The 253,906-nt window shown below is 47.7% G+C and overlaps 9 protein-coding genes and 1 long non-coding RNA gene across 13 annotated transcripts; 5 read left to right on the top strand and 5 right to left on the bottom strand.

The window, feature by feature from the left end:
- Positions 1-26,441: 26,441 nt before the first annotated feature.
- LOC105283705 (ankyrin repeat domain-containing protein SOWAHB) lies at positions 26,442-124,744 on the top strand. Its single transcript, XM_011346688.3, has 15 exons — positions 26,442-26,568; positions 26,699-26,760; positions 27,198-27,572; positions 28,081-28,233; positions 41,501-41,536; positions 41,838-41,942; positions 90,486-90,497; positions 96,272-96,277; positions 112,282-112,380; positions 112,773-112,778; positions 120,178-120,250; positions 120,372-120,464; positions 122,831-122,857; positions 123,198-123,361; positions 123,801-124,744. The coding sequence occupies exons 1-15, from the start codon at positions 26,442-26,444 to the stop codon at positions 124,092-124,094; spliced, it is 1,632 nt and encodes a 543-aa protein (XP_011344990.1). The 3' UTR covers positions 124,095-124,744.
- A 747-nt stretch (positions 124,745-125,491) lies between these two features.
- On the top strand, positions 125,492-127,401 carry LOC105283712 (tRNA-splicing endonuclease subunit Sen15). 3 transcript variants are annotated; one of them, XM_011346701.2, is made up of 5 exons: positions 125,492-125,582; positions 126,025-126,153; positions 126,286-126,367; positions 126,449-126,620; positions 126,744-127,401. In XM_011346701.2, the coding sequence occupies exons 2-5, from the start codon at positions 126,130-126,132 to the stop codon at positions 127,024-127,026; spliced, it is 561 nt and encodes a 186-aa protein (XP_011345003.1). In that variant the 5' UTR covers positions 125,492-125,582; positions 126,025-126,129; the 3' UTR covers positions 127,027-127,401. The 3 variants fall into 3 exon arrangements, with proteins under 3 accessions (XP_011345003.1, XP_011345002.1, XP_011345001.1); XM_011346700.3 differs by lacking the exon at positions 125,492-125,582 and adding an exon at positions 125,772-125,938; XM_011346699.3 differs by lacking the exon at positions 125,492-125,582 and having other exon boundaries at positions 125,772-126,153.
- Positions 127,251-162,786, bottom strand: LOC105283711 (serine/threonine-protein kinase N). The gene is given in 20 exon segments (XM_026973376.1): positions 127,251-130,711; positions 130,874-131,014; positions 131,098-131,205; positions 131,264-131,483; positions 131,565-131,716; positions 131,799-132,119; positions 132,643-132,801; positions 133,705-133,943; positions 134,036-134,391; positions 134,482-134,569; positions 134,641-134,791; positions 134,873-135,124; positions 135,777-136,901; positions 136,982-138,147; positions 140,012-140,173; positions 140,899-141,106; positions 141,751-141,854; positions 150,885-151,086; positions 158,148-158,276; positions 162,162-162,786. Coding segments are annotated over 20 exon segments (5,451 nt in total). The 5' UTR covers positions 162,186-162,786; the 3' UTR covers positions 127,251-130,567.
- A 102-nt stretch (positions 162,787-162,888) lies between these two features.
- LOC105283708 (conserved oligomeric Golgi complex subunit 6) lies at positions 162,889-166,026 on the bottom strand. Of its 2 annotated transcripts, XM_011346690.3 has the most exons (9): positions 165,840-166,020; positions 165,399-165,673; positions 165,129-165,273; positions 164,837-165,048; positions 164,472-164,692; positions 163,980-164,371; positions 163,573-163,734; positions 163,301-163,462; positions 162,889-163,235 (listed from the first exon to the last, which is right to left on the bottom strand). In XM_011346690.3, exons 1-9 carry the CDS (start codon positions 165,915-165,917, stop codon positions 163,002-163,004), a joined length of 1,881 nt encoding a protein of 626 aa, XP_011344992.1. In that variant the 5' UTR covers positions 165,918-166,020; the 3' UTR covers positions 162,889-163,001. The 2 variants fall into 2 exon arrangements, with proteins under 2 accessions (XP_011344992.1, XP_011344994.1); XM_011346692.3 differs by lacking the exon at positions 162,889-163,235 and having other exon boundaries at positions 163,566-163,734; positions 165,840-166,026.
- Positions 166,027-166,683: 657 nt separating this feature from the next.
- Positions 166,684-168,056, top strand: LOC105283717 (thioredoxin reductase-like selenoprotein T homolog CG3887). The gene is made up of 4 exons (XM_026973375.1): positions 166,684-166,924; positions 167,224-167,353; positions 167,442-167,625; positions 167,719-168,056. Exons 1-4 carry the CDS (start codon positions 166,797-166,799, stop codon positions 167,847-167,849), a joined length of 573 nt encoding a protein of 190 aa, XP_026829176.1. The 5' UTR covers positions 166,684-166,796; the 3' UTR covers positions 167,850-168,056.
- On the bottom strand, positions 168,056-169,870 carry LOC105283716 (PITH domain-containing protein CG6153). Its single transcript, XM_011346704.3, has 6 exons — positions 169,661-169,870; positions 169,189-169,362; positions 169,027-169,070; positions 168,871-168,945; positions 168,680-168,784; positions 168,056-168,453 (listed from the first exon to the last, which is right to left on the bottom strand). Exons 2-6 carry the CDS (start codon positions 169,357-169,359, stop codon positions 168,246-168,248), a joined length of 603 nt encoding a protein of 200 aa, XP_011345006.1. The 5' UTR covers positions 169,360-169,362; positions 169,661-169,870; the 3' UTR covers positions 168,056-168,245.
- On the top strand, positions 169,747-170,333 carry LOC105283715. The gene is made up of 2 exons (XR_894723.3): positions 169,747-169,889; positions 170,052-170,333. It is a non-coding gene; the product is annotated as an uncharacterized LOC105283715 (long non-coding RNA).
- Positions 170,219-171,678, bottom strand: LOC105283714 (ER membrane protein complex subunit 8/9 homolog). The gene is made up of 5 exons (XM_011346702.3): positions 171,398-171,678; positions 171,132-171,208; positions 170,776-170,845; positions 170,598-170,692; positions 170,219-170,519 (listed from the first exon to the last, which is right to left on the bottom strand). Exons 1-5 carry the CDS (start codon positions 171,599-171,601, stop codon positions 170,348-170,350), a joined length of 618 nt encoding a protein of 205 aa, XP_011345004.1. The 5' UTR covers positions 171,602-171,678; the 3' UTR covers positions 170,219-170,347.
- A 40,574-nt stretch (positions 171,679-212,252) lies between these two features.
- Positions 212,253-218,243, bottom strand: LOC105283721. Its single transcript, XM_011346712.2, has 4 exons — positions 215,714-218,243; positions 214,544-215,021; positions 214,092-214,280; positions 212,253-213,972 (listed from the first exon to the last, which is right to left on the bottom strand). The coding sequence occupies exons 2-4, from the start codon at positions 214,796-214,798 to the stop codon at positions 213,925-213,927; spliced, it is 492 nt and encodes a 163-aa protein (XP_011345014.1). The 5' UTR covers positions 214,799-215,021; positions 215,714-218,243; the 3' UTR covers positions 212,253-213,924.
- Positions 218,244-232,802: 14,559 nt separating this feature from the next.
- Positions 232,803-233,321, top strand: LOC105283775. Its single transcript, XM_011346813.2, has one exon. The coding sequence runs from the start codon at positions 232,803-232,805 to the stop codon at positions 233,319-233,321; it is 519 nt and encodes a 172-aa protein (XP_011345115.1).
- The last annotated feature ends 20,585 nt before the right edge of the window (positions 233,322-253,906 follow it).

Below are 253,906 nucleotides of genomic sequence, written 5' to 3'. Positions count from 1 at the left end.
GCCCTGCTTCGCCGCGGGACGCCGTACGGTCGCGATTGAACAAGGAGAAACGAGTGTGTTTACGCGGATCTACTCTTGTCAACCTGACGGTGAGGGACTTAAATAAATCTGTGACCCTCCTTCCTCCTTCGGTTCCGCTTTCCGCGCTCGTGCGCCGTCCTCCTAAGGAGGAGCACATTTCATTCGGTCAATATGTTGCACCCATTATCCGATTCGCAAGATCACGAAGGTGATCGAAGTGCGATCTTGGAATATTAGCACGATTGGATTCATTTCAATTTGGATACAACGAGCTCTATCTTCAACAAAGTTATTTTATGAAAATTGCGATAACCAAATATTACGTTACTTTAGCTATATTTGTTTTAAATATATTTTATTATCTGGGAAAATTCCATTTATGTGTAAAATAAATTAGGAATTTTTTCTCTCTTTTTTACTCTGTTTTTTTCACAACTAAAATTTTCATTGTTTATCGTGTATGAAAAACTATATAATAGGATAGCTATAGGCAAAGCACGGTTAACAAGATACATTCTGTATAGTATAGGTATGTTTCTGGCGCCAGTGCATAAGCCAAACATTCTGTTCCGCCCTATTGTTCACCCATTGAAAATTTCACGATGAACGCGCCGAGAAGATTAGCCACGGGATTTACCCCGTACCATGCAACTTGGAATAATTTTACGAGTTATTAGGCGGTTCCAATGGGCTGAAACCGTACACGAAATACTTATCCACCAAATTAGCGTAAGGGATTGCTGTTTGCTCATACGCAACAATTTTCACCGCGGAGAAACAAGACCCGATTACCATTTACATTTCGGCCAACGAGGCTCGTATATATAATTTGCCGAATCATTAAATCCCACTGAGATATGTTGTCGTTTTGAGTTGAGAATATTCAACTGACAATTATTCTCGCAAATTAATTTAATCTCTCATCTTATCAGTTTAGTAATGATAAATAAAAAAGAATTACTATTTACTTCGAATATATTGTTTACATAGTATTATAGAAATATATTTATATAATTCATAGAATGCAAAACAATTTTGAATTATCGATACTAATCACACAGGGGCAAAAATCTTGTGACGAATAATGCGGAAGTAAGGTTCATTTCGTTGAAGGCAAGAATATTCATGGAACAAGAAGATAAGTATGGTTGGCAGGAGGTCATCGTCATTGTCGTCAAGGGATGACGAAAAAATAGCAGTTGCAACACAACAAGATCCACGCTGCTAATAAGATTAGCCAGCAGGTTGACGAAGTCCTTAGGAGATAAACATCCCTTTGGAGACCCTGTACCTGTACCCCAGGACTTTTCAAGAAAAGTCTTGGGTTCTTCTATCGAAGATTTATTGTTCTACGTAAATCTGGTGACCACGTCTATGTAACGAATGTAGTCGACATCATGATGTATATTTGAGGAAACCAGAACCCAAAAACCACGATTGTCTCGTCAAGGTAACTCACGCCGTGACGTATCTTTCAAGAAGTCACGTGCAACCTCGAAGCTGTATAGCAACCTGGTTAATCCCACTAGAGGTCCACAGATCCTCATTCGTGCACGGAACAAGAGACTTAAAATACTGCATTTTCATTGTGCGATGTGACCGTTTGATACTTTGAATGTTGCCCACTCAATGTTGACATTGAAGCTTCATGTAAAGGGTAAACATTACGTTCGCGTTGATCTGCGTGAGGCAACTAACCATCAATGCAATGATGTTGTAATTTACGTGGCAGTACAGAAAAAGATTTGTTACGCAAACATGGTGTACTTAGATGGGTCGGATGTCTAAGAAACAATCTATGGTTCAGGTTAATTGATGTCAGTGAAAGCAAACTTTCCACTGTGTGTTGAAATTGGAAATTTACAAGTCTAAAGGAGTCTTACGAGAGAGAAATAGAGAGAGAAAGAGAGAGGGAATTAATCACTAGAGATAAAATGAAAAAGAAGAAACTTTAATCTACCTTGAGCACCAAGTCATTTTATCAGTGAGTAAGACGTTCAGATTGCGCAACAATGTTGCCTCGTGATATCGCGGCTCGATGTGACGAACGTCGAACAATTAAACGAGAAGAGTCACGCGACGAACGTGCGGGTGACAAAGTGAAATGTGACGACCAGACCTGGTGTGCGATGTGAAAATATCACTCGGATGTTGAAGGCTCGTTTGTTTCGGTGTTGTCGGACGTAACATTTATAATTATGGGGGATGCAATGATACTCGTGGTTCGTCAGTTTTTATTGTTACGCTTGTACCCACTCTCACGTGCGAGTCGCAGACTTGCAGGTATAAGTAGTATTGTCACGAACACACATGGAGAGCTATATTCCGCGAGGTTGCTACTACAAAGTCGGACGAGAACTGGTACTTTCAACGTGGTATGGACGTTGGCTTGCTACTACAAAGTCATCGTGGCGCAAACTCTCGAGTCCTGTTCCAACTGTGCGAGTTGGGGACTCGAAAACGGGTAGGAAGAACGTTATTTGACATCGATACGCGGCCAGAGAAATATCAGATCTCTACAACTACAACTCACTGTGTCTACAACTCACGGCCCCTAACTGGGCAGCGTCGCTGTAAATCTTGGCTGGAATATCTGCGGTCAAGCCAACGCAGGATCGTTTGGTGTTTACAGCCGTCAAGTTTTTCGAGTCTGATAAGGCGAGGGTCCTCCTACCAGAAGAAGGAACTGTCGAGTCCTATCTCACCGGCCGGTGTGTCCATTACTTGTTCGCGGGCCGAGTAAAAGTTAAACGGCCGTGTCGGCCCGGGCCGTCGCCGGCGATAAGGATGCTTAATAAGGCACCAAACCGTCCACCTTCCTTCCTGCTTCCTCACCCTCGTACCTCCTTTATGTTGGAGGAGTGTCCTCGCTTTATTTCATTCGGTCGACCCAGTTAGACAAGGCATTTCCATATCTCCACTCAGGTAATCTTGAAAAATAAATCCCGTCGTCTCACAAGAAAGAAGAGGAGCTGATTACCACGCGGAACGTCCCTTTTCAGAAATCCGGGCCCCTCGCCACGCGGATCGTTGTCGTTCGCCGAGCTTATTACATTATACTGTTGTAATACCTCGGTTAGCTTTTATGATCGCTTTACGAGATCCTCTCGCGCCAGTGGGTTCCGCCGCTCTCTGCGAAAGCAATCAACCGACCAGGACCAGGGCTCCTCCAGCGCGACGGAATCATAAAAGTGGGGCCCAATTCGAATGCCGGTGGAACGGCGCGATATTCACACCGCGGAATAAAACAAAAGGCTGTTACGCGGCTCTCTAAAGCGAACACGCTACGCCGGTGAAAGAGAGAAGCTAATAAGGGGAGGTCTAGACTGCCCTGGCGCCTTCGGGATACCTTCGAGGGGCACTGCAGTTTTATTGGTCGGAACGTCCTTGTCCCTCGTCCGTTTTCCTCTTCCACACTACTCTGCGCTGGCTTCGTCTTCCTCTTCGGCACACGGCATGGCCGACCAGTATGTTGCCGTAAAAAGCCAGTCCTTCTTCTCCTCCTCCTGCTCGTTCCTCCGGTCCTCTTGTCCTCTGTCCTCCGTCTCCTCACCTTCTCCGTTCCCGTTCTCCTCCTCGGTGGAACGACGAACGAACGACCAACGAAATGTCAACTGTAAACCTCGCGAGGCAACACTAATTAACCTGACCGAAATAAACTACAGCGCTCGGCGGTGCCCTGTCGCCTTCTCACTCGCTCGCCGATCCTCCTCTTCTCTCTCATTCGTGCGGAGGGATCGTCCAGCCCTCGGTGGCGTCTCGAGAAAAATCTCGGGGCGGTCTTTCAGGATTCCCAATTGCCGTGTTATAAAGTACTCCGATCACGAAAAGCCGAATCGGATGAAACGTCGTAAGCTTCGATGTTCCGATATATTATGCTTTATTGGATTAATTATTCAATGGCAAAACGTATAGTAAAATAAAAAAATTATCTGGCTCCTGCCTACGTACGAATCATGGGATTTTCAGAAGAAGGGGAGAGAGTAGCCATACGCAATAATCGACGTACTCGCATCTCGTGGCGCAGCTCGCTCCAGCTGATGGAAACTTCGTGTTGCCGAAGAAGGGCAGATTCAATCGGTCATCGGCGGATTTTATCGGCATCGATATATCGCGTGACCGCCCGGAGAAATAAATCGAGAGGCCCTTTTTTCGCATAAGAGTAGGAAACACTGCTCTCGGTGCGGGCGGCAGCACGAGGGAGGTAAATCCGGATGACTCTCCCCTGTTCGCTTTCGTTCTCGCACTCCCGAAACACGAAACAGTCGAATCCGCGGGGTTTCTCCCATATACCGCCTGCTGCCAGGCATTTCCATTTTACTCCTGCACGCGACGAGAGACAATCCATCCTCGTACGTTACGCGGAGACACCTACGAGCACACTTGTGTATCAGCCGTTTTATTTTTAACGAAAGATCAGCGACAGAACAGTGCCGACTCTTGAGATCAGCAGTCATTTTAAGAATTTGGGTGATTTTTAAAGAAAAGAATAATCGATAATCATAGGTACGAATTTATGAGTAAAGAATGTAGTTGATTAAATATGAAAAATTACTGACATAATAATAAATGATTGCATAATATTTTGCGATCGACGCATATGTGCAAAACTTTTTACGTGATGACCTGATAAACACACGAGCAATCTATCATCGAAAAAGGGAACAGCAAGCTGTTCACTCCAATATCACAGATGTACTGATGCGAAAATGCAGACGAGTAATCAATGCAAAAGTACGCGTTTGAATTCGTTTAAACACAGAATACACAGTGGAGACATTGTCGGGCTTAGTCGAGTCTAATTGTCGAGCGGTTTTCGCTAAAAGCGCGGATGTGCATCGCCCCTTGTTCTCTCCTCCCCCAATGTAACCACCGTTTATTGTCTTCGGCTGCACGGTCGAGCGCTGCAACGCACTGCAACTCGACGTGAACAGTCGGACAGTCGTAGAGAAGCGTCAATACCAGAGCCATGATTATGGCGTGTGCAGAAAGAGGAAAAGGGAAAGTCCCCGTTTCTCGCGCGGGAAAAGGGCCGACCGGGTGGGATGGTATCGCAAGCAACGTACAACCGACACGGCACGCGTTTAGACGCTATCGCGGTATCGCGATTGCGGTGCCATTATACGGCTATTATCCATTGTTCATGAAGATCGAAACGTATCACGGCCGATGATAGGCATCGCGATACACGTATGGACTTCTTGCGACATCGACATGACAGATTGCCCGATACGCTTCGCGGACGCAACGGAATTGCGAGCGATGACGACTTGTCACTGATTCGACGTTTGATCGCTGTACGATTAAAAACCTAACACCATGGGACTGCGATTATAAAATTCTCGCGCAATAAAAATGAGTAATTAGTGGAGCAAATCAAACAGGAAGCACTGGACTTCGCGAGATCCCAATGCCTGCTTGTGTACATCACGTCGATATTTGCGCGTGCTAGGGTTGATATGTTCCCTTTGCGAGCATCGCACGCTCACGGGTTCTGCGCGAGAGAGAAGTGCTGAGGGACACATTCGTCAGGGAAAGTGCATCTATGACTTATCAACAGTCCCGACAACAAGCGGTCGTCCTCGTGACATGACGTATGTTGCATGAAAGGCTTCGACTCCGATTTTCTTCTCCGCCCGACGCGCTCTCTTCCTCCGCAATCAGGTGCAAAGCACGAGGCATCGCATGAGCGGAACCCGCCGCGATGTTACGTGCCCATGGAAAATGAATAGGTAATTATAACGCATTCATAATGTAGAGGGGACAAGGCCACGTACCACGTCAACGATTGCAGTTTGTTTCTCCGAAGGGGGGCTGTGATGCACGGGCTTGGGAGAGAAATAGAGATAGAGAGAGAAAGAGAGAGAGTTCGCGGATCTCAGGGAGGAAAGAACTTGAATCACCGCGGCCATTGAAATTCATTCCCGGCCGCCTTTTTTCTCCGCTTCTCCTCCCTAGCTCCTCTCTCGAATCTCTCGCTGGTACCTCTGTACCTTACGTTCACCGACGTAGAAAGTATTCGAGGCACGACACGCTGGTGAGCTGGTACGCGCGTGTACGTGTGCACAAATATGCGTGTATGTATGGTGTGCGCACCCGGAGAACCCGGACACGTACACACGCGTGTACCGTAATTGCGCTTTATTGCCCGTTGCGCCGATTAAAATTAGAGAGCGATTAGGAATTTTCATACGAAAACGCCGGTCGTAACGATATCCCTCGGTGCGCGGCGGCTGCCGGGAAAGATTACGCCTCCGCCGAGCGTGCACACGGCGCGGTGAACAGATCTGAAAGCTAATATTCCTGAGGAGATATTGCGGATACCGGAGAAGAATATACAGGTAGAATCGCGGAATTACCGGGCGAATTGCGAGCGAGATTCCTCTCCGCGTTTCCGCGACGTGCGCTTAAGCGGTCGTTGCCGTCGAATAATGCGCAGCCTCAAACATTCACAGAGACAGAAATACGATGAAACATAATGAAAAACAGCCACGGAAACAATTACTAGATCAAACCACCGTGAAAAAATCATATCGATCGGCAAGAACTCGCTACGTTACAATCATTTGGCGCCGAGACACGTTCTTTCCGGCGGGGTCGATCGCTTTCCGCGCGGGTCGGCGGGTCACGGGGTGCAGCGATTTTCCGTGAAGCGGGTTGCACGATTCCTCGATAACCTGACACGATAGTGTGTGCACGTGCAACCGTTCCGCTCGGCCATTCCGCGATTGTATGCAGCAACAACAAAGTCGAAGCAGTCGCAAACGCGCGGCGGCGGCGGCGGCGGGTCGGCCGAGTCGCGGCGAGCGGGGATAATGATCGACGGAAGTGTTCGTGCTAAAATATGCAGATCCCGCTGAAATTACCGGAGAAGTACCACCTTGGCCGACTCGGCCGACTGGAGGAGTCGGGGAAGGCGAGACTGTGCCGAGCGCGCTCGGCACAGCACAGCTCCGCTCGGTCCGAGGAGCTCGGCCGATTCTCTAAGTATGCGGCTACGCAAACGTGTAGGCGATGGCCGACGGTGACGATGATTACTACCGACGTGCCTTCGTTTTATTCTCCGAGTCCCGGGAGGATACAGAGGCGCGGCTCGCGCGAGCGAAGAGGAAGTTCTCCGCGGCCCCGTGGCGCGGATCCACCGTGGGACGCACAATCTGATGGATTATTTTAATCAGTATTAACGCTGCCTCTTCCTCTCTCTCTCTCTCTTTCTTTTTCTCCTTCATTTCCCTCTCAGCTCCGAACGAACGATCGTATCGCGCGGAAATATATTTGCGAGAGGATAGCGAGAGCTTCGTTGCGGAATATATATAGGCGCAGTTTGAACACGTGCGTAAGCGGGCGCAGCAAAATGCGCTTGACGCTATCACGAGTTCCTCTCTGTACGTGCACCGATCTTCGAACGTACGTTACCTTGCTGCAGTCGGTATGAGCGTGAAAAACTAATTTCGAACTAAGCACCATAACGCTATTCATTATACGGTGACTTGACCGCGATGTATGCCCGGTGGATTACATTTACAGTTTATTTCTGCGTCCCGAAGTGCATCACGTAAATCGATTACGGTCTAATTAAGAGAGTAACTCTGTCTCGTTATATTCTAACCGGTGCGAGTAGGAAACGTTAATTCGAACGGTAGAATCGTCCGAGCGGGAACGTCGCCAACGGTCTTACGTATGCATACTGGCTTGTCGCAGGAACCAATTAACTTCTTTACAAGGAACGACCATTACCTCAGAATGCGTTAAAATGACCGGTGAGAGCAAGGAAATCGCAGTGTCAACGATAAAACCGACGATTGCTCAAGCAAGCATCGCCGATTTCCCGGCAGTCTCCAACGCCGGCGATCGTGCCGGAAGAAGAGGAACGAGAGAATTTAATGAATCGTCATAACCGCCAACACAGTCACCAACCGCTGTCGCTTACAAATTCCCTCTTCACTTAGTTTTATGTATACATCCTCAAGCGGACGGCGTAAAATATCATATTACGTCACACTTCCATTCAACAGTGTCTCCAAGCGAAAGAAAAACAAGGGTTAAAATGCTTTTGGAAAAGCGGAGAGTCCAAGAAAGCCCAAGAAATCGCAAAAAACATTCCCGTCCAACATACATAAAACATTATTAAAAATTGAATTTCAATTCTTCTGATTCAACATACAGTAATTTATCGACATCCAATTATATGCAAGACCCTAAAGGGCCACTGCGACTGTCATTGCGGAGTCGATCGATGGTCGGGCACTATGAGAAAACAAGAAAGAAAGAGAGAGAGACAGGCAAAGAGATTTATCTAAAAACGAATACGCGACGATATAAAGGAAACATGAGAATTTATCGGGTCGTCGTGATCGCGGGATCGCGCTCGTAAATAATATACCCTCGCACGGTCTACGCCTCGCAGCTTTATGCACGTTATAAAGCGTATGTGTAACGGCGGCGTGTACGAGAGAAACTTATATAAACGCCGGGCCGTCCGCTCTAACCTGTTAACAAATATCCAAGACGGGCGGTTAACACGCGTTCACGATAATTTATCGGGCCGATGTGCGGCCCGCGCGTGTACGTAGCGGGTGCGCGATATCGGGTCACCGCGAGTAATCGAAAATGAAGGCAGAGCGAGCGAACTCACCCGTAAGAGTTCTCGTAAGGGCCCCCTTTTAATCCCGAGACTTTCTCGATGTTGAACAGAAGCATAAAGATAAGCGCGCACTGTATGCCCGGAAGCTTATTAGTCCTCAGCTCGTTATCGTAATTGGACATGACGTTCGTAAGCTGACACGTGGAGCAATCCTATACTTTTTTGCGAGAAATGGAAACTGCGAATGTTTCCGACCGGCCGTTAAAACGTTAAAACGCGAAACGAGATTTGCAATAATGCTTATCTGATGAACCGTTTTAGACGCCAAATATATCTGAAAGAGCGCGACTACGAGCATGATGCTTGGAGCATCCATGAGCGGTCAAATCGCAAGCATGAATGGAGTGAAACCGCATCCCTCTCGCAACAGATAAATAAATAAATATATGGTTTATTCCGCGCTCTGGACTCGAGTATCCTCAATCGCATAAGGATAAAATTAATAAAACTCCAAATTAAATATTATAGGAATCGTTACGTCTATAGCATACAAAATATGATATATTTAATTATCAATATAATATAATATAAATAAATAGATAAGGGTTGAAAATCGTCTCTCATTCGGACGTTTCAATGGACGCGCTTTCCGCGTGATGGATCCGGCATGATGGATCATCTTAGACGCTTTTATCAGTCGTTTAAGCGCGATCGTGCTTCGATTGCCGACGAGAGCAATGCAGCCGGCGTTTCACGATTTCGCAACACGTGCGAATATTGTTTGCCAATGAGGTATCCCGAGGAGTGTTCCCAGAGAGTAAACTACGCGATGATCATCCGTCACTGCGCGTGATCGAAATCACGACGATTGCGACGTGTGAATCGTCTCAAGAAATCCGGTCGTGGATCGCGACGGTGTGCAAGGAGATAATCATGCGTCGCACAATAATTTAATGCGTTACAATTTTAAGCCTTAAATTTCAAGTATCGAAATCTGTGAGTCATGTATCTCGATTGAGATCGCTCGCTCGCTCGATCAATCAAGATACCCAACGATTTCCACGAATACCCGGTTCGGAAACGCGCATCCACGAGTGCACCTGTTTAACGCATGTGAGCGCAAGGTAACGGCAGCCACAAGTGCGTGCTATTAACGATGGTTCATTTTTCATCAGGATATCCGATGGACGACGCGTGTGCCTACCCAGCGTCGAGTCGATGTGTACGTTCCCGATGCAAGGGATCGGAGAACCGGGCCGTCGTATTCGAATATCGGGACACCCTGTACACACATTAACCGACCGATACACACACGGAGGCCTTTAGCCGACTCGAGCGGGAATAATAATTTCGAGTGTACTCCTCTCGGAGATAGATACGGACACGAAGCGGACGAGAAGGAGGTACGGGCCCGAGCGCGTCCGGACGAGGCAGGAGACGATAAGTCGAAAAGAGAGAGAAGATGAGAGAGAACGAGAGATGAAGAGGGCAAGAGGAAGAGAGAAGAGGGAGAGAGAGAGAGGGGTTGAGATATACGTTACAGGTGAGAGCGTGAGTATCGCGTGCTGCAAACGAGCCGGCAGCTGCCCGCTTCTGGCTACGCGGTCCCAGGTATTAATATGCGACTGACCGAGCGGGACCGATGCTTTCGCTGTTAGAGTAGAACCGTCGGGGCCGTATTACGTCACGTCAGCCGCGCGCACCGCGAGCGCCGATCGTAGGGCCCCGATCGATAGGTCCTTTCGGGTTTTTCTCTTCCTTCCTCTCTTTCTCTCTCTTTTTTTCTCTCGCGATGCACTCTTGGATCTCCGCGTGTGCGCGTACTTCGATCCGCCGTCTCGATCTCACTATATTATTAAATTACACTTTACCGCGCGTCCCTTCCGTAAAAAAAGGAAAAACGACAACCAAGAGATATCGGGCGTCGCTCCCCCTGAAATTGATATAATTTACCGCGTCCCTCCTCCCGTGCCCTCAAGAATAATTATTCCCGGGCGTTTGCGCGCGCGAAGAGTGCAGAGCGTGAAGTTTCTCTCCGTGCGGTGAAAGAACGAAGAATTGAACGATTTTATTTATTCCGTCCCGGGCAGAGTCGTTGCTTCATGAATGTCGGCCTCACACGCGATGATTCTGAAAAGCAGCCGCACGGCGACGGCGCAGGGGAGGGCGGGTCGGCAGGGTGACTGACATGTTACCGTGTACCGCACTAATATTAAACTATCATCGTGGGGAGAAGGTTTCCGAGGCCGCTTTTCTTTTCGGTTTCTTTAGCTCGTGCTCACGTGCACGTGAGGCGTGGGTCACGTGAGGGGCCCCGCCGGCGAGTATATGTTGATTTACGCCGATCGTGAGGCTCCCGATATACTTTGTCGAGGGAGAGGTGTATTAAGCGTGCGAGTGGGGCCCGGTGTTCCCTCCCTCCCGTCATTAGAGTTCCTTGGGGAAGAGTGCTTTTTCATTTCTGCGCACGGCCGCCGGCGAAGAGTGTCGGGGGCCCCGTCGGTCCCGCAGCGCGCTCGCGGTGCGTCGGACCCTCGTTCTAAGTGGAATACTCTGGTACTCGGTACTTTCATATCGTGATATTAATATCGAACGTCTATGGCGAGTTCTTATCATCTGAATCTTTGCGTTAATCAATTTAGCTGTATAATCGAAACACACGGAAAGAGGCATCTCACGCGAGACAATTAACGCCTCGAAAGTCTCCGACGAATTATTCTCGGAGACGGCCGTCACGCTGAGAATCACCGGCGGAAGTTACGTTTCTCTCGTATGTTGTCGGAAAATCCGCCGTTAACGAAGACAACGGGTCACAATTTCCTTATCGGGAGATCCGGCCAGGTGGCGGCCGTTCCGCGCACGAAAGCGGGCGGAAAAGAAGCGTGCGGGATCCGAATTAAAAGAATGGCTTGTCTCGGTTAGTTGACTTTGCTCTTGGTTTTTCTCACCAGAGAGGGAGAAAGGCATGGTGCGAGAAGGGTGGACAGGAATCGAGGCGAGAGGAGAGAGGAATCGGCAGGCGAATGGTGCTCGGCTGAATGCCGAGCAATCTGTTTTCAGCGCGGAATAACTTCGCAGCTCTTCTTCGCTTCTCTCTTTCACTGCCGTGCCAGTCTCCTCACCCCCTCGTGACCTATCTACCTTTCAACCTTCTTTTTCGTTCCCCTTTTGCCGGGGTTAGCTAGTCCGCGTGGTAACCACCCACACCGAGACGTCGTTCTATCGCCGTAGCGGGCGTAAAAAGCACATCCGAATTGAATCATTGCTGAATAAGCGGGAAAGTGGCTGCGCCGGGTGGAAGGAAATCGGGAAGCGGCTAACCCCCGAGTATAGTGGAGGGTCGTTTTCCATCCGACTCATTGGTACACCTCCTCCCTCGTGTCGTACGCTTCGCTCCCTCTTTCCTGCGCTCCCTTCGGGCGCGAGAGAGCACTTTCAACCGCACTTTCTCTGTTCTTTTCGGCGCGACATCGTCCAACTCGGACAACTTTCCGGAGATTCGTACGTCTGTAAATCGAGAAACTGGATATTCCGAGATTATCGGAATCTGTAAGTAGCGACGAAAGTCACTCGATCGAACAGATTCCTCTCCAATCATAGCGAGAGATTACACGCGCGAGGCACCGTATGCATCTCGATTTAGAGAGGTGCAGCTGCACGTATCGTCATCCACCTTGCAAAGATTGTACGCGAGGGACGCGTACAGGCTTGTGCGGTGTCTCGCGAAAACTCCTCCTGGAAAATTAGATACTGCCGAGGGATGCCACGGCCGACAATGGGGTGCAACCCCCGAGCGACGTAGCGGTCGGACCGCTAACTGTTGCGTCGAAACGCGGTACGGTGCCCCCGTCGGCTAATAAAGTAACGACCTCCACGACGACGAGCGAGAGGAGAAGCCACGATGACGACGACAACATCGACGACGAACGTATATTATACCCCGCCGTCGGAATAAAGGCGGCGGGGTTGCGCTCGCACGTTAACGTGCGTCGAGATAAACTCACCCTTGTAGCGAAGCGTGTCGGTCGACCGAGGGTCCTTCAATTAGGACGAGACCGTCCCCTCCTCCCCCCCCCCAATGATCCCTCCGGCGAAAGTCAGCTTGCCGTTTCGCCGTTGAGGGCAAAAACTTTCAGGGAGAACGCCGTTTCTAAGGGTCGCGTGCTTTGAAAACGCGCGGGCGGTCGCTCGGTTTTATCCCTTGCACTTTCCTCCCCCCGCGAACTTGGGGTCGAAGTATAACCCCGATTGAAAAAGCGCCTGAGCTACTCGGTACTCACGCTTGCTGAACTACGATACAAAGGGCGCAGCCCTTTTATGAGTCGACGTCCCCTAAAAAGATGGTGTTTTATAAAAAGGCTGGATTTCTTATAAAAAAGAAAAAGTTTATGGTAGTTTCGTAATATATTCAAGGTGTAACAAAAGGCGACATCTCTTTTATTGATGATCTTGATTGGATGTTGAGAAGAGACGATATCGTATTGAACATGCACTTGCTGGATGTGTTTCTAATAATTCTGGGGATTGTCTGACAACTGTGCCACGCGTGCTATGAGCAAACACATGCGAAAGCTCAAGAATAAAACAAGCACGTACATCCCTCCATGGGAACATTTTAACCGGGGGTGGGACATGCAATTTCTGAGTCGCCGATGAAGCTGAGTGGACGCGGGAGAAAATATTTTTATCGCGCGTGGCGTATCGCTGCCAAAGTGATTCGAAAGCGGTGGGCGGTAGCTCTTTACGGTCCACCGAATTTATTCTCGCGCGAAGGAGAAAGAAAAGAAGAGGAGGAGAAAGGAAGAAAGAGAGAAAAAGAGCCGCCTTGCACGCTTCACTGGTGACACACAAGAAACACATGGTCGTTACAGTTCCTCTCTCGTGCATCACGTCCATAATCCGGCGAACTCGCGTTCCTGTTCCTGGCTGCGCGATTACTTCCGGTACGAAACGAGCGAGCGCCTTTGAACCCGTATCGGATCGTTTTATCAAAGAGGCAGACGGAGATCCGCGCGCTGCCAATGCACGCGGCGCAGGTTGCACTCGCGGACGGTTGCACTCGAATCGCGAAGTGCGCGCGGGTCGTCACTTTTTAATCTCACCCATGCGAGACTCCCGAGCGAATATAGCTCGATACAATCTTTTCAGCAACAAGTGGTCGATTGTTTCCTTCGCCGTCTCGCGGCGCACCGGGCGAGCTTCGAACATCGGCTTGGACATTCTAAAATTCCTACAAGAAGGATTCTACTCTCGTCGGGCCACGAGGACGAGACGTTATCATAAGTAAGGATCTAAACAGAGAGTAATGAGCCTTCTGGAAGTCGTTGGAGGACCTCCAGATTATTTTCGTTCGCTAGCGTCTGTCCGTTTGCGCGAAACCGCTTCGCGCTTCGTCGAACGCTGTCCGATCATTTTTAATTCAACCGGCCCTCCCGGAAGCGTCAACTTTGGACCTCGAACAATTCGTTACTCGCACCCCTGCCTAATGCGTCGCTGTTGCGGTGATGTATTGGAGATGAGCGACAGCACGCAGAGAAAATACGGGCGCCGACGTGGTCTGCGACCGTAACTATAGGGTTCGTGTGGGTTAACGTCGCGGCGACATTGCGCCCCGCACGTGTCCGCTCGATGCGGGACGCACGTGTCACGTGTGTGCCCGAGGAAGCTCCATTCAGCGGGGTGAGTGACTCGGGTCAGACGACGACGATGACGACGAGGTCGTCGGAGGGGAACGTCGGAAGGACGCCGTTCTGGGTGGAAACGAGAAGGGTGCGACAAGTGCTTACGCGACAAGTGCATACCCTGTGCGCGACTAAAGTACGAAATGTTCAAAATGCCGTGTGAACTTCGCAACGGGTCACCCCGGAAAAGGCGACGTCGGGCTCCGGGGGCTGTCGGGGTTGGAATCCAGCGGCGACAGAGGAACGATACTCCCCATGTGCCCGAACAGCGTGCAATCTTCCCCTCGTCTCACCGCGTGGGATATCAGATCGTGGAAAGATAGCGTTGGGCAATGGGCAGTTTATGGGGATCGCCTTCTCAGTTCTGTGACTGAAATCGCAAAATATAGATTCTAATTTCAGGAAATACACGTCAAACATCCTCTTGCGTGGATACTTAATTGATTAACGTAATTGATTAACAAACGGGTGTTACATGTTGCGCATTTTCCTTTTCCCGACGTGAGATTTTAACATGTCGTATAGCTGAAAAAATTACCATGTTGTTGGGATAAGGCCGACGAACGTGATCGTACATACGTATACACGAGCGCGCGTTCGGCACACGATAGCATATAATTAACGAGCGCGAACGGTCTTCATTAATGCCGGATTAACGAGCGTCTCAAGAGAGCAAAAGAGACATAGAGAGAAAACAACGCAACAACGCGCGATAATTATTTTATTATTCGAGAATAGTTTCCAGTATCGCGTTCAACCGCGGCGGATATTATTTCTCACGATCGCGATTGGCAGTCGTCGCGCGATCGCGCGAGTAGTCAGGAACATAAAAAGGGTGTCGAAACGATCGTCGCCATGCGTCGGGCGCAGTCCAGGCGTTGGAATTTCAGTCGTAACACGCGACTTACATCAATTACAGCAACGAGCCGCGGGGGAAGAAGAAGGAAAGAGAGATGAGGGGAACGAAGTGGCGGACCTATGCCACGTTCGTTTACGTCTCGTCTCGAATTGAAATTCCTGCTGAGCCTTCGTCGGATACGATGCTCCGCGGATTGTTCACGGCCGCGTCTACCGCGTTTCGTATCGACGTCTCACTCGTTCGACACGGACGTGCCGAGCGAGTCGCGCACGCTTCGGCCCGCGTCTCCGCTCGCGTGTTTTCCTCTCGCGGGGCTGCGCTCTGGAGAACGCAGGAGGAAGGCAAGAACGCGGCAATTCGGAAGCGAGTCGCGCTACGCCGTTTCAGCCGGCGCGAGTGAATCGAATCAAATCGAGTCGAGTCGGCCGAGTTCTCTCACGGAGCGCAGACGTGCATCGCGAGCACGCGCGTCATCGGCAGGCCGCTCGTGTACGCTCATCTACTTCACCTCGGAATCCATGGTTTTCGGTGTGAACGGGGCCTTAAGTGGAAGCACCGAACACCATGGAATGTCGCGTGCACGGGAGCCGTCCGGGTGCTACCGGGGGCCCCGACTAACTCAGACTCCGCCAACCTATGACCGTCATGTGAGGCCCATAGGAAAGGATAGAAAAAAACGGAGGCATAGAGAAAGAGAAAGAAAGAAGCAGCAGCAAACGCGTACACGTTGGAGGAATACGAAAATCGACGTCGGCCGATCGATGCTCGAACGTGTTACCTATGCGCGCGTAATAAGCCCAGATATTCCCACAGCCGGGGTCCGGAGCTGCGAGGGGCCCGTTCGCCCGTGGGAAACTCATACGTGAGCCGAGCGATCCTCTCCGCGGTAGCCGCACCGCGAAACCGGCCCACGAAGACGAAGCGACGTCCCGACGCAGGTGCGATTCGATTAGCAGCCTATATTTCGGCACGCCGGATATCCCTCAGCGAACGCAGCTGGGGTACGCGGCGGGCATTTGTCACACGTCGGACGACGGGCACGGTACCTCCCGCCGTATTTTAATTGGACCGATCGCTTACTTTAATCCTCAACGGCGCGCGAAGACGCCATCGCGTCCTCGTATCTCGCTCTTAACGAGCGGGGCACAGCGCGAACGAGTTTCTTTCTCTCTCTCACTCTCCCTCGTTCTTTCTCTCTGGCGCAGTTGGACGGTAGCGTGGTCACCAAACGCTTCTGTCGATTACGAAATCAGGTTTTTATTCCAGTATTCCGTCCATGTCGTCCGTATCTTCAGCATCGCGCAGAAATGTCCATTTTTGTCCATTTGGCACAGCTTTCAAATTGATGCTCGACTCGACTCTTTGTTAAACGCCGTTTGCATTCGTTCGTCAGAATGATGATGGTTCATAGATGACATTTTCAAGTCTAGCTGACAAGATGAAATCGTTCACATATCTAAATTCGCGAGGAAGAGAAAGATATGGAGGCCGAAACTTCATTAAGCAAGTGTCCGAGCGAGATTAATTGAAGCAGACTGGTTACCAAATTCGAAGATTACATTCTTGCAGGGCATTTTTTTCGTTCAATCCGAAGCTGCAAGTAGACGGTTGTCAGGATCCTGATATTACCGTGGCAGTGGTACAAGGTGCACGATATATACACATACACGTCACGACAGTTATTATTATCATCGTGCATGACGGATTACGGTGCGATCTCGCCGTGTTTCGGGATTTACACGCGTGTACGCGCGTGCATACGCGCGAAGAGGAAGAGGAAGAGGAAGGTGCTGGGACGGGAAAAAGGGGCGACTGTATCGCCGGTGAATCTGGGCACTGATCGGGGCGGCGCAGGTGCAGGTGCCCCTGTAGAAACCGGTGACGCATCGGGGGCTGGAGGACGCGAGGGACGCGGTAAAGGAAGCGGAGGCAAGGGGCCCGGACCCTGCACGCGCCTCTGACGCGCCGATGCCACCGATATCTTCTTCTTAAACTTTCCTATCCGCTCATTCATGCCCAACTAAATGCCTATAATTTCGGATATGATTACAGGGCACCGTAACCAACGCCCCGTGGACTCATGCTGGCTCCACTGACAGAAAGAGACGGGGAGAAACAGCGAGAGCGAGAGATAAAGAGAGGGAGTAGAAAAGAGCTCGTTAATGCGAGGGGTCCGACGAAATTGAAACGGAACGGACCCGGGTACCTTTCGCTCGCCGATACGTTCGGGGACCGTTTTCTCTCTCTTTCTCTCCATTCTCTCTCGTCCCTCCGCGCAGGTAACGCGTATATAATGACATATAAATCCGCCTGTTTCCGAGCGGATCGACCCGATGACAGGTGGTGGATCCCCGCGTGATTATCGCTAATTTGCCGCGACTTGAGCAAACAGAGAAATCGCTACGACTATCCAGGTGCCTCCTTCGTGGCCGAAGCTCTTGCAATGTTGCCGAGCATGGTGGTTCATCCTCGACCTCGGCTGAGCCTCATGAGACTCAATTCGATCTCTTAATTGCAGCACGAGGCGTCCGGGACGAAACAGTCCGCGCATCTAGGATCGTGCAAAGTTACTTTGCCCATTAGAACAACGAGGATTTTTCAAGCTTTACAAGAACTTACAAGCTGTCGAGTTCCGAATCCCAAATATTACGCGGTATTTAATTTTAATAGAAAAACGAGAACGCTCACGGATTCCTAACGTGCTTCACGTCGACGCCATCGAAGCCATTAAAGCCGAAGCGATCCGCAGCGGGGATGACGTAGCGATCGTCGGAAAATTGAAGGATAAGGATCCTTCGATCGAGCCGCATCAAAATGGCGTCGGATAATAACGATGCATTATCATCGGCGCGCTAAGGAAGTTACGGCCACCACGGGACCACGGGATCGCCATGAGCGGTGTAATTAAATGTACGCTTCCCGGTCGTGTGACGTACGTGCCGCGCGATCGTTTTCACGGAATGAAATCAGCGCGCCTCGCCGGTATCATTATGATAATGATTTCCACGGTTCGAAGTTCTTCCCCCCTGTCCTTCCTCTACCCGCCCCTTTCCACCCCGTCCTGGGAATGTGGCGCGCGGTTTATTAAAAAGGCGGCTCTCGCGCGCAAAGTGCGCGTTACCCCGCGGCCGTGTCGGATAAATGGCTTCTTCAGCAGAAGCTTCACGCTCGCCGGCGAAACGAGTCCGCGCGTAAAATGACAGAGCGCGTCCGTGCAAATACCGAAATTGTCGGGGGGATCGTGTGTTGAAGCGGGACATGATTACACGTATTCCGCGCGGATTTGGCGCGGCCTCCTCGCTTTAAGCTCGTCGTGCACCCGTCATATTAAGTCTCACTGATAGGTCCCACAAGTCGTAATAAATCGCTGGAGAGGATCATGACACGCGTATCCGTTCGCGATGAAAAATCGCGCCATCCGGGACGAATTCACGATTATATAACTATCAGTATTCCTCCGGTTTCGCTCGCGACTGTTGGACGATTATCTGATGATTTAGCGCGAAATGTGATTTTGTGGTTTAAGGGTTGAGTGAATTCACCTCAAACTTGCGTTTTACGCCTTATTTTGATTTGTATTCCGTTGTCAAAGGACAACAATGCTGTTGTGCTTATATCTAAATCTCTAGCTTAATTTTCTTCTAAATGTACTTCTTATCTGTCACGGATATACACAAGTTTGACCTAGAATTTGCTTCTTTTAAGATGTATATTAAAATAAGACACGTTTCTATATTCTCATCTGACAATGATACATGCATATATATATATATATATAAATGTATAAGTTACTCCTCGAGCCCGGATTTCGCGCGTAAAATGATTAGTATGCAGTCAAGACGGAAGAAAGTGGAGCACTCACCTCCTGTTGCTGGATCACGTAGTCGGGTGGCGGGGGTGGTTCTGCGGCGGCGACTTCCTGGAGCAGTCCCACGTGCTCCCAACAGTCCTCGGACATGTCCATGTTTGATCTATCTGTCTTCCCGTTGAACCTCCCGAATGAATCCTTTCTGCGAAGGGAATGCGCCAAACGGCACTTTTCCTGTCCTCTTTCTCCTTGGTCTCAAGACGCGTCTCTTAATTTTACCGGCACAACTGCAAACAATTGCGAGCTCCGCACGAGGAGAGCGTATCCGGTGTACGACCACTCGTAGAATCCGCTCACGTATAATACCGATCACAGTAATATCCACGTGACGCACCGAGACGCGCCGTCGCCGGGGGAGGTAAAGATAAAAGGAGAAGAAGAGGAGAGAAAAGGAAAAAGCAATATTTAAACGTACGCGGCACACTGCAGCGCGAGCCGATGACGCGGGTCGACGCGTCGCGTGACCGCGTTCTCCGACGTACGACGTACAGTAGCGACGAGGACGATGATGACGATGACGACGACGACGGCAACGGCGGCGACGACGTCGAGGACACGACGACGACGACGGCCGTCGGTGGTGGTCAGTCGGCGTGGAATGAAGTTCGCCCGTGGGTTAGGTTGGGTTAGCCAGAGCGCGAGCGGGAGTTGTGCAGCATCAGAGCGCGCGCGGCGAGAGAGACGAGAGAGGGCTGGTGCCGGTAGAGAAAGAGGGGAGGGAGAGGAGAATAGAGGCGCGAGAGGAAGAGCGAGAGACGGTGGGAGAGAGATGGAGGGAAAAAGAGCGAGAGGGCGAAAATGACGGCGGGTGGGATACGGAGGGAGAGACAAAGCGAGAGAGAACGAGAGAGAGAGAGAAAGATACGATGTGAGAGAGGGCGAGAGTGATGGAGAAAGAGAGAGAGAGAGAGGCGTAAGGCGTAAGTCTGCCCTAGTCGCTCGCTTAACGTGCAGGAGGTGGCGCCAATATAAACCGTACCCCACCTCCGGGGACCCCCGACAAAGAGCTTGCGTATAATACCTGTATGCGCCCGTCGTTGGTGTAGGCCATCCCGCCTACCGACTACCGTATTGCGGAATTTGTGATCCGTGCCGCCGGTAATTATTGCGATTTCACTTAGGTCCCCCCCCCCCTCCGACCCGCTTGACCTCGCTAGACTCCCCCCTGAGAGCCCCCGTCATTTCAGCACTCAATGGAAATTTGACGGGATCGGCAAAGTCAAAGAGATCGCGTGGGACGAAGCGTCGGAACTACGATCTTCTTCGACGCGATTTATTCAATTGATATAGAGGTGTTACTTCCCGATCTTACATTTCCTGATCTTACACACGGCGAGCAGCTTTGCGATCGTGAACACAGATGTTGCCGACGGTGGGGGAAAGGAGGAAAGGGAGCTCATCAATCTGTAACGCTCTAAATGTGGTAATACTCGAGGAGAGGCGCAAATCGAACAGCTCGAGCATCGAAACGCGTGTACGATAATGGGACCAAGTGTCGCAGCGTGTGTTTTAAGAGATCCTCCACCCCCTCTTCGTAAAATACATAATGAGAGTGCGTTGGCCTGCGCGTATCTGCTCCGATCGGTATTTTCGTACGAATTTACACGGCTGCTTTAAGCGCGCAAAACGAGGAAGAAGTGTATCGGGCCGCTTTTATCGCGGGGGATGGAGGAACGCGAATACACGGGTACACGGGCGTACCCGGGATGGGAAGCGGGATGTAATCGAACGAGAACGAAGGGCCGGAATGCGCGATATGAATGCGTTAATGCGCCGTTACTGACAGCGACAGGATTCGTCGGTGGTACCGCGGGTCCCTCCTCCCCGCCCGGCGAGCCCTTCTTCCATCGGTTCGGCGCGATTGTTCGAGCTACCGCTCTTTTTTCCCTCGCTTTTGCCTTTTTTTATTTTATTTTCTGCCGCTCACTTCTCGCTTGCGTTTCGATTCCCTGGATCTCCAGTGTTTGACTGACAGCACAAGCTTAAAACGTTGCCGATACTCTGCGTTCCCGTCGCTCGTTATCGCGCGCGTGACCCAAGCCTCGCTGGGTGTCACTGATTGATCAGGGTTGATACGCGTTGAACCTTTGTAACTTACCAATTTGATCCGAGCGATCCCACGTATCGATGCTTTACTCGAGCAATCACGACGACCGGATGTCAGTTTGGTTCTCGATAAACGTCAACATCAGTTTCCAAATGTCATCGTGCAAATTGTACCGAAAATGAATTTCAATGATGGAATCTCCGAGGAAGTTCCTCGAAGATCAATCGATGATCGCGAAGCAATGTCGAGGATGATCCGAATAGCCTTTGCAGATAATACGAGATCTGGCGATTTTTGCGACGTGCGCTTACGCAGCCGCCGAGCGTAAAACAAGATTGCCATTAGCCGCAAGCATCGGCAAGATGCGCTTTGTTCCGGCCGTCGGTCCTCGATGGCAAACTCGCTGCCGTTGGAGTGTTGGCCGAGCCCTCGACTTTGTGTGAGCGCGCGTTAGCCGCGCGCCGCACGGACTTCGCCGCGGCGGACATGTCGCGCGGTCCTCGTGAGCCCTCCTGCGGGCAAGGCACCGTGATAATATGCGATACGCCTATATACCGCTCGAGGGTCTCCTCGATCCGGGATCCCTGAATCTTTTGAAGTTCGCGACGGCTTCCGTCGACAAACGCCGGCACGAGGCCGAGATCGGCCGCAAAACTGTGGGAAAGCCAAACACACACACTCGAGACTACCTTTCCGCGCGCACGAGTCTTCCTCGTCCGTTTTCTTCGCGTGCGTACCTACGTGCGTGCGTGCGTGCGTGCGTGCGTGCGTGGTGTATATACGGGCGAGCACCTGTGACAACTTCTAATGCCCGACTGGTAAACGGTAGTTGGTAGGCCAAGATCGTGAGGCCCGATAGCTTCCTCGCGCCCGCTTCCTCTTGGTCGGCGCAAGAACGGAGACTCGCGTTTTCCGTCCCCTTCGATTCATTAGGAGGGCCCGTAACTCTGCCCGGAGTGAAATGCCTCGCGTTCCTGATATTATTTGTGTCCTCAGCTGTGCCCCATCTGCGGCACCCGTTCACGCTTCTCGGTTCGACGTAATTAGACGTTTCTGGGTATCCGCGCCCGGCGATGTCCTGCATTATCGAAATCTAGAGTCGCCGAATGCGTCCCGTCAGCGCACGAATAACTTCAGCAACCGACAGGTGCTGCAACGTGCTGATACCGGAAGCAAAACGCTAACATATATGTAATAGTAGGTATATATTTTACAAAAAAAAACATTATAGCAGAAATTTGAGAGGGGGGGAGGAAAAATATCCTGTATAACATCATACACGAATAATACTCTGTACTATAATACATACAAACAAATCCGCCAATATCCGACAATCGCGACGGTCTAATAAGACTCACAAATATTTAACGTGCTTGGCTCTCTTCAATACGTTTCCACCGTACGTACATTTCTCGATAGGGGCTCTAGGAACCTGTGCAAACGTCTTCTGGAGACGTACGTAGAGCAAACGCAGACGCACAATGCCGCCGCAACGGATGGCCGGTCTCTCTTCCGGACCTCCCATCGTCCGCCTAACGAGACCACCGAAGGTACGACAGCTAAAAACCGCGCGCAAAAACTGACCAAAGTACGGTCTTTATACGCTTCGTTTTATATCGCGGCCGATCCGCCGCGCTCCAATTACGGACGAATATATACGTCTCGCTTCTGCCGTGCGCGTATACTGCCCCCGCGATCCCCGATCGTCGCTTTATATGGCGAGGGGCGATAGAGCGTGCTATAAAAGTCCGCAATTGGGACCGCGGTACGAATTTACTGTTTGCGCGCCGACGTTATTCACCGTCCGTGAATGAAGAGAGCTGCGATCTGGGATTCCCTTCTCTCCCGTGGAGCGAGTTTGCGGAATCATCGCAGGCTGAGAGACGCGATATTATGTCTGTTTACGGACCTGTTTGTCTACTTGTTGTTCTAGATTGAACGATATATTTCCTTATTACATGAATTAAATTAATTTTGGATAATGATATTGTCATATTTAATTCGTAAATGTGTATGTAAATAACATATTTGCATAGTACTATGTAAAAATACTTTTTTTTCTTTTTCGCGTGCACAATTGTATAACACATCGCAGCGAGATGCACATCTTTGCATTCCTGAAATGCCATGAAATCTCTACTACGAGAAGTCACTACAAGAAGCAGACTGCTAGTGTTAATGTTCAGGATCATCATCTCGCATTTACCTATGGGGCGAGTCCGTTTCCGGAGCCAGTTTCCGAAGACAGGGAGCGCACGGACATTCCGCGAAAGAAGCCTTGTTTACGTCCATCGGGGAGTAAGGTGGCACGTAAGAAATACAATGACCACGCGCGACGACGTCCAGCTTTCGCGAGCTGTTGTCCTTCGCGTGCTGCGAGCCGCACGAACTTCCTCTGAGCGGCTCTGAGGAACTCGCAACGGGACTCTCCTTTCAGAACATCGCGCGCCACGAGCGAGCAATTGTACTCGCTCCGAGCGAGCTAATACAGTCGTAACCGGCAATCGGAACAAGATATAATTGCGTAATATCGTATCTCTCGTCAATCATCGCTCTCGCGCCGCACGAGCAAACGTAAATGTCATTCTCGCGTGTCTGAAATCGTCGCAACTCCAGCAGTCTTGACGAACACGCATGCAAATGGGAGAAAAAAGAAAAAAAGGACAAAGAAAGCCAATCTTTCCGTTACTTCTCTAAACGTAAACGGCGCAAATTTGCGTCGACGGACAGATGGACGGAATGGTCGAACAATTAAAAATTCCCATTTGATTCGCTGGAAGTGGATTGCAGATCTCCTTCCTGGATCTCCCCAGCTCCTGGATCCTCTCAAGTCTCCTCCTGAATTCTCCCTGGAGGATCTCGACTCGATGATCACGCGCGTGAAAAGCAAACCTCGGCTCGTGTGCGCGAGCCGACGAGCGGACAAAGCGCGCGCACGCTCGGATGCACGTCTAGAGCTCTCACGTATTCACGTGAGAGCATAAGCATAACGCGGACGAACACGAGTAGATGTTATCGTGGATGCACCTTCGGGGTCGACGCCGGGGTGTCGGCGCGATCCTTTGTCCTCATTCGCGGCCGCCGTCACCTCTCACCCTGTCCGTTCCGGGTGTCCTCGACCCCGGGAATACCTGGTGCTCCCTCGCAGCTTGATCTCGTGCATCAGGATCCCACCGGATCCGCGAAACTACGAGACTTCAGCGCGAGAGCGCTTACGTGCCGCCGGCGAGATTAAATTGTTCACGTGCAGCTCACGACAGAAGCTGACACATGTATGCGTGTTTGTTTTTTTAAAGTAATTGCGCGCGGCATTAGCGCTGGAATTCTCCTGAGCTCGTAAGAAATTTCTTACTTTATTATGTATTAAATTGTTTTACTATTAAATCCTTTTTTGCTATTAAATGATTATTTTATGATTATCTGTCGATCGTAATACTTGAGACTCTCGTGCAACGTGTACATATGAGCATGCTTGCGATATGTTTCTGAAGTTGTTATCCATATTTTTCTTTGAGTTTTTTGCAGAGTTATTAGGCGCGATTAGATTCTTTAAGAGAATTTGTAATTCTTTTTACTTTATTCGAAAGCAGAAGTCAAGTTATGGGGGACGCTTACGCCGGGCAACAAGAAGGATGTTCGTGCGACTGTTGCCGCGCCGATGCGGGCCGCGCTCGATCATTACTCGTCGTTTCATTAGAATATCGCCGATAAAGGGGGTTTAATTACAAAGGCACCGCCTCGCTTCCGGTCCACGGATACGCATACGCGCGCAGGGCCCTGCGTGCTGCACGCATACCCGCCCTTCTAGCACTCTCGCTTCACCTTCTGCTTCGGTTTACGTGTATTTCTACACATCGACGGTGATTAGTAAGGTCGTTTTCTTAATTACGAGGCACTGTTAATAAGAAACTGCCGCTGTTACAGGCGCGTGATTGTACAGCTAACGAGAGTTCGTGATATATTGTGTACACGACGACATGCGCTATAATAGTTTTTAATCCCTTGCACGGGGTGCGCAGGAAGCGAGTGCATCGCGATATTCCTTAATCTTGTGTTCGTCACGTCATAATGCAAGTGCATGCGAATTCAACGATGCGACGTCTTTGTAAACTCCGCATTGGACTTTGTGAAGCTATACGCTAAAAAGTGAAAATTGCAATTTGGAAAAACTGGAACTTGGCCGTTCATTCAGCCTAGCGGGCAACATTGTAATTAATCAAATACCGATCTGCAAATCGCAATTCCAATCATCAATACGTAGTCTGATACGGATCTTGCAGCATACACACACGTTCGTGAAGTCCAACGATATCGGCGCACTGCAACGTCCTGACAAATCGTTGCCCGAGATGGTTTCTTTTATTAACGTTCCTGATAGTCGTGCGTTTAAGCGGGGCACCGGGGGTTTCTTCAGTAGTCTCTTTCACGATTCTGTATGTCCCCTGTTTTCTCTTATAGGAGCACAGTTTTAAAAGCACCGGCGAAAATGATGGTCGACCGTAAATTACGGGAGAATTTATCGCGCCGGTTACTAATTGGTCGTTGAATAAATATAGAGGCGCGTGTTCCGGACGGTGGCCCGCGCCAACGCTGGCAAGGACAGATTACGATTTCGCCCGGACGTCTGGTAAAAAGGCCGCATGCTGGAAGAGAGCGTGTCGCGCGTTTTGATCCGATCGTAAAGATCGAGCTTACGGCGGGAAAATGTGCAACGCACTCCCGACGACCTCCATTAATATGTGCCGGCGCACGTTTAAAGTACAGCATTTAATCCGGTCGATCCCTTCACCCTCCACCCATCACCATTGTGAAGTTGGAAATTCGTAAAATAATCGTCCCGCTAAGAGATTTCGAGAATCGTCTATCGGCGCGACTGAATAAAATAGCTCGTCAAATATATACGCCAACATCGATAGTTACTCCGGTGGTTATTAAATATATATAACAATCTGTATATATCCGTCGACGATCTCAATAAATATTACAGCTCATTGTCGAATGTGATTAGCGGAACGCATCTAAAAATAATGAAACGGAAATATAATAGGAAGGCTCGAGAGTTAATTGCAAGTAAACGTTGAGTTATTCACGTTCGCTAAACTGTTTAATAATTATATAGAATTATCTGTGTGCAGGACGTATGCTTATCGTTCTGCAATATTTATCGACGTTCATTTTATCTTAATGATTACTTTATTATCATGCATTAGATTATTTATTATCATGCATTACATTACGCATTGCTATACAATGTTCGTATTTATTTCTCTTCCAGCGGCGATCGATGTCCCTCGTTCCCTGCGATAAAGCAGCGAGCGCTGTTACCGGCAGACTGGTTGAAGTTGGCCACAGCTGTGACGCGTCAGGTTAGTTCGGTCAAGATGGCGATGCCCAGTGAGCTGTCTCTTGAGGAGATTCGCAATTATTTGCTGGAAAACGGCGGCACGGCGCGCAATCATGACCTGGTGAAGCATTTCAAGCGGTTCCTGACGGACCCGGAGACGCGAGGTGGGTGGAATCGCCGGTGCGACACGCGCCGCCGTCGCCTAGGCGTGACCTCGCGTCGTGCGTCAGTCGCGACGTAAACATGATGCGACTCGGCAGATTACTTGCGACAATGTGCGATTTTCCGTTACAGTCGAGGCGAGGAATCGATTTAAGGAGTACGTAAACACCCTGGCCACCATCAAAAATGAGGAGGTAGGACACGACGTAGGGCTGAGATCCGTTCGCGATTCCCGTCTGACTCGATAGGAGCGACTTGTTGCGCGCGCCGCGACGTTGCCGGCTCCGCTCTCGCGATCAGCTGAACGCTCAACACGCGAGCGTGCGTTCGCTCAACTGAAAAATGTCCCGGAAGGACGAAAGGAGACGAAGCGTGTTGTTCGGCCGAGCCTTTTACCGTTAAGCGAACGTCGTTGTACGCGTGATATTAGCATCAATTTGAATTGCGTATTGAACGCGGTGAACTTATTTCTAGTCATTATCGTCATTAATTTTTTTATTACTTTGTGCCGTCTGTCCGTCAATTGGCGCGGTACAATGGAAATCGGCGATCGCGAGATCGAGATCGAAGCTTGTCGCTCCTGTCGAATTATTACTCGCACGGAGTGCTCTCAACGCGATCGTTCTCGCAGGGCGAAAAGTATCTGGTCCTCAAGAAGAAATACCGGCAACCTTCCTTAGACATGTCCTCTCCCCTGCAAGCCGGATCCCCACTCGCCACCCCCGATTTAAGTACACCAGAGTCGCCTCTTCGAGAGCCTCCACCTTACCGGGCACCACCACCCGCGTCCCTCAGCCCCATCTCGAATAATTCGCAAGCGATCATCGAGGAGGCCACTCCTTCGATTTTCGCGCGCGAAGAACAGATAGACGACAATTCGGAGCCCGGTGCATCGGTATCATCGCCGCCTGTACCACCACGACGCAAGAGTCAGGACAAGCTTAAAATGGAGAATAAGGAGAACATCGACAAGATTGCGACTGGCGTGTTAGATGTTGCCATAAAGGTAAAACTTTCCTTTGATCTAATTTTGTGTGCGAAACGCGTCTACAGGAAAAACGTTCGTAAATGTTATCGATACTGCGGTTATCGTGCGGAAGCGGTGAGTCATAGCATTCTAATGTCGCAAGGTACTTTTCCCGATAAGGTTGAATTCTCTCGACGCGGTCTCTACGCAGTATCGAGAAGCATTTCGATATAAAGCTAATTAAAATGGTGATTGCACGTTAAAAATAAATTTTCGGAGTTAAGAATGATAGAAGAAAATAATTTGTAATAATAATAAGTTAATTATTTTATCTTCTTTTTATTATTATATATATAATAATAATATATATTATTTCTGTAATATTAATATCAATGTTGCTGCATCGAGATTATACATGATTGAAATTTGCTTGATTGCCAGAGATAGTTTGCTTTTAGTCGATCATTGGATTATAAGACGCGCAGGTAGGAGAAATCGATGTTACAAACTATTCCGTTCAATTCAATTCGGAACTGTTGAAACGCAGGAGGATGCAACATCCACGACGACGAATCCCCCCTCGGCTGAGCAACTCAGCGTTCGTGAGCGCATGCAGCGATTCAACCGAATGGCCAGCGAAACCGATCCTGTCGCGAGGACTAACGACGCTGCCACCCCTATTAGGAGGCGTGCGGATAGGGCAAGTGACTTCTTTTCAATCTTTGTTCTTTTACGATCGGAGCGTTGCGAACGATACGCGACCTAAATTTCATAAAAGAAGGAGATGATCTTCGGGAGATTCCATACTTACAAACGAATAATTCGCAAAATAAAATAATTATATAGCACTGCGGGAGAAACACGATATAATCGCTGAAGAAAAAGAGGAATGCCAAAGTTTATCGTATCCCAGCGCGCGTTTCTGGAGTTTCGAGGTATCTTCCGTCGCGAGTGCAGGCGGTCGTTACACCTTTTCCCCCCGACTTCTTCGCGAGGAAGAGAGAGAGAGAGAGAGAGCCAGAAATCATGGCGGTCGTCGTGTTGTGACACCACCGGCCCGCGCGCGCTTATGTTTTCCAAACACACGCGGGGACACAAAGGGTTCAGGTCCCCGTATTGAATTATCCCGCCAGGCTTTAAATACTCCGGACGAACGATTCGGCACGGAACGATCCACGCGCACGGACGCCTATACATCCTTTGAGGGGCGGGAGGAAGGATGCGGTGTGTACAAGGCTGACTGCCCATCTTGCATACCGAGTAGGCTACTAGGAATCCTTTCTCCGTATCCTTTACACGCGCTCTCGCGATGCCTCTCGTCCTGTTCCCCCTCGCTCCTTCTCGCTCTTTCTCTCTCGCTCGCGACTTCTTTTTCCCCGTTTCTCTCGTCGTTCGTGCGCCGTTTATCGCGGCGAGCAATATTCATCGCATTTGAATATCCTGCGGGCGGTATCTCGCGTAGCGATCAGGATGTTGCGCCGATGTTGCCGTAAATCATAATTAGCCGCGCCTGAAAATTAAAAGTGGAGAAGCCGCAGGAACGGGGGAAGGAGTCGCGGTGATCTCGGGGTGCGGGGGATAAGGTTCCTTTCCGCCGCGATCAACAAAGTCGGACGAGGCATCGGCAGGATACGCCGGCTCGTCCTGTGTATGCGCGCCCTCGTTCTACACCATGATTTCGATATGTTTATCGATACTCGCGATTTTAAAGGCGCCGACCGGTTAAGACTTCCTCCGTGATGGAGGAAGGAAGCTTCCCGCTCTCCCCATGGAGTTCTGAATTGCCCTTTCGATTCACTACTGGCGCAATGAAATATCGATTAAACATTTGCATTATTAATAATGATTGTTGTCGTAATCGAATTTTATATATGCATATTGTAACACTTTATCTGTCTTTATCCATAAAGTCGACCCCCCCCCCTCTCGCGAAGGAAAATTTGGACAAGACGTTAACGCTCTCCGAGGGATTTTGACACATTTCTTTTATGTTTCGTTACAAAAGGGAACTTTATTGCGGCGTGTATACGTTGAATGGCCCGCGATAATTATGTATTACTCGCGCGCGCGCGCACCGGTCCCGGCGGGCCGCCTTTCATATACGATTTGACCAGTCGGGCCGTTAATTTTTATTGCTTGTAAGCGTGGAAAGGGTTTTCGGGCCATACGGGGAGAATCCTCTCGCCTCCGGACATCCTGTAATCTCCTGGGAAGAACCCAGTGGGCACAGAGAGCCGCCACTTCGGGCTTTCTTTACGGTAATTATCATGCAACGTGGCCGCGCCATTCCGCCCTTTGCATCCCTAATGGCCGCGTTTCGTCTAACGCGGTGTCGCGTGCCGCGCCGTTTGCTAGCCAATTGCCGCATCAGCCAACACGTTTCACGTAGTCCTCCATCATATTTTCTTCGAACGGATGATCATCAGCAGTCACTAAACGCACGACGAGCTTGACGAATGACCCGTGACAGGAAAGACACAATGATGAAGGGTTTACCGCGAGGATATTCGAATGACGAATTCCGAATCAGGTGGGGGGATGGGGGCACAATGATAACCCCGGATTGATTGCAGTTTCTTAATTATCCGCGAATGTATATTTATCGCATCGCTGTTCCATCTCAATCGAGGGTTCATCGTGCACGCATCGTGCGCGTTTCCGTTTGACGTTTGGTATTCTGCGGAAAGCTTCCGCGGACACATTTCTAATCGCCGGAACATAATGTATTACATCGGTGTAATGCGCGACTAATACGGCCATTTGTAGGCGTTATGTTTTCCGACGAGGCGCGCAGCTTCTTTTCTATGTAAATACGTTGGTGTACGGGTGGCGAGATGCTTCGGCTGTCGTGCTCCGGCCTCGTGAGAACACTTGCGGTTACCTCGGCTTCTTTGTGTGAAACGTCTCGCTATGAGAATAATAATGGATTGTTGTACCCCTCCGCGTTGTGGCCCTCGAGGCCTGCTATCGTGCTATGAGATCGCTCGTCTCGTAAACTATAACTAAAATCCGGAGTCGAAAGTCTCGAGCCACTTCAAGCTGTGAAAGTTCAAACCTCGAGTACCCCGGAAGTTTGAACTGAAAGATTCAACTACCGTTTAGTAGCGGAAAACTACGTATTAGCCATCGATTATTGCGAAAGATACGAAAGTTTTGCTTATTACGTTAATTTCGGGATATTTCTCAAAAATGGTATCGAACGCGAAGTTTCTTTTAGAACGAGCGTTTCTCTCCCAAGAGAGAGAGATAGATAGAGAGAGAAACAGCGCGTTGCTTGTACGCTCGCGTATAACTCGCGCGAGCGCCGGCGGTGCCTTCGTTGAGACGCCTAACAAGAAGCTCGCTTTTACTTCGGCACCTCGAGGACGCGTTCTAATTAGGATCACGCGTGTTCACCCCTCATACGTAGGGGCAAGTCTTGTCGGCGTGGAGGAACGCGGCGAGAATCCTCGTCCCTTCTGCTGCGCGCGCGCGCACGCTAGAAAGAGAAGCTGCGGGAGGGTGGAAACTCATCGTAAAGACGCCTAACATGGCCATGCCGAACTTGGTGTTTCTGCCGTACAGTTCCGCATACATTAGGGACCTCGGGCGAAACTTGGAGGGTAGTTTGCCTCTCGGCAACGAAAGGAACAGCCGAGGGCTGAAGCGCGGCGTGCTGAAGGACGGCCCAGGGCGCGGCAGGCGGGGGAGGAGCCCGGGTGTAAACCGCACAAAGTAATCTTACAGAATGTATATGCAAAGAGGTTGAACGCCGTGGCGAAGAGCGAGGAGAGCAAGGGCGGCACGGCTTGCATGATTCTATTCGCGACAATCTCGACAAGACACCTCCGCGGGCAAACTTATCCCGTCTGACTCACCCCCGCAGGCTCATCGACTCTTGGTCGATGTTATCGATCATTTCCCGCTTTGTCAGCTGTTGCTTGTTAGTCTCCATCTTTTCTTAAAGTAAGTTAAAATCATGATCCGAATATTAATGCCGTAGAATGCATCGGAAGAAAATTGAAAGGATCGTGTTTTTATGTGTATAGTGATCGTGTGATTAAAGGGCATGTTCGTGAAAATAATTATTCTCGTTAGGTTTGAAGTGAACTAGCTCTTTCTTTCTCTTTCTCTCTCTGAACGTTTTGCCATTTCTTCGGCGAGCCGGTCGCGGGTTATCTTTTACGTAAAATCTAAGTAGTTGCCGTTGCTAAGTATATCTGAATGTCAATCTGTTCCAACGAGCTTAAGCGCACTCCGTTGTTTATTCAAGAAATATTTCTGTCATTAATCAAACTAACGGCATAGAGCACTTGACAGGTGCAGCTGGTCGCGGTGTTCCGAGCGCGTTGTTTGGGTTCGGGAGACGTGAAGAGACGGTGAGTGCCGCGAGAGGGTAGGCAGATAGGTACGGAGGAACCCATTTATTCGTTCCGAGCGGTCGGCAGATACGCAGAGAGAACCGCGATGGAAATAAAATCGTTTACATCTTGTTCCTTTAATTAGGCAAATCCGCTCGGACGAAAGAGTGTGTGCCGGTCGATATAAGCCGGTCCACGCGAGATAAACTACTCATTACCATCGGAATTTATCGGCGCGGCCACGAGCACGGAGAAAACATGGCTCTCCGTCAAGAGTTGCTTCCTTTTTCCTTTTCCTCTCTATGATCCATTTGCGCGTAACGCGGGAAAATCGCGTGAGGGCTGGCCGGGCGAAGGGATGATGCGCTCGGGCATTCGTGTAGCCCATCTCCTCTAACGTCCAAGATCGCCAGCCATCTCCGCTCGACACGTAAGCGGAATGATGGCGCGGCGTTGTAATACGCGCGGGGCAACGCCGAGGCAACACCTCGTCCGGCGATAATTAAATATCGCCGTTTAGATTTAATAACAACCGGTTGGATGTAATTACGGGTTGCGCCGAGGCGCGATCCTCGTCCGACGATGATTCATCGCGATCGCGGCTAATAACGACGTCGGCGAGAGGATCGGATCCCGCGGACGACGATCCGATTTCCTCGACTTCCCTCCAGACAGCAGCGGACTGGACGACTCGCACGAATTTACGCGTAGATTTCCGGCCGCACTGGTATAAACAAGCTTGTCTACGCGGGCAGTTAGCACCCAACTGTTCCCATGTAGCAGCCGGCTAGATACACCTCTAACAGGTTCGCCGACATTTATACCGGCCTATTACGAGTTAATCTTGAAGGCACACACACCGCGCATTATCATTTAAATTGGTGTCGTTATGCACGCGCATTAAATTTGTTTGCTCAGCGACGGTGACGCCTCGCCTCGTCCCGTCTCGCTTCCGCGGCAATTCTTCGGGCCTGTATGTGGTAATACGCGTATAGGAGCAGGTAGGTAATATCTACACGCGGGGGAAACGCCGTGCAGTTTACAATGGGTTGTCCGTTGTCTTCTCGTAATTCCTATCGTCCATCACGTTTTAATACCGACTTGGACTTCTGGTCTTACGTTAATCTATCAAGCAGCGCATCTCTCTGCCGGAGAAAAAGACCACGCGCTGAATAACGAGATTCCGTCTCTTCTCTCCCTCGAGACGCGTATATACACCGAATCAGAGAAAGGGCGGGAGGGAGGGAAAGAGAGGAGCAAAAAACGACGAAGAAGGAAAAAAGGCTCGTTGATTACCTTCTCCGTTCCCTGGCGTTCCCGGTGAATGGCAGACTCCGGCGCTCGTCCGCGGGAGTCTCGTCTCCCGTAGTGACAGTCCGGGGACTGTACCGAAAACTGACTGATTGTGACTGTCATGACAGCACCGGGCGGAACGCCGCCCTTCCGGGTCGTAAAGCCCTTCTTGGTGGTCCGATCGTGGGACCGAAATTTTTCGGTTATCCTTCGCGCTTCCTTAACCGAGTGGCAAAAGTCGGGTAGTTCGAGCAGATCGCAATAAAGCAAACTAACGAAAAACACATAAATTTCCCGCGAATCCTGTTTATGCTCGCCGTGTCGTGCGCTGCGTCCCGGGAATATTTTATCATTCCCGTACATGAATGCATTCCGATTCACGCGGCTGTTTGTTTCCGCTGTGTCGTTCCGTCGAGATGAAAATTCCGCGCGGTTTCTCTTATCGTTTCTTATCAGGTCTAGAGTTTCTCCGCGTGCGGCTGGGGTGCGATGATCTTTTGGCCATTCCACGACCGATGTCGGCCGATTCGAATCTCCCTTCGTTGCGAGACGGATAATCCGCCGTTAAACGGTCGTACGTCGGATGCACAGCCTCGCGAGGCCCCGAGCTCGTGCTTTATGCCGCGCGATCGTACGGTAAGCCAGGAGCGTATACCTTATCAGGGATCTGAGTCGCGCAGTGAGCGGCTATTTGTATTCATAAGTCTGCGGGAGGCCGGCGCTCGCTCCCTGGGCACAGTCCTGGGACCGCAGTCCTAGGGCCGCACAAGGCCCACGGTGTTCTCCCCCGGGACGCCCCTCGGAACCGTGAGGCACCGTCCGCGTCGCGGGGACGAGGATGGAGAACGCGAGGGAGGTGGGACAATAGAGGGGCCACGTCATTCAGCCGAGGCGCCCTTCCTCGCGGACATCTTCTCGGGACCGTCGTCTCGACGTACATATATATATATATATATATATGTATGTATGTATGTATGTATGTATGTATGTATGTATGTATGTATGCATGCATGCATGCATGCGCGTCCGTTCAGTCGTCGGTGGGCTATACGGGCCGCGCGCGTTCGAGAATGTGACCAGTCATCGAGTTATTTAATTTTTCGAGGCACCCCCGCCGCGCGTGTTTGCTCAGCCCCGCTGTGAGCACAAATTACCTCGCGACCGAATCACCTCGGGCAAAATGCCCCGGGCCCACGGCCCGTCCTCTCCCTCCTCACTGGCATCAGCGTCGATGACGCTTCTTATCCCCCCGATGATCTCCGAGACGGAAGTCCCCGATCTGAAGAAGATGGCACGTCTCTTCGCGGCTGACGTCGACGTGGCGGACGCTCGATCGCTCGCTCGTGTACGCGCGAGTAAGAGTCTCGATGGCAACTCGGAGGACGCAAATAATTTCAGAACAGAATCGCCGGGGAAGCTCCCGTAATTCAAAACCGTTAATTTTACTCTCGCGTGAGATTAGATAAAACTTTTGTGACCACCGGAAGCATTTTCATCAGCATTCCTCGCCGTTCGCCAACGTTTGCGAACGCGTTAGTCTTAATTGGCTTGATCGGTACGGGATGCCCGAAGTTTATTCGCAGCAACCGCGCGAGGGAAACCTCACTGTAGCATCACCTGACCCCCTTACGTACGGAGGACACGGGACCAAAACGGACATGCCCGCGCCCTCTCCTCCCTCGCCTCCGCGTGGCGCGGCTACGTGCGCATATATACTGCCAGTCCACCTCGCTATCTATATGCTAATCCATTGAGATGGTACCCGTAGATTACACCTCGGAATTAGCCCGGAGACCCGGGTATCAGGGCCGCACAGACAGGCCGGGCTGTGTATCTATACGTACCTTTAACCCACCTTATACACGTAACTCGCACCGTCGAACGCTCTCTCTCTCTCCATTCCTCTCTCGTTCTCTCATTTGCTCTCTCTCTCTCTCTCCCCCTCATCCTGCACTTACAAGCCCGCGTACATACACGCGCCCGGCCGCACGCATACGTTCACGCCCGCGTAAAGATCGGACACGCGTGTACACACAGGTGTGTGTACCTGATGGAGGAGCATCGTGGCCTCCGCCGTGGTTCGGTATAGGACCTGGGTGACTCGGCACTTCCAGTTCGTTAGCCCGTGTTAATAACGTTAAAGAGGATGCGATAAACTCGTTAGGGGACGAAACCGCGCAGGCGGCTAAGCTCGACCTTCATCGAGGCACCAGCGAGAGCCACGCGCGGAGGGGGACCGCTTCCTTCTCGACTCGCCGGATTGAACGTCGCGGAACCGCTGTGAATGAACAGGGTACGTGGACAGGTAGGGGTTCTCTTCGTATTTCTGACCTCGCCTCGCATCCGCGATATCCCCGCAGCCGTTTACGTAACGCTCGCAGGAACAAAGACGCACGAGAAGGGAGATGGAGTCTCGGCTTGATGAACGGCAACGTATCTCGATTCGGATTTCGAATTCGATTTGTTTTAAGCTTCCTCTTTAGGGTCGCGCGATATCGGGCGCGTATATCTATGCCGCGTAACCGTACTCTCGGTATTATTACGTAACAGATCGACATGGATTAACACGCGTTCGTCACGCCCAGTCATTTCGTGAAACGGTACTCTTTTTCGAGAAGTTAATTTCACGACGGCGCTATCGCGCCGACGCATCGGCTATTAAGATTTCTTCCGCCCGGCAGCTTCCTATCGTGCTTTCATATTAAGCACTGTCGGCCTAACGTTCCTCAAAGACATTTTATCGGCGAGTTCGTTCGATATAGCTCGCGATATCGCACGTACAGTTCTACGCAATTTTTCTATCGGCGCAATCAGCGACTGGTATCACGAGCGGATGACACGGAGCCTAGTTTTTCTGCGAGATTGTATCTGATATGTACGGTCGGGGTTTTATCGCACTTAATCGTTCCGCTTCGTTCAGGAAGGAAGCGCCAATTTATGGCGCTTTATCATTTGGACTCCTCGAAACTGCGACATTCGGTACAGAGGACAATTGCGCCAGGAACGGTATGCTCGAGTACCGCGGTAAATTTATTAGCTGACGAGGATATGATCGCGCGACGCGTATTGCGGGACCGGGTGTACATCGAGGAACACGGTAGGTACGTACGAATATAATCCTGTCAACTGGCGGAGAGGACGAGCGAGACTAAGAGAGAGAGACAAAAAGGGTGGAGGAGAAGAGGAGACCGCGGCGGAGCGGAGAGCGATGTCGATGCCCCATGTTTCCCATCCGGACCAAATCCGACGTGCGCCGGCCACGGAAAATACGAGGCGTGGGTTATGAATCACGCCTGTACGCGCGCGTACAGATAATAATCGTCCGCTATCCGCTAATTTCACCATCGCCGTCGTGTAATCGTTCCATGCCGAAACCTCGTCGAATTCGCGCTCGTCGTACTCCCGCGCCGCTGCCCTCTCCCCCGCCGGCGAAAATTAATTACGCGCAGCCAATTTCGAGACCCACGAATCCACGTTGGTGGATTCTAACTTCGATAGAAAGCATGCTGACTCTACTGCGACGGATTTATCGGCGGCTTTTTTTGCGCTCAGCATCGATAAGCAACATCGAATGAAGTCGCATCGCCGAATTTCTTAACTCACGAAGCGTTCGCATCATTTGTTTCTTCTCTTTCAAAGTAAATTATTCAATTTAGATTATTGGTCAGTTTGAATTGAAAGACCAAAACGATCGACAAAGTGTTTCAGGCGAGAATCGGTACTCGAATTGTCGTCTCGGCTGGTCCCAGCGTCCATCGTCGCCGTCGTGTTTCGGCGTGATTTTATTCGGCTCGCGACTAAACCTCGGATTATGATCGCCGACGATGGAAATGGCGTTTAGGTAGACGGGAATGGGTTCCCGGGAGGACTACGTAGGCATTATGGTGGTCGTTGGGAGGCGTCGCCGAACCGAACGCTGAATCACCCGGCGAGAGTTTTCCTGTCAGTGGCAGAGGACCGGGCGCCACCATCCGACGAAGCCCCGTGGAATTGCCTCGCACGGCCTCGAAATGAATGCGCGAACGCCCATTAGGGGAATAAATCAGGCCAATGTTATCCGCAGGATCGCATAATCGATCTCGCGCGCTCGACTAATCCGGGCCTAATCGTTTCACGGCGCCGCCGCGGCCAGAAAAGTCATCCCCTCCGATTCTACGGGGGACTATTTGAGGGATGGGACAGGGATCGCACGACGCGGCCGCGATAAGGGCGCGTTCCGCACTGATTTACGCTGATTTACTCGCTGCTGGAACTGCTGTCGTTCAGCGAAATCGCGATTAATAAACCACGAGCCATAAGCGTCGTCAGGCCGAACGCGACGAAATAAAAGCATGGGCCTCCGCTTAGACGCGACAATGTACTGTGCTCAGAGTGCAAGTCGCGATGCATTAAGCATGACGAATCTTAGTTACGCTCGAGTCGCATTAAATACACATCTCACTTTAATCAGAATCGATCCTTCTTGCCTCGGACTGGCTCTCTCCGACACGGCGCGGCGCGGACGGCGGCAAGGGGGATGAATTGTAGGGCGCGGCGAGTCGCGAAAATGTTTGGTTAGCATTTGGCTTATTGGCTGGCGGATGTTCGTGTGCTGTTAGGCGTGTATGGATGGCCCCCAGGTTATAATAAAGCTAATTCCGCGGAGCTCTCGAGGCAGCTCGTGCCGCAACATGTTTTGCCTCTCGTTTCTACCACGCCCGCCTCGTGCCCCGCTCCATCCCGCCGTCCGTCCTTCGTCCCGCCGATATACCTACCCCCGGCGTACCCCGACTCTCTCTTTTCCATGCAGTCTCTCAGTTTCGCGTCTCCCTCGCTCTTTCACAACGCGTGAGCACGCCAAATGGTTCTCTGCCTGTCTTTGTCTCTCTCTTACTGTTAGAGCAACCGAATATATTTGTACGCCCCCTCGCAGAGCAGCGCGTCCGCTTATTAAAACGTTTCCACTACCCCGAAGAGAGCGAGCGCGCTTCGTTCGCTATCCACTTTACGCGTATACCTTTTATTGTTCGAGATATGAGAGAGGAGCGATTCAACTCGAGAGTGAAGAGAGAAAGGGAGAGAAACCAGGATAAGGGAGGCGAAGGGGGTGCGAGCGAGCACGTGCACGTCCGGCGAGTAGTTGAGAGTACCTGCCGCTGGCCACATACCGCGGAATTAGACGCGCGCGAATGTGCCCGGCTTAACTGCCGGGGGTGAGAGCGTGTTTTTGAGTCGGCGCTGATGCGCCACGAGGAGCGATAACAATGGGGGTAGGTAGGTACGACGGCGAGTCGGGGGTGGATGCGGGGCGAGGGGACCGGCTCGTTACCGCGGCTGCTGATGGCCCCTTTGTATCCATTTCTATGATGCTCCGGCGCTCTCGCTCGTGCTAGGATCGCGTCCTAAGTGATTATGCGGCTTGTACGCGCCGCGTCGTTAGCTTTTTATCCGATTACGAATGCAATGTACGAGCGAGCGTACATCTGCGCGCCGCGCATCCGGCTATTAGGGTGGAATAGCCGGCCCCGCCGCTGTCGAGATTATCTGCCGATGCGTGAAGATAGTTCGAACTACAATTTATTAATATTCACGTAGTCAGAATTCCTGTTTCTCTTTCCTTTTTCTCTACGAGCAACATTTGGCGCGCGCACGCACGCACGCGGTAGTAACTAATTTATTCGCGACTATTTTCGTCCCATGACTCATGCCCTTATCAAGCCATTCTCGTGCCCGATAGATAGAGATATTAGCCGATGGATAAGGGGGCGAATTGAATCTTGATTCCTTGACAAGAGCGCGTCAGGATCTCAGGATTGATCGGTTCGGGCGAACGACTTTAACAGGCCTGTTGCGTTAATTAATTCCCGCTGATCTCAATTAAAATATTAATTACGCCGGGACAATGACTCGTCCAAAGGGAGATCAAAGGGGGACCACTACCTCGTTTCTATCTCGTTTTCGTTCATCGAGTTCGCTCGGCCACATCCACCTACCTTCGTCGCTCGCGAGCCGAAGGAAGCATCGCCATTGCGATGCTATTACGATTACCGGGGTCTTATAAGCTTATCTGATAACCACGCCATTATGGCCCATGGCGCGCTGGTGACTGCGCGCGGTTCGCTGACTCGTCCGTTTGTCTGATCGCTCGCGGAGACCCCTCGCACGACGAGAGGATCGGGGGATGCATTTGCATATCTCCGGGCCCCGAGATACGGGCGAACAAGTGTCCCCTGCCCCCGACGAATCTCATCGAAGATCGGTCGCTCGTATCGCGCGATCGTTTAAAAATCAATCGACGACTCGTGCAATCGGAAATCGGAATTCCGTACGATCGCAGAAGATCGTAATTCTCAGTGTCGAAAAATGAGGGTTTCTCAATCACCTGGGTTCGGAGTTCCGAGATCTCCTTTAACGTGACAAAACGTTGGATCCTTTCGGAGCCCTGTCGCTTGCATAATTTTGCCAGAATTTGCATAATAATTTCAAAAAGTACGACGAAAAATTCTTGAAAATTGTATCCCTCTTATATATAATACTTCATCGATAATCGAGGATTTTTACGTATTCTCTCACCGGGTGCTCTCGCGTGTAATATCTCACGCGGTAGAAATTGAAATAAGACCCATCTCTTTCTCTCTCTTTCTCTTTTCCTCTTTCTCTTCTTCTCTCATTTAGATATGTAGCAATTATCAATGAGCAAGACAGTCGCGGCATGTCGTAAAAGAGTTGATCGAAAAAATCATTTGCCCGCGTCTGTTTACCGTCACGATGACGTCTTTTTATTGCGTGCACAATTGTTGCATCGCCGATGAAGCCACGGTCCCCGTGATGCATACGTATAACGAGACCCATCCTATCGGCATGCATCTGTGCATTCGCACGCGTACAGGCGTGTTTGCGAGGGCACACGTAGAGCGCACACGAAAGCTGGGAACGTATCTCGATGCACCACCTGACGCGACGGGGGGTCAGTGACTATCATTCCCCCCTGTGCCTGATCGATCTGACCGCGGAGACGGGATTTCCGGAAGGGACTCCGATCTGCAAAATTGAAAAAGTATTCTTGCGGCACGACACGGTCGCTCCTCGAGCTTTTCAACGAGATGACGGCTACGTCGGGGGATATGGGGGGACGGAGCGAATTGGATTGGCGTTGGAACGCCGGGCGTACTTGTCTCGCCCGCGTGGACGCGCGTCCTTCGAATCGTGATTTCACTTAAGGACACGCACGACGTTGTCGATGGATAAAGATATATCGCGGCCGGCTAATGATGACTCGGCCAAAGTGCAAACCAACGCCAACCCCGTCGTCCCTCCCCTCCGGACGCGCGGCCGGCCGGTGGAAGTAATTTATGAAGAGTCACGATTGATTCGGAGCCGAGTGTCGATATGAGCACCTCGAACAACCGACGTAGCCGTGACGAGTGAAAATACAAACAGTTTAACAGGGATGAGTAGTCGTTTAACGTTCCTGGGATCAGGAGAGAACCCACTCAGTTTCTTCCATCTCCTTCTCTCCTTACCTGCGCCTCCTTCGTCGCGTCATTCTATCGTACCACGTGTATACCGCCGTTAAGTATAACGTGGAGCATTTGCGATCGGCGTCGTGCGCGGCCAAACGTTATGTCTCACCCTCGTTAAATCGTTCCTCAGGATTCCGGGACGTTATCGGGAACGCTACATCGCAGCGCGGAGGTACGATCCGCAAGCAGAGCGGCGTTATAATTATCGCGCAGCCGTGTCGTTAAAAGCAAAATTTTGTAAGCGATACGGGACGTCGTGACGTGATAAGAGTTTTATCAGGGATGTTCCGAGCATGCCTTTATGCTCCGTCACTTTGATAATCGCGATTGACGACCGTTCAATTCGCCGAGCCGCGCGGATGACGAGAGACGTGGAGGCGGACGGGGACACGGCGGTTTCCGAAATGGGACATCCGTTCCTGGAACGGCGAAGGGATTGCGTAAGCGCCACGCGGTCCTCAGTGGGCCCGCCGGGGCCCTTGCGCGCCGGAGAATCAATTATTGGATCCGTATATCAATCTGATGGACGAAGAACGCGCGTCCCGCGCTCGCGGCGTCCTGCTGCGCCACGCATTTTCTTCCCTCTTGAGTCCCCCCCGGTCCTCCCGTGAGCTTCGTCCTCGTGAATGTGCAGGGAACGGCACGGTCGAGAGTGCGCGCACTCCGGAGAACGTACTCCCCGACACGCCAACGCCATATACAGCGGGGGACCGGTTTTCGCTGCGCTGCGCGCTCTCGCGAGGGCGAGAGAGAGCGTCTGCGTGACGTAGCGCGTAAATGTTGATTTTTCGAAGGGCCACGACTCTAACCCTCTCTTTTCTCTTCTCCACAGGGCGCTGACGAGGATGACAGCGCTTCCGTTACCCCGGTAAGTTCATCACCCACCGCAGATCGCGATTATTGCGCGCGCCAATCCGACGAGAGAGCGACGCTTATCCGGACGTAATTCCTCGTCCCGCTCGTGGACGGGGCCTCGGCCGGCTCCTGATAAATGCACGCCCGGATCGTGGCCGGGGATCTTAATTAAAATTCGCCCGCTCGCTTGCTCGCTCGCTCGCTCGATCGAACCGGATCGGCCCGCGTGATCTTCCGCGTGCCTGCCGATCGATCCCGGCGATTCCTTGCACCATTAGTCGCTAATAATCGCTGCGATTAATGTTTCCCTCAAGCAACTGGATGGGAAATCGCGGGAATGGCTGGTAAGAATGGCGCAAGGCGACTATCAGGCGTTGGCGAAGCTTGCGGCCGAGGAACCTCGTCTTGCCAGGCTGAAGGTAGGATCAGCACTCCTCTGTATTTATCTCTTCTCCCTTGTTCTACATGAAATTCACGAGATCTTGGAACACTCCGCGAATGTCTCGTGCTCGAGGGCACGTACGGCTCAACAACGAATACGGTATTACGCGACTAAGGTATCAGGAACTCGCGTCGTTCCGCTCAGTTGCGTTGACAGGTGCTTCCCGGGAGTTATCTCGTCCATCTTTCTCTCGGATATGGACAAATTTATGCAGACAAATTTATATTATCACGCTTTGTGCTCAGGACATTTCAGTATAGTCAGTACTCCGGTACTCCTGTGACCGAGAGAACGAAATGCAATCGTGTCACCGTACGAACCACCGTACAACGTAAGAAATATATGGTTCGTAGCGTCCGGCTGCTAAAATTTCTTCCTAGATCCGGCGTCGTTTATCGCGGGTCCCCTATTATCATCCGCGTATATATACACGCGCGGGACGCCGGACACCGTGCGCTATGGATCTCATTGAATTACGACCACGCCACTTTGGGTGATAATGACAAAGGTAGCGGGCGGGAGGTTCGGGAAATATAATTACGGTGTGGCTTACCGTATAGGCCCGGGGATCAGGCCGTTATTACACGCACGGCGGAACTTAACACCTGCGGCGTTGTAAATTCGCCGTTTTCGCGCGCCGCCATTGACAGGTCAATAAATCTAAGAGCCCCCGTGGCAATCAGGCGGCCGTTGTATATCCCGCGCTGGCGATATGTGGAGAGCGGATCAGGAGTGGCGGATGGTAGCGGATGGTTAAAGGGCCATTCACACCACTCGTATCGATCATAAATCGCCGGCCACTCCGAGTGCCACGGTTCGATCAGATACAACACTGCATCTTCGACTGTGCGCTGCCGAATTCAGGATCGCCCGAGGATGCGCCGTTCTTGATATATTAACCGCGATCTCATGATGATCCACGCGAGAACAAGATAATGAGACCATATTTTGAGAAATACGTAGATTCGACTACTTATTAATTTTGTAAATAACTCCGTATCTTTTGTAAATCGTTTTCTGTCTGAACGCTTTGAAGCAACCTTAATTCTCTCGCGCGTACGGCGCCAGGCGGACGAGAGGGTGAAGTGATCAAAAGGTGGGGACGTTGCACGGTGGTTGGAGACGGCCGGCGAAAGGGGTAGACCCGGGGCTCTCGACCGCACAGGGGCTGCGTGCTGAATTCATTCCGTTGGACAAGGTTGCCCCACACCCGCCACTGCCGGGCCACGTCGGCCTCATCCCTTGGGATAAATTGGCCGTACCCGCGTGTTTGCGGATAACATCGCCGCGATATACGTTCGCCTATGGCCGCTGCCGTGCGAACCTGACCGGCGCTCCCTTCCTCGCCCACCCCCTCGTGTCCCCGCCCACCCCTTTTTGCGACGTGTCTCGGACTCGCGGAAATTGGCGAGGAACCGTTCCGTTCCGCTTGTTCGTTTTTCCAGCCGGTTTTTTTTTTGTTACTTTTATTTATTTTTTTTTCATTTACGTTCGCGAATATATCCTCCACGAAACACGAACGATAAACTACGCGAATGGACCAATTTACGATACTCGAAAAGCGAACGGCAAAAACGCGGCGAGTCCGGGGGTTGGAAATTTTTCCAGTGGGGGACACTCGGCTCGATTAGCGCGAGGCGAGAATGTTCGGATCTTCGTGTCGCTCTCTGGCGCGAATTTCACTCCGTTATAAACACGTTGCACGGATATCGAGCAGACATTGCCCGAGACCGATTGTTCCCGACAGCGACTCTTCAACGGGTGGATATATAATAATCTATCATCGATGAATATGCAACAGTTTGAGCCGGGGGTGGATGCGAGGCAATATATAGGGAGCCGGAGAACGGGTGAAGTAAGCGATAGGGGGGTGTCGGTGCGGCGTCGAGAGAGAGAGAGGGAGAGAGAGAGAGGCAGGCACAGCGATGGGGACCGTCAGTAGGCATGCCAATTACTCTCCCGGTAATTAAATCAACACCGGAGCTAATCAACGTTACCCCCAGCGTATCTCCAGCCCCCGCGTGGAGTCCACGCTGGGATAAATAAGCCGGACAATTGCTCGATGTTCGACTAACGACTGACTGTCACTCGCGAGATTTCCATCGACGTGGCGAACGATCTGATGACCGCCAAATACTTGTAATCCTGAAGAGAAGCTCAAAACGGAAAACTTGAACTCTCAGGAGTTCAAGATGCTCGCCTTTTTGTTGCATTTAAGGAAGCAAAGGGGAACTTTGGACACTGTTACTCGAGCCTTTCATAATTCATCGTCCTCTGTGTAAATCTTCCGTGTGTAGTCTTCCCTTTCTCTTTAATTTTTATGACTCTTGCCGAGCCCATATTGTGGAGAACCGTTCGCTCGCGCGCACAGCCTACGTGATTCGTGCCCAAAGACGGCCATTGTATTCTGTGGGTCAGGTGTACGTCCTGTCTTCATCGGGTCGCCGCGCGCCCATTATACTTTATTAACGGACGCGTCTGGCATCGCGATGGATTCGCCTCCATGATCGTCGCGCGCGCGTTCCTCGGAAATGCAGGGTGAAGGGTGCATCGATTTGACGTGACGCGCGGCTGGCCTCCGTTCGACGCGGACCCTATTACGTTCATTACCATTACGGAGTCGCTGAGCTTCGACAGCTGCGACCGGCGTCGATTGTACGCGAGGATTCTATCTCTCTCGTTCGTCGTCGGCCACTTTGCTCTCCGTTTCCGTCAGAAACGATCGATCGTCTCCCCAGAATGCCGATTTTAAAGACCCCAGACATTGTATGAGATCGAAGATAGTCTCGGCTCGGGAGTTAAATAAATAAATATTTATAACGCACGTTACACACGTAGATTATTAATAGCGTGTTCACGGGCTACGACAACCCAGTAATAATTGAGTTCTGCGTCGCTCGCACATAAAAGCTGTTAGCGGCGATCGCACGGCAACATAATGTAGCGGCCGGTATTCGCGGGTTTGGCCTCCGTGTATTTATCTCGTGGTATCTCCCGGTTTAATAACGCCAGGCAATCAGGAGGTATAACTCCGTCCGTCCGTCCGTTCGTTCGTTCGTTCTTTCTGTACGGGCATTCGTACGGGGCTGCACCTTCACGGACTCGCCCGCTCATTCACTCGCGTTTCTCCCCGTGCCGATAAATAATAACCATTTGTATCGGATTCTAATTACTCGCTCTAAGCAAACAAATAAACGCCGGGAGATGAGACGCGCCGTGAGAGACGAGGCGGCCTTAATGTTATGGTGGCTGCGGGCTGATTTAAGGAGTGTGGGACCGCCCACCACGAAGATGTATCTTCCAGCAGAGTATCGGGTCCACCTGTTATGAGTGTTTCAACGCCACCGTGCGCCCTTCTCCCTTTTCCTTCGCCTTCGTTTTGCCTCGTCTCGCCACCGTTGCGTTACTCGCGTCGTCGTTCAGTGTCGATTGCGAGGTATCTCGACACCGACGCGGATTTGTCGACAATCTGTCGGAGCGATGCCGATATTCTCTCTCTCTCTCTTTCTTTCTCTCTCCCTTTCTCTCCTAAGGGAATCGAACTTCGTCAGGGAAAATAATAATTCGCGCATATACGTTCATACGTCCCGAGCGAGAATTGCCTGTGCGCGAGTCGTCGCAGCCGATAAATTACGCGAGTATCGCCCTAAGGACTGCTCCTTAAGTGGCACGGTATCCCTTCGCCGGGGGTACTGCTGCCCCGACGAAACGTGGGAAGGAATTCGCTTTCAGTGCGGCGAGGAGGCTGCGATCCTTTCTCGCGATGACGGCCGTGATCGATAAGAGGCAGCGCGAGAGGAGAAACGCGTTTTCGCTTAAAAGGTCCTCAAAAAAGCCCCGACGGTAGTTCGTTACCGGTGGGCTATTAGCGGGCGTAACGCACGTCGTAGGTGCGCTCAGGGACTAAGTAAACCCGGGCTAACAAGGAGGCGTATCCACCGACCACGAATGATCTACCGATCCGAAGTTGGCATCATTCCGTGTTCCCTCCGTGCTTATCTTCGTCCCTTCGTTCTCTCTGTCCCTTCCGTACGCCGGACCCTCTGCCCGTGCCCCGTGCCTCGTTCCCGCCGTATATATCCACGGGTCCTGCCTACCTATAGGCGAATATATTTACCTGCGCCTCCTACCTACGCCCCCGAATATTAACACTCTGATTTATGCGCGTAATTATCTCTAGTTATTTTCTTAGTATGGCTCCGTCGTGCTGTGCCCCACCGTACCTTGTCTTCGTAGCTGCCGGTGCTGCTGATGCGCAACAAATTAACCGTGCCTTCTTCCGCCTCTTCGCTAGTGCACCCTGCGTCCCACGAACCTTATTTTTCTCTCTCTCTCTCTTCCTTTCTTCCTTCTCTCTCTTGCTTTCGTTCAACGCTTTCGGTCTTCTCGACGCGGTATTTATAGGGATCTCGTTTAATTTTGTAATTGCATTCCCTTATTATTCGACGTATTATCCCATGCAAGCGGGTGCTACGAGCCAAGTCGCTACCAAGTCTGGGACAGAGCGAGAGAGCGATAGAGCGGTTGCACCTTCGTCCGCAACTCGGATTCGACTCGCGGGGATCATTTATTCTCGCGACGACTCACCAAACGACCTGTCCCGCCTCTCCACGGGTCGTGCGCGCTTTGAAGTACAGGGAGTATACGTGGCCGAGATATATTCTCGTTCGCCAGTTTAATGGTTACTATTAAATTTATCTCGCGTGTGTCAAAGATGCCACCGAGATGATTAAGGATCATTAGGCGATACCGGGAGATTACCTCCGGCGCGATCTCCCATCGTGAATGCATCTCGAGCTTATCAGATCGCGATATCGTGATACGTTCGCTCTTTGTGCGATCGCGTTGGCGTTTGCGCTTAACGCGCGACGAGTCAGAATTCATGATTCCGATCAAGTCGCAATCTTGCTTGAGAATCGCGCGTCCCGAAACGAGCTGCGCGGGGGGTGAAATCTCGTCTCGATCGGTGCAGGTAAAAACCGAAAAAAAATGGGATGGCAATTCGTCTGAGATGTTTCGAGACTGAGAATAGATTTTATGGGGCACAGTCGGGTCGGTCGAGGTGTCGGGGACCTGGGCGCCAGGACATCGTCATCTCGATGTGGAATCGTCTTGCACTGCATTAGTACTATTTTTATGAGCCCTCGTGCCCCGCCTGTTCTCTTTTTGACGCGCCGGAGTTCCACCGCAGATTCACTTCTCGCCCCATTGTGCGGAGCGATCCGTTCGCTCTTCAGAAACGACCGCCGGTCGGTTTTCGGTGGTTGCCCGTCGTTTGTTCCCCCTGTGGAAAAAGCGGAAGTCACAAAGCCAACCGGCCACAACATCATCGGTTGAGCGCCAGAACCAAGGGCTCTCACGTCGTTTTCACTAATTTACAACGGAATTGACCGTTGGCGGCGTTCGACCGTAATTCTTCTGTCTGCCGACGAAGAATCACGCTTCATCTACTTCTTTTACAATCTACGGAAATAACTGATCAAGCCGCGCGTCGCTGTAATTGTTTTTGCCTGTCGCCGATTACACGATCCCAGCGACCATCATCGCCGCTCGCCCCCCGATATTCGCCGATAAGAAGTGTCGCGAACCCGTTCCCGTCGACGAATTAGCCGGATTGATGCAGCCGATACGCCATATTAATATCGGCCGTTTCGCCGATAAGAGGATCGATCGTGCCTCCGATCCATCTCCGCGTCATCGTCGTCGTTATCGTCGTGGTCGTCGTTGTCGTTGTGTTGTCGTTGTCGTCGTCGTCGTCGTCGTCGTAGTCTCTAGCAATCCAGGGTACGCGGGATCAGGAATCAAGGCAGCGTATAAGCCGACACGCGATAAGCGAGCCTAATTTAAATATTCCTTGGATAATCCCGGCGCCGTTCACCGCTCCGTCGCTCTGCCGCTCGCGCGCGCGAACGCGAGCGCGAATAATGTCCGGTATACGTCGTGACAGGAGTGTCCTGCATACACTGCGTGATTAATGCCGCAGTACAGGTGTACCCGATACATTGTAACGCGTATATACGCTCTCCGCGTCCGAGGGCCCGGCACGCACACGGCACGCCGGGGCCGCCGCGGTCCGCATTCGCGCATAATTTTACCGCGCCTTGAGCGAGGTCCCGAGAAATTATGCGCGTAATAACGAGGAACGACGAAACGTCGGCCGCTCGGTATCTCCTCGCGAAATCGTTCGTGACGTGCGCTCGTCGATCGTGCGCCGGTGCCCGGTGGTGGTGCCCCGGCGCACCCGAGCGAGCGAGCGAGCGAGCGAACGACGAGCGGGTACGAAGAAGAGGAGCGGAAGACGGCCCCTGAGCCCCCCGGTTCCACCGGGAGGATGTACCCCGCGCTTCTCTCGCGTCATACACATCCGCGCGCTCCTCGACGAGTTCTCTCTTCTCTCCATGTCCTCCCCTTGTCCTGTCCCGCTGCTTGTTCGCGCTGCGCGCCGCTAATTAGCTTCAAGACCGATGGCTATCTGTCCAGCCACATGTCCTTAAAGTGGCGAGCCCAAACATCCGGTACGTCTTTTCCGTTCGGAATTCGAGTCCTTCCACCGATTCTTGACAACGACGACGATGATGATGACATGCGCTCGCCGCTGCGTTCTTCCCAGCCGGCTCCTTCACTTATAAACGACTTGATTAGCCTGACGAATATGCGTTCAGTATTATTGATCTTGATGAGATACGCGAAACTCTCGATGCAATTAAACGATTAATTATGTTTCATTTTCGTACATTCCTCATGCAAGCATTTCTCTGCGGCCTGGTTACACCCGACGTTCGTGTCTGCTTTTTCATGATCAACTCGGGGAGTAAAACTCCGCTTTGGTGTTTGCCGACGGTTTTCTACCTGAGGATCATGGATACTCACGAAGGAGGAAGGGGTAGGAGGTGTCATTCAACCGCTTCCGTTATTACACATGCGCTATCGCCTCGTGGTATCTATACGGACGGTGATAATCTAATAAACATAAACTCTTTAGTTGCATTGCGACACACAAAGAATGTCTATCTGATACACGGCGTAATGACACAGACTTAATGCAGCGTATATGATTAATGGCGTACCACATACGAGCGCGGTGTACATTTAAGAGGAGCGTATATACGTATAATTAAACAGCGTTTTATACGTGTAAGCGTTTTATCGCTACACACATCGCAGGTGCATTGCGAGAATATAAACGCGCCTCCGACTTTGATTTCGTTACGAGCTCATACATCATCGCCGTGGTGGTTGGCGCGCGGATCGAAACGCCGCGGAATCATTAGCCCACCGCTCTTCTCCTCCTCCTCCTCCTCCTCTCCGTCGTTCGGTCACCTCATTGAATTTGGAGCCTTGCCTAGAATTAATCTGCATGAAATCGCCGCAATGGCGGCGCCGCGCCGCTTTCGAATCGACCGCGCTGTTACACGCTCCGGGAGGAGAGATCATAGCAATATCGAAATACAAACCGCGATATGCACGCACGCACACGCTCACGCTCACGTACACGTACACGTTGTCGTGCAATTAGCGAGTGGAGAGCTCATTATGGAGATTCCTCGCGTAACTAAATACTTAATACAGGTCTCCCTATCTATCTCGCACTCTTTATCTTTATCTCTCTCTTGCTCTTTCTCTCCTTCTGAGGCCTGACGCGTTCTTTCTTCTCTCTCTTACTGCTCTCTTGAATTCGTAAAGAGCCACGATGTGTTTCCTAGAGGCGGACAACCCGCATATAATGACAGTTGCTAAGAGTGGTGCTCCCGGCGTTTCTGTAAACGCGCGCAACACATACGCACGCACGCACGTACCCACACACACATGCACGGACACGCACGCATGTCTCCTCCGCGCGCGTGTGTGAGAACCTGCCGCTCTAAACGCGTCGGACGATCGCGTGTCGATCTACGCCGAGATATTTGTTACTTTACTAGTTGTATCACGTTTTGCGCGTGGAAAACAAAGCCATTGTTTGTGGCCCGTACACGCCACGGCCGTCTGAGGCGACCGGCGCGTTTCACGGCGATCGAGGATGCGAAGCGCCCTGTCGAAAACCTCGTCGATCTCCCCCGCGTTCTTACGATCGCAGTTCACGTTTCACGTCAAATCCGCGTGGCGTTTCTCGGTGTTCCCCCGACTTCAACGACCTGATTCCGCGCGGCGGCAAGGCGCGGTATTTCTCCCCAGTGTCCTCTCCGGCAACGGAATCTCGAACAAGCGCGTTTTAGCCATTAGCGCTGGCAAATTTGGCTGCTTGCAGTTTCAAGTCTGGCTCCACCTTAGTGCCTTCCGGTGTACCGCGAATTTTCGAGGATCAAGCCCGTGTCGCGCGGACTCGCGGAACTTCTTTATATCCTCCCACGCACTCTTAGTTAGTGTCTTCTTTATTTCTTCTGCTTTTTTTGCAATCTTTTTTCTACCTTTTCCTGTGGCGGTGGGTCGTATTCTGCGCTTCGCTGGCGCGGGGGAGTGGCGACGATGGCGATGGCGGCAGGATCTGATGAATCCGCGGGACGCCGTTGATATTTCAGTGTCAGGGTCGGCGGTTTTTGTCATTTGTACGCGGCGAGCCTCAGAACGCGCGCACCGTGTACACCGCGTTGCTAAGCTAAATCGAGTTTAGACTCTAATTACACGACGACGACGACGATAGCAGACGTGCTAGTCGACCAGTACGGATGTCTATGCACGTTCGAGAAACACACCGAATATTGAAATATCAAATGTGAAGAGTTTAACATTATTCTTTCGGTTTACAAAACATGTAGCTGAAGAAGCGCAAACGGATAATGAAATCGCACGCCCTGCATCTTGAAAATTGACGACTCAATTGCTCCATAAGTCCAATCTGTAAAGATTCCAAGGAGAGTAGAAACTAACTCAAAGCCTCTCCGAGAATCTAGTCGAGGAAGGGTGCGTGGATGCACCGGGTGCATCTGCCTGTGTGTGCGCGCATACATACGCGAGGGGGAGAGCATGAGCTGCGCGTATCGTGTCACGCCGCACAGATAAGGATCCAGGTTTCGTTTTAATGCGACTACGAATGCTCGTTAACGACCGCGCTCGTGGTCCGTCGCCTCGGCTATTATATTCACATGTATGTACATGTGCACGCACGCATACGTGCGTCCACCGTAGTTTCGCGCCAAGTCGACAGCTACGCAGACCAGACCCCTCCCACGCAGACCGGACACTTCCTTCGGAATCACTGTTATGAAACCCTCGAAACCCTCGAATTAAACGGCACCCTCTTAATCTTCTTGCCTCTCGTTCTCGTTCCCTCTTCTACCTGCGCTATCTCGCAAGACGGCGTTAACGACGCCAACAACGCCGACTGTCCGATCCGCTTGATATTCAACTTGATGTTGCAAACAAATAGTTCCTCCTTAGCCGTTCGCTCGTGGATTCCGCTCCGATTTTCCTGGTCAGATGACTCCTATGTTTTGATACGGTCACCGGTGACCGTTGTGGTAAATCTTAATATTTATCTAATTAGCGCGGAAAGTCACCTTAATTACGCGTAGTAGTGAATGCATTAACGCAAAGTGATATAACTTGATCGGAAGTACGATTGGAACGTCGTCCTACTGGTGTAGGAATAACGATAACACGGTACGGATTGCTGCAAGGTGGAGTAAAATATCATCCCGCGCGTCGTTATTCCGCGGAATGGAAATATTAATTAGCTGCACAGCGGGTTTCCGCCGGGTTTCTAATTGCCCTGACGTATGCGCTACCATCACGAGATCGGAAACGAATGGTCCACGCGTGCCCATCTCTCTCTGTTTCCCCCTATCCCGTTCTCTCTCTCTTTCTCTCTCTCTCTGAAAGATACAGAAAAACGCGACCTAAGTGGGCTCGGCGAAGATTAGCCGATCGCTATCGGCTCGGTTGTCTTAGCTTAACGAGGCTGCTATAGTCCGGCCTATCCCGAACCGTTTCTCCCGTTTTGCTTCGACTTGACTCGCCCTCTTCCGCTTCTTGAGTTCTCTCTTTCTCCCTTTTTCGAGCGGTGATCGCGCAGGTACAAGAGTACGGTATTTCACGATATATACCGCTAGATATGAATAATGAATCCGCTCTCGTTTTTGCGTCGTTATACAGGGATTTACGTCTCGAGGGTCGAAAACGCGGCGACGCTGTCGTAAATCTCTTGCCGAGACTCGGCCGTCGTTAATTTGTAAGCGACGTCAACGTACGCGTCGGAGAAAGCTTCAGATTAGAGAGCAAGGAAATTACTATATCCAGCGCGCGGACGTCATACTCGAACTAATTGCAAATCGTCTCACAATCAGATAAAAGAAAAAAGAATTTGTGTTTGCTACATGGAACGTGTCCGACGTTCAATTTCCGACTGATATCTGTGGATAGTTTCAAGTGCATACATGATAAATAGATGTACGATGTACGATTTAATGAATAAATTCTAATGCAAGGTTTAAAAGCTGTTGGGCTTTTTCCCCCAAATTTCACGAAAAACATTGTGCATTTACAGCTGAAACAAAAGCGCAATGGGCTCTTTCCACTTGAGAGCCACGTACATTCATGTGGCGGACACGCGGAGCACTTCCGCTTCCGGTAAATCATGACGTATATAAAAATATATACGCCGCGGTTAATGAGAGAGAATTTTCAAAGCACCGAGTCCGCGAAAAAAAACCGAGAAGGGAAGCCAGAAAAATTCCGCAGCGCTCGCGCGCAACAGTTCCTCGGAAATTTACTGCTAATATTTTTTCGCTTCACGGACGCATTAGAGCTGAAACACACGGAATATATAGCTCCGTACCGACTTTCGGGAAATTTATTGGTTCTTTCCTGTCCTTCTCTCAGATTGCGCACACTGTGTCGCAGCGAGAACGCAGGCCTGGCGCCACTCGGGTACCGCAGGGCCGTCGTTAAGCGATCGTTAAGACGAGATCGTATCTCCTTTGAAACCTTTCAGACCGAGGGCGCCTACCCCCTCGCACAGGTTTCGATTTCACGAAATTTTCTCAGCGATTTACGCAAAACGTGGGGTGGGCGCTCTCACGCACAAGAAATTATATCTCATTTTCCAGGAAAAATGCGTCCTTCTCCGCTCGTCCGGAAAGATTTCCGATCTAGCCTGCAAATTCCTCCCTTCTTCTTTTCTGTTTCTCTGTATTTTATAATTATACGGATATTTTATAATTATAGCTCATAATTTGCGGGTATCCCGATACCGTTTAAGAAAAGTCGAAACACGTGCCCGAGGGACGGATAAATAATGATTAATTAATATCGTCGTGCGTTGCGAATTCCACACCGCTTGCGGTCACGAGGGAGAACGGGCCATCGCGATGCGCGGGGTCGTTACTCCCCGTAACGAATTGTTCATTTAATTTCGCTGAACATTTTCGGCGCCGCGATGGGGCTCTCGGTTGTAAGCCCAGACAGCGCGTTCCAATAAATCGAGAGCGAAGCGCGGAAGGGGAAAACAGAGGAAAAAAATTGCGCTCGAGTTTCCTTTCGCGCGGGAAATATTATTCGGCACTGGTGGCGGACGAAGAACGACGGAAGAGCCGGTCAACAGGCCGGGTTTACGCAGTTTTACGTTTTTTCGAGATGCTATCTGGTTTCCAAATTTTTATGACCAGGCCAAGTATAAATCAGGAAAGGAAAACAGTCGTGGGCAGAGACAGCGACGTTTATTACATTCAGCTCAGCGATCGCTTCCTCTTCTTTAGTGGTGGAGAATGGCGGTGGTCGCGCGACGCGATTTCCGCGCGCGCCTAGCGACAAGAATAAGGCGAATTTTTAATTGGCGACCGGAAGCGATCGGAGGATGCACTAAAATATTTGTAATGGAACTCTCGCGTCGGATTTAATCGGGGTACCGAGCTCTGCTCCTCGGGCGGACGGCCCGCTTTTATAATCCCGCGATCGATCGGTCACTAGCGATATTTTCCGTCGGAAATATTTTAACGAGAGCGATGTCGGGCCTGGAATTATATCTGTTTGCGCCGGGCCGCCACCCCCCGGTGGATTTCGGGGGAGTTACGAAAAATATCAATTAAACATAAAAGCGCCGGGCCGTGTCATCCGATAATGGTGGAGATCGGTTGCCCCGGGGGCGCGGAGTAATTGGGATGAAGGCGGGCGGGAGGACCGGGAGGGTAGACGAGGGAGAGAAGGACAGAGGGCGGGAAGGGAGGCAGAAAGGGATTTCGGAGAAAACAATACTGCAAATATTACAAAGCAAATTGCAGCCATGACTTATCGTATCTATCGTATAATTGGCGCGCGTGTCAACCCAACGACCCCTCTTCTCTCTTCGCATGCAATTTTGAATCTACTACAATGTTTGCCGTCGCGTATAATGACAGCTTGCAATTTGTTGAAGCTGCATCATCGGCCTTTGCAAATTGCGATTAAACGTATCAGAAGCGAAGAGGAAAAAAGAAACGAAGGTCATGCCTCACGTACGTACGACGTACGACCGTGTCTCGATTCTGTCCGTTTGGAGAAACGCTTGTGTTATTTTCCCGGTACATCTACGCGGTAAAGTGAACGATACGCATGTAAATAGCTGCCCAGACTCGTTCGCGCAATTTCTCATGAGAAAAAAAAAGATATAATTTTCCTTCCGTAAACTCTCCTCAATCACTTCGACACACAGCAACCCCCTGGTTCATTTGTTTGGCCGCTGATTCGTTCGCCCTCGGGGGGGTTTCACGGGCTCGCGGATGATGACGCGCGCGCGGTGCGGGGTTGCAGGAGGAAGAGAAGAGAAGAAGAGAGGAGGAGAGGCAGAGCAGCGCAGCTGGAACCGAACAGTTCTCCCGGCCCGTGATTCCAGCAGGTTCATTAGCGCTCCTGTCCTTTGATTAATGGCCGCCCGAGGATATCATTCGCCACCGGTTTTCTTACAGATCATTTCACCGTCACCTATCTAGATGGTCGTTAAGATGGATCCTCCTACGATTCGCTCGGCCGTGCCGAGATGGACTCGCGCGCGAAATCGCGTCCGTCTCTCACCACGACGTTTCCCATTACGGATTTACGCCGAGTTATCGGCCAGCGCGCGCCCTCGTCGATGCTATCATCGCTTGTCATCGCATTACTCTGACTTCACGATTTTAATATCGGGGCCCCCGGTCCCGGCCGTGCCCCGAGCGGCTGTTATTAATTTCGTGGGAGTGGCCGGCGTAATTGGGGTAATTTAACATACCGTGCTATCGATACACGACGGCCCCAAGTTATCCTGGCTGCTGCCGTTGCTGCTGTTGCTGCGAGTAACGCGATACATTCTTCTGCGCCGGAAAATCGACATTCATAAAGGCAGATTATTGAACGATCAGATACAGGATTTCAACATTTACGTCGGTACGAGATTCAGCGTTTAATTCAGCAACCGTCGAATTAAACGAGGATAAACGAAGAAGGAGAAAGAAAGACGGTTTTCTGAAACGAATATTCGACTCTCCGTACGTTTATCCATTCGATTAAGTATCTTGTCGCGGGGAGGGGGCGCAATCGCGAAATCTCCTTCACCGATGAGCGAGATACCTCGATAGCAAGAGATGTTCCATTCTCTCCGACACCAGCTGCGACGCGTATTCCCGGAGAGTTATCGATTATTCTTCGCGGCCTGCGGAATTATTCATGAGATCTTTCGAACTCCAGAAGACGTACCGCGTGTCCCCTTTCGGCGACGTCGATATGAAGAGCAGCAGTCGGAATTGTCGCGTCCCTCGAACGGTCATGGAGATATTATACTTTACGCGTCTCCGCTCGGCGCCCGGACGTGCCGGGTTAATTCATTCATCCGGTGAGACAATGCCGGATCGCTTACATCGTGACTCGGCCGTTTATTAATGATCCACCGGGAGACGTTATTGCACCACTAATGGCTCTTTCGGATTCCAGTTCCCGCAGGGTCGGCTTTCGACGTCTTCCACGCGCGACGCGAGAAATTCGACGGATACGCACGAGGAATTTCGGTTATGTTACTTGATTTTAAGACGATCTTCTCGATTTTTTCTTCTTCATTTTTGGTAATGATATTTTTTGCGGTCGTAACAGCTAAAGTGGAGGCTAATATGGAGTCCCATCCATTAGCCGTGCGATTGTCTCGAGAAGACCGGCCCTGGGTGACCCGCGTCGCGGGCACGGAGCCGCGGCGACGCTCACGACTTGTACCGACCCGGAATAAGGGCTGCAAGAGGAGGGTAAAGGCGGAGGATAAAAAGGAAAGAATGGCGCCCACGCGTTATGCTAACACTCGCGCCGCCGACACGGGCTGGGTGGTCCTGCTCCGCTCCACCTACTCACCCTGCGACCCCCCTCGCGGTACGTCGCCCTCGTTGCCTGGATGAGCATACGAATGCGACTAATTTCATCGATCGGAGACCCCCGAATGATCCTAACGACCAATAATCGGCCGACGTCTCAAAGGTACGACCCGCTCGTCCCGGAGCAGAATATCACGCAGACGCAACCGTGATTTCCTCTGTTGACTCCCCCCCTTTTTTTAGACGCTCTTTAAAAATTGTAATCCTCTCCTGGCACGAGCGATGCTCGTCGTTTCCTCTGGTCCCGGTTCGGGCCGGATGTGGCCCACGAAAGTAAGCGCATTACGCGGACAATCGTCCGTTTGTTTGGTAATCCATCGACTGCTGCTTTAATCCTGTTTGTTTTTTGTCGAGGACGCGAGAAAAGTGAGACGGACCAGAAAAGGGGAAGGGATCACGAGATGATTATCGAATTGGTATATAACGCAATTATCATTTTCATGGGGATCGCGATTTAATCTGCGTTTCACCCGGAACGACTGTAACAAATGGTGACTGAATACGGCCCACGGCATTGGGGCACCGTCGTCGTTTGGCAGGGGGGAACGACGCAGGGTCTTCGGCGATGTTAAAGGGATCACGATGAGAGAGAGGAAACGAGAGAGGCGGAGGTGTGAATGAGGCTTGCTTGTAGCGACGCCTCCACTCGCGGCGCTCCCGTTGTGTCAACACCTTGAACGTACATTCCCACCACCCTGAGCGTCGACCCATCCCGCGCGCCCCCGTTCGCCACACCCTTCCCCGCGGCTCCACGCTCCTGAATTCATTCGGATGATAAACATCTTGGCCGCTCCTCGCATAATTCGTCGCGGGTTGGCGTCCGTTCACGTTCTCAATGAGCCCCGACGGTGTAGATGATCGAGGAAAGGTATGGACGAGACGGGGAGGGGTTCGTCGTCGTCATGAAAGGATCGAGAAATTTTATGTTCTCCTAATTTTTATAACTTTTTGTCGATTTTTACTTGATCGGAGGAAATGCGTGAATGATCGATGTTACGTTAAACTCGACCTGAAACTTGGTCTGTCTTTTAATGTATTCGTGTCGTGAAATTGCTTTTTCGACTTCCCTTCACGCAGTCGATGACGAAGAGTCCATTATGAATTCCTGCCGCTCGTAGTGTCGCAAGAATCGGCCGCATTGTCCGAGGCGCGGTCGCTACAACACGCCCCGGCCATCACGCTTTCGAGAGCGGGAATCGCCGAGTCTCGAATGTCTCGCGGAGGCACTAAGTGGAAATTGTTGTCAAAAACAGCGGGGCCCGAAACGGGCGCGCGTACCGGTTCGACGGTTCCGCCGGCCGGTGGGCCATATATTTCGAAACCTGCTGCAGGGCGAGAGGAACGCGCACGTGGGCGAACGCGAGGAGCACGAAACGAAGGGACACGCTCTCGCACCACCAATTTATCTGTAGCCGCCGTTCGTCGTTTAGTCGCAGGATGGAATGCCCGTAATTTGCTCGAGTGCCACGATGAGCCATGTCGCTCCGTGAACGGTAACTCGAATTGATGCGGAAAAAAATGGGGAGTAATTAATATGGTGAATTATCGAAACATTAATAAATCGAGTTAAGTTAATAAGGCCTGACTATCTCGATCATCGATCATTTCATTGATACCACAATGAAACTTGTCTTTTTCTCTTTCGCCGCAAGAACAAAGCTCACGCATCCAGAAAACTGTCGCAAGCCTCCTTAACGAACACCAGGCGCGTTTTCGGCCCCCCCAAAATATCACGAGGGACGACACTAACACTTTGAGCATCCTCTCGTAGCTCGACGGCAATAAAGTCATATTGGTTTTGCGACGTTTGTGTCGCTTTAACGCCCGGCAATATAACTTTAACAACTCTTTCTCCCTAAGCGTGTGGAACGCGTGAGAGAAGAGCAAGCCGGCCGCAACGCGCTTGGGACGCAAGCGGCACTAAACGGCGGGGGGACCGGGATGTCGAGCGAGATCCCAGTGACTTTGTGTCCAAAACGCGGCGCCAGAACCTCCGGGCCTTCTCCGGGGTCTCCCTGGGCCGGACGCCGCAGGAACGTCGATGTACATCGTCGAACGAACAAACGGACGAGCGAACGAACGAACGAACGAATGAACGAACGGACGGACGGACGGACGGACGGACGGACGGACAGACGTACGGACGGACGAACGGTCCATGGGTCCGGATGCGGCGGGATATACCCTCCTCGTATACATCGTGGGGCGACCCAACCCACCCGTTAGACCCTCGTAAAGTTTCTTCTCGATCTTTTTGGCTCCCTTTCCTCCCTCCCTCCTCCTCTGTCCCTCCCGAGCCTCCCTGTGCGGGGCAAACGCTCCGCTACAGCTTCGACGTCCGAGGATTTAATTTGGGCGACCACAGCGTTCTCGTTTCACGTTCTCCTTTCCCCTGCCCTACCCTCCTCTCTTGGATTCGCCGTCTTCCCTCCCCCGAGCTCGTTCCTCCTCCCATGCTCTCTCTTTCTTTCCCGAGCCGCTCACCTCGATCCTTATCCGATGGTTTATCATATCCGCCGCTCGCCGTGAAGGATACTCACGGGCCGAGGCGCGGTGGGCTCGTTTTATCGGGACGTGTCCGTCCCGATAATCATTCGTCTCTCTTCTGCATCCTCCTGCCTCACTCTCGTGTTCCGTCTCTCGCTCTCTTCGTTATAGCGTTCGACGCGATTAATATGATGTAATTAATAAATACCGGACCGTGACACCTGATTATTCGAGCGCCGTGAGTTACGGCGTCGCGGGTATCCACACGAGGTGGAAGTTTAATGGAGGTAGATGATCGCGCGGTCGGGGATCGCGATACCGTCTCCCGTGTATCTCCTGAAGTGTACTTTACGATTGCGTTTTCGCATATTATTGACTCGAAATGGCGGTAAAGCACACCGGGCCCCGTAGCCGCGTCACGAGCCAGGAATGTAACCTTATCCGCTTCACCTGTGCCTTATCTCAACGCGCGGACGATGTTAATTAAAAAAACAGAAAGACGAAAGAAAGGGGACTACCTCCTCTTGCACTTATCGTGTCATTTAAGGCGTTTATCTCGTCAACGACTGTCCTCCGGATGTAAACATTATTGACGCGATAATGAGCCCAGGCCCCGATGCCGAGCTTTCCGACACTTTTCTACAAATAGGGAAGAACCCGGGAACCAGCCTCCCTCACCCCTCTCTCTCTCTTTCTCTGATCAGGGCCTTACCATATCGCACGTGGCGCCGAGGAAGCATAACGGCGTAAAATTTTTTGCTCATAAACACTGAGAAAAACGTCGACTTTTATTACGCTGTATCTGTTTTACGCTGTCAAATGTGTTCTGCGACACTTCTCCCCGAAGAACCGATCCGAGGGAGAGAAAAAAATTGGTGTCTGCTAGTCCCGTCGCTTAAACCATTCTGACGTGCGATGTTCCCAGCTCTTTTTATCATCTCTTTTATTATTCCACCACGCTGTCAAACTCCAGTAACTGATGAAAGAAACTGTGACGAGTGACGCGGCAAAACGGGACAAATTTTCCGAGATGGATCGAAGAGGCGACATCCGTCTCCCCGAAAGTTTATGAGTAATTGGCGCTGAACGATCACGAATGTGAAACCGCAGATATGTCGTCGAAGTGATTCTCGACGATGCGGCAACTTTTCTTTGCCAAGGGGAGGGGGACAAATAAGAGCCTGCTTGGAACTAAGAGAAGCTCTTGCCTTTTCTCTCCTTGTCTCCGTCGTCCTTGCTCTCTCTCTTTCGTCGTGTATATGCTAATGCGAGACGAATGTCTCCACCGTTACTCCCTTCGCGTCCCCCGCCGCCAAGAGAGAGACGGTATCTTGTGTCTTGAGCTACGTCGACGACTTAGGAGGATGCGTTACCCCGTGGGCGTGTTTGTTCGGCTAAAATCCCTCCGCGGCGGGGCTGGCAGGGCGGTTGCACCCGGTGCTTGCCCCCTGCCTCTCGTCGCAGCGTGCAATCGATTGCCCATCGACATCGCGATAGATTAGCTAAAATTATCGCCGCGTGAATCAGCCGAGCGCGCACGCCCGATCATTGAAATCGGAAAGAAAGAGGCGGCTTTCATATCCACGCTGATGCATTAAGTTTGATTATCCGGTGAGAAAGGCGCGTCGATGCAAATTCATCACACTCACGCCTCATGTCGATATGATCAAGAGACGAATATCGGAAGACAGATTTATTATTCTCCGATTATAGATTGGGAAGAATTCATAATTTGGAATATAAATTCGCGCACGTTGTTATCATCATCGATGTGTTTCTAATAACGTTTTTACTTCGAAAGACTGCCGTAACTGCATGACTTTGGTGAACGCTCGAGTCGCATCACAGGATATGTCGTTGTTAAGGGGGGTTGTACATCGTTTGCGAGAGGAATATTACGCAAACGGGCAGTGCCAAAAAGCCAAGGAAGAGAAAGAGAAAGAGAGAAAGCGATAGATGGAGACAGACAGAAACGCGGCGGTAAATGTCTGTCGGTTCCCCCGAGGGGACGACAAACGCCGGAGAAGGTACAGAGAGGCGCGGTGATTCCTCTGCGCCGAGAATTCGTAACACGTGTAGCCCGGTGGTTTATGGTGATTAGTAGTTTACTGGAGACATTTCCGTTGCCTGAATCGTCCCCGGCTTGCCTTCGACCCGTTCTTACATTAGTTACCCGATTCCCCAAGTCTACGGGGCGCGGTAACGCCCCCCTTCCTCGAAACGTCGCCCGAAATGAAGCCACGAACCCGCCTCGTAATTTACACCTAGCAGAACTGCGGAACCCAACAACCGAATCAAGCACGCCGGCCAAGTTTACCGCACTCGCTCGATTTTTCTCTTCCGAGAGGCTCCTCCTGCGCGATGAGCCTCGTATTCTTTGGATTACTTTTCAGTAGGACAATGTTCAGATTGTTTCGGACGTGACACGTTACACATTTTTCGTCACTGGAGGCCAGAATAAATTGACCGTTCTCGTTTATTTTGAAACGTGGAGCAGGTATCTTCTCACATCTTTCTTCTTTCCCGTGTGCATTCGAAACGCATTTCGTCAGTGATCCATCGGGCCGCATAGAATGACGATGACCGTAAAGGGAATCCGAATTTCAGGCAATCGCGCTGGTCCAAACGGAATAGTTTCAGGAAGGGAATGGCGTGTGGGCGTGCGCGTCCTAATTATTAGCATAATGTACAACGTCATCTCGGATGACAGTTATATCCGGACTAGAATCTGGAGACTGTCGAGCGCCTCGCTCTCCGCCCCGAATTCCGGCCGGTTAGCGCCAGAGTAGTCTCGAGTTCCCGAGCGCCTCATCAAGTGCTCGAGTTCGCGCAAGTTCGTTCCTGCGTGCTCGATGACACACTCCGGTCTCATTAAAACGTGAAAAATGTGCTGGTTCCTACAAGCACCCGAAACAACACTACACCCCGACCGACTCCTCTGGTTCCCCTTGATCTTCCGACGTTCAAGGATGCGCCTGAAGGAGTCCATCCGTAGGATTTCGCGTGGACGGCCAAGTACTCGAGAAATTCGATCAGCGTTCATTCCGGTGGATCTGCTGGATCTCAAGTCACGCAACGCATGTGAGAACACGTTGCAACACGTGTTGCACGCATGTTTCTCCGCACACGAGAGCACGGCGCCATCGTCATCATAATCCGTCGTGACCGTCGTCGTCGTCTTCATCATCGTCGTCGTCGTCGTCGTCATCGTCATCATCGTCATCGTCTTCGTCATTACAACGTCGAAATTGGCGCAGGTGTTATCGTTTTGCCAGGGCAGGATTGCTTCGTAGATAAAGGAAATCATGACACAAGACACTTGCTGTTAGGCCGAACACTGACCACACGTCGCCGATCGTCGAAACCTCCTCCAGCCGCGACGTTACGGTATTACGTTACTTCGACCGGTCGTTGTGCCTCTTGGTAGATACGTGAGAACACGAGCGAGCGGTCGTCTCTCAAGGACCACGCGCGACGCCGTCCGCTCCCTCGTCCCGTCATTTATCTGCCGAGAGGGGAAGCCGGATGGGGCCCATGGGCCCAGGATCGACGACTCCGCGTGATTGATCGGCAGCAACGCCTCGACGACTAGCTGGCGTCAGCTCACTCCACCCTCCGTGTCTCCCGCTGCAGGAAATCTGGTACTTCCGCGGAGCTCCTTGTGCGTGCATCACGGAGAGACATTTGCAGCACGCTTTGTACGATTAATTAGGCGATTGTGTCTTCCTGCGGTTCCATGGACGCTCATTGTAGCGATGAGATAAGAACGATGCGACAAGGGAATTACAGAATTGGAAAATTTAGAAATGCATCTACGATGCATGTCATGACGGATGAAATTGTCATTGATAGTATTTTGGAAACTCACCCTCGTCACTTTTGAAAAATTTCTATTTTTTTTTACTTTTGCGTGTAAGACCGAATTCTACAAGTAAAAATTATAAGTTTCTTCAGCTCCCTTTAGTTTTGACGTTTCAGCACGTATCGCAGCGCGGGCACATTTCTTCACGGCGCCTGGCGCCGTAGTTTTGTACAGGGTTCAGCCAATTAGGCCACGAACGACGAGTGATTCGTCGAGAAATATTTTCGGTTGCGCGCCAGCGAGGGCGGCGGCAGCGGCGGAGAAGCAGAGGGGCGGGACGCGCGGAAGGAAGCAAAAGGGACGCAGTCGAAATGGGCCTGGTGTCTCCTTACCAATTCGAGAACTCTGGCTCGGTGTTGCGTCCGTTGTGGATGCTTATAAATCGCTTCCAGGTTTTTGGCGGCCGCTCCGTGGGGACTGCTGTCACGCGCGATCCTAACGACGTTTAACTAATCACGCCCGGAGAAAATATATATCCGCGATGGGAACCCGGCGCGCCCCGTGAACGGGATCGCTAACAAGTAAACAGAAACGCCACCCCAGCCAGATCGCGTAGAAAAATCACTCGCTGAGCCATGCATCAAGCAAGCCGCGTACGTGATTCCACTTTCTCCGGCTCAGCTCCCCTACGTGTCAGCTGCCTGTCAGATTCTCGTCTCCCATCGCGGTCACGCACGCAATCACGGTATTTATAATAATATCCCCTTAGTTGTGCTTAATCACCGTTCCTCAATTCCTCATTAACGCTCGATTTTAACGACGCTCCGTCACGACGGCTCGTTGAGAGGCGTCGCACGCTTCGGACCTGGACGAGCTAATTGTGAATTCTTCCGATACGTGTGATTAAGACATTAAATATGCAACTGCATATCGTTATGATCCCATTCCGCCAAGCCGCGTCGCCATGGGCTGCATTCGGCGCAGTGATAACCGGCAGCTGCACCATTCAGATGGGGACCCTCCTCTCATGTCCTTTTCTCTCTTTTCCTTTCCTCTCCTCTCCTTCTTGCAGACGACGCTGTTGCGATCGCAGTGGCGATGCCATTTGCTTACGGCCTTTATTGCACCATGCTGTTGTGCACATCGCGAGAGCCGGCGTGTACACTCGTATACCGCAACTCCGCTACGCACATTGTGGATATCGTAATCAAACGCGGAATTATAATTACCTTTCGGTTCCCTCGCACGAGACGTAGAACCTGCGGAAAGCACCGCAGTACGCACCTTGTATATAAGTAGATCGTTAAAACGCCGGTATCAATTGGGAACATCGGATCGTGCCCCACTACCCCCTCTCGCCCGGTTACATTAACATTTCGCCGTGCTGTCGGCGTTTTTCGTGCGACCGAGTGGCGTGCGTTTCTGCTACTAAATTGCAAACGAAATTACGACGTCCTCGCCGAAGTCCCAAGAGAATTTTCCAGGGGGAGAAAAGGAAACGCAATGCTCTTCACGCGCGCGTACTTTAGATCTCTCTAAATCGTCCTCACGTTCACTATTGTCTCAAATCGACGTCTTGAACACTCTTATCTTCCACTATCGCAACGCTTATCCGGTTAATTCCGATTCACGTCCGATAAAGATGTATCTATCGCGCGCACCCATCGTTTCCACATTTTTCACACCCGATCGTAATCTCTCGGTTGATCGCGGTATTCCAATTTTCCGCTGTCTGTTGCCTCTCCCTCTTTCTCTCTTAGCTTCTCTCCCTTTCGCTGTGAAAGACCCGTTAACGCCGTCGAGCGATATCGAGGCTGCACACAATCTCGGTACATCGAGATTATAAGGGCCGATCCGATGCGATTTACGGGAGGGGCGGCATTATGTACGCGGCGGCGGCATGTATACCGTTAAAGCCGCGTAAAACGTTACGTCGTCCAAGTAAGCGAGCTTCCCTTCCATATACTGGCCACATATACGCATAGGCTCTTACCTACCTACCTGCCTGCCTCTTTGCCTGCTTACCTGCCACGCTGAACTTGTGGTTCGTAAATCAGGAACACGAGCCACGGCGGAAAAAGTCACTCGCCATCTCGCCGTGGCCGATAAGCTTACCTACGACGATGTGGCGATGGTAACTCGTGTGTCCTATCCCGATCCCGTGCATGACCAGAAAGAAAGATAGAGAAAGAGAGAGAACCGATCTTTATACGCTTTACTCGAAGCGCAGTAAAGCACTCGTCTGGCGTACGCTCCTTCCCCCTGCAATTTCTCTCCCTCGTTCTGTTTCGCGGCGTATCTGGGAAAAATCGCGACGATACGAAATACTCTCGTATTTACGGCCGGCGAACGATCGTAAAGAAAATACAATCTCGTGAAAAGCATGCGAGTGCGTACTAATAGCGCTACGTCGGTTCAGCGTGTTCCAGCGCGCCGAATTTCAGCCTGAAATAATTAACGCGCGCGATATCGTCGATGTGGGACATGAGATCGCGGATTCGAAGCTACCCCGTGAACTTTATTACATCCTCGTCTCCATAAATCAGCGGCCGACTTGATAATATCGCGCGAAAGTGGGCCACTCGCGCGGTATAAATCGTGCCATACGGCGCGGGCAATTTTCAGCGAGCGCGACCCTGTAAATCATCGCCGATAAGGATTTCGGACTCCAATCTCAAGTGGCTCTTGAACGAATCGAACGAGGCGGACGGTCGTTCGGTCGGTCGCTCTTCGCCACGCGGCGGGCATAAATATTCCACCGGTTGTCTAAGAAGTAGCCACGGAGCTGCCGCGGGGCCAATTTAGAGGCAGCTCGGTTAATGAGCCACCGCGGATGCCACACGCATCTTTTTGCGCCCTCGAGCCCGTCTCCGTGTGGCCGATCGAGCGCTTAACAAACGCACGAGCACCTGGTTCCACTCCTTTTCTCTCTCGTTCGCTTTCTCTCTGCTTGTCGCTCGTTTCTATTCTGTCCATGATCAATAAGAATCTCGCGACGTACTTGAATTGACTGATAATTCATGCAATTTTAATATGCAAGTTATTAATATGTAAGTAGAAGTTGTTTGATTTCAGATAATGTGAACAAACTTCTCTCACATTATTCGTCGCTCGAAACTAATTACAGCGTCAATAATAATTGAGGATCATAAATATCGCCGAGCCGATAATTTGGATCGCGATAAAGTGGGTTTTCCTCGTTGCTCCGGTTCGACATTAATTAGGCGAAATTAAGGATACTTTAATGAAACGTTAGCCGCCGTCTGGGTATTTCCACGATGTCTTTACAACACCGTCGTGTTATTAAAATGTATAAACGAACGCGATAAGGCAGACGCGCAGGGTGCGAAAGTCGCACGCCAGTGGCACCGTTGGATTCTTAACGTCCATCCAATTAATTTCGTGACGCATCTTACAACGATCGGTGGCAGCGAACGCACCCCTGCGGTGCACTTTCTCTCACAGATAGCGACGACGCCTACTTGTGGTCCACGAGCGGATGCTGAGACGTCTCTTTAAACTCCGTTTCGGATGATTTATCAATAATTTGATCGCGCTTTAATTTATTTCTACAGCTTCGAAATGAGTCAAAGAAAGATACCAGAGATACGTTATTGTGAATAACGTTATTTTATAGTGTTGTATTATTTTTCATTATACAACCGTTCTACCGACGCGTGATCTCGTTCTCGCGGCGCCTTGGCCTGGTCCGCATATTTTTAGATCTGCTCGGCGATCTCGAGCGGTAGCGTCTCGCGTTTTTTCCCCTCATACCATGCGCAACGTCTGGCTTTCCCTCTTTCTGATACTCGAATCCCTATTGTGTCGACTGGACCGGGAATATCGTAAATAGCGCGACGGCAAGACCGGAGATTCGCGGATCATGCCGCGTTCTCTCCTCTCCTCTTCTCCTCGACATCGTCGCGTCACTCACCAGGCCGGAGACATTATTTGTGGCCTCGGGCACAGCCCTAATAATAACCACCAGGGCAATGAGAAGGACAGAGACAGACGGACGGACATCGAGGCAAAGGAGAGAGAAAGAGGGAGAAGGAAAGAAAACGGCATGCCAGGGCGGTTGGTGCGTTTCACGTGCGGTGTCCACAGCGAGGGGACGTCAGGAAATTTATATCAAGTTAAATCGAGACGGGGTGAGAGGAAAGATGGGAGAGAGCGCGACAGAAAGAAGGAAAGAGTGGCCCCAACGTTCTCTCTAGCGAACGCTTTCCCCCGTGGCTTTACCCCGAGCCGAGCCGGGCCGGGCGAAACGTCAGGAGGCGCACCGACAGGAATCGGTAATTAATGCGGCGACTTAAGGCGACCCGTTTATCTTTCGGGCCGGCCCTGACAACATGACGGCAGGTGCAACCCCTTCTGGGCAGCGCCCGGTAGCTTCCCTGACGCGTGACAAACTAGCGATCGCGTAAGGGTGGACGTCGCGAGACGCAATACTCCTTCTCCTTCTGGCTCTCTGCTGTTCTTCTGCTCTCGTCAGTCGACTTCCTTGCGTTCTTCTGCTCGATTTCCTCCATCGCTCCGCGCGTATGACGCCGTACGATGGTTTCGCGAAAGGTCGGCGAATAAATCCGCCGAGCGTCGCCAGCCACGCGCGTAAATACGCGGAATCTATAAATTCACGCGTCTCTCGGAATACGCATAGTGTAATATACGTGGTCGATTATGTCGCGTGGGTGTGCGAGCGTGAGTCTGTTTGTAAACCCGCCTTCGCGAGGAAGATTTGCAAGCTTTTTGACATCGATGAGTCTAGGAAAATCGTTCTGAGCGGAATTACACGCTAATTCACGGAGATCTTTGGATGTTATTGAAATCGGACAAGTCGAGCAAGCTCGCACGTTCTGTTACGTGTACGAATAGTAAAATCGACGGCAATCGAGGACTCTCTTGAAGATCTAAGCGGATGTATAGATCGCGCGCGATTTCCTAGTTCTATGAACGGTCGAGCGTTTCTCGAGACACGCTACGTTTGTTTTGCGCAATGGATGCGATCATTGCCCGCGGAGCAGATTAACTGTCGCCGATAGCGGGTGGCTCCGGCGGCGATTGATAGATATGCAAGAATCGCAGGATGCAGTAGGTATAGCAGGAAATATCCGGCGAAAACTAATTTCCGGAGTTGGCCGCGGCCGAGACCTCGCCGTGCGTATCGACCAGCGCGATTGAAGGAGTGATCAAAGTGCCGCAACGCCCGCCGTCATAAAGTAACACGTAACGACTCCACAATTATCCTAATTTCTCCACTCTGCATTGATGGCACATCGGTGAACCAAATGACATACCTGCAAAAAATCTAACAAATCTGCTTGTGCCTTCCTCGAGTGATCTATCAGTGACAAGTTGCTTCACGAACGATCAAACACCTCTGTTACCCTCTTCGAACTTCAAATAATAAAAAAGAAAATAGTCTCCTGGTAAAGAACAGTAGTTTTTACTTTCCTCGATTTGAAAGAGTCGGCACTACCAAAGTTGAGACTTTACCGAGAATTTTATTATTAGAATAGACAATCTGGAAGCTGATTCTCATGAGCTTCCAGACGATGACAATCCGCCTTCTTCCTCTGGCGGTGAGCTCTTCCTGGCGTCGAGAGGGAGATCAGGGAGACCGACAGTATAGATATCAGCGGCTGCTTCTCATAGCGTGCCGTGGAAACAAATAAACGCGAGCCACCACGTCATAACTGTCGGCACCGGGGCCACGCTTAATAAATACTCGGTCGCCGTGCCTTATGAGGAGGGTGCGTATGGGGCCCTTACCGGGACCGGGTCGATATATATGTCTATCCAAACATATGAACAGAGCGCGTGGGTGCATCGCGCGGGATTCACACGGCCGGACGAGTGAGATAGTACTGTGGTGACAGCGGCAACGAGCCGTGCATCGGTTAGTCTCGCCACATCAAGACCCTAACGCACTGGTTCCTCTGACTCAATCGCCGGCGCGCGCCCTCGCGCGCGCTAAGCATCTTGTGTGTCTCACTGTACGATCATCATTAGATCCACGTGATGCGGATGTCTAAATCAACAGAAAGCGAAATTTGCAAATACAATTCCGTTGTTTGTACTTTTGTGTATCGGGCTTTGCTCGATATCTGCTTCAAGATAGCTGCATGGAGTAAGACAGAAAAATTCGAATTGGCGAAACGAGCAACTCGATTTCGAGCGAATCGATTCCCTCGATTTAACTTACATCGACTATTTGTTTTACAAATATAAGGGTGTAATAACAATGAAGATCGCAGGTTAAATCGTTACCGGCGTAAATACAGTTTCAGTATAAACGTCCAGCGTACGGGAATGAGTAAATGACTAAATACTCGACGCAAGACTATCTCGCAGGACTCAAGTCCTGATCAGGGATCGCGCGTGCACGTAGTTATAAATACTTAATCAAGCGGCGCTACGCGTAGACGTGCCTCTTCTCGATGATACTTGGCTCCGTGTGTCGGACCGCCACGAGAAGGGCTCGTATGGAAATCCTTGAAAGGCCATGGAGCGCACACGAGCTTGAGGACTCGGTGTTGCTCTTTTTTCCCCAAGGATCCTGAAGGGGACCGGCAAAACACATCAAGGCCTCTCCGGCGTAGAAGAACCACGAGCTCTTCAGGGACACGCGGATATTGCGATGGCCCTCGCCGTCGTCCGAGGAGAGCACCGGGCTTCCCGTCGAGAGCCACTCGAGGACGTGTTTGGGAAGAAGGGGTTCGCTTTTCTCCGCGGGCCTCAAGACAAACAGCTCGCGCTCGCGTGGCATCGGTAGCATAATATAATCGCCCGCGTATATATTGCCGACCTCCTACGTCCCCAGCCCTCCGCTCCACGGCCGCTCGCCCGCGACCGTTCTTTTTCTCATTTCCCTACCCCCGGCCTGCGCTCCATCCGGAGCTCCACTCTTCCTCGTACACGTTCCCCGCGTGTCTAATCGCGCGTCGATCTCTTGTAGATCCGCATCGTACTTCATACGGATTCTGGCTGATTTATCGTACGCTCGTCGGTGTGAGAGACGTCGCAGTTCTCTTTGTATGCGCGATATATGCAATCGCCGCTCTATCGCGCTCGTATCTCGGCTAACGGAGTCCACCTCGCTTTTTCCTCTTTTCGTCCTGCTTTTTTCTCTCTCCTTCTTTCTCTCTGTCTCCCTCGATTGCTCTCTCCGTCGCACCTCTTCGTCCTCCTGGTCCCTCCTCCACCGGAGCCTCTCGCGGACCCTGCGAGAGAGAGAGAGCTAGAGACCTTCGAGCCACTCGTTTATCTTGCTTGACGAGGAAAGGAGGAATTAACGAGGAATTAATAGCGGATCCTAATGATAAATGATTCCTTCAGTCGGCCGCCCTTGCCGCCTGTCCTAATTTGTCTAATTATTTCACTTAATTCCCTCCCGCGCGCAGCGACAAGATTTCGTGCCTCGCTTTAACGAAACGAAGCTAATTAATGGTGCCATTAACTTACGAACAGGTCGGCATATATTTCTGCGTCCAGGTCGTGCATCCCGCGGAAAGACTCTGTTTCCCGTATACATACACCTATTCCGTATTTTGGTGTGCGCACGATGCGGTATAATTACCGTCGTGAACCTCGCTTTACGTGACAACAGCTAAAAGCAGATTCGCAGCGTTCTTTCGCAGATGTGTGCATCCAAAGACATTAGCTTCCGCTCGGTTCCGCGTACCCGCTCGTAAATACCGCGCGCCTGCCTAATGACACCGCGAAGACCTGCCGAAAACACTTAGTCGACGAAGAAGGCATTGCGTGAAACTCGTCATTATACCGCCTATCCTGCGCGGGGTGTTACGTTTCTCGGGAGGATCTGGCGCGGAATCTGCTCCTGATACTCGCACAGCTGTCAATCTGCGGGTCGCGTGCCGCAGCCCATTCTCCGTCGCGCGAATTGTCCCGCGTAAGTATAGAGTTCCGAGGAGGAGAACCCATCGTACGCTTACATTGATTATCCTCGGGGTATCCCGGGCAGGGTGCACGACGAAAACCGCCCGGACTTGCCTGCCACGCCGTGGACTGCCACACCGCGGACTGCCGGAGTGGCGTGAACGCGCGAGCGCGCGGCTATTTACCACGATCTGCCTTTCCTCAGCTGGCGCGTTCCATCAGTCACACGCAAATAACTCACGTCCCCTCGCTCCTGCGCCGCCGAGTGTCCTGGTAATTTATGTGCTCGAGCCGGGATGCCATCGTTCTCTCGTCCTCGATAGTCCTTGCTGCGCTCGCTGTTTTGCCCCGCTCGACGGACAAATTGCCCGCGATCGAGCTACCTCTATGATAACTCCGTCGACGGTCATTAATCTACGTTCGGTGATACAGCGGGGGGACGTTTGAGGAATCGTCGAGCTTTTGCGATTCGGAGCAATCCTCGATTCGCGTCAGCCGTGCAAGCACGATTATCCGGCTGTCTCTTTGCTAGACAGTGTAAGATATCGTTCCTTTTATCGCGCTACGAATTATTTTGAGAAAAAAAGGATGTATGAACGGTATCGATTTCTCGCGGAAAATTACGTCTCTCTGAAGCCGTGGTTAATTCTGGAGCCGTTCGTCAGACGGACCCGAGCGGCAGTTAACTCTTGAGAAACGTCAGGATGGCAGCCTCCCGCTCGCGCGCGGTAACATCGCACGCACGGTATATTTATTGGTGACGTTATTTTGGTATTTCGTTACGCGCGCGGCCCATTCGATCCGTTGAGTAATCGTCGCCATTAAGCACCCGGTCCCCTCGCGTCTACGCGCGAGCCGGCTGCCTTCCTTTTGGGAAGACGACGGGCGCGAAAGGGAGTTTGGCCGCGCGCGTCCGCCTGAGAAATAAGAGAGAGCTCGACGACGACAACCACGACGTCGACGTCGACGAGGATGGCGCAGGGAAAAGGGGACGTCTTGGTCGGAGCGACGCGCGCTTAGACGAGGAACACCGGGGCCTCTTAGCAGTGATGGAACGACCGGGATTCACGCTATGACCGCTACACCGCCAATTCACTCGGTGATGAACTACTCGGACCAACCGCGACCATCCCCTTTCCCGCACCACCGCCGCCACCGCCGTCAAGTCGGCGCGGACAAAAACGTCGAGGACCATAGAGTGTTCTCTTGAATCCTTCTCTCTTCTCTACCCATCGACGGTACCACCCAATTAGTGATGCCGCGCCTCGACGCTTCTCTGACGTGCCCTTTGAGTTGGCCTCCTCGCCTCCTCGTGTCTGCCTTTCAGCTTGCGAACGTCGAAGAGTATATCTTTTGCAATTCGTCATTGAGCAGTCACGTTCGTCTAATCGTTTCTGCACCTTCTCAACCTCGGTTGAATCAAACTACTTCTCGTCTGGACGTGTCGCAGGATTTTTATGCATTCAGTTCTTTCGTAAAACATTTGGTCGAAAATACTTGGACAGGTATGTTATATCGACTTAGTTTTGTGATTAAATACTGAGTAGATCAAAATCCAAATTTTAATGACATATCGATGTTTCAAGTTCCGGCGTGACAATATCGTAATGTGTTTTCCAATTTTCCGTTCGCGCTGGCAATTTTTCAGACATTATCTACGCGCAGTCAGACATCCTCTGACATTTTATTGGTGTTGCAACTTTCGAGTCTCAACTTGTGATTCTTCGATGCATCGAAGCGTTGGGGGATGCTGCGATAGGATCGCGGGACGCATTTACGGGAACACGGACGAAGCGAACCAATTTCTCGCGAGTCGCGCGACATACGAGGACAAAGCGAGGAATTTCGTCCGTAGGCGGAAACGAGAGGTACCATCCGCGGCGGAAGAGGACTCTCGCCCGACCCGTCCTCCCGCGTCGTCGCTCAGCTCCGAAAAACGCTCCCCACGGAGAAGAACGGCCAACCGTGGGCCATTATGTGCGCGAGGGGGCGAGCTTTTTTGCGGGGAACGCCGACGGGCGCCGAGGGTGGGCCGCCGCCGTCACGTTGACGAAAGTCGCGCAGCTGGAAAACCGAGGCAGGCACTTCGCGGCCGACGACGAAGAAGAACGGCGACGAGAATTGTCTCCGTCGTGAGAGAGAGAGGGTAAAGACTGGGAGAAAAAGAGAGGAAGATCGGGCGGAGGACATTCGCGTGCTTTCGGGTATCTCTATATATTTCGCTTCCAACCTACACGTGTCGCCGCGTGTCTCATCGCTGTTCCGGGCTCAACATTCTTGCGGCAAGTCTCTCGTTCTCCTCGTCCTCTCTATGAACCGATCTTGCCTCTCCGTCTGCTCCCTCTTCGTTTTCGTTCTGCGTATCATCGCCACGATGGACCGCAAACAAACGCGTAATCCTCTCGTCACCAACACCCGTCATCCGCCTCGCGGCGAGAATTCAAAATATACCCCCGTGTGCGCGACGACGGCGATGCATATCTGCGCTCTCGAATTCCTCGCGCGAAAAATACGGCCAAGTCGTTTGGCTATAGTCTGCTTCTGCATCGGAAGCTGCACCTTCATCGCTCATCGAACCGAAATCGCGCTTTAATTCTGGTCAGTCTTAGACAGGGAAGATTAAATCGTGTCTCGCTACTATCGATACTATTAACATTATAATATTACAATAAATAAATCACAATATAGTCAACGTGGGTATCATTTACATATTTTTTTGAATTCCAAAACTCAGCCGAGACTTAATGGACAATCGTTTGGTGCGTTTCTACGTATATATATAGTATTTCTGCGGAGCGCACGCTATAATTGTCCCACGCATTGTTACCATGCTCTTTCCATCTTGACTCTCTATCGCCGGATCCGGATGATACGCGGTGTTTGCGCTCCCGAGGATCAGTGGGCACGCTCTTTACGGATAGACTTGGCTGGCGGAAAGATGGGCTGCGCCGTCGTTCTTCCCCCCTGGTAATTAGAAATCCCCGAGAAGCGTAGCAGCAGAGCCCGTACATCAGGCCAAAGTGGAGAGACCGATTAGCGCGACTCGCTGTCAAAACATCCACTTGCACCCGGTGACACTCCATGTTCTCCCCGGCATGCCCCCCTTTTTCTCCCGGCTGCCAACTCTCACCCCGCGCGCGAGGAGCGCGCACTCGGGGAATCAGTCACCCGTGTGCACTCCTGGCAGTCCATCACTTCCGAGTCCGTACGAGTGCAGCTAGCTAGCTGCGAGTGCAGCAACGGGTGCAACGACGAAGGACGGACGCGACGTGAAAAAGGGCGAGCGAGAGCGTGACGGCGACGGTGGCGGCGGCGGCGACGGCGCATAATATATCGGTTTAAAAGTACCATTTATTTAAACGGCGTTTACAGCCGGGGTGTGTGCCGTGTGCCGCGGGACGAAAAACACGGACCGCAGCCGCTGGAAATAATAACGGGGTTAGCAGGGCCCTCGACCGGCGGAATAACGTCCCGGAGTGCGCCCGGCACGCGGATGCAATTGAATCTATCATCCCCGAAAAAGTGCCACTGCACATTTCCCGCCCTCGTGGACTGCGCTGTAAATTAACGGCGCCACAAGTGGTGGTGCCGCGCTGTAACAGTCGTCATGATGCGGGAAAACGCATCGCACTCCATGTGACGCGATCTTTTTTCTTTTTTTTAGTTTTAATAAAGAGCCGCTGACGCCCGTCGACGATTATGATTGTCAGGGTTGAATGGGGGTGGCTCGAGAATGTAGCGCCGTTGCGTGACTATCCGGAACATTCCGACAACCGCAGACATCATGGGACGAACTAAAAAGAATGGTTGTTTCTAGATTCGAAGCACAACAGCAATTGAGGAGAATACCTTGAAGAATGAAATCGAGCAGAGTATAGATCTTTTGTTTCCTCAGTTTGATTTTACTCCGATTTCAGTCGCGATATCTGACTTTTAAGAATTCGCCACGCGGACAACTTGAGCGTGTGATAAATAAAGTCGCCGCAAGAATGCGGAGAGGACGCCTCGGTGAACCGATTCCGATAGCTCCGCTGCGTTTAAAACCGTCCATGTGGCGGCGTGTGCTGCATTCACGTAGGAACGGGTCGTGGATATCTTTTCGGGATTTAAATGAACTCCAGCCGCTGACACTTTAATGCCTCGCGTCTCGCGCGGCTCTCGCGCGCTCGGGCTTCCCGTCCATTCCTCTTCCTCCTCTCGGTCGCCCTCCCGGCCGCGTCATCGCTGACATAATTGTACGCGGCAGTGATGTACTAAGGACGCACCCTCGTGACGTTGATTATATTCAAGCAGGAACATGTATATCTCTGCCGTGACACAGCGCGCTTTCGTAACACGACATGAGACCGCCACGACGAGGAGGAAGAGGGCAGGAGGAATTCCGGAACCGTTAGTCGCCGTTAGTGAAGTCGAAGTCTCGCTTCGTCCTCTCTCGATCAGCCGAAAGCGTCTCTTCAAAGAGAGCACGTTATTTGTGTTTCCCCGCTGAGATCTGGGACACTACAGTAATTTATCGAAGCGCGGAGACATCGGGAAACCTCGAAGAATCGTGGATCTCGCAGCGGTGAGCGGGAATGTCGTCGTGGCGACGATTACGAAAGCACGCACCAGGATTATTTTAGAATTCCGCTTAATTCCGGACGGGGTGGCATCGAAGACTCTCTGAAGCTACGCGACGACACTTTGTGCTTTGATCCGCTCTGACGGTTGTGTATTGTAATTTTAACGTGAACATCAAATAAAGTAATATATGAAGAAATGCTAAAATTTACACCACGGTGTCTAGAACACCCCAAATGTAAACTAAAGAGAAACAGGTAGAAAGTGCTCCCGCATCGCAATTCGTTCTCTTGGCCGCGTAGCGTCACGGGAGGCGAATCTGGCGAAACGAATGCTGGCTCACATTTCGCTGGCGGCGAAATTGGCTCTTGACGATAGCGATGACGACGACGATGTCGAATCGCAGAGAGCGGCGCAAGACGGGCGCACCGCTGCGTCAAAGCGTGCGGTAAAAAGAAGACCCATCGACGTCGAGGGTTGGGGTAGCGGGGGGAGAAAGGGGTGAACACGGGAGCAAACGAAACTGTGTAGCGGACAGAGAGGAGCGCGGATTAACAATGGCGCAAATACTGGTACCGGCTGCAGAATGCCCGCGAGCGCACACGGCGCATAATTAATACCACGACCGGGGCACGGTGGAGGGCGAAAGAGAGAGACAGATAGAGAAAGAGAGACATTCATGGCACGGAGCGAGTTCAGCGAGAAGAGGGCGGCGAAGGGCAGGAGAGGCAGGAACGACGAACAACGCGGTCTCTTGGTCGGTGGATCGTGGAAAGAAAGCAGGCATCCTCGTTGGGGTCGATCGGGGTGGACCGGGGACTCGGGGTGTCCACGGGGAGGAGATTTATGTCGCTCCTGATTGAATCGTTCTCACTCGATCGCGCCGCTTTGCTTCTTGCCCTCTCGAGAAATCTCTTCGCTTGGTTCTTTCTCTCTCTTCCCCTTGTTTTCTTTTTCTTGTGTGCTTCCCTTAATGCTCCCTTTTTCTCTCTGCCTCTCCTTCTGTTGCGAATGTATACGGAATATTCACGGTTACGCTGCAACGTTTATTGGAAATCGCGTTCATATTTGTTTCTCACTTCCGAGTCACGAGTGGTCCAGGTTTTCTTTATTCAGGATTATTCTTGAATGCAAGACATTGATCTGTAAATACTGAGGAAATTATATTTGCAAAATATAATATTACGTTAAACATTTTTAAAGAATCTTCTCTTCTGCTACCATCATTATTCTTCGTCATTTTTTCCAGCTTGCTTACGGTAAATACGCAGGAGCGTAACATCTTGATGCCGGTGTTGTTCCCCTAGGTTTTTCCGTTTTTTCAAGCGCGTGTTTCGTATGCTGCGGTAATAATGCCGCGCGGGTCTTGTTTCTTCGTTAGAACATCTCTTCATCATCATTGTGCGACCCGACCAGTCGAAAATCTTCCTCCGCGAGGTAACGCGCCACCGCCTCGCCGTATATACCACGGTATAATAATTTAGCTCCCGAAGAATCACCGGTAGCGTAGGAGAGCACGTTCCCCGCTACTCGCGACCGTCGACGCAGGTAAAACCGTAATGGTAACGTTCCCGCATCGCCGTCCTCGTCCTCGTCGTCTTCGTCGTCGTCGTTGTCGTCGTCGTCGGTGCACGCTCGGTAAATTTCTGAAACACGGTGGTTGCCCTCCTCTCCCATTGTGATGCCACGCTCCTCCGCTCCGGGCAAGCTGGCTCCGTTAGCTGGCTAGGAGGCGGCGAACGGAAGCAAAACAAAAGACGCCGAAATGCGTTCATTATTTCGAGCTAATTGGCGGTGCCTTTACCCTCGAGCCGAGAGGGAGCTCCAGCAACCAGCCCTCCTCCTTCCCTCTGGAGCGGTTTTCGGTGCTCGCAGAAGCGCGTTCTTAAACGTGCTCGCCTCGGGCCTCTCGTTCACCCCTTCATCCTCTTCCTCCTCCTCTTCCTTTTTAACCTATGACATCGCTCCGTAGATGGTACCTCTGGTAACGAGATTATTCCCGTGCAATCACTCCCTTTACGTCTCGCATCTGTTGCGGCTTCCTCGCGGAAACGTTCGAGCGCACGGACGTCATTTGGCAAAGAAAAGTCGCCACCAACAGTGGAATCATCATTACGAGACGTCATTTGCATCGATGAGATTACGTACGCGCGCGATGCGAGACGTCACGGGCAGAGAAATTCAGAACACTGCCCGGAAGACCGAGGTAATCTTGAATCTCGAGTGTGTGTGTCTCGCGGAAAAATGAGGCCTACTTCGCGTACCGGGAACCCTCATTCAGGGAGGGCCCCCGATAGTCGGGCACGCATCAGCGGGCAACCGGACCATGGATGCGTGGTATGCGTATACATGGCGCACGATAAGTATCGCGACACATGTCGGTATAAGTGCCGTGATCAATAAAGCCGCGAGGAGGTGGTTCGTCTCGCGGCGCGGCTGGAAGTCAAGAAGTCGCTATTGAAGAAGGCGCGTCCTCTCCTCGTCCTCATCCTTCTCGGTCATCTCGTTCTCCATCTCTCTTTCGTTGCATTCTCTGTCTCTCGACCACCAGGCACCACCGCGAACAGCGGGTAGGTGCATCATATTCGTGTCCGTACACGGTAGCTTGGCCGTTTCGATATACGCGCGCGCACACACGCGCGCACACGTGTACGCCGACCTGTACATAATATTCGTGGCCGTAATACGGCGTGGGGCGCTACGTCGCGTCGTTGGTTCCACCGGACAACGCCACGTGATGGTAATGGCCGCGATAATTATTTAGATAGCGGAGGATATATGCTTCCTAGCGCAGCATGGGACCCCGGCCACGTCGTTTCCATGGTGCCCCCGTTGGTGTAAGCTGGGGACGTGCCCGCCCGAAGCGATGGAACGTATATATATACATACATATATATATATATATATATTACACATATATATATGCAAGCACACTACCCATTGGAAATGATATGATCCTCTTCCCTCTTTGCTCGCCCTCATTATTCGCCCGTCGCTGCGTGGAGCTCCGGCGAAACGTCGGATCACCCGTCCTCGAGATGAAGTCGTTCGTCTTGGACCCGCATGACGTCGCGACCTCGAACGCCGTGATAAGGCATTCACGTATTCGCTCAAGAAAATAAACCCGAACTCAATGTCCAGTCGCAGTCTGCATCTGATTGTGAAATCCACGAGTCGTAAATTGAATTTTGAGCGGCAGATTTCGCGTTGCAAACATCCGGTTTCGTGCCTGGTTACCTCGATCCCAGTGATCTCGAGTGGATTGGTCTCATTGCTTCTCTTGCGTAAGGAAATCCTCGGAATTGCTGGATCCCTATAGATCCGTTTCAAAGTAGGCGAGCTTTTGGCGCGATACCGAAGGAGTGACGATTTGAAAGAGGGGGTGGAAGGGGGCCGGTAAATCGCACGACTAATCGTTCTATTTATAGATCCCCACGGGAGTCTAGACAACTCGAGTGTCTCGTCCGGGATACTTCCTCCTGGTGCGGCTTCCCGACGAACTTTGGGGCGGATTAACTCGCTCCGCTGGGTGTAGCGGGGCATTACTTCCACGCAGTGCACCTCCGGTCCGTGGAGCGATCCTCTGGCCGAGGGTCCCCCGATTTTCGCATAAATCAGTCCCGTTCCCCGACAATGCCCCTGCCCCGTCGCCGCCCGGTAACCCTTCCCCCTTTCTGAGCGTTCCACCCACGGACCAGGCTCGAAAGATGGAGAAAGAAGGATAAAGGAAGAAAGAGAGGGAGAAACTAAAAGGGAGAAAGCGAGAGAGGGAAGAAAGGATGGAAGATCCGCGGAGAAGCGAAGAACGAAGGAGCGCTATTTTATTGCCGGTTTAATAAATGGAGGCTCCTTTATTTGCCCGAGCCAGCATCCGCTCGCAGTTTGCCAACCTGTTTGCTAACAACAAATTAATCGGGTGACGTATCCCGGCGAGTATCCACATATACGCGTATATCCCGCGTACATACATGTGCGCGCGTACACGCGAGTCCGTCCCACCCCCGTCTCCCCCGCGTCTTCACCGATCGTCTCTCCGGTGTGCCTCTTCCTCCCCCTCATGCGCGCCGTCTTCTTCGAGGACGAGGACGATGGACGGGAATAGGCAGCTCGACAGCGGTTCCTTCACCCCTTCGGACGACCTGCAACCTGCTGCTCGTTTGGTCGTTTCTCTTCCCTTCTTTCCCTGCAGTCCACCTTCTCCTCCTTTTCGTTCCCTCATGAACTCTCTCTCTTTCTTTTCCTCTTTCTGTCCTCGAACTCCTCGCGATGGACGCAGGTATGCGTTACCCGCCGTGCGTCCGATACGTACGTACGCATAAGCCGATCTGTAATTCATAACGCGAACGCTCCTCTTGGGTTTCTTACTGCCCACACGCTGAGAATGGAAGAAGGGCGGGCAGGGACGATAGACAGAGAACCGACGTGACGTATCATTCCGCGAGGATAAAACCTGACCTGGCCAACGTCGGCGCCTCGAAGCCGCGTACCTCTTACCCTGGTCGGGATGAAAGGTTCCCGGCTGCGATTGCTGGCGGATTGGAATGGCATCGAACAGTCGTGTGTCATGATCCACATTAGCCTTTTTTAACGTCGAGCTAAAAGCAAATTAATGTTTTTCAGGGCACTTTGTGAGAAGAAAGAGAAAAGCGAATCGAGCGAGTGGAATGAAATCAAAATCAGGCACATCGTACGTTTCTACGCGCGAGGGTGAGAGCACATCCCGACGCCGCAGGATTATATCAGCTGCGACAGACAGCTCGCCTAATAAACGATTCCCCTAATTCCCTTTTCGTCGGGTACTCGCGTGTAATGGTCGCGTTATCGTCCCCGAGCCATCCGGTAGCGTTGAGATACCAGGGGATTATATCTACAAGTCACTATGAGATTCTCACGGCGCGCGTTATCCGGTCCGCGTCGAGGAGGGTAAGAAGAATCGTTCTTTGCAGCTTCACAAAAATTCGATTTGCTGCGCGGAGAACGCGCAAAACGGTCGCAGCCCGACGCTGCAAATGACGACAAGTTACTGACGTTCCGATACATTTCTATCGGGAGCAATGAGGCTCTGTCCGTCTTTTTACGTCCGTCCGAACCCCATTACGCGCCATCGCGGTCCCCCGTTTTCTTGCCGGTCACATCGATGCATCACCCAGCGACCGCTCCGACGCGACTTCTCCTCCGGCGACACGCGAAAGTTTTTTTCTCTTTCCTCTTCTCCTCTCGCTCGCCCACTCGGATGCCGGTCGGGAATCCCGATGGAGAGACGAGAGGGTGAGAGGAATACGTTTCTTCTCTTGTCCCCGGAGCCGGGCGGATTTTCGACGCGATGATGCCCGAGGGATTTCGAATCCGACCCAAGAAACCGACGGCTCGTGCTTACGTAAGAGAATCTCGGCAAAAGCCGACGCAAGAAAAGGGTTCAACCGCGTTCAAGAGCTCCTTCTGTTTTCTCTCTTGGGTGCTCTTCGTTTCTCTTCGTCGTGTATGAGGCATATGCACCTGTCGGTGCAGTCCAAACTCGGCGCAAAGCGGCGTATCATGATCATCGTCATCGTCGTTGTCGTCGTCGTTGCGCACGGCATCGCCCTGGGTAGCTACTGGTGCGCCAGGCACAGGCTCCGTACCGGTCATGCGTCGCAACTATAATTTAAAATAATTTATAAATCCTATTCAATTCAAATTAAGGCTCCACTCTGTCGGATGAATAAAAGATGCGCCATACCGCATCGCTCGCCAGGTCGACGAGAAAGGGAGAGGGAGAGACAAAATAAGAGAGCCAGAGGGAGGAAGCAGGACGGCAGCAATAATGCGCGTGTATATACGGGCAAATGGTGTCTCATTATGCCCGCTCGCGGTGAATTACGCCACCGAGCTGGGTCGCCTCGAATTCCTTCAAAGATTATAATCAATTCGCGATATTTGCCAATCGATCAGCGCATAAATATCGACGCGAATATGTCTGCAAATTGCTCCACTCTGTAATTCTTGCACGTTACGCGGGCACAGCTTCCATATTCTTCCCTTTGAAAACGTGAAGATACCTAAAATTTCGAACTCGTGGACGAGGGAGGAATCATTTTTGCGATTTGAGCGTGACCGCTCCGAATGCTCGGAAAATTTGCAAAAAAATTAATTTACGAGCGTTGTCGTTTCGCTCGCGCACCTTGTTCCCCAGGACTTTTCGCCCATCATATCTTTTTGCGAAAAATCCCGACGACCGACGCCGGCGGTGCACGTATGTATGTATGTATGTGTCCTTTCCCGTTATCACCTCGATGGCCGCCAAGAGCCGCGGAGGGATGAGGGATAGACGCCGGGCATTATAAAGCATTACAACGAGTGCTGTTAACGCGCCGTGTCCAATCCGCGCGCGCAACTCTCGAAAATAAAATACAAAATGACGCGACAACGCTTGGCCGAGCTCTCTCTGTCAAATCCATCGGTGGCATTCCGAATCTATCTGGACTCGTTGTTCCTCTCTTGCTCCCCTCGTTTCCTGATTTTCTCTCCTTCTCTACGTGCCTCGATGTACACCCATGCATCAGTACCACGTTTTTCCCCTCTCGATCCTCGTTTCAAGCGCGAGACAATTGCTGCGTGTCGCTTTTTTGTCTCATCAGAAGAGATGCAGCAACTCTGCCTGCCAGATTTATACATGAACTATAATTAAATATTTTCATTTGCACGCGTAACACATATAATTAAGAGTTTTCGATAACAATATATGTCAGACATTTTTATTGTTTCAATATTTACATTCGATTGTTATCGTGTGAATTCTTATAATAGCATCTGTTACTTCGCATTAAGGGGGCCACGAAATTCAATGAGACTTAATTTTCTCTCGATGAGATCCCTTGCCGCGAAAAAGAAATCGCCGCACGACGTTATACACAATCGGCCATATACAAACGAGTGAAAGAAAGCTGGCCGGCCGAACCGGCAATTAGTTCGGAGGATAAACGACGGCGAGACGTTACCGTGCGATTTTTCTTCCGCGTTGCGGTGGTTCGTCCCGAGAGAAAGCCTCTCCCGGGGAAGGGGGACTGGAATCAATTTGTTCGTATCCGCGATGGGCCGCCGCTCGCGGAGATTGCGTTTTCACCCCGGGACACGGGGAACGGTGGCGACTTTCAATTCCCGTCTTCCCGCCCGCCCCTTCCCCGTTGATGCGACGCGCACGTAACGGATATACGTTCGCCAGCTTTCTGTTCTCTCCCTCGCCACACTCGCACTCGCGCGAGGACGATCCGCTCGAATTGCAAATCAAATGGAACGCATCCTCCCCCCGCTGCAGCGCGGTTACATCGCGCGTGCGACGTTCGCGCGGAATATATGCGCCCCTCGCTGATATATGCTCGCTCGCGCCCTTCTCTTGCCTCGCAGACGAGCACCCGAGTCTCTCTCCCTTGAAAGGAATGGCAGTGCGATCGCACGTTGGATATACGCGCTAATAAAAGCTCAAGAATGCCGCAAATCTGATATTTTCTCTTCAATCGATTAATCTCGCGTCAACATTAACTTCTTAACTTGATAAGGGTGTATCAAGTTAAGGGGATAATGTTTCCCGATGTCCCTTCTGTCGACAGTTGGAGTCGACACCCACTCCTCATGTTTTATGCGTCCTACAGCGGCACCCCCGGAGCTGCTCGTCGAGATTCAATCGCACCACGTGGCGTTGGATCTCGCCATTATTTCCCTCTTCTTTTTTCATTTCGAGGAAGAATACGCGCGAAACTATCCGTGAGCAGACGACCAACCGAAAAACGCTCCGCTTCCATGACGATGGATTCATGTGAGAATGCGGTGCCCCGTGGAAGCGGCTCGCGCGGGTCGTGTTACACGCTCGGCCAATCGAGAGTTTATCAAGCGCGCTCGAACGCGGAATATTCGCCGCTCAATTTCACCTTTCCGCTCGTCCTTCCCCCTGTTTAATCATGGTCCGGGCCCCGGACCGGCAAGCTGACGTCGCCGGGGGTGGTTCACCGACCGGCATCGAGAGGGGCACGCAGTGGCGGCGATACTACGGAGGGGTTGCTGGGGGGCGGCGGCAATAGCCCCGCTCGGGCCGTCATTTGTCAGCGGCTGTCGCGCCACGAGCGTGTTTCTGTTCCAGCGGCGCAGATAGCGGCCCGTCCATAGGCCGTTCATCTTTATTCCTTTATATATAGGGGCCCTCTATTCCCCAGCCCTCTCTTCTGCATCCTCTCCTTCCCCCTCTGGCCCGGGTCGTCCCCACGGCGCTCTCTCCCGCGCGCGTCTCCCCGTCCCACCCCACACGCCCTACACGATTCCCTCGAACTCATTTAATTACAACAAACAATTTATTAGGTCCATCCGGGATCCGCCCACGGGTATAAAATGGTGGGGAAGGATAGAAGGAGGGAATAGGTCAGAGGGGGTGGATCGGGCGCGCCACTCGTTCGTTCGCAAAATGCTGGAGGAAACGCGAGGGATTATTCGGTCCGCGAGGGCGCGGGGGTGGTTGACTCGCCGCGCTTCGTCGACCGTCATCCCGACGGCTTCTGGGTCAAACGACGCTGCAAATTAACACGTGGGGTGTAGTGACGTAATTTACTGATGCGGTGACCCGCGTGATGCAGCTCAACTCCTCCTCCACTGGTAATAAACTTCGAACCTGAGATAGGAAATGTGTCGAGAGGCCAAAAAAAAGCGGAATTGAAAACTCCGAAAAATGTGCGTGCAATATTTGCAGAAAAAAAATCTAAAAAAGGATTCTAGACTTCTTAAATGATTTGAGAATATACGATGTGCATCTACGATACGAGAACTTGATGACGCCACTCGAGACGAGAGCGTGAGATTCGGAAGGCGAAGCAGTCTCTCACCAATCAGCGAATCGGTTACAGCAGAAGCCTCTCGGTCCGCTTAGAAAGCGCGAAGGCGGCCGATAGCGATCGGCGCACCATTGTAATGTACCATCGGCGTAATTGAAGCCGCAATTACATCTGCTCCCGTGATGACTTCTCGCTCGTCTGCTTTTTTACCCACATAAATTCAAAATGGGATTCTAATAAGAATCACGCGCGTTCGCATACCGCTCCGCTCGGCGCAATCGCGTGGAAAGTCGCGCGGAGTTTTCCACGCGCGCGCGTTAATTACGTCTCCGCCGAGAAAGCGAGAGATTTGCGACATTGAAGTGTGAGGACCGCGATGCGACGCAGATCCAAGCGATTGCGCAAAGAGGCATATCTCTCTCGAGATTTTTCTTGCTTCATCCGCGCGTCTTTCGCGACATCGCTATTGATAATCATCGTGGTGCACGATCGCTCTCCCTCCCTGCCCCCTGCGTCCTCGTGACTTTTGTGCAATAATTTATCTGGGTGCGGCTCGCTGAGGGTACGTGGGTGTCAGACTTCGCCTCCGTGACCTTTGACCGTTCCTTCTTTCGCAACTCGGTTCCGCCGGTGCCGTTCCCTTCGCGAGGAATATTCCGCGCGCGTAAAGAGCCTCGTCTCGTTATCCGCAACGCGTGGCGCTGATAAGATTTGCCGGCCGAAACGCTCGTTCGTCATCCTGCGAGCGGCTCGCGACGCGGCGTGGCGCCGCCTCTTCGCTCGCGCGCCATTCCTCGACTCCAAATCACCATGTGATCTATTGTGTTGCCGGGACGCTCGATGTGGCCGCAAACCCGTTTTACCCGACTTCCGCGAGCGCGATTCGTCACGCGTGGTGTCTGATATTAATGGCCAGTCGCCGGTTATCTTAATAGCCACCCACGAATGCGTTCAGTCTCGCGACGCGCGACCGTCGATCCGTCCGGAAGAAAGTGAATATCGTGATCGTAGGTAAGATCGCAGGCAAGATCGCACGTTGGTGTCAGGGTGGTCCATTTCGCGCTAATGCTCGTTGTTTCGCAGTTTTCATAGTGAACTCCTATCGGGAACACGATTTTTAGACGCGGATGATTCACATACCCAGTTCTCCACGATTTCACTTGGTCTGTCTGTCTGTCTCTCTCTCTCTCTCTCTCTCTCTCTCTCTCTTTCTCTCGCTTGGTCATTACCTCAGGACAATTCTGCTTCCCGTTTCCAGTCGTCGACTTTTTCCGCTTGCGAGAGCAGTAACAGCCTCCAGAGTCTCTTGTAAATGGCAGGAATTTCAAGAAATGTGTCCCTTTACATCCCCCATGGTTACACCGTGGCTACGTCTCTGTCTCATCGCTATCGCGATCGCGAAGCGGTCACATGAAGTCATCGTCGCTTACGACGATATCTCACGCTGAGATACATCGGGGTGACGACACCTTCCCCGCCGAAATATTACGCATCTGCTTGCCTGCGTGCACGGCACGTGTTCTTCATTTCACACGTATATGAGGGTAGAATCTTTCGCTTCTCTCTTTTTCTCTTTTCGTAGCCTGAGCGGCGGGGCTTAGCCGAAATCTACCTGCGAGCGATACCGTGCCAGAGGACAGCGCGGAAGACGATTTTGCGCCGTCGTGGAGGTCGTAAAGAGACCTCTTCCTCCGAGCCAGCTGCGCTCGCTCACACGTCATAAACCGTCCTTCCGAGATCCTCGTCTACGCGCTACGGATACGATCTGATATTATTACCGTGATCCCATCGTATTGCATAAAATACGACCCTTTACACGCGCGGTAGGCTGTTTCGTACGCCCCAGGAAATTGATGGAAGAGAGCGAACCGTTGGGAAATGAAAAATGTCACCCGTCCAGGTCACCGTGTATCCGTGGAGGAAAACGAAAAGATAATCGGCGAATAAATTGTTTCTTTAATGAATATATTCTCTCGTAATTTCACCTGGCAACCCAAGTCAATTATCAGTCGTTATTCCACACCAATAAAATTGTTAAGAGAATATGCATTCTGCTGTTATGGCACGGAAAAAAGACATTCTCGAATGATTCAATGTGCAATTGAGGCGAAAATTTATCTGACAAAGTGATACTCTACACGATCGTACGTGAAGTCAATAATTGTCGAACGTATTAAGATGAGCGAAAGAAAGCAGCTCCGACGAAGAACGCGCTATCCAGCTCGCACTCGCGCGAGCGAGCGCGTTGTCAGGCACGATTTCGTCGCGCAATTTCATCCGATCAAGATAGCTGCCGCACCGACGCAAAACAAAGTGCTCTTCCAACGCGGAGTAATTAATTACAGTGATCTGATTGCACTCGATTAATCCCGCCGACTTTCGAGAGCGGATCATTAATTAAGGGTGAATAAATGTCCCCCGGGGGTACGTACGTATACACTCCCGAGGGAGGACACGCTCATTTATCTGGAATAATTTAGTATAAATGAGTAAACCGTCCGCTCGCGCGCGCACGCGGACGTTCGATTTGCATTCGAGATACGGATCGATCGCTCTATTCGCGGAGCGAATTATTACTTAGCGATATTTGTGCGCGATTTACATATTGTTTCTCTTTTCTCCCTTCCTTTCTTTCCTCGCGATTACGATACATGGTCCCTTATCCATCAGGAGCCGAGCTTTTAATTGCCTCGGCAAGCACCTGCCGCGGAGCGGTTCGAGGTGGAGCCTAGACGGAACACCAGGATGAAACGAATAGCGTATATCTCCTCTCTCGTTTTTTTTCTCCCTCGCTGAGCTTGTCGGCGAGTTCTCTGGAGAAATTCCTGTAGTTTGTACGTAAGCAGCGGCGGAATGTAATTATTATTCGCTACAGCGTTGTAGCGTGCGAGCAGGTTTTCCTTCGGTCTGGTAACTCTGTGCTTGCGCCAGTCTCGTCGAGCTTTTTACTTATACGGTTCATTGTGCATCTCTCTCTGTTTCTCTCTTTTTTTCTCTCTCCTTCTCCGAGACTCTCCTGGCTCGGTGCTACGCGACTTTTCTCGCTGCTTTTCTTCTCCGCCTTCGTGAATTCAATTATTCCGTGCTTCTCGCCGTGGAGAGGAAGAGAAAAAAAGCGCAAGGCATCGCAATACCTCGCTTACGCCTCTCCTTGTGGCGTCGCGTTACCGGCACTTCTCATTCATGAGCTTCGCGAACCGGGCGAAGCGTCGCCTTAATATGCGGCAACGTTAGGCGGATGTTTTAATTTGTTTGCGCCGCGTCGAGCTAAACCGCGTAACCGCTGCACTCTGTTGCGCATAAAAGAACAGAAAAGAAAACCGCTGCGCGATCCCGACCAACCCGGCCACTCGATCTTCCCCAGGAAAGAATTTCTACTTTGTTATTTAATTATACGATCACGACTTCCGGTGTATTCACATTTTGATTACGCAAAAAAACGGAGGAGGAGGAGGAGGAGAGAAAAAAGGAGAGGCGCTCTCTCTCCTGGAGAGCATTCTCGCTCGTGATTTCGCCATTCCCCCCCGCACCTGGCAACCTTTGTCCATAAGATCAAGCGGTTTAATAACATGATTCAAGGAGCGGCAGCGATCAGTACATTAAGGTCAGATGGGTCGAGGTGTATAAAGATAATAGCCCGCCACCGACCGAATGAACGACCGACCGATCGACCGATCGGCTGGTGATAGGTTTCGATAGATCGAAATACGTCGCAGGAGCTCTTTACGGTTGCCACAAACACGCAATCGATTTCATCAGAAAAGAATATAGGAATGCCTCCGGATCAAGTTAAATGTTGTAAGTTAAGATCCATGACTAAACACGTTAAATCTCTATCAAAAAAGGCTGAACTCTTCTAAAGCTAATAGGAAAAAAAAAACAGAAAAATAGAAAAGCTTTCGAGAGGAAGATTTTTGAAGAAAATGCTCTAAAGTGCCTCTGTAGTCATACAGAAACGTGATTTGTTAACGACTCCCATATTCTACTAATAAATAAGTACTTCCGGGGAAAATTTAACTTTGGCGAGATCCTGACACCGACTTGAGACTTTTTGGCATTATTAGGAGTTTTCAAAGTTTCCAAGAAATTCACCGTGCCGCACAGTCGTGCAGAAATGATCGCTCTGAGCACTCGCGAGTGTCTGCTCGCGGTGGATGTAAAGACTCGCTACCGAAACGGACTGAATTCCCTTAATTTGGGATAATGCCGTCGTCGGTGTCACGTTACGGACGGTGGATCAGCTCGATGATGGGCCAGCGCAAAGGGCTCGCCACCGTGCGCGACGCCGCTTTAATGATGAGATCGGAGGCGCGCGAAGCCGGAGCGATCGGCCGGCGATCGGCTCGGTCTTTCGCGCACATTGCGCGGCCTGGGTCAAGCGGGTCGCCGCGCGTAAAAATAATAATCAATCGAACGACCGGTAAGTGAGAGCTCGGCAATTACGCGGTGGCGGCGGTGCCTGTGCTGCGGTTTACCCCGGCTCACCCCGCTCCCCCGGTCGCGGCCGAGCTAGGGACGGGAACGGCGGAGAACTTCCTTCTACCGCCTTTAATTCGCCTCCATCTCCTCTCCGTGCCACCCCTGCGCCCCGTTCGCCGCACGCTATCATAACGTAACAACGCGGGACTCCCTCGCTTTATTATTAAAAGTTAAAATTCCAGTGGGAGCCGGAGGAGCGATCTTGCGGCGAGAGGCCTCTCCGCAGCCACTCTCATCCTCTCGACCCTCCTCGTCCTCTTCCTCCCTCCTTCGCTCCTCGAATCTTCTTCGTCTTTTTCTCGCTCGGGCCATTCACTCTCTCTTCTTCTCCGTTTCCCTCTCTCTATTCCCGTTTCCCTCCATCTTTTCCCGGCTCGCTCGATTCGCGTTCTTCTCTCCTTTTTTCTCCGTAAACTCGTACAAACGTTTATTGGCGCGATATTCTGTGTTCATAACGGCCGCTGGTAGCAATCGCGTATAACTCTCCCGCGTTCGCGGAGAGCATCCCCACGGATAATCGTATTACCATCTATCTTGCACGCCGCTTCGAGATGTCGAATCGGGATTCGAAACACGCGGCTCCGGTCTTCCGTCTCTTAGCCGCGCAAATGCCTCTCTCACCCTCTCTCTATCTCCTTCTCTCTCTCTTCCTCTGGAGAGTTTTCTTGCGGTCGGTGGAAACACCGGCACGCATTTCTTCTCGCACGTTTATCATAATACGACACGTGCAGGCATGTTGCTTGAAATTAAGGGATTAGAAAATTACGATCCGTCGGGTTCCAATTAAAGCGGAATTTAGCGTTCACCGTCGTCGTCACTTTTATATGTATCGCCGAGATTTCACCGCGGTGTATTACACGTCGGACATGTGCCGGTCTCGGTACATCGATCCGCGATTTCACCCGCACGATTTCGACAGCGAGTTTTTCTCGCCGGGACCACCCGGAAACCGGTATTGTCGGAAGGCGGTAAAACTGTCGGTCGAAGAGTAAAGAGAGACCGGAACGAGGAATCGTGGCGCATCGCATCGACTTGCCATTGACTTTCGCTGATTGAAACGTGCTGACGATGCCGGCGTCGCCATGCAACTTTCAAACAAGATAGAGTTTAACCGCAAAATTTCCCGTCGACGGAAGACGTTTCAAGATGTGTGCAGAGAAGCCTGAGAGAAATTCTGAAAAGTGTCAGATTGAAAACCGAGGACAGAGTTTTGGCAAAGGACCAATCGTTAATTTTGGATAATTTAATTTTATTTAAGAGGTACAAGATAAAATTGTAATATAATTATTTTCTTGCTAAGGGAGGTTTATACAAAAACGCATTACGTTCAGCACGACGAAAGTCAGGATTCCACGAGTATTTTGATGGAATCTCGTTCGCGCGAGACGTAAATGTGTTCGGGGAACGTCGATCGAGGCGGGATATTTTTGCCTGCGCGCGGTACCCTTCTTTTTCTCGTATGGTTAACGACGCGGTAAACCTCTTCACGATGGCGGGCGACGGACGCGGGAATGATCCGGCGGACGACGGTTCGCGCGATTACGTATTATGCTAAACACGCGAAAATGGCTTTTTAAACGGAACATCTACATTTATGTAGTCAACGGGGCGTCGTATCACCCTTTTCCCCCTGCTCACCGCACTGCGCTGTGCAGCCCCGCGGTGGCTTGTCCGGTCTTGAGCGGGCAGCAATGGCGAATTAAACGCAATTTTCGTCCATGCGAGGCATGCATAACAAATTGTCGAACGTCTTTATACTTAGAAAAACCGCGCGCGACATTATGCACGTAATGCGGGAGGGAAGGGGAGCGGCAGGGCGCCGTTTCGTCGCATGGACCGATTACAATCCAATTATTATGCCTGCATAATGTCCACTGTCCACCCTCTTCACCTCCTGTTTTCCCCTCTCTCCCACCTTCCTCCTTCTGCGTGCGTGTAAGCACGTAGTCACCTGCACGTAATACGGCCGACGAGGAGTGGCGCGAGCGGAATTTCTAAACGGACGGACGATTTAAAAAGGAGCAATAAAGCGGAAACTGGCTACCGGGAGTTGCGGCGGCGACGACAACGGCGATGGCGGCGGTGGTGGTGGTACCGCTGCCACGCTCGATCCTTTAAAATTGAAAATTAAACGTTTCGCAGCGCCGAGGGAATTTTGAGCGGCATGTCTAACCCGTACCTTCACGCTTCTTCTGTTTCAGGATCCGACTTCCGTGAGTATGGGTCATTAAGCGCTACCACCGAATGCTACAAAGTAATGGGTTCTGCGCCATGGTGGAAACCACACCGGCGGATCGGTCAATTAATTGCGGGGACCGCGTGGAGTCCCCATACGGGAACTTGCGAGGGGTCTCGCGCGTATAAACGTGCATGTAGTTTACATTGCTAATCGCGGAGATGTATAAAAAATTGAGCAAAAGTGGAACTTTTAGTTGTCGTAGTTGAATAGTGTTCCCTTTTTGTAACGCGAATGAACGCGCGACGCGAAACTTCCCCGGCCAATTATGATTACATAACGTGCGCATTTCTGTTACATGCACTTGCCTACATCAATGAATCGACGCCTCATCCCTCGCCGACATCGCTATGCTCACACGCAGGGCGTAAGTATCTCGTAATATCTTTTATATTTTCGCGCAAGCACGTTGCATGCAGTTAGATTCCGTAAGATCAGTGTCGCAACTTGTAATAAATATTATTCTACTTCTATCAACATAACATTCAATAAAAAATAGTGAACAGCGATGTCTCTAATTAATGGAAGTAATAACGGAAGTATTCGGAGCACGAAGTGCAAATCTATTAATCTATTCATCTATTAATTCTGCAAATTATCTCGTACTATACATTGGTTGTAACACCAACTTGTGATTATCTCGTTTTTCTCATGAATGTGGAAATTATAAATCCGTATTAATGAGCACTGGGAATCTTTGTGAATATCATTAATTATTAATTAATTCGAAAGACCGGTATCCTGATTCTGGGTTCATTAGCGATATGCTGCGACGTCGCTGGTTGATCGTCATGCGTCGACGGCGGTACCGATAAATCGAAGGAGGCCCGCGTGCCTCAGGGCCCAGGGCCCGGGACGTCGAGACGGATAACTGACGTCTCTATAGTAGTAAAACCGCGATCGTGGCGCTCGCGTCCCGACGGGGGTCCGCAGACGTCGTCGGAGACATCCGACGCTGCGGGCGGCCATTGTCTCAGAGAGGTCCCGAGGGCGAAGGGCCGCGACGAAGGGCCCAACCCCGGCGCTTGACACGCACGAGGGGGTCGTAGCACCCCGTCGCGGCGCTCACGAAATTAATAACCGAAATTCGGGTATCCCCACTCGAGGCTGAAGTTATCGCCCGGATTCTTCCGCTAACGGGGCCCCATGACCGGGCCCCACGACGTTACGGTGTTCCGAGTGTTGCACACCCACGCGATACGTGCGCCGAAAACGAATGCCGGTCAAGTGAGTTATAAATAACGACGGGCGAAATTTACGGTGTCATTTGTTATTGCGATGTGTTTCACGGGGGGTTGCAACGAGAGAAAAAGAGAGAGGAGAGGAAGAAAAAGAAAGAGGAAGATTTAACGCGAATAACGGCTTCGTCGTGCGTGTGTATTTCACATCGCAGTTGCATCTCATTGGCGAACCACCAAGTGTCCAGATTCAAAAGTAGAGTCATAAAAAGCAAAGTATCAGTTACAGAACGAATTAAGCCGATTAACAAAATTCAAATTGGTGAATTTAAGACACCCATAAATGAATTTAAGCGAATCCTCGACGAGAACTTGTTGAAGGAAGAAACATCTCAGAATTTATTGGAAATTAAAGAGGCTCATGAAGCTTGACGAAACCTGACCGACGACGACGACCAGGACGACGATCTCCAGGATCGTTCGGAAATAAAACAGGCAGAGGGAGGAGGATGTTCAGGATCTCGCTCGCATATCTCGCCTGAAATTTCCGCACACCGAGCGCCGGCCTTTTCGCCGTCACACCGCGGCGTATATATATACGATATATATCGCATGCGATGCTATATAAGCGGGCAATTAAAAGCGTGCGGCAGAGACATTTATGTTGGCACTAACTGCCCGTTAAGACGGGGAACCACCTAACCGTGGAAGGTGTAATTGGCCGACATGCTGAACCTGCTGCTCGTAAAGGCACAGCGGGCGTGCCGTGCCGTGCCGCAGTTTTTCCGGCGCGACTTTTACAAATCGCGTTTCGTTGGACTCGTAAGGCTTAAAAGGGCCGATTCCTCGATCTCGGTCGAGAGATCGATCGAGACGATCGTCATGCGGAAAGCCGAGTCGGAACGATAACTCTCGGCTCGCGCCAATTAAAAGATAACTGTTTCCCTTCCGTTAATTGCAAGGTCGGCCTGCAAGCCGGGAAATGGAAAACTGATCGTAAACAAATTCACAGAGCCGGAAACTGGTCGATCCCCGATCTTAACGATCCTCCCCGTCAAATGCATAATGGGCAGTGCGGTTAGATAAGCCTGGCGGGCTGTACGCTTGAGAAAGAAGAAGAAAAACGACTTGTTATTAGCGCGGTTATTAATACAGATCGAGCGGTCTGATAGTGTAATTGTGCTACAACGCAGTCAGCAAGTATAATTTTAATTGCGATAAACCGCGATTACGGCAGCCTTGTTCCGAGTGGTCTCCATCGGAAATCTGAGACTAGCTCGTCATCGCGCAACGATGACTTAAAGAAAGGACTCGGAAAATCTCGATTCGCGTCGCAAACGTCTTTATCGAAAGGACGAAGGAAGGGCGACGTTCGTCGTTTTGTTGCAAGAGGTCCTTTATTTCAAATTGCAAGAGTATTACTTTCTCTCTCCCTCTCTCTCTTTCTGCTTCTTGTTCGCTTTTATGATCGCGAGATACGCGCCGTCGAGGCGTATAAGAATGCGATTAACATAGATCCAACGTGCGGATAGTGTAATTGCGCTACAATGTAACTGGACGGCCGATCGTAATGCGGTACACGACGAGCGTGAACCAAGAAAGAAGTACCTGCGTGCGAAGGAGAGGCGTTGTCCCGGCAGAACAGTCGTGTGCGCACCACCTTACATTTTATTATTAGTACGCACGCCGCTCGTTACGCTACCGTTCGTCCATTCGCTCGTTCGTAAGAGGATGCACATTCCCGGCGATCCATTTTTTCCCCTCTTTCTTTCTTCTCTTCTTTGTGTCTCTCTCTGCGCCTCGCGGCTCCGATTAAAATGCCAGACGTCGGAGAACGAGGCGAGAAAGGCAGACAGAGGCAGAAAGAGAGACAGAGGAAAGGAGATTCACCATGATACGCGATATTGTTACGCGTGTACACGTTGTAACTGTCCGGATCCGTGACGGAGTCACGCGATATGCATTATGCACGCACGTAACGTGCCGCAGCAGCAGACGGTTTCCGCAATCAGTCCCACGATGCGCCGCGGAGGCCGAGAGATCTCGGCTGGTGAGAAACCGCACGGCCGACGCGAGCCGCTCGCGCGTTTTCGCGCCGAAGACGCGGAGAAAAAGGAAGAGCTGACCGCCTGTTCGCGTCTGTCGCATACATTATTAATAAGCGCGGGGGGAAAATCCTGGGTCAAGTGGCGCGAGCACAATGACGCGCGTTAATTGCACATCGCCGCGTCATTATTCCCGATGGCGGCGGCGGTGTAAATTAGCGCCCGCGTCTTACATAAACGCAATCTCTGCGTACCATCTCGCGCCAGCCGCATAGTTTCTCGTGCGATTCTCCCGCATCCAAGCGACGAGCGCGCGTTTAGTGTTAATGGAAAAGTATATGGGGTGTCCCCGGTGTTCGGCGTGAAGAGATTGCCGATCGAGTTTGATTTGGACGAGATATTCAAGGAGTCTCGAATTTCATGCCTGAGAAGATGGAGTATGTTACAGATAAATGTTTAGAGTACACTTGCATGGACAAGAAGAACAATAGAGACGTTTTTAGCAACCTCGAGAAAACGTATCTCGTTTCTCGAAGCCGGGTCTCCCTTCGCGTGGCCGATTCAATTCAACGACACCCGGTGTCGTTGTTGATTCGAATGCTGTGTACTAATCGTGAGACGAATCGAGATGCGTTTCCACCGCTTTCCCTCTCGGCCGCAAATGAGCTGAACATTTTCCCTTTTTCCTGCGTGTCGTATTGTCCGCTGCGCGTAATGAAAAATCGAGAAAAGAGAAGCTACGCCGGCGTCCGTGTATCCCCGGACAACTTTCACCGTGTCGAGAAGCAAGCCACCTGTCGAAGCAGCAGGCTGTCGAACCGACGACAATGTTAACGTGAAAAAATGTCGCGATTCGCGACGCGCGCCTTCCGGGATCGATGCCGATGCCGATGCTGACGCCGATCGCCGGTCGCGCTTCATTTGCGACAGCTGCATTACCCCTATGCGACGCGCTATTACTTTTATTAGCATAATGACAGGCGAACAACTCAATTTGCATGGAAAATCACACAGGCCCTGGTACGAAGTTCGCCCGCGGATCCCCGTGATGGTCGTTCTATATCGACGTATATATAATATGTGTGGGGGCACGCATATATTTATTAGATATATATGCGAGACGTACGAAAAACATTGTGAGGAAGGCTCTCGAGGCCGCAGCGAACGCTGAAGAAAGGTTTAAGTCCGAGTCTGGAGCGAATACCTCTTCGGGGTTCTACCGCTTGCTCTCTCTGTCTCTCTCTTCCGCTCCCTCGGCCTCTCTCCTTCGCTCTTTCTTTCTCTCCTCACGCTGGATAATTCCGTATCATCATCGAAATTGCCGTCGATCGTCCGTCGTCGTCCACGGCTTGATTGAGAGTAGTCGAGGATCGTTTGCCACCGCACCTGATCCAATCGTCCATTCGATAATTGGCGCCGGTAATGAGACGCGGGGATTACCTGGTCAGATCGTTCAGGCAAATTCTTGCCTGCGAAAAGAGACGCTGGCGGAATATATGGCGGTGGCGCCGACGTTCTCTGCGGAGAAACAAAAAGGACGCGGCCCGAAATCGCGGGATGCGCGTACATACTCTTGCGCCGGTTTCGTGCGAGGCCTCGCTTCGGACGGCTACAGCTGTCTAGAAATGAAGATAAATGCGAAACGGTGTTCGGGGCGTGTAACGACTATCACGCGATCATCGATCGACGTTCGGCAGCCGAACGTCGACGGATACAAATTTGACGAAGTTCCTGATGCCGGGATAAGGGAACGCCGAGTCCTCCTTATCGGCGTATTAAGCTTCACGCGTTTCTCGAGATATCATCTTAAACGGGCACGCTCGTGATCGTTTTACATCTTCGAATGTTATTACATCCTTTCGATGTCGCGACCGCGACATTATGAAGATCGAATCAATAATTTGTTGTGACTTACTTCGCCGGAATATTTTAATATAAATTCCTCGCGTTGTCGAAAGAACCCATCAAGCTTCAATTATGTGCCGTAAATTGAGGTGATCTCAAAGATCGAGAGGAAATAACGATTATATAAACCGGAGCGTGATATTTTCTTCTTCCACCTGCGGCGGAGAAAATTTCTGCCCGGTGCGTCGTTTATATTTCGGCGCTCGTACCTTGTGATTGACAAATGTAAAGCTCATTTTTAGGACTTAATCTCGCGCGTCGATCGTTTACTTGTAACGTCATGTTTGCAGCCTCGCAACATCATGTAAGATCAACTGATCGGCCCCGATTTCGGCGTCTGCAAGCGCCGTGACCGCGATCACGAAGACGCGATTGTGGATCGCGACGATACGGATCTGGCGGAATATTATGTAAATAAAGGTATGCGTTAAAACACGCGCGATCAGGAGGCCGCCTCTCAAGAGTGGATTTCTTGCCGGGTAAGAGAGATGCCGGCCGGATATAAAAGAAACATAAAGTAACCCTTTAGCGCGCGCGCGCGCGCTTAAACGAAATTGCTGTAATCCCCGACCGCGAGGCGGGTAAAAACGCACGAAGGGAAAAAGAATCGCGCGCGGACGAAGGGCTATGCAGGGCGAGGGGCGTCGATGAAGAGAGAGAAAGGAAGAGAGTGAAAGGAAGAATGGGGGAATGGGGGAAGGCGAGGGGGCATTAACATACCGATTTACATAATGCGTATAATTCGAGCAATTATGAAGGGAAATATACACAATTTAATATAATGGCGGATGTTTAGAGCCGACGCTATATCTACTGTAGGAAATCTCTCCCGTGTGCGCTTGGAAAGGAGAGAAAGAGAGAAAGAAAGAGAGAGAAAGAGAAAGAATTTCTCTCGCATTGCTACGCGCGAAGCGTGGAGGGAAGATCGATGCTAGATCAACGCTAGATCAACGCTACCAATAATTTAGCGCGGGTTACGCGGTGCGTATCGCGCGGATCAAATTATACGATCACGATCGAGCCTAATGGTAGAATTAAGCGCGATCTAAACACCGTGCATGTACCTAACAAACCATCATCATTCAGCTCAATTGTGAATAGATAGTACATTGAAGAAAAAGGCAGTAAACTTGTTTTTTTTGCTTTTGTATTAACAAATGAATACTAATATAGCTAGGAATTTTTTCAGTTTCATAAATTTGCTTGCCTTTTTTTCTCCGTGTGGCATTACAGAAATACATCTTCTGTTTTCTCTGCTGTGTTCATATCCTTGATGCGAAATGACGTCTCTTGATTATTGATTCTGTCTATAATTAAATTTTTATTATAATTGAGGAATCTTTCAAAATTCAAAGTCATACAGCGCGACAGATGTTTCCGATCGATAAAGATTCACTTGGTTCTGTAACTCTAATTGGTACAGTAATTCCGAGCAGGATTCGGACCGCCCACTGGGGGGTCCGCGGAATGAAGAATAGCGTGCGCACGTTAATCGTAAAAATATTCTAAAACGCTTGGCTTGACGCATGTGCATATGCGTGTGTGTGATGAATCGCCATTCCTCAGCTTTCGAAGACGCCCAAAAGGTCACTTCCTAATGACGAAGCATCCTCGCGCCTACCTTCCAGCGGACAGACATTGATTGATATAACCGGCATTTCTAACATATTTTAATTTATGTTTTCACACGGGGAACATGAGTTTTCCCGTGACCGACCGGCACGTTTCTCGCTTCGAGCTGTCAGCTGGTAATGCTGTAATTATGACGAAAATATCGCGCGAGATAGACGTATGGTTCCATACTTAATGAATAAAAATGCGAAAGATAAAGCGGCGCTCGCTCGGCGTTGGTTAGCACTTTTTAACGAACCGCATAATAACGCGCGCGCGGACTTCCGAGCGTGCTGCGCGTACTTTGTGCTCCTTAACGCGTTTAACTAAATGCACCTCTACAAAACACACACCCTCGTTATGCACGTTTTTTATAACTCCAAGTTGATTTAATAATCAACTTAATCACGTATCTCCTTTGCTCATCACGACACGGAAGAAATTGCAAATCTGGGAAAGGGAAAGAGGGAGAAAGAGAATCGAAGACGAGATGCCTCGATGCGATTTTATTACGCACGTTTAAATATTAAGTACACTGCACTTTGAACGCAGTAAACGCCATGTAAGAGCGACTCGTTGTTATTATCGGAACGAAGACGCTCGCAAATACGCACGCGATTTACATTTTTCTCATTAATTTGTCAGTGTTGCTCGTGAAAGAGTTGCTGGACACCGAAAGTCTCGAAAGTCAATGTGTCAAGCCGGACGTGACGGAAGCACAGTGTAATATTTAATTCGCTCACGATCAGCTGGAGAGTGCATGAAAGTAAGACTACAAGGGTGAGAGGGAAGGACGATGGTCGTCGGGGTGCGTTTGCTCGTCCACGAAGGGCGGGCGGGAGGAAGAAGGAGAACGAGGAAGAGAGGTCCGCTCGACTCGCGCCGCGTATCTCAAGATCTATCTGAATAATAACGTGTACGACAACATGTCAAATTATACAGAACCGCGGACGCACGCAGAGACCTGCGGAACTCGCACACACTCGCGCGGCGATCGCGTGCGTGCGTGCGTGCGTGCGTGCGTGCGTACGTACGTGGCGTGTCGCGCGTTCGCTCCCATGTCGGCATCGCCGCTGGACGGGAGGGAGCTTCGGGGGGTGGTACGAGGGCGAAACATGTGTTCGCGGTGGCGGTGACTCTCTACAGCAGTTTTATAATTGCCCGAACTGGATATCGTGCCGGCTCGTTGAACGAGATTCGCGAAACACCGTCGCGTTTTGCCGACGGGGGCCGGAGTCGATCTTTAAACCACCCGCGATCCACCCCTTGTCCTCCTCCTGCTGCTCCCTCTCGATTATTGCCCTTCCAGGGCCGCCGTTTCTTCGGAACGCTCTTTATTTTTCAGTCTTTGATCATCGCTTTTTCGACAATTTTAACTGGCGATGCCGCTTAAGAGAGAAGTGGATAAATATGTTAACAAATAAACGGATAAATACTTGAATCAATATTTAATGTATCACTGTTAAATTAACTGTCTCATAGTGGAAACTTTTTCATTTATGCCAAACTGTTTTAGAAAAATATTCTCTGAATATCGATGAATGAAATTATATATATTAATTATATAATAGAATCGAACAGTTATTCAACAGCTAGTGGATTCTCTTGATGAAGTTATCGACGCCGTATCCTGGGCGATAATCATTTCTCCCTGAGGAAGGATACGGCAGTTCTTACCTCGCGATTTAGCCGACCCTGCGCGCTTTCCGCGGAGTCTCTCTCGTCACGGAGTTACCGGTGACAATTAAATCACAGGTCCCGCTTGATCATGACGGATCGCCGGCGCTCGCGCGCGTCGTTGCACGCTTCCGACCGCTACTTTGCCTTGGAAATCTCGTCGAGTTTCCTCGTCGACGTCTCGGCGGATCGCGCGTATCGTGATCCTCGTTTCGTCGCTCGCTACTAGCGCAAAATCAACTTTAAGCCCCGTCCAAACAATGCACGATATCCCACAGTTATCCAACGCGCACGTAATAATAATTACAATTACCATCGAGACGAGCGATCAACGTCATGCTCGAGCACGTCGCATCATTAGAACGTCGATCATCATTCAAGAGCGACGTCGATCAGAGACAGATCGGATGATCCGTCAAAAATCGAAAACGGTTCGAATGGGCCTTTAAGCGACGCGATATTATGTAACCGTATCGCCGGCCATCTCGCGCTGGCCGGTGCACGATCGCTGGGTTCGCAAGAGCGACTTGATTGCCGGCTGTCAACAATCGTCGACGTGTATACGGGACGATAATTCGTCGCAGGCCGCAATCCGCCCCGACCTGGCCGCGGTAATGACAACGATGATGGATCTACGCGCGACGCTGAACTTTGTTCGCCGCGATATCCACGCGATATCGCATATGCAAATCGTGCTTGCGCGCTTACGCGCGTTTGCGCGCCATATAATAAATAAGGTCTTAATTAATACTAACGAGGCTGACGCGCGCAGATACGTGTAACCACCATCGTCTTTTCTGTTTCACGCCTCGTGCCCCGCCTGCTACGCATCCCGGATGGACGAACGGACGTATGTGCATGCGTATGTACATGTATGCGTGATCCTGGATCACCTTCATCGCAGTATGTAAGTACGATGTTTTATTAATGTTTTTAATTAAACGCCATCGTTTATCGCGCGAGAGTGTCAGGTGCGCCTGACGTATTTTATCATATAAGGCTTCGCCGGTCGATTTACGGGGTCGATCTTTAATTGGAAGGCATAAAGAAGGAAAAGATAACCACAGCTTTTTGACACTCGAGTACGAGAATCTGGAACTCGACGATTAACTCTGCAGAAAATAGCGTCACTCCAAGAAAGCACCTTTTTACCAAGTCCACGTAAATGCCGTCTCGCGGTCACGATGGGGAACACTCGTTCCCCTGATTATCGGTTGCCAATCGAAATTGCTTTATCGATCTTAAAGCGCTGCTGCATTAGCCCCGGCCAAGCACACAGCTGCGGCGGCGGCTTTCGATTACTCCATAGTGTCGGCCTGTCTGATGTCGGTGCTGCTCTCATTATGTGGAATATGAGCTAGCTCTTCCCTCGGCGGCCCTTCGTGATGCCGGCTACCTTTTCGCTTCTCTACCGATCGCATGGTGTGCCATTTGGTTGCATCTGGAATTCCAGGTTCGCAAGAAATCGCTTCTGCGAGGTTTTCTTGCATCATTGACGCTCTCGAGCATACACCCGGAAGATACACTTGGAAAAAAGATACGTTCCTCCGAAATGCCTAGGATACTCCCTTTAAAGCCACGAGAGAACCCGTTTGTTCGCTAAAACATCGCGTCACACGCAATTTCTTTGTTTATAGTCACCACTTTTCGCACGCGTTTCGCGCAGATCCGCGGAATTACGCGCGCTCGATTATACAGGCGATACGAAATTTGGTGGCCCTGCTCAGGAGGATGAGGGATCAGTCGGGGGTGATCAGGTATATAACGGCGAGAGGGTTCGCGCGCGCGTGCACGGGGGCCCGCTCGCACCCGCGGAATCTGCGGCCTGCGGTGCTGGCCGAGTACGTCGGGGCTTGGGGTTAATACAGTGGCCGGTGATGCACGACCGACGCAACGCTGCGGGCAGAGTGGCTGACCGCACGCAGCTGCCCCAATGCCGGTTTTCGTACCGCCCGCAAAAATCTGTAGCTGACCCTTTGCGCGAGAGAGTAAGCGAGCGAGCGAACGAACCCCGAAGAGCATAGCGCACCTCCAACCACCGCTGCTTCCCCTGACGCCTCCACCCTCGTGTGTGTTACCGTCCTCCCGTACGGGATATTACTCTTGTACGTGGCCATCGGCCGGGCCCCCGCACGGTCCATCACTTAATGCCGTACAGGCTGTTTCCAAATTGCTGGCGGGCGTAATGTCCGAGGACATTCCGCGCGCAGAACTAAATGGAAAGTCCTAGTAGACGCATGGGAGGGATGCTCCGTTCAAGGATAGTATCCGATTTGATCGATTGATTGGTGTTGAAAGCGCAAGATATTCAGAAAAATATATATCGATCGTATGCGATTAATTAATTAATCCGAAGAATCTTCTGTTTCTATATTGATTTTCTTTAACATAAGATTCTGGTTTTACGAAATTGGTTAAATATATATGTAAAACATCATTTGACTCTAAATTCAAATCACACAATCTTCTATTACCGATTTGGAACCGAAACACTTTTTTCTTCCCGTATAAGCTCGCAGAATTTTCCTTGGTCACTAAACGAAGAAGGCATTACCGAGTTAGACACGGAATTTTATTAAGTTCCTTTTTCGCGTACATAAAAGCAGGTTCGGTAACGGGTAATGTCCGCTGCAACCACTGCAGCAGGTCCGTATTGGAATTTCACGCACGCCTGCACAGCAGCGAGGTAATTGCGTTAAACGACGCGGATGCGTGCGCGACTCCCGATGCCTATTTCTGTGTCAGCGCGTATCCGCGCGCCGCGTGAAATAATGGAATTCTCATCGCGCCCCGCCGCTAACGACGACAAAAGGGAGAACGGCGACGCAGGCCGATTCCCTTCCATTGTGCGTCATCATTGTCGCATGACCCGTGCGTCGCCATCGATGCGTCGTCGCATTATCATCGTCGTCATCTCGATCGCCGACAGAAAACCAAACGCTCACTGACTAGCAACGCGTTCGCGTGACTCACGCGCATCATATTAATGCGACGAATTCTGGAGTTCCGCCGGGAACTCTCGGGAACTCTCTCTTTTTCTCCCTCTCTCTTTTTTTCATCTCGCCTGTTTTTCTCGTATCCCTCTCTGTATCCTTTATTCGATTCCTTTGCATTCACGCGTCGACCACGCGACTTTCTGCCCGCCCAGGTTGCATTTCCGAAAAGTGGCGCGCAGCCTGTGAATGCTAATGCTTCCTCGACTCACGCCTCGCGACAGCTAATGAGGACTATCGGTGTCCCGCGATTTCGAAATTGTCCAAATGCGTCTCTTGAGCCTCGTGAGTTGTTTCCTTCGATATTCATGAGACCCAGTCGACCTGCCTTCTTATTCTAGCACGGACATTAGCATCGCGGTCGTATTTTGGAACGCGTTCACGAAAATGGTGTCGGGAATTCCTCGCGCGGTTTCAACAGCGCGAATTGTGCGGGCGTTAAGCGTGCAATCTCGTATACGTATTCCCGTTGCCTAAAGATGCCTCGCGTGGGAAAGATTCTCATTCGAGTGCTTCCTATGTACTGCAGCCCGATCAAACCCGAGGGCCCGGACGCATCGCGGTAATTTAATTGACGCGCGCTGAAATTGCCGCAAAAAGAAGTTCATCCCTTCCTTTAATGCTCTCTTTCCTCTCTCGCCAGCCGGATGCCGAGGCGATCGTCCGCGTTTCCCACACTTCACGCGAACCCGTGCGCCCCGATTTGCCCGTAATTAATAACGCATCGCTCGCAACGTAGATTCGAACGCCTCGTGTACAATCGTCGTCACATCAAAGCTTCTTTCACTCATCAAATAATCATCAAAAGTATCATGAAGAAGTTCAGTAAGGAGACAGAGAGCGAAAGCGTCATTTATTAGACAAAGTGAAGAGAGAGATAGAGACGGAGAGGGAACTCGACATGATGACCCACCTGAATTTCCGGTGGATTCATTCGGAAACTATTCAGAAGCTCGACGCCGACAATCCGAAGATAGTCGTCGAAGAAACCGACCCTGCGTAACTTCCACAAAGGCGTAATGTCCAGGAAAGTTTGCCGCTCGTTTACGTCTCAAAGGAGACCCGGCACGAGCGAGTTGTGGCGCGCGAGCGGATTAGCATCGTCGCGCGGTCGGAGGCTGCTACTGTCCATCCCGTCTCGTTCATCATGGCGGGTCCGCCTATCTGGTCAGGTAGAGAACAGAACCTACGCACTTGCGGTATCCGAGCGGGTCGAGTGGCGTTTTAAAACGAGCCGATTATCAAGGGTCATCCTCATTGTCGTCGGTTTTCCTGGTTGACGGCGATACACCCTATTGTGACCGGCCGCGGACTGGCGCCACCGTTTTCGATCGTACCCGGGTGGTATCCGGGCACCTGCACACTCCACGAGCCACAGCAGCATCAATTTTACGCTCCTTTCCTTGCTACGCCCAACCGGCTGGAAAGCTCGCTCGCTTGCGCGCTCGCTCTTCCTCTTTCTTCTCGAGTGCGCTGGGCTTCTAATTAGCCGCTGGTAACGACGAGGAACTCGTCGACGGGGAAACGGCCCCGGCGTCTTCCAGCGCGTCTTCCGTAACCGAAATCCAATTTGCATGCGACGTAGGCAGAATGGACGAGGTAATTGGTACACAGTAGGGATTATAGATCCGCGCCGAGACAATGGATATGTACATCTGACTCGACAGCGGTATTGATATAATGCGCGCGTGCGCACGCGATGATGAGGATCGCGTTGAATGAATTGGATATTGAGCCTACAAAGTCTACGAGTAAATTCAAGATCAAGCGAGTGGATCACGATTCAAACTGTGCTTGTAGCAATTCTTCACATACGAGTAATTCAGCTATTCAGATATTTTATACCCGTGTGTGAAAAAATGATGAAAAAAGTTTCGACGTTAAGGTATGAGCGGATCCTCTTGGAAATGCGAGTTCCGGCGAAGTTTCCTTTTCCTGGCGGAGGCAAAAATAAACTTGGACATTTGAATGCGACTTGCCGTGTGCGCGGAAGAAATTCCCCGGGGACTCGCGTCGTGACAGTAACTTTCTAAAGATTGATTGGTCGGAGCGGATCATTTGGAGCGTTCTCCTAAGTAGGAACGTCCCCCGCGATTATGGCACGGGCAGACGAAGAAGAGCAGAGAGAGAAGACGAAGGGTAGAAGGCAGCAGAAGAAAAGAAAGAAGCGGAGGAGAAGCCGAAACGAGGAGGAAGAGCGCTCACATAAATACGCACGCAACGCAAACAAAAACCCACAAAGGACCGCACTCGTGGCAGATACGATCTTGCGGCATGCAGATACGAGCATACTAATCTCTCCGAGAGGTCTCTCCGAGGAAACGGCGTCCTTTTGTTGCATCATCTATGAAATATATCGGTGTCTGCCCGCGCATCCGGGACGCGACGAACGATGATTCAATACGATCCCGGCCGCGGGGATTTACGAGAGAATTTCTCGGCGTACCGGGGGAATCCAGATCGCGGACGATACCGTGAAACAAAGGAAACGAACGAGATTACACTGGTACCGCGAACGTGACACGAACGCAGCGAGCAGGACTTACCGTTCGGCGATTAATCGCGGCGATTGAGAAAGGCACAAGGAGAGAAAGGATTCTAAAGATCGATCGTGACAATTTTGGATTGGACATCTATTTGATCGGACATTCGTGCTGCAGCCCGAGGGAGGCAACCTACTGCGAGATTTCGATGTCCGCGACCTGATACAGAGCGCGTAAACGGGTTCTCCCTCCGTCGCGCGCTGGCATGCGGCAGTTTCAATTTCGAGACGCCAATCCAATCATGTAAATCAAGGGTGGCATTATTAGTGGCGGCAATCGAACTCGACTAGGCACCAATAGTAGATCGAGTGGCAGGATGGGGGAGAGGGAGGCGGAGGAGCCGGCGCCGAGTCTGAGTCGAAGGTGGAAGGGCTCTCTGCTCGCTGCCGAACGAAGGGAGCAGCGACGTCCAACTAATCCCGGGTTTACCTAATCGCCTGCTCCCTTCGTCCCAAACGCGGTTCGGCAATTCCGCTCGTTCGCAAAGCGGCTTACCCTTTCACCCCCTCGCCCTTGCTCACGCTCTTGCCGAGGGCTTCCGCATCCATCGGGCCCCCGCAAATCGGGCTCGCGATCGATCCCGAATCGATTCTCTGCGATCGCTGTGCAGCACGTAGAATCCCTTCGAGAGCTTCCGAGAGAGAAATAGAGAGAGAGGGAGAGAGAGTGAACAGCCGAGAAATCGGCGGGAATTTATTCCCCCGAAACGTGTAAAATATTTCACAAAGTTGTAATTTGTAATAACACTTCTCGCTTATCTCCAAGGGAAGAGTAGTGAGGGATATTTGCGTAGTTCGGGGAAGGAAATCGTGTATGAGATCTCACGTATACTTTTATCGGAGTTATCAATATTCGACGCTTAATTTACGGCGTTTAATTAATCCTCGGGAAGTGAAAGCGAGTGCTGGTGGCTGCTCGCGCTTAGAGCGGCCTAATGATTTAACGAATATTGGCTTGAACCTCCTCCTCGTAGCCTCGTGCAACAATTCCCGCCGGAAGCCCATACATCTCTCCCGTGGGCAAGACTGAAGGCAGACCGGGCCGCGCCTATGCGAAATATAATCGGCACACGACCGATAATTCCTGACGGCGGTGGACAAGGACTGCAGGTGGGGGCGGGGGGGATTGGCACGATCGAACGAAAGCGTAAGCCGCGTAATCCCCCGTGAAATACCGTGTTGGATCGAGACGACCGAGAACTTTGCCGTACGCCCGAGGACATCGGGGACGGGGGGGGACATCGATTATTCGCGGGAAACCGCCCCCGTTTAATCGTTTAAACTCCGCTGCGGCCGGATGTATGCATGCGGCGACCGTGCCCGCGGCAGGTAACCCGTGAACCTCGTGATTCACGAAACCACGAGGGATCTCCGGATGCGTCGCTGAATATCGATGTCCACGTCGTCAAGAGTTCAGCGTCGCCTTTAACGATGTCTGGAACATACGTTTTATCCACGGTGCACGTTCCAGTTCAGAAAACGTCACCGTCGTCATCAGAAACTCTTTATAGATGACGTGCTACATGTACATTTCGAGTTTTCAATATTACACTCTTCCCGACAACGAGTCTTACGACTTTTTTATAAGTTCTCAATTACATTCTTCCTAATTACTCCATGATGCGATAGTGGTTTCGTTGATAGGCTCTTTATCGAGTTGATCAGAGACCGGTTTACTTCTGCTTCTTTAAGAATCTTCCGGAGAGTGAGTTGGAAGGCGGCTTCTGTTCAGGACATCCTCTCGGCAGCATCGAACGGTATAAACTCACGACGTCCGGTCTCCCACGGTCACACGTGTAAGACGTGGCCGCGACATGGACGTTCGCTCGCTATTCGTGCGAGCGGCTAGCGAAATCGTTGACTACCGATGCTCATCGGACCGAATCAACGTTCACGAGGTAATGGACGCTGCTGATGGCAATGTCTTGTCGCGTCGCGGCTCGTCGACGCCACCTGCGATAGTGAGCAAGCTCTCCGCATACTTTGTGCGGATCTACTCGGCGATTCCGCTCCTCGGCGTCTTTGCATTTCCCTCATTTCTTCTCGGCTAAACCTAGCCATTGTCCCGACGCAAACGATTTATTGTTGAGGTTTTGTTCAGCGGGCGGACTCGATCAGGCCTCGGTCTAATTAAAAGCGAATTCGAAATTAGACGAACATTACGTTCTAATTGCCGGCGTGCTTATTGCGCTTTAATTGCGCGTGCACGACGTCGTAGGCGTGTAACGCACGCGAATCCACCGCGTTTCCACCGCGGAATTAATATTCAGCTCGGCTCTATCGCGGGGTAATAATCTGCGCGGGAATTAAAGACTCGCCGGCCGGGATAGAGATCTTCGTGCAGTCACAGCTCGTTTGAGCGAATGCCTCAAGTGATTTCAGTTACACCTCGTTTGCGCGATCCGCCGTCGGCTCTTGTTATTTCCCTCGTACGAGGAAGCGGCCCTTTTCAATTGTACCGCCGCAGTGATAGATCGCAATTGCGATGGCCCGATGGCGACGGGATAACATTGTGATCGTCAATCCGTACGATGTTACACGGGCTGTACGACGATAGTCGCGCGAGAGGAGTCCGATAATCACGAATGTTTCGCGATCGAGCGCTGAATTTGCGGTACGCAATATTCCCCATTCCTTGATTCAAACAAGATATCTGAGAGACTGATAAAATCGGTATAGATAATTCTTGTATCATTTATTTGCAATGTAATATCCGCTCTTGACACTTCGACGTGGAATTATTAATTAAATCGCGCGATGCTGGAAATATCCGTTGCTAATATACGTCGAGCGTTCTTCTTCAGCTTCGTGAATCTGCGTCATGAATCGCGAAAATAACGACGCCCGCCGGAGCCCTTTGGAGATATTCGCGTAAATTTATTTTCTAATAGATCTTCCGCTTGGACGCCTTCGTTGGCTCCCGGAGTCGTGTTTACCCGGCGTGGAGGTGGAATTACGAGCGAAAAGAACGGGAGATAGCGAATAAATCACGAACCGCACGGCTCTTCCACGTTATGCTAATGACACCTCCTGCATTCTGTGTATCCTTCGCGCAAGACGCGAAAGTTCAGGCCGGCACGCCATACCGTTCTTCTTTTTACGGGACTCTGGGTAACACACCTCCTTGACGCAATTGCAGGAAATAAAACACTCTCCCCCGACAGATTTCCGTACGCTCGACGTACGCGGTCGCGTAGCGGCGCGAATCTTTCTCGCTGCGTCCGCTGAATCGGATTCGCGATTCGAGACGCCGATCTGGATCCGCAGAACATTCGTGAGAGCGAACTCAGCTTGAAGTAATAAAGCGCGATCCTTGCGTTTGCTAGCATCCGCTCGCGCCTGTCGCAGGTTCCGTTCGTCGCGCAATCATGAATTCATGGACTAATGCCGACGATCAGGGCATTAGTCCCCGCGCACGTCAGGCGCGAGTAAAGGCAGCAAGGACTGATCAACAGGCGAGAACACGCGCCATCGAGCACGCGCCGATAGATCTGACATCTCGACGACGCTCGACGCCGCACACGTGACCGGAGGCTCGTTACCCGGCCGTCCTCTTCCTCCACCTTCACCATCACCACCCTCCTTCACCTTCTCCCCGTTCCCCGTCGTCCCCCGTCCTTTTCCCGTCGGAAGACACGCGCTCGACGTCTCCCTTTGATTTCCCAGAATCGACCTTTGGGAGATCGAATCGCGCCGCTGAATCCAGGCGATCTACCGCGAACACCCACGAGAGTTTCGTGGATCGGTCGGCGAACCGGCCTCTCCACCCCTTCCTCCCTCTTCCTCTTTCGCTCTTTCTCTTCCGGTGGATTCGGATAGTCCAAGAGATGGATGGTGGAGTTAAGGAGCGCGGACCGAGATGGTGAAATCTGTTAATGCTTGTAAAACCCCCGTGGCGGGCCGGCATCTCCGCGCGATTATCTGCTGGCGTGGAACGATCGATGCTCGATGAGCCAGGTCTTTCTCTCTCTCTGCTCTAAACGAACCTAATTGTCCCCTCGCTGACGCGTTTTGCCGCAAGGGTTAAACAAATAGGTGAAACGTAGATCTGGGAGGACGTAACGTACCTCTCGTGAATTCCATATCGCTACGACGTTCTCCAACATACCAACAACGTACGAGCCAATTAACACGAACTCGCGCTCTCCAGAAAGTGGGAAAGAGAGAGAGAAGCAGTCTTGTAACACTCGCCACGAATACGAGGGAACCGGGGAACGAGCCAGGCCCCGGGCAAGATGCCCCGCATCTCGGGGTCCCATCTTAATAACGAAATTGCGCCGCCGCTCTGAGCGGCCTCGCCGTCGGCTCGGCGCGGCGGGAAAGGAAAAATTTGGGCCAGGGAAGCGCGCTTGAAGTAGCCGGGCATCCTCTCGCATACCAGGCGGCGACGACGGCGGCGAGAGGGTCCCACGGGACGGGATGAGAAACCAAACGAACGGGATGAGGAGGAAAGATAGAGAGAGAGGGAGAGGAGGAAGAGACCCGGGCGACGCTGCCGCCGTGCCACGACGGCCACTAAATATTGTGTTCGCGCAGAGAATACAGCTCACGGGACACGTGTAAGCGGGGTCCGCGGGATTCCGTATGAGCAGATCGGGCCCGCCGATTATACGCTAATTCAACGCAAATTCCTTCCCGGAGATATCTGTATCGCTCGTATACATCAGCCGGAGGAGGCCCGCGGTAGCCATGCTGCCGTTGCTGCCGTTGCTGCTGCTGTCTTGCTGCCGTTGTTGCTGCTGGCTGCCGCTCTTGCCCGCTCTTCTGGCGGTCTCCCTCAGCCCAGCTTAATCAGTATCCGTAGCGAGACAACTATATAGCCGTGGCTTACGCGAAGTTTCGCGCACATGTGGCATATACACGTCTCCATGGGGACACTCGATCCCACGAAAGCAGGTCCGACAAAGCATCGGAATGGGAAGATCCGGCGGCGAGCAAAAGCGATCGGTCTGATTCCGCGAATCCATCCGATGGCAAAGCTTGATTATTTCCGGATCCCCCTTACAGTTGACGGAAACATGATATTTGACTAACCTGGGAAAGAGATGTGCATCAGAGACTCGTGACAATTGTTCACGAAGCTTGTTTGATGCTCGCGGTATGCATCACATTGTAGAACCATCGACGGTGACAGTGTCGAGCGTTAACGCGCGCACGCTTCTAGTCACTATATAACGTCAAGCTCGGTAATCGCCTCGCGTCTCGAGATCGGAATCGTGACGGCCGTGCAGCCGCGGGCATCAATTAAGACTCTAATTAGCGTGCAGAGATTAAACAGACGTGTACACACGTCCATCAACGGCAATTAATTCTGAAACTCGCGAACGAGAGCTAGAAATCGCGATAGGCGAAGCGTGCTTCTCGTAGAGGAGAAGCCACGCTCGAGAGACCGTTCGAAGGCGTTCGGTTTTCGAGAACACCGTCACGCTGCGGAGCACGCGTTTAATTGATCAATCGGCTGGACGCGCGGCGGCTCGATCGCGCGCTTTCTCACGCGCTCGTGCGCTCGGAGCCGGCCGGATTGTTCGGAAGAAAGTTACCGCAAGGGCTGGAAAAGAAGCGCAGAGGCTACCGTATGCTCACAGCACGTAGTGGCCGCACTCTCGGGCGAAGGTCCAGGCCAGAGGACCGGAGATATATCACGCTGTCGGCCGACATACCATTCTTTTGCGGCACGGCGTGGCGCGGCGCGCGGCCGACACCGCGGCGCGGCAGCGTTCACAAATTAAGGAGCGCCAAAGTCCACGGCGGCGTGGCCACCGTAGGTATGGCGCTATCGCGCTTCATAAAACTTCGTTAGCACGCCCGGGGAAGTAGACGTCCGCGAGCCCCCAGCACCCCGGGGTATACCCACATAAGCGCTGATGGCCTCGCGGGACCACCGTAAAAATTCATTTTGCACCTCGGCAACCTCGTGTGTATCTGTGCACGTGTGCGTCTGTGTATGTGTAATTCAGCCCCGGATTCTTGCATCTTTACCAGCCGGCAGACCGGCGGAGCGTATTAGACGGGCCATGTCCGCGCACTTCGCAGTTAATGACTTCGTCCGGCCTGCCGGCGCGCTATGCGCGCGCGGTACGTTTAATAATTGTACCGCGACAGCGCGTGCGTCCTTAATTATTCGCCCGTATTGCGTGAATTTCACGACCCCGCGGAAATCCGTAACGAGTAAGTAACGCCACCTAATTGGCGGAGAACGATTGCGAATATAATGTCTGATGATTATAGTGAAATTCTAGCTTCCTTGTTTTTTCGCGTACGTCTAATTGATTACTTAGATCCTGATAAATTGATCTTTCATGCACCACCATGCGTGATCGTTCATTTGACCGGTCGCTTCCAGAAGATCAAGTATCTCTTCGACGTTATTAACGCCACGTGGCGGTGCGATGTCACGCGAATATCTCGATGCGTCGTCGTTCATTAATTTGCCGCGGCGTCCGTGTATAGAAAATGAGAGTCGCGCAAGGTGCACCCACGCAGGGAGGCTGTCCACGTGTGTCCACGTATATACGTGTGTTCATGTATGTAGGTGTGCCTACATACGTATCCGCACGTACACATGCGCGCGCGTGATTCGCGTCATTAGGTATGTAGCCTCGTTAGAACGAGCTTTTTCCCCCGTGCGCTAATGAGATGGTCCACGACTTGCAGTCCGTCGCTGTGCAGAAGGGGTGACCGAGGGCGCAGCTTCCGTGACGTCCCTCGTTGAGCACGAATCTGGAAAGACACTATTTTTAATCTACTCGCGGGACGCAGGCTTGATGAGATTAAAACGCATGTCGCGCTACGAAAGCTTGCTTACCCCGTCCCCCCTCACGCCCGACTGCGCGTACCCCTTTTAGGACTCCCCTGGCGCACCCTTCATGAGAGTATCACGTTAATAGCCGACGTCGCGCGCGTACAGCGATTAATTCCGGGTGGCATACAGACAGTATGGACATTACATAAATAGTACTTATTTCAGGGAACACTTGCGCGACTGTCGTCGCGACTTCGCGCCATGAATTTCTCACTTTCAGGCGAAGAAGGTCTCCCTTTCGTAGTTTCTTCTCCGCTTCGCTTTTCGTCGGCACAAGTTGTCCTGTGTCTAAGCGGGAAGTAATTCAGCCGCGATCTATTTGCTCTTTTCTCGAGCCGCACATTCCGACACCCCTCTACCCCGGGCGTAATCGACTGCCAGCCCGGGATCTTCCTCTCTCGAGTACTCCGGCGACGCGGGCGACGGTTCCCATTCATCCAGCTCGTCCTGGTTGACAGCCGGACCGTTGCCGTCGCTTAATTCGCGAATATTTCACCGGCGCGTCACCCCGAAAATACGCTACAGCTGCTCGCGTCGTGTCTACAATCGGGACCTGACTTCGGCACACTCGGCCGAAAAATCCGCTCCCCGTATATCTGCGTTTTTGATGCACTTTTACTTATCTCGCGTTTCTGTCGCGCGCGATCTCTTCTGCGGCACGGCCGCACAACTAGATTTCCAATAGTCGCGCGCTCGCCGCAAACAGCCAGAAAACATTTTGTATTTCTGTTAAAAGTGCAATCATCCATGTGTATCCATGTATAAACGTTTTGTTTCCAAATATTGTAATTTTTCTACTAATTTTATTATCTACGTTAAATTATCTGTATGATATTGATGCCATTGTTTGACACATTCGCATTACGTTAAATTATCACAAGTTTTTGTGTGGACTATTAGAGACATGCGAAACATATTGAATATAACAAATAATAAAACCAAAATTGTTTACTGTGCATGATTTAAATGATCGAATTATCATCCGATCCTTCTTTATGTGTGTTGCAGATGGCTTTGCATTGGGCTGCTAAACACGGCAAAGAAGACATCATTAAATTAATAGCAGGCACTTACAAAGACCACATCATGAGCGTCAACGAGATCACGGTGAGTATCTGTTCTTCGAGACAGAATATTAAATCAATTATTAAAAAACTTTTTAAAGAAGAGCATTTCTTGTGCAAAACTCGCGCTAACTATTGCAAACATTTGCAATACGTTGCGAGATATCAAAGTACTTCGTCAATCTTAAGGCCAATCTACAATGTGCTCTTTGCTTCTTGTTTTCTGCTCTTTGCCTCTTGCTTCTTTGTCTTTCACACACTATTTTAGTGCGTGAAAGACAAAGAAGCAAGAGGCAAAGAGCAGAAAGCAGGACGCAAGAGCACATACAATGATTGGCCTTTATTTCACAGTTTACTGCTCTTTGCCTAATCTAAATCTTTCCTTTTTTTTTATTTACTATCATGGGATCCTGACCTCTTCGCTGGATGATGCAGAATGGGGTAAGCTTCGATTATATTATTTTCTTTTTAATGACAAAATCGCAAGTTATGCTACGCGTGTTAATTTATTCGGCACTTTGTTCGAGCGTGGTCCATCTGATGATTGCATCGATGACTTATTCATCACGATTGAGATGAAACGCACCGAATGTATTCGGATAACATCGAGACTGCTCACGGGCGGCCTTCGCCACGATCGTGTATAATTCGCCGGACGTACGGAGAGCGGGATGGGTTTCGAGAGGAAAGGAACACGAGTCGTTGTAAGAGGTAGAACAAACGGAGAGTCAGTCCGCGTAGCAGGAAGGAAGGCAGGAAGGAAGGAAGGAAGGAATGAATGGGAAAGGAGAAAGAGACGGTCGAAGCGCACAGAAAAGCCCGCAGATAGGATCGGGATGTGTGTGGTCCCGCCGCTTTGCTCTTTATAAGACTTACATAAGCCGAGAGTGCTCCGCGACCAGAGACGCCGGGCACTCAGAGGCAGGGGGACGGAAAATGGGGTTCTTGCTCGTTAGCAGCTCGCGACAAGCTCCATCACGGGTCTCCCCGTCCCCGCGTATGCAAGACGACAAAGTTATTCCGATTTTCCGTCACGTAGACTATCCGTTAGTCGTTGAAATGACTATTCTTCTGCATGCAATTTTTAAGAAAATTCTGATATACAATTTTTATATACTTTTATAAAACTGTGCGATTTTTTGTATCACGATGCAGCTGATTTATGATGGAGAACGTAGCGCCGAGCAGCGAAATTCGATGGTGACGTTAATTGTAGGGAACGCGAGCGCACTTTCACAGTAAATTAAAACATTCCTCGATACTTTCGGAAAAGGGGAGGAGACCTTTTAGGAACGGGATCGGAAGAAGCGGCTCGCTTAGCTTCCCTGTCGTTCACGTCGCGCAGATTGGAACTGAATTCGAAGCGCGTGTATTCCGAAAGCCCGGTTCATTTGTCTTCCTGTAAGGTCTCCCCCGTGGAGCTCCTTCCGCGCTCGACGGACTCATTTGTTTCCGCGGGGTAATCCTGACTGGGCCTGTCGACACCGCACAACATCCCTTCTTTCACCCTTCTCTCGCGTTCTCCGAGAACTCTATCTCGGGGATCCTTTGAACTGTACTTTATCAGAGATTTAGAAAAAAATAGTAACATTAGAGAAACTGGATCTCCACGCGAAGATACTCGCCAGGAGAGTAAGAAAGATCACTGTTCGAGAAGAGATCGATGTGTCATACAAAAAAAGAGAGCTCGTGACGCGGGGAGGACATTATGCACACGCGTCGTTATTTTTGTGCCCTCCCAATGACAGTCCGCGTCGGCTCCCGATGTCGCCGTAGGATTAGCGACGGGATATAATGAATACGGTCGCGCTCATGTACGTACCGATGTAGAGTAGGTAATCCACGCAACCCGGACCGAGGGGATCTGTCCTCTCGGTGGATCCTCGCCGGCGGTTTTTTTTCTACGAGAGACCGCGGCTTTAGGAGGAGCAGACTGCGGATCGCGCGGCGCGGCGTAATCTGTCACCGGCATCGCTCCCGCACGCCTCGCTCCTCCACGGCTTATCCCGGACACCAGCTTTCCCCCAATCCTGCGGCAAATGAAAGGACGTGGAGAAGAGCGTATAAAACGACGACGGCCACGCCGATTATACCCGGTAGCACCGTCGCAACGCGCGCGCGGAATCGCCCGTGGCGCGATCTTATCCGCCGCTAATATCCGCCACTCGCGGGCATCGATACCGGTTCTTCGTATATCTCTCTTTCTCCATGTCGCTCTCTCTTTCTCTCTCTTTGTCGACCTGAAAATCTAAAAGAAGTCGACAGGAGTCAACCTGTCACGACAGAAGAACATGATGATGAAAAAATTAACAAATTATTCTAATTTGTACATATATTGTCTCTGTTATATATATCTTCGTTAGTTCCTCTCAAAGCCGACTTTGGTCAATTTCTCTCGCGTTTGTTAGTGATCTCGCGTTATTTAGAGATTTGCGAATTTCGCGGCTTACTCGTTTCGAATTAACACCAGAGTACACGAGCGTCGCCGAGCGATCTGATTAATGGTGCTTTTAGCGTGAAAAATCATAGCGTGTGCGGCCGGCTTTTTCGAACGCGTGTCCGCAGCCGCGGCTATTTTATTTACCGACGACGCAGTGGACTTGCTTATCGCGCAAGAATTCGTCGCGCACGCGGCTTTTTTAATCCCTCCTCGTGCGACGTCGAAGAGGTCCGCACCAGGCTGAAGCGGATCGCAAGCTACGGGCATAATCTGTCACCGGTACCGCTTCCACTGTGGTTTTCTACGGCTTATCGCGGCATCAGCTTGCATTTAATCCCCGCAAAAAACAGTGGCTGCGTCCCCCTCGTCTCCCCGGCCGCGCACGGGGCCCCGTAAGCCGCCCGTGTGGCGCCTGCATCCTTGCCCGGCGCACGACAGTCGACGACAATGGCGATCCCGTACCCGGTTTGGCCTCCCTAGAATCTCTGCCTCATGCAAAGGGTGATCCACTCGAATATAATCTCTGATTAACAATCGAATTAGGTATTCGACACATTCGATGAGTCAATCCAACTTTCAGAAAATAACTATAATTAATAATGATAAGAGAAATTATCTGTTGTATTTCTAATAGCATGCTGACTCCAAAACTTAAATCGTCAAAATTTAAAGGAATCAAAAGTGAATTAAAAGTGCTTCAGTGATGCACGATTTATTATTCTTCTTCGAGCGTTCCGATTTCCAAGTAACCGTTACGTGCGGACATAAAAATTACGTACCTCTTATTTCAAGCCAATAGGATCGGGTCGTGGAAATTCCATCGCGCGGGAGTTATGCGAGACGAAATATAAAAAATGACTACACAATGGATAGTGAGAAACGATATTGCCTTCCTGCCGAGTTTCGGAACGGACTCGCGTCGAAGGACGAGATATCCGAACGGAACGCGCTGGTTTCCTCCCTGATTTCTCTCACCCTCTCTCACCCCGGGACGCGCCGAGGAGCGCCGTTATGATATAGCGGCTCGTAAAGGCGGCCCGATGTAGGAAAATATTAAAATTGAAAATCCTCAACGGTGATATACGCGTGCGTGATATTGGTGGCCGGCAGCTGTCCTGTTCCTGGTGGCTGCTGCGAAACGACGGAGAGGAACGGAGGAGCGTAGGGCGAGCGGAAGGACCGCGTTAACGCCGCGAGTAGGCGTAGTCGAGAGAACCAGAAGAGAAACGAACGAAGGTGAAGAAGATTGAACAAAGAGAAAGAGAGAGGGTGAGACGAAATGGCGCGATATTGTCTCTAGACTACGACTACGGGACATTGCTACTTTAAAATATCGTCGCGAGCGTAAAAAGGGGGTTCTTCGCGGACCGTACATGTGCCTACGTACGGGGTGCTCCAAAAGTGACACGCGCCTGTTCGATTGAAGGTCCAATGTTGCGAATGCAGAATTAAAACCCGTCAGATGGGCTCGTTATTCCTTAATCGTTAACGCGATGCGCCTCGTTCTGAATCGCAGAGCGACTCTGAATGAAATCCGTTTGAGAGTGCTCCTGACACGACACGATGAGGAGGATGTGACGTTGAAACCCGTTCGCCAGGAACGGGTTTTAAAGGCTTGCTCGCTTATCAGCGCGCGGGGAACCTCGATATTCTGGGCCGCCTCAAATAACGGCTGCTCATCTCACAGAATCTCGAGAACGCGCGCTACTTCTGCGACACCTCGTACATGCACATCCGCATCACGAAGGGACGCCGGGGGTGGCGCGGAGGGTGCCGCGCCACTTGTCGCGAGGGACACACGTGTCGCACGCTATTGGAGTCGGCGAAAGGGTGACGCGTCGCGTCCACCCCATACGTGCCCCGTTCTCCATTTTACGTGTGGCTGTATGCGTACGGATATATACGTGGCGGGTGCGTCGTGACTTTTTCGCGCCTACCTATATTCGGTGCGGGGACTTTAAAGTGAAATAAATTAGAGCGAAATTTTTGAAGGGGGATGCGAGAGCCCGCGCGCGCGGGCAACCCTTCTTTCGGCGTGGCGGCCGTACGATCGGAGGGTGCGAGAACTGCGAAGGGTGCGCCCCGCGTTTCGATAACTGCGCTCGCGGTTTTGACACATTTGTCACTATCGTTTATTGCACAGTTCGATATTAAACGCCGCGATATACAGTCGTTCATGAACCCCGGCCGTATTCGGGGACGATTTTTTAATCGCCTTCACAGGCGCGGCCAAATGTCGCGCCTGGCAGCCGCGTATCTCGGGGGTGATTTTAATTGGCGGTCAAAAGCACCGTACCGATTTACATCGACCCTCTCGTCACGCATTTTTCTGCCACGGCCCTCTTTGTGCCGACGACATTGCTATAATGGATTACTATTATGCACACCGCAAATAGAATCGGAACGAGGCGTAATGCATCCGCAGATTCAATCTGCAAAATGACTTTCTCCTTGATCCATTCTCTTTGTCACGCGATTTATGCTTGTAAAGTTTGTCGAGATTTTTTCAATAACAAAATAGGAATGTAGAATATTTCAATATAGAAAATTGGTAGAAAAAGATGTTCCTTACACTCTTCTTACAAATGCCGTTTATGAAAAATGTATGAACTGCAACGGTACATTGGTACACGTCGCATTCTCGCGCGTGTTCCGCTGTATGTGCACCTGTTTTTCCCTTCCTCTGTCGCGCGCGCATTTTGCGCGCATGAAATGCACTTTTAAGCGGATCGTCCGCATTTTCGCCTCCACCCCGGGATAATGACTCGCGCACAATTACGCGCAATTTGTCGTACTTATCGACGCGAGCATCGTGCGACCGCGACGTGCATACCATGGTGCACCGTGCTCTTTCACGTGCGCTCAGCCCACGGCAGGAGGTGTCCCTGACCGACCGCGACGCTCACTTTCCACCGTGGATACCGTGGTGAATTGTTGAAACGAAGCGAGTGCTTTGAAACAGTCGTCGGGCAATAAGAATGGTATCTCCCGATGGGAAACAGCTGGAGCCGATAATCAACGACACGCTATTTCGGTGTACTCGAGGAATTACGGAAACCTTAAGCATACTTCGTCAGTTTTTTTAATTCCGCACTTTCGTTAGTCACGAAGATATCTTACTTGCGTTTCCTTTTCAATACGGTTCTGACTCACGGCTAGCCAGTTATTACATTCAGAAAACTTAAAAGTATGCGAAATATAGAAAATATTTGGGTTATATATATATAGATTATAAAATAAAATATAAAAACTTTGGTTGTTTACAAGAGATAAGATCGCTTGCAGGCGCCTCGTATGTCGATGGCTTTGCATACGTTGATCCAAGGCCGTGCTACTTTGTCGCTCGACTGTTGCTCTTCTTGGCCGATTGGCTTTCAGCGACTTTTATCGAAATTAAACCAGTTTTCATCGCGATAAAGGCACGATAGCCGCACGGCAGCGCGTACATTAACCGTAACCTTGATCGAATGCTATCAAACTCGAGTTTAAGTTTGTTTTCAGGCTGGCAAAGGTATTTAATTTCGTTGCACGTAACGCAGGCGTAATTTACAACAAAGAAATGGTCATCGCGACACCTCGAGGTGTCGCTTACGATCATTTTCGCCAGCGTCGGGCGTACAGAGTGCAACGTGGATTATTTTGATAATTAAGACACTCCGCGGCGCCGGATTGACAATTAATTGGCCTTATCGAATCGTATCTCGATGCCATGGCACCTTAAAACGACTCTTCGGCTGCGATCGAAAATTCATATTGTGTTATTCCGGTAAAAGCGAGAGCGTCGTCGTGGCGGCAGCTGTTACTTGACATGCGAGCTGGAAAAGCAGCTCTTTTCACCTGCCCGGGCCGAGTCGAACGATACTAATTGCGAGATAACGCGGTCTTAATATTTCTCTACCCTCGCGACAAGTGGCCTATACGCGACGCACGATGCCCCAGGGACCTCGACGTATGTACCTATCGTAACGTCGTGTCGTACGGCACGATGAAAATGTGAGGGTCCACTTAACGTTTCACCTCAGTAGATCAGTCCCGATACCGTTCCTTACTGAAACGGTGCCGCTTAATAAAGATACCACGTACGAAATAATACCGTCTGTTCGAGGAACACGCCCGTGGACTGATACGCCCGCCGTTACTCTCTCCACGCGTTATATTGGCGTCGCGTGTCCGTTTAATTAAATACACGTCAGCGTCCGCGTCGGTCGTTCATTTACGCGATCGACTGGTACGTGATAAGTATTAAGTCACGCACCGCTTCCCGTTCTTAATCGCAGACTGATCGGCGATCTTCGAAACTCGCGGCAGAAGAAGAGGTCGATCATCTTCTGAATGAAGAAGTAATCGACTCGATCAAGCTGTCTCGAGCTGCACGCGTTAAGTGTCACGGTAATGAGAACGTTTAAGATGCCGTCCCGGAATTCACTTGGGACTGATCGGCGACGGAACAATCTGTTATCTATCCGTCATTGCGAGATGCATTGTGTTCGAACGCGGGGAATACGAGGAATCGCGTAAGTGCCGGATGAAAGTGCATGCGTGCGGGCGATGAGGGCGATGCACGCGAGGCTGGTTTTCGCGGCATCGAGCCTTACGCACGCACGCACGCAGGCGGTGAGGCACGCACGTGATTGTTCGGTCGCCTCGTTGTCGCGGAAATGCGAATTCGCACGCTCGAGATGATATTCATAATACGATCCCATTAATTACTCATTGTCTCTGCGACGGCACCGTACCGCCGCGCCGGACCGATCCCCTTTTTTTCTTTCCGCGTTTATCCTCTTCTCCCCCGGAAGCTCCCCTCGCGCACGGTATCGCCTTCGGCTGCCTCACTCGTAAACGCACGTCACGCATTCGAGCAAATCGCAGGAAGATATGCAACGGGGGAGAAGAGGTGTGATAGAGGCGAGAGAGAGGCCTCTCTATTATTTTTCATCCGTCTTATTACGATTTTCTTCCGAGCGAGAGATTGGCATATCCTTTTTACGTACGGGAACGCGCCGGAAACGGGGCGGTGGGGTACGCGTGTACAATCGGAGATACATTATTCATTAAACTGCGCGTACATCAAGAAAGAGCGAGAGAGAGGAAGAGGGAGAGGACTATGTCCGTAATATATTAATGCACATCTTGCGTCAACGTCGAACACGTTGAACATTGTTGCTCGCGTGATATTACACGGCCGTCAAACGACCGGCCAGTATAGCTTGCCTTTTAATTTCGCCCAATTATCGATATGCTCTCCTTGTTCTTGGTGGATGATGTAATTAACGTACGTAGCGCCGGAAAGATTGTCAGATATCATCCGGCTGATTATTCCGCGAGCGATCGAACCCTGCGTACGCGCAAATCGTTCTGCAAATCGTGCGTTAAACGCGAGTTCCTCGTCTGTTCTTGCAGGGATACACGCCGCTACACATAGCCATGCAATTTGGCCACGAGAACATATTCAATCTTTTGGTTCAGGTGTACGGTGAGTATACACGCGTGTTCTGCACGCGAGGCCGCGTCGCGCGTCGCTCCGGCGTCTCCGCATCTCGCTGGATCTCGTTCAGGATTTCTTCCAGGCTTTCTCAGCAAATCTGCTTTTTCAGGCGCGAATCAGGAGATACGTGACTACAGCGGCAAGAAACCCAGGCAGTATCTAGTCTCGCAGGAGGCGGCCGTCAGCCAGGACACGTTCCACAGTAAGTACACACTTCTTGGCGAAAGGAGACGCCGCCACTTAGCCGGAAGTAATTGCGAGCGCCCGGAAACTTCGCGCAAACGTTGTAAATAATTCACGAAGGGCTGCGCCCGTGGATGATCTCGGCGTGTTCCTGGTGACTCGTCGAAGTCATCTTGGAACTTTGATCAGAAGCTGTATAAGGATGTTCCTTCTACCCGATTTCCATCATTTTGTTCATTAACACCTTTTTCAAGATGTCCAATCTGTACCCTTTTATGAATATTCCTTTCCGACATTCCAACTTGCAACGAAACTGCAACAAGATCGATCCGGCAAGTTCTGAATTTCTTTTTCCTCGCACGAGTCGCCAAGTGAGACGTGTCTTTGTCTCGTGCTGCAGAACGAGCTGTGGAGAGACGGTGGTTTGCTGCACAACGTGGAAACAAAAGACGTAATCGCCATTCTACAGAGTTTCGGTCGAAACTCTCGGATTCCGTGCGAAATGCAGCTCGAACCCGTTCGCCGTGCAGCCAATCACGCTACGAGATAGATCGCAACTTTTGCCGCTTGTTTGTAGTCTCGTTGCCACCGTTGTCAAGAATCCCGATAGCCCATTCACGATATTCCATGGCATTCTCACCCACACCAGCAATCGCAACCCCGTCGATCCGCCGTTTCTCTGATCCACTTCCCGAAAAGCGCATGGCGCAACACTGAGCATATTGTTCGCACTACGAGTAGCGATTTGCTCAGATTAGATGTACATCGCTTACACTTTTAGCTTCACACTACTAACATCGCATCTCCGCACTCTTCTGCGTATACTAACTCTCATGCACGTCTAGCATCCTTACCTTAGCATCACCATGATTAACTCGTGCCATCAACAGTGCTGCAACTGGCAATCCTTCGGGATATCTCCCCAGGATATCCCTCTGTCGCTTTCCAGGGGGAAGTGGAAGGGAAAAAGTCACGGGGTGATATCCCGGATCGTCCGAGACGGGGTCTCTTTGGTTGCGGGTACTCTTTTCATTGTGGGTGAGTACTTCGGGGTTCTGGAAGTGTTCTTCTGTTGTAGGGAGTACTGCTGACGTTACGCTCAGGCAAGTTGAGAAGCGCACCGCTAAAGTAGTAAAACGCTTGTGTCGCAAGATTAAAGTACGTAGGCGCACCTTAGAGTAACGTATGACTGTCACTTTCCTACGCTTCTCTGACGTGAGTATCCCGAAGTTTCACGCGCCTCGCATCAGCCTCGCTCCGAGAAATATCCGAGCGTATCCGCCGAAAGGAGCGAGCCTTAACGCGCGCCCGTTCCGTTTCCGGCGGGTCCTTGGAGCAACAACGGAAGTCATCATCCATCGCCATTTCGCACCAAGTGTGCCTGAAATGTCGAAAGTGCTGATGCGTTGAAGCGTTGTTTCGCAGCTCGTTACGTCTATCCTCTTTCGGGGTGATAATAACTATCTCCGCCTGCATAAAACATTCTTACCTCATGAGGTAATACCTTGAAGTATTGTACAATTTTAAATCATGGCCGGAGTGACGGAAATGATTTTGTTACATTCTTTTTTGTGCGTAATGTCCTTCCGCACCGATGTGCTAATCACACGTTTCGCGAATGACTGCAAAACGCGAATGCTCAAAGTGACAGTAGAATATGAAATCCCTCTGGCACCTGGTAGAGAAATAGTGTTACATAACGTTAGGTAAGGCAATGTGCGAAGCGAAATGAATATTGTAAACTCACATCCGTTACATCGGCGAAACGCTGATGTATTTTCAATTAATGGGTAACAGAGAGCTCGATCTCGTCACAGCTTAATTTCGCTTCGCATTACCGCCGCTATTATTAATGTATTGTTTCCACGTACGTGTGTCTATGTGCGCGCGAGCGCGATATTTTGTTATACGTGAATGAGCATGCACATGTATTTACTTCGGTCGATTCTCAGCATCGCGTTTCACTCGTGCACCAGATAATTATTACATTTAGTAACAATGACAGAGCGTGTGATCCACGAAAGGGAAAGTGGGCTCCATTCTTATACACTAATCTCGTATAAAACTGCATTAATTTCATCGGGTCTCCTCCATCCTGTCTCACATGGCGCAGATCTGCTACTTTTATCGACTACACGAAGTAACATTTCCCTCGCAGTCATTAATTTCTCATTCACGGATTTATTAATAAACGCTAACTTCTACTCCTGTTAAAGAAATTTATTAAATAGGCAATGTCTGCTAATATCGTATACTAAAAAACTGGCATTCTTTCTCTCTGATCGGTTCTAACTCACACGTGTAATATGTTTTCTTGCGTCACTTTTCCCATTTCTCGCTGCCTGTACGAAACATAATTTCAAATAATTTTCTATTTTATTTCAGAAATAAAGGCCAGAAAAAAGCAAGCAGGTAAGAAATAATTTCTTTGCTGTCCGAACTTATTAGTAGACGCTAACTTAACGCATGAGACGAGCTATAGATAGACATCGTCGTGGCATATAGCAAGTAGTTTATTTTTCGTCACACTACATCAGTAATTTCGCTTATGTCTGATATAATTTTAGTTTGAATAATTCTTATAATTTTCAAATAACACTACAGCAGAATTATTAGAAATAGAAATACGCGAGCTAGTCAATCTGCTATATAATATTCTTCTGCTGTAAAAGTTACGTTATAATAAGTAAGCTGAAGAGAGTTTGTGGGAGAGCCGCAAGCGCTTTAACCGAGTGATTGATTGAATATACAGAGAAAGACCTTGGTTTCTTACGAATTGGTTCTTTGAACGTTCGCGTGAAACGGACGACGGAAGCCGTCAGCCAGTTCTTGGGCGTGGCAACTAGTAACACGGCAAGCAGCAGCAACAGCAACGAGAAAATTCATAAATCGTGGGGATCTGCGGATAATGTTCAGGTATTATTTCCTTGGACTCAGCACGCCCCGTAGAACGTGCGTGAACGTTACATTCAAATAATACGTAGTCTCCTAACAGGAAAATGCTCAGTTTCCTTGATTCCAACATTGAAACAGGGAAACTCTGCGAGATATAAAATTAACAATGAGATACAAAATTAGCAGCTATCACGCAAACGTAAGATAAAACTATTCCAACATCAGGCAGTGTAGAAATTAAATTAGAGATCAAAACCCCTGCATCGCCTGCATGTACCGTCGTTATCGATCTACTTATGATCAAACAGGTCTAACTAGCTCAAAGTGCTCAGTCCCTTATTTTTATCGCGACGCGAAAAGTAACGCTAAATCCAATATTCAGGCACTGTTTCGCACCATTCAGTCTAATGTCTCGCATATTACAATCACATATTACATATTACACTTCTCTCGTCCCAAGCTGGACAAGCTGATGCCGCCGCCGAAGTACGCGCCCATCAGGAAACGCAGGAGCAGGTGGCCACAGGATTACGGCTCGTCACAGGATCAGCAGCAGGTCGCGAGTCAGCCGACTACCCCGTTACTGCAAGGCAAGGTCAGCCGATCAAAGCGGTCCGTTCAGCGCCGTCAGACGTGCACGTCGTCCGTCAGCTCCAGCTCCATCGGGTCTGCCGGCATCCAGCAGAACGGCGACTCGGACTCGGACACGGCCTGCGGCTTCGACTCTGCGTGGCGAGGATCCGCCCAACTGTAACCAGCGTAACACATCACCCTGGGCACTCTCGTTCACGCTTATCCAGCACATCCAGCGTACAGATGCGAGGAGATGCGAGCTCTTCAACTTCTCTTCGGCTTTTCTTCTTCAGTGGCGAGTTTTGGAGCCTTCCTCTCATGAGGTGGTTGAAGAAGGATATGAATGATTTTCTTGCTGCTTTAGTTATTTCTGCCGACGAATTGAAACGATAATATTTTGGACCTTCGAATTTCTAGTTTTAAGACTTCTCTAGACTTTGAAATGTTCCGATTATTATCATATTTGTCATATTTAATTGTTTCATAATGCGGAGTAACATAGTCTGATGTATATAATAATAATGGGCCTTATAACTTTGGATTCGCGACTGTGTTGTATACTTTAAGTTATGTAAGTATTTGTACGTTGCGAACTTTCGCATATGTCTAAACGATACGGGTGCTCATATATATATTTTATGATAATTGATGGATAAGGATCATTTTAGTAAGTTTTAGTAAGTCTTTTCAAGGAACTTTTCGACGCGCATTTATCAATAAGAGATGTTAATAATTATTTTGTGAACTAATATAGGGAAACAATTATTAATTATTTGTGTATATTATATTTTGTGCTGTCATATAAGTAATAAACATCACATCTGAATGATACTAAAGTGTTTATCGACTGCGCTTATTTATTGACTAAATATATTTTTAAAATATTTTAATATTGCGCAATAACATTTTTTGTTGAATCCAACATAATAAAAAATAGTCTTAATATCGTCTTGTACTATAACGTCTTTCATCATTTCGCGGCAGTGCACAGACATCTACGGAACATACAAGAAGAACAAATGTTCTTCAAGATAAATATCTATCTCTGTTTCATATATTTTTATAAGCTTATTTTATTGCTGAGATTGCCTATCTTCTTTCAAACATCCTGCTCTATAGCCTCGGTACTGTAGTGACATCCATGCAGAATCAAGAGAAACTGATGACAATTCGATAGGTAAATAGTCGAAGTAGTCTAAAAATAAGCTATAAGGATAAGTCGTGCTCGTCGGATAATACATTTTAGCAAGTAGCGATTTTCCTTTATAATTTCTTCTCATTTTCTCTGTTTTCCTTTCTTTTCCTCACTCACTTGAAATCTATCACTGAATTGTATTATCCAAAAATGAAACTTTCCTCCTCTATCTAGTCTATCATTGAGTTATACTACCTCATTTTTCAGACAAAAACAGTGGAGGCTCGTAGCGGAATTTTCTAGAACTAATGTTTAGGTGCATTGGTAGCTCCGGAGCGCCTGCATCATTGCAATTTGTTGAACACAGTTGGTAGCAAATTTGCCATTCTGCAGGCGCCAATCGGTTGTTAAATTAGTTCCAAAAAGTCCGCTACGAGCCTCCACTGTCGTTGCTTGAAGCGTGAGCCGTGAAGTATAGTAGTATAACTCGATAATAGAGACAGGCGGCATTTTTATTTTCACGACTCGTAGGAGGTTAGAATTTCCTTTATTTTTAAATATTACTATAAAGAGTGAATTGGAAGAACTTGTTATTTATAGGTAATATTATCGAATAGCAAATTAAATAGCTTTTCATTTTCCGTAGAATTATCGCAAAAATTTTAAATAAAAGAAAAGAAGGAGATTCACTTAGCGTTACTGAGCAACATCCTCATCTCGCGCAATCGTACTTCACCGTGGTAGTGACGTGTTGCCGTAGTTTGACAACAAGCCGGTTCATGTGTTAAAATAAAGCTCTTTAAAATTTGCATAGAAAAAAGATTCTGTCTTTTCCCCAGCGCATGATATTTCTTACAAGATGTTTGTGACAATGTTCCTGTGAAAACACGGTTTCTTTTGCTAACATGTTATACATTCTACCAGTGAATACCGAGGATCATTTGTCATTGTGAATAAGCCGCACGTTGTTTTACAGTTTGCCTGTCCCATTCTTTAAAATCGCGATGAGGATGAAGATATAGCTTCTGTACACTGAAGGACGCATTGCAGAGGCATCCCAGCGTTTTGTACGCGTGGAAAGATGTATGACATATGTCACCCTAGCGTGAGTAATTTTCTTTCTTGTCTCGTCTAGTCTTGTATGGAAGAGAAACGCGCATGCAACGCTTCATGTGATGTATACATGAATGTTCAGAGTATAGGATTTTCGTTCTTTATGATTCCCTACTGTTCGCAGTACTATCACCTGTGCAAACTTGGCTGCAACGATCCTGTGAAGACCAGCACTGCCTTTTACGTTTACATTGAACTGTGCGAAGGTATGTATGCTTTGTATCTGCAATCTTTGAGCAATGAGATCATTGCAGACACGTGTAATTATTACTGTTGTTGATCCACAGCGAAGCGATTCTGGGATGTCAAGTACAAGTACAAGGAGGAGCTCGATCTGCTTTATTTGGAGGTGAGGAAGAAGGAGCATTCTCCACTAGAAATCTATATACCTTGGCCAGTCAAACATAACATTTCTCTCAACAAGATTCAGAAGATGCAACAGGCATTGCAAAATGAACGGTAATTAGAATTCTATTATTTTCAACAAATATAAATCTGTATTAACATTTATCTTGATCCAACTTGCAAATATTTTACTATAAATTTTATTATTTCGTAAATAATTAATTTTATCCGGCACAGATTAACATTCGTATTCAAGTCCGAAGACAGCAGCAGTGTGTTCTACACGGTGAGCGCGGGTCTCGTGAAGCCGGCAGCACCGGAAGTAACCAGGCAATTGAAAGAAAAGGAGGAGAGGAGATCGAACTTGGAAGCGGAAATCCGGCGGAATACGTCGAACGTATACGAATTGGCAAAGAGTTCCACTTTGCGCCGGAAGAGCGATGATCAAAGTCGCAATCCTGGCCCGAGCACTAGTCTAGAATCTATAATAAATATCGATTCCAGTTTGGACATATTATGATACTTTTCCTTTATTTGCTGTTAAATTTTGATGTAATATGCATCTGCTTCTTGCAGATCGTCTATCTTTCTTTGTTTCTGTGGTACTTAGCGGTTTATGCATAAATTTAGTTGACACGTACAAAGTTCCTATATAACGAATTGTATTTAACGCATTGTAATATTCGAAATTCGGTGTAGACAACAAAATGCAACGATAGAAGGTGTAGATGAAAAATTGAGATGTATATTTTTCAGATTTATTTCTTTGAAGTAATTCATACGCGCACATAATGCGAATTTTGAGGATACTTCTAAGGATTGCATAATATTGTTTAAAGTGATATGTGATAAGCTGCCACTGCGAATATATATATGCATTAAATAAATTAATTCTTAAAAATCTTCAGCCCCTTCTCTTTTCTTCTCTTAGCCGTACAGTACTCGTGTATTAATTAGTGGATACTACAAAATACGAGGCACATAATCTTTCTTATTACAAAACTAACGATAAATATATAGCGAACATTTTAATCAAAATTACATCTAGTAATGCTGTATAATTATGTATATATAAAAAAAGACGTATAACGAAGTACAATAATCTAATAACATCTACGAATCGAGAGTAAATCTATCTACAAAAAAAATCATGTAATATTTGTATATATGTACACATTTAAAAATTACCATGTTGTTTCTTTAGACCACATCATGTATTCAAAAATTGAATAATTTAGCGTCTTGCAGGTAATATCTGCGCGGGAGAGTAATTTGTTCATAACGCTTTCTTATGACGTACATCAAGTTACACATGTATGTGCTGTTAAACAAAAAATAGGTATACAAAATTACATTAGATTGACGTAGAAATATTTTCGTCGTACGAAATTGTTTATAAGGTCTCCAAAGCTGTAGACTTCGGCCGTTAAAATCTCCGCTCCGTACCGCTCTACAAATTAGGCCACTGGCACAGTAGCCTCTTACATGCGACGCGTATTTTTAATAAATGCTGCCTACGTGTTAATCTTCTGCCTGTTTTTTATCACTTAATAACTTTGCAAAAATTTTATATTCTTTGTTTCAAAATTACACAATGTGTGTAAAAAAAAAGAAGCTTCGAATATTGGGTATACATTAATCATATAAAACAGACACATTAAAAATCCTGCATTAGTTACCCTTCAAATGATTTGCCAGTGTGTTCGACCAAAAGTATTCTAGGGATACTTAAAGTATTTTTTTCTACACGTTTCAAACATCGTGTGTGTATATAAGAGTTATGTATAAAATAGATACCAAAGTGGTTATCAATTTATGATTGCAATAAGGCAACTAGGTACTCTCGAGTCTATCACTAGTGATACAGTTAATTTTTTCAAATGCTTGATATTAAAGTTTCACAAATAGTTCTGGTTAGTTACATATTTGTCCACTTTATTAGTATTGAGAGGAAATTACAAATAAATTTAATAATTTGATAGTACAATGAGGCAATTTAGGCAATTAATATTTAGTAAAATCCTAAGAAACATTTTGATGGTTTGATACCATGACTAATAAGTGCGGAATAAGCATGGAATAAAATTAAATAAGCTACATGCGAATTGCCTCGAAATTTATCAAATTTATTTGCAATATCCTTTTTCATATATTTTTTTTATAAAGTTCATAACTCAATCTTCAATTCTAATTTTACGATGTACAGTTAGAGATAAATGACAAGTCAGAAAGATAATTTACAATATCCGATTGGATCACATCATTTTAGAAACATCCAAAAAGAAATTTCTAGTTATATATATTGTACGTTATCAAAAATCGTCCGAATTATCGTGTAGGCACCTTTTATGAGATAAACGAGGTCTATACCATAGGTAACGTTCAAATCGCGTTCGTGTGTACGGAAATATCGGAAATGACAAGCAAATCCTGTAGAGGATTAATCGTTAATCAGTTACGATACGGTTACGGTTATACAAGGATAACAATAGCGTTTGTAACGGAACGAAAGATTTCGCGAAAATCAGAAGAAGGGAAATTTAATTTAAGCCGCATGTGATAAGATCCAACAGCTATTTCGAGTCTCGCACAGTTCTCAGATAATTCTCAGCAAGATTAGAAGCAAATCTTAAGAAAAACGTCCAAGCACGTTCGTAGCTGAATGTGTGAACTCGACTTAGCAGCATCATCTCGTGTCACGAAAAGTTCATGAAAATTTATCGCGAAGCATTACTGTCGCGATAACTGTCGACCATTAGAAGTATCATCCATCGTTAATTCCGTCGTCCGATTATTTGATTATATATTTATATATACATAATATGGAGCACATGAACTCGTAAAAGTACCTCGTTAGAAACTAAGATACGAATGGTAGATAACTAAACGATGCGAATATAATAGATATATTTTAGGATACATACGTTAGACGAATCTAAAGAATCCTGATGTACGGCATAAACATTGCTGCCTCGCGTGACGTCGCAGAGCTCACATGCCTCATGCCATTGTGATCTTGCAAAGTTAGCTAGATACATATCTCTATTTATATTTATATGCGTCAATGAAATTTTCAATCAATTATCATCATAGTAGACATGGTGTACGATTAATGAGAGCGCCGAACGTTCCACTCGCGGTACGATTGTGATTGTTGTAGCGCCATTTCAATCTCAATTCTTTATCACATGAGCATGAGCAAGTACACAGCTACATTTTGATTTATCTTACGCTTCGCTTAATGAATTTTTAATGCTGCTCGCGTTATGATTATTATCCTTTAAGCTCTACGAGGATATATACGAAATCTTTGAGTAATTGCGTATATGTATGCGTCGCTGTACACGATAATAATAATATAAGTGATAACGAAAGTATTGAAAATGATGTATTCTCACGAAAAATAAATCCCGTGCGCGTTTAATACTAGCAAAAGGACAGTGCTCGCGGAGATCACTTCTGTAAATATATAATCTAAAAGTATTCTTGTGTATATATATATATATATATATATATATATATTTATTTATTTATGCGAAGAAACTTCTTTGTCAGTAGGCTCTTATCGTCCTCTCTTTGCTCGATCGGAATCCTTTCGGAATTAGTTTTAATAATTGAACCAAGTGTGTCAATCGCGAACTCACGCTTATGCTCGTCTCGTTAATTCAACATTTTTGGACACGTTTATTTCGGCATGAAACCCGACTGAGATTGACAATACGATCGGAGACAAAATTCCCGTATATACCAACTACTACCCACTAAAATCGTGTAACTCATACGCGTTAGTGGAAAACCTGAGATTCGATAGAAGGATTTCTCTCTTGTAGATCTGCCTACTCTGATCGTTCACGTAGCATCAGAATGAAAAACAGAAATCTATACACGATATAACGATATATATGGTATATATTGCTCAAATAAACAAACGCACGAATACCGTATTGATACGGTTGCGCTGGCTCCAACGTAGTATAACCACTTTCTGCCTTAGTCACGACGTGTGCCGATTTTTCCGTCGAGAGATGCTGATCACGGCTGATCACGGCTGATCACTATGGCTAGCACCAATCAGCCATGTAGGTAAAGTCCTTGAACAGACTTTGCTCTAGGTCACTAAGAGGCCGAGGATCTTTCGGAGGCGTCAACTGAGGTTTCTCCGATGTAAATTCTTCGTCAAAGTTGCTCACGTCCTCCACCGAGTGCTAACAACGGGGAAAACATTTCTCGTAAATAAATATCACGTTTAAAATCTTTATAATTTAAATTATTAATATCGATATCTAAATTGGATTTATTATTTTTGTATATTTATATACAAAATTTACAGATTCTGTATAGAGCGATGAAAGTAAATCAATACTCACGATTACTGGAACGAAGGGTGGCTTCACGCGCCTCAGAAGCAAGTCGTCCCAAGCGATGTGTCTGAAGAATGCTTGCTTCTTCACGTCTTCTGCGTCCCTCTCGCTGCTGCCTAATCTCCTGTCCGGATTCTTCCTGAGTAACTGATGACAGAGATACACGCATGAAATGTACGCTACAAGGACTTGGAAGAATGACAGAATAACGATGACAGAGAAACGCTTACTCTTCTCATGATTGCTATTGCTTCCAGAGAAAGAAATCGTGGGTATCGCACTTCGTCGTTTACGATGGAGTCGAACACTTCCTCCTCATCGTCACCTGGGAAGGGAGACTGAAAAAGAATTTTATATAGTGTCAAAGTACATGTGATATATCTTAACAATAATTACCTCTCCGACAAGCATTTCGAATATCAGGACTCCAAGACCCCACCAATCCACGGCTCGCGTATAGGAAGTCTCCGTCAGCACTTCAGGCGCCAAGAACTCGGGTGTACCGCAGAAGGTACCCGTTCTATCTCCATACCCCATGCCCTCCTTACACAGACCGAAATCCGCGATCTTCACGTAACCCTCTGTATCCAACAGCAGATTATCCAATTTCAAGTCTCTGCGAAGAAAGTACATCATAAAGTGCACGCTGATTTATTTAACGCAAATGTGCCAATGTAACAGCGGAAGCTGTAAATACCTGTAAATGATGCGATTTTCGTGCAAGTACTGTAATCCCAGGACGACGCAAGCGGAATAGAACACGGCGCGCGGCTCCCCGAACACATCGGCGTGTATATGCATCATGAGATCGCCACCGGCTGCGTACTCCATTACGAAACATACGTGTGCCTACAAGCAATTCTTTTACTTCTAATTGTCTGCTCCTGACAAATTGTATCAAAAAGCATGAGGAAAGGATGACGATTAGTACCTCGGTTTGGAAGCACGCGAACAGGTTCACGAGGAAGGGATGGCGCGTCGTGTTCGCCACTTCGAATATTCTCTTTTCGGAAAGTAACGACTCCACTTCGTCCCTGGCTATGATGTCCCCCTTCTTCAAGGCCTTGATCGCGAAGTACTCGCCCGTGTTTCTGTACTGCGACAGTATCACCTTGCCGAAGTGTCCGCGGCCGAGCACGGAGAGCAGCCTAAAGTTCTCCAGAGTCATGCCGGTAAGCTGCGAGTGCCTCCTCGACTCGTAGGCGCTGTCCCTGTACTGCTGAAGGGGTCTGATTGGCAGTTCATATACGACCTGAAAAACCAGAGATCTCCGGTGAACGCGACGTATTTCGTTCGTAATCACAGTGGCGTGTGCACACAAATGTACGTTTTTTAATTCTGCGTCGTCATAAAGTTAGACTTGTTACGAATAATCCACTATATGTATACGTCACAGAGAGAAATACAAGAAAATTGTGTATTAGTATTTTGTAGAGATACTTTACACACACATATATATATATATATATCTCTCTCCGATATGGTGGCAAGAGTTATTATACATGGCAATATTTCAATCACTAAATCTTTCATGCGATTAATTGTTAATTGTACCTACAATGCATGCAATATAAAATGAAAGAATTAAAGCTGCGCAGTTGATTCAAGATCGAGTATGTAAGAAAAGTGTAAAAATAAAAAAAACAATAGTTTACACACATGCAGGAATAAGACGAAAGCATCGAAAGAAATAACGTAATTCGTTTCCGGCGTTTACGTACGACACGCTAGAAGCAAGCAAAGCAACGCTGTGTGTATGTGGAGGTGGTATGTACCTCATCCTCAGGAAACTCGACGACGGGTTGGGGCGAGGGTGTGCGTGGAGAGGGTGGTGCGATCAGCACAGGGCGAGGCTCTGTCACAAGGGGCCTCAAATTTGCGCCCTGAGGCCCCCCCTTTTCCTCGTTCAGAAAATCAAACTCCCTTAACGCACTCTGTAACTACATCACTATCTCCTTAGCTCGGATCTCTTAGCTCAATTGCAGTGAAATTTTCGGGTGCGCCATCGGAATTCCTCTGATTCGACGCGTGCATTCTCACGGTAGCTTTCGAATGTGTAATTTATAGAATTCTCGTAGCATGTATCGTAATGGTTATTGCGTTTTATCATCGTGATGGGGAGTTTGGAATTGTATAGTTTGCTGACTGCACGCAGTCAATCAAGGCGGCTGAATCGTTCGATTGACTGCGCAGGGAAATAAAATTGTATTCATTGCAAAATAAAATCGAGACCGTCTAAAAACAAGAAACGTACCTGTCTAAATAAAAGAATTGTGTGTAACGACTAAAAGATTGCTCTTTTGAAGCAAAAGTGCAAATTAAACTAATACTACTGTCTCTCGTGTAACTGCGGAAGGATACATGATATACCTGATAACATGCCGCATCAAGATATATATGTATGTACAGATTCACATTAAATATTACGAATTCTCAAAAATCAATCTATGTCTATATAGCACGTCATACGTCTGATATCTATAAACTATTTTGGCCCATAACCAGGAGATTCCAAGCCTTGAGATTCTAATAAATATTACTACGATATTCTTATATAAAAAAAAGTAGGTCAAAGAAAAATATCAGGCCTGAATTGAAAAATAATATTGATAGCGTAAAATATCAAGCTTAAACTCAATATAACGCAAATTCGTACGGCAATTTGCGACATCTCAGTAATCTTTTATGTCTTTTTACATCGAAAGCAGGAATTGACAAATACGTATAATGCGATAAACGTTTCACAAATAATATGTATCGCTTATCAATAGTGTCGGGCTCGTTTGAATCAACAATATAATAATAATGCTGATGTGCAAAAATACAAAAGAATCTACCTCTTGATCCAATTTAGGCGGTGGAGCGGGTGCAGGTATCGAGGGTTTCTTCGTGACAGTTGGTGGTGGTGGCGGGGGATGCTCCGGAGGACGTGGCAGTGTTGGACTGTTACTAGACGTTGACATTCCCAAGGGTCGCGTGCCACCCAAGCCAGCCTTCTCTGGATCAGGCACTTCGCCGGGAGTCTCGGGCTTATCTTCTATTGAGGTATCGAATACGAGTTGCAACGGTTGTGGTCCTGCGCCAAGATCACGGAATAAAGTAAGTATCTCCGCAGAAGTTTGCGTCAGGTCTTATGGCAGATCACGACGAGATCGAAACGAATCTCACCTGACGGCGGGCTTTCGGAGTTCCTGGAGTTGTGTAGCGAGGGCGCTGACCGCTTAAGCAATCTGCCCCAAGTCGCAACATTTATGTTCATCTGATTCGCTCTCGGGAAGTTCTTCACCTGTTGCTTGAAGATTTTGCGCTGGCGCTGCAATTTGGGCTTCCGCGATATCATCGGATTCAGGAATTTAATCTCCGCGAATAACAGGCCCTGTGGTTCCAACTGTAAAGCCATGCCGTGCCGAACATCGTCAATAAACTCTTCCAGGCGTAAGAATTTTACCGCGCAAAGAGATCGCCAATCCTTCCAATAAATGCCTATTTCAAGTTCCCTCGATTTATCTAGCTCGATAGAAAACCTAGAAATTTATCGAACGCATGATAACAATTGAATTTGTATGTATTATTATATTTAATGTAATTATCATTGCTAATGAATTAACAATTACCTTTGGTCCCAAGCTTGCTGGGAACATGGACGCCAACTAGTTTGGCCTACAGTTTGGTTATCCAGTTTTATAACTGCCATAATATCATCTAAAAGTGATAGGACAATTAGTGACGAATTTCGAAGTATCGCTGATACTCCCAGAATATTAAAGACTCACTGCTTGTTTCATCTTTCACACTATATGACTTGCTTGAGCTGCGTCCCGTGACACCCTTAACGAAACTACGTAAATCAGGACTAGCGGGATGCTCTCTCCTCGTACGCCCAGGCACTTCTTCCGCCAAGTCTTGACAACCCATCAGCCTTACCTGAAACATGCCGTAACATGTAAGAGAACCGAAGTTAAATGATTAAATTTTTTTCCCTATATTTAAAGGTCTTCAACATACCTCTAATTGTCCTGTGACTGCTGCGCATCTTGATACTGAAGCCGGTACGGTAGCTTTACCCTCCAAGGGACCGCGGAACGGTTGTAGTGATGTATACGTAACAGGAACTGGACTAGCCGACTGTACGCTGGCTAATTCTCTCTTCAACTGAGCAGCGGTAGCGCTGTCGGGTGGTAGCTCTTGTCTCCTGAGCTCAAGAGACAATCTGAGCAAGTCCAATTTTCTACTGGATTCCGCAAGGCTTGCCTGAGCCTAGTAATTTACGATTTATGTAACAACATCCTATTCGTGAGATATTTCATATTGATATTACGAACTTAGCGTGAACAGGGAATTACACGCATGTGCAGACGAGCGACGTGTCCAACATATAATAAATATTTATTAACGGTCAATCAGTATAATAAGTACATCTCTGTTAATTCTTATAAATGCTCAATTTTCAGCAGAATGTGCGTTTAGCAGCTGTCATAATAATTAATTCAAATAAAAAAGCTACAGTAAATGGAATAGCTGAAAAAATATAAATTAAGCACACACATGAATCACAATATGTTCAAGTTTCCATGTTCAACAACGTTGGCACGAAATATGTATATTCGAATTTATCTTATGCATAGTAGTCTTACAACGTAAATCGTGAATTGGAAAGCAGTTTGCCGTTTCGGCAAATTAAAAACAAATCATCGATATGCTCAATCAGAATCTTCGGAAACCGTTGAGCAGGCATTGTCAGACGTCACTCCTTCCGCGGTTTGAACGCTGGGTGACGTTCGAGCTCGCTCAATGAGGAGGACCGTCCTCTTGCTCTATCCTCGAAGTAACTCCGACAGTGCTCACACGAGCATGTCGGATTTTTCGACGGGCCAATGTGATGACCGGGCTTTCGAAACGCGCTGATTACCGCTCCAAATCTTGAGGCCTTCAAGCTGTGATCGGTTCTCTCCCCGTACGGCGTGGTGAAGGGGGACGTCACGCGGGAGGGTATGGTGGACGGAAGAGGAGACGGGCTCTTCGACCCGAACGGACCGATACGATCGCGCAGAACATTTGAGTATGGAACGTAATCGCCGCGCATCGCGAATCGAGAAAGTTCCTCTTGAGCGTTTCTGTCTGCCGATCCTAACTCAGTCGCGTTGGGTTCTGTTTGATCTTCGCGGCGTACGATCGATTCCTTTCTAGCGCGTCGTGATTTGTCATCACCGGACATAAAGCTCCAGCCGACTGCTCCGCTGCCGTCGGAATCCTCGGCGCTCTCGCCGGACGACCAGCCTATCTCGTGCTTCGCGAAGTATTCTCTCATCTTCTTGTTTTGCAGCAGATGTTTCCGTTCGATCTGCGGTGACCGCCAAGTCCTCCTTTTCTCTCTGTCGGTTGCCGCTAAGACATCCATCTTCCGTATTCTATCGCGATCCGCAGAATTTGCGTACTCGAAGCTGTCGCAGGGCGTCAAGCCAGACTTGTTGTTAATCAGGGACTCGAGGTCCGAGAATGTGTCCTTCGACGACGTCATTGTCACGGAATCATAGTCGCATGGGGAGAGAGCGGTGCTGGACGAAGCCGCAGACCACGGTGCAGACTCGATATCCCGTATGCCGCTGTACGAGCTGAATCGCGAGGGGTAAAGAGAGCTCAGCACTTCGTCGCTGTCATATCCCTTCGAGCTGGCCAAAGACGGCAGCCGCATGGGTGCGTTTCTGAAACTTGCACATCGTCGCTCAGCACTGCGCTTCAGAAATGCGTTCGCATCCTGAAATCCCCGCGGTAGATTGCCCGCCGCTTGAGTGTGAGTGACTCGGACGTCCTCGTTCTCGAAGACGGTCCTGGGCGTGCTACGCTCGTCATCATCATCGTCGCTACTCGTGTCCGTACTGGCGTCATCGTCGGATCCCGTGCAGTAAACGTCGATGTGTACCGTCCGCGATTTGCGTTTGCTGCTGTCGTCTTTCGTGGAGTCCGATTTTTCCGAATCGACCGGAGGACCGGTACTGGTAGTCTTAACCGATGCTGGGGGCGATCGAATCTCCTGCTGAAAAATGACGATTGTAATTGGGATAACACTCATAAGGTGTTTCGGCGTATTTCAGAATTCAAGACGATAGAACTTACCTCTTTCTTTTTCTGTTCGTTAGACTGTAAGACAACACCAGTACCGGATTTTTTCCTGACTCTGCTGCTCTTCGATATGGTCGAAGAAGAGCGCGTCGATTCGATATCGGTCGTTTGTGAAGCCGCGTCTTTGCTAATCGCAGTGGCCTTGCTGTTCACTGTTTTCTCTGCGACCCGAGTACAAAAATGAGTGGTGAAGATACTCGACGTGCCCTCCGCGCAGTCTTCGCAGACCTCCGGCACCGTGCTAAACTGATGACGCGAGAAGAATTGATGCTGATGCGAGGGTCGACGGTGCCAGAGATCAGCAGGCGATGCTTTCGACGTTTCAGACGTGATCTTTTCAGCATTCGTCTTATCAATACCCGCAGTAGATAACACGATGCTGCACGTGCTCTTGCATCGGCGATTATATTGCTGAGACGGGCGCCGCGCGGGCAAGCTCGAATACGTGTGTGTCGACAGGCGTTCGCTGTTGTATCCAGAGTCGGAGATGTTCGCCCGACACCTGGACGAGATGGAGTCGTCGTTGGCCGACGATCCTGAACGCGGCAGGGTGTACGATCCGGCCGACGGCTTGGGTGGCCTCTCGGGCGGCGTGGACGTGAAGAGTATATTCCCACGCTGAAAACCGAAGCCGCCAGGAGTGGTGCTTGACGATCTCGGCGCAGTAGATGTCATGGATGGCGCCGACGATGTCGCCGTCGCGGCCGGCTCGCTCGTGTTCCAGCGGCATATCATGCGAATGCCGCCCGCGTCGGTGGTGGTGACGGTGCCCGGTGGCACTTGTACGGTCTCGGAGGTCACCGCGTCGCCGTGGCGGATCGTGACCTCGGCCCGCACGTGCCACGGCGGCACCTGGCTCGCGCCACCGTCGCTCGTCGTTTTATTCTGACGTCCGTACATCCTGCAGCGCCGCGTCTCTTCCTCAGCCTCCGTCGCGCCTTCATCCACCGCAGGACATTATCCTGGTCCCGCGATCGGCACCGCCGTGAGAACAAGCCGCCCAAACGATCAGTCCTCTCTTCTTCGCCCGTCGTCCAGAGAAGACAGTGATGCGGTTCGCCCGTCCGTGTTCTTCTTGTGTTCATCGATCCAGGATCTCTTCGGCTCGCGTGGCTACACGAACTCCCGGCTATTACGTGCAACGATCGTTCATATGATATCTCTGTCTAATTTCCTGCGACACGTCGAAGCGAGATCTTATATAATAATATCTATTCAAATGACGTTCCCGACAATCTTCACGTCTGTGGCGCAGTTTTCCTCGGAAAGATGGTAATACTGCGATATTGCATCGCCACCCATCTATTTTCGGGTTTCCGTGTGGGTTCGGGAACTGTCCGGCTGCGTTTTCTTTTCGCTTCAATATCTTCAGAGAGAGACTCTGGCGTCAATGTGCAAAGAAGCTTCAATCTCGATTCGATAGCTGGCACGATTCGTCGTTTCTCGTTAAACTGCGTCTCTTTCGCATCAAATTAAATTTCTTTGTATGATCACTCGAGTCGAATTGCCTGTTGCGTATTACACAATGCTTCCACGATTGTTGCAATCATCGTTGTGATCATTTTCTCTCCCGTAAGGCAACAAACTGAGCAATATAGAGCAACGCAACTATAATTAGCACAATATAAATCTGGCGCGATGTACAGTCGCACTAAGAATACATTTGGAATAAGGTGGCGCTTTTCATCGCGACGACCGCCACCGACGCAGTAATAATAATCGTGCGCAATAATTCGCCGTGGATGCAGTCGGACCAGCTGTGCGTTACCGAGATCGCCAAGAACCAACCATGTACCCTAAAACTCTTGCTACTCTATTATTCAATCTCGATAAATGCCGACAGACTTATTCGAGTCTTTTACGAGCATCTCACGTGCGGAATCGTTTAGCGAACGCCACGCAAGCGTCAGAATCAGCTATCTTGGAACGTGCGCGCACCCAAGTGATTTCGATTAAACGCGAGAGCCGAACTTCTTGCTTGTGTAACGGGCTGTTTACGGCTCGTTCCTGAGACATTCGCGAGCGTCTCTCAGTTGGTGTGCGTACGTATATATCTCGACAGCTTAAATCGATTCTGAAACAGACGTCAGTCTTCCTGTTGATGAGCGGAGGAGGGGTACGACGGCGGTAGCGACGATTCCAACGACGTTGGGCCTCGGCTGTGGGCGGCTTCGTGTCAGTCTTTGGGTTTGGATCATAATTAATGGCTGCGATTATCCGAGTGCGCGGTCGATATCCTTCTGGATATCCAAGTGGACGGGCGTGCACATTCCACAAGCGCCTCCTTCGCGCGGTCGGCCGGTGCACATGTCGTCGGTTTATCGCGGTGCTTACGATACTGGTGGGTAACGCCAGTTCGCCTCGAGAGGTGGTAAGTAACCGCGACCCGAAAAGGCGTCACGAGAGACGGCGAGGTGGCGCGGCTGCTACAGGCGAGTTATTTTTGGAAGAGGCGCGTATATACACCACCGTCGTCTCTCCGGGGCCCAACCGACCAACATCGCCGCGCTTTGCACGCTCGGAACGAGAAATCGTCTCGATGTACCGACGAACGTACCCGAAAAACGATTCTCGTGGCCGAAATCGCGCTTTACGCGCCTACGCGTTAGCCTGTCAAAAAAGCAACTCGTCTCCAACTCGAAGATTACCGTAAATCGATTAATTGCAATACAGAAGCATTTTATAGGAAACGCAGTCTATGTCTGATGAAAGAGCGATTTATGGCTCAGTTTGACTGAAAATAAATATCCTCATCAGTTTTCGGAAGGCATTCTCGTCTAGTTGTGACAGAAACGGAAATTATCCGCATTGTGGGATACGTTCAACGAACGGGAGGTGAAGTCGGACGATTTCCACGTATTATTATCGTTTCGAAACGGCGCTGTCGGGAAGAAATGACATGAATGGCTTCCTTTGACATATACGCGCGCATTACAAAAGCCTCTCGTGGATCGCTCACATTATGCGTTTCCGTATATTGGCAGTGCCGCTGACGAGTTGAAAAAGGGAGAAAAATGAGAGGACCACCCACCTCAGTTAGGGCCTTCTTATCGGCAACTTTGGCACTTTGTAGAAGACGTATCACGTTCTTGGCACCTTCTACGACGGCCGCCTCTATCCGTAATCGATGCCGCAACTCCTCCACCCTCTCCTCCAACGCAAGTTCCAGGCTGGGCTCGTACCTGTCTGTAAGCACATCAGTAGGTTATCACCTACGCTCGTACATCGAAACAGAATCACCCTCTCGCGACGCTAATCATCAGTCTTACAGAGCTCTCATTCATTCGCGGTGCGCGATTATCCTCTTACATAACGTGTATCCACCCACGCGTGTTTCTTCCCTGTTTCAAACACCGGGGAAAAAGTAAGCCGTTATACGCATAACGAATATATCCTTCTATGAACAATACGTCGGCTTCCGAGAAATGCCATTTACCACACTAACGGACGTACTATGCAACATTGTGCTTTCATGCTGAGTATGCGGCGCGAATTCCTGAGCTGGAGATACGAGCACCCACCGCACTATTCTGGAAACAGTTTCATTACCGCGGTAAATGTCAGCTTGCTATCTCTTCGGTCTGCTGTAAACTTCGCGTTAACAATGACATGCATGCAGTTTAACTACAATTCAAACAATCGACACGCCAAGCGGACAATACGCGATACGCGTTCGAGAGAATTTATCGGAGCTTCTGCTGTGCATTCTTGCCTGCCATCGGCATGTAAGCGCAATATTTTTAGACACGAGTCCCGAGTATAACGAATTCATATATAACATATTGTTAAATTTACAATCAGTGCAGAAGATGTCGATATCATGATTTATAAGAGATAACGTAGAAAACGTGCTATTCCCCCTCAGCTCTATCAGACTATATGCTAATTGTTGTTTAACAACTGGCATGTACCTTTGTTACTAGTCGCTTCACCGTTGGGTGGTGGCGCATCACCTCGTTGCTGCTGCTGCCGCGCCTGGCGCACTTTCATGATCCGCATGCGTAGGAACTCGATTTTGGCGCGGGAGTCATCGAGCATCTGTTGAGCCTCCTGTAGCAGTTTCTTGTCACGATGACCGCTCGTCAAGCTCTGTATCATGTTCTCAGCACCTTGCTTGACCTGTCGTAAACACGAGACGAAGATGAGTGAATCTTACCGATTGAATCTTATTACATTTCTATCATTTTGCATCTCCCTATCTCTCTCCTAAACGCGTATAACGTGAACTCGTGTTAAAAGCGATATCAACTTGATGATAAGTTATTTAAAAATGGAAGGCGGGGCACAAAGAATAAATTACGGATAATTAATGCTGCCCCGTAACGACTGAGAAGAGTTCGCCACTCGCGTTACTCCAATTATTCCGAATCCCCGCGTGATGTAACGAGAGATTATTTTTAGTAGGGGAAAAACTACGAGTGCGGCTCACTGCGCTGACTCACGCGAGGCTGCTGCTACAAGAAAAGTGAAAGAGAGTCACCGAAGTTCTACGTAATCACTCAGCGAGCGCAGTAATCATCACGAGAATTACGATAAATGCGTTATCGAGCATTGATGATCGTTGTTCCTGACGGAACACGCATTATTCCATTATCATCGGTATTATTTCGCGATATCGCAAGAATCGGTCCAAAAAAATCTTGATAGCGTGACAACACGATATCGCGCGCGATTCGTGTACTACTGTAGAGTGTATCAAGACCATCTGCTTCCGTTTCTCAAGTGAACAAAACGCCGAATAATCTTTCTAGCACGGCATGTACCTTCAGCTCGATATTGAGCTGCTTCTCCAAGGACAGCAGACGGAGGTCCGTGAATAGACCTTCCTGACTCGGCGACGAAGGCCCCATCGGTGATAGAGGCGTGTCTGAAACAGAAATAGACGTTCGCGAAATGAAAAGAATTCGATGTAATCTGACGTATTGGCGATACACGCCCGGACTGAACGGCGAACGTTGTTCTCGACGAGACCCGTCTCGCGCGATGACGGCGGGCACAGGCACGAGACATGCCGTCGTTTTTAAAATTAATTCTGTAAAAACGTCGTTGTCGTCATCGTCGTCGTCAGCTCGCGTGCCGTTCCCGACTTTCTCAGTTCGCCTGACCGGATATCGCCTTCTTCTCGTACTACGCCTGGATTTTCCGCGTTCGCCTGAGCAAAGCGGAGCCGTGCACGCGTTACACGTGCTCCACACGTCTCATGGTATCTTCTCGACGATCTTCTCGACAATGATTTGATAGTGAGAATGCTCCTCTATCCCGCCTATTTTCCATAACGCGGTGCTGACACATTAAACACACGTTCCTCCTAAGTACACCCGGAGCACGGGCAGTGTGGCAAGAAGGAGAGAAAAAGGTGTTGCGTTCCGCTTTGTTTCAGGAACGCACCGTTATGAATTTCCCATCGCTTCCTTTTCGCCGCGCACTGCCTATCGCGAACTCCTCTGAGACGTCGGACAAGCAAGCAGGCAAACAAGCAAGACATGATCGCGACAGGATCCGCGCGGCAAAAGGAAGCAGCGCGTCGGCGAATCGTCAGATATGCAAATTAAACTGGAGGCCCGATCATTTCCACGATCAGTAATATTAATGTACGTAATGTAGCATAGCGTACTAACGTCATAACGCGGGATAGAAAAAGCTCGTCTACAAGTAGGGTACACTTAGCTCCCTGGTACTGGGGCACGCACGCTGGGAAACACGAGATGCAATTACCAGCGTTGTTTCCACGCCCGGCGGAACTCCGCGGATGATTACATTAATCAATGTGCCTTACATAATCGCGCCGTTATCTCTTGTCGCGCGATCGTCACACAAACATTTCCTGACGAATACAATATCTTAATGTTCGCAAGCATGCTCCAACACCATTCTAATGATTACTGATTAATCTGTGTGCGGGAATGCCGTTTGCGTTCTGCAAACGCGTGTAGAATGCGCTCTCGCATTCTCCAGCTCGTGCAGCTGAAAGTTTAATGGTCTTTTAATGAATTTAATGGAAAATCGTTCGCGCGCAATACTGCAGGCGCTCATAAATGTCATGCCCGTCTCGCTCGGCCTCGCGAGATAGCGTATCGCTACTTTGGAGCGGCTAATTGCGTGATTTTCGTGGGGACAGGGGCAATTTACGGCCGCTCATTACGCATCGTCTATGCATGTGACCGGTGCGTATACTCGAATTCAGCTCGTTAACGGGCACTCGATGTAGGGCACTTTTTCCTCCATTCAGACGTGCCCATTACGCGCGACTGTGTACCTGGAAAGCCACCGTGAACACGTGCGTGCCAACGGCACCGCGATTTCCCCGCGTGCACCCGCACGCACGCACGTAATATGTACGCAACGTCGCGATGAACGACGCGTGTTATCCGCGTGTTCGACGCCAATGGACAGACGGATGGACGGAGCGAATACAGGACGGCCAAGGCGGCGCACCGTCCATGCACACGAGACGTACTGACATGTCCGAATAAGGCGAGGCGAGGGAGCGAGGCGAGCGAGCGAGCGGATACTCGATTTTTCACGCGATATTTCAAACGGTGCGCACCGCCGAAAATGTATGCTAATCGTCGTCGGCACGGCGCCCGGGGGGCAACGAATTCCTAAAGCAGTCGATGCGAACCAGCCACGCGTCCGATATTCATGACGTTACGTATGTAGGTATGTGGTGCCCCTTTGGCCGAGAGCTATAATTGTACGTATTCCGGGAAGTCCTGCAAATGCGCTGCTAGATTGGATAGAGAACTGGAACTGTTAACGGAGGAAGAGAGAACATTATTACCGGAATGCCTGCTGTCTCAGTACAATTTAATATCTCCGTTAATAAACGGAATCGTTCTGCGATATATTCGAGAAAAAAGAATGTAATTATAGAGAGCGTCCGATGGCATTTAATCGCTATCAAGTTCCGTCAAGAAATTTCCTGTGCGAACGGAGGAATTTCATCCCCATATCGTCAATGGTGTTCTCCAACAATCGCGGGGACGGCCGCTATTGTTTCCGATCTGGATCGCGTGCGCAGCTCGACGCGAGAGGGGCCTGCGCAAACACGTATGACAGACTTGCATAATGCGGCGAGAACGACGGCGGAGACAGCGGGGGCGGTAATGCAAAAGAGCCCGCAGGCACAACAATGCGGCATCGAGTGCTCCGCGAAACCGTGTCATTAACGCAGCTCGGTCGAACACGTGCCCCATTATATCCCGCATTTTTGCCCTTGTCGCTGCGCGCGGGCGCCGACCGCGACAAAGGGTTTCCTTGTTTCCGATACTCTGCCATCGGTCTCGCGCCCTTCCGGTCGCTCCCGTTCCCCTCTTACTCGCAGCGGGTCTCTCGGTCCACCGCCCGTTCCCTTCCCTTCACGGCTGCATCCCTTGGCGAGTCAGAGATTATCGATGCACTGGTGTATGCATATACGCGTTCGAGAGGGGAAAAAAAGAGGAGAAGCGGAAGGGTGATTGCGCGAGAAGTGGCAGTCACCGTTTCCGCCGGTTCAACGACTCGTTTTGCGCACGCATGCACTCACTCACTCACGCACGCAACCCTTTCCCGCAGGGAGAATGCGTGCGTTCTCCGAGGAGCCGGGCTGCCGGGGTAATTGCTCCCTTGCCTCTCGCTTGCAGCGAGAGCGGAGAAAAGGACGAGCGCGATCGCGCCAAGTGCCGATAGTTATGCAAAATGCTAGGCACCGGCTATCGAAGGAGCAACCGACCAGGTGCGTCGTTAGTCGTTTAGATGCACACGTTTAGACGAAGAGTTCCACGATTTAATCTTAGAGGCATTTATATTTTTATTTCTCCCCTTTGTCTCCATTTCACTTGTCTCGAATCTGACGTTAATACGAAATACGCGCAAAAGAAGTGGAAACAATGCAAATTACGATGAAAATCTCGCAATGCAAATTACCGATGGTGATGGCCGAAAATTATACGGTAATGCCTCGCAGTACACGTAAATCGCGATGCGCGATGCGTTGCCAGAGTCTCCTCTCCTCTCCTCTCCTCTCACTTCTCGTGGTTCCATTCATAACTTTCCGCTCACGTGAAATGCAGTTCCGTCCACACGAGCGTGAGTTAGCGATACGCTCATAAAGCGCGAACGCACCGAGGGCTGATGCGCCTCGTGCAGTTCGTTAATGCATGTAAGAAGCGATTGTTCGTGCGCGATGGTCGTCCGCAACATCCTTATTACGGCATTGATTAAAATAATTACCGTAACTCCGCGAGAGAGGTGAGCGCGAATCTCAAGCGCTTTATATTTATACAGCTAAGTCAGCTCGACGATTATGCGCGCGCGCTCGTGTGTGTGTGTGTTGCGTTGCTGGCATCTCGTCATGTAACAAACGCTTGCGTCAAATGGATGCAACGTGACGGAACGTATTATTAACTGTTCAGAATTGTTTCTCAAGACACAAAAAGTTGCAGCTGATCGTGTTCTTAGCAATGTTCTTAGATGGCACAGGAAACCTTTCCCCTCTCTTGTTTTTTCATTTTCGTTTTAATGACGATCCGAATATTATGACATCTCCGACCGCATCTGTGTTTGAGAATGTCATACGATACACATTCATGTACGGTGCGATCCAACACTCCGTAATGTCCTCAAGGGGAGACCCATCTTCCGGCAACCCTTCGCGCAATGACGTAGTATTCTTATCACGTATCGCGGACAAATATCACCGTGAACACTCCCGAGGCGGCGATTACGAGAAATGCGCAAATCGAGGGATTTTAGCGTAGAGATTTAGCCTCGAGAATACCTCTACGGCAAGTAATCGCGTTTGACTTGCGAGGTAGCAATTAAGTCATTAGCGTGGAGCCATCACGTCGGTTGGCCTCGAGAAAATCGCGCGGGACCGAGCGGAAAGCACGAGTTTTCAGTTAAAAAGTATCGTGTCATGATGATGGATCGCTTGGGATAGTTTCGAATAATATCGCGATCACAATCGCACGCCATTTCCTTTCTGCACGTCACCGTGTTGGAAGACAAATTGGACAATCATCCGCGAGAACCTGCATCGCACGATTTCGCTCGTTGCGAGGTTGATGCGGACACGCCGGAACCTCCATCGGCTATTCGCAGTCATTGAATGATCGTGGGCGGCAATTGTCGTCATCGCGAGTGCGAGGGAAATGTGCGCTGGAGAACGCGGGAGAGACAAGACCGAGCAAATTGTACAAGTTGTACGAGAGCATAAGATGTAGCCTGTATCCCCTCACTCAATGAGGTTTTATCAATTCGGTTCTTCGTAATCTCGAGCATAAAATCTATTGACAGATTGCTAGTTATCACGACGATATCCATGTCTCTGAGAATAATTACGCAAACAGGAAAAAATAAAATCCTGCAACTGAAAAAAAATCTGATTACATTAATTAGAAATCTGGTAGGTTCAACCAGTCTGTCTGTTGGAAAATGGACGAATCAGAATTCCTTTAGGAATTACTAGATTATAGTACAGTCTATCAAATGTTCTAAGTTATAAAATATCCAGTCCTATCGTGAGAACTAGAAATTCTGCTTGGTTTAACCAAAATGCATTCTATCATATACGTCTTGTTGGTACAAATCAAACCATTTTTCTTAGTGTAGGATTTTCAGACTGCATATAATATCTATACGAATTCCCAGATAATTAACTGATACAATGATTCTAGACAAAAAAACTCGAGATATATTGTGGGAGAAACTTGAAAATTCTAATTAGAATTGCGTAAGATCTGTTAAGCTTGTTTCCATTTGCTTTGAGATAAAAATGGAATTCCGAACAGTATCAGTGCAATATACAAACTTTGGGAAAAATTTAGGAATTTTGATGAGAATCCAGGCAATATTTCGAGTGATTTTTAGAAATGTCTTATGCAGAACATTTAAGATCGTCGTATCCTCTGACGCGACGCTATCGTAATCGCGAGCGGATCATCGTTCGCGTAATTCAGACGTTTGTCGGCGAGGACGAGCGAAAAGAGGGATCGTAAACCGACGTCTGCATGTAATAAAGATCACGGAGATGCAGCCAGATTGCCTGGGTCGTCACGAAAAGGGAACACCCGGCGCGGACTCGATTAAGAAGTTTTATGGGCGCTGATGAGGCTTGATAACGAGCGCGTCGCTCCAGTTATACGGAAGCGCACGACATGCAGCAGCGACATTACATGCATCCGGAGGACGTAATGTAATGTAATCGAGTCTGCTGCATCAGGTCGCTGCATCCGACATCCGATTTTAATGGTATCACAACCATACAGCAAGTATTGCGTGCATGGCACGCTCTTGTACATGAAACGTGTGTTCATGATCGATCGATGGGCTCCTCGCGTTATTATTATGTCAATGACGAATGATACGGCAATGCCAACTTTCTCTCATGCGAAGCATGAACATTTCAATCGTGGAATGCAAAAATTGTAATGCCACTGCGATGGTATCCGATGCCCTGCAACGTCAAGCTTCAATCGGTAGTGACTTATTTAGTTACGTGCGGTCACTTAAAATTTATTAACTCATAAATGCCTGGGCTCCATACCGTTACCATGTTACGAACGACGTGCATTCGATAAACTGCACTTCATAAATTCATGCGGTATCGCGGCAGCCAATAAGCTCGTAATCGATTCGCCTCGTAAAATCTAGCGGAATTTTCGCGGTCGCTGCCGCGCACCGGCGCCAACCGGCGTATCGCTAAATCGTGATTCACCGGGATTTCCCCACAGGAAGAAAAACGATAATTAGAACGAGCTCCACAACGGCGCAGGAAACATAATTACAAATCCCGTTGTTGTAATGTGTAATTTTGTAATTCCAGCGAGACTCGCGGCGGAGCTCGGGCTACGCTTCTGACGCGGAAATGCGATGTATCCCCCCTGTATAATACAAGATACAAGGCTCTATTAAATATTCGCAGGAGCTATTTCTCCAGCATCTCGCAGCGTCTCCCGCTTTAATAAATTCCGTTCACGCGCGAGCTTCGGAGAGTTTTATGTCTGTAACGCGCGTGCGGACGTGATTTCGGCTGTCGCAGGATCTCAAATCGGGACCCCGAGAGGAAGGCTCGGACAGGTAGTCCATAAAGATCGGGGTTCGGGCGGCCGGTCAGACAGCCGGACCGAGGGGAGGGAAAGATCAGAGAGGATTCTGCCGAGAGAAGAAGAACGCCGATGATGGAATGCGAAAGCGTGGGTTCGGTTTGGCCGTAACGCGATCTCGATGTATAGCCAAGTGGCGCGGTCGGAGGCCGCGGCCAGGGCTTCAGGCCCCGTGTACGTACACACGTGTAACGGTACCCCGGATCTGCGCGATTCGATCGCCTCCTCTCTCGTAACGCGCTCTCGATCGTCTAGCGACGCGTCCACGCGAGAACGCGGCGTCTCGGCGAGCTGGAAAGTGAACGAGCGTCGTTCTCGTTGGCGTCTCTCCACCGCGTCGCACCTTCGAAGAGGAGACGGAGGAGAGTGAGAGGAGCGTCGACTTTCTCTCGATCCCGAAACTGATCCATACCGCCGTCGCGCGCGTTGAATCCGCCAATCGAACCAATCGCTTCGGATGTATACTCAAGAATCGGCGTTTCTACAGCATAATCAGCGATGGAGATTTATTTCCTCGACGAATTTGTTTCTGCAAATTGTTAAATTTGTATCATCAGATGATTGGGGAAAACGCCGCGAATCCAGCTGATGCAGTAGTTTCATAGTCGTGCGATGGCGCGTCCCATAGTGCCAAGGAAGCTGAATGAAGCACCCCCGAGGCAGGTTGCTGGTCCCGAGACAGAGCTACGATGATGACTGACTTAACTGGAGTGGATAGAACGCGCGCGTCGGGGTCTCCGCGCGATATAAATAGCCGCTACCACTTACCGTCAATTCAAAGAGAACGCAAGACTGTAGTTCCTCTGTACAACGCATCACACGGCGCATAACGAAGCAACCGCTCGCTTAGCGGAACAAGAAACACTTTTTCAAGAGTCGAGCTTTTTCAAGATATTTCATTCGAGAGTAACACGCCAGATTAGCCTATCAATTACGGTGAAAAACCACATACTGTCAAGTATTTAACGTGGCGTAGAAAGGAGACTTTTCCTTTGACCAGTTTTTCACGGTTATAAATATTCAACGAACGTTCGTTTGACGAAAACAAAATAGAATCCGAGTAACGCTTGAATGAGAAAAGCGTTTGTCGATTACCGTGACAATAAAAAAGATCATGCACGATTGAATTTGCATAGTCAATCCACACACACACGTCAATCGATACACACCATGCACAGCATGAGCGAAGAAACGCGCGACTCCACAGTGATCCAGTGGAGTCCACATGGGAGAGCCACGAACTCATGATTATAAAGAATTCCGTTAATTGTTCCTAATTTACGTCCCGCAGCGCGCACACAAGCGCAGTAAGAGATTTCAAGTTAGGGGAGAGTAGTCGGCACACGCGGGACGATAATTGTCGTCCCTTTGTCACTCGTCGAGAACCGGTAGCTTGGGACCGCACGGAATTGAATGCCGTTTTAAGCGTCGCGTGCGTGCGTAAGCTGCTAGATCAGATCGCACGCGGCACGAAGCGGCACGATCAGCAACACGGAGACTAATGTCATCATGAGAAAAGCGACAATAATACTTTAACTCTTTTACTAACGCCGACTATATAATCGTCATCCATAAAATGGCCAGTAGATTAAATATAAGTTTAAATTAATATTGTGTTCATGGAAATCCCATTTTGTTTTTAAACTTGGAAATATATTATATATTTAATCTAATGAGTTAAAACAGCTTATCAGGGACTGTTAAGTCAGGAATAAAGAATGTCAGGAATAAATTCCATTACTCAGATGCATAACGCTACACGATCTACATTGTCATACTCTATAATTACTATTCGGCTGACGTAGCGAAAAAGTTAATAGTATCACACGTATGACATATACTGGTTTATTTAAATACCACGGCGCGTTAATAAACGGCACGTCATTTCGGCGCCCACGTTGTCCTTCATGCTGACGCTCGAAATCGACAACGAGATTCGAAGCACGAATATGTAGTCCGCATTACATTTGACGCTCATTGACCGTTATGGATGACCGTTGTCCCTTCGACCGGGTGGTACTTGGATTCGTATCTAATTCACGCTGATATATCGATTGACTCATCGTCAGAAGAGTTCGAAGAGACACGCTCGATTTGTCAGCGTTAATGGCAATGCTGGGACTAGCTCGCGCGAGCACGCTCGGTACAAGCTTTATAAACCCGAAGACGTCGTCTCGACGCCTCGTTAGCGGGTGGAGTTATTAAGTGGCCCCTCGTTAACGACGCAGAGCGGTCGTTAGCACGGTAGGGAGCTACGCGCCGGAACATTAACTATTACCGCAATGTATCGATAAGGGATTCGGTGAGTGAACGATAATTGTCGTTCCGCAAGCGAACGTGGAATCCTCCGAATAATAAAAATACGTCCGTAAAACCGAAGGAACTCGTCCGATGCACACACATCTATCGTCTATTAATTTGTTGATAAAGTTTCTAAAGTACCTTTCAATCGCCTGTGACTTTCCGTCGTTTACAACTTGACTAATTTGGAAGACTGATTAAAGCGCATGCAAGAAATGCCGGTTTCTCGCGATTTTTGCTGTTTCTACTGCAATATCAGCTTTCCACGTGATTGTCACGTGATCCACGATATCACGAGGTCGCAGATGACAGTTGACCGACAGTTATTTTAACGCGTTTTAACTCTTATTCGTTATGCAAAACCTGTTTAAGCGACAACGCACGCGCAGCGCCGAGACCGCTTTATTCACGCTCTATCAATGCTATCGCGAGTTCAGGCGAGTCCAGACGGGTCCGGACGAGTACGAAGAAGAAGAAGACGGTAACATCTCACGCAACTTCGCTTTACCAACCTTGACCGTTGGAGTGATTCTGCTGCGGCGATTGGGGCTGGCCCTGCGTCAGTATAATTTGACTTTCGAGCTGTTGCAGCTCCGCTTGGAGCTCGTTCAGCTTGCTATTCGCCTTCTTCACGATCGTGGCGACGTCAGACAACGATTTGCGGTCGGTCGCGACCTCCCTCAGCTTCTCTGCGCCGGCCTTTATCTTCAGCTCCTGCAAACGAGAGAATCAGAATAAAGATTCGATTAAATATCGGCGGCAAATATCGAGGAAATGGTCGTTCAGCGTTCGTTTCAGGCGAAAGCAGAGATTTCATTCCGCGGGATTTAATCCGCGCACGTTCATTGTGGTCGACTTGCTCGAAGCGCATCTATCGTTCGATATCGTGCCGCTCCCTCGTACGGCAAATGAGACGTAAAATTACACACACGTGCCCCAATGATACTGTTCGGTTAATATCCTTCGGTATTCCATTACCGGGCATTGCACAGTCGCCGCGAATTCACGCGATGAGTCATCCGATCGAGATTTTTTTATTCTACTATCTAGAGCGTATCGCGAGGGCACGATCTTCGACGCTGCAGCGACACATTAAGAAAGAGGATAATTATTTAGAAGGAGATAAGTCGCGTGAGAGCGACGAATAAAAAGTAGTGACGCATTTGGTATAAGAAGTGGTCGATTTCCGCGATACTGCACGCGTGCATTCTGCGGTTGACTCGCGATTTGCTGCGAATGCTCTAGTAACAAGTGTTTATGAAAATACCCTGCGTTAAGAAACTTATCGTACTGGATATATATTATCGTACTTATCAAGCGACGCGGTTCTAGGTACTTGGTTATTTAACAATTGATTTTATATTTAATTTTGATTTTTATAATAAATATTTGTTAAACTTTTTGTTGCATACAAGTTGGGACTTTTTATGTATTTGGCGTATTTTTTCACCTTTGTGAGGTTTTTTTAGTGGGTAAAATATATCTGCAAGAAGTAATATTCTTGTTCATTAAAATTCGTATTAAATTTTAATTAAATGTTAATTTATTATAAATATTATAATTATTTCATCATGACTTGGTTAAATATCAAGTTCAATAACAAAGTCGGCATTAATGTACTTGACAGCATAAAATAATAACATATTTTGATATTTAAAACTAGTAATTCTAGATTCTTCTGAGTTAATTCAAATGCAGATAAAAATACCTGTAAACTGCTGGTATTTATCAGTTAATACCGTGGTGTCAGTTAAGTAATGTTATAAATATTGTTAAGATATGTTGCACGCTGCTGTTTTCAACGGAAAAGTAAACTTTACGAATGCACGCAATGGAATGAGACGCATGAAATTCTGCCGTTAAAGAAAAGGTGAACTACGCATGCGTGGGTTTCGACCAAGATAACTTTACGAATATTTTTCCGTGGGAAATAAACACATGGCGAATTTCCTTCATCATTATATTGTTAATTTTTTGTAAGTTAATTTTTTATTTTCTCCAAAAGTAAATAAGTTCCTACACTAAAGTATACTATGTAAAAATTTCTCTTCTTTTTTCTTTCATACTTTATAATACTATCCAGCATAAAATATTGTTAATACAATAGATAAGATATTTATTGGAGCAATTGCAATACATCTACAAGAGACTAAAGGATTCGAAAGAAATTGCTATCTATAACAAATATGGGAACATTGGAAAACGACTAACACTCTCCTTAACAAGTAAAAAGAAGACCTGTTAATTTCCATGATTATGATTATTCATTAATTTTAGAATTGAAGTAAAATAAGTTACAATATTGACTAAACAATTATGATTTACTGATTTGTTATATTGTATTATATTGTACATGCATATATATATCTTATTGTTTATCTAAAAGAGATAATGTTTAGTAGTTGGAATATGCAATCATGTTTATTTTATGGTAATACAATGTTCACCATACGTTTTTAATATGATTATGCCCAAAAATGTGACCTATGTGCGCCACCTCATAGTATCTGTGACTACATACTTCGGCGTACAAGAAAGATATTTCTATTTAGTTCTCCTATATCTAAACGCAACTGTTACTGTAGGAACAGCTGCAATTTTAGCGGTAGGAACAATGCTGATATCATGTTACAAACATATCTGTGGAATGTTGAGAATTGCTAGGTAAAGAAATAAAATTAGAAAAACAGAAAACGGATATTTATCCACATCGTAGGAAAAATAGGTTTTACTACTATTTACAGCTACCGCTTTGATCAAGCAATACTGGCTACGTTACAAAGTATTACTTTAAAAAATAAAACCACGACTTACAAGGAATTTATCTATGCCATGGACATTCATCATAAAGCTACGGAGTTAGTATTTATATGATAATATTTATACATTATTACCGATAACGTCGATAAAGCAAGGGAAAACGTATTTATTTGCAGGCTATTATTATAGACATAAAATAGTATGCATCAATACAGAAAACAAGAATTAATAGGAATTACAATTTTAATACTATTTGCTAATGAGGCAATTATTGTAGTTAATTAACTAAATATAGTCAAAGATGGTCAAACATGAAATTAAAATTTAATTACATTATTTCATGGTAACTTATTGTAATCTGATTATATCCATTTTTTCAAGGCTTGCCAAAATTATTGTGGACGACATGGAACGATTATTTTTCATTCTTATAATGATTACTGTGATTTGTATGAGTTTGAATCTTTATGGAGTAAGATTTTTACATTCGATTATTACTTATGATCACTAATCTACGTAGCATTTTACAATATTTCTTTCTAAAAAAAAGTTTTAATAAGAAGATAAATATCCTATTAAGAGAATCATATTAAGAAACTAAATTCTAAATATCATGCTAATTGCTTAAAGTTTTAAAAATTCACTAAAGATTGTATGGAAAATGATTAATTTTAAAGATATAAATATTATTAGAGATGTTAAGGTATTAATTGCACAATGACGGTGTTTCAGATATTGCACATTAAGTTACCTATGCAAGAAATGGAAAAGATAATAGCATATTTTGTTACTATCTTTTGTGTTTTCATGTATATGTTTATATCCAACCATACTGGACAGGAAATTACGGATTGTAATAACCATATATTTCTTACGGTGTAAGAAATATTTTTATCTGTGGGTTTTATATTTTTATTGATGTAATTTTCAGTGATGAAAGGGCTCATGCATCTTTTTAATAATTCTATAATTCCATAATTTTAAGAAATAATACTTTTTAAAAAATAATAGAATTGATAATTCTAAAATTGTCAATTCTATGCCACATTTTTTATAGATACAATGCTCCTTGGTACTTAGTACCGTTGAAGATACAGAAGTTGATCTTGTTCTTATTACAAAGGAATAACAAAGCTTTCACATTGAATATCGGTGGATTATTCACATTATCTATAGAGAGGTTTGCTTCGGTAAAGTTATATATTTAATGATATACAATACTTAAATAATACTTACGTGCATTATTCAAAAGTAAGGATAAAGATAAACTAAGGAAAATGTATTTGTTTGCAGCTAATGAGTACATCAGTATCTTATTTCACTGTTACGCTATCTTTACAATAATAAAGAAAACATAACACACCGTATAATATCGTATATTAGAATAGAGTAAATAGATACAAAGCTGGATGAAAATGCCGATATCCTCTTGTCCCATTGAGCTTCAAAAATTAGGAAATTCCCAATGAAAAGGAAAAGTGCAACGTACCGGCAAGATGTCTGCAAGAAAAGAGGGAGGTGACGATGATGAAAATGCAAGATATGATTGTATTCGATTGATGTGATTGCAATATTTTATTTTTATCACAAGACTTGTTACTTATTGATAAATGGTTGATATCGAAATAGTATAGTACAAAGCAAAGGCGAATATATTTTATTAATGGTTTTAGTTTATTTGCTTCTTATGTTAACTATGTTGTTAACTATATTAACTATATTAACTGTTTGCTGTTTTTGTTAACTATGAACTTATATAGACATCTCTGAAGTCTAAATAAATAACTGTATGTATAAATAAATAACTATAATTTCTTTCTTCATTTTAACCTCCTTTTCTATTAAATGTAATTTGTATATTCTTACGTTCAAATTAATCCTTATTCCACAATTAATTTCACTGGATTTATTCTGTAATGGGCAATTCTCATTTTAACTTATCAATACATTATTTTAATATCAATACATTTGAATAATGCGAGACTAATATGGCGAATGTCACATGACGGCCGACCAATCACAGGGAGGAAACACCATGACGATCTGCAGCAAGGCTTGGGACATTTTGCGCATTTTCGTCATCGTCACCTCCCTCTCTTCTTGCAGACATCTTGCCGGCATGTTGCACTTTTCCTTTTCACTGGGTTGGTAAGAAAATTGGTAGCATTTTTCTTTCAAAACTATAAAACGGCATGCATAAAGCAAAGAGAAACATTACTTGATTTGTAGTTACAATCAGATAAGCTGACAAAATCAGGTCTGAACACAACGTTTCGACCATTATTTTTGGTCCTCTTCAGGTGCAACATATGATAAAATCAAATTAGTCATCCTCTATAAATAAAACACCACAATTTAAAATGAAATACTAAAAACTGTACATTACATATTATATTAATACCTACTGGCAGAGATGACCAATAATACATCACAATTTCACAAAATCACACCCGAATAGTCTGACGGCAGCCACTCAATTGCCAGCAATGTAAACTCAGATGTTTTTCAGGATCGAATCGTAAATAACAGGCAAACATCTGTGTCTCTTTGTAGGTTGATTGCTTTGGATTGACTTTTAATATAAATCATTTCCGCAATCTATATTTTTTTGTGTGTTTTTCATTGTGCAAAATTTTTACATTAGGCCAATCAAACTCGTGATTTTCCAACAATCTGTGCTTATTAACAACAGACTACTTACATCTTTTTTAACATTAGACTTGTGCTCTTTTATTCGTGTCTCCAAATATCTTTTAGTTTGTCCTACATAACACGAATTACAATGAAGGCAATCAATTTTATATACAATTCCCGTTTTGCGTCAGGCGTTATAGCATCTTTACCTTTTTTACTTACACAGTCCAATTTTTTACCAACAGAATACGAAACATTAAAATCATGTTGCTTTAAAACCTTTTTTATATTTTCGTTTACGTTACCCACATATGGAACAATAATCGTGTTTCTCTTATTCTATGTATTATTTTGTGTAACCGAATTATCACTATTGTCTTTACCATACTTAATCTTTTTTAGTCTACTATTGATGTGTTTATTCACAAATTCACCGGAATAACAATTATTCTGTAGTATTGTCTGAACAATCTCTAAATTTTCACCGTGGAATCGAATATCCGATAGCAGAATTGCCCTGTCGACCAGGCTAGTGACTACACTGATTTTATGTCCCTTCGGATGATTTGAATAATAATTAATATATCGTCCCGGGAAAGTCTGTTTCCTATACCAATTAGTTAACAATACTTCATCATTTCTAATTATAGTGGTGTTCAAAAAACTAATGGAGTCATTCTTTTCTAATTCAAAGGTGAATTTCAGTCTGGGATGGTAGTTGTTAAAAATATTCAGAACGTAATCAATTTTGTCAAACGGTAAAATAGTAAAAATATCATCCACCTATACTTATACATACCTATAAAAAACAGATAACTCAAAATCCAGCGCCCCAATACAACACATCTCAAGATCTTCCATAACTAAATCTGCCAATATGGGCGACAATGGCGAACCCATCAGACTTCCGTAAATTTATTCAAAGTATTCTCCATCAAAACTAAATTTTGTTGATTGAAGTATAAAATCTATAGCGTATTTAAATTGTTCTAAATTAAAATTAGTATATTCTTTAATTATCAGCTATCTTTTCTCTATTCCTTTTGTAATTAATTCATGCGGTATATTTGTAAACAAAGCGGTAACGTCAAGGGACACCAACTTTTACTGAATCCTCATACCAGTGATTTTTTTGACAAATGTCCAACTGTCACGTATATGTGAACTAGGTTTTGGAATTGACTTATTCAAGATCTTATGTATAAAAGACGCAACATTATAAGTTGGACAACCAATGGATGAAACAATGATTCGTAGTGGATGATCTGGTTTGTGAATCTTGGGTTGCCCATAACATCTCGACAAGTCCGGGCCAGTGTTATGTAATGATTTAAATGTACTGTTATCTATCAGACCATTAGTATGTCAAGCCTTCACCAGATCATTCACTCGAGCCGTCAGTCGTTTAATCGGGTTGTTGTCTAATTTTTTGTATGTGAACTGATCACTTTGGCTAACAAATTTGGTTCTGTTCATAATTACCGTAACCTGACCCTTGTCTGCTTTTGTTACCATTAGATCACTATTATCTTTTAAAAACCTTCTACGTACTTTGAAACCTAAATTAATGTATCTGTCGATAAAATTAACATGTTGTCTGTATTTTAAAAAAACCGTGTAACAAATTCGAAACCGTGATTAAATACATGTAGTTCTATTTTGCAGTGGATCTATTAACATTGGACACACCGGTCGGACAGCATACGGATGTCTCGTAAAAGAGCTTTAGTATCAGGAGATGGAACAAGAGGAAGAAGCAAGAGGAAAAAAAAGAGAGAGTAAGTAAATGAGAGAGAGAGAGAGCTGTATACTGTCGTACAACGGACGCGAAACTCGTTTCTACGCAAGTCGCAGAAACGTTCGGACCACCCTCAAGTTTCCATTCGCGGCGTGATTTAGAACGCGCGTCGAGCACATCCGGAAACCATAGATCATCGATCGTTTATTACCGAGACACGTCCGTTAAAAAACTACATAAGTACATGCGAGAAATATCATCGTGCAGTCAGCACTTTCCCACGATCCTGCAATCAACCCAGAGTCGAAACGTTACTGCCTCAAATTTGTCTCTATTATATTAGAATTAGACTGAATTGATCTCACACATATGCACCTTTCTCCATATTTAAACTTTATCTATTACTTAAAAAAAGGAGGCAAAGAAACGTTAAAACAATAACAAAAATTAATTTGTATGCATTAAAATACAAAAATGGAAAAGATTACTTGAGAGAGAAGAAAAGAGGAGAAAAATAGAGACAAACCGAGAGAGATTAAGAGGAAGATGATCAAAATGCTGACCAGCTTGTGTACACTGGTGGAGAAAAAGAGAGTTTCGCAGAAGCAGGCGGTCGACTCAGGATAAGCGAAACTCGACATACCTTGCGTATTTCACGGCGTATGTGCTCTCGCAGCACGTCGAGACGAGCCGGCAAGGGCACCTGGTCACTGCCAGCCACTCCATACTTGCTCGACAGTTCGTAAAGAACCGGGTGCCTGATGTAATCGCCCTGAAACAGATTCAGTGCTGCGTTATTGACTCGGCTGACGGCTGGGTAAGCGATCGTTCGCTCCGGCAACGATCACTGGGGGAACGGGAGCATGAGATCAGTAGTCGTACCGATCGATCATTCTCTAATTGAACGCAAAAACGCTTTCTTTTTCTCTCTCCTACCGCAATTTTCGTTTCCAATACAAGATACATACAAGACGCCGAGAGTTAAGCGCGGATTTGATCGTCGCTTCATCTTCATGCATGAATATCACAGTATGATTGATGTCTCGATTGAGATTGATGTTGCATCATATTGCATCCGCGTTCGCGTATCCCGACGCGATCTTATAGAATGAAGTTCTAAATCTCGTGAATCTAGATTAGAATTTTAAACCTGTTTCGTGGTATTGTAAATACAGATCTTGCAAAAGTAATCTTTCGCGCTTAACTCCGCGCGTTCATCTCCAGCTCGTGATAATGACACGCGATGACTCCTCCGCGTCAGCGCGCCAGGGTTAAGATAACACAACATCGCCCAGTTGGAAATCGAACCGTAAATATCGATGATCCGAGATACTCGTCGGCGGGCCGAGCACCATGAAAACACATCGCGGGATCCACCTCCACACCGGAAATCGTCTGGCGCGCGCGGCGGATGTACGCCACTGTTGGCCTACTCGCGGCGGAGACACGGATATAGATTCTAGACAAACAACACGCGTGAGAGGGGAAAGTATCGATTCCTAACGCGCTCCCCGGCGCGAGAGAGCGGCCGTCATCATATCCCATTGTGCGAACAAACGTCAACGGGTGTCAATCCGCGTGGCGATTCAATTAGCTCGTCTATTCGAGAGGTATTCGATGCGACTCTCATAGTGCCGAGTAACCCACTTGGAAAGCGCAAGGGTGAACCGCGATTCTCGCGAGGTGACTCCTGGTGCGTGTCGCACCCTCCGGAAGCCACGGAAATTTCGCATCTGCTTCACCAAGGAGAGCGCGTTTCAAATGAATTCATGATTAGATTTGTGCAAAATTTGAGAACGTACCGCACACGGCGCGATGCACGTCCGGAAGTACTTGGAACTGGCCACTTTCACCGGGATGCACCTGAATGTGCCCGATGATGATTTCTTTCGCGCTCTGTCTGCGCCGATAAACGACATTGCCACTCCACAAAGCGATACCTTTATCTCTCAGCACATCGTCACGTCGCCAAATCATCACGTCACGTCACGGGGATTACATCACGGGGTGAGCGTCTACTCGATGCGATGACGCATTACTCGAAAACTCAGTTTCTACTTGAAAACTCGGCGAGTTGTAGCACCGGGCGAACGAACGGGCTCAGCTGAGAGAATTAATCGCCGCCTGGAATCGCTGTCACTTGGACGATAGTGATCTTAGGGTTGTAACCGCGTGGAATAGACAGGTCAAATCGCCGGCCACCTGTTGCAGCGAGTATCCGCGGTACCAGCGAGTATCACGAGTCCGCGCTCCTTCCGTAATTTCCGCGATTGTGCACGCTATCACGCCGTTCTGCCGGCCTGTAACTGTAAAAACCCGTTTAGCAGCGAGCACGACACGCTCCTCGAATTAGAGAATTTAGAACTGAAAGTAAGGAGAAGGCAGCGCCGACGCTGCGTTATCTCTTATCGCCGATACCGATAACAGCTACACTCCATTGCAAAAACACTGCGCTCTTATCGCCTTCTCATAGTAATACAGAGAAGGAGGAGATATCTAGAAAAAAAAGAAACAACCGATGAGTCCTGGCTATTGTAGGTAACTCGATGCAATCGACCATAATTGATAACAGGGTAAAAACAAATAAGGGAAGTGTTGAATCAGTTCTCGGCGCAGCTTTCTTATGGGGCCGGTCTGATTCCCATGCAGCTCTTGCACGGCTAATTTGCCTCCAAAAATAACTGCGAGTACCTACAAGCTTATATGTAAGCTGTTAAAATCTTGTGGGAAGTGAGCAATAGCGCCGATCGTTCAGAGTCACCGCACGAAATTGAAACTCCTGATTTGCAGCGCACGTAATTCACACGAGCGAATTTAATCCTGTTCGCGCTATCATCATCACCGGATGGAGATGGGAAATGATCTCAACGATGTTTCCACGGAGAAGGAGCGTACATCTGGATATCTCTTTAGTGTGTTAAGAAACGCGGCACTCTTGCACGCGGCGGACGCGCACTGACGCACGGTCTATTTTCATACACGTGTCCACAATATTTGCGCCCGTGCACAATAATCCCGGAGAGGTCAACAGTCACGGCGCGATCGTAAGGAACCTCCCTCGCCGCTGCGGAATGAGCGTACCGATCGCGGAATATAAACCGTCGGCGTAAATACGAACTCCGCCGGACGGAAAATTGTTTTCACTAAGCCGAGGCTTCCACGGCGAACCGTTACTCGCGAAACACGCGTCCGCGACAGCGAGTTGAATTATCGAGCCACGCTTGACTCATCAACGCGCGACCACGATGGCGTTTCGATCTGGAACGTAAATCACCGTGAGATACACGGATACAAGGATGTTTAGTAATACATGCCTCTTCTTCGGAATCAAAGCTACAAGGCAGAACGTGAGAGCAATCGCTCCTCTGAGGACTCCGGCGTCGAATACAACAGAAACGAGCAAGATCGACGAGCGATCTAAGCGATCTGCATGGAACGGGATGACACCTTGCGAAACGCATTGTCGGATTCGTGCAGGACTCTTTTATCGAAAACGGAACTCGTGTGGTTACACATGAAAATTCAGGACCGGCGTGTCCCCTGGTCGCGCCGATTCTCGGTCTCCATCCGCTCGATACGTCATCGTTACAGTCCGCGTAATAGCTCCGTTGTACAGCAACCGATCACAGTTGCGTCGCGATCGTTCCATCTCCGGATCCTGCCGGTCCACGCCACGGCGGAGCAGGTGTTACCGAGGACCGACCGGCACGAAAAGTCAGTCGGGACCGGTTACACCAACGCCGATTAGCGCCGACTGACTTCGCCTCCTTCCCGAGCGCGCCTCGGGTAAGATCGACGGAGCGAAACCGGTGTCGTTTCGATGGCTCGAAATTTCGGACTGTCGCAAGAGCGCTCACGCTGACGCGACGTCCATTCTCCGGAGAGGCCGCTTCACGGAATCGCGCCGGTACGTAGATGTCGTTATTCGGGATACCGGAGCGACTACTCGACTGCCGACCGGATGTGCCCGGATCTACCGCGATCCAGGTCTCGCATCCTTTGCGAATCATTAGGCACGGAATCGGTCGGTTCTCCGATTCCGGAGAGAGCCGGAAAAGTATCGAGAGATCGAAAGGATGCCTGAGATGGTCCCGTCTCAGGATTGGTCGGCTGATCCTTAACTGAATTCTCCCTCCGTCTCCACTTACTTAGTCGACGTCGACGTCGCGAGTCGTCGAGTCGAGCGGAGTCTCAATTAACGCAGACATTCGGATGCGCGGGGGAGGAATGGGAGGAGAGAACGAGAGGGCATGAGAAAATAAGAAATCGGATGCATATCAGGTGTGCGCGATCCGTCACGCCTGGTTTGCCGCGACCGAGAGTTCCTCGCGATCGGCGAAAACGGCGTCGATCTGCCCCTCCCCCGTAATCGCCGCCGATGGGAAAGCCTGTTGGAGTACCGATGCATGTGCGTCGCGGACGGATGAACGAACGAACGGACGTAGCGAGCGAGGACGGCGGAAAAAGGTGGGAACGCGTTCAGGGACGCGAGGTCCCGGATCGCGTTCGGGAACGGTGCTCGATTATGGCGTCCGAGGACGGGGAGTAAACGTGCGTCGGGCACGCGCGCCAGTCCTCGGAATCGTACGGAGAAAGAACAGGGATAAAGAGAGAGAAAGCGCGCGGACGAAGGTAGCCGCGGGCGCGCGAGACTCACCTGATAATAGCTCGATTCCGCCATCTTGCTCCCGCACTCTGTGTATCACGCTCCGCCACTCACTGCCGTCGCCGCTGCTGCTTTCTATCCGTCCTTTGTGCGCGTCGCGGTACCGACGGGACCTGGTCCATGGTGCATCTGATCACTGATCGCGCGACCCGGGATCGCGCTACACTCGTGCGCTGCGTCGCGTCGGCGCCGTGCTCGCCGCCGTACGGCGTCGCGTATCGCGTACGCGCGCGTCGTCGAATTCCGCCCCGCCGCGAGCACCGCGATTGCCGTGCGATAGCGTTCGCCGACGGATCGCCGACCGATGACGACGGCAACGACGAGGCCGTCACGTACGGCGAGTCACGGCGCACCACCACGCAGACAGAGGATGCACGGATGACGCGGGGCGATCGCAAACGTGACACGAAACAACTATCCTCCACCGCACCGGACTGACGACTGACTGGAGCGTCGGACCAATCGGTGTGCAAGGTGCACGCGCAGGCGCCTTGCCATTCTGATGACGCGGCCCGCGTGGCCAATTACCGCTCAGCAACCGCGGGCTCCGGATCCGTCCACCAATCGCAATCACCGGCGCTACGAGATGTTGAATATGAAACTTGTAAATGGGAAATTTATTTCATTTAATTGGATACGCAATTATACTATAATACATTTAATAAAGATAATTAAATAAAGAAATTCAGAATTCTCGTACTTGCGAATAATTAAAGTCTCGTTTCAGTATTTTTTATTATAGTTATGTACATTATGTGTGTGTGTGTGTGTGTATATATATAAAACCATAATATATGACGCCTATAATGCAGATCTTATACAAATACCTAATTATTGGGAAATTAACATCTGCAAAAGTTCTTCAGGTGTCCTGGAAAAGAGGCCGCTGGGATTTTGATACAAATTTTTTGGATCGTAGCAGGCGTCGTACAACTGCTTGTATATAGCGCTAATCACTTCGAACGATCGCTTCTGCGTGACAGTGCGATGGTTGTTGCTTTGCAGCAAACCTATTTGCGGCAATAGCAGCACATCTGGCATCACCAAAAACGCCTCCAATTTATTCTGTAGAGAATAAAAATTAATACCCACGAATAATCGTGTACCGCTTCGTGCAATCAATCGCTTACTGTAAACTCCTTCACGCTGAGGGCGTCCATGCCGGGAATGGATGAGAGCGGCCCTTGCTCGCGTCCTTGCAGAATGGTGTAAATCGGGCCTAGATTTAAATGCGCGACCAACGAGCTAGCTTGCTCCGACGTGAGCGTGTCGATTTGCGCGTCCGATTGTGCCTGGATCACAACAGCCCAGTTACGATACTGATGAAAATTTCTGAGCGACCGCGAGTGTAAAACAACTGAAATAGTTCTACGTCCGACCTAGATAAAAACTAACCAATCACCTGTAACCTTTCTAATCTCTGATCCATATACTCGTATAATGCTAATGTCGACTGTATCTGATGCATGCAATTGAGAAGGTAGACCGCCATGTCCACAGTCGGCAGTCGGGATGCCGTCTCGTTGACTTCTTGCAGTAATGGATCGATGATACACGACACTATCTGTAGATCACAGAATAATAATTAAACAATAATTTATTAAATAATAATTTATTAAATTTTATTACTAAAATTAATAAAATTTAATTGGTGTGTTCGACGGAAATAAGAAGCAGTTATTATTTAATAAATTATTGTTAAAATTATTATTAAAATTAATAAAAATAATCAATTAAATTTTATTATTTTTATTAATTTTAATAATAATTTATTAAATAATAACTGCTTCTTATTTCCGGCGAACACACCTGCAACATATCCTTCTCCCTGTCTTCGGCTATGCTGGCGACGGACAGTATCTCGTTCAAGAGTGACAATAGTCTAGAGACAGATGGAGCAGGCACCAGATCGCTTCCGGGTGGCTCCGCGCGTTCCCCAAGAGCGATCCTCGTCTCCCTCTGCAGTCGGCTGAGGAAACTCTTCTCGCTCAGGGCTAGTAAATCCAATAAGGTTTGATCCAGGACGCTGTCGGGTATGACTTGCTGGGTGATGGCACGGTAAAACCTGATTAGAGTCGTCACGGAATACAATACCGTTGCCGGCGCTTCCGTAGATATGACGTGCTCTATTCTTGATTTCAACGGATGACACAATCCTTCCGTGATGTTACTCAACGCCTGTTTCACCTGATCCGACACATCTGCAACGGATGGGCGAGTTTGAGCATCAAAAATTCAATCGCATGGAAAAAAATAGAGGAATTGTTATTCTTAGTATTCGATAATGCGGATCCACTCCACCTGTCTTATCACAGTCTTTCACCAAAGTGAGAATGTTCTCCTTCTCGACGGGCACCGCTTGATGCAGCCACGCGAGCATGTCGCCAACGTATCGCTTGGGATCGTTGGCGTGCATTTCGATAGAATTCGGCGTTCCGAAACCCTCTCCTAACGTTAGCGCATCTATGAAAGATCCTACCAGGGCGGTCTTCCTAGCCGCACAATACTCGTCTAGGATATATCTAGAAATATTCGGCATTTTATTAATATTAATCAATTTTTTAAATATTATTTAATATTTATCTATTTAATATTAATCGATTTGCGATGAATTTCGCGTGACAATTTCAAAATAATATTTGCATCCAGAAGTGGGAGTTTCTCACTTGAACAACACTGGCCTATCCTGCAATTTACTTGTGGCCTTGATGAGCAGTGGCGCGAGACGGTCATTCTCTATATTTTTACACTGAGTCTGCGTCCACCGATACAACCTCTCCAGCGCGGCTTCTTGCAGTAGTGTCATCCTTTGCATCACGTCCAAAGCCAATGTCTGATAACCAGATTGCATCAGCACCCGGCATTTGCCATGAATATCCTGGAGTTCCAAAGTTATAAAATAATTGTCATCAATCAAGGACAAATAGTTCATAAAAGTGACAAAAGCATAGTGTCTACCTGTACTTTGTTGATCACTGAGAAAAATTCTTCCGTTATGGGCGATTCCCTAGTTGATCCATGCAGGACAGTCAGTTCGGATGAAGACAGCTGGAAGTTTTTGATAAACGCTCTCGCTACTTCCTGTTGCATGGATAATGCTTGACTGAAAAAGAGCAGAACAATAAATTAATTAGAAAATTTGAACAATGTATAACAAGTGTGAACAACAATTCTTTTGACACTAGTAAGTTACATATTATTCGTACACATGCAAGAATAAAATCTCACCTCTCATTCTGAAGCTTCGTTGTCTGTTCCAAGAGCTGTGACGTCTGCGCTTTCGTAGCTTGCAAGCGGTTGGTCATGGACTGCACGGCCGTGTTCATCGCCAGGACGTCCTGATAGACGTCATCCAGCGAAGCCTTCACTTGCTTGAAAGCAGCGAGAAACTCTTCATTTATCGTCAGACTTCTCCTCTCTATTTTGCTGCGCAAGTTTCGACGGGAGTTCAAGGTGTTCTCGGTGAAGAAGGTCGACAACTCCTTCAAAGCTTCCAACGTGTCCTGAAATGCATCACGCGAAACTTATCACCAATTGCTATGTTCAAGTGTATTAAAAAATTAACAAGAAATACAGAAACGGTGTCAAAAGTGTGTATTCATTTTGGGAAGCGGCTCGCAAAATGGGATTTGTGTCGCAGATTTTTAACCGATCGGTTGCGGTCCGTACTTTGTCATGCTCCACCCTAGACTCCAGCAATTTATTGACTCTCCGCACTAAAGCGGAGTTGATGTTTTTCTCGCTCATCGCGGGCTCAGACTTTGAAGTCTGTCAGGATAGCACATAACCAACATCGTTCGCAAGTGTCAACGGGTGCCACGACAGCCAACCGAACAAACGGTTGGCTTGGCACGTCGCAGGAGCGACAGGTGCGGTCACGTGACCTTTAGTTTCCTTCAAAATCTCATGTCATCTTACGTTGATTCTTGAAACGCAAGCAACTAGATTTTTACACTTTTTTTAGACAAGATATGAATAATTGAATAAATAATTATCTTTTATGCAATATTATCGACGCGGACGCGAAAAAGCAAGCAATTTTCATCGTTCGTACGTGTCTATTTCCGTGAAACAGGCGACTATCGATAATTGCTCAAGTAAGGGAAAAACGAACAGTCATCCGAATCGTATCAAGACCAAGATAAGATAACGATTCGTCACGTCGAAAGAATCTTCAAATTGGGTCCCATGAACGTGACTCGAGAATTTCGCAGCGGAACCAGCCAATTACGATTGACCAGCTACCGCCATGAAGCAAGCATGCGTAGGTGTAATCTCGGAGTACAATTTTAAACGCGACAAAATATTCTTTTACCGTTTATGATAAATATCCGAGATTCGCGTCGACTCGACATCCAATTGAAATCTAACGACGTCAATTACTTACCGATCCTAACCAATCGCTTTATAAGGAGCAATTAAGGAAATCACGAACAGTCGATACGATACATTCGATTCGATATATCGTGAGGGAGAAAGAAAGAAAAAGAAAGAGCGGGAGCAAGAGAGAGAGAGAGAATGAGAGAGAGATGGTGGGAATACGTTGATAGGTACCATGCAGTACTGATGCGTTTGGTTGTCGCGCGAGTGGTACGGTTGCGTTTTCTTCAATGAATTAGGATAAATATGCGCTGGCTAATAAGTCTGTGTACCCTGGCGATTCTGTTGGTGCACGGAATAGAGGCGAACGGTGATGAGGCGCCGCTAACCAAACTCGGTGCGAAGACCGGGCCGACCCTGAGATTCGCTTATTGGTAAGCTCAACGATCCGTTTGTTGATCTGCACGCGCACGGAGCGTAAGCGGCTGCACATCCTCCGGCCTATAAGATAATAGATATGTACGTAACGTAATCGTGTGCGCGGTTAAATTGCAAGGGCGCAATAACGAGGCACTTGTCAAGCTTGCGCTCGGTGTAAAGAAAACCGCGACGCGGTTTTCCTGAGAACGTCGGACATAATTATCGGGCATATTTATTAGGAATATTAGACATTTGTAAGCGGACTCCGTCGTGACGTCAGGTAGCGATGGGCTTATCGTTTCCTGTGTTGCAGCTACTCGTGCGGCTATAGGAAAGTCTTCGAGCAGTATGCCAGCATCCTCAAGGAGAAGTATCCGGAGCTTCACGTGGAGGGACAGAACTTTAATCCACCCGGTTACAACATGTTCGTCGCGAAATCGCTGGTAATTGAGTCTTGTCCATTCCTCCTCGTGTATGATTCGTGTCGACTTGTACCTGTACGTCTCAGGCATTGTATGAATTTCTGTTTAGGGAATGCTGAAGATACTGATAATTATCCTTATTGTGAGCGGATTCGACTTCGGTAGGCCTTTACCGTCAGTATGGCAGTGGTGTATAGACAATCGTTTTTATGCGTGCATACTGATTTTCCTGATCTGCAACGCCATCGAAGGCCAGCTGATCTCATCGGGCGCGTTCGAGATACACTTCAATGGTAAACACGACTCTTATCTCGTTCTGTTAACAGAGATTCGTCTGGGCTCGTCTGACGGTGCTCAAACGGCGCGTTCGCGGCCATGTGTTTCAGATGTTCCCGTTTGGTCGAAGCTCGAGACCGGCAGGATACCGCAGCCGCCTGAATTGTTTCAGATAATCGATTTCCATTTAGACATGATGTTCTCGGAGGCAGATGTAGGGAAAATAAGTTTCAATAAGTAACCTCGTTGCGCGGGCGCGGGTAAGCGGAGATTAATAAATCCAACCGTGTGTCACACTGGAAGGGGAGGTTCAGTAATGATGCGATGTGATGAAAATATGTACAATGTATCTGTTAAATAAGGTCTTATCATAGAACATAATATCAATAAGGGTATTACGTACATACAATTGTGTGATTTAAATAAAACTGTTACAAACATTTTTTCATTATAAGATCTTTTTTTTTATTAGTTTTAGGACATGTTACAGGTATAAGTCTGATAATGTACACGATAAATCACAGTGTTATCACGTGCGAACGCACATCCTCGGCGTCTTCACGAGATTTTTTTCCACCTGCAAGACCGGGCTTAAGAGAACCGCGATGAAATTAAGACTTGGATCTCAATAGAAGTATCATTTAATCACTCTGGTGATTGCGTACTGATCTTTGCTATACTCGTAGATCAACGGTCGCGCCTCGTACACACAGAGGGTCACGCCGTGCTTGTGACTTGCGGTCCACTCGCCTCTGAGACCAATGTAGTAGATCTTGATAAAGTCCGTGTCCGAATGACTACTGAAGTATAGACTTAAATGTTCCACCGACGAGAACTTGACAGTCCTGAAATTCATGATTTCAATCCTCGCGTACATTTAACGCCCCTTAAACACTTAAGTACGAACAGTTTGTAAGAAAACCGTGTTACATTACGATAAGTTTTCTTCAGTTTTCTAATAAAAAGAAAAATTGTCAAAACAAGAATTCTCTTCGCTTAACTATGGTTAAACTTGATTAATGAAGTATAATAAATTGCCTACGGGTTTGATGATGGTTGCATTGTACATACCTCACGGGATACTCGTGGATTCCTTGCGAGTCTCTAATTAGCTGAAATTCCTGATCTGCCTCGAGCCGCACATCGTCGAATATCATGTTCGGTCGGTTTTTAAACCTGCGAACAATATGTTAGGCACTCTGTTCGAATACACACACACCTTGTATTTCCTAATATATTTTTTACTTTTTTACAATACTCACAGTTTTACTCTTGTGGGAAAATATTCGGGGTCTGCAATCACAATAAGGCCCTTCAGTTTCACGTTTGCTGTGAAGCTGCGAGGAATCAAAAAGGATAAACTTGTGTATAAATTGTATTTATTTCTTAATACATGTATCGCACATGAAAATGCTTACGGTATGTTGAAGAGAAGCTCAGGATCTGTATCACTCTCCACGCACTAAAATTTAATGAAATAAGAAAGCTTGTAAAAATTGTAAAGTTGTGTAAAAATCATATAACTATAATATATACTTTAGAATATATATATATGACAAAGATTTTTCCTAAATATGTACCTCCTCTGTGTTCAACCTATTTTCCCATGTCTTGAAGACTTTTACGCCAGTGCCTTCCACATTTTCGTTCAAGCATTCCACTTTGTCTTTGTCTATCTTTTCGTGCAAACTGTATTTGACGCCCAATTCCATAGCATCGTGTGCATCACCACAGCTACACTGCTGATTCATTATCTATCAATAAATAAAAAGAAAAATTGTTAATACAAGAATTCTCTTCGCTCAAATATGGTTAAGCTCGATTAATGAAATATAATAAATTGTCTGCACAGTTGCTACTGTTGTACAACGCAAATTAGTGTTTATTAGTACACGCTGCGCGAGATAAGCCGCAACGCGGTTACACTCTGTTCAGAAAATACGCGAGACAGAGATAATTAGCTTTTTGCCTCCCTCTGTCTCCCAACATCGCGTTTAAAAATGATGCCGGTTGCGGAGGATGACTGTTAATATTGCTCTACTTGACAGATACCTTGATTTATTAGGAATGCGAGACGTCACGAGCAAATCGTTAGGTTAGGTCCGTGCGGCGGAACCGTATCAACAGTTTCAAGTTAACAACAAAGCGGATATTCTTCGTCTGAATAATAAAATCCTCTTCGCCAGTTGAACCTGATAAAGATAGGGAAACGTGGAATTTGAACTGGCCCGACGATCAACTGAAACGCTCTGCACTTCTCGAGTATCTGTATATATAACCGGTCGGTAAACAACGTTTGTTTCTGTCCTAAAGGTCACGATATCTGCTTGTCGATTTCAAATTACGTACATAGTATTAACCGGAATTATTTTTCTGCTGAAGCAAATTACACAATTTTGTGAATTTTGTTTTCATGTCCTGTAGGTTATTTAAAATTTTTCAGATAATTTAATTGGAAAAATGATCCCGATTTAATAAATTAATGGCAGACAGAAGGATAAAATCGTCGTGCCAAAGCGAGATTTTACTGTCGACGGAGATAGCGCGAAACTCACCTAGGAGAATCGGAAATTGGCAGAAAATGGCGACTCACAGGAAAACTCGGTGACTTAAAAACAAGTGATATTCATTTATAAACTCTATCTCGTATATACATTTGTTACTTTGCATACGATGACATACAGGGTGCAACATAACACATAAATAAAACAATCTTCATATGGTTCGCGTGTAGCCTCTTTATTTGTGCGACTCGACAGCCGCGTCGATGATCTTGTTCAGTTTCTGATTCTGCCAGTCGAGGCTGATGTTATCGAGGTGATTGTCGAAATCGACTAGATCCCTGTATTCCTCCGCTTTCAGCAGCGCGTACATCGCGTCCGTGTGCACGATGCCTCCCTCATAAATTATACTGCAACAGAATGAAACGCGTTTAGCGGCCAAGCAAGCTTCCATCACAATCACGAGACAATTTTGAAACTATAATTACTTTGCAGCGTCCTTTGGCTTCCACTTGCCATCCACGGACTGCGAAATCCTCAACGGACTAGATTCCATACCTAGAGTCACTTCTCGGTTGTCCACCTAGCAACAGCAAAACAGAAACGGTTAATCCATTTAAAAACGGAAGTTGCGGAAGATTCCAACGTGACAATCGGCGAACATACCACTACCAGCAGAGCGTTGTTAAAGTTTTCCGCGATCTTGTCGGCTACTCTGTGGGCTGGTCTGTCTGTACTGCATGGAAAAACAGAGATGGGTCAGCACTAGAGACCCTCTAATAAGTCTGGCCATGAGCGATTTGGTAAAAATCGTGCGAGAGAGAAAGATATATATATATATATTCGCTGACGCATGTGCTCACACATGTGCTACAGATAGTCCACGCTACATTTCAATGAGTATAACTCATCTTTCTCTCTCGCACGATTTTGACCCAATCGCTCTTATGACCAGACTCTTATTAGAAGGTCACTAGTCAGCACTAATGTAACGCTTAAAGGCTCAAGAAGCAGCAAAGTACCTTAGGTCATTTATGTTCTCATTGGCAAGGTAATAACCGGCCAGTGTAAGGCCTTTGCTCGCAGCTAGCTGGTCCACCTGTAATATTAAACAGTATTGACGTAAAGTGACACTGCGACACTACGACCGTTCCGTAAGCGCTGAATAGGTTAGGACTCGGTTACGCCTACGTTACGCACTGATCTAGTACGCGGCTTATGACGTGCACTAGTTCGCGCGGTTTCGCGGATAATTTCAGGGCAACGAGGAAACTCGTGAAATATTTACCAAAGTGAGCGCTATCTCCGCCATTGGCGAGACGTGCAGGCATACATGGAATAAAGGTATCGCGTCCTCGATGTACAGATCCGCTCTGCCATCCTTGGTCTTCTGCTTGCCGAGCAGCAAGCCATTTATCGCGCAATGCGGGTACTTGGCTGCGTGCAGAATGATTTTACAGTACGCGCGGGGCGAAAAGAAAACACTGCTCATCGTCGAGCGTGCAACGTAACGCAAACAGACGCGATGAACAGTCGGACGCGAGTACGAGCCAGTACTGCCAACAGGCTCTTAGGACGAGGAACTTTAGAGTCTTTTGTCCCCACAAACGATTCTTGTAATGAGGATATCTAGGGTGCGGTCCACTTAACGCTACAAATGCTTCAAAATACTTTTTTTGTTTTCTTTTTATTTCAAGTGAAAATTGAAATCGTGAAAAAGTAGTCCTGTTATTTGAAAATTTGTAAAAGTAGAAGAACATTAAAATAAAAAATTAAAAAGTAAATAGGAAAATGCATAAAGTCATGTGAGGAGATTTTGTTTTACAAGTTAAAATTGCTTGCTTATTAAAATTTCATGGATTTAATATTTTTTCACAAATTTAAGTATTAGCATTCAGTTTGGTCTGTAAGTCTATCATCATTTATTTGATTTTTAGAACTTGATGTCGTAAGTCTATTTATATTGCTATTATTATTTCTAATTTCTAATGTTACATATAATTATTATTATTAGATATATAAATTGATATTGTGCGACACTCACGTTCGAAAATTATGGTTGAATGGTATTGATCAACTTGATTTGATTATATATTGTCGCTCTCTTGGTCGACAAACCTTCCATCCTGAGCCTCCTCCTCCTCCTCCTCTCTTAGAGCATCCCTAAAAAAACACAGCACTCCCGAGATATAATTATTTCTCGCGATATACGATACGACATTCCCGATGTAATAATTTTTGCGCGACACATTTACAGCAATTATTTCAAAAGAAATAATATAAAATTGGACAGAGTCGATGAGATTTATGTTACATGTTTAAACTATTCGTAGGACCGCGAAATTATTTCAAAATTGTTTCAGACTCTTCAGCTTTCTTCTCCTAAACTTCAACAAAAAAAATGGAGGCTCTTTTCCGAGCCAGGATATTTTATAATTTGCATCGCCTGTCCCATTCCCTCCGAAAAATGAGCTCGATTACGAGAACGATGGAGGTGGGATCAGACAAAAGGAAAAATTCACCAAGAAGCGTTAATGTCGCGGCAGAGCCGGCAATTAGCGTCACTCGTCGTAACGCGATTACGTATCCCTTCGGTGAAAAGCGGTTTTGAAAAAAACGTTTACGAGGGTGTCGTCGTCATCCTCGCGGTCGCGGTCTCATCGTCGGTCATCGCCGCGCGGCGCAGCGCGCCGACAGGCAGCGGCGACTCCTCGTTCATTGTGATTTTAATAAGCCTTATGCAAATTACAAATGAAATTGTCAGAGGCAGACCCGCGGTCCATTCTTTGTCGCTGATGGGGACAATTAGAGAAGCTTTGTCCGACGACCGCGCGCGTTGTCCGGTCGACCGGCCGGTCGGCCGGCAACTTGAGTTCCAACTAGAAAGAGAGAGAGGGAAAGAGGAGAGGACCACCCGCCAACCCCTGATGTTTGTATCCGCTCCCCGGAACGTTCACTTCCGACTCTCGGAATCGCGCGCCGTCCTGCTCCATTGTGCTCACTTCTGCTGCCATCCCCCCGCGATACCCCCTCGAATTGTCGATACAATTAACGCTTTACTGGTTGCGACTCGGCTGGCGACGAGCGCATGCAGCCGTTATCATCTTCAGCTTAGAAAACGCAGTAGTATAATATAGTAGCTGTAAAGATAACAAGATAATAGTAATAAAAGTGTAGATTGATGTTGTCGAGAGAGAAAAAAGATTTTTCGTTCCTTTAATTATGTTAATTTGCTAAATCAGTTGTGCATCGTTGAATAAACAGATGTATCAAACGGTTGTTTTTCACAAGGGATGCCGCGCAATTCGGACCGGAAGCGAATCTGCGACAGCAAAGCGTTCGACCTCAAGCGTTCGAGGGTACCTATCCGCGGTAGAGGAAACGAACGAGCGACGCTCGTTCTTAGCCGCGAGGGGCAAATTCACCGCGCGACGGTTGGCTTGATCCCGCGAGTAGGAAAAGACGTCAGAATCGCAGCGCGGAATCGTTCCGCCATAACCCGAAGAGCGAGAGACGGGATGATAGAGAGAGAGAGAAAGAGAGAGATATGCGTCTCTTCTAGAACGCGGGGGCCCGGAACCGAGAATACGCCAACGATGGGGGCGGAAGAAGGGAGGGGGCACGGGTGGCGGTTGGAAATCGAACGGAATCACGGAGGCTGGAGGTCGGTGGTGTTCGGGGGCGGAGATAAGTTTTTACGGTAGGGTTACTAACTTACGGACTCGGCATTGTCGAGTTCCCGCCGACGGGAGGACAATGCGCCTTCGGAACACAATGCTTCACTCTGGAAATCTGAAGGCAGTCTTGACTACCAACCTGCAACCACCCCATACCGCCTCCCTATGTGCGCTCCTCTCCCGTCCCGCGTCCCCCTGCCATCCGCGTCTACCAATACTCGCTCCTTCGACACATACCATCCCTTTCCAATGCCGACCGCGCCACGCTGCCGCCCCTGGTCCTCGTTGTTACTTTCGCATTCTTTCGTTCTTATCCGTGTCCTTTTCGTCAGTTTCCTCCGGGTCGTTCTTCTTGTGAGTGATGATTTTCAAGTTCATGTCGTAAAATTCTCTTTCTCTCTGTTCCCTGTTTTGAAAGGAAAATTTGGATGGGTGCACCTGTTTTGGAAGCGGAAAGAATACAGCGAAAAGAAGCAGAACAGAAAGAATTTCGGAGATTTTTCATTTTTTAGTACCACCCTGCGCTTTTCTTGTCGATCCATGGACCTGCCATGCGACACGCTTGACTTTTCACCGGAATTCGTAATAGTGCATGACGCATCCACATGCGCGCGCACATCATTTATCGTAATGCGAAACGTAAAAGCTGCGGGGAAGCGACGCACAGTGTCGGATTTTATCAAAAACTTGGCCATAATTCTAAATCATGTTTTAAATGCAAATTACATGTACAATTACTTTAAATGCATTAATAATACATAACACGTTGCGTTAGATGCTCACGTTGCATCTTGTCGCAAAAGACTTGGGTGGACTTCTCCAATAATATGTTATAAAGCCTTATTCTCTTCATACATACGTAACGATCACGTGACCCTAAAGCGAAAAATAATTCTCGAAAAAACCATAGAGAAAAAGCCCAAGATACTAAAAAAATTCGGTATAGTGAAGGAAAATGTTGATTCAGCAAAATATTGATTTTTTTCATAAAATCCGCAAATTTTCGCAAATTTAAAAAATTGCAGAATAAACTACATTAAAAAAGCTTTAAATACATACGTAAACATTATTTGGGGAATGCCAGGAAATGTAATAAAAATCTAATCAAAGATTGTAAATGTAACGATCCATGAATGAGGTTAATTTTTATGGCTTTTATGCAATAGAAATAAGAAACGTTTTTATAATATTCTTTACATACTTTCTGGTGGCACCTCCATGATGTTAAAAGGCGATGAAATGATAAAACAGTACAGTGTACAATATACAAGAAATAAATAGACAATACAAAATATATATCGTGTCTTTTTATCCGAGCGTCGCGTCGTAAGAAATATTAAAGTTTATATTTATGATTGTCATTCTAGCTAATACATATATTTATCTTTCAATTAAAATGTTCAAGATCATTCAATACTTCTATATAAAAATTTGATTTTTGGCCAGATTTTTTCAAATTTCCGACACTGTGCGACGGTGTGGTAAGCACGGTAGCAAGGTCCGAGAGAGGCGGCAGTAAAAACGCGGAGGGCGGGTGTATTTCAATCGCTCTTAGCTTTTCCCTTTAGGCGAGTTTCGCCGTTTCTTTGCTCCACAAAAGCTACATTGTTTCGCTCAGCGCTCTCACGCTACCGGCTAAAACGCTCCTCCTTTTGCCAACTTCCCGTACGACAGATAGAGCCGGCAATCAGACGGCGAAACTTAACGCACATCCTCTCGATGTGTGGGTAGCAGCATTCGTCAGCACACGCAATCCTTTCTGTCACTTGTCAAAGTAAAATACGTAAAAATAAAACAAAGAAGTACAATTCTCACGCTGGACCGATCTCTTAATGTACAATTTTTCGTTTCGTTTCGACGGAGACTTGTGAGAACGCGTGCTGCTAATTTATAAGACATTTAAATTTCTTTCGAAATGCTATCCCGGTGATTGTATTAGATCTTCCACAGAAATGCTCATCACTTTCTCTCAAAAGGTTTTTCTTCCCCGATAGAGAGCATTCTCCTTTCTCTCCCGTCGTCTTCCGTCTCCCGCTGCCCTTCTCTCGCTCTCTTTCTACTTTTCTTTTTATCTCTGTTCCTCCCTTTTTTTTTGCAATGTCGCCCGTTCCTTCTCCTTTCTTAACTCTTTCGCTTTCCCCGCATCCGCCGCCATCCTTCTCGCGACAACATTCTTTTCAGTATTCACTGTGCAGTTTCTTGTACCGATACTTCCTTCTTTCATCGTCGCGTTATTCAAGCTTTTGATGCCGCGGCGACAAAGCTCTTTACTTCTTTCCGCGAGCGAATGAAAGCAAGGAACGTTGGCAATATATATACACACACACACACACACACACACACACACACACACACACACATACATATATACATACATACATATGTACCTACGTAGAAAACTCTCTAGGATACGCGTGTTGGTACGCGCGCGCGCTCGTCCGCGTCGCGATAATGCAGTGCGCAGACGAGCACAATATCGGCCTTTAAGTTTCGTATATTTTAAATATTCGTCCGCTTCAAGGGGAAAGAATCGCCGGTACTGGCAACAGGATTCCCCTGGCCGATATTAATTGCGTATCTCGCGCGAAAAAGGAAAAGAATCTAAGCAGAACCGCGCGATGGGTATACATCCTATCGGTTTGCAGCTGCTTGCAAATTTCGCGAGTGTTTAAATATGTAAATATATTCTGTTATATTCGTGGAGGGAAACTACGATCACAAATTGACGATCCGACTATTAGCAACCTTCAAATTGAAATTTATTGATAACGCGCACGATTAGTTGAATTCGTCGCTATTTATAAGAGAGTTACGAAGACCCCGAATGATGAATTCCTTCCGTTCGTGCAAAGGTCACGAATTGCCCTTCGTTAAAAGGGTCAGGTCCTTTCTGAGGGAGCGATGGCATTAGAAGAAGTCATTCGATCGAGGACGATAAACCGTTTTATCACGGCAAGCGGATGATAGACTTAATATACGCAGAGATTCGAAATCATTTTGAAATCACAACGAGCAATCTCCGCGTTTTCCTCCTTCAAGTACGACATTTTAAAAAATCCGCAATTAAATTATACTAGATTATACTATCAAGGCAATGCGTGCGTTGTGCTCAGTATGATATTATTCGAACGAAATGTATCGCAAGAAGTTGACGGAGCGCAGACATTACGCTTCAGCGAGGGAGAAAATTCGTTGATTTGAGGGGTTAATGGACGATGGCGACTAATTCGCGAGTAAAGATGCCGCGACAGGGGCAACGGCACGGCGCCGCGGTACGATATCGGAATACCGGGGTTCGAGAGTGACGGATAATGCGGGGGGTCGTGGAACAGAGGAAGCGGGAAGTGGCGAGAAGGAGCACCGGGGCGAGGGGGAGGGTCGGCGGATCGGTGGCAAAGGGTGAAGCGGAGAATACAGTGGTGTTCCTGTCCACGAGCAACTCGCTCTATTCGCTCCCGCTCGCCAGCAGCATCATCATAAGACCTCTTTGTCCTCCGGCAATTTCAGCGGCATTGTCACCGTCAACAATGTCCACTTGACATTCTCCGTCTCGCTCGCGCGCATTGTTGACCCGCCTTCCGACCGCTCTCTCTCTTTCAATCATAAAGCTCATCGTAGACGGACCCGTTTCACGTGGGAGCTCCGCTCTGCCCGCCGTCGTGGATGCACCTTAACCGTCCCCCTTTTTGTCATCCAGATGCGCGATGATTAAAAGCGCCTGGGGGCTCGAGGTTCATCGAATCTCCCGACGCGACTTGCCTCCCGTAAAGTGTCGATCGCCGCGATTCCGCCGCTTCTGTAACCGATTCGTTTAATCGAGAAGAAGATGTCGTCCACCGCGACGATATCGTGATGTGATTTTAATTTAGATTCAACGTTGATGTTTTTGGTCATAAAAATTTCTTTTAATACGTATACCCTATTTTGAGCTGTTGCACAGGCCATATTCGAGGATCCTGTGGAACAACAATGTCTGAGAATTCGTCGCAGGCACGCACGCGGCCAGCCCCGAAAGCTGTAGCCGATAGCACAATGTGCTGCCTACACGCGCGCCCGCGTGTATTTCGTGAAAGTGGACGCGTTTTACTTATGGCACGCATTGTTCTATTGTGCCTGAGAGATGAGCGCATTACTGTCCGTTGTCCCCTTTCCGAGCAACCCTGGGACAATGTTGCGCCGCGCACGCCGTCGTTAATCAGGCATCGTTCCTGAACAGCCACATAGTAATTCGCGGGGGTTTATGGTCGCCTGGACGCGCGCGTTTATATGCGCGACTTTTGCCACAGTCGGGAAATGCGTCGGTCGCCTGTCTGCGAACACTGTTATTTCTCGGAATTTCACAAGAACGAAGGCGTCGCAATTAAAAGACCTAAGGAAGCAAATCTTTATGGAACATTACATGCTTAGAGGAAAAAGGGGGTAATTACATCTCACGAAGGAATAATTCGTCGCGGTAGGACGAACGCGAAAAGGCGTCAGGGACGAGTAAGAAATTATTACGCCGTGTTCGCGGCGAACAGGGAATATCGATATTGGTGATGTAAGAAATGCCTCTTTCCTATGCGGTAATGGGCAAAGCAGCGAAGCCACGAGATATGTCCTAGGAGAGGGTGGTAGCGAGAAAAATGTACAGGAAGGAGAAGAGAACGAGAAAGGGAAGAAGAAGCAGCAGAAGACGATGAAGAAACGGTAGAAAAGGAGATCTCGCGCGTGTAAAGCAAGCCGGTGCGTATGTATTTGTGAACGGTCCAGGAGTAGGAGGTAAAGTGTTCGCGACGAATCTACGGAATGGGGTGGAAGCACAATGCTCCAACAATGACGCTATTGTGGAAACGAATAACACATACTCTTGCGCTTTACCCTGTGCTTCGTCGAGTGTAAGCCGTATAGCTGAATCAAATGAATAAGAGAATACCATTGCTAAGACACAGTTCCGACTGCTGACGTCGAAAGAAGTAGTCCACGGCAAGACGAAAATCACTCGAACGATATGGTACGGATGGAACGCGCGTTTGTTTCCATTATAATGAACACTCGCGCGCCGAGGCGCGCTCTCTCACCCTCTCGTTATTATCGGCGAATCATATTTCATATCTGTCTCGCGATCGCCAGCATCTTCCTATTCCGATTTCGATTCCGTGGATGTAAAATCTCTTGAATTCCGGAATTTTATTTGCGTCTAATTGGGCACCATGCAAAATACGCGCACGATGAAAATAGAAAATCGGCTCCGAGGGGATTAATTTGCGAGCGTCGGGGGCGACGTACTCGATACGACAGGAACAGAAGTGAATCGAGGCGAAAGTGAGAGCACCCAGTTTATCGTGCGCGCATAAATAGCATGCTGCAGGATCGTCGAAACGACTGCGGCCGAGAATTCGTGCTGTGTAGGATGCAAGTAGTGAGGGAGGGCCGGCAGGGAGGGAATGTACGTAGGCAGATTTAATTAGCATGGACCGGCAGAAGCCCTCGGGGGTAACCGGGGACGGAGCTGGGCAGTTGGAGCGTTAAAGTTAAATGACGGTTGGCGGTTGCTTATTCTTCCCGGCAACTGATGCTTGATAATCTGCGAAATCTCCTTGCCGACTCTCAATTCTGCTCGATAGTTCGCTGCCTGCGCAGGCCAATTCCCTCAATGGAACGAGTCAGCCAGCCACGCGGGCTGACTGGCTTAATTGTAGTCGTCGCATCTCCTCTCGAGCATTTCCTTTTCTCTTACCTCTTTTCTTCCTTTTTTTTTATCGTTGCTGTACCGTGTTGGAGTCGTTTCCTCGATTCCTCGAAAATTTCGGAAATTGCGCTGGCAGGATCGATCCGGATGCCTCTGCTTACGCGAAAGTGCACGATGGACTCCATAAGCTTCGAAGTTCCCTTGTAAACGGTCTCGAGAAAAATATATGTAATTTCATACATATGTTTTTTATAAACATAACATGCGTCTCTATTGTGTCATGATTGAACCGTGAAGTCGCTGTAAAATTCTTGTTCCTATTTTCCGTTTCCTTGTTCTGCTGATATTTTTTGACACAGCCGTTCTTCCTGCGTGTGTTTGTAATGTGTTTAAATTTATGACGCTAGTTATTTATGCAACCTCTTTGCACGAGTGACTTGTGTACTCTCGCGCGTAGATTTCACGGGACATTCGGCGAAAATAATCGTCAAGTAATCGCGCGGGATCCTACATTAACCCATTCTCTATTCGGTGCCTCTCCCCTTCCTCTCTCTCTCTCTACCCCATCCTCCCGCGCTCTTTTCAGTCCTCCGACACTCGTCCCGAAACCCCGCACCTCGTCTTTTCCCCGCAATTTTTCCGCCACATTTGCTTTTGTCTCGCGACAACAATGCACCTCCACCGCTATGACATAAAAATATGTGCAGCGATGTATCTCCTTCTCTCTTTCTTTCTCCGTCTCCCTTCATTGTACCTCTGCACCGTTTTCTCCCGTCCTATTGCTCATCTCCCTATTTCCCGTTTGCCGACACGTCACAGAGAAGATTTTGCCTTTCGTCGTCCTCCCCGTACGAAAAATTATATTTCAGCCGAAAATAGTACTACCCTCTTTTCCAGAGGAGCCCTCCAGCTTTATTTCCATATTCCGAGAGGAACGTAAAGACCAGAGATAAGTTACAACAAGCAGATATTTTAATTGCCGATTAGAAGATTATAGTTCGTTTTGCATTTGCAACAGCGAGATTATCTTTCATTTCACTGTTGTAAATTCAAAACAAATTACCCTTTAATCGGCAATTAAAATATCTGCTTATGTTGTAACATAATCTGATCTTTACGTTTCTCTCGTATGGAAACGCAATTTCTCGATCTGATCGGAGCGATTATGCGATACGAGTTGAGTTTGACATTCACGATCGCGCACGCCGTTCCGTGACGTTCACGCGTCTCGTCTCCGCGCTAAGGGGGTTGAAGAAAATCGGTTTGGGCAGCCCGCGACTATACCGTGGGAATAGCGTCGTTGCCGGCGGAATTTTCGTCGGATGGTCGAACAATGAGCATGCAAATGATCGGCCGAAGATCGATATCGGTGCGATTAGAATTTTCCTGCGGCCCGCGGTACTGAGGGCGCGGGCTGTGTCCTCTCTACCTCCCCCTCGCTCGTCCACCCGCTACCCCCCCGGTAGACAAAAGGGGGCCGGCACCGGTTGACAATGGCCCGATAGCATTACGTATGCAGGCGCAGGGCTCCGCTCTTTTCGAATTCGTTGCATTCTGCCTTTGCCTTTCCTCCGTGACCCTCGCGTCCTCCTCCGCCAGTTACGTACCGTTCTGCCGATTCGCCTCTTCGGTCTGGAAACCGTCCTCGCGGATGCGCTCCGCAATTTGCAATCGCCAATTCGACAGTCCGTTCCTCGGCCGCTTTTTCATCCCTTTTTATCGTGACGTGAGTATTTTGGCGTCGCGCGCGAGCATTATTGCATCCTGATTTAAGCTGTAAATCAAAGAGTCGTGATTCGAGCGTTACGTAAACTTCGATTTCGCGATTTGTCTCTTCTTATATGTTAAGCAGTTGTTTTGCGTTTTGGGAGTAAAAAATTCAGTACTGAAACGGAATACATTTTTAATTAACCGAGAATTATGGAAATTAAACTGGTTTAATAGATAAACATATGATTAGCAAGCTGAGAAATGCATACGTATTCAGTTTGAAAGATCACTTGAATATGCGAGCATATCCATGCGGGATTTTCTTTCGCCGAAGCGTGGTTTTATGACGTCGCGAACGATAAAATGATATAAAGCGCATCGCTCCCTTGTCCACTTGATGCGCGATTCTTTGTCGGCAGCCGCGCGAAAACGCCTCCTTCGGAAAATGCAACGTCAATGGAGGATATCCGAGAGCGTTTCGCTCGTAAAGCAGTGTGTGACGTAAAGGCGGCTATATAATAAACTGCAAAGTGCTGGCTAGGCCGAGGAAAAAGAGATGCGCCGAGGTGGGCAAGACGACCGCACGGCGCAACCGAGAAAGTGGAGGAAAAGCAGAAAGAAGAGGTGGTTAGCGGTATAGGTAATGAGGAAGATCGGAAGACTGATAGAATTTTACATGTCATAATGAACAACTCAATCAAAAATACATAAGATAACAATGAAAATAAAGGAAAAGAGCAACAAACGTCTTGCATTTCATCTGCTTGATTTTCTTCGTGACGATCAGTAGATTATCGGCAAATGTTGCGTTAATTTACGAGAAAGTGTGCCAGTTAACTCCAGCACATATTCCTGGGTCACGTGTACTCCACGGATGTCCCTTTGTACCCGTTCTGCTCGGAATACACGACTTCTCGTTACACGTTCCTCGCGTACATACATCGAACGCGGATTTTCGACGGTTCCTTCGCCCCCGACATGGCATAGGTTTAGTATCGTGGAGTGTGGCCCTGGGGGCTGTTACGAACTTAATGAAGCTATTTTCCGTTTAATTAGAATCCCACCGTGATCCTTCCATTCTTAGGTGGGTCTCGTGGTTAATCCTTCCGGCCGCGATATTAAGACGCCGAGCGTTCCTTACAAAGCGCGCACCCGCTAGCACAATATCGTCAACTATATTGACTCGACCTTTATGCACTCGGCAAGCTCGGCGCGAAAAGCTCGCGGACAACGTGCGCATTATTTATAAGCCTGATTTTCGCCCGCTTCGCGAAACGTAAGCTTCCCCCTACGTGCGAATTACGACAAGATGTCTTAAGCGCCAAAATCTACTCGAATTTAGTAAAAATTTAGTCTTGTTTGAGAGATAAACATTAATGTTAATTTGTTTATGCTGTATTTATTAAATAAATTTTATTTCTTCGATTGAAATAATATGCAGGCTACCGATTGCCCTCTCTGCCGGACGATATGAGTTTATCGTTCAATTCGCCTCAATCAATTAAGCGCCCTCGACGAGGTATCGGGTTACTATTCTTGGTAGATCGTCTGCGTTAACAAACCCTCATTAGAGACGCGGTCCTTCCCGCGATTTATTAACAACGTTATTTCTTCTCTCGCGTCTGCCTCGGCACGCACACATGGAATGATTTCGATTTACTTGTATTTTACCGTTACTCGTATTTTATTGTTCGTATATAATAAATAAAGCTTAATTATAACTTTTGAATGCGCGTATTGTTTGCGCGGTAGTATTTGGAGCAAAGCGTTGCTGCATTGTTGCTCAAATAAAGGAGTATCAGTCTCACAGCGTAACTGTATGTAGATTCCGGCTTGTGAGCTGCGTAACAAAATTGAAAGGTGTCATAGAAAAATTATTTGTTTTTATTAATTTACGGAAATTGCGAATTTAGATAAAATACCAGAACGTATATATTCCCCGAACGAATTTACGACATAAGGAATTCTACAAATAACGGGATACATTGTGAAACTAGAAAGTTATAGTGCCCTTAGACGGATTTGTTAGGTCAAAAAGTCGACCTGCGGGTGGGGGATTCTTATTCAATTCTCTAAAACTATTAAGATACTGTGTCATTCAGCACCAACAATTTTTCTTCTTTTCTATCGTAACACAATATATCTGCCATTTCCTAGCATCTCATTCTGCTCCAACTGTACCTGCAACTTTACACTGCAGCGCCAGCAGCATAACGAATATTTCAGTCGTTCCATATTTTTTGCAAAACGTGCAAAAGGTAAGCACTACGTTTCTCCGCAATTTTTACTTGCGGTGTCTAAAGAGTTCCAATTTAAATGCTAAGAGTGCCAGTTTAAGTGTCACAAGTGCCGAATGATGAATATCAAATAATCTCAAAGTATCAAGTGATGATCATTACAGCATCGATAATTTGGTAGTGTTAGTGTTACCTCGTGATCGGATGCGATACGTAAATGATGCAATATATAAATTCAACTGTGCAACGAGTCTAGTTTCTAGTTGCGACTTTATTATTCTTACCTTCGCCGAGGGATGTGCATTTTACGTATACGCGTGAATTGCTTGAAATACGAACGGAAAATCGGGACGGCATTTTTTGCGGCTCGTATTCAGTGAACATAGCCGCGAGTTGATGCGCCGCTCGGTGCGGTACGGCCGAGTGGGGCGGTCACGTGGGACGGTGGTGGGGCGACGGCGACGCGCGAAGCGGTGATCAGTTCCATGCTGCGCGCAAGGCGAGCGGGTTCGTTTGTGTCGAGTCTGTCCCGGTCCGCTCATCGCTTGTCTACCGATTCGCACGAATGAATGAACGAGTGATCTTCGCGCGATGACGATGACACCGGAGTGTCGTGAGTGTCGTGACACGAAACGTCGTCGATCGTCGAATCGTGGCTCCGCGATTTCAAACGCGAGATGTCATTCGCGTGTGATCGAACTTTCCTTCGTCGCTCCTCGCGATCGCGGTTTTGCCCGGCAGAAATAGCGATACTACACGCGAGTGCACGCGGATTGCCTGTTCGATAGTCGATGAAACGTCGCCGTCACGGATCCCTTGATTGTAGGTAACTGTCTTAATTCAACCGCTGTTGCTCCGAAGTGTGCTCGAGTGCTCCGAAACTCGAATGGCTTCCGAATGGCTTGTGCGACACGTCAATGATACCGGTTACCTTGGTAGTTGAAGATGTTTTAACCGTGCATTGTTTGCCTTATGCGGCTCGTTGGGACCGATCGTTGACGTTAAAGCGCGGCGACTATGATTTTGAATGCACAATCGCCACTCGCGCGCGGTGGCGTCTCTGATTCGCCGCTCCGCGTGACCGTAGTCGCACGTCGCGTTCGTAGTTTTATCGCGATGAAAATATCGATATTGCCGCGGTTTTGCACCTGTGACAGTTGACAAAATATTGCATCGCGGGTTCCGTTAATCATAACCATAAATATCTGTCTTGGCTTATCCGTTTGTGGCGTCGATCTGAAATTCTCGTATCGCTACCGTTTGGTTAAGTGATTCATTAACCGACATGTTTGAAGCATCGCAGTGAAGTTAGCGCAAAGAAGGATGCATTCTTTCTAATGCGCATGTGACAAGTTTCGGCGGTGCATTCAAGAAATTGAACCAGTCGCGATTAATAATAATCGGTATTGATGCTCAACAACTATTAATTTAATATGAATCCTCGCGTTACGAGCGTTGCATTTAATTGTACATGACAAATTATTTCTCTTATCTTTTCCCAGTAGACGAACATTTAAATTACATAATTGCTAATTATTCTTCTTTCCTTTCTCCTCGAACACAAAAGTCATGATTACATATTATAACCATGCATCTCCTCATAGACATTTGTCAATTCCGTTATATACCTTTATGTATCCGTCACACATATACGTGTGCAACCTCCTTCCAATTTAAAGACTCGCATTATTTAACGCGTCGCGGATCGGACGCGTTTCTGCATTCAACGAGCGTGCAAGCAAGCACTCGCGTTTACGGAGTCGCGCGGGGCGGAGAAGAGGAGGGAGGGGACGTAAGGAGCCACGATTTGACGAAGCGGGCGGGCAAGCCGCTCTTTTCCCGCGCGCGTGCTCTCGCTCCTTCGCCTTGGCGGCACGCCGGATGCCGCCAAGCTGGCTCGTTCCCGAGCGAGCGGACGTCGAGACGCGGCCGATGATTTAGAGAATCTCGGCGTGTGAGTGACGCGGTGACGCGCGGACAATGCGCGGAATTTCGGTTTTGAATTTTGCGCGACGATCGTGACAGCGCGTCACGCGCCGCGGCCGTATTGCTGGATGTAGTGCCGCGGGTTGCAATGACGTTTGGCTTTGACCGAGTGGTCGTTAGAGTGGTCGCGGTATCTCTATCACACCACCAGCCAGGATTGGGATCTGATTTATGTTGCTGCATCCCCCGGATGCCGCCGCCGAATTTCTCCGCCGTCGCCGACTCGGGCTCGTCGTTCATGGTGAGTGCACTCTCTTTTGAGCATGTCTTTTCTCCCAACGCGTGCGATATGCGCGTGGTCGTCGAGCATCGTCGAACGCTGCACCCGAGTGATTTTTTTCAAAGTTTACCGGGAATGGATCATGACGATTCTTGACGGCCCTCCCTGCTGATTCGGTTGGCTCTTTTCGCTATAGCGTAAGAATTTCTTAAAGTAAAAGATAAAATTTTCACCAATTCCGGAGGAAGTCGCACAACAGAATAACGAAGGATGGAATTATAAGTAAATGTGACATGTTATTGTATTTTATGTTTTAGTTTTTTATTAATCAAGATTAAATTCAAGTATTATATAAAAGATTTCAACGTTGCAATTAATCAATATCAAAATTAACAACGCTTAATGGAATTTCGATATTATAGGCGCGCTCCACCGCAAAGAATATTCCTTCATCCGTGGCCGCTCTATTGATAATTCTAGAGTTAATATTATGCATATGACACACGTTATTGGGACCGTCGACGACCTATTGCGAGTCCCAGCCTAAGAGCAATCTATATAGGGGGGTTGGGGGGTGCAGAGGAGAAGGGCGCCACGAATGAAGCCTCAACGATGGAGAAGAGGGTGCGTTGAGGGTATAGGGACGGGGGTGGGGGACGACGAACGCCAGGGGTTGGTAACATAAAAGGCCAGCAACCCCTGCTCCGTGCAGGCTTCGATTGTTTCGGGCAAGCAGCGTTCATTTGTTTTTCTTCGCGTGCGCATTTGCGTTCCTCGCTTCGGCCACGATTCTTTCCACGAAATCTCTCGCACACGTGCGCCCTTACGCGACGAGAACTTGAAAAACTTTGTTGACGTCACCTTATCTTTTATTCGACGATCGCACTGCTCGCTATGAGCGACGATTCGAATTCTCTTACTCGGTGGTCTTTTTACAGATAGCATCTTAAATGTGTAGTTAATATTGTAACATAAAAATATTGCATGGATACTGTTATGCTATTTATAGAAAGAATATTGTAGTAATGCTGATTTAAACAATGATAGAATGATATATATTAATGTATATATAGACTATCGAGATATCAATGAATTGCAATTCAACATATTTTATTCAACAAGAATGCAAATATAAAATCTGAAAGTACAGTATCTTGGACAATTTATTAGAAGAAATTATGAAAAGGCTGAGTAAAAAAGTTTCAAAAATTAATCGTTCCGGAAATTGCTTGACTAATTAATTAATTGATAAATGATGACATTTAATTTTTTTAAAATACAATACAATACAATAATTTCGAAATTATTGTATTTTTGTATAAGCCTAAAATTAAGTAGTTTGAATAATTTAAACGTATGCGTGAGTAACGATACTTTGCGTGTCTTGAACTTAAAACAAACTTTGCGACCGGGGAAGAAAACAATCTCTCTTGCCGCGTCGAAATCGCGACAGCCACCTGTGCACGTGCATTTATATGCCGAGAGCCGGTTTGCACATGGCGAATCTCGTGGTCGTAGTCGGCGCTTTAGTCATTAGAGATACAGCAAATCCCGCGAAAGAATACACTGGAATATGCAGAAGAATGCTGATGATGGTATCGCCGTCACGTCGGTATCAGCACGGAATTTACGTGCAACGGAGGCATATGTTGCGGAACTGATGATTTATTCATCGGCTGTTGTAATAGGCTGAAACTCCGAATGAACGTTCCAATAACGAAATCGACAAGAACGGCGCACACCGGTTGGTCGATTAAACGGTCATCTGCAGCCGTGAAAATTCGAACGGTTTCATCGTAATGCCAACAGCTGACCGACGTGAAACGAGCGATACGCTCTAATTTCCTCGTCCGTGAGTGGGCAACGCGATGCAGATGACTGCCGATTAATAAGCTGTCACATTAACGTTTAAATTTAAACTTTTTATATACATGGAGTTGTGAGAACTGGTTGAAATTATCTTTTTAATGCTTTTTAATGCTTAATTATCTTTTTAATGCTGCGCCTTATGATCTCAGAAAATTAGCAGTCTATTTTCATGTTTAGACATAACGTTTTCTATAAACATTTACGGATTCTATACTTGCGATTTTTTCGATGGATTTGAGATTTTGGGTATTTTCAAGTAGTTATTTGTCCGCATCGCGGATCTTCTCGGGACACGCGCGCGATCAGCAAAGCTCGTTGCGGCGATTACTATCGGCAAATCTCCCGTGTGCCCGAGCGGCCCGAGATATTCGCGTACAATGGCCGCCGTAGTTACCGGGTATGCACATGCAGATGTAATTCAGCAAGTAGATCGAGCAGCGACTCATTAGCCGCGATTCAGATTCTTGCCGCGCGGCGTGAGCTCCTTTTCCCGAGCGCCTTCAAGTTCGGGCCCCACGTAGCGCACGGCGCCTCTCTCGCTCTCACTCACTCTCTCTCTCTCTCTTTCCCTCTCGATCGATTCCTCGACGTTCTGAATCGCACGGGAGATGATGTTCCTCTCTCTCCCTCTTTCTCTTTCGCTGGCTCCCTCTTTCCCGCTCTCCGGCGGGTGCCGGTGAGCGAGCGGGCATATACGGAATAAATCGTGGCTTCGTTACACGCGACTCGAAGGCGGCAAACAAATAGGGTTAATTCCACGTGCGCCCGGTAGCCTGAATACGTCGTTTCCGAATGGAGGTAATTCCGGTGACAATGTGGCCTTTGATTTCATAGAACCGCACGGTCGAACGACCACCTCCTTCCTCCGTGCGTTTCCAACTCCCTCTTTGCGATATACCCACTCCCCCGCCCGCCCGTCGTTCGCCCTCTTCGTCCTCCACCACTACCTCCTCCTCCTCCTTCTCGCCCTCGCCTCTTCGCCCTTCGACTGCTCTCCGCGAAAACCCTGTTTCATCCTGCGCGCACTGCAGCGAATATACATATAATAAAGTAAAGCCAGCCACCACCGCCGGCTCCGGCCAACCCGGGCGAAAAGACTTTATTCAGTAACTAGCGATTCATACGAAATCGCGAATCCATTTCTGCTTGGCTTCACTCGCCCGCGCCCACCCCTCGCTGCGCCCTCCGTCGATTCTACCTCGCTGCCCCTCGTGCCGCGTCTCCGCCGTCGACGTTCCCCGTTCGCCTTGATTCGCGACCGGAAGTCGCGACTGACGAACTTCAAACGGTCTACACTTTTGCCGACTATACGCGCGGCTGCAGGTAAGCTATAGATCGGGGACACTAGATCGAATGTTACCTCGATGCGAATTTCGCCGGAAAGGAAGTAGAAAAGGTAATGGCTCGTTCAATAACGCGAGCTAATCCTAAAATATTGCCAAGTGAAGATCAGTTGCATAGATCACGCGCTCGTGCAGATTCCAGCTCTGTCTTGGGGGACTCGTGCGGAGAGCTTGTTCACGAGTCGAGTGCGAGAAGTGCGAAATTCTGGTAAATGGATCGCGCACCCCCGGAGAGGGCTGCGAGCTCCGAACAAATCGCCTCGCAACGAGAACGGGCGAACGCTCTCTCCTTAATGCGGCCGAAATCGTGTCGCCACGGTGGCAAATCTGCGTATTATGCCGAGCAGCGCGGGAGTTTCCGATGCGTGCTTGTCGATGCGAGCCATCAACCAGTGGGATGAAAATATTTTTACGTAACACGAGAGTGCCTCGATATTTCACGTGTAGCGCACTTCGTTCGCATGCCGCGGCGCGACATCTTAAAAGGAACCCTCGTGAAGCACCCCTGATTTTTCTCGTATCTTGTTTTCGGTTCATCAGGAAGTATAATCTGGATTCACCGCGTGATAACTTCTCTCTCTCTCTTTCTTTTTTTTCTACTTTTAATCTGAATATTCATGCGATAATCACAGTCATGCTTGATGACGGCATCGGTTATTAACACCCCCGCGGTCGGTTTTTCCTCGCCGCGGGGCGTCTTGAGAACATTTCCGGAGGCTCTCCGAGGCGTTCGCGTTACCTCAGTATGTAGACGATAAAGAGGACGACGGACGCGAGGGGATGAGGGCGGACGTTGCGCTAAAGCGGGAAGAACGTGAAGTCAAGGGAAGAGTTTTCGCCGCATTCGGTACTCCTCCGGAGCTTGGAAATATTTCCGAGGATTCAGCGAGTTTATTAAGGCTATTCAGAGCGCCTCTGCCTCTGAGACAGCATTGTGGATACAATTTAGTCTTATTCATCCCTTCGCGGATGTCTAAATATTTTCAACCCTCGCCCGCCCTCTCGTTTCCCCTCGCCGTCCTTCTCTGTTTTCCCGTTCTCCGTCCTTCTCTCTCTTTCTCTCTCTCGTTCTTTCAGTCTTTGCAGTCCTAAGTTCTGCGGATCCCACCCCAGTTTGTAACGTTTTATCTCGCGCTAATGGCGACGTATTCGCGCCATTACAACCCGCAATTTTACGCATCCCAATCGGTCACGCGATCCAACGAAACAGTTGCGATTTCTCGTCGCGGCTCGCTTTCGCTCAAATTGATAATACACGTGATTATCTCACGCCGAGTCGTGTTTGTATATGTAAAGATGCATTTTGAAAATGAAAAATGTCGTCTTTTTTCCTTAAGTATCTTTTTCTTGAATCAATTTTTTTCTATTATTAGATATTAAAAAAGCCATAAAGATGTTGCGACTGACGACGCTTCTCCTAACTCGGGAAATTAATTGTGGCTTCTCTTCCTCTCGTCTCAGACAATTTCTTTGACATTAAACGATTCTTTCTCTGAAGGCAGTCATGGCTGTCGGTGGTCTATTGTTGCGATGGATAACGTGTTATGTAAAGCGGTTTCCGCTGCGTTATTCTGCTAGTAATCTTGCCCTCTACTTCGTTAGTCTTCTTTAGTCTTTACATTTTCGCGTAATGCAAAATGGCAATTGGAAGAAATCGAACTAGCTTTATTATCTAGCTCGATTCTTGCTTTGTATGATTTGCTTTTAAATGTTTCAAGTATAGCATCATATTTTTACTTGTCATGCAATTCCGATAAAAATTATAATATTTTATAATCAAATTGTAAATAACATCTTGAAAACATCATCGTAACCTAGCTAAAGTTATCTGCTAAGACTTTCGCAAAAGAATTTTTGTTTATCTGTATTATTCAAACAAGTTTCAAAAATATTTCAAATACTTCATGTCAAATATTTTTTTAATTCGGTTTCTTTATGATCGGTTACTTTAATCGCATATCAAAGTCTCTTTTGTCTGATATCGATTGATTAGAATCGACGGGAATAATTTTTCATTTATGTTACGTTCAAATTCAGTAGGATATACATACTGTACTTGGCATAAAACGCGGGACGTAGGAATATCTGAAGGACGACGGCTGCGGTGCCGCGTCGACTTCTCTCTGTCCTCTCTTGTCTCATTTGAGAAGGAGTTCTGACGATCTCGCCGCTCTTTGAGTCACTCTCGCTTTGCGCATTGTTTACAGAGTGATGAGTCTTCACACTGGCGCGAGCGCGCCTCTGCCTTCTTCCTTTCTATCAGTCTCCCTCGATCCCATTTCATTCCATTCTTCCGCGTTCCCGCCATTGTTCCGTCTTTCCTTTTATACGGAATAAAGTATCAAGCGGCCAGGCACAATGTACCCCTGTCTTTCTGGGTTCCCTTTATCTCTTTCTTTCTTCGTCACCCTTCGTCCACGCGCCTTTTGCGAAATCTTTGCAAACCATCGTCGGTACCACTCGCAAGGTCGATTCCTCGCGATGACGATCGCTTTACGTCCATCAAATCGTAGATTGAGAATGTTGCGATTGATTCCGATTTATGCGAAACGTTGTTGTCAAATTACATCAAGTTTACATGGTTTCCAACTAGCGTGACAAATGTTTTAGAAAACTACTCGCATTACCGGAGTATTTGTGATATTTTCTTAATTTTCATGCATTAGTTTTATCTTTGAAAATCACATTTGCACGTCAACAGATGTAGATCGAATCATACAGAAGGGTGGGACCATTCTGCGTCTTCCTTTTTAACTGGCACGCAAAGTTGCCAATATAATCGTGCCTATCATCTCGTTTAATAGCCCTCTGCTGAGTAAGGCTCCGCGGCAAAGCGTAGAAAGGTGGGACGGACTGCATTTTCGACTCATCCCAAGGGATGATTTGACCAAATCCGCAACCACGTAGGGGTGCCTCGGCGAAAAGGGTTCGCGCGGTCGGCCGAGTAATAAAAGTCAGAATTGATCGATGTAAATGAGCAGCGATACTTTGAAGTTGATTATTTATTAGAGAAGAGGGAGTTAACATTACTATTATTGATTATTTACTTTGACATTCTTGTTAATAAGCTAAATTGACGTAATTATAATGTTTGCAAAAATAGAAAAATGTTATAAATTTTTATAAAATATTTCAATGAGTAGCACCAAATATCTTTTAAGACGAGCATTTTAATTTCTAATTTACATTTTTTAATTTCTTAGTATTTTCATTTAATTGATTTGATACATGAACAGCGATAACGCTTTTAAATAAATGTTTATATTAAATCTCAAGAAAGAATTAGGAACGGATTAAAAGTTTACGTGATAAACACCTTTTCTTCCTGTTTGCGAACTACCTGATGGTAGGATCTGCTGCAGATTTCGCGGCGATTGCTTTGACCGTCGCGATAACTCGCCGCCACAAAGCTGGACGCCTTGTCGGCCTTTTTTCACGCTACCGTCAATGACTTCCCCCGGCATTATCGGCGCCGCCGTGGTGGTGGTGGTGGTCGTCGTTGTCGCCGTTGACCCGCGGGTGGACGAGGGTGGTCCTCGCCATGAATAACCAAGTAAAGAATCGCGGAAAAGAGAGAAGGCACACGGGGCAGCGGGAGAAAGGTGGCGGCTGGGCACCGCGAAGAAAGACAGGGAGAGAGAGAGAGAGGGAGCGAGAGAAGGGAAGAAAGACGGAGTCTAAAGAGACCTACGCACACGATGCCGACGCGCCCGTACCGGTACATTCACGTACACGACGCCGCGTGACGTCACCGCATTGTTAAACGAGCAAGCATTGTAGTCACTATTGTGAGTCTCCGCCATTATTCTAAGACAATCGTCCAACACAATGAGACCTACGGGAGGATGAGTAGAGAATCCTCTCCCCCTTCTCTTTCTCTCTTACGCTCTCGTACCCATCCTCTCTTTCTGTCTCTCTCTATTCTTGACTCTTTCTCCTTTTTCACGCGTTTTTCCTACTTGTAAATAAAGTTCCGCGATATCACGAAACAGGGTGAGCCGGGACCACGCGCTGTTCTTGCACCGCGTAGGCAAGCACCGAAGCGGGGCTTTCAAAGCTGCGCGAGCCAGCATCGCGCAGATATACTGCTACGCGTATCCGTACTACGGAGTCTCTATTAGAATGTAGTTGTGAGAACTCCGCTTGGGGTATCCGAGTGTTTCCCAAGAGAAGGAATGTGGGGAGGATCGAGATGCAGCAGTAAACAAATCTCGCGCGGACTTGGAGGGGTAGGCGACACGTAAGGGATGACGTTAACCATTACCTCGGCATGCCGTCGTCACCGGGATAAAGTCAATGTGACAAAAGTTCCGTCCGCCAACTTTGTCAACATTACCTTCCTCCACTTCCTAGTTCACCCGCGCGCGCGTGCACGCTTAGGAAAGGACGAAAGGCGATGGGAGGAAGGAGGGGAGGGGCGCCTTTCGAAGCCGGTTTTATCGTCGAGCGATCGTTCTTCCGAATAATCGCGAACGTGCCTAACGATCGTGGACGGGGTTCGCGCACACGAGGCACGCCACCTTGCGATCGGTCACAAAACAGCGACACAATAACCGGGCCGCAACAATGCCGGGCGACAATGCAGCACCACCAACACAGCCGCGAACCGAATCCATTGTCTGTACTTCTCTTGTTCTCCTTTCATCCCCTGCACTTCCAACGACGAGGCGCACAGGGCACCGCCAGTGAAGAACCCGGCTGGGGTGGCGGATAACGGGGGTGGACGGCGAATCCGCGATGTGGCGACCTCGTAGGACGACTTTGCTTAAACCGCATAGGAGTTGTTCTGGATGCGTGGTCCGCAGAAATCGGTGCGCTGCGAAGGAATCTCTTTTAGCACTCGATATCTGTCTCCTCTCGGTCGACTTTGGTGGCGCCAGGTACCTTGAAAAATTATCACTTGCGTCAATTTTTACGTGATTTTTCTCTTATCATTATCATCATCATTTATCAAATGAAATTATGAGAAGAAATATATAAATACATTTAACGAGTTGACAAAACATTGAACAGAGAAGTTCAAAGATGTGAAAGGGGAGATAGAAAGCGCTTGCTCAGACACTTTTAGCTACTTTTACCAATCGCTTCTACTAACTTGTTTATTTGACTAAATTATTTTTATTGAATATCGTCTTCCTTCAATTTTGGGCATAAAGATATCTCGACACTTAATTGAATCATTGACTGATGTTTTTAATTTCTTCAATTAAAATTCAATCAAACTTTTATGTTCTTAATTTACTTCACAAACGTTCGCATGTCCATCAAGTAGAATTCAGTATTCGTTTCGAACACAACCAAGATGCTTGTGTACTTCGACATTCTTGATTCCTATGAGACTAAAAACTAAGACGCCTTTAGGCCGAGTACGCGCTTCTCCGCGGAGCTGTGTGGTATCTGTCGCGGGCGCCGCGAAGGAGAAGGCCATTGTGAGGACCTTGCGCGGCATTCATCGAAATGAATGCACCCCGTGTCGGAACGACGGAGTCTCGGATGTAAGACACAAGAGGCATAAAAGAGTTGCCGGTACGCGAAGCTTAAATAACAGTCGCGTATACTGGACTTTCGTACGTGCGTGTACCAGAAGACGACGACGATGTCCGCTCGCTGTACTCGCGCACGCTGGGGAGATGGTCGCATTCTGCAGCCGCGAATTTCTATGGACCGTTTGCGACGCTCCCATCTCGCCACTTCTGTTTCTCGACGCTGCGTGATCTCTCCCTCTTCGCGAGTTCTTTCTTCACGTCCTTGCCTCGCGTTCTGGCCTTCCTCTTTCAACTTTTTGCGACATTACACGCGCCTCTCGCTTGCACTCGTCGGTTGCGCATACGGTTCTACGATGTTTTCTACAGAGAAGAATCGTTAACATATGAGAAGTTTGTGATTCTTTGTGAAGTTTTTCAGCCACGGCTTTTGTATATTGTACGTGTGACGCATTGATGCGTCTGGCGTCAATCGTCGAAAGACTTGAAGCGAAGATCGAAATATTTTCGGAAGAAAGGAACGGAGAGTTTAGAAGCTTGGAGACCTGCCTTGTCCACGCTTTTCTGAATAGTAAGAATCAACATTGTTTAGTATTTTTCTCCATTTAATCAATACAATATGAATCTTCTCCAGTTATATAAATGTTTTTGACTTGCGTGAAAAATTAATTTTTTGTTGTATCAGTGTTGATATTATATGCAATATTTTTTGTTATTACCTGAAAGTTTTTAAAATTAATTTTCAAAGAAAACACCAAAGTATCAGGTTATTATATACATCATACAGCTTGTATTAACTCGAAGCGACCTAACGTACAGGTGCACAGCACAGTAGATCGTGTCTCGATTTGGCTTCGAGTTCTCGCATTCAACCCCTTAACTTGGAACTCTGCAAGAACGTGAGGTTACATCAGGCATTAGCTTCCGGCACACGGATGTGCTCTATACGTTATTCCTGTTTCCCTTTGCTGTGCTTCCTCGCATGATCGCTTATACCCGCGAAACGTTTAACAGTTATTTATCTCTTTTCCACTTGCTCACTGTGTTTTCTTCGTGCTTCCACCTCTCATCTTCTTTTATCGATAAATTTTTATAAGACTGCAGCGCAGAAACGTGAATACAGAATATCAGAATTCTTTATATATTCTCCGCAGTATTTTATATAAAAAGATTCTATACAGAAAAAAGAATATTCTAAGATAATGCTTCACAAAATTTCATTAAAGGACATTTGCCTGGAAATTGATCTGCCTGGGAAGCTATAGCAGTTCTGTAAATTTCAAGATCTTATTAAAAGCGCAAACAGATAGGAGATTATTTATAAAACTATTCTTTATCCTTATACAAGATTACCATATTACATCTACAAGATTATTCACACGCGTATGCGTGAGCGCAATAAAACAAATCTTCCGGGTTGCAGTTGGGCTGTCGATGAATTATTCGCGGCGCTATCGCTCATACCGGGAGATTTATCTAAATTCTCGCGTGCGGCGAATCGGCTGAAAAATATGCGTGCGTCTTTTTTACGTCCTCGCTTTGTGCGTGCACAGTGCGTGCGGTGCGGACGAGGCGGCGCCTGTAACGTGGATGCTGGATCGGGTAGGCGAGCGCGCCCTTATTCGACTCTTTTGTCTAGGCGTCCATTCTCCGGCACATTATCAGGCCTATTGTCCCTCACATTGTTACCCCTACCCCGACGTCTCATTGTTTTGCAATTTCCCCCACTTAACCGATACGACTGCCTCACCATCAACCCCTATCCACCACCCCCATTTTCCTTCCTATTCTCAACCTTTGCGCCTCGCTTTTCCCTCGATATCTACTCGCATCCTCGTTTAACCACTATCGCGTTTCGACTTCATCCCGCGCATAAAAGAGACATCTCCTTATCATTATAATCTTAATGCATCACACAGGATTATCATATGGTTAATTAAGACTTTTCGCAAGTATGTTTTATCTCTGTGAACTTGATCTCAATGACCTCATTAGATAATTATCTGTGAGGCACTACTGAGGATGTAAGCTCGAAATATGATAATTGTTGTTAATATTATTTAATATCCTTCTCGCATATATCCTCGCATCAATCTTTTAATGTAAATTACAAATAATTTTATTTATTTAAATTGTGTTAACAAAATTGAAGAAGTAATTAATAATTACGTGCTGGCTATTTTTTATTTTATAGTTTTATTTCTTAAGAAAATCAACAAAAAGCGGTACAAGCAGGCAGGAAATTTTTATTTTCTTAAAGTCAAGTGTCAGATTCACATTCGGTGGCAGGTTCAGGTTCTGCTTCACGTGATTCGGTGAGATGTCCGTGTTTACCGCGAAGAATAGACGGGACGAATGCTCACGTGAAAAGAGCTTAAGGGAATTCGCAGTCTTTCGCGCAGCGTGATAACTCGCCGCGCACTCACTCACTCGTTCGCCCGCTCGCTCGTGTGTTCCGCGGAACGACGAGGGGGAAGGAAACTTTTACAACGGGAATTTCAGTCACCGCGGCAACCAGGCGGAGGACGGATGTCTGGAAAACAATAATTAGGAACGCCCGGTGCGCGAATCCGTACAACGTTCAGTTGAGAATATATTTCCGAGCTTTCGGCTCTTCCTCTCCGTCCCACCCTATTCGCCCGCCCTCCCGTCCCTCGATGTAGAAGCCCTTGGAACTCCGTAAAATAGACAAAAGCCTCGCTGCCGAACAATTCGTCTATTCTGCCGCGCGGTTACGAGCGAACGAGCTTGAGCGTATAACATATTCGCGTATGGTCTCGCATCGTCCTCGTTCCTCTCGGAATCCCGGTCGTCGATAATCCTTCTCTCTCGCCCCCTACACGCGCTTCCCATTCCCCACCCCCTCTCGTTCACGTGGACGAGGACGGTGCAGCTACCCTCCACGCGTGCGTACGTGTCTATTATATCCTTTCGCCGCGCGGCGCCCTATTCTGTCACAGGAGTTGGCAACTTTTAACAGGTTCCTCTGTCGAGAGACGATTATTTGTCTCGCGACGGCTCGGCGCCGGCTCCTGGCAAAAATCGCACGTACGCTCGCGATTCCTCACGCTGTCGCAGCCGCGACATAATTCAGCTAGAGAGGCGAACATTTTTGCCGTTCGACACGAATTTGCTAACATCCCCGTCTCGACTCTTAATTTATTTTGGATCCTCAACGCTCACGACACTCTGCACGGTGGATTCTTCCTCTCACGCGCGTAATTGATTCAAAGATTCCGTGGGACGGACGATCACTGTAATGTATCGCTGCAGCAAAAATGAAATACGAATTAAATTATTAGAACTCGTATAATAGAGCTGCCGATAATTCTCGTTTGCTCGAGGAATTCATCGGATGTCGATATATTGGACGTCGGTCCTATTATTAACGCTCGCACGTGTGACGCGGGCGAGTGAGCGCGCGCGAGTCGTGCGGCATTATAACATTACGGGTAATGCTTTCGCGAGCATCTCCTGAGGACTGATTCGCGTTATTGCATTATGTGCTACTCGCACGCACACGTCGCACACACGATATAATCGTCGCTTCTATTGCACGTGTAAGAAGAGAGAAGGAGAGAGAGGAAGTCGTTGTGTTTGCACGTGAGTTGTGCTTGAATTCGCCTATATATTCCGCGCGACAAGGGACGTTGCTGCGAACGCGAAAATGAACCTGGATATCGCTGGCGTTATGTGGCTGTGTGCGAATCAGAAATGCGTCGTAAGGATATCGCGATTTAATTCGGAAACTATGAAGCGATCATCTTTGAGAGACGCAAGTAGCATGAAAGTTTCAATTCCTCTCATTGTTGGTTTTAATCGTTTCTTTTTTTTCTGTAAAAAGATGAAGTTATAATAGAATGCAATTATCGGTTAGAAAGTTTTAATTTTTTTTTATCACTTGTATCTCGGAAGAGTACCATTAAATCGTTGCGATGCGATCATGTATATTGAAAAATTATATTATTATCGCTTTGCTCTATAATTTCATAATTGATTTAATTGGACTGTTATGTCTCTGATGTTTCTTAGCGCGAAAAATCATTATGTTGGTGATTTTCAAGCTGCGAAGGAACGTGCAAATCGACAAATTCTCTCTACGTGTTCTTTCTTTGGCACATGATATGCGCGATTATTGTACGCGATAACGAAGCGTTATTGCGCCAATCCGTGTGGTTGCGATAAAGGTAGAAGAGCACAAAAGGAATACGCGTGCAAGCCGGTTGTAATCCGTGCGATATACAGGAAGTTCGTTTCGCGGAGCCAATGATGAACACCCGCGACAAATGTCTGGGAACTTCACGGGGAGAACCGCACAGTCGCCACCGAGAGGGGTGGGTGCGCGCTCGAGCAGAGCTTCTCTCAGGATACAGTCAGTTAATGCCGAGAAGTTAATTTAAGCGTATCATCATGCATACGTCGCGTCGGTTATGCGTATCATTTAATTCGTGTGTGCATGAGGTGTTATAGTCGACCTAATTACACCTAATTGCAGTGAGATCATTAGACCACTACGGCGTACGCCAAATCATCATTGAATTAGCATCCATTAAACATATCGTTTCTTAAACGTTATTCAACATGCTCATACATCAATTTAGAGGATCGATTTTTTTTCTCCGGCGAGAATTAAGAGATTCTTGGTTAATTCCTTCTTTAGACGAACTTTAATTCGATGCAACTCATTGCAACGCATGATACTACCGTTCACCGCGTGAATTCGATCCCCACACACAGCGATCTGAATGACTATGATCTTCAAAGACGACGCGCGGGCGATCGACTCGTCATTATTCGCGATTTGACGAGGGTGGTGAAGGAGGTTTGACTTTTAGCCGGCGGTCCGAGGGGGAGTCTGGGGTGGGCGGTTTCGCGGTTTTGGTAGTGGCGCGGTAACAATGGGTCGAGGATGGCGTGGCGCGGTCGCCACAATGCCAACTTGCCAGACTTCTTTGCGTGTCAAATGACTGAACCGCCGCGGAGAGTGTGCGGGCGGAATCCACGGGTGGGAAACAGTGGCCGGGGGCCGGAGCGCGGGCACGGGGGTTGCAGAAAGGAGAAAGAGAAAGAGAGAGAGGAGAGGGTGGTATGAAAAGCGTGCTTTGTTTGGAAACAATGCCGATACTCGGCTACATCCTCATCTCCATTCTTCGCCTTGACGCAGCGCCGCACCGAAAAGGGTTGCCTTTATTCATCCCTGATTAAAGTTATAGGTTATTTTCGCTCCGTTTCGCACTGGCGAAATTCGTGCCGACGGATTTTCCAGCCGGCGTCAGTCCACGCCGCCGCGTTTGCTAATCGTTAATTTATTGGCATCTGATTGTCCGGAACTGTGATACCGCAAACGAGCCCAAATTATTGATAAGGATCTCATCACGATAAAGTCATGTTTCCAAAAAATTACTCCGAGTATCTAGCAAAATCATATTGCCAGTAGAATTATTAAACCTTGCTGTCGTGATATATCAATATTATACAATTATCTGAGAAATATTTTCTTTTGGAAAAAGACCTATTCAGAAGCGTGGCGCTAACGGTCCGACGACCTATCGACGCATCCCTTAATAAAGCGACGTCCCAGCGCCAGCCAGTCAGGGTTTTCTTGCGTCGAAGGAAAGTCGAAGGAGAAAACGAGGGAGGTTATTACGGGGATGGGGCGCGTCATCGTAGGAAAGCTCGTAACAAACTATTGAAAAGCCCAGGAATGAAAAATCAATGGTGGGTGACGTTGGGCACGGGTCGGGCCGGACTATGGACGAGCATATATATATATATATATATATATATATATTATATATAATATATAATATATATTGGCGGGTGGCGGGGGTGTATGGGGGCGACCGGGGCGACAAGGGGAAGGGGCTGATTCGGTGAATGGAATATTATTGGGGCATCCTTTCACGCGGACTCGACGGAAGCTAGAAGACCTCATCTGGCGGGCTGTATGGATAGCGTTCGCCCTGGCAATGCCGCCTATTGAACCGTCGGTTATATACGTACACATACACACGTATTACGCGCGCATCTCTATACACATGGCGAGGAGGAGAACATGAGCGAGAGGGTGCACGCGCGCGCGTATGGCGCGACGCTGCTGCGCCCGTACGTACGCGTATATACACGTACGTCGTGTACGCGCGATGTACACGAAGGAGCAGTTTACACGAGAACGCAGTTCATTCGTTCGTTCGTTCGTTCGTTCGCTTGCTCGCTAGTGCGCGTGTATATCTGCGCGCCACGGAGAGATGCACATCCACGATGCGAGATGGTATTAGACGTACGTGTGCGCGTGGATACGCGTGTGGCTGCCGGCACATGTACGTGTGGGTTCTTACATTTCATGATTTATCGCGCAGCTTTCAGCGGGCCTCAAAGCGTCCTGAAAGCGCGCAGATTGATAAAAGAAATAATAGAGGACGCGAAATAGAGGGACTCGATCTGATACGGGGAGAGCGCGAGATAGGGTGCGCAGGGCGAGGATGCCGCGCGGCGGGAAAACGTCGTCGACGAGAGAGCGGAAAGATGGTGGTGGGGTGAGGGGCGATTGTTGTGCGGGAAGGGGAACGGGGTGAACAGCGATGCGGCAGGGGTGCGACGACGGACGCATCGGACGCGGTCGTCCTTGTGAAACGGGGGTGCGCGGTGGATTCTTTCGATATGCTTTGGTCCTACCCTCCACCTCCACCTCCACCCATAGTCTGCCACGTCCCACTCGATCGCGTGTCTCCGCACTCGACCGGCACGCGAGCTTCCGAGCCACCCCTTGTCCCGTTCTCGCAGCACGTGTACGTGTTTCCTAGTCTGCCGCGGAGAGAGGGCAAAAACTGCCATTACGCGCTAAGTATCGTCGACAAACGAGCCTTTCGAATTGGAATATCGTCAAAGTAAGAGTCACTTGAAATTAAGTGATCGATGAGATTTGATTGTCTTTATTCGTGGTTGCCTGTGCTCTAATGATTTACCAAAGGGGATGTAAATTACGTTGCGTCCATAGTGTAAGAAATGGCTGGTTCATAATTTTGAAGAAGCGTAACGTAGGTAATTGGAGATCTTTGATCGTTGGAAAACACATGTCCCTGTGACTTTATTTTTGATCTTTTGTGGAAAGAGATGTAAGGCTGAAAAGTTTGGCAAGAGCTGCAGAAATAATTCAATATGAATACATACCAATGTCTACGTAATACCGCGGGGATCCTTTGTGACGAAGTATCGTTACGAGAGTTTCGCGCGTCGATCCGCGCGTTTGACGATGATAATCGCTTCGCGAGGATTCGCCTCAAGGTACGCACCCACTGGGAATGCAACGGCGGGCGCGTACACGAGATAAAGAGGCTCGCGGCGCGGATCTAAAGGTAGAAAGAGGGCCGCCGTCGCCCGGAAGGGGGCCAGAGATGGAGGGACGAGGGAGGCCGGAAAGTTGCAAATGGTATGAAAAGGGGCGAGAGCGCGTGCGAGAGACCAAGAGTAAAGAGGGGAAAGACAAAAGGGGTGGTAGAGAACTGTGAATCTCGTGGCAGCATTGTCACTCCATTCGCCGGGCTTGCAAAGCCGGGGCGGTTCCGACGCCACCACCACTGTCACTATAACCACCACCACCATCACGAGCACCATCGTCGCCAACGATCACCGGCACCGCCGCTACACAACCACCGCGCTACCACCGTCATCCACCGCCACCGTCGCTGCCGCCAATCCCGCGAGGTTACCTTGTTTTACTGCCGTCTTCCGGATTATCTATCGAATCAGCCGATGTGGTTAATTACTCGTTAATACGCGCGCACCGCCGGTGTTAATTCCGCGATTGTAGCTTTGAACCAGGCGCATCATACGTGCCGATAAGCCCGGAGAACCCGCCGCATCGGAAGCTTGTAACTTGTCGAGTTGAGAATGACGAAAGTAACATTAAAACGCGAAGGAATTTAGATCCACCTCCTCAACTAATTAACAGCCGATGTTTTATTTTTTGACACTTTATGATTAGTAAATATAGATAAATTATTTAATAACATCTATTTAAAATGATGCAAAATTAATAAAAGGTTTTATAAGAAACCTTTATAATATAAAACATTCTGATATTTTATACAAATTAAAAGAATATCTAAAATTAAATTGAATTGTGTTGTTGTCTTTTTTCCTCGATGCTGTTTCATTCTCTCGCGGTGCGTTTTTATTTCGTATTGTGTCAAGGATTATTGATACAGCATAATGTTATTTTAACAATAGTGATTATATGCTGGCATACCTTTTTGCAAGGATGCAATAATCAATTTGAAAGGAATTGAAAATCAAAGGAATTGAATATTGAGCATGGGTGCGTTTTATTGCACGTTAAATATATCGTAGCAGATATGATTTAACGTGTGTTGCTTCACGTTCGTTTTTTGTAACGCACGGGTCGCCACTATGTTATTTAAAACGGTCACTTTGTTATTCACGCAATGACACTTGAACGGGCAGGTAGCATTATGAGCCGCCTCGTCGCGCGTCGCATTAATTCTCGCAATCGTGACAAGTTACAGGGTAATGTTAAATACAATTACTCTTCACAATTAGGCATCAGTACGTGCGATTAATTAATTCTCGCGAATAATGGCTCATAAGCCTATCGAGACAATAACTATTTCTCGGAGTAGATATATCGGGGGAGACTAATTTATGTGAAATAACAGCGGAAATGATAACGGGGAGAAAATAATATTGTTTTATCATTATGTTTTAGTTGTCGGCGACGAATTGACTGGCAGTCTTCGCCTCAATGGAGCAAAGTGCGCTTCGGGAGTGCCGTTAATTACATCGTGCGTTCTTACGTATTTATAGTTTTTGTGAGGCGATACATTTAATATTATCTAACATTTTGGAAATCTTTAAAACTCTTGAAAATTTTTTGAATAATTATAATAATGATTAATTATTAATAATGCAGCGAACTTGTTGTTTTTGTTTGGATGCTAGTAAAGATTGACAATGATTTTCACTGACTGACAGTGATAGATTTAATAGATTTTTCATCTCACTTTCTGTCTTTTTTACGCATGGTTGTTTTTTGGTTTGAAGATAATTAAATCCTAATAATTCGGCAAATTCGTGAATAACGTCGGATCTTAGAATTTTCACAAAAAGTTTCGAAACGATGACCGTATACCGTACAATTAACGTGTTGGGAGTGCCGTATAAAGTGCCGCGCGATCGTCGTACTTTTCTGGTCAGTGCGCGCGAGATCAGCTGCTGTAAGTAACTGTATTTTCGCAAACGAGTGTCGTGTTGGGCTGCACTAATCAACTATAACTTCGTGAGTGCCATAAAGAAGTAGTCATCGATGGACCATTGAGAGGAGGAAGAGGCTCAGAAGGCATCGGATGATGGCAGAGCAACCATGAGGTGAATAAAAAATTGCACATAATATATAATTATATTACGGGTATCTAAGTAATAAAATTACAGTATTTTCAATTTTGTTTTCTTGATTTTTACCAAAAAATAATTTCTATCATTAAAGATGTATGATTAATTTGAATTGATTAATTTATAACTTATTAATTATTAATAATTTTGCAAGTATATTGAATTAATGTGATTAGACTGAATTGCGTAACTTACTTTATATTTATAAAGTTAATCTATTTAGATTAAATTAAAATGTATTGTTTCCAATAGGCTTACGAATAAAAAAATGATCAATCTGATTTCGCAACAATCGATCTCGCCCTTTTCGCCGGCATTTAAATCGATAAGAATTTTTAACCCTTTAAGCGATGTATTGTTTGCATTTACTTTGTGCCTCTTAGTAGGAGTGTGTAACGCACCCTTTCTATGAGTTATAATATGGCCTGGAAGGGGTTCGAACGAGCGATTTATCACAATCCCGATAACCCAGCGACGATACGACGCGCCGAACGATCTCTATTTGCGCGGGGTTGTATGATTTACTATTTCCTCTGCGCATCTGCTCGCTTAATTAACGTTTCTCCGATGCCATTTCAAAGATACGATCGACGTCGCGACGTTATGTCGAAATCTGTCTGTCGATATCAACCTCTGCGATTGTCTATAGACACCGTTCTAAGAGCACATTGGTATTACGCAAGTATTTACACTTATTTGACATACGCGTGCCATCCATTCTTTCGATAAAATATAAAAATATCATTAATAATAGAAAATATGTAAATTGCCAATTGCATCTTATGTAGTAATCATTTTTGACATTCTCTTTTCATTATTTGCATATAAAACTAGAAAAGGCAGTTTCTCGTTCTCAATTATTTTTGATTATTTTATTTGACATTTTAGTGTGAGAAGGGATAAATTCGAATTATTGCAAAAGCAATCGCGAGCTCAAAAAATCTTCGATTAGAACTCGTTCCGGGAACGATTATACACGCGTGGTATCGGATGCGTTTAAAGTGAAAAGTTCTCGAAATAATGGGCGCTCGACTGCGTTTTTCAATGGTCCGTGCATCAGCTCACGCGCTCTTTACCTCTGTTTCTTTCTCTGTTTCTCCTTCTCTCTTTCTCTTCCTCTGCCCCTCTGCCTCTCTGTGGCGGCACGTGGTTTAGAGTAATTACACGGTGGCGGAGAGGGCAAGCATATTGTTCGGCCGCAAAGGGTGGTTCGAGCAACCCGCGGTAGGTCGAGTGGAGTGGGAGAATATACACGAGGGCGTAGAGTCGATCCGATGATGCGTACGGCAATCCACCCTCCGGACTCAAATCTCGACGAGAGAATCGCTCGTGTCAAAAGTCCATCGCACGGTTTGAAACTGTGCCTTTCAGTTTCGTCCTAAATAAATCCTATCAGCTGTTCAAAATCGATCGTCCCTTCATTCTGAGTTGTAAAGCAAACGACAATCGTTTCTTATTAATTTCATCTTCATTTTAATCTTCCTTTCCCGTGACCTGAGTATTACATTCCAATGATCATACACATGTACGTATCAAGGAACATCATTTAATAAATTTCGTGCTCAGAGTCACGATTGTCCTCTCTCCCCATGCCTTTTATATTATCCGATATAACGACCAAAAGCAAGTCTTCGTCTCTCATCGAGCGCGGAATCTCGCTCTATTCTCTCTTTCTTGTGGTGGAGAGGTTTTTCGTGAATGGCAAATTCGCGACGGCACGTCTGTAGCACGACGTATAATCCGTTCGGCGGGGAAGCCGGAGGGAGGGAAAGAGCGAGAGGGAGAACGGGGATGCACAATGCCGGTACCTCGTATCTTCGGTATCTCTTTGCGCGGCGCTCTCATTGTGACCGCGGGGCGGCATAGTCAGCTATTATGTTTATTAAGTTGGCGGGGATGTGCTGATTCCAAGAGAGGAGAGAAGTCGGCGGTGGATAGGTGGATGGGTGTCCCGGGTGAAGGCCGGATAGTCTAGAAAGCAGGGGGTGTATTGTCCCGCGCATTGTCTGCCCCATTGTGTGACATCACGGCCCGATAACTGCCGATAAGGCCTCGGCAATGCTCAACCTGGGGGGTGTATGCGTGCACCGGGTATTCGTGTACTCTCTCTCTCTCTCTCTCTCTCTCTCTCTTTCTCTCTCTTTCCCTCTTTGCTTCTCCCTTTTCCTAGCTCTCTTTTTATTGTGTGCTCAGGAGAGGAAAATATAAAAAGGGAAATGTATAGTGCAACTGAGCAAGTGTGTGCACACGGTTTACGCAAAGAATACCGCGGTATCACGATTACGAGAAACTGCGGACGATTCGGTTTCTTTTGCGTCTCCGGAACTGATTTCGCGTAAACAGATACGCAAGCACCGTTACGCATCGCGCAAAAATTGAAAATTAAGATAATTCGCTAAACGTCATTGTTACATATAAATGTCGCTTATATTATCCGTATTATGTTGTTTTCTAGATTATGTTTACTGCGAATTATTATATTTATAAGATATTGTTCATGCGACAGTGTTAACGCAAAATATCTTGAGTTGAATATCTGTTATATTCATCGAATTGCCAAGGTACTTTATTTCTTTCGTACTTGATTTTCATTCTCATCAAAATCTGATTTTTGTTTCAGATTCTCAACTTCTGCTGCATCGACGCTACTGGGTGAGTAATACTTCTATTTTTTCATTTTTATTCGGACACGTGACTGAGGAAACGTTGAAGTTCCCCCATCCAGTATAATCTACATTCGAGCTAAAAACAGTTCATTCCAAAAGGATAGAATTATCGCTGCAGGATGCGGATCTTATAGAAAGGAACTAATGAACTCAATTGCGGTAGCGCCAAAATAAGAAATGGATACGTCCGAAGAATTTAGACCGCGTGAGTTGTCGCAAAGGTACAGTTGTCGAAAAACATATTCAGAAAAATGAGAATTACCGCGGCCAATATGTCGCTGCTATATCTCGTCTCTATATTTGCACTACGTCATTTTGACGTTATATTGACTCGGCGCACGCGTTGGCACGAGTACCGGACGTGGCTACCGGCCGTATATGAATAACAATCAGAAACTATAACCCTCCCACGATACATAGCGCTCATAATATATGTATGTATACGGTGGCCTTTTACGAGCCGCCGCATTTTTATGTTAATCGCGCAATCCTAGACCGGCAGGACGTGGTAGCCACCCCTCCCTTTGTTATCTTATAGCGCAAACAGTGATCGCCGACCGAATTTGTTCCGCGCGAACGCCGAAGATACAGAAAAAAAGGTCATCTCACGCGGAGGGGTGGGATTATGAGGGTGCATACGCGCGGCATTTCTCGGCGGAAACACGCCGAATATGAGAAGGACGGGAGTGGATCCGGGCGCGTTCTTTCCTTTTTTTCTCCTCGCTGGGATAAGTGCGGACAGATTTTTAGGGCTGCTTGGAGATTGACCGGCTGTTTGAGCGATGACGTGGACGTTTAGGGGATTTTATTGGCGCGTCCTCGTTTCATTCATTCGCCACCGAGTAGTCGCCTCACTTTGGTCGTTTTTCTTCCTTTCGGATCGGGAAACCGCATGACATTTATCGTTAAACGGCTACCACCGAGCGCGTACGCTCTACTCACGCGAATCTCGCGTATTGAATGCGCTATGAAAATCGGACAGACACATTTGTCGCTGAAACGCGCGATGGGAATACCGGCGGCCGGATACATTCGTCGTTCGACGACTTAGCATCCTTCTGTGGGCATCTGTCGGCGATGCGCCGCGTCGCGTCTCAGCGCTTCGGCGATTCATGGCTCTTCTTGAGAACGTTGTAGAAACGAAGGCGACGCGTACGAGGAGTTATAGAAGAAGAAAAGGGAAAGACGGAAGTAGATGAAGAGCGGCGGAGTGAGAGAAAGAGCTACGCGGAGTGGAGCCGCGGCGGCGGCTGGACGTTTTATGCGCGCCGCGCAAAAGATGCCTTTGAATCCTTAATTCCCTTTGAAACTCTCATTCTGGGAGCAAAATGGCGAGAACGAGGCGTATTCTTCGGCTGAATGACGTATTGAGCGAGTTTTGTATGCCATTGCGTCCGCGCGCGGCTCATCCAGGACCCCATGGCTGTTATACGTATTGCGTTCTCTCTTTTCTCTTGTCATCATCGCGCACGGTACGCCGCGCCGCGAAGAAACGTCCGTGCGAGTCCGCGCGTCTCTTTTCCTTTTCTTCAGAGTCCTCCCTCCGTTTATCGTTTTTCGGTGATGTACTCTCGCGCTGGAGAACACCGCACGTTCGTTTCGTCACGTGGGCTCCCACTTGAGCCGAATTTTTAGCTGAATTTGTATGTTCTTATTTCATGAAATTAGCATTTTCTCTTTATTTAACATTTTTCCATTGACAAGAAAGTAATAAAATTAGAAGAGTTACTGATTATTAATAAATGAATTGCTCTTTTATTGTCTCATATTTTATTGAGATATAAAAATAATTTAATTTAGATTAGAGAATAGGATGCATAAAAAAACTGTCTGATTAAAAATATTCAAGTACTTTTCTCGATAGAGAAGTGGATACTATCGACCTTTATCGGAGTCCTCGTTCGCGCAATCTTAATTTCGCTCTACCCTCACAAGTACGGGATATCGCGGTAATTCCCGGTTGGAATTACCCGCAAGTATCGCGTGCATCCCGGAATTCCGGATGGGATCCGCGTGGAGACATCGATCGTTGCTCGTGGAAACTCGCGTACTCGTCTAACGAGGGAGTCCCCAGCAGGATTCGAGGATCACCACCACCACGGTCGTCATCGTCGTCGTCGTCGTCGCCGCCGCCGCCGCCGAGGTGGAGAGGTCCCGCGACGTGCACGCTTCAAGGACTCCGCATTATCGGTCGGGTTTTCTCGCAGATACAATTTCCCGACGCAATTTTCTTTTCAGTCGGCCCTGGCGAAAGCAGCGCGCGCGGCGCGGGTCGGACCGTGGGTGGCAAATGACAAAGAGAGAGCGCGAGAAAGGGAGAGAGAGTGAGAGAGAGTGAGAGAGCTACGACAACGAGAGGGTGCGCGGGAGGGTATAGAAGGAGGGGAGGTGCGGCGCAGCCCATATTCGTGCATTGTGGCACGTTCCATCGCGTTCTCAACTGAACTGAACTCGACTCAACAGTGGAGGACACAATGGGCGGTATGAATAAGTATAACAGACAGACACCGGTACAGACAGACACAGGTAGCTCAGGCCGCAGTATGTGAATGAGGAACCCATTTGATAACACGCCTCCACAGCCACCCAGGTCCATTGTGTCGCTTCCTATTCAGCTGCTCTATGCCCTCTTCTCCTCCTATCCCCTCTTTACCGCTTCTCTTTCTCTCTCTCTCTCTCTCTGGCATTCGCTCACTTTCGCCCTCCCAGCCTTCCGCTCACCGCCTCCCCTTCTTCTCCTCTGCCGGATTCGCCTTGCTCTGCTGGTGGTGTTATACCCCTCTCGCTCGTTCACTCGCTCTCACTCCCAATATCATCGCGGAGATCTTGTCCTATCTGTCCTGCACCTGTATTATGCGCACTGAAAAAAGGCAGACACGGATTCGCCGTGCGCGGATCCCTTCTCTCCTTCATTTCCATCGTGCGTCGACTGCGTAGGACCGGATTGCGGGATGGGAATCGGAGACGCGAAACATCGGCGTGAAAATTGGGGAGGACTGACGAGTGACTTGCAAATAACTCGATCCTTAACGTATTGCACTCCGGATAGGGTGGTAAACTCGCGCATTCGTCGTGGAAGTAGAATTATTTAGTGATTAGCGGGACGGCGTGCAGCTGATTTCCTAATCTTTGGATGGATAAAGATTTTTATAGTAGAATCTGACATCCAACTTGATTATTTCCAATAATTTTATAGTGCTGTGCGGATATTATTATACATATTTTATGAGAGAAAAATAGAGAAACTTCTTACTTATAGTATGCGGTGACGCACTATCTAGATTATCGAATTCTTACTTTTATCCATCCTTTACCTTGGTTCTTTCGAGTAGTACGTGCGCGCGCCTTGACGACGAAGGGATTAAGCCGATCCTGTCCGCGAAACTGGCGTAAACAGCGAATGGTCCTGGTCGCGTGGATGGACCAACCATGGAAGCCAACCCGGGACAGCAGCCGCGGCTCGCGTACGTATATCGCCAAGAGAGAAAGAGAGCTAGAGAGCGAGAGGGAGAGAGAAGAGTACCGACCAACAACAATGAGGCAGAGACAAAGCCCAGGTACAATGCTGATGTTGAACTCGACTGATTTCGACGATTTTTGGCCTTTGCATGTGCATCGCGCGTTACTCGACAATGATTCCCGCATACGTAATCATCGCTATAGCCGCGGAACTCTGGTACCCTCGCCCGCGGCAGTGGCTCTCACCCGCGGCCTCTTTTTCTCCGGCAGGAGACCCTTTGATGAACGCGTCCGCGATTGGCGCGAGCCGATGGTTGCATCAGCGTGATACGGCGGTCCGTTTGTCGGCTCGTGGATCGCGGCTCATTGAATAGTAATGACGATTGAGCGATAGGCGACTCACCCTCGTGGCGTACACCTAGCTTATCAACCGTGTAATATATTTAAGCGACGATTATCGCGCGTGTCGGGGTAAGCGCAGGTATAATAGACAATCACGCGCGGTCCGATGCCCGGCTTTTAGCATGCTTGATCCCAGCGTGGTGCATCGTGCGTGATTTCACAAATACGGAAATTAAGGAACAAGGTGGAAATCTTGAGTTAAAGTTAGGATAAAGAATGTTTTTTTTTATTAAATGTTTTGGTGTGCTAATTGTGGAATTGTCTAGATGGAAAAAGAGAAGTGCAGCTGCAGTGATTGAATGTTGGGGATTTGATCTATTTCGTGCTTCAATACCAATTCGAAATAATTGAGAGAACCTAGTTTTTTTTATATTTCTCATATTGCATGCAACATATGATGTATATTTCGTACATGTATTAAACATATTGTCATTAATTTATCTGTGTCAAAGTATGGCATTTATTAAAGAAATGAAAATGTTACTCTGTCAAAAGTAATTATTACAAAAATAAAATACATATAGTATTTACTCAAAAACATGGATTAATGCATGAAGAAGTATGCACAATATTGCTGATGAATCAAAGAATTATATCGTGATGCAATTCAAATTAATCTGACAATCTCATACCGCTCCTTATAACATTACTCAGAATATATGAGAAGTTAACAGCATTTCACGCTATATTTCATAAAATAAAGATATGCAAGTCATCGAACCCTTTTGCCGATTTTGTGGTGCTCCGAAATATATACATGACGATTACAAGCACATTCTTTTTACGCATAGATTAAGTTGAGCTAAAAATATGATTTTGTGCGTAAATCTTTCTGTGTAAACGTTTACAATCGGCATTGCAAAATCAACGGCGGTCTTCGCCGGTGGTCCCGCGGAGCTTTTTCGAGACTCGCGAAGGGCGGATCCTGATCGATTGAGCACCGCTGACCGCACCTGAATAGATACATTGTGCCGAGGCGGCCTATTGACGGGCGATTGTTCCCTCAACAATAACAACAATATCTGAATAGTCGTCCTGCGCATCTCTCGCGCGTTGCACGCACCCACGCATCCGCGCGTGCACGCACGGACGGGGCGCTTGCACCGTTCGCGCGCGCGTGCACCAGTCTACATGCACGCGTGCAGTGCCTGAAAGGTTCCCGTACACCCCGCGAAATGCACGCGAACGATATGAACGCGTACACAGCGGCGGATTTAGCGAATGTCGGGGCACGAGCGCGAAAAATCGCCGGACAAGGAACGCCGTTCTTGATTCCGATTGTTAAACGAGAAATTATTTAGTAACATACTGACGGTCTGTGTTGTTTTCTCTATATTATAACTAATGAGTAACGCTGCAATAAACAATCAGATATTCTCGCGTGCAAAGCAGGCGATCATTGCGTGTATCCCGGCGGGAACCGGAATGAAAAATCGACGTGAGGAAAACAGCACGAAAATTACTTCTTGTTTTTCCAAATTGTTTTACGATAAAACGTGCTTTTCATAATTAATCGATCTTCTTCGCGGATACGCGCATTCAGAAAGCCGTCGGCGCGTACCCGCGCGCGTGTCGGCGAGCGGAGGAGAACGGAGGACGCGCGCGTGCGATGCGGTTTCGCGGTGTGGGTCGCAAAACGTCGGAGTGTGGGTCGCACGGGCGGGATTGTGGATCGAATCGGCCGCAGCGCCACGCTGGGTGTTACGCTCGAGCTGAAACAATGCAGAAGCACGAGGGTCCGAACGATCAACCCCCTTGTGCGGCTCGTGAAACGGCACTAATGCCTTTCGTGCGAATTTACGCGCTAATTCGCCGCTCATCTTCGGTAGGCTCAAGTGTCGCTACTAGGAGGCTCGCCAATGTTATATTGCGGCGATATTGTGAGCCGGAATTCATGGGGTTGCATCGCGCTCCTCCACTCTCCTTTTTTACAAAGCTGAATATACGAAATAATCATCGGGGAGCCGTAAGGATACACAAGTGTGCACATAGAATTTCCATGCTTCATTCGATGCAGTTCAATATAACTTTATTTGTTGTAAAATACATAATGATGCACCATTGAGGTATATAAAATATTGTTTATCATGTACTCGTAAACAATGGTCAAGCGAGACGTATATAGAATGCCGTTGCAGAATTATACGTCACATCCTACGAGCGCAGGTGTACTACATTTATTGTGAAAATGTAAGAGTTGATCTGCGATCATTTGTAGAAATTGCCGATCTTCTATGATGCTGCGTGGGGCACAATATGTCTATATCGGTGCGTCGTTCGATAACGATGTGACATAAAACGGCAACGGCACTTGTTTGTGTTAATTGCGAATATAAAACACACAATTAATTGACACTAATAAAAATGACACTTTAAGTAGAAACGAGATATATCTTTAATCTGTTAAACTGACTTGCATGAAGAACATTTCTATGAAGAACAATGAAATATCTATGTATTTATAGAGCTTTGTGAAACGTACGTAATATTCGATTCTGCAGTTGTTACATGTCTTAAATCATTGTTACTTGAAGTATAGTCGAAACAAATATAATCGGTGCGTGAAATTGATTCTTGTTTCGCTGCATCAAAATTGATTTTCCGATTTTTCGAAAAGTACGTATTCATCAAAGTTAAGTTAAATTATATATCTGTACATATGCATGTTGATCTGTGTAATCGATCGAAAGTCAGTTGTCTCATCGCGACGATTACTTGATACCAAATCGATTTCACGCACTGATCAATTGTTTCGACGTAACTTGAAATGATTGCGCGTGTCAATTACGTAATCGAATATCGTCCCGCACAGAGTTAGTGTCATCTATTCAAGTGATCTCGAGTTATAAGTCTAAATCATTTTTCCTATTCAGATGTCCAATCGGTTACCGTCAAATCTTCCGCAAGCGATTTGATATTCGACTGTTCGACGAAAATCGCTCATAAGTCGCAACTTCGGACAACTTTGAAAAGCTCTGGTATTTCTTATCATCGTCATTTGTCCGAGTTGCACATGCGTGCGTTGTATAAAGTTATCATCAAATTTGTTATAATGCTACAAAGCTACTATAACGTTATAAAGAAAAGGTATCATAAGATGCGGATATGATTACGCCAGTTAACTGTCAATTAACTTGTTGGATTGTGGTTTTAAGTTTTTAAGATTGTACAACTGCACATGTCTAATATTAGACACTCTAGAAACGCCAAGTGCTTCTACGTCATTTGTAATATGATGCAAAAGATTAATTTCATGGCATAATTTCACCACGTCTTACGATATTGAAGTGTAAGAAGAGCTGCAGCCCGTATCCGATTGAAAGGAACATACACTTTTCGAGATATTCGTACTATTATGTGGATGTTGTTTAGATATTTCAGTGGATATTTTCTTCAGATATACGAATGATGCAAACAGAGACATTTTATAAAATATTTGTATGAGCTGTCTCAATATTTGTGCTGCAATATTTATGCATATTGCAAAATTCTTTATACATCATTGCGTGTCATGATGCATTGTGCGTATCCAGCGTTTTGAATATCTAAATTTATATCTTCTTCTTACATGTTCCTCTCGATTTATGATGCGTTCCTTCTAATCGGCAGCCGCTCATGGTCCGTTATTTTTTGTCGCTCGTTCGATCTGTTGTCGCTAAATGTCGTTAATCAGTGAAATCAACATTAAATGATGGGGCTTGGTGTATAAAATCCGCACTCTTTGCAGCATCTCTGTAAAACGCAATTTCAATCGTTAGCTGTAACTAAATCACAATTTGCTAAAGAAATGTATTTATTACCTGAAATTCGTACGTGTTATCGCGTATTATATTATATTATATTATACATACTGTTGGATAATCGTTGGTAAGAGCCTGGTCGCGTAATTGATGACACGTTCTGCGATTGGCTACGAAGTTTTGGTAGTCCTGGTGAGTTAGTGTTTGCTCTCTTAATTGCCAAAACGGTAGTCTAATGTTACTCCCCAAATTTAATATGTTGCGGCCTCTGAACATTATGCGAAGTTCATCGACGTCCGTCTGAAAAAGATATTTCTCTTCTGATCTAGATCTTGAATAAATGCACACACGGAAAGATCGTAAGCTATATTCGATGGCAAAAATATTTCTTTAATAATACGTAATTAATACGCTAATATTAAAACGATATAGAAAATTGTATTTTTTCTGGAAAATTGGTTTCTTCATTTTTATTCGTCTTTCGAAACTTTTCTTTTCTACATCCTTTGATATATCAAATTTTAAATTATTCACGCTAACGCGAACACTAATGTGATGTTTACCTTATTATTATTATCCTGATTCCTGCAAAACACATCAATGGGTGTCTCCGATCTAGATGAGATTGGTGTTGATTCGGCGGATGTTATAAAACTGCTGATGCCGCTAGTCTCGCTTCCGGTACTTGGAGAATCTCGTCCGGAATCGAATGAATTTTGTAGGTTCCGTTCGCGTTCGATGTTAAGAAGTTTCGCGTTCAATGCAGAAAAGTAATCGTTGTTTAGACCGAATAGTGGTATCGCTAATGATAATGCCATTTTTCTCCAGCGTTGGTTTCAGTAGTTGGTTTCACTTTCTTCTTATGTGTAATTTTTTTAGTTTTTTTATTTGTAACTTTTTATGTGTCCTTTTGTTATATATTTTCTTTTATATTTTTTTATGTGTAATTTCTTTTTATGTATAGTTTCTTCTTATGTGTGATTTCTTATGTGCAGTTTCTTTTTATGTGTGATTTCTTGTTGTGTGTGTGTGTGTGAAAATCTAAATAATTATAATATTACATTTAGTATGAACATATATATGATATTACATTTATATGATAAAGATTGCTACCATATATGTGATAATTAAAGTAAGTCCGGAATAGATGGATATAGTTTATTTTTTATTACCGAAAATATAAATATATATTTTCAATAAAAAGTCCTTGAAAAATAGGCTAGTGGTATTTTAATGTTTTCTTTCATGAAACATCGTTTATATATAATCTTCATAAAAGATTTTTAGAAATGCAAAAATCTCTTGGGCATCTATCCCGGAATTATTTCATCTCGACACATTGCACATATTCTCGTGTGAATTGGTCAAAATTGAAACAATATTAACTTTTATATAAAATTGAGCAACTTTTAGCCTGAAGATAACAGGATCTCCTATTTAAATCGCGCGAAAGGCGCAAACACAAAGTTTTTGTCATAAGTTACATACGTTGAGGAAAAAATATAGCCTTTCAAAATATATTTTTAAATTTTAGAAGCACATTTAAGGATAAATATTAGTATATTAATGTGTATATATTGAATAGATGGTCTAACTTTAATATGATTTTTTCAGCATCGCAAAATGTAGATGTTTTATTATAACAGTTATAATTATTCCATCTTGAACAATGTTATATTATAGCTATGTTCTTATTATTTATTGTAATTTTATTTTACTATCGTCTATATTACCTGGCTTAATATAGTTTTAATCCGTTTTAAGCCGTTGGGTTTGTAGTTACGGACGACATCAACCGACAACTGATACTGTCTTGCTTGTGTATTCTGTCATAGCCGTTCACCTGTACATGTATCTTTTCGTACTCGTGATGACAAACATGACCTTCTAACGTTTCTGTTCAAATCTCAAGAGACAGGTGTTTGTCTATATTTTAATAACTAGAACTTTTAACATTGGATATTGGACACAATAATATAAATGCAACAAGTACATACAATATTCGGAAATAAAGTTGAATAGAAAAATGAATTCGCGCTAGCCAAGAAATTTAAAAAGTATGTTGATGCAAATAAAAAATATCTATATTAGATAGGTATTCTACATTTCACGTTTGAATTTTAAATCTGTAACAGATATCAAACTGAGCAAACAAATTTCTTTAATATCTAAGTAACATAATAAAGACACTATCTTTTTTTTTCTTGGAGATTTTGTAAAGCATATAATCTCGCTATAATCATTTATGGTACCATTTATCGTCACCGTATAATACAATTTAAGCAATCTGCTTTACCGACTAGGTTGATAAGACAGCCTGCCGTTGGTACCAGCTGCATGTACCTGTGGTACATACATGCAATGCTGTCTCTAACGGCGTACACATTTATTCTGAAGTATGTTTTGCTGGTTGCAATTACGTGTTTCTTCATGCTATTATTTTTTTCACTTCTAATGATATCACAAGCATTCAGATGATTCTTCATACTTCTGACAGTTATTTTTCATGGTATCATGTTTCATTCAGTCGGTTATAAAGATCACTTCCTTACCACGTGGGATATCATGCCGATAAAAGGTACTTAAAGCAACTGCGAGTACTAGAGGTTCTCTTCTCTCTCTGAATGTGTTTGCGCAAGCAACCGCTAGAGTGTTATCACGTTGAACTCTTATCACTAAGTTTTACATTTTCACCCTTTTTTACTGTTTAGATGCATAATTAGCAATATTTTGCTTGATGTAGGTTTTATTTCATCACTCCTGAAATGGCTAACAGAAATACATTTAATGAGACATTGTTCTCTGAGTGTCTACTCGATCGAATATGCTGAGCTTTTTCTCGCAAGCACTCTTTTATCTCTCATGTTCTTTATAAGGCATAGTTTTGAAAGATGGAGTAGGTGGTCCGATGCTACTCAGGAATCGTCCCTTGCTAAAGGAGTCATCTCGGAAGTAGTACATACGTACTCTCGTCTTACATGTGGATGCACATAGTCCGTCCGTTCTTTCAGCTTTAGCCTCGGTGAGAACTGAGATCGTCCTCTATAATATCAGCCGTGGAAGGGAGAAGACTACTCGTGACCTAAGGATAGAGTCCTAATTACTGATAACTAGGTCGATGATGCAGACTAGAATTTAATCGTGATTGGTGCTAGCAAGAGAGACGATTAGAGTGTGGGTTATACGTACTGCCAATCTTACTCTTGTTGATTTCAACGTGCCAATCTCTGTAGCATTGGTTATTATCTTCATCAAGAAGTTGGAGATTTGGGGTGAAGATCCAGAAAAATGTTACTCAAGCATTTAATAACCGAAACAAGAAGAAGAACCTATTAGTGACCGGGCATCATATACATGACGTTGTCACATATGCCAAGATGACATGGATTCAGAAGAAACCAGACGGTGAAGAGTGAAGAGTTAGAGAAGAACACGAAGAAGTTGTGATAGAGGGAGTTTCTAAACTGCAAGGAGGATCATTTAATTCCCTGAACATCCCTAAACGATTCTTTCTCTGTGTAGAAAGAAAGAGAAGTAAACAATTCTTCGAATCTCAACATGATGAAAGGAAGAAATTAAATGTATTAAGAGGATATAATGTATATACAGAGGAGAGGAATTCTCAAAGAAAACTCTCGAATTAAAGTAGTATATATACATGTATATACACATATATATATATCAATATATATATATATATAATATAATATATATCTTAAGCATAAGGGTCTCCAAAATTTCTTCTCCCCACTGGAAGAAAAATTCTAAGTGAGAGCTTAAAGGCCAATACCAAGATTGACTAAGACTTGACCAGGTGCGTAAGTTGGATGAGTGTGACTACTAACCATTTCTCGGTCCATTTGTGTGAACCAGGAGGCAGCGGAAGAAAGGGTATCAGTGACGTGTTTTCGGACGACGATGGATCAAGAAATAGTTAGTGAACGAAAAGGTGTACAACATCAGTACCTTCGCATCGGATCAAAATTAATATTTGTCGACTCTTTAGTAAACAATAAATGATAGACATAAATGATCAATTCACGATTTCAAACTGAGTCTCGAGTAAACGAGGATTTCTGGACTTCCGTAGTGGACGATGCTAGCCGCAGGATATGGACGAACTGCTTGGAATTGTTGAGATTTCTCGCGAACTGTAGTAGCGACGTGGACCACCCTTTTGCACTAAAACACGAGACAAGTTTTGGTTTTTAACACTATATAATATAATTCACGTTTGCACGTGATTACTATTTCAAGCATTGTTTAAAGTTGTATACTAGACATTATGATTATAAAACACAATGTTTTTATTAATATAAATGCAATATATAAATATATATAATTGTATGGTTGTAATAATATTCAATATTGTATGTTTTTAATAATGCATCTTATGAAAAGGCAGACTTTTACCTTCTGTATACATCGGAAGATTCTGTGTTACCGACATCCTCCGCATTCTCTGCATAGAGTTTCGCGCTGCACCAGCAGAGAGCCATCCTCGATACACTAAACTCTTGAATTTTTGGATTTTAACTTTTACAAAAACGTATCAACAAATTTTGTTAAAGCTTAAAACTTGCTTTTAATAAGTATAGGAAATATATATAATGTTTATCGATATGGACATATCTAACGATATCTTTATCTATGTAATTTTCTGATAGTTACATTATATACGATATTTGAAGGAATCCGCAAAATTTCAGAAACACAGAGAAATATTATAATGATTCTGATAGCAATTTGATTTTATAGGACTGGTAAGCATGAAATAAAAAAATCTCTTTCTCCTGTTCGACTCTTTTCCCATCGACGAAAATATGTTTCAAGGATTCGCCTCTTTTGAGAGCATCCATGATTCATTATATAATCAACTGCAATGCAAATTATTTGACATACATGTTCCCTAAATTAGGTATTTTTGATATACCTGGTATGCCGGACGTTTACGCGCGGCATCGCGTCACATCGCATCGCATCACATCGCGCGACCCATCCGGTGGCCCTAGCAACGCACATGCGCCCTTCTTGGACTCTCGCCTCTCCGGTTTCTCTCTCCGGATGGTTAGGGATTGGCCCGGAGTAACACCCCCTTATAATGGGTTCACCCGTCCGCGTCGAGTGCTAGAAAGAGAAAGATAGAGAGAGGAGGAGAGACCAAGGGTAGGAAGGATAGAGATGAACGAGGCGAGGGAGAGACGCGATTCCGTAGTAGCGAGAGAGGAGCGAGAGACGGCGGCTGCGAGGGCCGCGCGCGCGAGAGGGAAGAGGGCAACGGAAGCCATATTGATTTCCCTATGTTTCCCTGTGTTGTTACTATAGCGCCGAGCGAGGGTGCGAGGAGTAGGCAGGTACTACCCTCCTCAACAGCCACCCCGTTCTTCCAACTGTCGGTTGTCCGGCGGGAGAGACTGTGCTCTGTACCCCGACGCGACTCGACGACTCGCGTATATTCTCTGCCTCCGGTCCTCTCTCGCTTTCCTCCTCGCTCATCCCTCTCCCTGCTTCCCCCGTCGCGTTTTTTCCCTCTCGCGACCTTCTGTCTCGCGCGCGCCAAGTATCGTCCCATTATTTTTTTCAACGTCTGCCGTTGTCTCGCGCGAGCAGCCGATTTCCCGATCAGAATGTTTCTGAAAGCGCTTCGTCATATCAGTATGCGATACCGCACTGTTCCGTTGTTGAGAAATATTCTCTTCGCTTTAATATTTGTTATCTACGACATGTTTTACCTCATAATTCCAAGTTTGCTCAACGAAAGTTGAATGTTCTTACGTAACCATCTGATCATATAATATCTTAGAAGTCAAGAAACTTTTTATTAATTATTGTCGCCCGACCTGCGAGGAGATTAAAGCCACAAACCGACGTTCCCAGCTTTTTCAGCTGACGAACCCCGATGCACGCGAAACACCGCTGCGAGACGCGATTCGCTCATTAACGACGCTGATCGTTCATCATTCGTGCCATAACATCGTTCGTGGTCATGCGTGAATCGGACGTAACGTTTTCCCCCAACGCCACGCGGTATCCCGTGGTATCCAGAAGGTATCCAATGCGTAACCTGGGTGGTCCGGTATCAGCTGCGCAGCTTCCCAAACGCGCGTTTTCCTGCGCTTTCCTACGCGGTGTGCCTCTCCGTCCTGGTGCTCTTTCCCGGGGTCACAAAACGGGGGTTAGAGATAGAGAGAGGAAGGGGCCGCGGGGAGAAGGCTGCGCTCGCCGTTGGCACGAGGGAGACGACGAATCGTGCGGTTGTTACCTAGTGATGCATGGCTCGGTAATAGCTACAATACAACCAGCTTACAAGAGGGGTTCCGCTACCATGCCGCTCTCTCGGCGACTTGAGATTTATTGCCCCCGGGCGGATCGCGGATTCCCAGATTCCCCGGTTTGCTCTTATAAATGACTCCTATTAATTGACCGCGTGATGGTAGACAAGGAAAAAGGGCCGCGCCCTGGCGTACGGGGGCACCTGATCCATTTCCACCCGAACGATACTGCGACGTGGCCGATAAATCATTTGCATTCGCGTTCAGGTTCATCGTAGAAACGCTGGAATAGCGTGTATCTGCAAATTTTATTTGATTGATCTAATTTCCATGTGCTAACAGCCCACCCGATTAACTCGGTTTACCTAACTAACGAGTATCGCTGTTAAAACTCCGAACTTTTGTAATTTCTGACACGCAAGTCCGACACGTTCACTCAGTCGCGAATTACAAATTCGCCGCGACAGTAATAATTCGCCCGAACAGCTTGAGCGGAAGGGAAAAAAGAGTACAATTTACTTGTCGACGTCGGATGGAATTTTTTGCGGTCAAAACTGCCGCTTTCAGTTGGAGCCGGTCAATTTAGCCTGCAAACTTGCCGGTACACGCGAGAGCTCGCGGGTACGACAATCGAGCCGGGTTGAATGGCGATCTCCATGGGTGTTCCCCGATGCGCGCGTTTCTTTACCTCCCTCGCGATGATCGCGCGATCGGTCCGGATTTTAAAGTACCAATCAGAGGGAGCTGAAAAAAGCGGACGGAGCAAGCAAGAGAATATTCGATATCACCGAACTCGTGCCACGGCCACGTGTCTGACGCGCGGGAACAATGAGAACTAGACACACTCGCTGGACCGGCACGAGCGCGGCACCCCCGACGCAAACGGCCTGTCCGTATAACGGGCGATCTATTAAACGTGTCCCGATGCATTTAATGGCGAGTTCTCGTGCGTGCCACGCGGGTCAGGGGGAGTCTCGTGCGGGTGGGCCGCGTGTCAAAACACGAGCGTCCAAATCGCACGCGAACTCACGTAAATCAAGAGCGGGGCAGCTCGAGATCTCGCCGAATCACGAACGTTCACCTCGAGAACGGGAAGTCGAATGAAAGGAGAAATAAAACGTCAGTGCTCCGCTCCTTCTTGTCTTTTGTCGCGCGAGTTTGACAAATGTGCGCGTTTAGCACGTCGTTTACGAGCGTGGCGTATTCAAGATGACTAAAATGGAATAGATCATTACGTAGGTAATAATATGTCCGGTGAGTGTAGGTAAACGCACGCACGGTGTTTCCTTCACGGTACTCTGATTACGCGGAACAATGGTGTATTCGTATAGCCCTCCGCGAGGAAATCGCCCGGATTGCTCGCGGCTGGTGTTTCGATTCGTGAAATTTATGTAAAATCATGCGGGCTTTTCTTCGTCGGTGGGATGTATGTGGATCACTAGTGGTATATTATAACGTAAGACCGAAGGTCCGCACCCCCCCCTCTGCATCTCTCACTCTCTTTCGCTTGCATCCTCATAACATGTAAAACATCGGGATTACGGGATAATAACCGGGGTGCGCCTGGTGTTTGTAAACTTTACTGTTTGCCGATCTACCATACATATCCAACCTTGTCGGGGATGGTTACAGCCGGTCGAGAATGCGCGCGTGAAAATTCTGCATTCACGGAGATTATGTCGCGACAATGCAGCGTCACGGCGGCCGCGTAGCCCGGAAATGTTAAATGTCGTTTCAATTCACATAATGATAAATTAAAATATCGGACTCTTTAATAAATTTGTCCTAACATACAATTCGTTTTCTTAAATATTTCATTAATCTATGAAGCGATTACATTTTATACATGTATGACTATTGAATGAAAACATCTTTACAAACGTGATACTTAATGTAATTTATTAACGATTAATTGCTGCACACAATATTAGAATAAAACTTTAATTTCTACTCAAAACTACATCACAGTATCACTTTCGGATGTAAAAAATCGCTAACTAGATCGTACGATATCTTCAAGTATGGATGCTTATATGTGTAGACAAACGTGAAGTTAATAATCGTGCGCGCGAGCGGGATAGCAAAAACGAGCCGGGGTAGCGGAGCGCTAATGAAACGCCATGGTGGATCACGGGATGGCGGTCCTCGCACGTAATTCCCGTTGGCCGAAGACCGCGCCAGAGTGGACACGAGGGATTCTGCCGTAGGGTCTACCACCCGTGGCTTTAATATCGTTTTATTAACCCACTTTGGACGCGGGCCCGATTTCTCGTCGGGATCCCAGTCCCCCCGGACGCGAAACCTTACGTAACGCCGAATTGTTGGATCGAAGGAGATGAACACGTGGCAAAGATTTAGTGCAATAAGTGGCGTGTGATCGCTGATTAATCTGCTCAAGCTTGATATGAATTTTCATCGATGGATTCCTGTGTTCCGAGAAATCTATCGGTTTTTGCAAATATTTTATTAAATTATTCTAGACTAAGCTTGAAAATAAATTTCTGTTAAACTAAGAGCGTATACATTTTTATTGTTATGTCAAATTATTTCATGGAAATGGCGGAATTGATACTCGGACATTGAAAAGTTGTATTTTGGTATTAATATCGTGGTTTGTAAGTGTGGAATAGGTTTTTATGTACAGCTTGCAAGAGTAGCATAATTACGTAATACACGTACAATGCTCGGCGCGATCTCACAGAACAGGGCTCTCGAATTTTCGCATGCCTGACTTGCGCCGGAGCCGGCTTTAACGGGCCAAGCTGGCTACCTTTACAGAAGTGAAGCCAGCATATGATCCAAATATTTTAGTCTGCTCTAATTATTCATTTGCGCTATAGAAACAAGATTAAAGTTACTTACAACCTGCGCGCAAAATTTCAGAAAATGCATAAATACTCTCTCGATGATTACTCGCGAAGTCTATCGTTTACGAGCGCGCGAATACACATATACATATTTCTTAACGACGCGATGTAATCTCGAACGTCGGGCAAGCTTAACAAGAGAGATGGAGAAAAGAAAGAAAAAGAGAAAGGGAAAAAATGTAGATCTTGCCAGAACCCCGAGTAAAAGGCACCCTTTTAATCCGCACTCGGCGACTCCCTTCCTCCGATAGACGGGAGATTATCACGGGGGTATCATACGGGGCCTCTCGAGAGTGCGAGCGTAAGGGTGAGTCGGGAGCGAGGAGGAGGGGGTGGAGGAACGTGTAGAGAGTAGCCGTGGAGGAGGGAGAGGAGACCCCATGGTTACCGGTGGCCAGAAGTGGGGTTCCCGTGGCGCGGAGCACCGCCAAATCCACCGCAAATGCCATCGAGTACTCCTTGGCCGTACGTGAGCGCAAGGGCGACCGCGAGAGCACGTGGTACTTGAACCAGTTGGGGACCCACCGAGAGAGCGGCCGACCGAATGTCGGCCTGCCTGTGTGCACGTGGTGGAGTCGGGGTGAAATGAGCTCGCGAAATAAAAAAAAAAAGAGAAAAAAAATGAGTGCGCGCTCCGCGCTCTCGTATTCGTACGACGCGAACACAGGTCACCCGCTCGGGTACCAGTAAGGGCTCGTATCCTCGGGCCCTTACTCCGCGAACACCGCGCCCACGTCGGAAATAGTATGCTTCGGCACGGCGATTGTATGAAACGTCGTGCTGCAACTGTATATATTTTCATGCTTGATTTGAAATTCATTTCTGAAATCTGGGTGGACGCTGTGTCTTTTTCTCGTGATCATTTAATTTGCAAGATGCGGCGCGCGTGATGTTTGTTTTGTAGATCTGTGCGTTGTTGAATATACTTTGTCGATTTTAACTTAAGATATTCCTTTGAAAAATAGGATTTTTAATAAAGACTATATATTTTATATTTTTGTTTTCTATTGATATGTGTTCTTCAGAACTAGTACAAATACCATAAGGATTGTAGAGTATTCTTCATATCACTAGTCAGATCACCATCAATTACATTTGTCCATCTGTGTGTGACAGATACGATTACAATATAAAATAGAGTCAATTGTTAATCGCAGTTTATTTCGATTGCTGAACGTGAATAGCTCACGTGAATGTTTTCGGAACTATCGTTCAGTCTCGGCGCGTGATTTTCGGGTCACTACACCTTTTATGAGCATTGCACTCCGTCGTAAAAGAAACGTACGACGTCACATGCGTTCGGAATTCAGAATCAGTGCGATGGATGACGAGAATGATGACGACAAAATATGTACAAATAATATTCTTTATATAATATATTTATATATTATATACGTATATAATACGTATACACGTATCGGCGCGTATCGCTCCAACGGACTTCGCTAGGGTCGGCGATGGTGACGTCGGGAGGCCGTAGAGGGTGGGATGGAGCCGGTTTGTAACAAAATCAATAGAGGGGTGGCGCGCGAGAGGACACACCGGCGGGGTAAAGCGGGAGGGAAGGGAGCAGAAGGGTAAACGGGCCGGCGCAGGAAGAGGGTGGCTCGCGCGGGGATGGTTCGGCGGGCGCAGGCGCACTCGGAAGACGCGGAGGAGGGTACACGCTGGAAAGGGGGCGAAGGAAGACAAAACCACCCCGCCGCCGGCTACTCCCACCCTCTGGACGAGGCGACGGACTGCGATGGAGTGCCTCCATCCTCCTTCTCCACCTCTTCCTCCTCTTCCTCCTCCTTCACCTCCTCCTGCACCTCCTGCTTCTGCTCTTCCGCCGTCGTCGTGGTCCCTTTACTCTCCCCGTCCCTGCGCGTTACCCCTTCCTACCTCCTCCACCTACTTCGAGTCTATAGAACAGCTCTCGCTAACGTGAAACTCGGGGGTTGATGCGCCCTCCCGGGATGGTACGTGCTGCCATCGTCGCTGCCGCGGTGAAACCTCGGAACAGCGCGAATCTCGGGCATTTTGTCTCGGAAACGTTGGTCCTGAGATATTCCATCACGAATTCTGCGGCTAATCTCGACCGATAGTCTGGAAAAATATGCCAATATGTCAGACCATGTGATCTCGCCAGAACGATTTCCCCCTGAGCTTTCGAGTTTTCCAATGCTCTGACGTATAATCATTTAAAACTATTATTGGCAAGTCTAGATTCTGTGGTAGAGGCACAAAATTAGTCTAAAAATTTGTCGGAGCATCAAATATCCAATGAACGTAGTAGGGTAAGAGATACAATCATTGACAGGGATATAGTTATTGACACATTAATTTTTTTAATTGAAATTTCTCGACACATGCATGGCTCTTGTGTGAAACGTTCATATGCTCGTACAAAGTACTCCTTCACCAATAAATTTACTGAATTGTCTTAGATTTCTGTCATTGCGTTTCGAAGCGGTAGCGAAAACAATCACTGACCCACTCCTGGCGAAGCTCCGAATAGATCAGTGATTGTTTTTGTTACCGCTTCGAAACGCAATGACAGAAATCTAAGATAACTCAGTAAATCTGTTGGCGAAAAGGTACTTTGTACGAGCATATAAACTTTGCGTACGAGCGTCATGCATGTGACGAGAAATGTAAGTTAAAAGAGTTAATATGTGTCAATAACTGTATCCCTATCAATAACTGTACCTCTTACCCTACTTTATTGTTGCAGTTTTGACACATGAGCAAGGATCATCTCTCTATTATGTTTAAGAGTAGCAGAATTTGAATATGAATTTTATTAGAGTAATGAGAGAGAATTTAAACGTTCACTAATGCCGAATCTTCGAGTTCTTAGGCTGGCAGAAATCATCATATAATATATCTCACAATTATTGTCCCAGACAACAGACTCGCACAGATATCGATTCTTCGGAACAAAAGGTATCACTCCGTGGCAAGCGCCAAAAGATCAATGAAGTATTGAGTCGCTTAACACCCTAAAATATCGAGTAAAGAAGACCTTCACATTATCACTGTCTTATTATGTAAATCATGACGCTCATTTAATTATCTAACTATTGCTCGAATGAACTTTTCACATAGCAATAAACGTTCCGTATGGAACATCACACATTTTATACACGTAATCCGCAATAACGTGTAGTAGTTCGCGTTCTTTCGTGAATTTACCGTACCGCTATTCTACGTGTGAACGAAGAGCTTTTCACGCAGCGAGCACCGCCATTTTAGCGAAACGAACCGGCGCTGTCTCGGTCTGATAAATCGGCCAAGATGGGAAACGTCGCGCGTACGTCGGAACGTCGTTTGCAAACACTAATAAAGTGCCATTCTTCCGCCACTCGGTTCGTCTCTCACCCCTTCGGTGGTGCGCTTGCTCGCGCGTATTGTCGCGCCACCACCGCGTCGTCGTGCGTAAGTGCGCTACGCGTTCTACGCCCCGCATGCGTGCGTGCGTGTACGCATTATTTCACGCGAGGGCGTCGAAAACGTATTTACCGTGCCCGGCGGGACAAGCGCCTTGATTTGTCGCCGAAAATCAGGCGAGGGTGAAATCAAGGGTCGCGATAAAAGCATTAGCTGCCCGCTTAAGTGTTTTTCCAACTTGTTCAACTCTGTTGTCTCTCTTCTTCTTTTCTCTCGTCCTTTTTTCTCTTTTTCTTTCGCTTTCGTTCTTTCTTTCTCTCTCCTCCTGTTATCGTTTCTGCACCCTCCCTCCCCCCGTTTCCCTGTCATCCGATGTTGTACGAGGGACGTCGCCGTTCTGATATCGACAGGTCTGGCGTGTCTTCACGTCCTTAGCATTTCCGCCTTTCTCTTTTTCCGCGGGATCGTCGAGCAGAATCGCCGCGAGGAAACTGACCGGAAGTTTCGACATTTTATCGGATCGCTTATTGACGGGCTTTATCATGAACTTTGACTTAATTAACCGTTGCGCATTAAAATGTGAGTGAGGGACCAGTGATATTAAAGGGTCAGTGGTAACCCCGCTTTAAAGGTCGCCTTCCCCGAAGACCAGCGGCGAAAGGTTAGCGGGTCCTAATCGATTTATGTAATTATAGCAAATATTTGCGCCACACAGGTGTGTGAAACGCGCTTGCGCCAATATTTAGCTCTCGTCATTCATTCATGCACCAAGATGGTATTCTTGTTACTGATCGTTTAATTAAATTCCGTTAATTAGATGCGTGTGTTCAGAACACCGTAGGGTTACCGCGCAGTGTCGCTGTTCAGATGATACCGTCGACTTGCGGAATTCTATCGGGTTGCCCTGGTTTTTGCCGATTGTTCGAAAAACAGCGAGGTCAATGGGAGCGATGCATGGACGGCGATGCAAATGATGGCCGGCGGACAGTGAAAGCGACGGCGTAATAATCCGAACAGTGGCAAACAGACGTAGATAAAAGTAAGTGAAAGAGAAAGAGAGGAGGGGGAGGAAATAAAAGTCTGGAGGGAAAGAGAACGCTGGCCAGACGGAGATAGGGACACCGTCTGACAAAGGACGACAGAATCTCTTTGTTCTCGTGGCTCAACGGCTTCACTCCGTGGCCGCGATGTTTCGTCAAGGTCACTCTCATTCACTCCCTATGCCAGTACTCCGTTTCCTTCCTCCCTTCTGAATTCGATGCCATCATCATGTTTTTTTTTTCTTTTTTAATAGCGACGTCTTGATCAGTGAGCTTTATTCAAGTACGACTGGCGAGTTTCTTCGCAATTGAACGATCTTCAGCAATCAAAGCAATTAAATGCCGACATAGGGTTTTTTTTCGCACTCTTGATGCGTCCGTATCCTTATTTATTATATATTCTGCTGTAGATATAAATGGTAAATTAAATTTCTGATATAAATGTAACGACACACATGTAAACATAATAATTATGTCAAAACGCCCCATAATCGATGTTATTCTGTCATGAATTCTTGGGTAATACACACTACAAACACATTATAGATGGTAGGATATTATTCCATTTCAAGCAGGGGATGGACTTTGAAGTTGCACCTCTTTGTAAAGTATAATCTAATCCATTGCTTTCCTATGGTCATTCGTGGCGAGCTCGTTTCAGGGTTGTCGTTTCTGAATGGCGATTTTGACCTGCGGTGTATCAATGGCATTTTTCGATATATACGGAAGAATCCCTTTTATTCTCTTTTGTTGTCTTCCTACTCCTTTTCACCCCCTCCCCTCTCTCTCTCGCTCTCTCTCTTTCCGTTGCTCTATATCTTTGGAATTTCATTCGGAATTTCGTGAAATAAAACTTTATGAAATGTGTTTAATGTTTTAAGAAATATTAAAAATTTCATATAAAATGCTTATATAAGTAATATACTTATATTCATGGTGCTTTTATTCTCTCAAATTTAATGAGCTAATGCATTATAGTGTTTATACATGCCTTTATATACTTTCATTACGTGCCTCATGCTGCGTTATTTTCTCTAATTATTAGCTCCGTTTCTTATAATCTCTTTCTTCATATTATGCAGCTTGTTGTTAGCGGAACTTTTACAGAACGTAACAAACTTCTTTCTTTCTTCCTCTCTCTCTATCTCTTTTTTGGTCTCTCTCGTTCTCCACGTTTCTCGTCCGCGCTAGATTTCTTTACGCGGTGGACCAACGATCCATTGTCGGCTCGGGCTCACTGGGTAGAAGTCGGGTGCAGGAGAGGATGAATTGTCGCACTGTAGAACCCCCTACCGACAACTCGAAAGGAAATGAGGTGCCCCCGACAAGACCTATCCCAACGAAAAAGAAGCTACCGGACCGTACGAAAGAAGAAAATCTTTCCTTACGCGAATCACGCGCGCGTCGTTGGTGTCGACACCAACGCCTTGACCGCGTTTCTTCCGTCAGATGGAAAATATCGTGTCATGAGATTAATACATATATATAAAATGTAATCCTCCGCGATGATGTGTTATTTCCTTTAACGTTTCCTTGCACCACGAGTACCTCGCTCACTTACTGACAAAGATAATATAATGAATATATATAAAAAAGTAGGTCCGTATCAATGCATTCGTCATTTTAGTTTATTATAATCTTATCATTTGTTTTTTCATTACCATTATGGTCACTCTATTAATAGATGATACAAATGTGATTAGATCCTGTAAATACACATCGTGCCCATAAGAGGGATGTATTAGATCCGTTTTAATCTTCTTCGTATTTCTTTGGGCGCGTGGCGCGACAAAAGCACTAGAGGTCCCACGTAAGAGAGTGAAAGCGAGAGCCCGCTTCGAGAGGTGTTTTGGATTTGCCAGGTGCGAAGAAACACGCGCGCGACCAGTATTCTTACTGCCGAGCGTCTTCTCTCGTCGGTCAGGACGGGGCCCGAGGAGAAAGATCCCTTTGGCGGATCACAACTCGGCCATTCAATTTTCACGCTACCTACGAATTCGATGATGTGAAGCCGCGCTCGGATCCGACGAAGTGAATATTATCACCCCTGCGAGGGGAGAATCACGTTAACGGGAGAAAACGGAAATTCGCTTTCGCTGTTGCGATAACGCGGCTTCAATCTAATTTCGAGATTCCAATTGATAGTATGTTTTATAGATTGTAACAATGTGCACATGTGCCTCTCTCGTCAAGCAACGTCGAGCGCAATTGAACCACGCAATTTGCATGTCGTAAATTAAAAAGACGTTTCCTCGCACGCGATACGCCGGCTTTGTGCCAGCCGAGAAAGAGAATCGGCTTTATTTCCTCCTATCGGCGAGATAACGAGCCGTGGACCCGGAGTGACACCTGAGGTGTCGAGGCCATGACACGTTACGAGGGTTGCCGTACCAGACATCCATCACGTCTTTGTGTAGCTGCCCAGGTGACACCTGGTTCTGCGTCCCCCATCTCCACTATAAACCCCTACGATTTCTTTTTAACCTCCCCTCTATGCTCACGGTGGTCACATCCGCCTCCGAAAACTGCGTAGACTGCAATGTGGTAGGAGTCATGAGCAAACAAATATCCGAAATCTCGGCCGATTGTATTCAATTTCATACGAGATGAGAATTATCTTGGAAGTTAACAAAATATCAGTTGGGATTAATTTTTTCAGACTGTGCTTCAGTGACGTCGATCTACTTAAATATATTTGAATGCTTTTAGGATTTAGAATCATTTACACCTATAAACCTACAATCGCAAAGTCTACATGAAAAAAGTAGGACGAAAGAGAATAAGCAGGTCACCTCTAAGTAATATCCAAAGAATGGAGACTCATTTTTGGCAAAAGTCACCAAGAGTCCCTCGAGATAGATTACTTGGTCTGGTGGTTTTGAAAAAAGAGGAAGGCAGAAGCAACCGGTCCGTCCTTTACTCCATTTCTTACCCCCGGTCGAGGGTTCCTTCATTGAGAACGATCGCCAAATCCAGGTGTCCCCATTCTACAGGGTCCTCAGGGACCTTCATATTTCACTCATCTCGTCAATGGCTGGAAGGAAGCCTGACGCAGGTGTGCGAGGTCTCGTTCGTGGATCTTGGCGATCCCCGTGCAATAAAGTGGATGCGCAGGGCGCAAGAGAAACGAAGCGTGGGCGGCGAAACGAATTTCTAAACCTCGGTCGTCGGTTCCCGGCCACTGAGACTTCCGGTATGCGGGACCGATTGGGTCCACCCGCTGCGAAAGGGCTGACACGCGACTGACGTCGGTCAGCAAAACGCGCGCGAGAATTCACCCTCATTCTCCCGACTATTTCAGTTTGCCGCCCTGTATTGTGCGTTAGCGAAAAATATGAGTCGCCAATCACTTCTGCGTTCGCTGGTAATGATCACTGAATTTTCCGCGTGTAATATTATACTTCGTTAGCCAGCGAACGAAACGTAACGCGTAAAAGTACTCTGGACATTTATTTTGTGACACGACGGTATTTCTGTAACAGGGATTAATAACTTGCAATATTTGTGAACTGTTAATATTTGCTAATGTAACAATATCGGCGAGAAATACGAGTCTCAAATCGCTGCCTTCATTTATTGACCGCATTGAGCTTTTTCGTGCGTTCCGTTGTACTTTATCATTGTGCAAATCGCATATCACATGTAACATGAACATGTTCTAAACATTACTTCGCAGCATAACAGCGCAACGGAAAAAAATATCTCATTAATCTCTCCGGAAAAAACGCTCGAAGCATCGCATATTTCAGCTTTCCAATAACAAATTACAAACATTAAACGCAATGCTTATCGATACAAATTCGCGATGTAATATCGTTTTTGATGGAAACATGAATTTAATTGCTATTATCGTCGAGCTCGCCAAATCATTTCGGAGAGGGAGAGGAGTGTCCTTCCAGGGGAATATCGATCGATCGACACCTTTGGCGACCCGATCCGCCGACATGTAAGCCCGACACCGCTTCGGGGATGGCGCGAGGGAACTCGTCGATAGCCACCGACAGAGGGAGGCGGTACCTCTCATTAATAACCGGTGACTCGGCGTTTATATAAATAATCCTACGCGGTCGCAGGCACTCACCTGCGATTCGGTCGATCGCTCACTCTCCTGACGTGAAAGAAGCTTCTCCTCTCCTCCTCACGGTTATGGCCGATCCATCCACCGCCTCGTCGTGCTCTTTCACTCGCTCGCTCGTGTCCATTCTCTTCCTTTCGCCTCATTTTTCCCTCCACCCTTCGGGGGATCGCCGCGCCGGCACTTTCTTTCTCTTTCTTCCGCGCAGACTCCTCAATCGGAATTCCGAAAGGCACTAGAGCAGGGCACTCCTCTAGTCACTGTCGAGTTTATGAATGCCTGCCTGCGACGTCCGGTCATTTATTTCGGCGGCTATGTGCTCCATACACCTAGAACGCTGGCACCAATACTTCATCCGGTACCTCAGGATCAGGACACGAATATGCGCATTACATGCGCCTGTCGCGAGCGAGCGAGATCAATGCAATCTTAAAAATTAATTACCCATCCTTTCTGATGTGTGATGAACTAAGAATGTAAAAAGTCTGTCCTATTTCTGCATGGAAAGTTTTCGGAATGGTTGGTCCGTAGTTTGATTCTGATTCTATGTATTTTATGTCTGAAACTTTCATAAGATCTTGATATCATTTTGATGATCGCTCAATTTCCGTAGATACATTGCTGAGAAGGATAACGTGCAGCCGGCCCGTAAGTTACGCGATCGGGACGCGGAACGCCACGGAATTCCGAGGGTGCGAGAAGAGACATTAAAACTATTTTCCGTGGTGCGATGCGTCTTCATAACGGCGTAATAAAAGTTTCCATTCTTGCAAATGGGTAAACTTTATTTGCCAGAGTGAGGGAGGAGCACGATGATGTTTCTGCTCCCTACTTCTGTGTATTGTCCCCGTTTGGTGCACCCGCGCATAAACTTCGGCCGGTGCAATTATTACTCGTCCGCTTTATGGCGTGGACGACGCTGACCGACGAATGAGGAAGGAAGCTTGAAATATTGAGAACTGTGAAACTTTGTCACAAAAGATCACGGCGGGCATAACAACAAAATAGGAATTTTTTTGGAGAAATTGAACATTTGATTTCAAAGCTGTCTTATGAAACTTGTGCAAAATTATCAAAAAGGTAATCATTAACAAAGAAATTTGTCAGTTATTCTTGTGACAGTATTTCCAAAAACATTACTTATAATTGTTGATAAACACGTAAACAACAGAATCAAAGCACTAAAACACACTAATATGAAGCTAAACAACATTAATGAGGATGGTGATAATAGAGCCAAATCTGTAGTGTTGCCATTTGTAAATGGTCTTAGTGACATTCTCCACAGAGTTTTTAAAAGCTATAACATTAATGTAATACACACGATAAATAAGAGATTAGACTGTATCATAAAATCTGGCAAAGACGCGCTACCCGATAGTAACAAAACTGGTGTAGTTTACCGCTTGAAATGTAAGGATTGCGATGCCTGCTATGTGGGCCAAACAAAAAGGCACCTGGCTACGAGGGTCAAGGAACATAGAAGCGATATTTCGAAACGTGAAGGTAATTGGTCAGTTGTCAGCAGACACAGAGCTTCCTTGTTCCATGACTTTGACTGGTCAAAGGTAGACATTTTACACCAAGAACAACATTTACATAAACGCGAAGTGGCGGAAATGATTTTTATTAAAAGACATCACAATGCGATCAATCTACAGACAGACACTGATAACTTGCCGGGTGTTTATGATCCTATACTGAAAAATATTTAGAACTGTTTTGATTCGTCACCGAAAACATCATTCTTCGACTTGTCATCATCGAGTACGGACGTGATTCTTTGTCATTGTTCGATAGTTTATGCGATGTCCTTTTTTTGGTTAGTATGTTATTCTGTTGTAATTTATCGAGGTGAATTTTTATTGTAATCATATTGTGTGCCTGTTTAAGTTATTAAATTGTAGTGTAATTTGCGTTGTTGATTGGTTATAGGAAGAAAACGACATTGTAATTAACTGTATATATTAACTTGAAACCTGAAGAGGGCCAGAAATTCTGGTCGAAACGTTGTTTTTTACTGAACAATAAAGTTGCCAGTGGTGTCGACATATCATAATTCTGTTACTATTGATTATTACCTGGCGGAACAAACTGCACTATAATTATTACTTATAATATTTAATTCAAGTTAAATTAAATTCTGTATATCTATACTTCTATACTAATATATAAAGAGATAAAGTTTGTTCCATTGTTCGGGGTAATCTCAGAAACTACTAAACCGATTTGAAAAAATCTTTCACTGGTGGATAGCTTAGATCTTCCTGAGTAACATAGGCTATGTGCAATCGTCTTGCAGCTTCTAAAAATGTGCGCGTCATAACAAAATACGTTCTTTATTCCATACCGAGCACGCGAAGCGCGCGAGGAACAAGCGCCAGCTAGTTATAAATAATTTTTCGTAAACTGGAACTTACAATTGATATTTAATGAGCGAATCGCGCGCACGAAAACAAAGTACGATAAATTCATCCGATTCGTGGCGAAAATGCGCTCGTCTTTATATCATTGCCACTTGTCTTAGAAACTGAGCGTCTTTGTGTACAGCTTCCCATTCGTCTCATTCACGCCGTCGTTTCGGGCGCGCGCGCGCGCGCGAATTGGCGGGGGTGCCGCGAATCGATGGTATCGTAAAATATTTAACGAGGCAGGGAGTTTGGCGGAGCGTCTTTGTAAACGCAGTATGAATATCGCAATAAAATATATATGTATACATACACACACACACATACATGTATGTATATCGTCTGTATATATAGGTACCGCGGATATGAATTCAACGAGTTTCCGTCGTCGGCCCGTTTCTTGCCCTTTCGCCGCCTCGCCTTCGCTCGTTGCGGCTGCCTGCGAAACTCCATAAAAGATACGATCGAGGCATAACGCGGATAATTTCTCTTAATGCTCGGCATAATGCTTGATTCGAGTTCCCGTCGTCTCTCGCTCGCTCAAACGTCCCTTCTTCTCTTCTCGGTCACCCTTCCTCCCTATTCATACGTACGCAGAATACTTCACCGATCGTTATCTTTATACGCATTTCTCTGCATTGTTTCAGAATCACGAGAAAGCTGTGGCTCATCGACGAACGACGAGCATCGCACAATCGGTGAGTGTTATGTGACCTGTATCTTCTTATTATTCCGCGCTCTTTATGACTCTCAGATAGTGTTTTCGCATAGCGTTTAAGGGATGCTGCTGTGGAACAAGTTAACCATGCACGAATCGCAAAAAAAGTTTCGCTGAAATATTTGTTTTGTGTTATGATTATCGAGCTCGGAATAGAGTACACAGTATGTTTGAGAAATAACAGAATTGATGTTATTATTAAATGAAATTAATAATAGATCGAGACTACCCTCACACGTATCCCGTTTCTCGTGCCTCGCATCGTTCATCTCACATGCAGGGGTAGAAATTTGTATGCTTGGGTGATCGCGTATTCATATCCATCCGCGAATATCGCACGTAGAGGCGCGACAATGCCTCTCATAGGCGCGAGCTACCAATGGGACTAAATAAAGGACCGTCGATTGAGCAGCCACGAGCTCAGAAAGACTCAACGTGCGATTCCGCATTCCTTGTCCGTCGTCCTGAATCGATGAACTTTTTCATTTCAAGAATATTCGAAATTTGGAGATATGAGAATGATTAAAGATTCAATTAAAACGCGTTAAGCAAGAGTTATACAATTATTAATGAACACTTGAAAGTGCAATAGTGTAGGAATACTTAAATATTTCTCGCTCGGATATGTACAGAAGGAACAATTATCGAAAAATTTATATCCGTTTGACCTCATCTTCTCGATGATATGACGGACTTTGGGATCCTCCTCGTCTATCCACCGTGCCGATTCGCGATGCATGAAGAGGAGGAAGAAAGAGAACGAGGAGGCAGAAAGAGGCTGCTGGGGGCGGGAGGGCAGGGGACCGACAGGAAGGCGGTGGGAGTCTAGTCTGGGGCACACTCCGAGGGTGGAAAAACATCCCTCTTGATGGCGTCACCTCGAGGGCCCAATTAGCGCCAGCACGAGTGTCATTTCGTCGCGGTTTCCGCATACTGGCTGTCGTTGACTGGCGTTTTCTGCCGGTAGTTCCGTTTCTTCCACGTAGAAAGTTGTGTGTGTATTCACACACAAACACACATACGTATATAGCGTGCGTGATGAGGCGGCTGCATTTCCCGGCACGCCGCCCCCGCAGTCTTCTTGCTCTGCCGATCTCTCTCACTCGTCTTTACACCCTTTCGTCCGCCTACGGAGATCTTCTTACTCTTTTATCCGGCCGCCCTGGAGGGCGGTGGGGTGGACCCCACCGGGCGCATTATTCAATTTTCTAGCAGATATTTCGTGATATAATAATTGGACATTCAGAGCGCGAAACGCCACCTCCGCACGAACCAACCCTCTCCCTGGCCGCCCCTCGCCGGTTTTCAGGACGAAGGCTTGAATTATATATTATATCATATTCCTCGGGCTGGTGGATGGCGCGAGAAACCAGGCGGAGGAGCGCGGGCGACAGGCCGCAACGATATCCTCCCGAAGTGGGCACGGAACGGGTGGCATAGGGAGTGGCTATCAATAGAAATGTTCTCCATCGACGTGGAACACGCTGGATAGTGTGTGTTTTATCCCGCCGTCTCTCCATGTTTTTCCGTTATTTCGCGCGCGCGTCGGACGCGTCTGCTCTCTCTCGCTCTTTCTTCCACCCTCTCGTCTTCTTCCCTTTCACCCGCCCACCCGGTCGCTCGTCTCCACGGTTATTTCCATACACTTTATGCAACGTTAATTATTATCGACGTAATGAGCTCGAGGAAGTCTTCCAAGACGCGACAGCCTCGTCGCGTTTCCGCGCGTCTCGTATCTCTCTTCTTCTCTCTCGCGATTCGCTCGCGGCCACTGCGCTGTCTTTCTCTTTTTCACTAGTTAGCAGCAGCATCGTAGTGTCAAAGGAATCCTCTCTCTCTCGTCATTCTCGGGATGGATACCTCACGAATCTCCGCATCACCGCTCACTTCCGCGAAGCTGATCTCGTTAAGAGACTCGTTCGCTCGCATCTCGCCCGGCCGTGTCTTGTCAGCACGTCTCGGAGAGAGTTTGTCCCCATTTTACCTTTCCAGGATGACAGATCGCTGAAAATCGCGATTTCAGGAACGCGCTAATATTCTTCATCGCCATGACGCCATTTATAGCGTCGCGACTGATGTGGACAATTTCCGCGCGGCGGAAACGCGCGCGTGAGTGAACGAACGATACAAGGCGCAACTCCTAATTGAATTTCCTGCTCTTCCTTTTTTTTGTTTACGTCTGGGTGGATCTCGTCACATAGTATACGGCAACTTTAGTTACCGAATTTATAGATTACGCTAAATCACCGTGCTTAATTAAATTATTAATTATCCCATTTCAAAATTTGCTGCCGTGCCGTTCTCTCCATCGCTCTCAGCTCGCGGGAGCGAATAATTTGGCACTGGGTTTGCGTTTGTTTCGCCGAACCGGCGATAAAACGCGAAAAGCCTGTAAAAACGGGGCGAAGTAGTCGAAAGAGGGAGAAGTGCACAATACCGTCGTTAGGCCCAGTACCAGCGACGACAACTCTTTCCCTCCATACCGTGTATCGAGTGTCATTCAATTGCGCATCCCAATTAAATAACAGGCAAAAGGGCGACATAGCATCGTGAAGCGTCTCGACGGTCCCTAATTGCGAGTCTGAAGGAGGTTAAAGCATTCACGGGGGAAAATGAGAGGGCAGAAAATGAGAGAAAGACAAAACGATGCATGATACAAGTATATGCAGTTGAGAGGGACGTTCGATTTCATGAAGGGCCGTTTTCAGCAAGCAACAAATGGCTTTGCTAGATGCTAAAGTATCTTCTTAATACCGTTATGTAAGTATACTTGTATCATAATTATTATATATAAGTTATTAGTTATCTTTCTCTATCGATCTCTGTAATACGGACGATGACACGTGGCGGAAATAATGGCATGAAGAATAAAATACGACATGGTTAAAAGGCCCCGCCACGATTAAAAAATTAAAGCTCGCTGAAATAACGTACGAGTTTGCACAGGAAATGAAGTTTGTCTCGCGGAAAAAGAATTCAGGATAATAGGACGCACACGCGTGAACCCGTGAACAGGACTCGCACATGTCTCTCTGGCGAGGGTCTAACGGGTCGCGCGCGCGTTTCGATGACGTTCCACGCGCTCGCGCTGAGACGTTCCGGGACCAGACGAAAGAGTAAAGGGTGGAGGGTGGGTTTTTCCTCTCGCCCGCAATCCCGACGGTGTGAATTTTTAACGGTTGCCGCGTGCGAGTATAAAGGGTGAGATTGCGACTCGCTCGAGGGTCGGCACGACGTCGCGCGCGTCCTCCCGCCTCGCCTGTGACTCTCTGTTTCGAGGAGGAAGAGAGGAAAAGGAAAAAAGATTCAGCCGGTTTCAGCGAGAACGTCAGCCGACGACGCGGGGTTAGCTCTTTCAGCTTGCGACTAGTAGCACGCTTGCGCGCGTCTGTTCGCGGAGATGCTGCGGGGTGTCTCTTGTGCGCTATTAAATGGTAACGTAATTAGCACAGGCAAACGAACTAATTACCAGAATGCGACCGGCAAGCGGGGCGCACAAAAGGACGCTCCTAGCCTGTCCCACCATCTCCAAACCTTCCGTCTCTTTTCTCTCTCCTTTTATCTCTCTTTCTTTCTCTTTCTCTCCCTCCCCTACTTCCCCCCTTCTCTTTCGTCTCTTTTCTTTGCCTCCGTTGTTGTCAATTCATCCGTTACATGCGATCACGACCACGATGACAACGATAATGTTGGCGCTGTCGAAATGTTAATTAAAGACAATCTTATAGCAATCGAAAGATAGTAATAATAAATAGAAAGTTATTTTAGTGAAATAATGTGTATAGAAAAGACATGATTAATCCCGCAGTCAATTATCAGCATCGATATGCAACCCCAACGTAGCTTATGTTGTTACAAATATCGAACAGTCCCTCATTAAATCATTACAATGATGAGCCTTATTCTTCTGACCTTCCTAGCAACTTTATTAATAGTTCACAACGTTTCGACCGTGCTTCCGGGCCTTTTCAAGTGAACATCAGTGTACAAAATCGTTAAGTCACTTTGTCCAGAAAATGACAACAGAGCAGAGTTTAAGGAAACACCTCCGAACGTCTTTGAGACTGACAAACAACAACTGAGTCGCTGAGCTCTGTTGTAAGGCTGTACATCAAGCCAGAATCATTTTCTGGAAAAAGTGATTTAATGATTTTGTACACTGATGTTCACTTGAAAAGGACCGGAAGCACGGTCGAAACGTTGTGAACTATTAATAAAGTTGCCAGAAAGGTCAGAAGAATAAGGTTCATCATTTAATTATCCTGGCGGAATAAATACTTGTTAAAGATCATTACAATGATTTCAATGACGTCCAGTTGTCGAAGTGCCTTTATTTAGTCACTTCTGCGTAAGAAGGATAGCATCAAGGTATTACGAGGTTCCTGGATGATCGTCGCGACAGGATGATGAGATGATTTTGCATGCAAAATAAAAGTGCATAATTAGTATGCGCGTCCGTACGGAGTGCGCGTACTCGCTTTGCGAGTGCCTTTCGCGCTGCGATGACGACGGAACTAGGCACAGAGAGGAGGCGTCGCGACGTCAGGCGTCGGGAGTTCAGTGTCGCGATTCGCACTTATGTTCGTCGGAGCGCACCCTCCGCGGAGGGTGCCGGAAGCGTTGGTGGGGTGTCGTGTTACGCGCCACGCGGTTAGACGGACGCGCCCCTTGACGCGCGCGTGTTACGAGCACACGGGCCCGTGCGTACGCGTTCCTGCGTGCGTACCCGCGCGCGACCGCGTGACACGCATCGTGAGCACGACGCGAAAACGTTCGCACCCCACGCGCCTTCTCGCGCGAGGGTGCACGCAGGTACGAGGGAGGAGACAACAGGCCAGTCTCACGCGCGAAATTTGCGAAATGTATTCTGGACGTGCAAAGTAATTCTCGAGTTCTCTTAGTCTTAAGAATAGTACTTGTAACTCTTTTCGAGCTGTTTTCTAGTTTTCTAATTCTATTTTTTACTAGTTCTATTTGTCACTAATTTTTATTATAAATAACAGGAAGATGCTGTGTGCGAGATCTTTGTTATCAAATTACAAAGATCGAAGATATCTAATGATGGTAGATTAAACTTGCTTTTCGCTATCGTACTTTATGATTTTTATATAGAAATTTAAGAAATTTTATTAAAGATTTTTATATTATTATATAGAAATTGTGTTAAAATGGATGTAGAGACTGAATCTCGAGTTTGTCCCACGATGATGCCGCGTTTTACGAGCTCCTTCCCGTCGTTGAGCTACTTCTCCCGACATCTACCCTTTCGTTCCCGCAAGAAGGGTCGAGGTCCGGCGCGAATTAAAGTTTATAATTTACGCGCGAGTTTTCATACCTAATGAGAGAACCGCCGCGTCATGCTCGCACCATGTGCGCATTTTCGCAGGCAAACTCGACTTGCGCGCGTACACGAAGGCGATAAAAATCGCTTTGTAACGCGGCTCTATCTATCACGCGATTCCGCCGACCCCGACGTTCTCCGCATGACGAAAAATCTTGTTTTCCTAGCGAGGAAAATCGCACCGTAAGCGAACGTCGATTTGTAGCGTCATAGATGTTCTTCCGCTTTATAGAATATTATCTTCCTTTTTCCTTTTTCTTTAAAAGTATCGAAAGACGTGAAAGATCCATCAGCAGTGCTATCTTTTATGTGACAGTTATCGTACGCGGTGTGTATTCTTGTCATTATTGGAAACGCAGATCGCGATCGGCCGATTGACATTCTCGAGCAACGTACGATCTTCATCTCTCATTTGAATGCGCCTCAAACGTTCGTATCCAAAACGTGGTCCTCCATGACGCGTTGCATGTTCCCAGTTTCTGTAATTCTGTAACAGCTTTAGTAATTGATGAACGGAGATAGGATGGCACACGATAAAAATGCTCGCCATGTCGTTGCATTGCATCGACGCGAAGAGGAGAGAAAAGAGAAGCAGCAGACAGCTTCATGAAGACAACGCTCTCGACGATACCTTCGGTTCTCCCGGTTGTTAATCGTTGGTTGCACCCTTTCAACCCCCAGTTGCACTCTTTGTCTATAGCGTTTTCGCGCGCCCACGCCTGCACTCATCGTCCATTAGCCTCGTCTCGTCAACGAGAGAACGTATCTGCCGCATCGTCGACGTTCTCATTCTCGCCCTTCGCCCTTTGCTCTCCGCCCCAAGTATTGCGTGTGCGTATACGTTGCAAACGCACGTCTACGCGCGCCTGGAAAAGCTGGGATAACAAGCGCGGCTAGGCGTGAAGAGCAAGCGAGCGACAATCGGCGCGTTGTCTATCGACGCGTACGCGCGTGAAATTTCTGCCTGGCCAGGCATGACTTGCTTTTCGGCGCGATTCTTCGATGCATCGATCTTATGGTCGGCTCATATCTGTTCGCAGTAGACTTATTAGATGCGAGTTGAAGAACGATCTGAGACAAAAGTCCAACGTGAAGATCACACAGAGGAGCATCTGTCGATGAAAACGTGGAGCCAGAAAGACGCGTCGCGACGCTTTCCTTCGCGGTATAATGTAACAAGTAGCACAATAGTTATTGTGGGAGAGTCCCTTATAACTACCTTTTCATAATAATTATGTTATATTAATATATTAATTATATTATATATATATATATATATATATATATATATATATAATATATAGATATCTCTTCTTTAATATGAGTGTTTATCGTTACGATGTATACTGATGATTAATCATTACGTTTCAGTTGGTCGAAAATTGAGATCTATGCATCATGATAGCGCTTATTTGTATACGCTCGCTGCGTTGCAAGCTAACGTTTTAATTTGCACATTTACTGTGCATTTTGTCTGGAGAAGATTTAATTCTTTATGTGTGCATTCTTTACTCCGCGCGCGATTTCATCCCTCCGACTCATTCGGCTTGCCTCAAACCCAGCACCGCCGCTTTTTCCGTCCAGCGACACTCGACTCAATTCGACCGGCATGCCGGTGCTTTCTGGGACATTCGGTAGACGTTGGCAGACCGAGGGCGATTCGCAGGAAAGGAACGCGAGACGACAGAGGTCTATACGTTCACGCTCGGGCAAAGAGCAGGTCGTCGTAAATGCGAGAAACCGGATATATATATATGTGTGCTATGTGTGTGTGGGTGTGTATGTATACGCGCGTATATACACGGCCGCCTTGCTCGAGCCAAGCCCGAGGGGTTTACGAACACAATAGTTTGAAATATTCGAGCGCCCTGGCAAGAAGTTGCCCTCGCGCCGGTAATTAACGAGTTAAAGTTCGGCGTCGCGACGCTACTGCCTCTCTCGCTCGCGTGTCCTTCTCCCTCATCCTCGCACCTCCTTGCACCCCTCGTCGTCGTCGTAAGACTCCCGGCACCCATTAGCCGAGTGCCACGCTACGGGAAACTCTCCTTTTGGCCGCCAAGAAAACCGAGCGTCACCCCTTTTGCCCCGCCACGTCCTGGAAAATTATATCGCTGTCCCTTGGCTGAGCTTTGGCAGTTGTTCGCGTTTGCTTTTATTTTTGCCGTCGCGCTGCTAATGCCTTTCACAAGCGTTCCATCGGCATTTCTATGGCGAGCTCGTTTATCGTTCTATATCACGTAATACTTTGTGTGCTCTTAATCGTTAAAAAGGCATTTTCTCAGACTCGGAGGATTTTTTCTTTCTTTTCTCTCTGCAAAGAGAAATGCTCTAGGAGGATTCTGCATTTAGCAGAAATTTTTTGATACGCGATGAGACACAGAGGACTGGCAACAGCTGAAAGTATTGTGAAGTACTTTGCCTAGAAAGTTTTTTATTATTATTTGCTATTATGCGGGATACGTGATCACCGGTCTACATGTGGAGAATATGAACTGTGTAAGAGCAATTTACGTAGACACTGTGTAATCTACGTAGATAACGCCTGCGAAGGCTGCCGTATCCCTTTTGTTTCCGAACTGAGGCTTTTGCTCCAACAGATTAGACTTAACTCAGGATTGTTCGCTCGCACAAATTTAACTATGAAAATAATTACATGTACGTAACTCATCGGCGAAGGTACTGTGTTCTATTTTCCTATCGTATTTTTTTCTTTTCGGAGATTAAGCAGCAGAAAGCTAAAACGAAATTAGCGATCTCTCATCCGTGGTGAATTATGCTGGAAATATCATCTTATCCCGAAGACTACGTACCGTGCACGTACACAGGCAAGTCTTGAGATAAATCGACGAAGTTGGCCGGCATTAGACAAAGTAACTTACCAATGGGACACGGATTTTGAACCAAGCGGGGGTTGAGAGGATAGAACGGAGGGAATTCGAGTTGCCCGGCGACAGCTCGAGTCCCCTTGGAAACTGTTCCTCCGTAGCGCGGACATTCGTCGAGAATCCGGGAACTTGGTGCTTCCTCTGGATCGAATATGCTCTTAGGTATAAGTTAGGTCATCGTTTCGGCGACTCGCAGCTTTATCGCGATACTGTTCCTAACGTAACGAACGTTCAGTGCGTTAATTACATCTCTCACGTTGAGACATAAAAGACTAAAAAAATTGATTATTAGAAACAAAAAGATTAAAGATTGTAATTTTAATTTGAACTTAATTTGTAACAAAAAAGAATTCTGCTTTGAAAATATTGGTAAATGTGCAGTTAACATTAATTTCATGTCGCGTCCCAATAAATCTTTCCGAGTCGCCACGTAGTTTAATTTTACGGAATCCGGCTTCTGTCTAGAGCGAGGTTGTATCGCTTAAACGGGGGGTTCCCTTTTTACGCGGAGCAGCTTCCTAGTAGAAATAATAGCGAGCCTGGATTAAAACGTAACACCCTCTCCCCCGTCTTAAATGTATGCAGATCGCATGCCCCCGCTGTATACATACGCGCGCGTCCACCAGGAACTCTCGAGTATTTATGTATTCAAATCCCCGCGCTCATCGAGTGGGACGTTTGTTGGCTTTTCTAATAGAACCGTTTATTCTTGCATTAGCATATGCGCATACCGCCCGACATCGCATATGCGATACGCCGAGATTCATCCAAGAGCGTGCGTACACACACGCTCTGTATATCGATTATCGTTGTCTCGCTCTCGTGTTCCCCCTACGTTGCAATTGCATGCTGGATTGAAACTACCAGCAAACCGATAAGAAGTCCTTTTTTTGATGGATCGCTCGAATGCGGAACGTGGGAAAGTGTGAGCATAATTTGAAATACCTAATTAAATAATAATTAAATAATTAAATAGTAATTAAATAGTAATTAATCGTGGTGCTGCTGAAGTCCATGGAAATTGAAACAATAATTAGACTTAAGAAAGATACTTTATTTTTGTCATTTTTACAACATATATGATGACCAAATTACATGATGAAAATTACAATTAATTCTTGTTATGCTGAACGAGATTATTATCATAAACTGTTACCATTCCTTCGACCGCAGAAGTGATATAATTATTGCAGGATTCGATCAACCGCGAAAATCGATCTTTTTGGTATTCTTCATTCCGAATATTGACAGTTTGGACAAATATCCGTGGATATCAATCGCCCGGAAGAGCGCGAGCGATCCTCCGGGCCGGCGAGAGGAGAGGCTTGAGATTGCGGAACGAGAGCGAGGGCGTGAGCAGGGGAGTGCGGGGAACGGGAGCCGAGAGACACTCGGCTGGTAAACAAACTGTCTGAAACACTCCGGGACGCTCCATTCCATTCGAGAACCCTGCGAACCCCGTAGGTCCTCTCGACGGGCATTATCTCGGTACATATTTAAGTGCATGACATGAAGACTGCTGCCCCCCTTTCCTAGCCGCCCCCTTCGGCCCACACCTCGCCCTTGCCGCGCGTTCTCCGTCCACTCCCTCGTCGTGGTGTCCTCCGCAAAAGCCACCCCACTTCCCCCTTCGTTCTCTCGCGACTCTCTGCTTCTAGAAGTCCTCGTTTCCCGGCCGTTGCTGCTGCTGCTGCTGTTGCTGTCATATGCAGCCCTGGGCGGGTCATCAGATACTACAGCTTGGATAGCGGTGAACGGAACACTCGCACAGCGCACGCGCGCCGCACAATCGCACGTACCCGCGCATACCCGCAGGTACGTCACCGACTAACCGCGTGTCAGAGAACGAAGGGAGAAAAAGGATGATAGTACGTCGCTATGTAGGGTGATGTAGCAAGACGATCCGCGTGGTAGCTTCGTGCGAATCGAGATTCTCTTTTCTCGTCGTGGATGATCCCGTGATTAGACCTTTCGGTGATTCATCCATCGGATTATTTTATCACTTTGATGTCATCGTTGGATGCTGATGTGTTCTATTGCGCTTGTCAAAATTGGAATTCCTCAAATCTCAAATTTTTAAGTGGATATAGTTGCAGCTATATTCTTATTTTCCTATTTTCCACGCGTTTCCTATTAGAGGTCTCGCAAATTGAGCGTTCCTTTTCCCGCAAAACTCACCCTGTGCACATGTTTCAGAAGCACGATTGTTATCGCCAGGCAAATTCGTACGAAATGCCGGTCAGGATCAAAGATACGTCGGGGGCGGTCGAGGTGCCAATATATATATATATATATAGGCAACAATCGCTGGCAGGGACGGCAAGTACCAGGCGAGAGGGTGCGAGAGGCGGTGAGAGAATTCGCGAGAGTGGGCTCAATGCCGATTCAACGATTCCGGGTCGTTTAGCATTCCATCGACAATCCGTACCGTCGACTACCGACAGGAAAGTGAGAGTCCTTCCTCCGCCTCGCCCCTTCCTCCCTCCCCCCTGTCGTTGCTTCTCTCGCCCCTTCGTCACCCTCTCGTTGCTATTATACCCGTTTCTCGTCAGCTGACTGTTGATCGGTTCTATCGCTTCCCATCATTCGCGACCGCGTGGCTGATACTCCTCGTCTTTTTCTACGTCTCGTCGAGCGATCTCCTGCTCCTACTATTCCTCTCCCTCTTGTCCCTCTTCCTCCTATCTGGATTCTAAGTTCCTCGTCCTCTCGTTGCATACCGCCGCCGACATTGCGAGCATCGAGAGTGACGTCGAGGGCGCATTGTCCGGATCTTCGGGTAGACTGGAATATCCCGCAGCCACCTCCCGTCCCGCCTCCTCTCCTCCGCTTCCTCAGGGGAGAACTCCCGCGGCGACAACGAAAGTCCTGTCCAATGTCGGTACAGGAAACGAAGTTTTAGGCTCGCTTGATTTTCCTGCCCCTAGATCAATTTCGCAAGAATCTTCCCAAGTTCCGTTTTTAAATCTTGCATGCCGGAGTCTCGCGCTTGGGAAATCTCGATAACATTCGAAAGATCCGAGTGTTTCGGGACCTGCGGTGGGATTTATGCAGCGTCAGGATTAACTGTTTCCATCCGTTCTCGCGAAAGTTCAACGTGTACGGACAGTTACGACTATTTTTACGTATTTTGCAGTTACCGTCGCGCTACGCTCGGATATTAACGCGCGGACAGCGCTTGACAGACTCGCGTTACGAGCACGCTCGCGTCTCGGTTTGACTTTCCGAGGAGCGATAATTGCCGCGCGTCGGAATTACGATTAAACGTGCCGCGACACCGAAAAAATCGCTGCGATTTCGCCATGTCGACGTGACCGTCCGGCATTATGCTGCGGAATAGAACCGCGATTACACGCGGCACGGCGGCATTGTGCGACCGGCACCGGTATTTCGTGACGCGAATCGTTAAAAACGTATCGGCATTGTGTTATAGACGGGACGAAATAAAAAGGGAATGGAAGAGAGAGAGAAAGAGGACGCGCGTGTACGTTCTCGTTGGCATCCCGTATTTTATATCGCGTGCATCGCCGATGTCGCGGCGGTGTTTTGCGTCAACGAGCGTAACGAGCTCGCGTTGGTTTATTAAACGTTCCGGCCCGTAACTTATTGCGCATACGACTAATTATTTTTGTGAAAAGCGCGCCAGCGCGCACTCGGTCGAAACCACCGGCGACATTTCGGCGTTTAATTAATGCCGGTGCCTGGGCACGTTGGGCGCGAATCCGTGCGAACGCCGGTAACGGGACATCCCTGATGCATCGGCCATGATGTTTGATGAATTTTCCTGGCAAAGCGGCAGTGAATCGTTTTGCGAAGCGAATAAAGCGAATCTTGACATAAATCTAATTTCTTTTTATTTACCTACGACAGATGTCTGCAAAACATTTTTGGCGTTTCGCGGTTAATTACGATTAATTAGGTTTTTACATGGTAGTTTATCGTCTATATAAAGGTCTTGATAGGAAAATAAATCTGAAGTGGAGGTAATATATAAGAAATTTTCTTGAGGTAATATTACACAATCAGTGTCCATTCAAATTTTACTGAAAAAGATTGTAGTAACCAAAACTTATCTACCTAATTAGATCACAAGTCATGGATCGATCTAATCGCGTCGCGAATATCTTTAATCGATAGTTTATATTCAACGTCCGCCTGTATATTCCGCGTGAAATTCATCGCTCCCCTTTCTTAGCGACGACTCCTCGCCGATCTCTCCGAAAATATCCTCTTATTTTCACTCGCTTATTTTCACGTCGCGCGGTTAAAACGCGCGGTATATGCGCGCCGCAGCGCGAGAAAGAGAGGAACGGCTCCCGGAGTCGTTTAATTTTGTTTATGCGAGCACTTTGGAAGACGTAAACACGGTATCTCAATTCACCGGCGTAATTTCATCCCGCTCGGCCGGCCCGGTTGGCTGCGTTACGATTATGGCGTAATCATATCGGATTGTTATTATGGCTGATGGCCCGGCCGTGGGGTTGCTGCATGGGGTGGGTGGGCAAGCTTATCTTTGAAATACGCTGATAGGCCATCCTCGCCCGAACCTCGTGTGCAGTCACCCTTCTTCTTCTCGCAGAAGACGTTTCTTCCATCTCGCGCCCTCCTTGCGCCCTTCTTCTCGTATTCTCGCGCGCGCCATGGCTAGGCTTTATCGCAGCGAGGGCGCGAGAAATTGCCTGAGGATCCGGCCCCTCGCCCTCGACTTTTCCCCGTCTCTCGCTTTATCTCGGACGAATTTTCAATTCGCGCCACGGATCCCCGATTTTCATGATGGCGCGCCGAGGGAACGGCTTCTCTGCACGTTGATTCGACGCGCACCCCTCGGTGACCGGCGTCTTCGAGAAATATTGCGCAATATGCATCTCGCGCGCGTCAAAAGCAGTATATATCGTCATGATTGTTTGCACTGTCAGCAAAGTTGATTTTATATCGTTGCAGCTGTAATTTGCTCGTCGGCATGTCTGATTTAACGTCGTGACAAGATTTGTCACCGCGAGAGACGTGAAACGGCAGTAATTGCTCTCCGAGGAGGTCGAAGCGCGCAAAAATAACGTTAGGTGCCGCGGCAAACGGAACGCAAGGTTCCGCCTCCTCGGCCGCAAATCCGGACTCTTCGGGGGTCGTATTGTTCCTGATCCCGCGCCGTCGACATCATCAACGTCCTCGTCACGGTGACGTTCGTATTAGACATTAGACTACCAAATAAGTGGGTACGTTCCGCAGGGGGGAGTCGATCGGAGCGATCACCCCCATGTGGCACCCGCATGCCGCCCCCTGGGAGATGCAATCAGAACGTTTCAATCAACGGTCGCCTCGTGAGCACGGGGCGCCGAGGAAATCGGCTGGGTGTAGTAGTAGTAGTAGTAGTAGTAGTAACAGCAGCAGCAGTAGCAGCGGTAGTAAGGGGCGGGGAGGACATAGGGTGAGCCTCGTGATTACTCTGATAACCAACGTGCATTAAATCTTGGACCGAAGAGGGCGGAAACCCCTTCCGCCCTTTGTCGCCGAGTGGTTTTAAGGCGGTGAGTCACGGGACGCGTTTTAAAGTGGATGCGAGGGTCGCGATCTTATCGCCATATCTCGTAACGACGCATGAGATTTTCGCGGTAATTGGTCGAGCCCGTTCGCCCGACAAAATCGTGACTGATCTTCAGCTATACCCCATCACGAGATATATCACAAGGAAGTGAAATCACACATACTGTTGCAGATTGAAGGGCCGCGTTGACCGACGCGCAAAAATCGCGTTAATTATAAATAATTAAACAAAAATCGAGGGAGATTATTCTTACCGCGAAGGAGGGAACAGCTTACGATTCTTTGACGTGGATTAATCGACACGCGAAAGCCAGAAGCGGGCATCTCGCAAAATTCCAGGATTGCATGACAGAAAGAGAGAGAAAGAGTATGAGCTCTCGCTCGGATGGTACCCCTGTAAAAAGGACCGTTCGCGATATGGTCGACGAGTCGATCGGCTGTTGCGCCGGTCGTTCGGTCTGCTGATCCGCGATTTCGCCCGGTGCTCGCACACACACACACACGCGCGCGCGTGCGTGCGCCCATACGCTCTCTCGTAATCCGTGTGGACGCGAATGAATGGCGAATGAATGGGGCGCGGAGCGAATGACGAAAAGTTAATCACGGCTCACCATATCGTTGCGCGCCGGGTTTTCGGGGGTGTATCGGGGAGCGGCGGGACAGGCGGGCAAAGGGGTGTCCCCTTAATTCTCTTGATTACATGGGCGTATCTCGATCGCGGGTTCCGCGCAACCCTAGGCACGGTCCTGCGTCTCTTTGGACTCATGCACCACCGATGAGTTCTCTCTTTCTCTTGCTTTCTCCCTCACGACCTTTTTTCCCCTCTCCCCCGTTTTCCATCCCATTCTCTTTCTACGGTGGTCCATATGGCGGAGTTTGTTTTGCGTCCACCGTTACAAGACAATTACGACGGTTACGCCGAGTCATCGTGTCACGGATGGTCGCTTCGAAATGATTAGTCGGTGACTAAACCGGTGAACAGCGCAAGAAAAATGATCGCCAAAATGTCGCTGCATTCTGAATGCACTCGATGATTTCTTTTATAATTAATTACTAAGAGTACACGTGATGTAATTTTAATATTTAAGCTGACAATCTCGTCTCATGTCTCGCACGGCGACTTGGATCGATTAATTCTTTCATGAAACGGCGTATCGAGACGCATCTTCGAGTCACGGATCGAGAACGGGGGCGGCGAAGGGCTTGAAAACTTTCGAGGGGGTAACTCGATTTCAGAGATTGTTCTATTGGTAGTGAGTGCCAACCGGCAAAGTGAATTGTAAAGTAATTGCATAAGATTAGTAGCGCCGGGCGCGGAAGGCACTCTGTCGGTTACTTCCAGTTCAATGAGTCTCAACGACTTTACTTTGTGTGATTCGTTCTCTTTTTCCCTCTCTTTCCTTCTCTTTCGCTCTTCCTCTGCCTCTTCCTCCCCCTCGTTTCAGCTTTCGATACTGCCCTCCGTCGCCACCCCCGTCGTCCTGTCTTCTCGTAGTCCTTTCTCCCCTCCGCGTTCACTTTGTGTTCCATTTGCGTTTCATCGGGCTAATTTGTTGAGATACCGCTTGCCAATATTTCAGTTCTTTTTACCTCATTGGTCCGAATAAAGGGGAAGCGCTTGAGCCGCGATCTCGAAGCGGATAATTGCTTTCCGACTGCTCGTGGCAATACTTCCGAATAGCATGCGCTTCGTCCTTTCCATTCGTGTGGATTTCACGGAGATATTATGTGGGATAATTGATATAAAACGAGATATCGAGAGTTAGTAGCGGAGATTATCGACTCAGCCGTAATATCCGTGAGAAGAAACATCGATAACACATATTTACATTCATTTCGCGATCGCGGTAATCATTGTTTTCGTGCATGTTACGATTCGAGCATCGGATAACTGAGAAACAATTTGTGCACGTCTGCAAGTCTGAGCACGAACCTAATTCAACGCACATAGCCGCTAAAATCTCCTCGGATGACAGATGGAAAGATAACGAGAATGGTAGATAACTGAGAAGAACGTTACCCGTCTTCGGGATAATTTGGAAATGCAGAAATCACTCTCGCAGACACTCGCAACTGGCGCGTCTCGGTGTTTTCCAATTATGGGGAAGAATTCGATAAAAAGCACTTCTAGCGCTGCGCGCTTCCATTCTCCGCGCGAATAATCCCGTCGGAATCCCTTCGGAGGACCCTCGAGCACAAATTAGGTACAATCCATTAAGAAGCGCCTCGCGAATCTTCTCCGCGGCTCCATTTTCGAGTCGGTCGTTGGAACGGACGGGGCGCGGCGCGGCGAACCGGGGGTGGCACAGGCGGACGAAAAAAAAGCCCGAGAGTAAGAGAGGTAAGAATCTACGTAGAAATTCGCGCGATTGGAACGCAGCCCTCGTCCCTATTCCGGCGACGTGTACGAGTGGAAATTCGCCGACTGCGAAATGGATTTGCGACAAGGTGACGGCGACGCGAACGAGGAATTCTGATAAGGAACCGCCTCCCCTTCCCTCGCTTCTCGCCTCTTGCGAGGGAGCGACACATTCGAAAAGACAGCGCGATAGGGTCGCAGGAGAGGAAGAGATAGAGCGCGGTTGCGGAGAGAAGGAAGAAACGGGTGAAAGGCAGAGAAAAAGAGAAAAGTGGAAGGGGTGGGAGCGAGAGAGATAGACCAGCGAAAGAGACTCGGGTCGGACAATGTCCGAGTAATGGTTGCCTCGGGCTACTTTTATATCCCGGTCGCCCCGTTGAAAGCTAATGTCCGTGATAACGCCTCGTTCCCCTGTACTGACCGGCCGTGCACCGTCCCTTAAACCCCCGACGTTTCTTCCTCGCGAATCCACCCCCGCCCCGGCTTGTCTCGCGTTCGTTCACGTATCTTGTACCTTCCTGCGCTTTCGCGAGAGAGAATTCTGGTGGCGAACGTATTCGAACCACGCCGCCCGTCGGCCGTGCCTGTTACGCCGGAGAATTCGCGAAACAGATGGGAACAGACATGCACACACATTCGCACGAATATTCGTGCTTTGATACAGTGAAAATTTGTAAATCTTGCTCAAACATTAATAAATTACGGTATAAGTTACTTGCACTTTGATGCTATTACAATCGGTTGCATGTGACGGATAATCTGTATTGTTTCATTGATATTTCTCAGGACGCATATAGATGAATCATCATATAGATGAATTAAAAAAAGACAAATTATACTTGCACTCTTTAGCTCTATTTATTTTTGCAGCACTTTTGCAGCCATCAGTTCGCATCGAATTCGTTACACGTTTCGTCGATAATTTTAAAATGCACGGGAGGCGCGGTCTCGGCACGGGTCGCAGACGGTGGCACGATATATTTGTCGTGTCAACAATTTAGCGAAAAGTGGGGTGCCAGGGCACTCGACTTAATGCGGCGGGCTCGAACAGCGAGACGGCGGGAGCGACGGTACCTTCCGAGATCCATCCACGCGCGGCCGGGCCCACCCTTGGCCCGTCGTTTCTGGGCTTTTCTGGGGTCGTGCGTGGGGTCGACGTGCGCTTCGGGGGATGGCTAATGAAATATCCGTGCCGATTTAACCGAGTTACAAGCCCCGCGAGTCGCCCCGCAGGCGAAAACGCCAACCCCATGACAGCGAGTACCATCTCTGTCGTCTTGCTGCAACAACAACCAAACATATTGTCCGAGAATATACTCGCTCGGGGCTCTGCAATTTGTCTCTCGCTGCGGTTCTAGAGTCATAAAAAAACGCGAAGCTACAGATTTCCCTTCCCAAACTGTCAACAAATATCTCGGAAGCAATCTCCAATCTCACAAATCTTAAATTGTGTAAATATACTTTATATAAATACGGATATAAAGAATAATATATATATATAGTTGGCGCATGATGATCCAACGCTTTCAGAATATTAACAAATATCACGATAAAAGAGCCTTCCTAATAGCGCGTACACACGACGACACTTTTTGTCTCTAGATCGAGTGTATACATTAAGTGTCGACGTGTGTACAGCGCTTGAGACCGTGTTGCTAAAGAAAATTGTACCTGTAATGACACTAATCTAGATATAAGTGTCCGCTCTAGGTGTCATCGTGTATACGCGCTATAAGAACAAAGCTACTTTGGATAAGAAACAGAGTAGTACTTTAGAAAGAACTCCAAATAAATAAAAAATAAACGTAATTAATCTACTCAATCTTTATATCGCAGTGAGAAAATTTGTTGGCCGATCAGATGGTGTAACGCTCGATCGATGATTCGGTCTTGTTGGAACAGATACAGCCCCGTACGCGAGCTGGCATCTCCCATTGCAGCTTCTCCCACGAGCGCTCTCACCCTGCGCCCAGCTTAGGATCGTCACGGGCCTAACATCCGCAACGCGTACTGTGTAAACCCGCGGTACGCTACATTAACTCGATCCATCATGCAGCAGGAATCGACTTAACGCGGTTGCCGCGCTCGCCCACTTGGATCGAAGCGTAATGAGCGATTACGCGCCCCGACGCAGTGCGATCGTCTCCCCGCCCGGGAAAAGTATATTGATTTACATCGAATTACCGTGATACGTCGCCGATCGAGTTCGAGGGAGAGTAAGCGACATCCCGGAGGGTGAATTAGCCTCGCGCCTTGCAGAAAATATGCGTAAAAGCGAATGCGGTCTACGATTATTAAAACGAGAGTAGGGGATGTCGATTCGTAGCGATTTTATTTATTTCTTACATTATACTTGTAATTTTGTTGGACAAGTGGAGAATTTGATGCTGCGCTACGATGCTGAGCGAACTTGACTTTCACATGATAATTTTATCGGATGGAAATGACCGCGCTAAATCAACGTCTCACGCTTCGCGCTTGGCGTGTGCTCGCGCTGTTCGTAAATTAGCAGCAAAGTAGCAAGAGCTCACGGTCGTTTATCATCATCAGCGGGCAGCGCGACATATACGCGTGTACTTGCCCGCACATAGTTGCTTATCAGGACTGTCTGATACACCCCCGCGAGTAGGGCGCCAAGCGGACTGTATTAAATTTAAATAAAAATACCGACAACCGTGTTCACGAGCCGTGCCTATAAATCAGGGCGACGGCCAGCCGACCGACCAGCTCCGGGAGAGAATAATACCCCATATTTATGTTCTTCTCCATAAAAACCCCGTTCGCTCGACACCCGACTTGGTCACCCTTGTGGCGCTGCTCGCGCGATTCGCTTTACTGCATACGTGGGGCGAGAAAGTCTCGCACACGAGTTTCTTTTTAATCGGAAAAAATTTTATCAATCTTCCTCGCGAGAATAAGAGAAAAAAGGTGATGATGGCGCGAGAATTATGGACTGTCCTTTCGTCCATCGCTGGAAAAATGGAAAATATCTATCCTCTTTCTCTCTCTACTCGCCTTCTCTCTCTCTCTCTCTCGCCTTCTCTCGGTACT

Source organism: Ooceraea biroi, chromosome 10 (genome assembly GCF_003672135.1).
Source record: "Ooceraea biroi isolate clonal line C1 chromosome 10, Obir_v5.4, whole genome shotgun sequence".
Lineage (NCBI taxonomy): Eukaryota > Metazoa > Arthropoda > Insecta > Hymenoptera > Formicidae > Ooceraea > Ooceraea biroi.
The sequence above is the reverse complement of the archived record's forward strand: the minus strand, read 5'-3'. Positions and strand labels throughout refer to the sequence as shown.

Coding starts and splice junctions, on each gene's coding strand:
- LOC105283705 (XM_011346688.3), top strand. CDS start 26,442: ATGGCGATGCCCAGTGAGCTGTCTCTTGAGGAGATTCGCAATTATTTG. Junction 28,234..41,500: donor TTAGGAGGCGTGCGGATAGG/GCAAGTGACTTC, acceptor TCTTCTCCACAG/GGCGCTGACGAGGATGACAG. Junction 122,858..123,197: donor GGCCAGAAAAAAGCAAGCAG/GTAAGAAATAAT, acceptor TTGAATATACAG/AGAAAGACCTTGGTTTCTTA.
- LOC105283712 (XM_011346701.2), top strand. CDS start 126,130: ATGTATGACATATGTCACCCTAGC. Junction 126,154..126,285: donor ATGACATATGTCACCCTAGC/GTGAGTAATTTT, acceptor TACTGTTCGCAG/TACTATCACCTGTGCAAACT. Junction 126,368..126,448: donor TTACATTGAACTGTGCGAAG/GTATGTATGCTT, acceptor GTTGATCCACAG/CGAAGCGATTCTGGGATGTC.
- LOC105283708 (XM_011346690.3), bottom strand. CDS start 165,917: ATGAGCGAGAAAAACATCAACTCCGCTTTAGTGCGGAGAGTCAATAAA. Junction 163,735..163,979: donor GGGAGAAGGATATGTTGCAG/GTGTGTTCGCCG, acceptor TGTGATCTACAG/ATAGTGTCGTGTATCATCGA. Junction 163,236..163,300: donor TCAGCGTGAAGGAGTTTACA/GTAAGCGATTGA, acceptor TATTCTCTACAG/AATAAATTGGAGGCGTTTTT.
- LOC105283717 (XM_026973375.1), top strand. CDS start 166,797: ATGCGCTGGCTAATAAGTCTGTGTACCCTGGCGATTCTGTTGGTGCAC. Junction 167,354..167,441: donor TGTTCGTCGCGAAATCGCTG/GTAATTGAGTCT, acceptor ATTTCTGTTTAG/GGAATGCTGAAGATACTGAT. Junction 167,626..167,718: donor GTTCGAGATACACTTCAATG/GTAAACACGACT, acceptor CATGTGTTTCAG/ATGTTCCCGTTTGGTCGAAG.
- LOC105283716 (XM_011346704.3), bottom strand. CDS start 169,359: ATGAATCAGCAGTGTAGCTGTGGTGATGCACACGATGCTATGGAATTG. Junction 169,071..169,188: donor ATAGGTTGAACACAGAGGAG/GTACATATTTAG, acceptor ATTAAATTTTAG/TGCGTGGAGAGTGATACAGA. Junction 168,454..168,679: donor ATCCACGAGTATCCCGTGAG/GTATGTACAATG, acceptor CATGAATTTCAG/GACTGTCAAGTTCTCGTCGG.
- LOC105283714 (XM_011346702.3), bottom strand. CDS start 171,601: ATGAGCAGTGTTTTCTTTTCGCCCCGCGCGTACTGTAAAATCATTCTG. Junction 171,209..171,397: donor CGGAGATAGCGCTCACTTTG/GTAAATATTTCA, acceptor TTAATATTACAG/GTGGACCAGCTAGCTGCGAG. Junction 170,846..171,131: donor GAGAACATAAATGACCTAAG/GTACTTTGCTGC, acceptor TTTTCCATGCAG/TACAGACAGACCAGCCCACA.
- LOC105283721 (XM_011346712.2), bottom strand. CDS start 214,798: ATGGCATTATCATTAGCGATACCACTATTCGGTCTAAACAACGATTAC. Junction 214,281..214,543: donor ATCAGGATAATAATAATAAG/GTAAACATCACA, acceptor TATCTTTTTCAG/ACGGACGTCGATGAACTTCG. Junction 213,973..214,091: donor TTACCAACGATTATCCAACA/GTATGTATAATA, acceptor TGCGTTTTACAG/AGATGCTGCAAAGAGTGCGG.
- LOC105283775 (XM_011346813.2), top strand. CDS start 232,803: ATGAAGCTAAACAACATTAATGAGGATGGTGATAATAGAGCCAAATCT.